Below are 288,358 nucleotides of genomic sequence, written 5' to 3' on the forward strand. Positions count from 1 at the left end.
CAGAAAATGGGGGGAATTCAGAGGATAGCATGGGGGCACCACGTATCTAGAGGAAACATGGGGAAAAACAACAAAAAATCCAGAAGGGAGAGCAAGAGAAGGGAAATGGGAAGCAAACAGCAAATAGAGAGAGTAGTAAATCCCCCTGTGCCTATGTACCCATCGTCAGCTCCAACAGTCATCAGCATCTCACCAATCTTGCTTCAGCTATCTCCCACCCACCCCCATTTTTTTTCATAGAGCGTTTTGAAGCAAATCCTAAAGAGCACATCCTATTATTTTGCCTGTTAGCTACCTAAGGATAAATCTCTAGCAGGTACAGACATTTCTTAAACAACAACAAAAAATACAAGGTTACGTTTTATATCCTGCAAGTGCTCAGAGAATATAATTTAATCTATGTAATTTAAAGATTATTTTATATTATCCAGATGAAAGGGAAGATATATGTACAAAAATGTTCATCATACTTTTACTCGTAGCAGCCCCCAAACTAAAAGGAGCTAAACTAAAACTAAAACAGAGGAATGAGATCATGAATTATGGATCAGACACTTGTTGTAATGTGGTGTACTCATTAAAATTCATAGTTATGAAGACTACAAGGCCACATGGGAGCTGTGCCTGCCCGCCCACACTTACCACCTGTGTGTGTGTAGGGGGGGTGGAAAAAGGTGGAGGAGGGGAGGAAGAGGAGGGGTCCTGCATGTGGCCTTGCTGCCTGCAGAGATAGAGTCTGGAACATGTGCTCTGCTTACCCAGCCACATCCGATAAGACCAAGGTGTGTCCACCAGTGCTAATGACAGCCAATCCACAGGCTGAACAGAAACCTCTGATTTTTGTGGCCTACCTGGATGAAAAAGATAAATTAGGCCAATCTAATCAGAATCTGACTTTAAGAGATCTAGAGAAAGGATAATTGAAAACTCTGTAAGTCATAATCATAAGGTCGTGTAGTTTGGGGTGGCCATTTTTGGTGATGCACAACTGAAGTTATGAGAGTGCAGAAGTGCAAAGATAAGCCCAGACCCCACCCAAGGTCCCACCAGCAGCTTCAGTAGCTGACTGCTGTCTGTGTCCTAGCTCCAGTTCCTGTGGAGCTTAGCTGTCTTAGGTTCCTGAGTTTGGATTTCTTTAAGATTAGGCTCACACACACACAGACACACACACACACACCTTTTTCTTGAGGTAATTTGACTTGCCCGAGTGAATGTTCCTTGCAACCTCAAATAGCCCTAAGACAAAAGTGTTCACTTTTTGAGTGAAAAAAAGAAGGCAGCATTGTACCTAAGTTGTAGTTACATAAAATGATGGCATAAAATCAAGGACTAAAAGTGAACAGAGAAATGAAAGCAATTAATATGTTAGAATGGTGGCATTACTGAATGATTTATTTTCCTTTTTTATTTTTGCTGTTGGTGTTTGTCGTGTAGGCCCTAAAACTTTAGACCCTAAAACTTCCTCCTAGTTCAGCCTGGCCCTCTAGCAAGTCGAGTGTCAAACCCCAAAGAAACAGGCTTCTTCCAATAATTACCTCAGTTATGTGAGTAGTATGTGTTTAATCCCTATGGAAAAATGTATACCTCCAAATAATGTATAGTATGAAAAAAGATACACGTATTGATTAAAAAACAAAGTGTATGTACGTGTGTGTGTGTGTGTGTGTATACATTGATAAGGATTAGGAAACAAAACAATTCAAAGAGTTGCTTATGTCTTTTAAGTTTATGGTTTCTTTTCTCTATAAAGGTACAGGTATCCCTTCCTTTGTAGAAAAAAATTTACTTAATTAATCTTGTACAAAACTATAATGCACAGAACTATAAATGATTGACCTGGAAGAGTCCTTAGAGGCAGTTCTTTTAATGACATCTAGTTCTTTTAATGACATAACGCGCAGGTGAGGAAACAGCCGGGAGGGGAGGGGATGCTGGAGGACGCGGCTAAGTCGACTGAAGCAGGGACTGTCCTTGGATCCCATCCCAGTGTGCTTTCCACCACATCACCTCTCAGCACTCCCAACTAGTTCAGTTCACCTTGCTCTGCTGGAAAACCTTAGATCTGATGAACCTATTTTCATCTCATATTTGATATTTAGTCAAAATATTGATTTTAGCATAAAAGTTGGCCATATTTAACAAATATTCATAATGTTAATAGTTCCTCATAATCATCAAGATGAAAGTGATTGCTCTGGGGGGAAACTTTTAAATAAAAGAACACAACATTTAGACAACTGTGTAAACAAAAACTTTCTAAATTACTTATCTCCCTTCATGCCTCCTAGAAGTGTACAGAGGGCCTTGTTGGTAGTAAATAAAGATTGCTTTAATCACAGGTCCTATATTCACAAATCAAGCCACCATCTCAGGTGTAACGGAAATGCAGTGTAATAAGAGTAGAGTCCAGAAAAGTCTCACACGTTATGTTCTATAAATGCATTGGAAGTATTATATTTAACTTTCCTGAATTTTCCTAGGCTACTAATTATAATTCAAGTATAAGAATGCCAAACTTAAGTCAACTCTTCAGCCTCTTCAGAAACCCAGGGGAGTGATAGCTCATTGAATTATTATTTTTTATCTTTTTTAAAAAATTTATTTATCTTTGGCTGCGTAGGTCTTTGTTGCTGCACGCGGGCTTTCTCTAGTTGCGGCGAGTGGGGACTACTCTTCATTGCGGTGCACGGGCTTCTCACTGCGGTGCCTTCGTCTTGTTGCAGAGCACGGGCTCTAGGTGCGTGGGCTTCAGTAGTTGTGGCGCACAGGCTCAGTAGTTGTGGCACACGGGCTTAGTTGCTTCACGGCATGTAAGATCTTCCCAGACCAGGGATCGAACCCATATCCCCTGCATTGGCAGGCGGATTCTTAACCACTGCGCCACCAGGGAAGTCCTGGTATGACTCTCTATATAAAATGGCATATTATTCCAGGATACATACATATGCAATAAAAGTATAATGAAATTCAGAGAATATTAAACACCAAATTCAAGGTTACCTCCAGAGGGTGGAGAGAGGGGATTGCAATTGGATACAGTAACATAGGTAGCTTCCATTGCATTGGTAATTATATTAGTTTGCTGTAGCTGCTGTAACAAATTACTACAAATTTGTGAGTCTCTTTTAAGATATTAAATTAAAATGTTTAGAGAGTGACCCCTCCCCTCAAAATTTAGCCTTCAGAGACCTGAAGACTAAAAAACAAAAAAACTTTCAAAATCTGAGTGGATTGGATGCTAACTTCTAGCAGTAGAATTTCAGGCATTGAGGTGAGGACAGGTCAGAGGAGAAAAATTCCAGTCATAGTACATAGGCAGTCACCAGCTTCACCTGCTTTTAATCCAAACCTTCTGTCTCCAACCCTTCCCAGGTCAAAAGAGCTACCAGTGATCTGTGAATCTGCTCTGTCCCCAGAAGGTGACAAATGGGCTCAGGAGCTCCCTAGCCAGAATGGGCAGTACTGGAAAAAGCAGGTGCCCATTCCTTCATCAGCACAGTTCAGCTGTGATAAGCACGTGTTCATTCCTTGCCTGCAGCCCGGTCAGAGCAGGACTGGTGAGGTCAGGGCCTGCACACAGAGTCAGAGGACTCCCTCCCCAAATGAGGGAGTGGTTGGTAATGACCAGGACCAGCCCTACTGCTATGGAAATCTACAAAACTGGGACTGACATCTCTGGCATTCTGCCTAAGGGCATTATGTCAACCAAGTGTTCTGTACATGGGGAACAGTCTATATGGGTCATTTTTGTACCTATGAGTTACTGATATGAACAGCCTCTCTACCTTGGCAAGCTTAGAGGCGAAGGTTGTTTGCATGTCATTTGGGATTCATTTCTCAGCTCAGATGGCATCTCTACAGGCATCTACCTAAAAGTGATTGCCCCAATTACCACCTATCCCATACACTTTTAAAATTTTCTTTCTTACCACTTTTCACAATCTGCAATTATTTTGTTTACTTATTTGCTTATGTGTTTATTGTCTATTTGTCCCACTAGAATGTAGGCTTTCTGAAGACAGGAAACTTGTTTTGTTCATTCTTGCGTCCTCAGAGCTTAGGACACTCAACAATTTTTTACTGAATGAATGAATGAATGAATGAACAAATTAATAAACTCCCTAGGGCCCAGAAAGAATCAGTCGTGGAAATGAAAACAAGGCAAATAAATGTAAATATCCTATATTCATGTGCTTCGCGACATATTCAACTAAGATTGTCTCCCAATTTGCTATTTCTGCTACATTCCCACAATTTACCACTGGAATATCATCCCCCTCATATGCATATTCATTCTCCAAATGGAGAAACTGATGCCCAGCAAAGTGAAATGACTTGAACAAAACTATTTGGCTAGTTACAGTGATGACTTGAACTTGGACACTAATTTCTATCAGAGAAGTAATTTACTCATGGGATAATTGGGATTTTTTTCTTCTTCCTGTTCCTTTTTCCCACAAACAACAACAACAAAACACCTCCTATGAGAAAAATGTTCAGTCTCCATGAGACAAAAAACTATGGTACAGAGTCAGTGTTACATTTGGCAAGTCAATAACCTCTACATAGGAGGCTATAGTCAAGGAATAATAACTAAGGAGGTAATTTTGGCTAGGCTTGGTGATACTCTATGTTATGAGAGGTGAGTGAGAGGAGGACATCCTGCTCCCCAGGGCTACCAGACACATGAGATGTCACAAGGAAATCTTGGATTCAGACTCTGGTTATTTTTAGCATTAGGAATATGTTTTCATATGGCTAAGGGGCAACTCTACCAGGAAGCAGGGGACTGACTGACTTTATGAGACCTTCCCAGCATCTAGAGCCATCTGGACAAGGACAGCACAGGAAGCATGAAGAAGAGGAGCTTCAAACGCCCCTCCTCCCATGAGACTCTACTGCCTCCTTCTGATTTGAGGGACAAATGCTGATTGCATGTACTTAACGCGTTAAGCTACTAATTCCTTACTAAGTGTGAATGCTTTCTCTGTGTCCAGTTCTTGTTGTCCCTTTGTGTGTTATAGAAAGTATACCCCAGCTCATTCATTCCTTCCTACTTACTTTTTTCTCTTTGAAAATGTCACCCATTCTGAAACTTGTTTTTAATTTTAATAGAAAAGTATGACTGTCATTGAAAGGAGAATTTTTTTCATGCACACAAATAAAAGCCCTGAGGTACCATATCTTCTTATAAGTAAGTTCACTGCCAACTGACAGCAAAAGAATTATCACAGTAAAGGGAGACTCTATGAAGATGTGTACTTTACCAAAGAATAGCCTAACTTAGAGAATCTTTCTCAGCTCTCAAACAAACCTCACCATTAACTGATATTGTTTATTAATTATGTCTAGTATTTTAACAACCACCTCTGCCACCATCTTAAAGAAAGACATCTCCCTTTAAAGTCACAAAGAACAGCCAATGGGTGGCTTGCTGAGAGACAATTTTCAGTACAGAATGACGGTACCCTAAATGCTAAACACAAACTGAAAAAAAAATCACAAAGCAATTTAAAATGAAGAAAAATTCTTATTTCAGCATAATGTAAGAAAACTAAAAGGAAACTCTTCAGGTAGTAGAGCAACTCTGTGAAAACAGAATCCACAGAACATCCCAGAAAACATTATATTAGGCCACCAAATTCAATACGGTCAAGAAACAATGTGATAGTTTTCTGCCTGAGGGACAAAGACTGGTAACCCACGCAATGTTTTCAGTTCTCTGCTCTGAGGACTGGTTTGACTCATTATTTGAATTATGCCTAAGAATGCCAACAGCGCACATATTCCCTTTGGCAGGAAGGCAGCTCTTCTTTTTCTTGGAATTACTGCCTCCAAAGACAAATGCAATGTGTCAACCCTAAATCATCTACTTCATTCTTAGCTATTGGTTGGCCAGCCTGCCTTTCCCACTAGATGATGAGGGCCTTAGGGCAGGGACGCTGTCATTCATTTTCACTTCCCTCACTTCTAGTACAGAGGAGTGAAGTTAATACATGGGTAGGTGTGGAGCCTGCCTCAAAAATCAAGCCCCTTGAAAGTATTTTTTATAATTTTATCTGTTCTATTCTTTATTCCTATCTTTTTGGCATTTGAAGGACTTTTTAAAGTATTTTGACATACAAAGCACCTCGGACTTTGTATTTCAAATTAGCTTATAATAGATTTGCAACATTTATGAAGGATGGTGTTGTTAGTTCCCCTGTGGCTGTTATTTTTCTTTTATTTACCATGAATCAAGACCTTAAAATCGCTAAATAATATTCCGGATTCTAAAATGCTAGTTATAAATACTATAAATTATAAAAACTAACTTGTACCAGATATTATGGGTGACTGAAAGCAAGTTATTTCAAGAATTTACAGTTGGGATCCACCCATAGACAACAGTTTTCAGTCTCCACATAATCTCCACATCTCATCTGCAGCAATGCTTCCAGTTGCCTGCAAAATGCTCCATCCCCACCTCATTCAGGCTTTGCTACCCAGTCTCCATCATGGGTAGCTGCCAACATTACCTGTTTGAAGGGGGTTGCCTTAGAGTCCACATCTAGTGTCCGTGTAAATCCAGGAATTCCATCAAAAAAAGCAAAACAAAAACGACAAAAAGTAGGCAAAAAAAGCACAAGATACCTCCACAGATGCCAAAAGGGCAGTACTGTGGGTACAGTACACTGCTTTTGGAGAACAGATCTGGAGCCTGCTTGAGTTGCTCACAGTCTAGAGAGAAAGATAAACAAGAAAATCAACCATTGCAATGTAGGATTCAGAGGCCACGAAGGGTTAGGAGCTGGAATCTAGGTTAGAATTGGGCACTAGGGCGGCACCAAGGAGGGGCACCTGACCCTAGTCTGAAGAGTCAGGGAAGGTTTCTCTCAGGAGCAAATCCTGATCTGCCTTTGAAGGAACAAGCTGAAGTTAGCCAGAAATAGAAGGGTGAGGAGGCAGCATCCCAGGCAGAAGAAAGACTGTCACATGAGAGAACTCAAAGAATTCAGTAGCAAGTGGGGTCCAGGGTCTATGGAGGAGCAGTGGAATATGAAGCTAGCTAAGTGGCCAAGGTTAGATTACCCACAGCCTTGTAAACCATGACAAGGAGTTCGGATGTCAATTTGAAGGTGAAGGGGAGTGACTGAGGATTTAAATCTAGGAAGTAATTTAACTTGCAGAGAAAAAAGTCCTTAAAGAGCAGATGGATTCCTCTGGGAGCTAATGCTCTGCCTTCAGTTGGCTGCAGAGGATGCCAGGGTCTGATGAGAAAGGGGTTGGTGAAACTCAGGCAGCAGGCTAAGGCCACGTCATTCATGACACACTGGGCATCCACCTACCACCTATTCAGACACCTTCCTCCTGGGAAGGGCACTGTCCTGAGCTGAGTGATGGCTCTGACAGCAAAGGAAGATAGAGAGGGACAGGTGAGCTTGAAAGTAGGAACATCCATGAGGTGGCTGTTGTACTAATGTGTGTGATGATGAGGGACTGAACTAAGGCAGTGGGGATGAAAAGGACAAGTCAGATTTAGGAGAGTCTTAGGAGGCAGAATCATGTGGACTTAGGGACCAACTGGATGTGGGAAGTGATGGGGAAGGAGGAGTCTAAGATAAGTGGTTACCAGGAGCCAAAGAGAGAGAGTAAAGATGTGAAGGCATGTTTGTGTGGGAAGATAATGAGATTCCTGACCTGCTTCCTGCCACATTTTAGGATTACCTCTTGCCACTACTGAGTATAGATCCTTTACAGCTGCCAGACTTGGTCACTTGCAGTTTCCCAAAGGTGGCATCCTCTCAGACCTCAGTCCCTTTGTACACATTGCTCCAGATGACATGACACAATCTCACTCTCCTGCTCTACCTGGATGACTCCAACTTACCAGCTCACCAGTTCTGTCCAGCCAGTCTTCTCCAGCCCTTCCCTTGCTTTCCTTCCTACTCAGCTGTTATGGGTTGAATTGTGTCCTCCCAAAAGATATGTTGACATCCTAACCATCAGTACCTGTGAATGTGACTTTATTTGAAAATAAGGTCTTTGCATATTTAATCAAATTAAGATGAGGCCATTAGGGTAGACCCTAATCCAATACAACTGCTGGACTTATAAGAAGAAGAAAATGCTCTGTGAAGATAGAAATACACAGGGAGAACACCACGTGACAACAGAGGCGGAGATTAGAATGAGGCAGCGGCCCTTAAGGAAGTCTAAGGGTTGCCGGCCACCACCAGAAGCTAGGAAGAGCTAAGGAAGGATTCCACCCAGAGTCTTAGAGGGAGCATAGCCCTGCTGACACCTTGATTTCAGACTTCTAGCCTCTAGAACTCTGAGAGAATAAATTTCTGCTGTTTTAAGCTGCTTGGTGGTAATTTGTTACAGCAGCTACAGAAAACTAATATACCAACCATTTCCATGTGCCCATGTTTCCATACCTATAAATGCTTTACGACCGCTCAGGCATTTACCAGCTAGTCTGAGTCTTTGTTTTATATTTATTCTTTAAACTATGAGCTTATCTTTAAGGACAAGAAGTCTTACACATCTTACACATCTCTGTACATACTGCACACTGGCACAATGAATGCTTAATAATGATTTTTTTTTTTTTCCGGCCACGCCGTGCAGCCTGCAGGATCCAAGTTCCCCGACCAGTGATTGAACCCAGGCCCCCTGCAGTGAAAGTGCTGAGTCTTAACCACTGGACCTCCAGGGAATTCCCGAATATTTCTTACATGAGAAAAAAATGAGCCAAAGCTCTTGATGAATTGTAGAGATTGGCAGGAGTTTGCGAGATGGCCACAGCTGGAAAGGGCAGACAGGGATACATAGTAGCTGATATGAGCCTCCAGGAGTTTTTATCTTGGGGTGTGGGTCAGGGTAGGGGGAGTGATGATGAAGGAAGCAGCCTTGAGAGTAAAGGAGAAAGGCCCACCACTTCCTACCCCCAGGCTCCATGGCACATGGATGAATTACCAGCCACGATTTGTAAGAGCTGCGTGGGAGAGAAAAGCCAGAATTTTGCTAAGGTGAGGAATGCAGGCAACCTTCTGGGAAGTCATTTGGAGTCTCAGGCTGCTACTCAGTATGTGGGCCATCACAGCAGTCCCACTTGGTAAGCAACCACTCTTCTGAGCCTCTAGAGTGCTCCCCATCACTTGGTCGTCCTTGGGCCCCCCCAGTGAGCCCAGAAACTAAAGGAGGAACACTTGGTACTGCAGAGGCCTCCATGAATTATATGAACCTGCACCCGCATCATGGCTATTTTTCTGACTGTTTGGAGCTAGCCCACACCGTTTTGGTTATCGAATATTCGGGGCTGTTTGTTTGTGAGGAATGGAGGCTGGAGTGCCAGCAGAAAGGGCTGAGGAGGAAAATGAGCACTAAGATGCCTGAAGATGACAGTGGGCAAAGAGGTTACATGTCCAGGGAGGCTGAGGGTGACAGGGTTGGGGGCCTAATGAGCAGAACTGGCCTTGGGTGTGAAACGGCTGGTCCACGGTGCCATTTGAACTCTCTGAAAGCTGCCTGAACTAGGAGAGAAGCATGGCTAGCCTACTTGACTCCTGGAAGCAGCTGTCCCAGAAGAAAAGGCTTGGCCGGGTCCCAGAGCCCGGAAAGATTGAAATGGAGTTTGATGCCTGAGCAGGGGAGGTGGGAGCAAAAGACATTTATGCTGAATTCCACTTAGAGTTATTGACTTAAGTCAATTAGCATTGACAACTTTATTACATTCTTATCCTTCAAGAAGTATAATCTTGTATTTAATAAGTATACTAACGTGATTAAGCAGAAGACTTTACTCCTGCCCACTCTGTATAAATTTTCTTTATTTCTATGTCCCTCTATGGAAGGAGAAGAAACATGAAACAAAAGCAGTTAACGTGTTTATGTGTTCTCTTTGAAAGAGTTGGAGGGAGTTTATCCTGCAGCCTTAATTCATTGTTTCCTATTTAGAGGGATTTAGCAAGATCAAAGTGAGTTTCAGGTATAGTCACCCATAAAGATCCACAATCCTGCACTGCAGCCATTTTAGCACAGAAGCAAATATGCTTCTGGACTCTCCTCTGAGATGTGGCAAATACAATTCATTGCCTTTGACAAGCACAGCTGAGCAGTGTATTTAAGAATGCTGGAGGGGCTTCCCTGGTGGCGCAGTGGTTGGGAGTCCGCCTGCCGATGCAGGGGACACGGGTTCGTGCCCCGGTCCGGGAAGATCCCACATGCCGCGGAGTGGCTGGGCCCATGAGCCATGGCCTCTGAGCCTGCGCGTCCGGAGCCTGTGCTCCGCAACGGGAGAGGCCACAACAGTGAGAGGCCCGCATATCGCAAAATAAATAAATAAATAAATAAGAATGCTGGAGTATTAGGGGTACAGTGGACCTTCATAAAATTAAGATAAAATTGATGTTTACTAAGGGCCTATCTTGGACACAGTTGGGTTTCCAAGTAGGTAAACCATTAATGACAGGCAATTAGAAAGAACATTCTAGTTAGTTACCTACAATACAACAGTATAGGTGCCACAGTTAAAAAAAAATTCTAGTGATGGACTTCCCTGGTGGTCCAGTGGTTAAGACTCCGTGCTCCCAGTGCAGAGGGCCTGGGTTTGATCCCTGGAGGGGGTTAGATCCCACATGCCACGTGGTGCAGCCGAAAAAGAAAAAAACTTCTAGGGACAAAGCTAGTATTCATTTTGGCTTCATTTTTAGTTCAATTCAGTTCAAGATTTTGGCTTCATTTTTAGTTCAATTCAGTTCAAGATGCTGGCTAGAAAATCCCACATATGAGAAAATGGGAGGAGCAAATTCCTTCGTGCCCTAGAATGTTCTTGTAGGAGCTATAAAAAAAGATTGTTGGAAACCTTCAGCATTTCCTGCTTTATGTTTCACAGATGAGAATGTTTGCCCTGAAACCAGCCACCTACGCAGCCATTGGTTTCCCAAGCATGAGCTTTTCTCGCAGTCTCCCCTCCCCTGCTTTCCCCTGACTGCCAGTCCAGGAGGGAGAAAACAGCTAGGTACCAGTTGCTTCTGTGAGAGCTTTGTGGTTCCTAGAGGGGAACCTGCCTTAGCCACAGGAGAACACAGAGGGTCTGGAAGCCCATCTAGAGCACAGGCCCACTTCATAAGAATGCCTGATGATGCAGATAGGAAGACATGCCTTCGTGAAAACAGCAACACTGCTCTCACAGAGCACAGACACAAACGCAGAGAGAACTAATTAAAACTGGATGTGTGTGTGTGTGTGTGTGTGTGTGTGTGTGTGTGTGTGAGAGAGAGAGAGAGAGAGAGAGAGAGAGAGAGAGAACAAAGAATTTTTTTTAGAAAGGGTTCTGAACCTAAAATGTAAAAAGAATAGCTGCTATAGTTCAATTTATGAAACCAAGCAATCGGCGGCACCTAGAAAGGGGCCCAGCACATAACAAGTCCTCGATAAAGATTTTTGACAGACTGTGTTGACAGACAACCACTCCCCCACCTTTAATGCCTTCTCTGCCTTATTCAGCAGGCTTTCTTATCTCTACTATTTCCTTTCCAGCATTATAGCTGCTTAGTAACTCACTCTGCCATGTAGAACAAGATATGTAATCAGATAGTTTTCTAAGAAATTGATGTTGTTAAGGGAACCATTGTTTGATTGGGGAAGAATTTCAGAAGCGTTTATTCATTTATTCACTGATTCGACCAACACTCATCAGGTGCTTCTCATGGACAGACACTGCATTCGTTAAGTTATACTGCTGGGAAGCTGAGAGGAGAAATGCACCTGCTCCCAAAGAGGCCACCGTGGGAGAGACAGACAGACACTTAGAGAATTATGATACCACGATATAGAGGGATGCAAACAGTTCCTCAGGATCCCGACGGAGGCAAAGACTAATTCTGCCTGAGTGGAGTGGGAAGGAGGTGACCTTTGAACTGGGATGATTCCAGAGCAAGAATGGGGGACAGCATTTCACACAAACTAGTAGAGCATGAAAAAGTGAAGGAACATGGGGTGCTCTTGTTACAGAACCACATTTGTTTTGCCTGACGTGCAGCAAGCCCAAACACTGAGATGATGAGGTTCGCAGCACAGAGTTTATTCACAAGGCAGCCAAGAGAGGGGAACAAGTCTCAAATCCACCTACCAAATGCTTGGGGCTCAGGGCATTCATGGCATAAAACAGCAAGGTGTCTTGAGGTGTAAGGGGCGTGGGGGAAGGTGATTGGGAAAAGGCATGGTAACTGTCATTCCGGGCAGGTGTAAATAAGCTATGGGCCTCTGCGCATTCAAAAATGGAGGCACTTAGCATCATTTGAGGGTGGAGTTTTGGGCCCTGTGACGTCAAAAGGTCACCGAGTGGACACTTGCTCATGTCCAGTTGGAGGGTCAGTGGTCCTATCCAGTCTCAACCAGCTCAGCTCCAACTAGACACAGCTGACTCGAAGTTCCTGGAAAACAGCTCTAGCAAACATCTTATCGCTTAGGCTACATGCTGCGTGGAGGACACACCAGTCTTAAAACAACCCTGATTAGTGAAGGCAGGGGAAATGGATTTGACTCATTGCCCACGGTTTCTTTCTGGCACCTTGAGAATGGTAGTAAGATTGGTCTGAAGAGCATGGGGAGAAAGAAAGTGGATGTGAAAAGACAGGGAGCCTAGAAAAACAGACAGGGCCAGATTGTGAAGGCCCAAGGAGTTTGGACTTTATTCTATGCAATAAGCAGTCACTGAAGGCTGAGGTCCTTGAGTAAAAGATGAAAGTGGGGTAAGGGTCTAATCAATTGTTTGCTCCATGCCAAAAGCAGAGTTGATTTTATAAATTACATTTCACTACATAACACAATTTATTTTGTTTAGTATGAGAGCAGTATGAAGATGAATGGTCAATAAGGAAAAATAGAGATTGGTCGCTAGATCAATCTAGAACTGTTACAAGAGTCAAATAAAAATAATAAGGTTACATAGTTGAGAAATATCAAAGTAGAACAAATGCAAGTGAGCATAAATACAGTTTTTAAAATAAGAAGTCTTCCCATTGTAAACAATGATTATAGGCTTCAAAATATATTTAGGGGCTTCCCTGGTGGCGCAGTGGTTGAGAGTCCGCCTGCCAATGCAGGGGACGCGGGTTCGTGCCCCGGTCCGGGAAGATCCCACATGCCGCGGAGCGGCTGCGCCTGTGAGCCATGGCCGCTGAGCCTGCGCGTCCGGAGCCTGTGCTCCGCGACGGGAGAGGCCACAGCGGTGAGAGGCCCGCGTACCGCAAAAAAAAAAAAAAAAAAAAAAAAAAAAATATATATATATATATATATATATATTTAGGATTTTCCATGAGGTATTTATACCAACATCACATGTATTCTGAATCAAAGTCTATACTCCTCATTCCATTATGAGTTCACAGAATAATAAAATGCAATAGAATCTGGCAATATGGACTTCCCTGGTGGCGCAGTGGTTAAGAATCCGCCTGACAATGCAGGGGACAGAGGTTCGAGCCCTGGTCCGGGAGGATCTCACATGCCGTGGAGCAACTAAGCCTGCGAGCCACAACTACTGAGCCCGCATGCCACAGCTACTGAAGCCCGCTCACCTAGGGCCCATGCTCTGCAACAAGAGAAGCCACTGCAATGAGAAGCCCAGGCACCGCAACAAAGAGTAGCCCCTGCTCACCACAACTAAAGAAAGCCTGCGCGCAGCAACGAAGACCCAATGCAGCCAAAAATAAAATTAAAAAGTCATTAAAAAAAAGAATCTGGAAATATTTTCACAATGAAATTAAAATATGTGTCATTGCTTGCTTACTACTTGCAGTAATTTACAGACCAGACTCAATGACACTTACGGAAAATTTACAGTCACAAAAAGTTGAGAGATTTCTGGCAGGCCCAAGATAAATTTGTAGCTTAGCCAAGAAAATAATTCACATTTCCTACTTACCATTCCAAAGCTCTTCACACTTCTTATCCTGCCTTCTTTTTTCTTTCCATTTTTTCGTCTTATAGGTTTTGAAAAAAGTAGGTAATTCTCTAGATTTCCTCAATTTAACTAGTTTTTAATGGGTCAGGAAACATCTAGGAACTAATGAAACCTTTGTATACTTGACAGGTGTACCTATGCTGTGTGGGTCTTCTCAGAAAAGTATTTTGGCAGTATTTGGTGGTGAGGGTAAGGAATTCTTTTGGTAGGTATCTTTGAAGAGAAGAGAAACAGTGGAGAGTTGCAAATCAAAGCCATTTTTTAAGCAAAAAGTGATTAATATTTGTCTTTAGATTTCTCTCCCTCTTTTGAATACTTTTGTATTTTTGTTTAAATAATCTTGCCCCTGCTACCATGAATTTTTCCATGCACTATAAAATCTGTGATTTTTCTTGTCCCATGGAGGGCTTACCTGAAAAGGAAAAGAACAATAGCTATTCTTGACAAGCAAAGAGCTGCTGCTGACTCAGTGGTCATTAAGTCCCAGCCCTTGGGTATTTTTCCAGAGGTTAGGGGTGGGCTCTTTCGCTTCTCTGCTCAGTGAGCCCTGGCTGATGACTTAGACAGGTCAGTCACAGAAGCCATTTCTAGCTTTGGAATTCTGTTTTTGGTGAGAAACCAAGTGGTGTTGGCCTCAGTTGCCTACTCCAATGAGAGCCACCTGGCTCAGCCATGTAAGGAGGTACATTCAACCTGTCTCCTCTCTTCCTCTCCACACATAGCATTGAATCAGGCAACCATGATGACGTCTTCAAAAGGAGAGCAGAAATATTGGTAATTGTCAGATAATTCTTAAACTTGTATATATATATATATTAATTAATTAATTTATTTTTATTTTTGGCTGCATTGGGTCTTCGTTGCTGCACACAGGCATTCTCTAGTTGCGGCGAGCAGGGGCTACTCCTCGTTGCGGTGCACAGGCTTCTCACTGTGGTGGCTTCTCTTCTTGCGGAGCACAGGCAGGCTCTAGGCGTGCGGGCTTCAGTGGTTATGGCACACGGGCTCAGTAGTTGTGGCTCACGGGCTCTAGGGTACAGGCTCAGTAGTTGTGGTGCACGGGCTTAGTTGCTCCACGGCATGTGGAATCTTCCCGGACCAGGGATCAAACCCATGTCCCCTGCATTGGCAGGCAGATTCTTAACCACTGCACCACCAGGGAAGTCCCTAACATGTATATATTTTTAAATACATGATTTGCCTTGATCTCAATAGGTACCTTCAGAAACTGAAACAAGAATGGAAGATTCCATCCACAATCCATCTCTTGGCAGCCAAACCCTCAACACACAGGAAATGTAATGCGAATACAGCCAAATTCAGTGCTTGGGCTGTTTGGTCCAGACGACTTCCCACAAGAGAGTATCTCAGTAAACGCATAGAAGGAGAGCTCTGTTTAGAAGCATTTAGAAATCTTCTTTGGGCCACACTAAGGAGTAAAGTGGTTCAATTATTCTAAAATATAAAGAAAAGCTGTACTGGCACTCATAATCTTGCAGTCAAACTAATGCTTCATTAATATTTTTACACACTAAGAAAGTCCTCTTCATCTACATTCTCTTTTAGTGGTGTTTGGAGTGGAAAAAATAATACAAGAGGCAACAGTTTGACTTTTGATGATGGAAATTTTTTTTCAAGATTCTCCAGAGAACTCTTTACCACTCCCTGTTCCAATGCTTTTTATTTTATTAACCGTAATAAAACACTTTATGTCATACTGTGCTAGCCCTTTTCATTAGTGTCTCAAAGCAAGGCAGTGCTTAATTTAGAGCCCAGTCATGGTTAGGTCCAGGGAGATGACTGCTGGGCCCAAGCAGGAACCAGGCAACTCTGCCCAGTAATTTACATCATGAAGGGTGTATTCCCTTGAGAACAGGATTATCACCGCTGAGTTGGGCTCCTGCTGACAGGGCAGAAGAGGCAGTGCAGGTGTTGGAAACTTGGATGGAAAGAACTCAGGAAGGGAGGTGGCCATCCAGCTTCCTCTCACTGAGAACCCTCTCTCTTCCCCGGGGCTGGTCAGGGCCTTCAGGGTGTGACGTCAGATCCACTGGGCAGTGGAAGACCTGTGGCTAGGAACAGAGGTGGGGCCAGGACAGGGAGGTGCCAAGGGGGGCTGTGGATGCCTCTGCCTGGGGAGATCCCTGGGGAACACATGCAGCTCTGACAAGTTTGTTGCCCTCCTGCCCTTCCTGCTCACTGTCCCCTGCATTGTCTCCATTCAGCAATTATTCCCTTGCTGAGGCCCTGTTCCATGCCAGGAACTCAGCTATAGGCTGGGGGCCAGGCAATAAAAGCAGAATAGTTTCCAGGAACCCTACAGTCGTTCCTGAGGAGCAGAGTTCTAAGGCAATAAACTGTTGCTCTTCAAGGTACAGAGCCTGTATTAAGGGAGATGAGAGGACTTTGCTGGTGGTGCAGTGGTTAAGAATCCGCCTGGGGCCTTCCCTGGTGGCGCAGTGGTTGAGAGTCCGCCTGCCGATGCAGGGGACGCAGGTTCGTGCCCCGGTCCAGGAAGATCCCACATGCCGCGGAGTGGCTGGGCCCGTGAACCACGGCCGCTGGGCCTGCGCGTCCGGAGCCTGTGCTGCGCAACGGAAGAGGCCACAGCAGTGAGAGGCCCGCGTACCGCAAAAAAAAAAAAAAAAAAAAGAATCCGCCTGCTAATGCAGGGGACACAGGTTCAAGCCCTGGTCCGGGAAGATCCCACATGCTGCGGAGCAACTATGCCAGTGCACCACAACTACTGAGTCTGCGCTCTAGAGCCCGCGAGACACAGCTACTGAAGCCCGAGCGCCTAGAGCCCAAGGTCCGCAACAAGAGAAGCCACCGCAATGAGAAGCCTGCGCGTGGCAACGAAGACTAGTCCCCGCTAGCCGCAACTAGAGAAAGCCCGCGCGTAGCAATGAAGACCCAACGCAGTCAAAAATAAATAAATAAATAATTTTAAAAAATTTTTTTAAAGGGAGATGAGATTTGGGGCCCAGGACTAGGAGACTTGAATGAGATCACTGCCATTGAGGTATGATAAAGTACCTCCACCTTCGCTCCTCTCATCCCTTACACCGGTGGCCAGATGTTGCTGGGAACTGGGAGTCAGATCAATTTAAGGAAGAACTTTCTGACTCAGAGCTGTCCAAAGATAAAATGAGTGGTGTTGAGGGGTGGCGAGCGCCCGGCCACTGGGATTGTTGGAGAAGAGGCTGGATAGCTACCTGGTGGGATTAACAAGGTCCCTTCCAGACCTAGTAGTCCATGAATCCACAGGGGTCTGGTCCGCTGGCAGTGGCAATTCAGGATGAACTAGTCTGCTCTGCTCTGACCTGTCATGAAGATAATGAGGAGGCCTGATCAAGGAAAGGGTGATGGGAAAGAGCCTGGTGATGAGGCAGTTGGGGACTAAGGGTAGGAGCGGGAGGGGAGGGGTATATACAGCTGCCATAACAAAGTACCACAAACTGGCTGGTTTTAAACAACAGACATTTAATCTCACAGTCTGGAGACTAAAAGTCCAAAATCAAAATGTCAGCAGGGTTGGTTCCTTCTGAGATGTCGAAAGGAGAGTCTTCTCCATGCTTCTGCCAGCTTTGGGTAGCCCCAGGTGGTCCTTGCCTTGTAGATGCATCACTCCAGTCCCCTGCCTTCACATGGCCTTCTGCTTATAAGGACACCAGTTATGTTGGGTTAGAGGCCTACCCTACTCCAGTACAACCTCATATTAATTTGACAAATTAGATCTGCAATGACTATTTCCAAATAAGTTTACAATCTAAGGTATTGGAAGTTAGGACTTCAATATAACTTAGGGGGACATAATTCAACCCATAACAGGAGGCAACTTGCTTAATTCCTGAGCCCTCCACTTTTCCCACCGGTACAACTCCAGTGGTGGTGCTGCATGGAGAGAGGCTGGGTGGCTGGAGTGGACACCACCCCCTCTGTTGACCTGAGCTTGACTTTAGATACAGCCTAGCCCCCAGAGAGTTCCCAGGACTTCAAACTCCTGCCCTTCCCTAGAACCCACTTCTCCTCACAACAGTCACAGCACCCACCACTGGGAAACACGTGTATCCTGGCACCTTAGAGCCTCAAGGTCTCTTCTCTCTCATCAAGGTTCTCCCGGCTATCTTTCATTCGCACCCAGGCAGAGATAACATGCGGAGAGTGTGTGCTGGAGGGTTTTGTTTTTTTTCTCTTTTGGGACTCATCTTACAAAGACCTAGATAGTCCCCTAGGCTTTTGGCCTGTTTCACCCAGTGTTGGACAGCTGGTTACACTAAGTGTGTCCCCAGGATCTGGGGGGAGAAAGATTATAAACTACAATTCTAGGAACTTCTGCCAGTGATACCTTCCATGAGATTACCAACACAGAGGCAGAATGTGGTAAAATGGGGAAACATCAGACTAGAAGCAGAAGTCTGAACTTCTATGACCACACACTACGGATGGGCCGTGTGACAGTGGTGGTCCCGTCACTTCTCCTCTCCTTCAGCTTTTCCAATGGTAAAAATAAGTTAGACTATTTTAATGCTGATGTTCTATGATTTCATAAAAGTCAGTATTCTATGATCTCACAATAGGTCTCTAAGGACCATTCCAATGCTGATATTTCATGATTTTATAATGGATAGTTAAGCTTTTTATGCTGGTTAAATGGAAGGAAAGAGGAGACATACTTCATTTCTCTGAAAGTCAGTTAATATCTTTGGCGAATGATGTCACCTTTGAGCTTCAATTTTCAGATCTATAAAATACAGAAATAACAATATGAACCTCATGAAATGGTGGGAGCGAGGGTGCTTGGAGAGATGTACAGCTCGGTACAGACTCCAGCCGGAAACCTCTCGGAACGTTTCCTCACCCAGAGCCCCAGCCAAGGCAGGAGAGAGCTCACCGAGAGGGACGGGAAGGGGCTGGGCGAGGAGGTGGACATGGTTCCCGCCCCGCCCCCGCCCCTCCCCAGATATCGCGAGAGGGCGGGCCCGCTTGGGTTAGGCGTCGGCGTCGCTCCGGCGTTAGGCCGGCTTCTTTCCGCGGGCCGCGGATGAAGTGTGGGTAGCCTAGGGTGCTGTAAGGGCCGCCCGGCGCGCTAAGGACCGCTAGCCACGCGGCGTCGGCTGGACGCCAGAGCGTCCGAGTCGTTGTGTCGTGACAACGATTCTGGTGGCTGTCTCCGCGACAGCAGGTGCGGCCGCTTCAGCCCCAGGCGGGCTTGGCGGCTGACTGGCGAGTCTCTGCTCACGCCCAGCCCTTTCCTTCCTGTACCCGGCGCCAAGCAGCGACGCTGAGCCGACCGCCGGAGCGACGGGCAATGGCGGCCTCGACGGCCTCGCACCGGCCCATCAAGGGGATCCTGAAGAACAAGAGCGCTGCGACTTCCTCTGTGGTGGCATCGGCCGAACAGCCCGGCAGGAGTGTCGACGAAGAGCTGAGGTAAGAGCCGCGAGGGACGGCCATCGTCGCCCGGGTCGGCCTGGCCAACCCCTTCTTCCCCGCCTGGGCGGCGTCGCCCTCCCCGCCCCCCGGCACTGTTGCCGACCCCCAGCCCGACCCCGGACACCGAGCGCGGCGGGCGGGCGGGCGGGGCGGCTGCGTAGATACGGCCCTTGTGCCGCTCGGGTCTCCCTCCGCCGGCCAGGCTGAGGGGTGGAGTGATTATAAAGAAGACAGGAGCTATGACGTTTGTTTTGTGGGTTTTAAGTATATACGCATATATAATAATTTGAAAACATACACCATGATCTTTGAGCTTCTGGAAATTGGGAATATTAAAGAATCAAATTGAAATTAAAGCTTCACCTGTTAAGCATTTATTATTTCTTCACTTCGTATCGGAGTGTCTTAAATTCAATGAGTAAAGTGTATTTTCTTGGCTTGGGAGCCCTTTAAGATCTACTCGCAAGCTAATAAGAGACTCCTCCGAAAAAGAGATAATTTCTCCATTTTTCTAATTGCCCTTCTGCCATAGTCGTTCCTTTTTAGGTGAACATTACCACAAGAATCATGCCACATTCACTCTCTTGGATCCTGGTTTGTCATTATCTCTGCATTAAAAGAAACCGAAAATTTCCCAGTCTGATCTATATTTAATGGAAAGCTACTTATTGCTAATTATTTTTGCATCTGCAGCGAGAGTTTGAGCGCTTTCTAGTCTTTGTTCCTCTTGAAAGACATATGTAAGCTCAGAACAGTTCAGAAAGTACCAACTTAAAATGATCCCGTGATAACTTAGTTGCTTTTGCATACTCACAAATACATATGTGAAAAGATGTTGACCCATAGCATTGTGTGTGATAGTAAATAATTGGGAACAACCCAAGGTCCCTTAAGAAGGACTGGTGAAATATTAATTATGGTACATTAGTATAATGGGAAAACAGACCAGCCTTTAAAAAGAATGAAATAGATGTTAATGTGCAGAGAAAGATATCCAAGGTGCAGTCCTCAATGGGGAAAAAAAAAGGTGCAAAACCGTATATATAGTGTAAAATACAACACTGGGTTAGAAATCCTCGGGGGCTTGGGTGTTCTAAGATACTAAACACATAAGGACTCTACATTCTGGAAGTAAGGCCTAAGAAAAGTTGTTGAAATCTGTGAAGTCATAAAGCTAAAATGAGGATGTTCCCGAAAACTTTGAATATTGGAACTAGGGCACACCTGTTCAAAAGGATCATTTTAGGGCTATAAAAGGAACTACAGTTTGGTGATGGTAAATTTATGGGGATTTGTGTTACCTAGAGGAAAACATTAAGTAGGATCACAGCTCAGAATCATGGCCTTTGGGGATTGGAAAGGACCTTAATTTGTCTAGCACCTCTCCTACTCCCACTCTCTTTTGGATGCTTGACTCTCTTACGTTCTCCAACATGCAATTTTCAAACCTCTATTTGGGGTAAGCCGCTTCATATGGGAAGGGGGGGGTGTTGTAATGGGATTAAGAAAATAATCTTACCAGAGCATAGCTATAACAGAAAGACCAAGATAGTCTTAATAACAAAACAAACTATGGAAGGCTTTTATATGATTTCAGGGTGTTCAGCAGCAAGAATGTGGTTCTCACTAGCATTTAAGTTATTTACCTATTCTCCAGTGTGAGCTTCTTTTTGTTTGGCTACCAAGTAGCTTATTACTTTCTTCTGTCTTTTGCTGCTGCTTCTGTTTATTCTCAACTTTGGTCTGCTGTAATTTCTGGTGGCCCCACTCTGTGTGTTGGCCTCTTTATGTAATTGACGGGGGTTTACCTCCAGGTCCTTCTGCCTGGAAAGCCACTATACTAGACTGTCTCACCTACATAGGGCTGCTCCTTCTCTAGGAGCTGCTAACAGGGCAGATTGACTTAAAGGGGGCCTTTTGCAAGGCAGTTGACTTTGACTTATGTAAATTAGGAGGTTATAGTCCTGTCTTCAAAGGCAGTTACCAAGCCCTAATTCATTGAGGTTTATGATGTTTAGCTCTAAGTAGTAAAAGGGGATGGGTTTTTTCATGGTAAGTGTTATTTGACTGGAAGGGAAATAAACTAATTCTATTCGTAATACAGTACACATTATTATTTATGGCACAGCTCATGCAAACAATATTAGTGACTTTATGAGAGCCTCTTTGACCAGAAACAATGAAAGTATAGGTGAACACATTTGAAACAAACTTTTTATAATGTTTAAGTACAACCAGTATTTTCCCTTTCATGTATAAAGGACCGAAATAGCTCTTTCAAGTACAATGCACTTAAAATTCAGAAACTAAAAAGTACGGTGTAATGGTCTAACTTCAAATGTTGGAGCCAGAGTATTAGTAAAATAATCTCATATTAATGTGAAAATGACCGGGGATTTAAGTCAGTTCTCACTGTTCTCAGTAGTGACACTCTATAAAGTCACCACAAACACTGAGTTAGTTAATACTGAACTGTTACTCCTAGGGGGAATACAGACTTAGGTTCCTGTAAGCCTCTGGTCACAACATTTTCATCAACCAATCAGTCCATAACCTATTAAAATTTCTGTTTCTGTTTAAAGACACCTAATTTTATACATATTGTTGATTCATCAACATTGAACACATGGCCAATAGCACTATATATAACTCATGCCTGAATGAAGTTTATCTAACACATACTTTCTCCATAAGACACATAACAATCATCTTGGGCTTAGGAGCACTGGACAGCACTTAAGCACAATCTTTGGGAGCCATTTTGAACGGCTAATTCACCAGAAAAGCAAAAAACATGGTACTAAATAGATAAAAAGGACACATTTACAGTAAGAGAGCTGAAGCAAGGTTTAGTCTCAGCTGGGAACATGTGCATCAGACAACTCAAATTTTTCCCTGCTTTATGCATGTCAGAGAGACAGAAATCTCAGGTATTGATTTTGGAGTTACAGATAAATTTTGGCAAGTAGTCAGATTTGCAAATACAGAATCCACGAATAACTTTCATTGGTGCCATTATCATGTGAAGTACAGTGGTAGTTTCCCTTTTCTGCACAAACCACTCCCTACCCCAACGCCATCAGGTTGTGAGAGGGTATAATTTAACAGAACATTTTATTTAACATAAAGAGATGTTACTAAGGGATTTTTTTTTAAGTCATGAGTTGTGCTATTCCACTGGTCTCTAAACTTTTTGATTGTGCATCATTTTAGTAGGAAAAACTTGAAATACGTTTCAAATATGTTTGTTTATGATTTATATACATATACTACTACCATTAGATAATATCTCAAGATTCAATATATACTTAAAGTGAGGTTTATATACTGCCGTATTTCAAGTAGTCTTTAGGATTTTTTTATATACAGTTCTTGTCCAACCTTTTTGTTTTTTTAATGTCCCAGTGGTGTTATCTTCTTATTCTCTGTACTTTGCATTGGTACTGTTATCTTCAGTGGTTTCTTCAGGTACCATTTGTCAGGTACCACTTTTTGAGGGTTAGTTCAATTAAAACTGGATATAGTCTGTAAATCCACATAATTAGGCATAGATAATGTCAGTATATTGCAGCACCCTGCTCAACTAATTAGAACACCACTGTCATCACTGTGATTGTGGAATTCCCATTCTTTCTGGATGCTTTGAATATAGTGAACAACCTGTGAAGGTCAGACATAACAGATCTAGTGAGTAAGTACGTGTGTTTCATCAAAAACAAGACACCATTGATTCTAAGATGTACCATGATTTTAGGTAGCACCAAGAAAGAAAAAATACTGCCAATTTTAAGATGCCATCCATTTTAAGACATATTCTGTTTTCAGAAATATTGAAGTGAGAAAAATGTTCACTTGGAATTGTTGAAAATATTGTGTTACTAAAGCCTATCTTATTAGAAGTGTTAAAGGTTGGTGATTAATATGGGGCCAGATTGCCTGGGTTCAGATCCTCTTTGCTACTTATTAGCTCTGTGACTTACAGTGCGTTATTCATTATATCCCTGCCTAGTTTAATTATTAAATGAGTTACTAAATGTAAAGTGTTTAACCCCGTACCTCACCCTCAAATGTTGGTCTTATTCTATTAGAAATACAGAAATCTAATTTTCCCCACTTTTGGGGTTGTTGTACACAGTATGCTTTGGATTCACTGTGTTCAATTCAAATTCTGTAGTAGTCTTAGGTAATGTAGGCAAATTCTGCTTGGAAAAATTGTGCTTAAATTAATTTCCTTTAATATAATTTTATATAAGCATGCTTCAGCTTTGTCTTTTTCTGCCTATAAAGGGATATGGAATACGGTCAAAGGCCCACTGAGTAAAGTTTTCCAAAAGTGACCTTTTATTTACTAATTGCTTTTATTTTTAAGTCTTAGTTTAATTGTTCAAGCTTCAAAGGCTTGTACTTTGTCAACCTACAGAAGTTGAATCTTCATTTAAGAAAGAACCATTTCTTGAAATGTGGGGTTAAAGTTTAACACATTGAAGCAAAATCCTGCTTCCCACTCCAAACTCAGCTAAAACTGTAAAAACGAGAAGGTCACAAGCAACAAGAAGTATGAGTAGGTCTTTGAGATGGCATCATATGAGCTATCAAAGTGAAAGTGAGAATTGGTGACTTTTTCTGGTGCAGATTTAGGCTGCCGGAAAACCAATCACCCAAGAGGGAGGAGGGAGCTGAAACTAGCAGGTGCTTTCACCCTCACAGCAGATCTTCAGTGTAAGTGGTACTGTGCCTATTTTTTGTAAGTGGAGATGATGGCCCAAAGAAGGTCACACGAACAGTTTGTGGTAGTATTGGGAATAAACCAAGTTCACTCCTTGGGTTTTGTTACTCAACTGATGTTAATTCTACCAGAATTTAAGAGATGCTAATTTCCATATCCAGTGTCCTCTGCAGACAGTTTCTTCGACTTCATTACTTTCCTCCTAAGAATTTCCAGCATTCTTTGGAGTCTGTTGTTTTATGCCCTTACTGAAAGTTCATGGTTTTGCAAGATAATATCTCCTCTGGATCTTGACAGTTGTAAGGTTCTTTTCCTCTTAGTATTGTGGTGAAGATGTGGAGTGAAGCTTTGGATATATAAAACTTTAATTCTGTTTATAGTAGATAGTAAACTAAATGGCAAGCGAATGGGAAAAATTTAGGTTATATGTAATGTGGTTCTATATAATATAGCTTAAATCTTATATATATCTTGGAGTTATATATAATGTGGTTTAAACCTTCTCATAAATTTGAATGAGTTCTTTACATTTATGTAGATACAAAGAACTCACTCAATGAGAATGTTTCCAGTAAATAGGCAAAGGATGTAAACAATTCACACAAGGAAAGTAAAATAAGCATTTTTTCATATGATTTATTAGGTAATGAGCAGAGAAACATAAAACAGCATTTAAATATCAATTTATACCTCTCAGGTGGCAAAAACACACACAGATACCCAATCCTGGCAAAGTTTTGGCAGTTATTTGGGGACATTACAAATAGTCCTCTTTTAAAAAAAAAAAAGCTATATGGCAACATGGAGTGAACTACAAAGCTCTTGATAAATTTAACCCAGATATGCTTGTCCTAGCAAATTATCCTGAAAAGTCATTGAATACAATATGCACAAATGTTCATTTCTGCTTTACTTTAAGTAGGAAGACACTGGATTCAATCTAAATATCTAATATTAGGTAAATAGTTTGTTATTGAATATTATGCATGTAATATTAAAAAGGTAAAGACTAGAAAATACAAGCAGCTTATGATAAAATACATATACTGATATAGAAGCTATTTTTATATATACTATATGTATACTGTTTTGTCTATTTTTATATATACTAATAGCTTGGGTATTTTTTCGTATATGTTAGAGTGGAAAGAATATACAGAAATCAAAATTGTTAGTGGGTTAAGGTACTAGGATTGTGATTTTTAAATTTTATCCTTAATTTCAAGAAAACATCATTTCTTCTTATATCCTACAATTCAGTTCTTTTTCTTCTATCATTGTCTCACAGAACAGATTTGCAGGGTGTTTGGGGGTACCTCTGTAACTTCAGAGGGCCATCTTCATTCTTCTAATGATGATAAATTGTCATTTTAATTCAATATTGTTAGCATCACTTAGGAAGTAGCTTGTTTTACTTTGAGATTAGGACACACCTAACAAAGTCATTTTGTATGTGTTTATTTTTTAAATATTTTATTGTCATTTAATACACATACAGAAAAGTGTATTAGATGTAATTTTAAAGCTTAAGGAATAATTATAAAGCAAACACCCCTGTCAAGAAGAAGAATGTTTCCATCACCTCAGAAATGTCTCCTGTCTGGGACTTCCCTGGTGGCCCAGTGTGTGGGACTCCCCGCTCCCAATGCAGGGGGCCCGGGTTCGATCCCTGGTTGGGAACTAGATCCCTCATGCATGACGCAACTAAGATCCGGTGCAGCCAAAATAAATAATAAATAAATAAATATTTAAAAAAAAAAACAGAGAAAGAAAAGAAATGTCTCCTGTCCTTTCCAATCACAGTCTCCTCCCCTGTAATATAATCACTATCCTGACTTTTACGGTAATTCCCTAAGTATACATCCCTATACATTTTAGTTTTTGCGTGCTCTTGAACTTTATATAAATAGATATGTGCTAGTTATCTTTTACAATATCTTTAATAGGGAATCTTAATTGGACTGTATTAATACAGGTTTTATGAAACGTTTACCTGTGCTTTTGTGTTTCTGACTCGGACTTAACTCTGGCTTATCATTTCAGAGGCCTTGTCTATCAGGAGGGAACATTGAGTTACCATATAATGGGTCTCCCTTTGTCTATTAATTGAATTGCTTTCTTTACAAAATTAATCTAATTCTCTTAAAATTTGTATATGTCTTTAATTATCCTTCTGATCAGAAGCTTCTTGATCATTTCTGCTGTCTAAAATCTTTAAAGTGTATCTCTCTTCACTGTGAGTTTCCTTATGTAGAATATGACCATGAGAAGACCTAAATCATTTGCCTTCTAAATTTACAGAAATTTGTAGATAATAGAGCTATTTAGCAAAATACAAATCTGAAACTGTAGATTTAGTCAAATAGAAAACTGACTGCTTTTTAGAAAAACTCATTCTGTAGCAGATCATAAATATTTCAAAATCATTTAAATTTTGACTCATGTGGGACAGTGGGAGAAGGCATTCATACATAAGCAATTTAAACATTTTTTCAGAATGCCTTATCGCAAGCCATTCTCACAGTGCTAAGTGAGATATGGTTTCCAGACTTGTAACAAAATTTTAGATTTAAAAATTCCATTTTTTATAATTTCCATGTAGAGTAAATACAGCCCAAGAGAGAATGTTTGTTGGACTTGCCTATAGTAACAGGACTAATGAAGGGTAGGTGGAACTTGAACCTTAAACATCTATCTCACAGTTGTATGTTACTGTTGTTTTTTGCCACAAGACCAACTATTACTCTGATGGTCAGAAACTAGGCATCTAAAGAAATCAATACTATTTTAAAGCAACATCTATATACACAGTCTAGTTCAATCAAGTGTTATATACATACACACACTAGCAACATTTAAGTTTGATTAGTTGAAAATTCAGGTGAGTACCTTGCTGAATGAATAAAAAAGCAGTTTTTTGAAGAAGAAATGTTACTTCTGTGCTTTAAAAATAAATGACCCATTAATTTTTAGCTTCTTATAAACTTAAGATTTTGATTTTTTCATGGTGAAGAAACTTCTGTTTGGTGGGGGGCGGGAATGGGAGTTGTAGTGGCAGTCACCTGTGGAGTATATCTAGGCCAACATTTGCCTCTTGATAAAACTAAGGATAAGTAGGCTTAAAAGGAAGTTGTAGTTAATAGCATTTAGTCTGCAATTGAATATTATTCAGCCTTAAAAAGGAAGAAAATTTTGACACATGCCACAACATGGATGGAACCATACAGACATTAAGTGAGATAAGCCATCCACAAAGGACAAATACAGTATCAGTCCACTTATAAGAGGTACCTCGAGTGGTCTTAGAGACAGAAAATGGAATGGTTGTTGTGGCGGGGGTGAGGGGTAGTGTTCAGTGGGTACAGAGTTTCAGCTGGGGAAGATGAAAAAGTTCTAGAGATGGATGATGGTGATGGTTATACAATAATGTGAATGTACTTAATGTCACAGAACTATTCACTTAAAAATGGTTAAAATGGGGCTTCCCTGGTGGCGCAGTGCTTGAGAGTCCGCCTGCCGATGCAGGGGACACGGGTTCGTGCCCCAGTCCGGGAAGATCCCACATGCCGTGGAGCAGCCGGACCCGTGAGCCATGGCCGCTGAGCCTGCGCGTCCGGAGCCTGTGCTCTGCAACGGGAGAGGCAACAACAGTGAGAGGCCCGCGAATAGCAAAAAAAAAAAAAAAAGGTTAAAATGGTGAATTTTATGTTATGTATATTCTACCACAATAAAAATATGAAGGAAAAAAGTGATTAGCCTTAAATGAGGACACTGTGGGCCCTTTATGGTAGAAGCAGAAGAACATAAAGTCAGGCTCAACTGCCACGAGTGGGCACATGTAATTTTTAAGGTGACTCAGAACATGGAGAAGAGAATATAATATTAAAATTTTAAAACTGTCTTTCTTCAAGAGCAGTTCAAGATCCAGGTATTGGTAGATTTAGGAAAATTGAAAATATCTGCAGTAAAACCTCACCAATGTTGAGCAAACATGGAAAGGATGATTTGAATCTGTGTAAAATCTACATTGATTTTTTTAAGGTAGTTTTATTTTTAAGTATATAACCAAGTCACAAATTGTATATGTAACAGATTGTTGGCTGGCACAGAGGTTGTTGATGTCCTTTTTAATGAGTAGATAAGGATTTGTAATTAAGGCATTTAATTATTGAGCACCTTAGTAGTTGTACAAATATTTTGTTGAATGGACACTAATGGATGTTCATAAAGCATTTACAAAGCATTTCTAGTTTTCTTAAGTAGATTTATTCCAGGTGATCTGAAACCATTTATCAGCAAATCGTTATATTTCTAAATTTTAAAAAAAACAACTGAGGTATAATTTTATGTGCAATCTAAATCTTTATTAATGGTATCTGAACTTAATGAGGTTTTCTCTGTAGTTTTATGTTATGATTATTTTGATTGTTATAGATACTGCTAAAAAAAATTAGGCCAAGGAAAATATTCTTGTTGTGTTTTTTATCAAACTATTAAAAATATATCGTAGATCCAAAATCCTTAACTACTGAGATCAGGCAATGTGTAAATTCCAGCTTTTGCTGTTACTCTATAGGCCAGATGAAGATTAAACATGTCATAATGTAATCGTTTTTTGAATGTCTGGTGAAGAATCTGTTTACCCCTCCATATCCACAGGTTCTGCATCCTCAGATTCAACCAATCATGGATCAAACATATTCTGGAAAAAAAATTTCCAGAAAGTTTCAGAAACCAAACTTGAATTTGCCATGTGCCAGCAACTATTTGCATTGTATTATATTGTATTTACAACTATTTGCATAGCATTTACATTGTATTAGGCATTATAAGTAATCTAGTAATGGTCTAAAGTATACAGGAGGATGTGCAGAGATTATATACAAATATTACGCCATGTTATAGAAGAGATTTGAGCATCCTTGGATTTTGGTATCTGTGTCAGTCCTGGAACCAATCCCCTGAGGATACCGAGGGACAACTGTAATGTGTTTTTAATATGTGGGCGCTAAGTATTCTGTAAAATATTTACTGACACTTTATTGTAGTTACTTATGGCTTTTACCCAAGTCAGTTTCTGTTCCAAGAAAGTAGATGTAAAAATAGAAGTTAGCAGTCAAATAGAAATTGCAATGTGGGATTTGGATGTTCGTGAATTTCAGATGTGTACATTTTGTATCTTTCACTACATTGAGGAAAATTTTTTTTCTTATTATTGTAGTAAAAAGTCCCAGAAGTGGGATGAAATGAACATCCTGGCGACATATCATCCAGCAGACAAAGACTACGGTTTAATGAAAATAGATGAACCTAGCACTCCTTACCATAGGTAATGTTTTGTACACAGCATTCCTTTTTTGACTTGTTTCCATTTTGCATTTGACATGAGCTTCTGGATAACAGATGATTTGAATCTTTGTTTTTTTATATTTGTTACTGGAACACTAATTAATAACTCAACTGCATATTTTTGTGTAATAGTAAAAGTAATATGGAACTTTATGGAATCCATTTTTTACATTATAATTATAGTAGTAAATGTTTATTAATTGCACCTCAGTGGTCCCTAGCTGCTAATGATATATACAAAGTGACTTTTGCCTTCCTTAAAGTCATCTATTTGTAAAGGAAGATGAGAGCTGGGCTTGTTTGCTTCCTAAGTAGGTGTCAGGGGCTTATTCATTCTCTTTGCAGAAAGGGATAACTTCACAGATGGTAACTCTTTTTTAATCCATGCAAAGACAAGTGGACATTACTACTGTTTCATGTCCTTATTTTTGAACTTACATGATATTGTAGTTCATATAATTGCATTGTAATTGTTAGTTTTGAGTCTTCCAGACTCAAATGACTCATTATCATTTTTTTAATGAGTTGTAAAATGATAGTGTGTGGCTGTAGTTAGTATGAAGACAAAAATAAGGCACCAATAAACATAATGAGATTCTAAATAAGTTAGAAATACCTAATTCAGATCATGCCTAGATTGTATTGAAGAAAATAAAGATTTTCAGGACTGAAATATTTTGTATTTGTCACTGAAGTAAAACAATATAAATCCAGAAGTTACTATTAAAATAGAGTTAAATTCTGTTTTAAATCAATGGATGAAACTTTGGAAGATAAGTTGAGATAACTTGATAATAGCAAAAACAGTAAAAACAAGAATTAACATGATTGTGACAAGGGGAGAAAAATAATGAAATAGGAGGTACAGATACTGAAACTCAGTACTAATAAAGCTTGAGGGAAGAAGTAGACATATCATTTATGAAAGTGATCCTTATTTTTCTCCTAATTACAGGTATATACTTTAAAACGTAAACTAAAACTTCTATTGTACCAGAAGCCAAAGTCAATGCTTTCTTCCTTTTCAATAAAGGTAGTAGACATCCCTTATCTGTGTTGGTTGGAGATAACTATCCTAAAAAAATTAAGATCAAACATTCAAAAATAAATAGCTGTAGCCATTATTTTAAAACTGTTTATATTTAAATAATAAAGATAACCATTTTTCGCAATTATGTGGGGAGCAAATATTTCATTAGAGAGTAGATTGCGTAAGCTAAATAGCTTTTAAACTTCCTGAATTAGGTCTTAGGATCTAATTTTGTTATTTTACCTAACCTGTGTTTGCATAGATCATTTGTGTCTTATCTTCAGGTTGATGTACAAATACATATTCTAAAGCTGGATAGGGTTCTTTTGCATTATTTTTTCCCTGCCACTGGATGGACTAACTGAAGTTTTTTTTTTTCCCCCTCCAGATGATTCGCGTTTTCAGTATTTATTTTTATAGTTGCAGTGGGGTTTTTTTTTGCATGTTTTTTCTTTTTTTTAAATTATTTGAAGGCTTTTCTTGATTGGTGCTATACTTTTAAATATTTGCATCAAATAGAAACAGTGTAAAATTAAACTTCAAAGATGACAACAGAGCCATAAATACATTGATACTTTTAGTCAATAGAATTATGTTTCTCTACCTTGTTTTCCTGCTTGAAAAATTATAGTTCAGGTATTAATTTATAATGTGCTTATCATCCTAGTATGGTAGGTGATGATGAAGATGCACTGAGTGATTCAGAAACCACTGAAGCCCTGACCCCAGATATCTTAGCTAGGAAGTAAGTATTGATGACTATAAAGCATTTTTCTCATGCTGTTTTTAATTCTGCAGAGTTAAAGGCATTTTACTTTACTTGTACAAGTGTAAATAAAAAGCATGTGCTAAATAAATAAGTTTATCTGGTTTTTTCATAGCAACTTACATAGTCTTATTTCTAGGTTAAAATCAAGGTATGTAGATTGAGAACCAGAAGCTGGTACACAGATTCCCTGTGTCAGTTCCCTGAATGGAGGTTTTTCTGTTTTTGCTTTTTAATATCCTGTCACCTGGGTTTTAAAGATAGAAGTGAGAAAGGCAAAATAAGTTGAATTCCTGAAAAAAAACTCTATTTGCTGTTCATGGGTTTGTCAACTTCCACTCTTCTTGTTTATTGGTTTCTATATACAGTCCCACTCTCTTGCTTTTTATGTTCCTCATCAGGTTATAGCTAGCATATTAATGATCTTTAGATGTTTTTATGAGACTAAAAAGTAGAGTGAGACACTCAACTAATACAAGACTATCACAGTATTGATTTCTTTTTAAATGATTGTTGTATAGATTAACTGCTGCTGCTGAAAGCTCAGAGCCAAAGTGTCGAGTTCGTGAACAAGAAAGCAGTGAAGATGAGGATAGTGACCTCTCACCTGAAGAACGAGGTAGTTTCTTTCTTTTACTGCTTTTAGCATTGCTAATAATTTTTGCTAAGATAAATACATTATATAGAAGACTGTCAAATGGTTTTCCTTTTTAGGAAGTGGATGGTGGGAGATTAAGGAGCAACATTTTTATAATTCAGATTCTACTTGTGTGGGTTTACTGTATGACAGCTCCACACCCCCCCCATTTCAAGAAAATATTACTGTCTGTAAAGGGATTAACATGTGTTCCTTTCTTTGTACTTTTTGTTCCTTTCTTTGTACCAAGCATCTATACCAGGTAGATGCTCAGTAAATATTTATTAAATTAATACATTTAGGATCATTGAGTGTTTGGATGATCTTAAAGTGGATAGCAGTAAGAGCTAATTTCTCAATTGCTTGTGCTTTTTCTGTATTAAGGCAGTGGTGAAGCTTACCAAATGAATCAAGATGGTCAGACTTGGAATAAAGATTTTTGTTAGGTCCCATTGAACAGAAAGAACAGAAGTGTCACAGGAAAGGAGATAAAGATAGCCCTCTCAACAAGGATGAAAGAGGCTCTTTTAGCCCACACAGTACATACACAGTTAAGGCATTGCTACCTATTCATTGTTTCTGTTTTTACAAGTAATAGTTCTTATCTGTGGAGGTAAGGAAAGATGGAAAATATTTCACTTTGTTGCTTTTTGTAATTTTGAAGGATGTGAATGTATAATCACAGGAACTGAAAATTGCTTATATAGTTTATTTTCAATTATTTTTTAATAATTTATTTTTAATTTAATTTATTTATCTGACTGCGTTGGGTCTTCATTGCTGCACGTGGGCTTTCTCTAGTTGCGGCGAGTGGGGGCTGCTCTTCGTTGCGATGCGTGGGCTTCTCATTGTAGTGGCTTCTCATTGCGGAGCACGGGCTCTAGGCACGCGGGCTTCAGCAGTTGTGGCTCACGGGCTCAGTAGTTGTGGCTCACGGGCTCGAGAGCGCAGGCTCAGTAGTTGTGGTGCACGGGCTTAGTTGCTTCGCGGCATGTGGGATCTTCCCAGACCAGAGATTGAACCCGTGTCCCCTGCATTGGCAGGCGGATTCTTAACCACTGCACTACCAGGGAAGTCCCTTCAATTATTTTTAAAAGGGAAGACCAAGCCTATGTATGTAGGAAAAAAGATGCAAGAAAAACACACACCCTCACAAAAAAGAAAAAAGAAATCGAGTAGTTTGTTTACTTGAAGGCTTGAAATGCAGAAACTACCTGTACTGTAAAGAAGTTTAGAAACTTAAGAACTACGATTCTGAATATTTGCTAGTTAACTGTCAGGATCTTTGTCATGTGTAGCTGTAAAGGTACAATTTGCTATTCCCTCCTATCATCTTTAGAATGTAGTATATTGAACAAAACTATGATAGTTTGAGTACTATACAAGAAAGAAATATAACATATAGCATAATCTCAAATTGTATTATATTATCTATCCTCAGTGACTTCCTGATTTATTTTCCCAAAATATACCCCAAAGGCCTTTGAAACGGTTTCAGATAGAAATTGTTCCTAGAGTTTGTTGATTCCTTATTCTCTGAAAACGTGATCTATTAAGAACAGGGAATTTTTTATTAACCTCTATTGTCAGTTTCATTAAGGGATTTTCCCTCAAATTGTAGTTCCAGGAGTTAGCCAGCAGGGGGAACCATTTCACTAGTTACAGTTTCACAAGTTCAAGTTCCCAGTAGTAAGAATTACTGATACAGGTGTTTATTGCTTTTAAATAAATTACATGTCTGAACATCCTTGTTTATTAAAGAAATTCTTAGAAAATTTTATTTTGGGGACTTCCCTGGTGGCGCAGTGGTTGAGTCCGCCTGCGCGTCCGGAGCCTGTGCTCCGCAACAGGAGAGGCCACAACAGTGAGAGGCCTACGTACCGCAAAAAAAACACACAAAAAAACGAAAAAAAACCACTAACTAATGTTGAGAAAATAATAGAACAGATGCACAAATATGTAAGTTGAACCTTGAACAACATGGATTTGAACTGTGCAGGTCCACTTATACTAAATACCTACTACACTACTACACAGTCTGCGGTTGGTTGAATCCACAGATGCGGAACTGTGAACATGAAGGGCGAACTGTAAAGTTATATGTGGATTTCAACTGTGAGGAGAGTAGGCACTCCTAATCCCCACGTTGTTCAAGGGTCAACTGTATATTACATCATAAAAAACAATGAAAATACAAAGGGGGAAATCAGAAACCTTTGACCAAGTTAGGGGATTAAATTATAACTCACTACTTTATAACCTTTTAAAAATTATGTAGATCTGCTATGTACGTGGCAGAATTTTACTCTATCTTCATATACTTTATTGTCTAAACTCTGGATTATTTTAAGAGTAAAAGGGTCACTAATACAGCTCCATCAGACAATAGGCATAAACTGAGACTTCCTGGGACGTTGTCATTCTAACTATACAGTAAGTGAGAAAACAGCATATACATACAACAAGGTATGATTCATTTTTATAAAAAATACATTTTTAGAAAAAAGTTGAGTCATAAAATATGATAATTTCTGAGTGTGGAGATTGAGTGATTTTTAAGTTTCTAGCTTTTTTTTAAACTTTGTAAGTTCTTTTAAGTTGCATGAAAAAGAACATGTGTTACTTTGTACTGAGAAAAAGTCTTACCTTTTTAGTAAATGTATCTGGTATTGGAGGCAATTAGAATCATTTTTTGTTGTTTTTTAATCTTGGCCTTTACATCATCTGAAACTCATCACTAAAAATTTAGTCATGAGGATTTGGTCTTTTATTGATTTTTTAAAAAATTTTTACTTTCTTCTACAATATGGTACTCAAAGAGTAAAACAAATCACAAAAGTAACTTAGAGAAGGAGAAAGATGGCTGGTAAGATCTTGGTAGTTTGCAACAAATGTTTATGGGATGATGATATGGATGTTGATCTCGGAACTTTCCTTCTCCCAACCCAAATAGAGGCTGAAAAGTGACTGATCAGTAGTGACAACTGTAAATGCCAGTGTTTAGAACATAAATAAGTATAGATAATAAAAACTTAAAGGGAGGGACTTCCCTGGCGGTCCAGTGGTTAAGACTCCGCGCTTCCACTGCAGGGGATGTGGGTTCGATAGAGGGAATTAGGGGACATAGAGAAAGTACTTTGAATAGCCTTATTCTGAGAGATTTCTCTTATGCCTTTTTGGCATTAAAATATTTTTATGAATACCATAATAAACCTATGGTGAATGAGTTTTAATGCACTTGACAAAATAAACAGTTGGCAATTTTATGTCAACTCCTTTTTTGTTTTTCAATTTACTGGTCTAAGAAATTCTAAAATCTTATAATATTTCTTAAAGTTGATCTTTAAAGTGCTATATATTGATAAAATATGGTCAGTTGTGTTGATTTACAGCTATTTTTGTTTCTGTGGTGAAGACTATAAATAAAGAATAGTCTAGAATCACTTTACTGTTCCTAATAACACATTTTTCTTAAAATTACTCTGGGAATGAGGTTATGTTTTTAGGCCAGCAATGTTTGTTTTTTTTTCCTCTCCCCGTCCCTTCTTCCCTCCCTCCCTCCCTCTTTAGAGCCAGCAATGTTTTAAATCATGGCAATTTCTTAATAGATAATAAGAATTTTTTAAAGGAATTTTTTCTGAATTATAAAAATAGAAAACTTGAAAACATTAAAATTACCCCATAGTTCCTTGACCCAGAATTAATGGTTGTTAATTGCCGAGTCTTATTTTGTGTGTGTGTGCACATGTGCATGCACGCAGGCTTTGTACATAGTATGTATATGGTATTATAGTTTTCCTTTTTTCCCATTCATCTCTATCTGGAGAATTTTCCTATATCTTTAAATTTCCTTCACAAATATAACTACTAATGGCTCTTACTCTTAGTCTCCCATTAAGATGTACTTGAAGCATCTAAGGCAAAGGTTGGTAAACTTTTTCTATAAACGGCCAGACAGTAAATATTTTAGGTTTTGAGGGCCATATGGTCTCTATTGCAACTACTCAACTCTGCCATTGAGTACAAAAGCAGTTTTAAGCATTACAAAAGCAAATGAGTGTGACTGTGTTCCATAACACTTTACTTACCAAATAGACACAGGCTGCAGTTTGCCAGTCTTTGAGCTAAAGACGCCTACTTTTTTGTATCTTGTAGAAAAAAAGCGACAGTTTGAAATGAAAAGGAAGCTTCACTACAATGAAGGACTGAATATTAAATTAGCTAGACAATTAATTTCAAAAGACCTACGTGATGAGGAGGAGGATGAAGAAATGTCAGAGACTGCAGCTGGAGAAAGCATGAATACAGAAGAATCAAATCAAGGTTAGGTGTTTTGAAAATATCACTGAGACACTTGTGGTCCTTTGTACCTAAATAATATACTTTATTTTGCTCGCAACTTTGAAGAACCTCAGAAAATTTTTCTAAAATTCACTTTTTATGCCAAAAGTTTAGAAAATTTCAACCCCTGTTGGTCAGTTTCAAAATAATGTTTTTATGCTCAGAGTTGATTTAAGCCCATATGTTATGTTATATGTCTTATGTTGTTTGGTCTACTTGGCTTTAAGCAATGATGTTTGTCTTCATATTAAGCTATACTTTGTTTTTAATGGTTCAGATCATATTTTGTCTGTCGTAACAATGTCAATTAAGGTTTAAACTTTTTAAAGAAACGTGTTTTTAACATGGAAGATTTGTTTTAACATCCCTTCAGGCATAAAGTATGTCATGTCTTTCCAGTGTTGATTCTTTTGACTGTTGGGTCAACAAATTATTTGGCTGATTTTTGTTTGTTTTAAGTCTCAGACAAGCAGCCACTGCAGCCTACCAACTCTCGATCAGTCATAGAAAATTGATTTTATTTATTTATTTTTCATAAACTGTTATTCTGGCATTCAACAAAGGTGAATCTTCTATACCATTAATGCAGATTTTGTGCCCATCTACCTACTCTTTGTGCTGCAAACTGGTGCTTTTGAGTGGAGATGTAACTTACTTTTTTTTTTTTTTAACATCTTTATTGGGGTATAATTGCTTTACAATGGTGTGTTAGTTTCTGCTTTATAACAAAGTGAATCAGTTATACATATACATATGTTCCCATATCTCTTCCCTCTTGCATCTCCCTCCCTCCCACCCTCCCTAGTAACTTACTTTTATATGTTGTGCCTTGGATGATTAAGTCTCAGGAAAGTAAATAATTATTATATTATTGTTTTGGTGAGCACGTATGAAATATAAGTGATTCTATGGTAGAACCTGATGACTGTGCTCATTATAATAGCAGGATGACAATATTTTTTTGTTATTCCATGTTACGCTTTTGCGTTTCAGTTTGTTTCATACAGCATTTTCTTTCCATTTTATTCACCATAGTCTGTTTAACTTGAACAAACTTTATCTTGAGTAATTATTGTTGTATGTCTCTCTCTTCTCTCTCTTTAAATTTATTATCCATTTTTAGGTGACCTATCTCCTAGTTGGTCTTTGTTTCCCTGTTACCTATATCTTGGTGATTTCTTTTTATGTATTCAATGCAGATGTTTCTGGGTTATAACTTTTCATCAGTTTCTTCTCAGACTTTCAGTATCTATTTGTAGCGACTCTAACAAAGCGTTGGGAATACCCTTCATTTGCCAATGGAAATTTGTACCAGCACCACTATGCCAAATATTAAAGGGATTTGTTTTTTAAGCCACAGCTTTTGAAAAATAAATCTGACCTTTTGTCTGTCTCTGCTTCTAAAACATTGGATTTCACAGATTTAACACATAAATACATTTTTTTCATTTAAGTGTAATAGATGATTAAAATTTGTATTAACGCCGATTTTTCTTCAGTGGAGATGAAGTACTCCTTACATAGGAGTATATACTGCTTCGCTTCAATAACGTCCACAAAGATAGAAAAGACTACATAATAAGGCATAGAGAAGAAAGTTCATTATTTATTTTCTGTTCTTGGGCCCTTAAAAAAATTTTACCAGCTTTTAAAATCTCCAAGGATCTATGGCACCCATTACTTTTTTATCATTTTCCTTCTTTTCCCCCTCTTCTACACTCCTGCCCATCCCCAGCTGTTTTATTACTGTTTTTATAAAAAGAAATGTGGCATGTTTAGACTCTCAGGAAATTTTTTTATCATTTTTATATCATAAACACAAATCTTTTATAGTTCTGGATATTTGAGTTGTAATAAACTCTTAGCTATCCACCTGTGATTTAGTCACAAAAGTGTTCAACCTGAAACCTATTTGTCCTGTCATTTAAATAGATACACCTGTTCTGCTCTTTATATTATTTACGGGGTATACAGATTCTTTCATACCATACTGATCAGTCTGCATGAAATATATCTTACTTGTTTTTTAGATCTTTCTATTTGTTTATCATACGTAGCAGTGGAAGGAAACTTTAGCTCAGGTAGTTCCAAGTTTGGCAATACTCAACAAACAAATTACGTTGCTGTTTTTTCTTTTATCATTGCAGGATCTACTACATGTGACCAACTGCAAAACAAATCACAGAGCTCATAGAAGGGATTCGTTCAGCACAGTAATTGTCAGATATAAACCGTTACTATAACATACTGCTTCTTGTTCTCTACAATTCATGACTTAAGTACCAAAATGCGTACCAGTTATTATATATTGCCAAGAATTAAATAACTTTAGAGACTAAATAGACTGAAAATGCCTAATTGATACATATATTCTTGTGCCTAGTACTTCACCACAAATACAGCATAATGTCATCAGTCCAAAACTACATTACTTTTGTAAGAACACTGGTTAATTTGTATAAGATATATAGCTTTTTATGCTTTAGAAGTTAATATCTTTTGGGGAGGGAGAAGGGATCTAATTTATTTTCTTCACTTCTAGATGTGATAGCTCTTATAAAAATTAGGTTTTTTAAAAATCAAAATCCAATTGGAACAACAGATCATACAGGCTGATAAATATTCAGTCTGAAAAGTATTTTAACATGCATCTTCAACTTGTCTGTTTAATTGAAAAGAATTATAAGAGTTACTGTTGCATTTTCTGGTATACTACCTTTAAAATTCCTGTTGAGTTTCTTTTATGTTTACAAGGAAAGGATTAAACTTTTTCTCATCAAAATTAGCTTTTTCCACAAATAAATTATCAGGTTAAACTTGCACTAACGTCTGCTCTGACTTTTTTTTTGTACTCTCGATGGGCAGACTTCAGATCAGTTTTTTAAATAAATATAATTCTAATATAGTCTCAGCATTCCCTTTATCTACTTGTCTTAACTTCCTACCTTTGTTTCTTACTCCTTTCCACGCATATGCACAGAATCCTTTACCTTTATAAAGGATCATAAAGATTGTCGTGACATTAGGAACTTTTCCTTTTCTCACATATTCTGTCATTTGCTGCAACAATGAAAATCTTATTTTGACTATCAATGCCTATTAGTTCTTCTAATACATGGAGAAAATAGATTGAATAGCAGCAGTACTATAGACAGGAAATACAATTCAACTGCAGAATTTCTACACCTCTGTGATTTACAGCTTGCTAATTAAAGTGCTATTATTAGTTTATTGTTTGACTTAATTAGACCTTAGAAAACAACTAACTGAGGCTTTTGGGGGTTTTTTTTGCATGATGAGAGAATTGTGTGTAACCAGTGATATGATGATAGTTCCTGAATGTATAGACAGAAGTAAATCTGAACACTTTTTAAATTTAAAAACCTTAAATAGTTCCTGCTTTAAGGGAATATCATAATGTATACTATGACAAATGTACTTTATTCTTCTAACACAGTAAGATTTGGACTTCTTCCCTGAAATGAAGTGCAGTTCCTGTGTATCTTAGTTTAGTGATGGTTTCATTTCTAGTCAATTATTTGTATCTTAATTTTTTGTTAGTACCAAAGGAATCCATTATATGAACAGACTTTTAAAATAATTTCTGTATACTGTATGTATGTATGAATTGGCTTTTATTGAACAGCTTTTCTTCCACTTGCAAGTTTATAGAAATATCAATATGTCAAAATAAATAAGAAGTGGGAGAATTCTTCGCTGTTAGAAGAATGTTTTTATTAATTTGAATGTCTTTTTTTTTAATGGAATCCAATCAGTACTTTTGAACTGCAGGTATAGTGTTCTAACTAAAACATATTAGCTAGTAATACTACTGATTTATAAACAATGTTTATCTCTACTTTCTGAATTTAGAATGTTGAGGTATTCTTACCTGTTTAAACCTGTTTGGGGGTATTTAAGCTTATACATATGTGTGTACATATGTTCATGCGCACAGACCTCTGTTTTTGGTTTTCTCATTTCGAGTCCTTAGAAAGTATCCACATGCTCTTTATTTGTAGAAATAGCTGCTATACAGTGAAGAAAAGGTAAGACCTTTAACAACTGATCCTTTTGGTGTTTTCTACAAACTATTTCTTGAAACTTAAATCACAGGCAAACTTGCATTTCTGGTTTCAGGAAGTAGATAGTTATGTAAGAGGAATAAGACATGGCAAATAGCATGCCCAGTAGGATTTTAGGTAGTCAAATGTGACTGAGTAAAACTGTTCATCGTCATGAATTCCTAATTGACACAGTATTGAACTATACAAAAAATGGACCTTCATGACTCAAGTTAGATTTTCCTTTGGAGAAAGTTATCTGTCAGTGTTCAGTTCTAGCCAAAGTAGATTTTACTTTCAATTTTTTAATCAATATCTCTTCTCTGCTTAACTCCTCTGATGTCATCTTTTCTGTTTATTTTTCAGTCTGAAATTCAGCAATGATGCTCTTTAAAATCTGAGACATATAATGGTATAAATGGATTGTTAAAAATAACTTTAAATTGAAGATTAAAGCAAAGTGCCATTTTTCCCTAGACTTCCGTTTTGTTTACATTTTTTCCTCTTAAATTAGTACACCGAACATATTGTAATAAAATACAGTATATGACGATTGTGTGTGGTTTTTATTTTCTTGTTGCCCAGCTATCGTGTTCCATTGGCTAAATGTTCTGGATACCAGGAGAGGGTCTTGAACTACACTGTGACAGAGTAGTTTGTTTAGTTGCCCAGCATTGTGCTAGGTGTCCAGTATATAATCCTCAAAACAACCACGCAGAACAGGTATCTTATCAGCACTTTATAAGTGAGGAAAATGCTCTTGGCCAAATTCTTCAGTCTCAATGTCTCATACATGCCAGTTGACAGGATTCAAATCCAGATGTAACTAAATTTCATACTCTTTATCCATGCCATTTTAGATGTAGAAATTCCCTCATTTTTGCAGTTGTACCTTACAAGTAAACTTTATTTGGATTATTGATACACATCGTGTGCTTTAGGAGTAACATTTTTCAGGTGTTTAGTTTGAGTTTTTGTTTTTTACTTTAATTTGAAGAAATTTGGAAATTTTGTTTGAGGTTTATATACCATTGAGGAAAAATCTCAAAAGTACAATTATACAGTGGCTGGAGATGTCTAAATTCATGTGATTTGGTTTGCGTTCCACAAGTTTGTCTCTGAACAGAATGTTTCAAACTCAAAAAATGATTTTTTTTCATAGACTCCGTGTTACAAAGTAAGTACCAAGCTAGCCTGTCAAATTAACATATACCTAAGCCAGCATTTCCCAGTGTGTTTCGTGAAACCCTCAATCCCACATGTTCCATGAAAAGGATTCCATGAGCAAATGTGCTTTGCACATGCTATATGCTTTATTCCCCTATCTCCCAGAGATTTATAATAATGCACATCATCATATTAAAGAGTCTGAGACATCCTACTTAAGTGTTCAAAACTTGGTTTAACCTAGTATTTATCAAACGTTTCACAACCACTCCCAACCCCCTTTTCCCTCAAGTAGAATTCCAAATAGGACTGGGAAATAGTCTGGGATCTCTAATATATGAAAGTTGAACTTCCTCCTAAAAGAAAAGAACAGTTTACCATTGAAAGAGGGAAGACACGGTAGCAATAACTGCACATTGCAGATTGTATATAATTTGCCAGATATAAGAATTTAATTTTTGGTAACTTATGCAAGAAACTGTAAAATACACATCCGGGACAGATGAGGGTGTGGTTGATGTGTTTGGTTATAAGCTGCTGTGGTTTAGTATTGATACAACTATTGCTCAAAGACTTGCTGCTCTAAGCAAATTTCCAAAATGCCTTGTCCTCCCCATCAGCTCACATAACTGGTTGACAAGAGCACATCTGCTACTCATTGGGAAAATAAAAGAGCAGATAGCAAGTGTCTCTGGTCTGTGGCTTACACCCCCAAGCCTTGGTTAGCTGCCCCAGTGTTTGGGGGGGGATGTTGGGGGTGGGGGTTGGCTCCTACACTTTAAATTTGGGGTTGACTCATCTAGTCTTTTATTTGAGGAATTATTGGTGGGAGGTAATGCTGAGAGGAGGTAAGTGAGGGTGGATTTGGCAAGTGTTCAGTCATGATTTTATCTCAACTGCCCGACCTGAAATTTTTTTCGGTAAGTCTGCCAAGTGAGTGTTAAGCATTTCAGTTCTGTTACCAATGGGAATTATTGTAATTGGAAGAAAATACACATTTTTGTTCTCCATTTAATTATTTTGGATTGTTGACTGTGTTGACTAGAAGCAGAAGAGGATTGTGCAGGCTGATCTTTGGCATCTTAATATCATTTGACCTCACTTTTTAGGCAAAGGGATTATAAGCAGCTTTGCAGTGTGCCTTGATCTAATAAATGATACAGCCTGAAAAAGTGTTAACCAGCAATAGACCTAACATGCATAGGAAGAAGAAAGTTTAATTATATTCTTGTTTAGTTATACTCCCTGGTATCTACAGTATCACATAAGCAGTTACTTAAAAGATAATATATATATATTTTCATCTTCATTTGTAAAAGATTCCCATGTGAAAAATAAGCACTTTATTGTAGGGCATCATGCCAAGCTAATTGGGAAATATGGACGTGAGACTCTTGCCCCGCCTTTAAATATTTTAGAAGTTACATGTACATACAGAGCAGAGAGCACACTTTGGGGGGGAACAAGGAAGGAGTAAACTACACACTTACCTTCTCTAGTCATTCTGAGGAGGCCTTTCTGGTAGGGAAACCCGGGCTAATTATTATTAGCAAGACTTTGTTATTTAGCAGATTACTTATGCCGTTTTCCTGAAGGTAAGATTTCTTAGTGATCTAAGACAAAATTGTTACTAAGCAAGCTAGAAAGTTCCCACAGAAATCAAAAATGTTAAATGACCATTTTTTTTAACAAAACAATCTGAAATGTTGGATTTTAAAAGTTAAAGCAAATTTGTGGATTGTTGCCAGTTAACCCTCTGCTGCCATTTTTAGTTATCCCTAAGTCAGGTTATTGGGGGAAAAGGGGTGGGTTGAGAGGGTCTGGGGCAAGACCACAATTATGGGAGTCCCACTGTAGTTTGAAGCTATCAGGAAATGTGCTCTGGTTCAGTGCTAACTTTGAAAAGCGGTCCCCACTTGTCCAAGTAGGAGTATCTTGAGTTTTTTTATGGCAAATGACAAAGTATAGAATTCAATCCAGGAATTTTAAAAACCAGCCCGGGGGTGGGGGAATGGGGCGGGTAGTGGGAAATTGGTCAGACTGCAAAGTGAATTTGACCCAGAATAGTATTCTCTATTCTAAGCTTCAAGCACTGTTCGGAAGACGTGGACTAGAATCATCTGAAATTTTACAGTCTGGATGAAGACACACTGATAAATGTAGAGTTTAGGGGAAAAGATGTTTATTTTTGAGAAGATTATTAAATATGTATTAAGCACCAACTGTGACCCCAGAAATTTGCTGGGTATTGTACATAAAAAGGTAAATAGATGGTTCTTAGAAAAAAGGTATGCAATTACTGTGACCAGAATCAAAAGATATAAGAACAGAGGGTTCAGATATCTATTGCTTACATAAGATGTCTCACATATATCAAACACCACATCTAAAACTGAGCTCTTTATTTTTCCTCTATTTTTTTTTTTTTTTTTTTTTTGCGGTATGCGGGCCTCTCACTGTTGTGGTCTGTCCCGTGTCGGAGCACAGCCTCCGGACGCGCAGGCTCAGCGGCCATGGCTCACAGGACCAGCCGCTCCACGGCATGTGGGATCTTCCCGGACCGGGGCACAAACCCGTGTCCCCTGCATCGGCAGGTGGACTCTCAACCACTGAGCCACCAGGGAAGCCCTCCTCTAATTATTCTTAATTGCTGTATTCCCCACCCAAAACATTCTCCCAAAATCAATAACTTAGCACCATATTATTTCTCAACTTTGATTCCCTTCGTTCTCTCAAATATGTGAAAACAATCCACTAGAAAGCCCTTTTGATTCTACCTCCATGATGTATCTTAAATCTCTCCCCTACTCCAATCCCTACTACAGTATCATAGTCAAACCACCATCATACTTTGCCTATACTCCTACCACAGCCTCCTAAGTACTTGATTTCCCCACTTCCATTCTGTCCCTTTCCAATCCATCTTTTATAACAGCAAGTGTTGCTGCCCTACTTAAAGCCCTTCAGTGATTTCTCTACCATCCTTAAGAATGAGTCCAGATTTCTTAGAATGGCTTAACAAGACTGTGTGTACTGACCCCCAAATACCTCTGCAAATCTTCTCGTGCCACTCTTCTGCATAATTATTATAGTCATACTTTTTTTTTTTCATTTTCTCAAGTTTACTGAGTTTTCCCCCCTTTTTAGGGGCTAGGCATTAAAGGTTACTCTTCCTGAAATGCTCTTCACTAATTCTTCATATGGCTTTTGTTTTCATTATTTAGGTTCAGACATGACCTCTCCAGAGGTGCCATTCCCTGACCGTCTTATCTAAAAAGATGTCTTTCCTATTATTCTCAGACTCTTGTTTTCTTATCTGGTTGGTTTGCTTTGTTTTTGCCTGACTCCCTCTATAAACAGAAAGCTCAAGGCAGAACCTCTTTTACTTACTACAGTATTCTCAGAGCTTGGTATAGGTCATCTCAATAGAAGCCTCAATAAATGTTTATTGAATGAATAAAAGGAAGATAATTGTTTATAATGTGATTTAACTTTTCCTTCCCGTTACTCTTTAGCATCTTCATATACTTAATGCTTGAATATTAGAACTGGAAAGGATTTTTAGAAATCAACTAGTCTAATGTCCTTGTTTTTCAGAGAAGTCAACCAAAGCAAAGAGAAGTCAAGATTACCCAGCTGGTTTTTGGCAGAGAGTCTAGAATCTAGTTTCTCTGACTCTATTTTCACAATAAATCTCTCCTTGGATTGAACAACTGTGGCCCTGTCTAGGCTTGGTGGTTATATTTTTTCATAGTGGAGGGAGTTAAGAATTATTAACTCATTATTCAGGATTATCTGAAAATGAGTTCTTCCCCCCAAGTAAAATTTCTCAAAACTGAGTTACCCAAACTCTGCCTTTTTTGTTGTTATAATGATACACTCAATGATACACATCATATGTGTATAATTAATATACGATATTGTATTAGTTTCAGGTGTGCAGCATAGTGATTCAGTATTTTTATACATTATAAAGTGATCACAGCAGTAAGACCAGTTCCCATACATCACCATACAAAGTTGTTGTAATATTATTGACTCTATTCCCGATATATGCGTTACATCCCTGTGACTTATTTATTTTGTAGCTGGAAGTTTGTACCTGTAAGCATTTTGGAAGTAAATCTTGCTAAAGAATGGTGCATTGTCCAAGGTTCACATACCAAGGATCCCAAACATAATCTTTACTTACTGACTGGTTTGTTTTTATCAACATTGATTATTGTACTGTCTGAAATACAGCCTTGCCCTCAAGAGCACATTGAAGGGATTTTTCCCAAGCCTTAACATGCTGGTCTTTTTTAAAAAGTAAGACATCTGAGGGTAGTTACCAGTTTCTGGATGAGGCCTTTGTGACTGTTTTTCTTGATGCCAAGAGGCTTGTTTCATTTCCAGCTTCCTGTCTTTGTTTCTGGCTGTAATTGCCAAAAAGCTCACACCAGGGTGAATGGGTTGTTACCCTAATGTAATAGTCCTTGAACTTCTCCCAGCCCTACCTATCTTAGGAAGGTCTTTAACACTTTTGAAAAGATATCAGTTGTCGGGTTCTGTGGTCCAGCCAGAACATGAATCAAAAAAGTTACAAATTTTGAGAACCAGACTGAATACTTAGCTTCTCTTCTGCCCAAATTCCAGAAAATTATATTACATGTGTTGATAAGATTTTCCTGAAGAATTAAAATGGAAGGGTATACTTTACCTTATTCTTCTTTTAGCTATTTTTCTTGTTTAGTTATATAAATACAAGTGAGTGAAAATGTGATGACTTTTCAATTATTTTGAATGATGGAAAAATCATTTGCTGGATTTACATATAGTCAGAGGTACCAAGAAAAGACAAGTTTGGAACATATCCTGAATATTTCAGATACTCTACTAAGTATATTAGATAAATTAACTTATTTCTTCATTTGATTTAGGGTCACCTAGATCAGGATGATCTTGGTGAGAATTGACTTCATTGGCCTTGTGAAGGTGGAAGCCACATTGCAGGGGGCTGAGGAATGAGTACAAGGCATGGAAATGGATATTGCATGTGTGGGCAGCTTGTTCAAGAACTTTAGTTGTGAATGCGAATATGGGGATAGAACGATAGGCAAAGTGGAGCAGAGATTTGTATGTTTGTAATTATATTTTAGAAGATCTTTAGACTTAGGAGATAGAGAAGGTTCATCTTTGTATATAGGTTAAAAATGCACATATGACTAGATAAAGTTTAAAAATTAATCATCAGCAGTAACATTTGAAAAGAGACCTATGAACGTACCTAATAAATAACCCTGCCTTACTGTTCTTTGAAGTACCTACCTCCTTATGTGTACAAATTATAACATACACATAATGTTCATTCATCGTGGCATCATCTCAGCCTGTTTGTTTAATGCAATGCCTAAAGCATATCATTGTTTTCTGTGTGTAGGTTTATGATCAATATTAATATATTCCACGATTTTGATGTCATTTGCCTCCAAAAGATCATCTATTTTTAAACCATTAATTAGTCTCTAAACAGGTGGCACAACAACTAAGAAATCTTTTTTAGAGTCAGAGGCTTTGGTATGTATTAAGTTAGAACCCCAGATGTTATGCTTCTTTGTTCACACATTTTATTAACAAAAGTTATTGCATCCAAAATTTAGTTATAATAAAAATTAAAATACCTACTGACAGCAAAAAAAAAAGGCTACTGAGAAAAACATTTAAATTACCATCACCTATCTTTTGTTAAATGAAATTTTGGACAGTAAAAGTGGCAGATCTTAGAGAAAGGGGATATTCCAACGCCCCAAAACAAAACACTTGAGCACAGAGCTAGACAGCTCGGAGCTAATTTTGGAACTCAGAAGTCAAAGCAAAATTTTTCTAAAGGATATCTGAGAAAAAGCAGACTTTACGTTTACATTCTTTTGTTTAAGCTCAATGTGTACAAGACTAAACTCATAAAATTTCCGTACCAAACCATGCCATAATTGTGGAGCAGTGTCTTCCTGTCACCCATGCTATGCAAAACCATCTTTGATGCCCTCCCTGCCCTTACCCTAACATCTTATAAATTACTAAGCTCTGTCAATATTACCTTTAAAATATCTCTTGAATGTGTCCTTTTCTAACTTCTCTGTAACTCTTCTCACTCTGATCCTTTATTATCTACCCTCCAACTAGTCTCATTCCTTCAGTCCTTCCTCTGTCACCCTTGCTAATCTACATCCATCCTATTCCTGGATGTTAATTGTCTTTTAAGACAAACCTAATCATGCATTAAGATATTCCTGGTTTGGAGGGCCCTGGCTCCCTACAGCCTACTGGATAAAATCAAAACTCAGTTCGTCCTTAGGTCCTTTCTTTCTACTCTCTATATATTCCCTTGGTTTGTGTGAAGCTGGGCTGCTCTTTTTTCACTAACATAGCTCGGGCTTTCTCACCTTCTTTTTCTTTTCTCTATCAGCCTCTGTCATTCTGATCTTTCCTGTCTTTTAGGTCAAGATTCACTTCTTTCATTAAGCTTTTTCATATGTGGTGGTTTTTTTCCTTTGAATCCCTGTTACATTACACTTATTTCTCCCTTAGCACATTCTGCTCTGTGTTATAATTACGTACCTGTCTTCTATTCCCTTGGACTAAATACATCTTTCTTGTATTTCTAACACATAGGAAAGTGCATGACAAATGTTTAATTATTCTTGAGTCTTGAGGTATATTGACTAGTGAAACATTAGATTGTGATTCCAATCTGTAATGATGGAGCCCTAGGGTCAATTAAAAGGAGATGTGGGTAGAGGGAACAGAGGAAATTTTGCGTAGATTCCAGTGCCTTGGACCTGTTCCTGTATTGGATGTAAGGAAACATTACAGTTGCACTGCTCTTCCTTCCTCTCTAGATCTGGGCATCAAGCAAACTTGCTGGATTGCCAAGGTATTATCTATATGCAGATCCCAACACATGGGATTTGGGGTACCACAGACACATATATTTGGTTTAGTTTGAGGTGAGTTTATTCACCCTGTGTAAGGCCTTACAATATTCAAAGGAGATATGGATTAGTGATAACAAGGTCCCTCTCTCAGAGGACTGGAGTAGATTTGGCTTGAATAGCTGTCTGCTTCCAAATGCTGGTTAGCAGAAAAGCGCAATGATATTTTATATTTCTCAGGGACACGTGGGTCCATGGAGATAAAAATGTTAATTTCAGCAGATGTGTCAATTTTACTCAGGGAGAAGGTGTCAGAACACTGTACCAGCACCAAAAATAGCTTCTTGAAGGCATTGTGTGCCTGACTTTAGAAAGGTTAAAAATAAAAATACAAAACATTTTTACATACTTTTCAAATGGTGGTAAAATATGTTATGTGTTACACAAGGACTTTTTAGTGTGCTTATTTATTATTAGGGTAGTTTCTTGCATAACCTAAGTGATAAACATGTCTGCCGAGTTTTCATAAATTCCCAGGGATTTTTCATCTGCCTCTTTCCTCTCAAGTTATTTACTAATATGGAAAGGCTTGTTTAAGAGCATTTTGTTATCCACATGCATCTTAATCCAGTTTTGAAGAGAATTTGGTTTTGGCTGCTACTCAATTCCAAGAGAACATATTAAGTAGGGTGGGTGACTGAGTAGCTGGTCGGCAGCTGGGTTTTAGAATAGCTTGGCTCTTAATCTGGTTTGTTTCAATTGCACATTACTCCAATTTCCTTCTTACAAACAAAAACAAGATTTTGCTAAACACTGTGAAAGTAAGGGAAAAGTTACTAAAATATGAAATAGGGTGAATTTGTGGATATGGAATCCCTTTAGACTGTTGAAACAGACGATGCCTTTTTATTATTACACAGAGATGGCAAAAATAGCACCACTGTGATACTACTACGTGTATTAGGTTTTACTGAGACTGAAATCACTTTCCCTGAAAAGTAACAAATACAATGAAAACTTAACATGATATAGTTCATTCCTAAGGTGACTCCAATAACTAGCATGAGGTCCACTGTAGATCTGAAAACGTGGGTTACCAGAAATATTGACGAAGTTTGTGCCTGCCTTGGGTTATCAGCTAACCTGACAACTGATTTCTAACTTTCATCTTTACACATTGTATAACATCCATAATGATTTTTTTTTTTTTTGGTCAGTTTCTTGAAGCATCTTATAAAGAATGTTATATAGATGCCGACTATTACAGATATCTTAGAAAATCAAAGAGCATCTTTCAGAGAAGGTATGTATATCAAGTCTTTTGGTGCAAAGAAACCAAATCCTTAAACAAAATAGGAATTTATGTTTCACATAACTGTAAAGTCCAGAGGTACATAGAGCTGACTTTAGTTGTGGCTGAATTCTCAGCAGGGCTATCTCTATCTTTTGACTCTGTTTCTCTCTGTGATGGCCTCATTCTCTCCACCTGGTGGTAGAGTTGGCTGCTACTTCCTGGTCTATGTCATCCTTAGAGGCTTGAGATGCCAGAAAGAGAGAGCATTCTCTGAAAAACTCCCAAGGAGGACTCCGATTTGGCCCAGTCTGAGTCTTGTGCTGCTCCTTCTTTGAACAATCACTGTGTGTGTACGTTGGAGAAAGGAGGCAGGAATGGAGAAGACAGAGTGTGGATGGAGGACTCCGGGCAAAGCTGGATCTCATCTTCACTCCTCACCAGGACTACACAGACCAAGAAGAATCACTGCGGAAGAGGGAGGGCTGGTCCCCCAAAGGAAGGAACAACAAGCAGATAAAGCCCTTCAGTGTGCTTATTCAAACCTTTTATAAATAAGCACATTCAGAACCTTCAGGGAGGCTAATTTCATTTATTGTCTGAATTCTTTATATAGAAGAAATATGCATTTAGTTTTCCTGTTTAAAAATGTTTTTTCTTTTTCTTTTTTTAAAAATTTATTTATTTTATTTATTTATTTTTGGCTGTGTTGGGTCTCCGTTGCTGTGTTCAGGCCCCCTCTAGCTGTGGCGAGCAGGAGCCACTTCCCTGCTGCAGTGTGCGGGCCTCTCACTGCAGTGGCCTCTCCCGTTGCAGAGTACAGGCTGCAGGCCCACAGGCCTCAGCAGCTGTGGCTCGTGGGCTCCAGAGCGCAGGCTCAGCAGTTGTGGCACAAGGGCCCAGCTGCTCTGCGGCATGCAGGATCCTCCTGGATCAGGGCTCGAACTCACGTCCCCCGCATTGGCAGGCGGACTCCCAACCACTGCGCCACCGGGGAAGCCCTAAAAATGTTTTTTCTTTATATGTAAATTTTCTGTTTAAAAAATAACTTGCAGATTCTGAATTAGTGAAGTCTACCTTAATGAACTCAATTAGTTGTACAACTTGGTAACTAATAGTAATAATGGCTAACATTTATTGAGCACTGAATTCTAGAAAGTATTCTGGGTGTTATATGTGTAATAGCTCATTTAATCTTCAAAACAACCCTAATATGGTAAGTACTATTACTACTGCTATTTTACAAGTGAGGAAATTGAGGCACTAAGAAGTTAAGTATCCTATCCAAGGCCACACACGGTAAGTGGTGCACCCAAGATTCCAAGCAGGCAGCTCTCGAGCCCATGCTCTTCTTAACAGATGTGCCATATTGCTGCCAAAGTCCATGTTACACCTCTGTTGTCTACTATTTGTGTTGCTCTTTGCGTATTTTTGCTTTCATTATCTTCATACCACATGCACAATAAAACCCCAGCTCTCTGCCATGGCCTGCAAAGCTATGCATGACCTGGCCCCTGCCTATCTCTGTAGCATCATCTACCACTATCCCCCCGTGCTCACTCCTGGCTATTCCTCACATGTGAACCCCCAGTTCATTCTGACCTCAGGAACTTAAATTCTGTTTGCCCTGCCTGGACTGCCCTTTCCCCAGATCACTGTCTAGCTTTCTTTCTTTATATTCAAGTCTCTGTCTGATGTTACCTCTTCCCTGATCACTCTATAACCCCTGTCCTCTTTTATTTTTCTTCAGGGTGCATATTACTCTTGAAAATATCTACTTATTTGTTCTTATTTTTGTCAATCCTCCTTTCCACTAGAATGCAAACCCCATGAGGGCAAGGATTTTGTCTGTCTTGTTCATGACATGTTCCTGGTGTCTAGAGCAATGCCAGGCACACGTAGTAGGTGCTCTGTATCTACTGAATGAATAAATTTAGTTTCTCCCAAGAGTCTATGGGGTAGTAAAGCAGAAAATACTATATCGTTTTTATAGTTGAGATGGTCTCAGAAAGATGAAATAAATGCCTTAAGAGTATTGGCTAATAAGTGGATGGGACTAAAGTAAGACTAAAATTCCTCCCTCTTCACTCTCATGTCTGGACGTTTTTTACTGTGCCCCCATGGTCTGCCTGATGTCGTCTGTTTTTCTCTTCTCTGCCTCCGGATTGGTTATAAAACATTTTTGAAGTTACTGTCTGTATAAGTCATCACAGTAACCAAACCACAGCTAAGATGGACTATAGTTTGAGAACCCTTAAGTTAGTGACACTAACATTTGTTATTTTTTGACATGATTTTTCTACGGCTAAAACTTTGAAATATTTGTAAATCTATGTCCTTTTCTCCCTCTCCCATTTCATATGTGGTTAGAATATTTAGCTAAACCCAAATGTTTGCTTATCTTGAAAGAATTATTTTATTTCATTTATTCAATATGGATTTGTTTTATTTATTTTTAAGATTTTTTAATTTTTGGCTGCGTTGGGTCTTCATTGCTGCACATGGGCCTTCTCCAGTTGAGGAGAGCAGGGTCTACTCTTTCGTTGCAGTGCTCAGGCTTCTCATTGCCTCATTGCGGTGGCTTCTCTTACTGCGGAGCACGGGCTCTAGGCGCGAGGGCTTCAGTAGTTGTGGCTTGTGGGCTCTAGAGCACAGGCTCAGTAGTTGTGCACATGGACTTAGTAGCTCCGTGGCATGTGGTAATCTTCCCGGACCAGGGATCGAACCCACGTCTCCTGCATTGGCAGGCAGATTCTTAACCACTGCACCACTAGGGAAGCCTCTCAATATGGATTTGAATTCCACCCTTGTATTCACTGGTGTATGTCATTTCATTTCTCTGGGCCTCAGTTTCCTCACTTAGTAAATGAGGATAATAATAGTACCTACCTCATAAGGCTGTTCTGATGATTAAATGAGATTATGTTAAGTGCCTGGCACGTAGCAACGGCTCAATAAATAGCAGTTACGAGCTGTATCGCTATGTTCTATGCACTCCTTGATGTGAGAATACAACAATGAACAAGGCAGATTTGAGCCCTTCTCCCTTAGAACTTGCAGTCTTACAGGGAAGATAGTTAAACAAATCAACACAACATATGTCAAGTACTCTAAGGGGGTGGGGGGGAGAGTGTCATCCTTGGAGTTATCCTTGACACCCTCCTCTCATACCCCACATCCAATCCATCAGCAAGTCATGTCAGCTCTACCTGCACAAAAAAACCAGAATTAGGCTACATGTCACCACCTCTACTGCTGGCACTCAGGCCTTGATCAGCTCTCACCTGGATTATTCTAATAGCCTCCTACTTGGTCTCCCTGCTTCCACCCTTGTCCCCTACAGAGCACTCAGGGTTATCCTGGTAAAACCTTAAGTCAGATCAAGTCATTTGTTGTAGGCAGAATAATACCCTCCCCAAACATGTCCATTTTCTAATCCCTGGAACCTATGAATATACCACCTCATGTGACCAAGGAACTTTGCAGATGTGATTAAGGACCTTGAGATGCAGAGATTATTCTGGATTATTCAAGTGGTCCCCACCTAATCACATGACTGCTTAAAGGTAGATAACCTTTCTTGACTGTGGTCAGAGGGAAGTATGGACACAGAACTGTACATTACTGGCTTTGAAGACAGAAGAAGAGGGCTGATACAGAGGGATGACTATACTCTTATTTTCAGAAATTTTTACTATGTACCTAGTTTAAAATGAGCCAGATGGTTCAAAATGAAATAGCACAAGGAGTTTTTGCTTATGTGTATGGGCCTCTTCAAACTGCAAGTTGTGACTCATTAGTGGGTCATAGACCGATTTAGTAGGTCAAAAAAACTTTTTAAAAATAATAACAGAGGGAGCTCCCTGATGGTCCAGCAGTTAGGACTCCTCACTCTCACTGCCAAGGGCCCGGATTTAATCCCTGGTTAGGGAACTAAGATCCTGCAAGCTGCACGGTGCGGCCAAAAAATAATGATAATAAAAACAACAGAAAAGAAAACAGAGCATAGCATTTGGAAAGGGTAATACTGTGTCATGCCATGTCTGTTTCAATCACATGTATGTCTACATTTCACTCACTCATTGGTAACGAGGTTAAATGTATTTCTGACCATGGATCCTGGTTTCACAAGTTTGAGAAACAGTGCTTCAGGAGACCTGTTTGAATTCTTGTTCTGCAAGCTGGCTGTGTCACCCTGGGTGAGTCCTTTATAGAATCCTGAAGGTTCTTATGGCTCTGTAAGATCATGACTCCTGATATAGGAGGTCCTCCCTGTTTGGTTGTGTGGCCAAATGTCTTGCTGTGACCTATAGTGAGCTAAAAGGCAAAACCCAACCACTCCTTGAGAGACGGCCCCAAGGAAGCAGTTGGCAAAGCACAATCCAGGGCAGAGCAGCTGCGGGAGGCTGATTTCAGATCCCAAAGTACCTTGTGTTTCCAAGTTAGGGAGTGGGGGGAAGGATGGGGAAGTGTGAACTGCTTATCTCCATAGTGCCACCCACCTCGGCCGCCTTCGAATCATGTCGACAAGCTGCCGACAGCTCTGTGGCAGTGCCCTTGCCCACCCAGGCCCCTTTCAGCGGCCAGTTATGGAATCAGCTGAGGAGAACAGTGAGGGCTGTTATGTCCGTCAGAAGGTTGGTGGTCTCTGCATGCCTGACGGTCGTCTCTGTGGAGCTTCTTTGCCAGAAGTTGCCTGGCAGGTCAGCTGTTCCATGGGTGGAGGGGAGGGTTGACTCTGGCTAGTTATATGTATGTAGCAATGTAACCAATGCCAGCGGTGATACACACCCCTTTTGTCAGTGGCGGCGCACCACTGGCACTAGCCCACCTATTAGTTTTGCTCTAACAGGTGTTCTAATTCTCTGAGAGAGGTAAGAAAGCTGGAGTCAGAACTGCAAGGAACTGGAGTCGTGGTGGCTGGGACGAGAGGAGTTGGACAATTTCTGTTCTTTGAATGTAGCTATGTTGTGACCAGTCATGTTGAAATCACAGTACATTGAACAGCATTACACTTCAGGCACTGAGGCCCCAGGTCGGGGTGGGGCCGTTAACCCCTTGTACTCCTGGACTCTGCCACATCTCTAACAGTTTATGCCTTGTACTTGATATTTTACTAACTTGAAACATCATCCTTCCCCTTGCATTCCCAGAGCACACACATCTGGTGTTTGAATGTGTAGCCTTGGATTTATAGGATTTGGGCGAGCATTTGTGTTGGTGCAAAAGGCTATGAGTAATGTCAACATTACATTTTAAAAAAGAATACTTCCCTCATAATGTAGATCTATACCTTGATATAGCACAGTGTGTTCAAAGGAACTAATAAATAGGTAAAATTCGTCAGCTCCTCCCCCCTCTTTTTCTTTTTTTAAGCAACAACAACAAGCCACCCTGTCATTAGGAGAGATTAAGGAATGAGGTAGGCAGCTTCTTAGCTCTTCTAGTGAGGGACATATTTGGCTCTATTCCTACAGTCGATAAAAATTTTTTTAAAAAGTTTTAAATTTCAGCCATGAAAATCAATAGCTTGGTTTTACCTAACAATACCAACATTAGCACATGAAGGAAGACGAGGAGGAAGAAGACAAATTTATTTCTATTGCCTTCTACTTCCCTAGCACCTCTGCCAAGAGACAGTTAAAGGCAAAAGACAGATATTAGGAAGAAAAGCAGTAAATGTTCTGCTGAAGGTCATGGGTGGCCCTTGGTAGGTAAGGAAGGAAGCAGTGAAGCCTAAGACATGAGTGCTCCTAGCATCAACAGCAGCAGGAAGGAGACCTGCTCTTCAGTGCATACCCCTTTGTACATGTGCAAATGTTCAAAGTATTTAAATCATAAACAACAGCAACAAAACTGAAGTCCCCTAGTAAAGCTTCATTTTCATATTTGGAAATCCCAAACTTTCTTTAAAATAACAAAAGTAAAGAAAACAGGGTATGTGTTTTGAGGCCCACTAAAAGGAAGTACCAAAATGTCCTTGTGATAATACCACATCCTCATGTGTAAGCACTTTCAAAGCCATGAATTCAGCACTAAAGAGAGGGTTCAGTGGAAGTGCACATTAGTTGCCTAACAGGTGATAGGAACAGAAATTAAGCTTGTATAAATTTCTCTTGGAAAATGTTTGTCTTTCCTGTGTTAGTGGTATGAATTCTTTTCTCAGTTAATTGGAACAACATAACAGTGTATTTTATTTTTAACCTTGTCCAAAAAAAAAGAGCCTGGGTTCTTAGCATAACTTTTTATTCTCTTTCCCATAGTTTCCATGTTTTTAGAAAAACTTTCATTTTAACTGCCTTATTATTTAATATTTTCTTAATTTAAGAGACATACAGGATATAAGTGATTAAAATAGAGCAAATAGGTAAAATTTTAAACACTTTAGGGTCTACTTTTCTTGGAATAATAGGTCTGAAGACTTTTTTTCAATTATAAAAGTAATATATATGTTTACAAAGAAAGGAGGTAAACGATAAAGGATTAAACCAAAACTAATAATCATTGCTAATATTGGATTTATTTTCTTCTCATTACATAGTATTCTACTGTATGGATATATTATAGTTTACTTAACCCGTCTATTAGTAAAAATTTAGAATATATCTTTTTTTCTCCAGAAATAACACTGCAGCAAACATGTATATGTACATATCTCCTATCCTTTTCTTAAGATAAATTCAAAGATAAACATATTTAGCACTTTGATACATATTGCCAAACGGTCCTTCAGAAAAGTTCTGTGCTTCTCCAGTGTATGAGAACCTCTATCTACACAGTCTCACCAGTGAGAAAAATTACTTAATTTTTCCTTCTTATACATGTTTCCTGTTTCCTTTTTGAAGGTACTTTATCTTCTCATGTACCAGAGCTTTCAGAACTGTGTGGTACAGCCAGTCATACTTCTTTTTTTTTTTTTTTTTTTGCGGTACGCGGGCCTCTCACTGTTGTGGCCTCTCCCGTTGTGGAGCCAACAGGCTCCGGACACGCAGGCTCAGCGGCCATGGCTCACGGGCACAGCCACTCCGCGGCACGTGGGATCTTCCTGGACCGGGGCACGAACCCGCGTCCCCTGCATCGGCAGGCGGACTCTCAACCACTGCGCCCACCAGGGAAGCCCGCCAGTCATACTTCTTTAAAGAACAGGTATTTTCTTATGTGTTGTGTGTGGCAGAGGGAAGGCTGCAGGGCTTGGATTTGACTGCCTTCCTGTGCAATAAGGAAAGCCGATCTCACACAGGTGTGCTAGTCACTTACTGAATATTAAATATTAAATTGCCCCAACTATCTGCCAGGCTCTGTACCACATGACAGGGATATAGTGGCGAGCAAAACAGAAGTCTCTGCTCTCAGGAGGTTTACACTCTAATGGGTTGTTTTCTAGGGCATTCTCTTCCATCTTTACCATCTGAGAGGGGAGGAAAAGGTATATCTTTCTAATTTGCATGTATTTGATTTCTGAATTTTGTAATTTTTTGTCCATTTGTATTACTTCCATTTTTTAAGATATGAGCATTCTTGTCTTTTCCTTCTTTTTCTTCTTGATTTGTCAGGGTTAGTCACATTGATCCTTTGCCATTGTGGCAGACACCAGTGCCCCTCTGTCCTTGCTGACCAGGCCCTGACTGTGTTCAGGTGCTGGATGACCAGCACCAGTGGAGCTGGCCTTAGTTCCTGGGCTTTTAGGAGAAATAGGAAGCAGTGTGCTGAGCCTGGGCTCCGGCATGGAATCCCCGTGAGGTCTGATAAGTGCACAGATTACTCTTTGCTATGCCTCCATTTCTTCACCTATAAAGTTTACGAGGGACTGGACAAAACAATGTTTTTAGTTTCCTCTTCTGTCTATGACTTGAGACCAAGATTGGGGTGGCTGCTTCTCACTGGCCAAGCCTAGGTCACAATCCCTCCTCCTCTGTGTGAGGAGGGCTGGGAAAGAGAATGACAGCCGTTCCGGCTTTGACGGTGGCAGGCTGACTCTGCTGAGTAAAGTGGAGGATTCCCCGGACACCCAAGACTCTATTAGAGCTAGAGCTGCTATAACAAAATACCACAGGTTGGGTGGCTTAAACCACAGAAATTTATTTTCTCACAGCTCTGGAGGCTGGAAGTCCAAAATCAATGTGTTGGCAGGTATCTCCTGAGGCCTCTCTCCTTGCCTTGCAGGCAGCTGCCTTCTCTCTGTGTCCTCACTTGGCCTTTTCTCAGTATGCCTGCATCCCTAGGATCCCTTCCTCTTCTTATAAGGATATCACTCATACTGTTAAATGAGGGCCCCACCATTATGACCTCACTTAACCTTAATACCTCCATAAAGACCCCATCTCCAAATATAATCGCATTCTGAGGTCCTGGGCACAGGGCTTCAACATATAAATTTGAGGGGAACACAGTTCAGCCTATAACAAGCAAGGAGCCCAGTTAGGATGCTATTTAGAATAATTCTGGCAAGGGATATTGAAGGCCTTGAACCAAGGCAGTGGCAATGAGGATTGGAAGTTGGGCACAAATTCAAGAGCTATTACACAAGAAAAAGTTAACAGGATCTGAGGATCAATTAAATGTGGTGGTTATGAGAGAGGACTTCCAGGAAAGCGCTGAGAGAGAGACCATAGCCAGATCAAGAAGTTACATTCTTGATTCTTAATCTTAGAAACTTTGGTGTTTTGGATCTGTGGGGGTCGTAGTTGGGCAAAGAGTAAGTCTTCTTACTATGTAATAAAGGCAGGAAGGTGGGAAGGGGGCAGAAGGAAGTAAGAAGAGCAGCAGAGGGTACAGACTATACTGAAGTATAGACCCAACAGGACCTTTGCCAGTTACAAAATGAACATTAGGTAGCATGTACTGAGTTTCAATTATGAAGGCTGTGCATCAGAGTCATCTGTGGGACTTATGCCCTGGGCCACCTCTGGAAAATCTGATTTAATAAGTAGGGCCCACAAGTCTACATTAAAACAAACAAACACAGAACAACTCTAAAGGGGATTCTGTTATACAGCCAGGATGAAAAACTCCCAATGAATCAGGCATTGTTAGGCACTTTTATGTATATCTTATTTAGTTCTCACCATCACCCTAACATATAAGTATTGTAATCTGAGCTCATAATCTGGTGGGGAAGTATATACTTACCCATAATCTGGTGGGGAAGTAACCATGGGGATGCGAATAAGAAAAAGATCATCTGGGGAGAGAAATACATCTATTTACTCAACATTTATCAGACACTTAGTAAGTGCCAGGCACTAGGCTAGGTTCCAGAGCTAAAAAGGTGAAAAGAACATAATGTCACCACCCAGCAGCTCCAGGTCTGAAGAGAACATGAGTATAAAAATCTCAAATTATAAAGCTGAACTGAACTCTGTTCTAATGGAGTTATGTGCTGACACAAAGGAGAAGTCACGTCATGTGGGAAGCACCTGAGGAGATTCCATTTAAGCCAACTTACAAATAATGGATTGGAGCTCACCAGGCACACAGAGGAAGGAGGCCCACTCAGGCAGAGGAATCATCAAGTACCACGGTGGGGCTGAGAAAAAAGCACACCAAAGCTACTGAAAGAATCCCTTCGTGGATGGCTGAACCTGTCTGGAGTAGAGAGATTGGCAGCAAAGAAGGTAGGAAAGGTTGGCAGGTTGACGGGGCCTGATTTTTGAAATTAAGGAATTTGGAGTTTATCCTACAGATCTGTGGTTTTCAAATTCTATTCAGTAGAGCTGTGAGGTCTCTTTGGAGTCCACTGGTGGGTCATCTGGGAATGCGGAGTGGGCCCAGGTGGGCAGGGGCCTGGGTCTCCCACCCCTAATTCAACCACACCAACTCTGCTTTTACCCGTTTAATAGTGGGTACTAGTGAAAGACTTTTTCTTTTAAACAAAGGGCCCCATGATTAAGGAAAGCTTAAAAACCATAGCTTTAGGTGATGATAAACTATTGAAGAATTTTAAGCATGAGCGTGCTATGAGTTTCCAAGGTGAAAAGAGTTGCCAAGAGTGTCAAGCGCTGAAGAGATGTTAGGAAAAATAAGTACTGGAAAGTGTCCTTTGGCTTGGCAATCAGAAAGGGACCTTACTGAAAACAGCTGATGGGGGTGGGTAGGGAGTGGAGAACAGAATGCAGTGGATAGTGGAATGAACAGGAGAAGAAAATGTGTTGACCATGCTCTTAAGAATCTTAGGAAGCAATGGAGGGAGATTTGGCAACAGCCAAAGGGGGGGTTTACTCAACTCACCTGTCTGCCTTCTTTGCTAACTGATCCCCTATCCACATGGTCACAGAGGGAGGCTTCTGAAGCTATATTTTTATGTGGCTGTCCCCTTGATGTGGTCAGTTGGCCCTTGATGGGGTACATCATCCAAGCTGGGCTGATACTTCCCCCAAGAAATTTAGAATTTGGGTCAAGAGAGAAAACCCTTTCTTGCCAGTTGGTTGGTTAATCTTGGGAGCTGGGCCCGGACAGTCAGGTGAAATGAGCTTCAGGTGTGCAGAAGAACAAAGCAGATGTTTGGAAAGGACAGAGGGGAGGGAGCATCCAGGCTTTACGGGGCCTGGTTCCAACTACTTCTCAAGGTCCATGGAAAGCCTGTCATCTCCATTCCAGGTGAAATCATCCTATTTTATCATGAACTCTTTATTTTTGCCTTACTCAAATAGTTTCTCTTACAACAAAAATGATCCTTACCGATACAGAGGATATATGCTTCCATTTCTTTCTCTTTTCTTCAAAGAGAAAAGAAAGGTCAGTGGAGAGAAAGGGTAAGGATACCGAGAAAGAACCTTTCCCAGAGGAGAATGGAAGGGGTGAGGTCTGGAGCACAAGGAAAAGATACACTTTCCTCTGAGATAGGTGGGTAAGAAGTAAGGAAGATGGGAATGTAGATGAGTATGTGGGGCAGGGCTGGGAAGAGTATTCGTACCTAATGACTCCTGTCTTCTTTGTGAAGAGGCAAAATTATCTACAGATCATGGAGGTGTGGGCCACAGCTTGGCTGGCAAAGTTTGGGAATAGCCATTGTGTCAGTGCACCAGGGATGTGGCAACATAAATAATACAAAGACAGTTGAAACGCCTAAGTATGTAGTGTCCAAGTCTTGAACTACTGAATGCAGTGATACAGTCTCAGCCGTGAAAGCCTTCAACTCTTGCCTACCCAGCCCCCTTTAACATACAAATTGGATCACATCACACTCCTCTGCTTAAACTCTTCCAATGGCTCCCATTGCTTTAAGATATAAATTGTCTCCAGTATTGCTCAACAACTAGCGGGGGAGGCATCATGAAGGAAATCTTTGGATTGATCCAGTGCTGGGTGTGTGAAATAGCCAGGGAATGACCTAGGGAGAGGTAGGGGGCATGATAAAAAAAAAAAAAAAAAGCTGTTGAAGTAGTGGAGGAAGACCAGACAGGTGGATACCAACAGCCTTAAAGAGAGAGTCCTGGGGTCGGGACTTGGGGTGTGAAGTGAATGTGTGTGAGTGAGACAGCAAGGAACATTGAAGGTTGAGCTTGTGCATGGAATGTTCTGGGTTAGACAAAGTTTAACATGGGAACATGTAAGGACTTTCTGGAGTGACATATTCTGAGCCAAAGAGATAACCTTTCTTCTCTCTGTGTGAATGACACCACCTCCTACCAGTCACCACAACCTGTAACCTGGAGTCATCCTAGGGGTTCAGTCTTCATTGCCTCCCTTACATTCATTTGGCCATCAGAACCTTTTAACTGTATTTCCTAAACATCTTTTTTTTTTTTAAGTATAAATTTATTTATTTATTTATTTTTGGTTGCGTTGGGTCTTTGTTGCTGCGCGCGGGTTTTCTCTAGTTGCGGCGAGCGGGGGCTACTCTTCGTTGCAGTGCGCGGGCTTCTCATTGTGGTGGCTTCTCTTGTTGCAGAGCACGGGCTCTAGGCGCGTGGGCTTCAGTAGTTGTGGCGCGCGGGCTCTAGAGCACAGGCTCAGTAGTTGTAGCACACGGGCTTGGTTGCTCCGGGGCATGTGGGATCTTCCCTGACCAGGGCTCGAACCCGTGTCCCCTGCATTGGCAGGCGGATTCTTAACCACTGCACTACCAGGGAAGCCCCCTAAACATCTCTTGATTGCAGTTGCCTTGATTGAAAACCTCGAAATTGCCCCCACCCCCTTGCCCCACTGTCCTTTAAAATTCAAATCAGATCTCACTCCCAGGCTTAAATTCTCCCAGTGGCTTCCCACTGCTTTAAGATACAAATTCCTTAGTGTGGCAGACAAGGTCCTTGGTATCTGGTCACCGTTTACCTCTGTGCTTTAGTCACATAGTTCTCTGTGATTAAAGGTCCTTGGAAAGACCTTCCACACCTTGTCTTGGATCTTTTTCAAGATCCCTCATATCTGTGGAGGTATGAGAAACCTTATTTCCTTCACTGGGAGAAATGACCATCAGAGTATGAGTAGCCCCCTGTGCATGCCCCTGGCCCAGAACTAATCACATATTTCCCCCTCTGGTCTGATAGCTCTAGACGGGAGACACTGTTTATTTCACCTGTAAACCTCAGAGCCTACCACAGGGTTTGGCCAGAGTACATGCTCAATGGATATTATTGAATGAAGAAGGAATGAGTGAATGTTGAAATCTCCTTAGCTGAGGGTAGGAATTGGGGTTGGAAGACTGAAGGTGAGAGGCCAAAGTCTTGGATGAGAGTTTACTAGCTGTGTTTTATGGGACCTGGCCATCGACACCTTCTTTTAGGGAAATTGCCTTGTCTAGTAGTCAGCTGTCCTGAATCTTGCATCCTGACACCATTCCTGTACAAATGATTAAGTTGAGTGATTCTGCCCTTCTATCTGCTTGCCAGGGACCTGTGTGACCTGTCATGAAAAGATGAGCTGCGTTAATCGGATTTTCTCCTGGGATCTGGGAATTGGAAAACAGGTTAAAATGATAAGCTCTAGGAGCATAGGTTGAAAGGATACATCAAGAATTGTCAAGAAATATTTAGCAGAAGTTGCAGAGTGGCCCGGATACATTTTTATGACCTGTGCGATGTTTTATAATATTTTGAATGGGTTGCCAACGTTTGAGAATTGGAAGGTTTCACATTGAAATCTGGCTATTTGGTTTCTCTTGTAAAATTCAAAAGTCTGATATGGCAAAAAGTGAAGCCAAGTAGAACACAGGGCACCTGCTTTCCCCTTCACCATGGCCTTCCCCATGCCATATACTCACACCTGGCCAGCTTCATTCATTTACTTTATCTGCTTGGCCCCTATAGCCATCTGACAACCAACTTGTTGAAGGAACAAGTTAGCAGTGAGGGCTTATATGCAAGCCAGGTTCACAGGGGAACAGAATCCCTAAGAGAGAAAGGAGGAAACTGGTGGGAGTTGGGGAGTAGGTGAGAAAGAGAGAGGATACAGCTGCTAAGAGAGGGAAACCAGTGCCCAGAGATGCCTGAGTTTCTGGGCTTCTCAGTTCTAGTAACTGCTCATGATTACCTTTATCATAATTCCCTTTTCTTGAGATAATTTGCAATGCAATTAGTCAGGCTAAGGGAGGGGGCTACTAGGAAATTGGTAGATAACAGCAATGAGGCAAGTAAGACAGTGGTTTATTTAGATGATATTAGCCTCAAAGAAGAAATTCTTACATGAAGGTGGAATATAAATTATAAGTTGCTGTCAAGAGTTAGACTCTTGTCGACTATGTATCCTGTTTCAGAAAGATCAGAGAAGGGGCACTGAACAAGCTCTGCTCGAGAGGATGTATAGTCAAAAGTATTCTCAGAGAAAATCAGAAGCATTCTGGGAAGGGCTGTGGGTATGCAGGGTTCCAGAGGGTTTGGAGGAAGGAACTAGGAAGTCTGGGGAGAAGAAATTTGGAAGAGATTTAAGTTTTGATCATTTATATCATCTAAGAGTGTAGACTGGGCCTGGTAACTAACTTTCACTGTGTGTTGAAAAGAGAGGTCTGTATTTCAGCAAACAGAGAAGGCTTCCTGAAAGAGGTGGCATCTGAGCTGCGTTTTTTTTTTTTTTTTTGCGGTACGTGGGCCTCTCACTGTTGTGGCCTCTCCCGTTGCGGAGCACAGGCTCCGGACGCGCAGGCTCAGCGGCCATGGCTCAGGGGCCTAGCCGCTCCAGGCTCAGCGGCCATGGCTCAGGGGCCTAGCCGCTCCACGGCATGTGGGATCCTCCCGGCCCGGGGCACGAACCCGAGTCCCCTGCATCGGCAGGCGGACTCTCAATCACTGCGCCACCAGGGAAGCCCTGAGCTGCGTTTTAAAGAGATGAAAAGGAAATGCTTCACAGGCAGACAGAGCCACAACTGTAAAGGCTGAATTCTAAAGGGAGAGTGGGCAGTTTGCAGTTAGAGTCTGGATCATGGGGCCTGAGTCACCTAGCAAGTTATTTTTGTATCTTGGGGCCTTGGTTTCCATTATTATAAGAATAATGATATTGTAATTCTATTCTAAGACTCAATGTTCCTACCCTATCTCACTTTTAATATTTCTCAATTTAAGACGTATCTTACAATTGACACCCCAAAATGCTTGCTTTATCACAGGGCAAAGAAAAATTGTGACAGCGTTATCACTAACTAGGTATATGTAAATTTAGCCATCCACAGAAAGATGTTCATTTGATAATTAGCTTAGTTATTTGCATTGAGGGTGCCATGCAGTTGAATTTTAATCTGAATCTCAAAGTGTCATGTTAGGTGTCTTCCAAAAGGTTACATTGTGTTGAGTCATTGAAACAATAAGATATCGTATACACAGATTAGTTGTCATGCGTACGGAATACAATTAAATGTAGAAATGGCCAACTCTCTAAATTTGACACAGAAGTTACAAATCTAGAAGAGGTTGTTTTGACTAACTGAAGTGTCTGAGGACACTGAATGTTTAACTGCCAAATAGTTTCTAGTTATTAAGAGAAGCTGTGTAGATTCTAGGGCTATGCAATTCAATTAAAAAAAGAAACCAAGTTTATAAACAAAGAAGAAACATATATAATGCTCGTATATTCTTTGAAATGTCTCAAAAGTATGCTGTTACTTTCTAAAGGTGATGAAGAGATCAAGATATAACCATACGTTATGAAAAACAGCATGCCATCATGCTATACTTAACCAGATGGTCAAAAGGGTTATTATATAAGACTTTAGGCAGTGGAAGTGAGAAGACTTAAACCTAACTTCTGCTTATGGTACTGAAGAAGAAAGCGGTACAATTATGATAATAACCAACATTAACTGAATGATTACTATGTGGCACTGTTGACTTGAGTTCTTATCTGTTCAGCCTCAGGGCACTCTGTCAGATCAGTGGTATTATCTTCATTTTGCAGTGAGAAAGCTAGCAGGCAAATCCAGGAAGTTTACCTCCAGAGCCACTATGCTGTTCTAACCCTCCCTGTGCATTTTTACAGGTATGGTTTTTAGGTTGAGTTTAGAAGTATATACTTAAATACAATGTATCCATGGTACTTTTTACTTACATGCCATGAGTCCGTGGCATCTAAGAATCAGAAGTAGGGGATTGTGGGATTATTGTGGGGATCAGAAGATGAGTATCTTACAGTGGCTCCTAGAAAAATCGTGTATCAGAGGGCAGGTGTTGCAAGTTGAGTAAATGAGCCTGCATTTTCAGAATCCTATCATCTTAGAACTGGCAAAGGCTACTGAGAGAAAGGCGTCAGTAAGGAGGAATGTTTTCTGTGGTTTTGAGAACGGTTCCTCCACACAAAACGCCCTGCCTCCCCCATCTGTCTAAATCCTTCTGATCTTTCCATGCCCACCCCAAATGCCAGCTCCTTCTGAAAGTAGTCTCTGGTTATATGAAAATATATATCAATACATGGGAGATACTTTCAAATTATTACGTGATGAAGCCGGTAAGTGAAAGACGGATTTTATCATTAAAGTTACCCTCGCTCCTCTCCTGGCCTCGGTTTCTCTAAACTGAAAGTAAGTGGTGGCTTAGACCATCTCTTCCTTTTATAATCTCTACTCTTTTACCCTTTTCAGATTTCTGCCAAAGCTGCCTTGAAATGCAACTCTCCTTCCTCAGACCTGCAGGCGGCGGCTCCTCCTTGTTGGCAGCTCAGCAGGGCGGGGCTGGAGAAGCAGGAGAAGAGGCGGGGGCTCCGGGGGAAGCGCGGCGCGCAGCCACGTGACTTCCTTCCCAAGGAGCCTCAGCAGCCGGCCTCCCAGCAACCGGTTCGTCCCGCCTAACGACGCCCGCGCATTCTGGTTGGCCCTCGGGACGTATTTGGCAAGGAGGCTCCCACGGTCGCGCCGCTCATTGGCTCCCGCTACCGTCGCTCAGGCGCGTTGCCCGAGCGCCCGCAGGCGGTGCTACCGGAAGCCCCTCCCATTGGCCGTCGTGTTCGTGGCTGGCTGGCTGGGGCTGTCACTCCGGGTCGTTTCCCTGAGGTCGGTCCTCTGCTGGGGGCGGGAGGAAGAGGGGCAGGACTGGGGCCTGACGAGCCGTCGCTGCCGCCGCTGTCTTCGCGGCTGCTATGACCAGCGGGCGAGGCGCCCTCCGCAGCTCTGCGCAGCGCTAGTCGCGGCCGTGCGCCAGCCGTAGCCGTCTGGGTCCCCAGCGCAGCCGCTCCCGCGGCTCCCTCGGCTCTTCCAGCGCCGCTTGCGAGACGAGGCGGAGGCAGGATGAAGATGACGGTGGATTTCGAAGAGTGTCTGAAGGACTCGCCCCGCTTCAGGTAGCCGACGCGGCCGCCTGGCGCCGGGCCGGCGTCACCCGGAGGTGCCTCCCCCGGCGGTGGGGGCGTGAAAGGCAGACCGCGGAACGCGCGGGAGGCCCCGTAGTCCGCGCCCTCCGACGGGGCAGGCTGCGGATGCCGTCGCTCCCGACCCGGAGAGGGCACGACAGCCCCGACTAGCCCTTCGTGAGGGGCGAGGCTGAGCCAGAGGAGGATGTTGCCTCCTTATCCCCCTTCCTTGCTCTCTGCCCGGGGCGGAGCGCCCGAGAGGCGGGGCGCACCAGCTCCGGGGAACTGGGATGCAGCCGCGTCCCCGAAGACTCGTGCCCTTTGCGGTGCGCGCTCTCGTCCCCTTCCTCTTGCCGCTCGTCCTTTCCCCTTCCTTCCGCTGCTTCTTCGTTTCCACCCCCACCCCAGCCCCTCTTTGAGGGAGCTTGCAGGGCACCCTCCTGCAGTTCACTTAGTTCCTTTTACCCCGAGGGTGAAGGAGTGGGGGGCGAACTGGGATGTTGATTTATGCTGCTGGCGTGTCTCCTGCCTGGGGGGGGGGTCTCCTCGGAAGGCGCTGGCGGTTGATTTTGCACGGGAGTCGGGGATGGGAGTCCTTTGACCAACAGCATTCTGTCCACCTTGGTCCGAGACTATAGGCTTTTCTTTACACCTAAGCTCTTTGGAGGGGCACCGCTGTCGAGAGGTACCGGGCTGAGGGGTGAGGACTAGGAGAAACAGTGCATTTCTGTTTTGAGAACGGAAGTAGGAGGGCCCTGAAGATGGCATTTCTGTTCCTCTTCCAGCAGCGTCGGCCCGGGAGGGCCCCCATCACCGTCGGATGCTCCCAGTGGATCTGTCACATAAACTGACGTGGTGGCGCTCCGATTCACATGGGCTGGCCACCTTGCCTTGAGAGAGGCGGCAGTCCTGAGGGTGTCCAGAGCACAGACTCTTTCGGTTTCGGGCATCGTAGGAAACTCTTGAATTGTTTTGGAGAATGGAGTTTTGCTAGGTTGTGTTTTACAGTGCATTTATAGGGCTGTCCTTAGGCCTTAAAAATAAGGCCTTTAGAACTTCCGTTAGATAGTGACATGTCTTGAAAGCGTCCCCTGAGCATTGATGTGTGTGTGCCGGCTGATCTCTAGGCCAAGCCTGGGTTGTAAATTCTTGCATCCTCTGCCTGGGAGCTAACTGTTCTCATCGTTATCACTGTTAATTTCATTTGCCATTTTCTTTTCAGTGAAAAGCAAAGAAAACTATTGTAAAACTAAGGAACTCCTACTTCTAAGAGAATGTCCTTTGATTTTTTTTTGTTTGTTTTTTGGTGTTAATTTTATTTGGGCTATTGCTTGTAAAAACGTACACCTGATTTGATTGTTGTTGTTGGTATTAGTTTTTAAAACTTACATTGTGCGTGATTTGATGGACTCAGAGGAGATACAAATGGATTGTTTAGGACAGCTTTGCAAGTTAGATTCCAGGACTGTGTGGCAAAGGAAGTAATTTTTAAAGTGTACCTTAAAAAGTTCTACTTTTTTGGTGAAATTGTTGTTAATATTACTGGGTAACGAGGTAATCATGGCACTTTTTACCTAGAGAATGTGGCTTTGTGCTCAGTTTGTTTCACAGTTTAAATTTCATTAAAAAAAAAAAAGTTGAGAGAAGTGATTTGGAAATGCTTCTAATCCCTGGTGTTGGTCACAAACCATGTGCTGTCTTTGTTTTTAAAATAAAAGAATCATTGAATATAAAATAAGAGGAAAAGATACTGATTAAGTCGTATGGAATATTATAGTGAACGTTTGTTAGACTTGAATGTAATTTATATTCTATATTAATTAGGATGTTAGGGATTTTCTAGAGTTGTTTCTGGTATTCCAGTTGCTGTTGGCTGCAAATTGGGAAGACAAACCAAGATTCAGAGAACTCTAATATCTTGTATACATTTGTGAGACTAGATTAAATTTGCAATAGAGGCAAGAATGCCAGGAAATAAAAGTCTCATCATTCACACTTCTAATTTTTACAGTTTTCCTATAATCCCATTACTGTGTAGGTTTCTATAGCATTTGAAAATAATGTTTCAGAAGTCTTTTTATTCACATGCCTTATGTATAAGTGAAACTTTTAAAAGCATTGTGCACTTTATGAGTGATATATTGAAGTGTTTGTATCAAAAGAGAAGATTTGTGGCGGCTGGGCTTGTTTTTTTGAGAGCAAGGCAGCTGTACTATTTATTCCTTGTAGTGTCCTGATCTATTGTGCTGCTTTAAATCTAATTCCTATTTTTATTATCCTTCACAAATGAATCTTGTGGCGTTTAAGTCTGGTATGTGGACATAACTGCCTTGAATGTTGTAGAATCAATGTAAATGGCAGCTCTTGCTGAAGAAAAATTTCATCAGTGTTCAAGCTTCAGACATTAATTTTCCTATTAAATTGGTAAGGAAACAGGAAGACTGGTTGAAATAGGGAGAGAAGGATGTTGCAGTTGCAACATTGTTTTTAGTAATTTGAATAGTCCGTGGTTACTTTTACATTCCTGTGAACATTTTGTTTTGTTTTTAGATTGGAAGGCACATTTCATTGTGTAATTTTGGGTTCCCTTCTTAGTTTTTAAAAAACCAGTCTAAAGGTGAAAATCTTGTTCATTTAAAATCTGCAGGAAGTGAATGCATCTAAGTGTACATTTCTAAAGTGGGAATTATCCATTTTGACCAACATTTGTTGAAGAAGTTTGAACTTGTTTGGGCCCTAAACTGTAAATTTATAAAATTTTAATAAAAATTGTGCTTTTTCCTTTATATAAACATATGGTTCACTCAGGAAGTGAAATTTCGTTTGAAACAAAAAGTTGAATTAGTGTTTTTTTTTTTTTTTTTTTTTTTACAGTCCAGGTCTTATTTTCTTTACACCCATCGTGCCATGAATTCATAGGGAATGGGCTCCAACAGTTCAGGCTTCTTTCCGTTGGTTCTCACGAAGTGTGCTTCTCTGGGTGGAGCTGGCTGGCGCTTCAGTTGAACCCAATTACCTTTCTCTTTGGCTTCCTTCTTTTTCTGATCATTTTCCTTCACCCGTTTCAGGAAGCTATCTCGGCTCTTAGAATGCTTAATATGCTCGATACGCACATTAATTCTCTTGGCGAGAATCTTGCCCTTAACTTGTTTGTTTACAATGATGCCAACAGCATGCTGGGTAACATTGTAGACTCTCCCAGTTTTGCCATGGTAATATTTGTGGGGCATTCCTTTTTGAACAGTGCCCATTCCCTTGATATCTACAATATCACCTTTCTTGTAGATTCGCATGTATGTGGCCAAAGGAACAACTCCATGTTTTCTAAAAGGCCTAGAGAACATGTAGTGGGTGCCCCTCCTCTTTGCCTTTGTGTTGGTCATTTTGGCGAATTACTGGAAGATGGCGGTTCCGCTAGTGCTTTTTTATTTTTATTTTTTTTGCGGTACGCGGGCCTCTCACTGTTGTGGCCTCTCCCGTTGCGGAGCACAGGCTCCGGACGCGCAGGCTCAGTGACCATGGTTCACGGGCCCAGCCGCTCCGCGGCATGTGGGATCTTCCCTGACTGGGACACGAACCCGTGTCCCCTGCATCGGCAGGCTGACTCTCAACCACTGCGCCACCAGGGAAGCCCCTGCTAGTGCTTTCTTTTTTTTTTTTTTTTAATTATTTATATTTTGGCTGCTTTGGGTCTTAGTTGTGGCACGCGAGACCTTTTGTTGTGGCGTGCAGGCTCTTCCTTGCGGTGCACCAACTTCTCTCTAGTTGTGGCGTGCGGGTTTTCTCTCTCTAGCTGTGGCACGTGGGCTCCAGGGCTCGTGTGCTCTGTAGCTGTGGGGCGTGGGTTCCCGAGCGCGTGGGCTCTGTAGTTTGCAGCACGCGGGCTCTCTCGTTGAGGCACGCGAGCTCAGCAGTTGGCGGGCTTAGTTGTCCCGGGGCATGTGGGATGGAACCGGAGTTCCCTGCCTTGGAAGGCAGATTCTGTACCACTGGACCACCAGGGAGGTCCCAAGTGTTTTGACTTGTGGAAGATTTTTGCTCTAATTCATTCCTCAGATATAAAAATATTGAGTCTTTATCTGGTACATTTATTTTTTATCCTTAACAATGTTTATTTTGCACTGATCTGAAGGTTTTTTGTTTGATTCTATTTCAGATATCCTTGTTCAACAACTTAGGCTAAAAATCTTAAAAAGATGTTTTAGGGTGAAAGATTTTAATGGTTGAAAGACATTGGAATAAATAAATAAATGCACACATAGTGTGTGCACGTGCACACACATACATATAATGTTTTGCTCTTAAGCTGGTGCCAATCCTGGCTGGTTTGCCTCTTTACCTTCCATATTTAGAACCGGTATACACTCTTAACAATTGGTACTTTATATACATGGAAATACAGTGGGCAAGAGATGAAGCAAAATGTGTTTTTATTTCAGAAGTGGTAGAATGGCATTATAAAGTATCAATAGTTTTATCATGAACCAAAATACAGGAACCCAGCTACTCCTCATTGCAGCTTCTAATTCCTCATTTAATGTAGTACCAGCATAAGTTGAAATAAGGAAGAACAAGCTTTTATAACATACCAGACCTTATACTAGATGCTTTTATAGCTACCATCTCTTTTAATACTAAAATATATTACGATGTAGGAATTACTATCTTTGTTTTTAAAATGTTTAAAAATTACCAAACTGGATATTTTGAGAAGTTAAACTGACTTTTTTAAAAAAAATTTTATTTTTGGCTGCGTTGGATCTTTGTTGCTGTGTACGGGCTTTCTACGGTTGCGGAGAGCGGGGGCTACTCTTCGTTGCAGTGTGCGGGCTTCTCATTGTGATGGCTTCTCTTGTTGCGGAGCACGGGCTCTAGGCACGCAGGGTCAGTAGTTGTGGCACGTGGGCTTAGTTGCTCTGCGGCATGTGGGATCTTCCCAGACCAGGGCTTGAACCCGTGTCCCCTGCATTGGCAGGCGGATTCTTAACCACTGCGCCACCAGGGAAGCCCAAACTGACTTCTTAATGGTGGACTTTCAAGTGGTGGACTTGGAAGTGAATTCACTCTTTTACTCCATCTCTTGAGCCACAGGCTTTATTGCATTAATTAAATTTGCATTAAGTGTGTGTATGGTATCTTTTATAATACAGAAGTTTAAAAATTGGCATTCGTGTATTCCCTAGAAAAGTGTTCCCATTCCCATTATTATAGGATATTTTCTATTTTTAGCAATTTTTAGTTTCATGTAATGCAGCTGGATTTAGTTTTGAGTGTGGGAGATAATCCTATTTTATTTTCTTCCTAATGGAAGCCCTTGTCCTAATACCTTTTATTGAATAATCCATCCTTTCCCCATTGATTTAAAATTATACACATATGTGCATATACATATATGTATACGAACCTGGGTCTTTTTCTGGATTCTACTCTTTTCTACCAATGTAATTTTTTGTTCTCTTGCAAATATTGTTAATATATTAGTTGTAAAATTTTATAGTATGTTATGATATCCAGTGGGACAAGTTTTCCTTTGTTACTGTTTTTTCCAAAAATTTAATGGCTGTTCTTGAATATTTTGTCTATATAATAGCTTCTTCAGTTCCAGAAGAGGTTATGTCTTTCTATGTATTTTGGCCTTATTTATTTAAAACTTTTTATTATGTAAAATTTCAGTGATGATCCAACTACATGCTGTTTATTAGAGAAATACTTTAGATTCAAAGATACAAATAGATTGAAAGTAAAAGCATAGAAAAAGATAAACAGTGCAAGCAGTACCTAAAAGAGAGCTGGAATGGCTATACTAATATCAGATAAAATAGACTTTATGACAAAAATTACTAAAGATAAAGGATGTTTTTTTAATGATAAAAGAGTCAATCCATCAGGAAGACATATACTTATAAACATATGCACTTAGTATAGCCTCAAAATACATGAGGCAAAAATTGACAGAATTCAAGGGAGAAATAGAAAATCCAACAATAATAGAGACATAAATACTTTCAATAATGGGTAGAACAACTAGCCAGATGGTCAACAAGGAAATAGAAGATGTGAATAACACTATAAACCAAAAAAAGATTTAATAGATATCTATAGAACACTTCATGCAGCAGTAGCAGAATTCATATTTTTCTCCAGTTCACATGAATACATTTTCTAGCACGGACTGTATATTAAGGCATTAAACAAGCTTCAGTAAATTCAGAAGGATTGAAATCATGAAAAATATGTTCTTTGGCCACAATGGAATGAAATTAGAAGTCAGTAACAGAAAGAAATCTGAAAAATTTATAAATACTTGAAAATTAAGCAACACATTCCTAAATAACTAGTGGATCAAAGAGGAAATCACAAGGAAATAAGGAAATACTTTCAGACAAATGGAAACAAAAATACAACATGCTAAACTTATGGAATGCAGCTAAAGCAGTGCTTAGAGTGAAATTTATACCTACAAACACCTATATTAAAAAGAAGAAAGATCTCAAATCAGTGATCTAACCTTCCATCTTAAGAAACTACAAAAAGAATAGCAAACTAATGTCAAAGCAGGGAAAGGGAGGAAATAAAAAAGACTAGAGCAGAAATAAATGAAAATGGAGACGAGTACAACAACTAGAGAAAATCAGTGAAACCAGAAGTTGGTTATTCATAAGGATCAACAAAGCTGACAAGCCTTTAGCTAGACAAAGGAAAAAAAAGGAGAAGACTCAAATTTCTAGATTCAGGACAGAAAGAGGGGACATCATTGCTGTCTTACAAAAATAAGAGGGAGTATGAGAGAATACTATGCAGAATACTCAGACAATAAATTAGTTAAGCTAGATGAAATGGATATATTCCTAGAAAGACACAAACTACTGAAAATGGCTCAAGAAGAAATAGAAAATTTGAATAGACATGAGATTGAATTAGCAATCAAAAACCTTCCTGAAAAGAAAAGCCCAGTGACTTCCCTGGTGGCGGAGTGGTTAAGAATCCGCCTGCCAATGCAGGGGACACGGTTTCGATCCCTAGTCTGGGAAGATCCCACATGCCGTGGAGCAACTAAGCCCATGTGCTACAACTACTGAGCCTGTGTTCTAGAGCGCACGTGCTGCAAATACTGAAGCCTGCATGTCTAGAGCCTGTGCTCCGCAACAAGAGAAGCCACCGCAGTGAGAAGCCCATGCACTGCAACCAGGAGTAGCCCCTGCTTGCCACAACTAGAAAAAGCCCACGTGCAGCAAGAAGACCCAATGCCGCCCAAAAGAAAAAATAAAAGAAAACCCCAGGCCAAAATGGCTTCACTGATGAATTCTATCAAATATTTAAAGATGAATTAACAACAGTCCTTCATAAACTCTTCGAAGAAACAGTAGGAACGAAGTGTCGCTTCCCAACTGATTTATGAGGCCAGCATCACCTTGCTACCAAAGCCAAAGATATCACAAGAAAATTACATACCAATATCTGTTATGAATACAGGTATTAAAATCCTCAACAAAATATTAGCAAACCAAATATAGCAATATATAGAAAGGATGGTACACCATGACCAAGTGGGATTTATCCCAGGAGTACAAAAATCAATCAATGTAGTAAACTGTATTAATAGAACAAATGATGCAAACCACATAACCATCTTGATACAGAGAGAGCATTTGACTAAATCCAGCCCACTTTCATGATGAAAATACTCAGTAGTGATGAACTGGGTGATTGGGATTGACATGTATACACTGATGTGTATAAAATTGATGACTAATAAGAACCTGCTGTATAAAAAAATAAATAAAATTCAAAGATTAGAAAAAAGAAAATACTCAATAAACTAGGAATAGAAAAATTCCTCAACCTGATAAAGGACATGTATAAAACACTCTCAGCTAACATCATACTTAATGGTGAAAGACAAAGTTTTTCTCTAAGATCAAGAGAAAGTCTGTTCTTCCCACTTCTGTTTAGCAGTGTAGTGGAGGTTGTAGCCAGAGCAATTAGGCAAGAAAGAAAAATAAAGGCATACATATAAGAAAAGAAGTAGTAAATCCATCTCTACTTTTAGATTATATACAGTTGTCTCTTGGTATCCATGGGGATTGGTTCCAGGACCCCCGTGGACATCAAAATATGTGAATACTTGGGCTTCCCTGGTGGTGCAGTGGTTGAGAGTCTGCCTGCCGATGCAGGGGACGCGGATTCATGCCCCAGTCTGGGAGGATCCCACATGCCGCGGAGCGGCTGGGCCCGTGAGCCATGGCCGCTGGGCCCGTGCGTCCGGGGCCTGTGCTCTGCAACTGGAGAGGCTACAACAGTGAGAGGCCCGCGTACTGCAAAAAAAAAAAGAAGAAAAAAGTGAATACTCAAGTTCCTTGCATAAAATGGTGTAGTATAGTCAACCCTCTTTATCTGCAGGTTCTGCATCCAAGGATATGGAGGGCTGACTGTATCTAGTACATAGAAAATCTTAAGGAATGCACAAAAGTCAGAACTAATAAGTTCAACAAGGCCGTAGGATACAAGATCATTGTCAGAGTATACCACAGTTTATTTATGCATTCACCTACCAGAGGACATCTTGGTTGCTTCCAGGTTTTGGCAATTATGAATAAAGCTGCTATATACATTTGTATGCAAATTTTTGTGTGGACATAAGTTTTCCACTCATTTGGGTAAGTACCAAGGAGCACAGTTGCTGGGTTGTATGGTAAGTATTGCCAGAGTATATTTAGTTTTATAAGAAACCCCCAAACTGTCTTCCAAAGTGGCTGTGCCAGTTGCATTCTCAAGAGCAATGAATGAGAGTTCCTGTTGCTCCACCTTCTCACCAGCATTTGGTGTTGTCAGTATTCTCGAGTTTAGCCATTCTTGTAGGTGTGTAGTGGTATCTCGTTTTAATTTGCATTTCTCTGATTACGTATGATGTGAGCTTATTTGCCATCATGTGCTTATTTGCCATCTGTATATCTTCTTTGTTAAGGTGTCTTTTAAGGTCTTTGGCCCATTTTTTAATTGGGTTGTTTGCTTTCTTATTGGTTTTTAAGAGTTCTTTGTATATTTTGAAGAACAGTCCTATATTAGATATGTATTTTGGAATTTTTTTTTCCCAGTCTGTGGTTTGTCTTCATTTTCTTGATTCCCTTTATTTTTGATATGGAAATTTCCTCTGTCTTTCATATATTGCGTTTACTGTTCTTGATTTTCATGTTGTTGCTTTTTCTATTTACTTATTTTTGTAGTGCGCAGTTGCCACTACCCTCCCTTGAAAAGGTGCATTTTTTTTTTTTTTTCCTTTTAGACTTTAGCTGTTTGGAAATGTTTGTAGGTTTGTAGATTGAAACGATTTTCTCTCAGAATTTGCAGGCATTGCTCTATTTTCTTCAGGTTTTCAGTGTTGTTGTTGACATGTGATGCTGTTTTTATTTCCTGATTCATTTTTTGTCCCTGAAGTTTTTTTAGATTTTTTCTTTACTACTGGTATTCTGAAATTTCATGATGATGTGCCTTTGGGTGGGTCTTTTTAATTTATTGTCTTGGACATGTACTTTCAATCTGAAAACTCATGTGTTTTAGTTCTGAGGAATCTTCTTATTTCTTTGGTAGTTTCTTTTCCTCTTTTTTAACCTGTTATTTTTATATTCATATTTTGAATGAATCCTCTAATTTTCTTTTTTCTCCCTTTTTCTATTTCTTTGTCTTTTTGTTCTACTTTCTGGATGATCTATCCAAATTATTTACTAATCCTAGTTTTCAAGAATTCTTTCTTACTGTGAATATTCCTTTTTAATGTCAACCCATTCTTCAAGAGCTTTCCTTGTACGTCTGAAGAAATTAGTCATAGTCAACAATTTTTTTTCCTCTCTGAATTACCTTTCCTCTAAGGTTTTTGTTTGTTTGTTGTTTGTTTTGGTCTCCTTTTAGAAGTTTTCCTTAATGTGTTTCTGTTGACCCTTGGCTCTCTGTTTACATCAAAGAATGAGGCACTTAAAAAGTTATTGGAAGTATGGTATATTTTGTTACAGCTTGTTGACTGGTGAGTTTCTCTACAGGGCAGTATTTTCATTGGGACCACTCCCAAATGTCAGTATCTTTAGGTCTTTTCTTATTTATCTGACATGTCCTTAAAGAGCCATCTTCTGCCTGGTAGGTAGAGCATAAGTGCTGAATTTCAGGGAACTGAGCTAGGGAAGGGGTTGCGGAAGGGCTGTGGGGTAGAGACTTCTTACTGGAGTTTCTCTCTCATAGGGAATTTTTAACTGAGTTTTAATCAATACTTTTGATTTAATTATGTAAACCTTTACAGAAAATAAAGCTCCCATCTTTTGTCAGGGTCAGGGAGGGGTAGTCATATCAGGTTGGAGGAGTAGAATGAGGATCTGAAGAGTTTGGTTGCTCCTTATGAGTATAAGATTTCAACTAATCCTGTTTTCACCCTCCCACCTCCTCCCACCTCCATCCCGGTATTTTGAGACATATGACATCTTCATGCCTCTAACCATTAGGGGATTCTGTATTGTGGATCATTCTTGCTTGACATTGGCTTCACAAGTGTACTTTGAAGACTTAGGTTTTGGCATTTTCTGGTCTGAGTTACTGTTGTTTTATTTGCCTTTCAGATTCCAGAATTGTGTGGCTACTGTTATTGCTTCTGTTCTTTGTCCTGTGTATTAACCCACCTTACTTTTCTGTCATTTTAATTGGATTTTTTTTTTTTTTGCGGGCCTCTCATTGTTGTGGCCTCTCCCGTTGTGGAGCGCAGGCTCAGTGGCCATGGCTCATGGGCCCAGCCGCTCCGCGGCATGTGGGATCTTCCCGGACCGGGGCACGAACCTGTGTCCCCTGCATCGGCAGGTGGACTCTCAATCACTGCACCACCAGAGAAGCCCTTAATTGGATTTTTTGAGAAAATGGAGGTAAATGGATGTATTTGATCTGCTGTTGGTATGCAAAGCATAATTTCTACTGGAGAACACTCTTTTAGGGTAGTGAATGTGGACCAAGTATGTGAGCTCTAGAGGTTGATTACCTGTTTGACTGCTTTTTCACTTACTCGTTGTGAGATCTTGGGTAGGTTTCTTACTTTTACCTAGGCTCAGTGAGAACAGTACGGCATTACTGAGAATTCAAAATGCTTTTCACCGAAGTAGGTGGGGAGTACCCACTTAATAATGCTAATTTCCCTTCCTCTTTCTCTTGTATCCTTGAAGAGAAGCTTGGATGATTTAGTTAAGGATGCAGGCATTCCCACGTGGAAATAATAAGCTATCGGTTGGAAGCATCTAGAATGCATGAAGGATTAGGCATGTTACTTGTAAATATGAAAATCATCTGTGTTGTGGATGATGAAACAATAAAAGTAGATGGACAGACTTCACTTTGTAGGAGAGCAGTAAAGGTCTTTAAAAAGGGCCATATGTAGATTTTATGTGTAGAGTATTTAAGAAGGAAGAGTGAGCAAAAGAAGAATAGGAGGACAAAAAACAACTGAGGACACAGTGCCTTAAGGATTTAAATCCTGAATGATGACAGAGCAAAGGATAAGTGAACTGAGAGGTTGTAGAAGAAAACTACTATGAAGAAATGTACGTGTTTACTCGAGAGTACATGAAATCTGTTTCCATTGAATTGTATCTAGGATTTGGAGGTTAGACAGATGAGAAGCAATGCAAGTTAAACCTCTATAAAGATCCGGGTAAATGAGTACATGAAGAAATTCTCATAGAAGGAATTAACTTGATTGTAATCTTGTAGTAATTTGTACCTGAAATACGTCAGGATTCTTTATTGAAATATAATCAGTTTTTCTGTTTAAAGTTTTTATATTTTCTGTGATGCCACAGACATACTCAAATTTAAATATAAATTTTTCACTGCTTAAAAAGTTATAGTTCAGTGCTGAAGTGTAAAAAAAATGGTAAAATAGTTTAACCAAAGGCAGGCAATGGAGAATGGGCATTACTGTTGCAGGAAGGGGGACCCCTTCCAGGGCACGAGAGTGGGCTCTTGTCTAACACTCGGAAATGAATTGTCCGAGGAGACACATATGCTGACATAAAGCAAGAGACTTTATTGGGAAGGGGCATCCGGGTGGAGAGCAGGAGGGTAAGGGAACCCAGGAGGACTGCTCTGCCACGTGGCTTGCAGTCTCTGTTTTTACGGTGATGGGATTAGTTTCTGGGTTGTCTCTGGCCAATCATTCTGACTCAGGGTCCTTCCTGGTGGTGCATGCATCGCTCAGCCAAGATGGATTACAGCGAGGAGGATTCTGGGAGGCTGGCAGGGCATATGGACTGGCATCACCTTTTGACCTTTACTGAATTCTTCTGGTTGGTGGTGGCTTGTTAGTTCCATGTTCCTTACCAGGACCTCCTGTTGCAAGATAACTCATTGGTGCCTGGCCAGGGTGGGCAGTTTTAGTCAGTGGTTCCCCTAACACTAGGACAATTAATATCAAGGATTTAACTTTGTATGTAGTCTAGAGTCACTTTTAGACAAAGATGTGAGCAAGTGTGTATACTTTTAAAGTTGACTCATATAAAATTAAAGTTGATGGGACTAATTTTAGTTTTTTAGTTCTAGCCAGAAGTGTGTGTGTTTTTTTTTTTTTTTGGCTGCACCTTGGGGCTTGTGGGATCTTAGTTCCCTGACCAGGGATTGAACCCAGACCCTTGGCAGTGAAAGAGCGGAGTCCTAACCACGGTACCGCCAGAGAATTCCCCATGTTCATTTTTAAATAAACAAAACTTTTCCTTTTTTAAAAAATAGTTTTTAACTTGGAGATAATGTTTTACTTTGATTTTCAATTTTCTGTTCAAAGGGAGGCTTTATAGTAAGTTAAAAATCCATTTCTATGAATTTTTAAATGAAAGTATTTAAACTAATATAATAATAAAGAGACTAGATTTTATTGGTTATGGTCAGGTAATAGTTTTATATGAATAAAATGAATTAAGATACTTCCTAGCACACTTATCATTTAATTTGAAGACCTCTTTTGGCATTTCTTTCAGGTTTTATGGGCTGGCTAAGAGCCACCTCTGTTTGTCTGAAAAAGCCTTTGTTTTTCTTTGATGTTAGAAGGCTATTTTCCCAAAGCATAGAATAGTAGGTTGGCTTTTTTCTTAAAGCACAATGTCATTTCATTGTCTTTTGTTTATGTTTTTTATGTTTTTATCATTTATGTTACAAGTTTGTCTTATTGTTGCTCTTTGGAGCATAATGTGTCTATTTTCCTCTGGCTGCTTTTAAGATTTTTTTCTTTGACTGGTTTTCAAGCAGTTTTACCATGATGTGTAGGTGTGGTTTCTTTCATATTCATCCTGCTTGGGGCTTGTAGGGTTTCTTCAATACATGGGGTTTGTAGAGAATCTTTCATCCATTTGTAAAATTCCTGGCTATTATCTCTCCAAATGTTGCCTCTGCTTCACTTCTTCTCTTCTTCTGGGACTCAATTCCACATATGTTAGAATTTTTTTGCTGTGTCTTACATGTCTCTTGTTCTTTTTTGAAATATTCTTCATAGAGAAATAGGATATTTTTATTCATCTGTATTCCCTCATCTTCTGCTGTGTATGAACTGCTGTTAAACCTGTCTGTGGAGTTTTCAGTTGTATCTTTTCACTTTTGGAAACTTCATTTGATTTTCTCTTTTATAGATTCTTATTCTTTGGTGAAAATCGCTAACTTTTCATCTGTTTCTTGCAGGTTTTTCTCTAGGTTCATGAATATATTAATTATTGGCACTTTTAAGTCACTAATAAAACCAATATCTAGGTCATCTGTCGGTCTATTTCTATTTGTTTTGTGTTTTCTTTTTGTTGTTATTTAGTTCTTTCTTTTGGTGGGCCCAGTTTTTAACTTCATGCTATACATCGTATTTGAAAAACTGTAGATGCTCTGGATGATATTATCTTCCTCCAGAGAGGGTGAATTCTTTCCTTTGTTAGGTAGACAGTGTGACCGATGATCATCCTAGTCCAGTCACTGAATAAGCTTTGTCAGTTTCCTATTGCTGCTTTAACAAATTATCCCAAATTTAGTGGCTTAAAACAACACAAATGTATTATTTTACAGTTCTGAGGGTCAGAGTTTCGATACAGGTCTCATTTAGCTAAAATCAAGGTGTTGGCAGGACTGCATTTCTTTCTAGAAGGTCTAGGGAATAATCTTTATTTTATTTATTTATTTTTTAAAATTTATTTATTTATTTATTTTTGGCTGTGTTGGGTCTTTGTTGCTGCACACGGGCTTTCTCTAGTTGCAGTGAGCGGGGGCCATTCTTCGTTGCAGTGTGCCGGCTTCTCATTGTGGTGGCTTCTCTTGTTGCGGAGCATGGGGTCTAGGTGCGCGGGCTTCAGTAGTTGTGGCACGTGGGCTCAGTAGTTGTGGCTTGCGGCTCTAGAGCACAGGCTTAGTAGTTGTGGCTTCCGCGCTTAGTTGCTCCACGGCATGTGGGATGTTCCCGGATTAGGGCTTGAACCCGTGTCCCCTGCATTGGCAGGCAGATTCTTAACCACTGTGCCACCAGGGAAGTCCCAGAATCTTTATTTTTTGACTTTTCTAGTTTCAAAGGGCTGCCCATATTTCTTGATTCATGGCCCCCTTCTATCTTCAAAGCCAGTAATGACTGTGACACTCTCTGTCTCCCTCTTTCCCTTATAATGACTCTGTGGTAACATTGGGCTTACCCAGATAATTCCAGGATAATTTCCTCATCTCAAGGTCAGATGATTATCAACCTTAATTCTTTCTGCTGCTTTAATTCACCCAAACAGTGTAACCTAACATCTTCACAGGTTCTGGGGATTAGGATGTTGGCATCATTGGGAGGCCATTATTCTGTCTACCACATTCCACCCTCTGACTCCTAAAGTCTCACCTCTGTCTCACATGCAGAGTTTATTAACCTCATTGCAACTTAAGTCTCATCTCATCTGGGTTGAAATTTTGCCAAAAGTCTCATTTGTGTTTGTTAGTTTACATGTTACCATCTTAAAATCATAGTGCAAAGTTTTGGTAGCTGTGCTATTTTTTTTTTTTTTTTTTTTTGCGGTATGCGGACCTCTCACTGTTGTGGCCTCTCCCGTTGCGGAACCCAGGCTCTGGACGCGCAGGCTCAGTGGCCATGGCTCATGGGCCCAGCCGCTCCGTGGCATGTGGGATCTTCCGAGATCGGGGCATGAACCCACGTCCCCTGCATCAGCAGGCGGACTCTCAACCACTGCGCCACCAGGGAAGCCCCAGCTGTGCTATTTTTTATTTAGTAGTATGTTATAAATTTTCACTGTTGCTAGGAAGGTTTTATGATTTAAAGAAAATGGTTGTATTATATGTTCTATCAAGATGTTATAGCATAACACTTACTGCTTATTCCTGTTTTCAAAGTGATGATTCCCCCACTTTTCTGGATTATAGATAATGTGATAACTAATAATTTCATGTTACTTTTTTGAGGGTAGACAAATTATCTTGTACAATTTCCCACATTCTGAAATTGTCTGGTTGTTCCCTCTGGATAGACTCAGTTTAAACAATTTTGGCAAGAATACTTGTGAGTGGTGATGTTTCATTTCCATCAGGAAGCCCATGATAGTTGGTCATCTTCCGGTTGATCTCTGGTACCATGGATTGGGAACTAGGGGGAAGAGAGGCTTCTGAATCAAAAGCCTTGAAATGGGAAGGAGCATGATCTTCAAGGAACTAAAAGAGACCAGTGTGGGCTGGAGCAAGTGAGCAAGAGGAACAATGGTAGGAGATGAGAGAGAGAAACAGGGATCATATCATGTTAGGCCTTGTAAGTCATCCATTGTAAGAAGTTTGGATTTTATGATTAGTGCAATAGGAAGCCATTAGAAAGCAGTGGTGAGAGATGATAAGGATTATATTTTTAAAATATTTTGAGTACTGTTCGGAAAATGGGTAGTAGAGGGGCAAGGGTGAATGTGGGGAGAACAGTTAACTAGTTTCCTGCAATGGCTTCCTTATCAGGCTAGGCCAGGCAAGAGATGACTCGGGGAGATAGTAGAGATAATTTTTGTGGTAGAATCAAACAGAATTGCTGTTGAATTGCTTTTCAGGAACAAGAATAAAAAATGACATTTTTACTTTTAGCAACTGGGTGGATAGAGGTATTGTTTGCTGCTAAGGGGAAGGCAAGGGAAGAACAGGTTTTGGGTAAAAAATAAAGAGTTCTATTTTTGTACCTGTTAAGTTTGAGATACCTAGTAGACACCCAGGTGGTGCTGTTAAGTAGAATCGGCACAGAAGTGTAGCCTTTTGTAATTTTACTTTACAAACTGATATGATCTCATCTCATACTCCCTTTTAGATTATAAACTCTTTGGTACAGAGACCACCACTGTCTTCATTTCCTTTCACTCTCAGCATAATACTTTGTGCACAAGTTAGGCTACGGACTTTTATTGCCAAAAATTATGTTCATAAGATAGTCATACATTCTCCATTTTCACATAACATACTATTTTTAGTTTAGAAATCTTTCTGTTATTGTACTATTGATGAATTTGAAAAACTATAAGTAATACGTGACAGCTGCTAGGGCTTGTGTAACTTTTCCTTCACTACATAGTAATTAAATCAAACCAAAATCTTTAGATCCTCTTGGGTAGTTGTTATAATTCTAGAGAGCCTAGTCTTTTCTAGGCTACCAGAATATTTATACTTGGGGTTTATAAGGAAATAGTTAATTTCACAAACTGAACTATTCAGAGAATTAATGCTTATTGTAGTTGTATAGAAAAAATTTTACATATCATATTCTTTTTTATTTTTTTCAGTTTTTAAAAAATTTTCCACTTCCACCTTGAGAGACTTTGGGCTCTCGGCAGTGAAAGCATGGAGTCCTAACTACTGGACCACCAGGGAGTTCCCTAAAATAACATTATTTTGTCTCCTTGATAAACTCTTAATTTTTCAGCTGACTATCTAGTTAGAATATCTATAACAGTCTTTTGGAAACTGTTGTTCCTTGACAACCTGATTCAGAATGAGATAAATATTAAGGCTCCTTAAGCAATTATAAAATAGTTGTTCTTAAGGTGCTCTTAGTAATCATGAAATCATTGGAGTAAGTATGTTTCTTTAAGATAACCTTTGAAGTGCATGTTGACTTGGGGATATATGATCTTAAAATTTTTATCAGACAGCAAAGGAAACCATAAACAAGACGAAAAGACAACCCTCATAATGGGAGAAAATATTTGCAAACGAATCAACGGACAAAGGATTAATCTCCAAAATATATAAACAGCTCATGCAGCTCAATATTAAAAAAGCAAACAACCCAGTCCAAAAATGGGCAGAAGACCTAAGTAGACATTTCTCCAAGGAAGACATACAGATGGCCAAGAGGCACATGAAAAGCTGCTCAACATCACTAATTATTAGAGAAATGCAAATCAAAACTACAATGAGGTATCACCTCACACCAGTTAGAATGGGCATCATCAGAAAATCTACAAACAACAAATGCTGGAGAGGGTGTGGAGAAAAGGGAACCCTCTTGCTCTGTTGGTGGGAATGTAAATTGATACAGCCACTATGGAGAACAGTATGGAGGTTCCTTAAAAAACTAAAAATAGAATTACCATATGATCCAGCAATCCCACTACTGGGCATATACCCAGAGAAAACCATAATTCAGAAAGACATGTGCACCCCAGTTTTCATTGCAGCACTATTTACAATAGCCAGGTCATGGAAGCAACCTAAAAGTCCTTTGACAGACGAATGGATAAAGAAGATATCGTACATACATAACAATGGACTATTACTCAGCTGTAAAAAGGAATGAAATTGGATCATTTGTAGAGACGTGGATGGATCTGGAGACTGTCATACAGAGTGAAGTAAGTCAGAAAGAGAAAAACAAATATCGTATATTAACGCATGTATGTGGAACCTAGAAAAATAGATAGTACAGATGAACCAGTTTGCAGGGCAGAAAATGAGACACAGATGTAGAGAACAAACATATGGACAGCAAGTGGGGAAAGCGGTGGGGGGTGGTGGTGGTGGTGTGATGAATTGGGCGATTGGGATTGACATGTATACACTGATGTGTATAAAATTGATGACTAATAAGAACCTGCTGTATAAAAAATAAAATAAAATTCAAAAATTAAAAAATTTTTTTTTATCAGTTTTTACTTTAAATCATGTTCTGGTTATCTACTGCTCTGTAACAAACCAACTTAAAATTTAGTGACTTAAAACAACCATTTTATTTTGCTCATGATTTGTGGGTCAGGAGTTTGAAAAGGTCTTGGCCGGAAGGTTCATCTCTGATCCATGTTATGAAAACTGGGTGGCTGAGGCTGGACCATCCACTTCCAACGTGGCTTCTTTATTCACATGCCTGACGCCCCTGTGCTTCATGGTCCTTCTGCCGTCTCTTCACATGTCATCTCATTCTTGAGGCCATTTAAGCTACCAGGCTGATTAAGGGCTAAGCCTGGAACAGGTTCAGCATCATTTCCACTGTATTCTGTTAGGGCGGTCACAGGAGTCACCCAGATTCAAGGGAGTGGAGAAATAAGACTCTGCATCTTGATGGGGGAATGGCCAGGTCATGTTGCAAATGATCATGTGTGGCCATCTTTGGAAAATATAATCTGCTGCACATTGTATCCAAAAGTGCCCTTGGCAATAATGATGAGGAAAATTATAAAGATGCAATAAGATTGCATATTTAAAGCTAAAATGAGCTATTTTTGTCTGTCAAATTGACAGTTTTAAGAGTTCTCATTGCTAGGAAAGGTATAGGGAAACAGTCCTCATACTGTTGGAAAGCGTGTGGTTTGGTAGAGCTTTTGTGAAGCACAAAGTAGTAAAATATCTCAGAATTTTAAAATGCATATGCTTTGATTTACCATTTTTCCATCTAGGAATTTCTCCTAAGGAATAATAGGAAAAGTGTGCAAAGTTATATGAACAAGGATATTTTTCAGGTAAATTTATCACATTATTTATAAGAAAAATTGTGCAAGTAGAATATTGGTTAAGTAGAATACTGTTTAGCTATTAAAATATAATGATAACTAACACTTAAAAAGTGCTTTATATTTACTAGGACCATTCTATGTGCTTTATATAACTTGTGCAGTCATGTAGGGCCTCACTCTTAGAAGGGCCCTGTGCTTGGTTTAATGCTCTGTCACTATTTTGAAATTTGTAATTGTTAAACCAGAGGCCTCATTTATTTTTTTCCATTGGTCCCTGCAGATTATGTTGTCATTTCTACTTGTGAACTATGTTTTTATATCTTTAAAAGTTGAAGAAAACCTAGAAGATAATTTTATGACACAATGAAAATTATACAAAATTTAAATTTGTGTTCATAAATAAAGTTTTATTGGAACACATCCATGCTTATTTATTTACATATTATCAATGACTTTTTTGCTACAGCAGCAGAATTGAGTAGTTGGAACAGGGACTGTATGGCTCTCAAAGCTTAATATTTACTATCTGGCTCTATATGGAAACTTTGCCAGTGCTTGCTCTATAGATCTAAACCACTGTTCTATTCTGCCTTTCACAAAAGAATGAGAAATAGATCTCAATTTATGGGGATAATGTCCATGATACATTATGTGAAAAGAAAAAGTGGAATATAGAATATAATTTAGAATGTGTAACATGACACTGTGTATGTCAAAAGGGCTATTAAAAAGTCTGGAAAACTACTAAAGTATTTTATCTCTGGGAAATAGGAGTATGCTTTCTGGCCATTATTTTTGAAGTTTTGTTTACAAAAATAAGTGCTATTAGTAAAAAAAAAAAAAAAAAGATACTATGGGGAAAAGAAGGCAGTACATTCTTTCCCTTCCCCCTTTGCCCCCCACAACTTTTTATTTTAAAAATGTTCAAGCTTACTGAAATGTTGAAAGGATGTACAATGAATACCTATCTAACCTTTATCTAGATCCTCTGGTTGTTAATATTTTGGCACATTTGCTCCCTCTGTCTTACACACACACACACTCACACACACACACATACATACAGCATGTACATTTTTATTTATTTATTTTATTCATTTATTTAAAATTTTTTTTTGGCCATGCTGCGCGGCTTGTGGGATCTTAGTTCCCTGACCAGAGATCGAACCCAGGCCCTCGCAGTGAAAGCGCAGAGTCCTAACCACGGGACTGCCAGGGAATTCCCCAGCATGTACATTTTTAAAAAAACCGTTTGAAAGTTCAAAATGCATCTTCTAAAAATAAGGACATTCTCCTTCATAACCACCTTTATAACGCTAACAGTAATTACACGTTCTAATTTTCCCAATTGTGCCAGTAAGGTCTTTTGTAAGTAGTTTTTTTCCTTTGGTTCAGCATTCAATTAAGGTTCCACACCATTGTAAAGCAATTATACTCTAATAAAGATGATTAAAAAAAAAAGGTTCACGCAGTGGATTGCTTTTTCATTACCTTTAGCTGAGTGTACTTTTTTGATTCTTTTAGTCCATTATCTCTCACTGGGGCAACTTACCATTAAGAAAATACTAGATTATTATGGAGCTAGGAGAGGTCTCAGTCATACCTGAGGCCTTGATTTGGGTAAGCGCCAGAACATGCAAGACTTTGTATATCACGTTAAGGATTTTGGTGGATTGCCATAGAAACATAGTGGGAAGCTCTTATAGAGCTATGACATGTTCAGATTTGGATAGTGTATAAAACATTAACTTTTGAGGCAAAATATTTTAGAGTATCACATTTGGTACAAAATGATATAGCCTTGAACAAAACTGTAAAAAATACATTTTTGAGACAATCTGGGAAAGTCAAACATGACATGGTTATTAGATACTATTAAGGAATTACTGTTATTAGGTGTGATAATGATAAAGAGTTTCTATTAAATTCTTATCAATTAAAGTTTAATTAAAGAATATAACAGCTGGTGTTTTCTTTAAAGTACATCAGCAAAAAGTAGGATAGGATTACATGAAACAAGAATGGCAAAGTTTTGATAATTGTTGAAACCAGGTGATGGGTATGTGGGAGTGCATCATATACTTCTGTCTATTTTTATGTGTTTGATTAATTTCATAAGAGGTAAAAAAGACATAACCACTGACACCTCATTTTTGACTTGAAAAACGAATTAGAAAGTAAGTTGTATGTGAAAGTTGACTGGTATCTAAAACTTCTGTTACTTTCCATAGGAGTTCTTTAATAGTATCAAATAAATACACCAAAGAAACATTTTAAAACATTTGATTAGAAAAATAATTCTTAGCAAAAATAATTATGTTTCTGAATCTCTTGAAGAGAATCCAATGTTTGAAGGTATTAAGAAGTAATCCTGCTCTTACAGTATTTATTTAAATGTGATCTTTTAAGTATGGCAGAAAGCTAGCTATGACAATAGAAAAAGTCTGTACAAATTACAAAACTGTTTAATTCAAACCACCACTCACAATTGTAGAACACTATTGTGGAGATTTCTTGCTTATCAATCAGCTATTGTGTAAATTGTGTGTAATCTTTCCTATAATTACAGCACTAATACATTACTAGTGCTGCTTTACTATGATTCCAAGAGATGTAAACAATGGCATCTCTTTTTTTTTTTTTTTTTTTGCGGTACGCGGGCCTCTCACTGTTGTGGCCTCTCCCGTTGAGGAGCACAGGCTCCGGACGCCCAGGCTCAGCGGCCATGGCTCACGGGCCCAGCTGCTCCGCGGCATGTGGGATCCTCCCGGACCAGGGCACGAACCCGTGTCCCCTGCATCGGCAGGCGGACTCTCAACCACTGCACCACCTGGGAAGCCCAATAGCATCTCTTTTTTTTTTTTTTTTTTTTTTTGCGGTACGCGGGCCTCTCACTGTGTGGCCTCTCCCGTTGAGGAGCACAGGCTCCGGACGCGCAGGCTCAGCGGCCATGGCTCATGGGCCCAGCCGCTCCGCGGCATGTGGGATCTTCCCGGACCGGGGCACGAACCCGTGTCCCCTGCATCGGCAGGCGGACTCTCAACCACTGCGCCACCAGGGAAGCCCCCAATAGCATCTCTTGATTTGAATCCAGCCAGCTGTATTCTGACCACAGGTGCTAGTTGCAGTCATTGAAGTAAAGATATGACAGTGTTAGGGAGGGAGAGTTTGATTCTAAGATAGTTAACTGATGACTTAATGTCAAGGCCTTTGCCCTCTATATTAGCAATGTGTTAGTTTTCATTTTATTTTAATGTTTGATTATTTGAGAAACCATCCACGTAGTCAAATAAGCAGTTTTAAACCAGAGGATCAGAGGTGCACATCAAAATCACCTAGGGAGCTTTATCCAAGATACCTTTGTTTGGATTCTGCTCCAAGCCTATTGAATCAGAACTTTGGGGGAGAATAGGACCTAGGCATAGATACTTTGAAAATGTCTTTTAGGTGGTTCTGATATGAACCTATATTCAAGGACTATTCAAGGACTACTGTTCTAAGAGTGTCGGAATTCTTCTTTAATATATGTAAACAGATAATAAAGCACAGTGATTTCAGTCTTCTTGTCTTTTTAACCTAATGGTTCTAGGCAAGGCACAGTTACCCACTGGCTATCTATAACTCCATTCCTTATTCTTGTTTACTTGTTCTCTAGAACAAGTAAAGCATTCAGGATTGCAGTGGATAGCCATTAAAGTGTTTTTTAGCAGGCAAGTGATGTGATAACATTTGTATCCCAATTATTAGTAACAAGTATTTTGTCACACCTCAGACCGACCTCAATAACTCCCCAGTGTAGACAGCCTCATTATAGTTCTTCCCTAGATAACCTGTTCCCTGCCCGACCCAACACTACCTATTATTATTGGGTTGGCCAAAAAGTTCGTTCGGTTTTTCTGCCGCACCTTATGGGAAAACAAAACGAACTTTTTGGCCAACCCAATATTGTATTAAGTCCTCCTGTGATACTAATTTCATCATTTTTACTTTTATACACAAAAATGATCAGTGTCTTTACACTGCCTTTGAGTAAACTTTGCTAAGGCCTTCTAATTTATACCCTCTTGTGTCTTCTAATTTTTTCTTTTGTTGCCACCTAAACATTGCTGTCATGACCACTTCAAACTTTTATATGCAGTGCCCTTTTCTTTATTCTATCTTTAAAAAAATTATGAAGCTTTATTTTGTACAGGTTTTAAAAACAATTTATACAAATTGGAAAAATAATACATTTAAAGTAAATTCTAAGTGCTAACAACTTAGTGTATATGCTTTCAGATGTTTTGCTCTATTTATGCTAACACAGTCATTTTTCTTGTATGAATGAGATCAGATCATCTTCTGTCTGCTTCACTTAGCTTTTTTCACTTAATATAATATTCATATTTCTTTGTCAGTACATAGAGATCTGCCTCTTTAAATGGCTGCATACTTTTTAAGTGGCTGTGTACTAATTAGTGAATGGTAATTTGAATAACCAGTCCCCTGATGGGTTTTTTATTTTTAGTTTATTTATTTTTCCTGTGAGCTTCCTTCTGTACTCTTGGTGTATTTGCCTTATTGTATCTGTAGCATAAATACCTAAAAGGAACATAATAATTTGGGTAAAAGAGGATATAACACTTAAAATTTTAGAAGCTATTGCTAAATTTTGAATGAGGAGGACTAGTCCAAGCAAATGTGCTTTCTTATCTCTCTCTCTCTCTGTGTGGTGTGTGTGCGTATCTTAAAGATGTAACTTCTTTTTTTTTTTTTGGCTGCACTGCGTGGCTTGTGGGATCTTAGTTCCCTGGCCGGGGATTGAACCTGGGGTGCAGAGTCCTAACCACTGGACTGCCAGGGAATTCCCAAGAAGTAACTTTTTGAATAAATAGGGTTATAAATCAGGAATGGGTGTTTAACTTTGTCAGTTGCCTTTTTGTCATCTGAGACTGTTTTAGTCAATTTGGACTGCTGCCATATCAGATTGCCATCGACTGAGTGGCTTAGATACCAAACATTTATTTCTCACAGTTCTGGAAGTTGGAAGTGCAAGATCAGAGTGTTAGCATGGTTGAGTTCTTGATGAGAGCCTTCTTCCTGGTGTATAGAGAGAGTTCGGATCTCTTAAACTCCTTTTAAGGACACTAATCCCATCATCACCTTTGTGAACTAATCTAACCCTCATTACTTCCCAAAGACCCTACCTCAAAATACCAACACATTAGAAATTAAGGTTTCAGCATATCAATTTTGGAGGGATACCAATGTTCAGTCTTTAGAGAGATAACCATGTTGCTTTTCTTCTTTGACCTGTTAACATAGTGAATTAAATTAATGGATTTCCTAATAATATTTAAGTTTTATTACAGTCCTGGAAGCTTCATTTGGTCATAATTTTAAAAAACACAGCTGGATCTTATTAATATTTTATTTATGAATTTTTATTAATATTCAGCAGTTATAATGAGCTGTTGTTCTGTTCTAGGTTTTGGTAATACAGTAGTCTCCCCTAATCAGAAGGAAATACATTCTAAGACCCCCAATGGATGCCTGAAACTGAGGATAGTACTGAATCATATATATACTATTTTTTCCTATTCATACATACCTATGATAAAGTTTGACTTATAAATTAGGCATAGTAAGTGATTAACAATAATTTATAACAATAAAGTATAATAAAAATTATGTGAATGTGGTCTCTCAAAGTATCTTATTGTAATATACTCACCCTCTTGTGATGATGTGAGATGATAAAATGAAGTTGGCATTGTGATGAAGCGTTAGGCTACTGTTTTTTTTGTTTTTTCATTTTTGGCTATGCTGCATGGCTTGTGGGATCTTAGTTCCCTGACCAAGGATTGAACCCAGGCCCCTGGCAGTGAAAGTGCTGAGTCTTAATCACTGGACCACCAGAGAATTCCCAAGGCTACTGTTGATGTTCTGATTATATGTGAGAAAGATGATCATCTACTTCAGGTAATCCTGGATCATCAAGCCAGGATGATGTCAGTGGTGGGCGGGTCGGAGCAAGGTGACACAAGATTTCATTGCACTATTCAGAATGGCATGCAATTTAAAATTTATGGGTTATTTGTGGAACTTTCCATTTAATATCTTCAGACTGTGGCTGACTATGGGTAACTGAAGTGGGGACTACTATAGTGTTACATTGACTTTTTTAAAAAAATTAATTAATTTATTTTTGGCTGCATTGGGTCTTCGTTGCTGTGTGCAGGCTTCTTCTAGTTGCAGTGAGCGGGGGCTGCTCTTCGTTGTGGTGCGCGGGCTTCTCATTGCGGTGGCTTCTCTTGTTGCGGAGCACAGGCTGTAGGCGTGTGGGCTTCAGTAGTTGTGGCACGTGGGCTCAGTAGTTGTGGCTTGCAGGCTCTAGAGCACAGGCTCAGTAGTTGTGGTGCACAGGCTTAGTTGCTCTGCGGCATGTGGGATGTTCCTGGATTAGGGCTCGAACCCGTGCCCCCTGCATTGGCAGGCGGATTCTTAACCACTGCGCCACCAGGGAAGCCTTATATTGACTTTTTTAAGTGGAAAAAAACCCCCAACCCAATAAGTACCCACTTCTACATGCTCTGGTATAATTTGCTCTTCAAATTATTTGTTCTTGAAATTGTTATATAATTCACCTAGATTGGACCTTTCTGTCACTCTTTGGCAATTTGTCTTACCCAGAAGTATCTGTTATGGGTTGAACTGTGTCCCCCAGAAGATGTGTTGTAGTCCTAACTCCAGTATCCCAGAATGTGACTTTATTTAGAAATAGGGTCATAGCAGATGTAATTAAGTTAAGATGAGGTCATACTGAAGTAGGATGGACTCTTAATTCATTGTAACTGATATCCTTATAAGGAGGCAGAAGGCAGTGTGAAGACAGACACACAGGGAGAAGACAACCATGTAATGACAGAGGCAGAGACTGGGGTGATGCTGCTATAAGCCAGGAATCGATGACCAGAATCTAGACAGAGGCAAGGAAGGATCCTGCTGTACAGGTTTCAGAGGCAGCATGGCCCTGCCAGTGCCTTAACTTCAGACTCTAGAGCTGTGGGAGAAGAAATTTATTGTTTTAAGCTACCCAGTTTTTGGTAATTTCTTATGAGAACCCTAGAAAACTAATATAATATGTATTTCACTCAGGCTTCCAAATTTGTACAACATAGGGTCATGTAAAATACTGTAGATTTCTTGTCTTTTTCATTCATAATGTTTTAATTGATGCTTTCTTTTTTTATCCTGTTGATATGGTGTCCCATAATACTTAGTTTTTATCTACCTCCCCATATTAGTTGTTGAGTTTGATCAACTTTCCCTTTTTTTTTTTGGCCGTGCCCCATGGCTTGTGGGATCTTAGTTCCTCAACCAGGCATCGAACCCAGGCCTCGGCAGTGAAAACACTGAGTCCTAACCACTGGACTTCCAGGGAATTCCCAAGTTTGATCAATTCTCTTTTTTATTACTATCGGCCTTAGCCTTCATAATTCTGTTTTCTGCTTTTCTAAGAAAGAATAAAGTAAATCTGACATTTTGAGTTCATTTACATTCTTTTTGTCTAATATTCAGTATGAAGTCTTCAAGAGTATAAGTTTTTCTTTGAGCTTAGCTTTTGCTGGATTTTACCAGTTTTGATGTGAAATGTTTTTATGATTATTTATCATATATTATTACTGTGTAGTTTTGATTTTCTTTTTAACTCAACACTGTTACAGAGAAAAATTTAAAATTCCTAACATTGGGATTTTTTTGTTTGTTTACTTCTGCTATTTCAATTTTCAATACTTAGTGGTTAATGAGTGTGATTAGTTTTATTTCTACTTTATGAAACTTATGAATTTTCTTTGTGGCTTAATTAATCAGTTTCTTAAAGTGGTCCATGAATGTTTAAATAGAAGATGCATACTCTGCAGAGTATAAATCTTTGTTGATAGCTGTATGTCTATTAGATTAATTGTATTAATAATCTTACTTAGTTCCTCTCTATCAGAGATTACAAACTGCCTAACATGGTCTTATTTGGCCCATAGGCATATATTTTTCTTGCCATGCGTTGTGTTGACTTGTATAATGTTAAAAATTAACATTGATTAAAAGTGTGCCAATATTAAAACATTTGGACATTTTCTATACATATGTGGATTTCCAGTTTACTAAGAAGGTCTTATTTCAGCTCCTCAAGCAACTCATACTCTCTCCTGCCTCCTCCAGTCTTTGAACAGGCTGTTTGTTCCCTTTGCCTGGAAGGCTTTCTCCATTCCCTTTTACTAGCTTACTCCTATTCATCCTTTCTGTCTCAGTGTCAACATTACCACCTTCCAGAAGCCTTCTTTCACCTCTCAGGACTAGCTAAAGAAGATGTAGGATAGCAAATAAGCATTTGAAAAGATGCTCAACTTCTTCAGTAATTAGGGTAATGCAAATTATTAATACCCTACTAAGATACCACTACATACCTAGTATAATGGCTAAAATGAAACGGATGGATCATACCGATCATACCAAGTATTTGCAGGTATGTGGAGTAACTAGAATTCTCTTACACGCTAGTAGATATATAAAATGGCAAAACTACTTTGAAAACCAGTATGGCAATTTCTTGAAAACTTAACATACAGTTCTCATACGATGCACACATTCCACTCTTAGGTATTTATCCATGAGAAAAGAAAGCAAATGGCCATAAAAAGACTTGTACCTGAATGTTTATAGCAGCTTTATTTGTAATAGCTGAAAACTGGAAACAACCCAAATGTCCATCAGCAAATGAGTGGATAAATAAACTGGTATATCCTTAAAACAGAATACTACTCAGTAACAAAAAGGAATGAACTGTTGATACAACGTGGATGAACCTCAAAATATGCATGCTGAGTAAAAGAACTCAGATCAAAGAGTTCATAGTATATTAACCCATTTATATAAAATTCTTTTTTTTTAACATCTTTATTGTAGTATAATTGCTTTACAATGGTGTGTTAGTTTCTGCTTTACAACAAAGTGAATCAGTTATACATATACATATGTTCCCATATCTCTTCCCTCTTGTGTCTCCCTCCCACCCTCCCTATCCCACCCCTCTAGGTGGTCACACACCACCTAGCTGATCGCCCTGTGCATGCGGCTGCTTCCCACTAGCTATCCATCGTACGTTTGGTAGTGTATATATGTCCATGCCACTCTCTCACTTTGTCACGGCTTACCCTTCCCCCTCCCCATATCCTCAAGTCCATGCTCTAGTAGGTCTGTGTTTTTATTCTTGTCCAACCCCTAGACTCTTCATGACATTTTTTTTTCTTAGATTCCATATATATGTGCTAGCATACAGTATTTGTTTTTCTCCTTCTGACTGACTTCACTCTGTATGACAGACTCCAGGTCCATCCACCTCACTACAAATAACTCACTTTCGTTTCTTTTTATGGCTGAGTAATATTCCATCATATATATGTGCTACATCTTCTTTGCCCATTCATCTGTTGATGGACACTTAGGTAGCTTCCATGTCCTGGCTATTGTAAATAGAGCTGCAATGAACATTTTGGTACATGACTCTTTTTGAATTATGGTTTTCTCAGGGTATATATATGCCCAGTAGTGGGATTGCTGGGTCATATGGTAGTTCTATTTGTAGTTTTTTAAAGAACCTCCATACTGTTCTCCCTAGTGGCTGTATCAATTTACATTCCCACCAGCAGTGCAAGAGTGTTCCCTTTTCTCCACACCCTCTCCAGCATTTATTGTTTCTAGATTTTTTGATGATGGCCATTCTGACCGATGTGAGATGAGATCTCATTGTAGTTTTGATTTGCATTTCTCTAATGATTAATGACGTTGAGCATTCTTTCATGTGTTTGTTGGCAATCTGTATATCTTCTTTGGAGAAATATCTATTTAGGTCTTCTGCCCATTTTTGGATTGGGTTGTTTTCTTGTTATTGAGCTGCATGAGCTGCTTGTAAGTCTTGGAGATTAATCCTTTGTCAGTTGCTTCATTTGCAAATATTTTCTCCCATTCTGAGGGTTGTCTTTTGGTCTCGTTTATCGTTTCCTTTGCTGTGCAAAAGCTTTGAAGTTTCATTAGGTCCCATTTGTTTATTTTTGTTTTTATTTCCATTTCTCTAGGAGGTGGGTCAAAAAGGATTTTGCTGTGATTTATGTCAAAGAGTGTTCTTCCTATGTTTTCCTGTAAGAGTTTTGATAGTTTCTGGCCTTACATTTAGATCTTTAATCCATTTTGAGCTTATTTTTGTTTATGGTGTTAGGGAGTGATCTAATCTCATACTTTTACATGTACCTGTCCAGTTTTCCCAGCACCACTTATTGAAGAGGCTTTCCTTTCTCCACTGTACATTCATGCCTCCTTTATCAAAGATAAGGTGACCATATGTGTGTGGGTTTATCTCTGGGCTTTCTATCCTGTTCCATTGATCTATCTTTCTGTTTTTGTGCCAGTACCATACTGTCTTGATTACTGTATCTTTGTAGTATAGTCTGAAGTCAGGGAGCCTGATTCCTCCAGCTCCATTTTTCGTTCTCAAGATTGCTTTGGCTGTTCGGGGTCTTTTGTGTTTCCATACAAATTGTGAAATTTTTTGTTCTACTTCTGTGAAAAATGCCAGTGGTAGTTTGATAGGGATTGCATTGAATCTGTAGATTGCTTGGGGTAGTAGCGTCATTTTCACAATGTTGATTCTTCCAATCCAAGAACATGGTATATCTCTCCATCTATTTGTATCATCTTTAATTTCTTTCATCAGTGTCTTATAATTTTCTGCATACAGGTCTTTTGTCTCCTTAGGTTGGTTTATTCCTAGATATTTTATTCTTTTTGTTGCAATGGTAAATGGGAGTGTTTTCTTGATTTCACTTTTAGATTTTTCATCATTAGTGTATAGGAATGCCAGAGATTTCTGTGCATTAATTTTGTATCCTGCTACTTTACCAGATTCATTGATTAGCTCTAGTAGTTTTCTGGTAGCATCTTTAGGATTCTCTATGTATAGTATCATGTCATCTGCAAACAGTGACAGCATTACGTCTTCTTTTCCGATTTGGATTCCTTTTATTTCTTTTGCTTCTCTGATTGCCATGGCTAGAACTTCCAAAACTATGTTGAATAAGAGTGGTGAGAGTGGGCAACCTTGTCTTGTTCCTGATCTTAGTGGAAATGGTTTCAGTTTTTCACCATTGAGGACGATGTTGGCTGTGGGTTTGTCATATATGGCCTTTATTATGTTGAGGAAAGTTCCCTCTATGCCTACTTTTTGCAGGATTTTTATCATAAATGGGTGTTGAATTTTGTTGTAAGCTTTCTCTGCATCTATTGAGATGATCATATGGTTTTTCTCCTTCAATTTGTTAATGTGGTGTATCACGTTGATTGATTTGCGTATATTGAAGAATCCTTGAATTCCTGGAATAAACCCCACTTGATCATGGTGTATGATCCTTTTAATGTGCTGTTGGATTCTGTTTGCTAGTATTTTGTTGAGAATTTTTGCTTCTATGTTCATCAGTGATACTGGCCTGTAGTTTTTTTTCTTTGTGACATCTTTGTCTGGTTTCGGTATCAGGGTGATGGTGGCCTCGTAGAATGAGTTTGGGAGTGTTCCTCCCTCTGCTATATTTTGGAAGAGTTTGCGAAGGATAGATGTTAGCTCTTCTCTGAATGTTTGATAGAATTCACCTGTGAAGCCATGTGGTCCTGGGCTTTTGTTTGTTGGAAGATTTTTTTTTTTGGCGGGGGGGCGTTTACGCGGGCCTCTCACTGTTGTGGCCTCTCCCATTGCGGAGCACAGGCTCCGGACGCGCAGGCTCAGCGGCCATGGTTCACGGGCCCAGCCGTTCCGTGGCATGTGGGATCTTCCCGGACCGGGGCACGAACCGGCCTCCCCTGCATCGGCAGGCGAACTCTCAACCACTGCGCCACCAGGAAGCCCTGTTAGAAGATTTTTAATCACAGTTTCAATTTCAGTGCTTGTGATTGGACTGTTCATATTTTCTATTTCTTCCTGGTTCAGTCTCGGCAGGTTGTGCATTTCTAAGAATTTGTCCATTTCTTCCAGGTTGTCCATTTTATTGGCATAGAGTTGCTTGTAGTAATCTCTCATGATCTTTTGTATTTCTGCAGTGTCAATTGTTACTTCTCCTTTTTCATTTCTAATTCTATTGATTTGAGTCTTCTCCCTTTTTTTCTTGATGAGTCTGGCTAATGGTTTATCCATTTTGTTTATCTTCTCAAAGAACCAGCTTTTAGTTTTATTGATTTTTGCTGTCCTTTCCTTCATTTCTTTTTCATTTATTTCTGATCTGATCCTTATGATTTCTTTCCTTCTGCTAACTTTGGGGTTTTTTTGTTCTTCTTTCTCTAATTGCTTTAGGTGCAAGATTAGGTTGTTTATTTGAAATGTTTCCTGTTTCTTAAGGTAGGATTGTATTGCTATAAACTTCCCTCTTTGAACTGCTTTTTTGCATCCCATAGGTTTTGTTTTGTTTTGTTTTGTTTTGTTTCTTTGTGGTACGTGGGCCTCTCACTGTTGTGGCTTCTCCTGTTGTGGAGCACAGGCTCTGGACGCACAGGCTCAGCGGCCATGGCTCACGGGCCCAGGCGCTCCGCGGCATGTGGGATCTTCCCAGACCGCGGCACGAACCCATGTCCCCTGCATCTACAGGCGGACTCTCAACCACTGTGCCACCAGGGAAGCCCTATCCCATACGTTTTACGTCGTTGTGTCTCCATTGTCATTTGTTTCTAGGTCTTTTTTGATTTCTTCTTTGATTTCTTTGAGTTCCAAAATTTGCATGCTGAGTAAAAGAACCCAGATCAAAGAGTTCATATATTAACCCATTTATATAAAATGCTTAAAAATTTAATCTGTGGCAACACAAAGTACCTGGAGAGGGGAGGGGCAGGAGGCAGAAGTTACAAAGGGGCGTGAGGAAATTTTCAGGGTGATGGATGTGTTTATTATCTTGATTTTGGTGTTGGCTTCGTGTGTGTGTGTGTGTATGTATGTATCAAATTGTACACTTATATATATGCACTGTCAATTGTACCTCAGTAAATCTGTTTAAAAACAAAACCAGCCTAGAGAATGCTATTACTATTACTCCCTAATCCATCAATGTGGATCTCTAACTGCTTTTCTCTTGTCATAGGCCAATGCTTCTTGTTAGGCAGGTTGTTTACAGTATTTCTGTCCATTGGCATCTGGTGGTACAGTTCAGCCTCTGCAGAAGTTTCCTCATTCCAGGATATAAAGTCCAAGACAGCTCTCAAGTGGTTCATATTTTTTTACATGCGAAACACTCCTTGGCCTATTAGCAGTGACAGTGCAGCTACTTTGTAATTCTAGTCTTCTGCTCTGCTGCTGTGGGTCACTCTAATCAACTGCTAGTCTTTAGATTTCTCAGGTAGAAGTCAGATAAAACCAGTCCACAGAGTCCCTAAACTCCAAAAGACAGATACCAAGTTTTCAGAGTGGTATCCTTGAAGCCCTCCTTACTAGGTGAGAGGTGAGGGTAAAACACTAGTCCACTCCCATTCATTTGAGAGTGTTATTGACAACTCACTCTAAAGAAAATCTCTTCTCCCCAGTTTCCATGTTCTCTTTAGATCTCTCCAGATCCTCCCCACCTCCACCCTTTTTAAAAATAGTTGGAGGTGGGTGATTAGCTAAGGTATTATAAAATTGCCCCTTTTTTTTGGCCATTTCTTTCATGGGGTAGCCCTTCATTTTGGATAGTGGAAGTAAGTAGTTGGCAGGTAGTACCTTGGAGGCTCAGCTAAGAACTGACAGGTGTTTATTTGGTATCGTGTTATATGCTGTTAATAGGACGTGTCTGTACTTAGCTTAAGATTAGTGAAATTGTGGGAGCTCCACTTTTCATTTTGTCCTTATTTCATGGTATTGGACCTATATTCTTATCTGTGGTATGGAATTGTAGCCATTCCCTAGTTTCATAGTAGGTGGAGTTTCCTATAATAATAGTTTTCTTTTTATTAATGTTTGTAAACTTTAGGGAAGGAAAGAAACATGCTCTTACTGCTCTCCCAAAACAGTCATCTCATCATTCCCTCACTGACTTCCATCTTTTCTAAATTTCTGTCGAATTTATTCTTTGTAATACTCATTCTCTATATTTATCTAGTGTTTTATTCTTTTGTATTTATTTCCTTTCAAATACTTCAGTGCAGTTGATTTGTTTTCTGTATTTTTGAAATGGAACAATTAAAATGGGTTATCTTTGATAGCCCCTGACTCAGAGATTTTAGGATTCTCAAAGCTCCTTTGGGAAGGTAGGATAAGTGATAATATTTGGAGTTTTATAGGTAACGAATAAGTCAGATTTGAAGTGATTGGCCAGTATAACATAGCAAATTAATGACAGTGAGGATTAGAACACAGTCTGTACCAACTCCATTCTGTTTCCTGGGTACTACAAGTTTGCAGATTTTCTGCTGAGGAATGGGTACCCCCCCACCCCTGCCTCCCGTAATTGGTTTATGTAATGAGCCCAGACCTGACAGATGGAATAACTGCTGCTAGAGTAATAGGTAATGTGGGAATGGGTTACATTTATTAAAAGTCTCATTTATTAGATGTTTTTATTCTCTATGTTATGCAGTGGGGAGTTATCAAAGTAATAGATTGATCAGAAATGACCATAGTACCAATAACTTTACTCAAACCCCAGGCTAATTGCTTAATTTTGTATATGTTTTTCCCTGTTCTTTTTTTGTTTTAACTGTATGGGCTGCAAAGTCTAATTTGAATAATGAAGAAAGGAGTTTTTTGGTAAACTGCCTGTGTTAAGAGGTAATCTGTCCTCATGAAAGTTCCTGTTGACATAGACCTGATTCTGGAAATTAAGTGAAACATTTAAGACATACAAGAATGTTGTCAGAGTAAATAGGAAGAAAAACAATAGGAAGAGATGCTGTCTTTTTGCCCTGCCTGCTTAAGTTAGCCTTTAAGTCTTAATCACAGGGAAACCATTAGTGTAGTAAGGTTTATTGTGATCAACATAATTAAGAGGTCTTTTATTTTGATGCTGAGTCTCTGCAAGAGTAATCAAATGACTGAGAGAGGGAAAAGCAACATAGTTACCCTCTTCATCCCAAATTAAGTCTAACACAAAAATCATTCAAGATGGCTCACCACTAAAAAGATTTTTATCATTTTCTATCATAATTTATTCTAGACTTAGTGAGATTTCTCTTTTTTTAATGAATTTATGTATATTTATTTATTTTTGGCTGCGTTGGGTCTTTGTTGCTGTGCGCGCACTTTCTCTAGTTGCAGCGAGTGGGGGCTACTCTTCATAGCAGTGCGCGGGCTTCTCATTGCGGTGGCTTCTCTTGTTACGGAGCACAGGCTCTGGGCGTGCGAGCTTCAGTAGTTGTGGTACGTGGGCTCAGTAGTTGTGGCTTGCGGGCTCTAGAGTGCAGGCTCAGTAGTTGTGGTGTACGGGCTTAGTTGCTCTGCGGCATGTGGGATCTTCCCGGACCAAGGCTCGAACCTGTGTCCCCTGCATTGGCAGGTGGATTCTTAACCACTGTGCCACCAGGGAAGTCCCAGTGAGATTCCTCTTAAACAAGGATACATTTCTATGGCATGACAGTAAGTTTTTTTCCTCCACCCTGGGAAAACAAACATATGTTAGTTTGTGAGACACATCTAGTATTTCAAAGTTAGGTAGTAAATCACATTTTTAGATTGAAAGCTATGTCAGATGGATTCTGAGTAGAACAGGGTTCTTTTCCTTTTACTTCCATCCATGGTCTCCCAAGTTCATGGCTGTATAATTCTTTCTGCTGTTTATTTGGAAATGTCTCTGGTCTTCCTTGAGAAATTTAGCTTGTTGAATGTAGTCAGAATATCCCCTTGAAAAAAGTAACGTGCAAAACAATGCACACTGCTCTCCTTTAAAGGAATGGATAGGTAATATACTTTATAAAACAGTCTCTGGAGTCATGTGTGAATGTTACTCTGAATCTCATTCGTTTTCTGATCATATTCCCATAGTCCTTTTTCAGCTTATAATGTTTAGGTCTGATTAAGTATAAGGCAGATACAATGAAAATGAATAAAACAATTCAAAAATGATTTTGAACATGTTTATACATAAAAGTTAGTAACTTTCCTGTATACCAAGTAAGCAGATAGAAATAAAGACATGTTCAGGGAAATCTCCTTTAAGTTAGTGAAAAAATACATAAAATGAATAGAAGTGAAGTCAACAAAAATATGTGGGACTTTATAACTATACAACAACTAAAAACTTGATGACAAAAAGGGAAAATATGACTAAGGAATCATGTCTCTTGCTTGAAGACTCAACATTGTAAAGTGTAAATTTTTCCTAAATTAATTTATAAATTTAAATCTCTAAATTTAAATGCAAGAACAAATGTGCGAGACTAGCCAAGACAATGATGTCCCCCATCAGATTTTTTTTTTTTTTTTTTCGGTATGCGGGCCTCTCACTGTTGTGGCCTCTCCCGTTGCAGAGCACAGGCTCCGGGCGCGCGGGCTCAGCGGCCATGGCTCACGGGCCCAGCCGCTCCGCGGCATGTGGGATCTTCCCAGACCGGGGCACGAACCCGTGTCCCCTGCATCGGCAAGCGAACTCTCAACCAGTGTGCCACCAGGGAAGCCCTCCCCGCATCAGATTTTAAAATGTATTATTGGAATACCAAGATTAAAATAGTGTTGTATTGAGCTCAGATCTGACAGATGAAAGGAACAGAATTTTTAAAAGTTCTGAGACAGACTCAAATGTATATGAGTTTAGAGTATGATTAAGGTGATATTTCAAATCAATCGAAAATAGTTACTTGAGAAATAAAGAGGGACTACTGGCTCACTACTTGGCAAAAAACAAGGTAGGATACTTACACTTCTCCACAATAAATTTTAGGTGGAGTAATGATTTGGATGTTAAAATTGAAGCCTTGAATATAGTAATGGATAGTATAGATGAGATTATATATTAACTTGTGATCAGGACAGTCTTTCTAAGCATGACACAAAAGGCAAAAGCCTTAAAATAGATTTGACTATATAAAAATATTAACTTCCCCTCCATAGATGGAAAAATATTTGGAATGTGTGAAAGAAGTGTCAAATCCTATATATTTAGAAAGTTCTTAGAAATGTCTTGCAGGAGCTACTGGGTTGGTGAACATGTGGTGTTTTGGCGGAGAGTGGCACACTCAGCATGGAAGCTCCGTGCCCCTTCCCACATACCTTACCCTATGCATCTCTTCTCTGTGGCTGTTCCTGAGTTGAGTATATTTCTACTGGATCATAGGAATGCCTCTGCTGATCTGTATTCTATTTAGATAAGACTTGATACAAATGAATATCTACATTTAAGAATGTGTTTGGTTGGAAATACAAGAAGTCTCCATCTAAAAGTCAGAAACATAACACCTAGCTTGGATATCTGAAAATGTCTGTATCAACTTATCCATAAACATAGAGTCTAATGTAATAATTCTTCCCTGTCCTCTTATCAAAATCCATTTAAATAAATCCAAAGTATTGTACTGGGAAAAATTTTTTTTGCAGTTCCATTTATATGAAATGTCCAGAATAGGCCAACCTGTGGAGGTAGAAAGTAGATTAGTGGTTGCCTAGGGCTGGGAGCAGGGGAAGTGGGAATGGGAAGTGACTAGCTAATGGGCATTGGATTTCTTTTGGGGGTGATGAAAATGTTCTAAAATTAGTGGTGATGGGTGCACAACTCTGTGAATGTACTAAAAAAGATTGAATTGTATATTTTAAGTGATTATAGTATTTGAATTATATCTCAGTAAAACTGTTTAAATATTTTTTAATTGCAAACCTGACTCAGTAGAAAATAGGCTAATACCTACTCAGCCATAAAAAAAGAATGAAATAATGCGATTTGCAGCAACATGGATGGACCTAAAGATTATCATATTAAGTGAAGTAAGTCAAAGACAAATATCGTATGATACTACTTATATGTGGAATCTAAAAAAAGTGAAACAAATGGACTTACAAAACAGAAATAGGCTCACAGACGTAGAAAACAAACTTATGGTTACCAAAGGGGAAAGGGGGTGGGGGAGATAATTTAGGAATTTGGGATTAACATATATACACTACTATATATAAAATAGATAAACAACAAGGACCTGCTGTATAGCACAGGGAGCTATATTCAATATCTTGTAATAATGGAAAAGAATCTGAAAAGAATACATATATATGTATGTATATATGTATGCATAACTGAATCACTTTGCTGTACACCTGAAACGAATACAACATTGTAAATTAACTGTACTTCAATTAAAAAAATGGTTAAAAAAAGAAAATAGGCTAATATCATAAATAGGCAATTAAAAAATAGAATGCAGATGGCTAGTAAACCTAAAAGTTATTCATTTTTTGCATTAAATAAATGGCAATAAATCCATATTAAGTTGCCATTATTTAAGATATTTCAACTGACAAAGATTTGGGTTTACTCATATATAGTTGGTGGGAGTGTAAATGGTCAACCTTTGTGGGAGGCTGTGTATCACTGTGTAAGAAAAAAAACCTTTAAAATATTCATACTCATAAAACATTTGTTTCTGCAATTCCACTTTAAGCTTTTTTCACTTAATAGTCTTTTCCAAGTATCTCCGTGTTATATAATATCTCAGTATTTTGAATAGCCGTGTGTGTGTTCAGTTATTTATTTATCTGGGAATATTCCCTACAAAACACTTTTATAGAATGAATGTTCTTATCTGAACATCTTATTTATTTCTTTGATTGTTGAGAAATTATTATTTTTAAAATTATTTATTTTTGGCTGCGTTGGGTCTTTGTTGCTGTGCGCAGGCTTTCTCTAGTTGTGGCGAGCAGGGGCTACTCTGTTGCGGTGTGCAGTCTTCTCATCGCGGTGGCTTCTCGTTGCGGAGCACAGGCTCTAGGCACGTGGGCTTCAGTAGTTGTGGCATTCAGACTTAGTTGCTCCACGGCATGTGGGATCTTCCTGGACCGGGGATCGAACCCATGTCCCCTGCGTTGGCAGGCAGATTCTTAACCACTGCACCACCAGGGAAGCCCAGAAATTATTAAAAACAATAATCTTCAGTATGGGTTTCAAGCAGACTGAGCAACCACCCAAGAGCAAGTTAATTGCAAATGGCAAGAAATTGCAGGTTTCTTGCTTTTTAAAGGAAGTTCAACCTGTTAATCCTCTAAACTAGGTTCTGGAGCTTTGGTGAAAAGACTCAGTCTCTGTCTCTGGGAGCAAATGGACACTTAACTTACAGTGTGTTAAGTGATACAATTGAATTAAATCCTGGGGGCAGATAAGAAAGATCTCTGTCTTGCATGGGCAAGTAACGCTTCCTAAAATAGGGAATGTTTAAGCTGACAGATGAAGAACAAATTGGGAATTACTGAGGTGAAGAAGTTTAAGGAGAAGGGCTTCTGGCAGAGAACTGCGTGTGGAATGGCCCGAAAGTAAGTGAGAGTGTACAGTGGTGAGGATGGAGGCATAAATAAGGGCCAGATCATGGGCCTTTTGAGTCCATTAAGGATTTTAACCTGAGGATAGTGGAGAGCCATTGAAAATGTTAAGTAGGAGGTTGATGTATCTTGATCATATTTTTGCTTGTTAAAGAACATTTTGATTGCAGTGTGTTGATATGATTAACTTCACTGGAGCAAGAGAGTCCTTTAGAAGGTGGTTGCTGCAGTTCAGATGAGAGGAAATGATGGTTTGCTCCGGGTAGTTAGTGGGATAGCATCAAAGTATTTAGGAGGTAGAATGATAGGACGTGTTTGCTTGCATATGAGGGATGGGGAGGAAGGAGGCCAGGATGATGGTCCAGAGTTATGTCTTGATCAACTGTGCAAATACTGTTCGTTGCTAATCACTGAGCTAGAGAACAGCAGGTTTGGTGAAGAAGATAATGCCCAGTTTTTTAGTTAGCGTGGCTCATTCAGGCAGAGATGTTCAGTAGGCAGTCTGAAGCTCTGAGAGAGGTAATGGGCTGGATATAAATATTTGAGATCTTGATATTCATTTCCTTGAGGGTAAATTGGGTTTATAAGTTGGGATAATTTCCTTTTGTATTTTATGACAGCCAATGCTTATGCTCAAAGAGTTGCTTGCCAAATAACAGGCTACCTGAAAGTGTTTTGTTGGTCATGTTTTTACTTCCTGTGTTATAATTGGTGAGAGTCAACCTAATTGATTCTTATTCTTTTAGTTTATTTATTTTCACAGTTTTCATGGTATTTTAAAATCCATTGTAAGAAAATACTTCATTGTATTTATCTCTTCTTCTGTGGATGGACATTTGTTTCCTATTTTTCTTAGTGCTACTGTGTTCATAGTTAGTGTTACTATGAAGCTTGTGTGCATGTCTCTGCACATGTGTGAGAGCTAGGGAGTGGAACTGCCAGGTAGAAGGGCATATACATCTTTAATTTTACCAGATGTTGACAGATTGCTTTATGAATAGGTTATATCTGTGTACACTCCCACTAGCTATGTGTGAGACTGTATGTTTCATATCCTCTCCTATGTTAGGTATTGTCAGACTTTAAAGTTTTTGCCAATCTGAGGAGTGTGAAATGGTGTCTTGTGATTTTAAATTTGTTTCTTAATTGCCCATGAAGTTGAGCATCTTTTCATGTTAATTGTCCACTCATGATTTCTCTTCTACAAATTGCCTATTCATATTTTCCCCCTACTTTCTATTGGTGAGTTTGTCCGTTTCTTTCTGATTTGTGGAATGATTGTGGTTTCTCTTCACTTTTTAATGTTGTTTATTTTTTCACCCTAAAACTTCACCTTCTGTGACTTGAGACTTTTAAAATTTACTGCTTCATTTACTGCTTATTTTGAATATATACATATCTTATTTTTTAAAAGAAAGTTATTTTTATCTTTATACATAGAGAATTTATCAAATCAATGGTATCGAATAATTATACATTTGAAAATATTTTACAGTTATAAACTGATGATACAGACATATGCAAATGTATTTTTTAATAGACTTTATTTTTTAGAGCAGTTTTAGGTTCACAGCAAACTTGAGCAGAAGGTAAAGAGAATTCCCATGTCCCTTCGTCCCCACATACTTACAGCCTCCCCCCACTGTCTACATCAGGCACCAGGGTACCTTTGTCACAATCAAGAAACCTACATCGACACATCATTATCACCCAAACCCTGTAGTTTACATTAGGGTTCGCTGGTAGTGTTGTACATCCTGTGGGTTTTGACACGTGAGTAAAGACATTCACTCACCATTGTAGTGACATACAGAATAGTTTTACTGCCCTAAGTATCCTTTGTGCTCTGCTGATTCATCTCTCCATCCCCTTGACCCCTGTCAACCACTGATCTTTTTAATGTCTCCATAGTTTTGCCTTTTCCAGAATATCATATAGTTGAAATCATACCGTATGTAGCCTTTTCACATTGGCTTCTTTTACTTAGTAATATGCATTTAAGTTTCTTCCATGTCTTTTCATGGCTTGATAGCTCATTCCTTTTTTTTTTTAAGCACTGAATAATGTTCCACTATCTGGAGGTACTACAGGTTATTTATCCATTCACCTACTGAAGGACTTCTTGGTTGCTTCCGAGTTTTGGCAATCGTGAATAAAGCTGCTATATAGATGTATGTGCAGGTTTTTGTGTGGGCAAAAGGTTTCCACTCATTTGGGTAAATACCAGGGAGCACAATTGCTGGATTGTATGGTATGTATTATAAGAGTATGTTTAGTTTTATTAGAAACCCTGAAACTGTCTTCCAAAGTGGCTGTGCCATTTGCATTCCCAGGAGCAATGAATGAGAGTTCCTGTTGCTCCACCTTCTCACCAGCATTTGGTGGTGTCAGTATTCTGGAGTTTGGCCATTCTAATAGGTGTGTAGTGGTATCTTGTTGTTTTTTAAAATTAATTAATTGAGGTATAATTGATTTACAACATTATATGTTTCAAGTGTACAGCATAGTGATTCAGGATTTTTAAAGGTTATAGTCTATTTATAGTTATTATAAAATATTAGCTATATTCCCTGTGCTGTACAGTATATCCTTATAGCTTATTTATTTTACACGTAGTAGTTTGTATCTCTTAATCCCCTACCCCCCCATTGTGTTTTTAATTTGTATTTCTCTGATCACTTATGATGTGGTGCATCTTTTCATATGTTTATATGCCACCTGTATATCTTTTTTAGTGAGGTGTCCAGATCTTGGGCCTATTTTTTTAATTGGGTTGTTTGTTTGCTTATTGTTGAGTTTTAAGAGTTCTTTGTATATTTTGAATAGCAGTCTTTTATCAGATATGTATTTTGCAAATATTTTCTCCCAGCCTATGATCTGTCATTTTATTCTCCTAAGCAATATTTACTTTTAAATAAACATCAGGCACTTTTGTTTGTGGACTATAATTTTTTAATTAATTGATTAGTGTCCTAAGATAAGAAATCTTGGTTGTGATGTAACCCACCAAATAAAATAAGGCAGAATCAATAAAATTTTAAATCAATAAATACTTCCAACTAAAACTAGTTACAAAAAGAACAAGGTTGAGTGCTTTAAGGTCTAAATTTATGTAGAACTCCCCTCTATGGAATATAATAAAAATCACATTTATTCAACTATTTTCTTCACTGCTTATATTGTTGAAACAATTTCTTTCCATTCCTTAGTATATTTCAGCCATGAATATTTTTTCTTAAATATTTAAAATTGAATCCCCTTCCATCACTCTGTATCCTCTTATCCCGCCTTTTTAAAAAGTGCTTATACTACCTGATACAATATGTGTACATATTTATTGATAGTCTTAAACCCACTTAGATTTCTTTATTGATTGTCATAACCTGTTCCATGAGAACAGAGATTTATTTTATTTTCTACTGTATTCTAAGTCCCTTGTATAGTGTCTGGCATCCAATAAATACTAAAGAAATATTTGTTGAATGAATGAAAAACTTACTTATATTTTAGTATGCAAAGCTTAAAAAAATTACTGCTTATTTCAGAGGTAGTTGTTATGGCCTTAATTTGTTATTATCCCCAAGATTGATTTTACAAAGACTTCTCACACCTCAAAAGGGCTTAAATCTCTGCTTAGTACTACTACTCAGAATTTCAAATTTCATATTCTGAGCAACAAGTTATGCTACCTTAATCGAGTATGCTAATTCTTATTTTTAAGCCAACTATAGATTTTTGAGTGGTTGGTCAGTGGGTCTGTGTAGTATGTGATGTAATCCTTTACCATCATCAAGACCCAGCTTTAAAACAAATTTTGCCATGCAATATGAGTTTAAATGCAACATAGTTATGTTAATTATCTGTAAATTTCTTGATGGTTTGACCTAGAAATTTGAAATTGGTTAGTACTAGGAATATGCCAGTCACAGGCAAAAGACTACAGGTTAGAGATTATCAAGGAAAGAATTAAGTAAAATGCATATGTCTTTTGATGTGAAGAAATTATTTTATTTTCCAATTTTTTATGGTGGTAAAATACATATAAAATGTACTGTCTTAACCATTTTTAAGTGTACATGTCAGTGGTATGAAGTACATTTATATTATTGTGCGACTATTATCACTGTTCATCTCCAGAACTCTTTTCACCTCCCCAAAATGAGACTCTGTACCCATTATGTAATAACTCCCCATTTCCTCCTACCCTTAGTCCCTGGAAACCACCATTTTACGGTCTGTCTCTATGATTTTGACTAAGAATCTCATATAAGTGGAATCATACAATATTTATCTTTTTGTGACTAGCTTATTTCACTTAGCATAATGTCCCCAAGTTTCATCCATGTTGTAGCATAGGTCAGAATTTCCTTCCTTTTCAAAGCTGGATAATATTCTATTGTATGTACATACCACATTTTGCTTATCCATTCATTTGTTGATGGACACTGCAGTATTTTCTCCTAGTCTTTATCCAGATGATGGATGCTACCTTAACAATTGACATGAAGGGAATGACTTTCTCCTTCAGGGGAGCCCTTGTCCCTTTTAGGAGTGTGGTTCTATTCCTGTAGGTTTAAATAATATATCTTCATCAGAATATAACAAAGCCACATATCCATACAATAAATACAACTTTAGTGTTGTTTCCCTAAGAAACACACTTTGCTTTTCTTCAGCGTTCTTGGAAACACTAATAATAGGTTGTTGCTTTTTTTTTTTTTTTTTTTTTTTGCGGTATGCGGGCCTCTCACTGTTGTGGCCTCTCCCGTTGCGAAACACAGGCCCCGGACGCGCAGGCTCAGTGGCCGTGGCTCACGTGCCCAGCCGCTCCGCGGCACGTGGGATCCTCCCGGACCGGGGCACGAACCCGTGTCCCCTGCATCGGCAGGCGGACTCTCAACCACTGCGCCACCAGGGAAGCCCGGTTGTTCTTTTTTTTTAACATCTTTATTGGAGTATAATTGCTTTACAATGTTGTGTTAGTTTCTGCTGTATAACAAAGTGAATCTCCTATACGTATACATATATCCCCATATCCCCTCCCTCTTGTGTCTCCCTCCCACCCTCCCTATCCCACCCCTCCAGGTGGTCACAAAGCACCAAGCTGATCTACTTGTGCTATGTGGCTGCTTCCCACTAGCTATCTAGTTTATGTTTGGTAGTGTATATATGTCCATGCCACTCCCTCACTTCACCCCAGCTTACCCTATCCCCTCCCCGTGTCCCGAGGTCCATTGTCTACGTCTTTATTCCTGTCCTGCCCCTAGGTTCTTCAGAACCATTTTTTTTTCTTTTAGATTCCATATATATGTGTTAGCATACGATATTTGTTTTTCTGACTTACTTCACTCTGTATGACAGACTCTAGGTCCATCCACCTCACTACAAATAACTCAACTTTGTTTCTTTTTATGGCTGAGTAATATTCCATTGTATATATGTGCCACATCTTCTTTATCCATTCATCTGTCTATGGACACTTAGGTTGCTTCCATGTCCTGGCTATTGTAAATAGTGCCACAGTGAACATTGTGGTACATGACTCTTTTTGAATTATGGTTTTCTCAGGGTATATGCCCAGTAGTGGGATTGCTGGGTCATATGGTAGTTCTAATTTTAGGTTTTTAAGGAACCTCTATACTGTTCTCCATAGTGGCTGTATCAATTTACATTTCTACCAACAGTGCAAGAGGGTTCCCTTTTCTCCACACCCTCTCCAGCATTTATTGTTTGTAGATTTTTTGATGATGGCCATTCTGCCGGTGGGAGGTGATACCTTATTGTGGTTTTGATTTGCATTTCTCTAATGATTAGTGATGTTGAGCATTCTTTCATGTGTTTGTTGGCAATCCTATCTTCTTTGGGGAAACAGTAATAATAGTTTAAGGTAGTCAGTAGAATGTTAAAGCCAAGGGTGATTTCTATTCCCAATGCACTAATGTACCTGTGATTTCTTTTTATTTTAAAATATTATGTGTTTTACAAGAAAAAGTTTATGTGTTACAATATATTTTTATTTTTGCCCTTGAAGGTAGTGACTTCCTGTGACTGACTGCATCAGAGTCACCTGGGAGCTTATTAAAATTACACATACCTCAACTGTGCAGGTTAAGGTTATGTCAGAGTGAGTGGGATAGAGCTCTAGGAGTCTGTATTTTGACATGCTTGTTATTTGGTCAGAGATAAGTGTGCTTCCCATTATTCCAGGAGACTTTCTTAACTGGCATCTTTATATTTCTAGCTTTTAGTGTATGTCATATACACATGTATCCCACTCCTTATGGCATAAATGAAGACAAATTCAAAATAGACTTGTCAGCAGTTATTTTGAGACTCCAGTAGAATTCCTTTACAAGACAAGTTGTTAGACACAGATTTAGATAGGCTACAGGTCATAACCATAGAACAAGTAAGATTTATGTCAAGCCATTAAGTCTGTAAACATTTAAGTAGTTGTATTTCTTTCCGCTTGAATTGTGTTAAACACGAAATGCACTGAACTTCTATGGTGTCTTAGTTTATACTTACTTGGAAGTGTCACATTAGCAGTTTTATGAAAGTATGTACATTTTTAGTTTTCTGAGTTGAGTCATTTGATGTCTTAGAATGACTAGTTTCCTGTTATTTAGTTGGTAATATTAGGTATCACCAGGAATGTGCAACCAAGATGCAATAGATCAACCAAGTGTTTAATAAGCATCCATTGTATCTGTAGCCATTATAAATCAGTGGATTAGGTAGAGCTAGTGGTGAACTACAGAATATGAATAAATGCTCAGCTTAAATACACATATTACCCAAAACTGTACAGTCTCTTACTTAAGTTGCACCATCTCCTTTAGAGTATAGGATTGTTAAACAGGAGGATGAGGACTTGCTGATAGAAGATAAAATCTGAGGTATAAAGATTCCTGGCTCTTCAGCAATATAGTTAATATGATTGCATTTAAGACTGCTGTTGCTAGATTATTTAAACAAAGATAACCTAGACTTCCAGTTTTGTTTACTGCAGGAAGACAAGATTAGCAAGTTTGTGGGACAGATTTATAACCCATCCGTAAGCAGTTAATGAAATTAATTTAAAATTATTGATCTTGTGGGTATGCATAGCTTTTAATTTCGAGAATTTATTAGCAAAGGGTAACAGTATAGCTATACAAAAAGAACTGTAGAATTGGAATGCAAAATATCCCAACTTTATAGAAAGAAAAGAAAGTACAGATCTTGATCCATAATTTGTCTCATGGAGAGTTAGAGCTTGGTTAGCAGTCTTTGTATTTGTAGGAGTTAGATTGTGTTTAATATTATGGATGGCAATAGAACTTTTGCCCTGGACTTCCTGAGAAAGAATAAGAAGGTTTCTTTTTCATATAATTAATTAGCTTTAGCTTCTAGGAAGAGATTGAGGATGGAGAAGAGTAGAGGGGAACCTAGCTACTTGTCTTCCTTGTTTATTGTTAATATGCATTTTCAGAGTTTCTAGTTGGGAATTTTTTTTTTCTTATTTTAGTTTCAGGTGCGTTATATTCCTGGAAAAATTTCCAAACGTCTGTTTTAAGATATTAAAGTAATTCCTTCTGTAGGAGTACACCCTTGGTTCATCAAAATACCAGACTAGAGGTGTTTTTCAGCCATTTTGACTTGTCATAAAATTGGTGTTTATTCTCAGCCCTTATCTTATTTGATCTATTAGTGGCTTTTGACAGAGTTGATCACTCCTTCCTTCTTGATATGCATTTTTCAGTTCCCTTTTACACCACACTCTCTCATTTTTTCCTCTTATCTCATTAGTTGCTTCTTCTCAGTTTCTTTTGCCAGTTCCCCTTGTTTTTCCTGATCTTTGATATCAGAGTGTCCCAGACCTCAGTCCTTAATCCTCTTTTCTGTCTTCACTTTTTTTGATAATGTCCAGTGGCATGGCTGTAAATGCTATCGATATAACCATGATTCCTAAACTTGTACCCCCAGCCCAGACCTCTAAAATCCAGACTCTTATATCCATCCACCTATTTGATGTCACTGCTTATATATCTAATAAATATTTCAAAGTCAAGTCCCAAACTGAACTCCAGATCTTTTCTACCCAAACCAGTTCTGCCCATAGTCTTCTCCATCTCAAGTTGGCTGCAACTCTATCCTTTTGGCTGCTCTAGCCAAAAACTTTTAATCCATCTTTGATTATACATCTATCTGCTCACTGGCATACCTGTGCTTATATATGCTCATACTTCACATCCATTCCATGAGGAAGTCCTCTTTAGTTTAAGCTACTTTCCAAATCCTCTATTACTCTACATTCTAGAGTATTATATTGTGAAAAAAATTCCCATTTCTCTCAACTTTAAAAGAAATTATAGGTATTGTAATGGTTCAATAAAGGTATATAGGCTCCTCCTTTTATGTGGAAAGAACTGTCTTTTTCATTGTTTCATTGTAAATCTGAGTTTGAGGTTTATGGAATTGTTTGTGTTCTTTTTTCTTTCATTTTTTCTAAAGTCTTTTAAAATAACACCTGTATAAGGCTGGAGAGGTTATGGCAGATTGGAATAACTGAAGTCTGGAATTGTAATTGTAATTGGAAAAGGAATTGGAAAGTTACACATAAATACATGTACACTGCAATGCATGTATAACCGTCATAAGTGGCCCTGGGCCCCAGCTTACATAATTGTTTTAAATGCTGCATCTTTCCATCTGTCCAGTAAGCAGGTGTTTTACTTGTTAACTAACTGAACTAGGGATATATAGCTAAAGGAATCATAGTCTTTGCTCAAGGCGTCTCAGTTTGGACATGTAGACCAATAGTTGAATTATTTTGAGTGCCAGGTGCTCTATTCGAAGTGAACATAGGGTGCTTTGTGGAGGAGGTGGTGGTGGTGGTGAGGTGCTCATTCCACTGAGGAGTAGAAGGGGCTTCAGTGTCACAAGTTTACTATCCAAAGATGGTTTATAGTGTGAACATTGTCTTCAAAACCCTGAGCCTACTTATTACGCTCTTAAATTTGTATTCTTCTGCATCCTGTTTACAGATCTTGTAAAATTGCAGCATTTTAATGGAGCTAAAATAGTATGTGAAGTGCTTTTCTAAACACAGCTGCTCTACTTTTTTTAAAAATAAATTTATGGGGGCTTCCCGGGTGGCGCAAGTGGTTGAGGGTCCGCCTGCCGATGCAGGGGACACGGGTTTGTGCCCCGGTCTGGGAAGATCCCACGTGCCGCAGAGTGGCTAGGCCCGTGAGCCATGGCCGCTGAGCCTGCGCGTCCGGAGCCTGTGCTCTGCAACGGGAGAGGCCACAACAGTGAGAGGCCCTCATACCACCAAAAAAAAAAAAAAATTATTTATTTATTTACTTATGGCTGCGTTGGGTCTTCGTCGCTGTGCGCGGGCTTTCATTTTAGTTGCAGAGAGTGGGGGCTACTCTTCGTTGCGGTGCACAGGCCTCTCGTTAAGGTGGCTTCTCTTGTTGCGGAGCACGGGCTCTAGAGCGCAGTCTCAGTAGTTGTAGCATATGGGCTCAGTTGCTCCGTGGCATATGGGATCTTCCCAGACCAGGGCTCAAACCCGTGTCCCCTGCATTGGCAGGCAGATTCTTAACCACTGTGCCACCAGGGAAGCCCCTGCTCTACTTTCATTAAACAGTTCTGACATTCAGCAATTTGCTAAGGTTTCTTCCAATTTGATTCTGTGATTCTGGGGTTGTTGCTCATTTCCTCTTAATATTTTTTCTATTTCTTATTTCATATTACTATTTTATATTCATCTCTGAATACAATACATGCTATACCATGCACAAAGGTGCCATGCAAATTGTAAAACACAGAGAAGAGGTAATGCAAAATTATTTTAATTATGTATTAAAGTGGATTTTTTTTTTTGTTACTGGAGGAGTCTGGGAAAGTTCTAGATGTGATTTGTCTATCAGTCTCTGATATGTTATGGAGAGAACCCGGAAAGGCCCAGTATGTAGTTACCTTACCTACCTGCTCTGATTTGCAGAGGGTAACCTGTGTCTTTAGTACCACTTCTATTTTCTAAAAAGGGTAATGGGGGAACAGCCATGAAAGGGAACATGGCAAGTCTCTGATTATAATTTTTGACAGTGGTATCTGGGCCTGGCCCTAGATGTCCCTACCATCTTGCTTCTTTCTCTCATTGTGAATCTGATGATAGTCCCAACTTATTTGAAAGCCTTGGTCATACTGACAGTAATATCAGTCTCAGTGTCCTTTTCTCATAGAAATCTTCTCTTCCTTTGTTATGAACCATGAAGTTTACAGAGCTTCTTCTCTCTATATCGCCTGTGACACTCCACTAATAGAATAAGCATTGTGGTTTAACTGCTTTGGTTGAACATATGCTCTTAATCCTCTAAACAGTAATGGTAGCTACTTTATTTTCCTGTTATGGCAATGCCTGCTACAGTGATAAGAATTCTTGGGACTGGACTGCCTTTATAGAAAGTCAACTTAAAAATTTTTTTTTTTTTTTTTAAGTAGACCTGCCTGAGTTTGTTGTGATTTCAAGACAGAAATACTTTCTTCTTTAGCTTTTATTTTTCTGGGCCCAGTTGAAGGCAATATTCTATAGTCTGTAAGTCTGTAGTTTTTTTCCCTTAATCCTGTTTTTTTTTTTTTTTCTCATGAAAGTGACCTTACCCTTCTTTAGATGACTAGTGCTTTCATTCTAGTTTTACATCCTGTACTGTGAAAACTGGAAGGGACTGTTAACCAGTCATATGTCACTTATTGATCCCAACATAATAGACGGGGCATCCCTTCTTTCACTACCTTCTTTTATGGCACAGTAGAATGAAGTTAACTCCTACTGCAATTAGGAGTAGCATATGCACCGGCTTGCATATGCTAACTCCCTGGACAAGAAATTTAGCCTGTTAGAGGAGGGTGAAATGGAAATATGGCTTTCTATTGACTTTTTGTGAGAAAAAATATAAAATAATTTCCTATCTGATCAAAATAAAACATTACTAGTATTTCCTTAGACTAGTTTCCTGTAAATAGTGAATATTTGCCACTGCACGTGATAAAAAAAATAACTTTGTGTATAATTCCTATCTGCTATGCAAAGCAAATTCTGGAAGTGACTATTGAAGTTATATCCCTGTTGAGACAGTCTGGAACTCTAGGAACAGAAGATCCTGTACTTCTCCACTTCTCCAACTCGCTATTCTCTATGTAGGATGATCTGGATAATACTTGAAGAGTGTTCCCTTTTTTTAATGATGAGCTTTGACTGATAGGGTTCTTGAAGCCTGAGTAATGACTTGAGAGTGTGGTATTCATTCACTTAGACCTAGTACTTACATCTGGATCTTGGGCTGTGGTTTGGTTGCCTTTTCAATTACGCTCTTCTCTGGCCTCAATGGTTTTACTTTGGATACTGTGTATTGACAAGGGAGAACTTGAGAAGAGAGGAGGTATATGTCCCTTTAACTACCTTTTAAAAAATGTTCTTTTTTCTCTGAGAAATGGCAGAATAATATTACAATCTTTAAAAATGAAATATAATGGAACTCACTCAGAAAAATACATGTGTGAACAGAAGATACATTTTTTCCCCAAACTGTTGAGCTGAACAAAAAACTTAAAAAAAAACCAACCCACTATTTTCATCTTATGTTCATTATCTTTTTCTTTTTTTCTTACATCTTTATTAGAGTATAATTGCTTTACAACGGTGTGTTAGTTTCTGCTTTATAACAGAGTGAATCAGTTATACGTATACATATGTTCCCACATCTCCTCCCTCGTGCGTCTCCCTCCCTCCCACCCTCCCTATCCCACCCCTCTAGGTGGTCACAAAGCACTGAGCTGATCTCCCTGTGCTATGCAGCTGCTTCCCACTAGCTATCTATTTTACGTTTGGTAGTATATATATGTCCATGCCACTCTCTCGCTTTGTCAAAGATTACACTTCCCCCTCCCCACATCCTCAAGTCCATTCTCTAGTAGGTCTGTGTCTTTATTCCTGTTTTACCCCTAGGTTCTTCATGACATATTTTTTTTCTTAAATTCCATATATATGTGTTAGCATATGGGATTTGTCTTTCTCTTTCTGACTTACTTCACTCTGTATGACAGACTCTAAGTCTATCCATCTCATTACAAATAGCTCAATTTTGTTGCTTTTTATGGCTGAGTAATATTCCATTGTATATATGTGCCACATCTTCTTTATCCATTCATCCGATGATGGGCACTTAGGTTGTTTCCATCTCTGGGCTATTGTAAATAGAGCTGCAGTGAACATTTTGGTACATGACTCTTTTTGAATTATGGTTTTCTCAGGATATATGCCCAGTAGTGGGATTGCTGGGTCATATGGTAGTTCTATTTGTAGTTTTTTAAGGAACCTCCATACTGTACTCCATATTGGCTGTACCAATTCACATTCCCACCAGCAGTACAAGAGTGTTCCCTTTTCTCCACACCCTCTCCAGCATTTATTGTTTGTAGATTTTTTGATGATGGCCATTCTGACTGGTGTGAGATGAGATCTCATTGTAGTTTTGATTTGCATTTCTCTAATGATTAATGATGTTGAGCATTCTTTCATGTGTTTGTTGGCAGTCTGTATATCTTCTTTGGAGAAATATCTATTTAGGTCTTCTGCCCATTTTTGGATTGGGTTTTTGTTTTTTTGTTATTGAGCTGCATGAGCTGCTTATAAATTTTGGAGATTAATCCTTTGTCTGTTGCTTCATTTGCAAATATTTTATCCCATTCTGAGGGTTGTCTTTTGGTCTTGTTTATGGTTTCCTTTGCTGTGCAAAAGCTTTTAAGTTTCATTAGGTCCCATTTGTTTATTTTTGTTTTTATTTCCATTTCTCTAGGAGGTGGGTCAAAAAGGATCTTGCTGTGGTTTATGTCACAGAGTGTTCTGCCTATGTTTTCCTGCAAGAGTTTGATAGTTTCTGGCCTTACATTTAGATCTTTAATCCATTTTGAGCTTATTTTTGTGTATGGTGTTAGGGAGTGATCTAATCTCATACTTTTACATGTACCTGTCCAGTTTTCCCAGCACCACTTATTGAAGAGGCTTTCCTTTCTCCACTGTACATTCCTGCCTCCTTTGTCAAAGATAAGGTGACCATATGTGCGTGGGTGTATCTCTGGGCTTTCTATCCTGTTCCATTGATCTATCTTTCTGTTTTTGTGCCAGTACCATACTGTCTTGATTACTGTAGCTTTGTAGTATAGTCTGAAGTCAGGGAGCCTGATTCCTCCAGCTCCATTTTTCGTTCTCAAGATTGCTTTGGCTATTTGGGGTCTTTTGTGTTTCCATACAAATTGTGAAATTTTTTGTTCTAGTTCTGTGAAAAATGCCAGTGGTAGTTTGATAGGGATTGCATTGAATCTGTAGATTGCTTTGGGTAGTAGTCATTTTCACAATGTTGATTCTTCCAACCCAAAACATGAGATATCTCTCGATCTATTTGTATCATCTTTAATTTCTTTCATCAGTGTCTTATAATTTTCTGCATACAGGTCTTTTGTCTCCTTAGGTAAGTTTATTCCTAGATATTTTATTCTCTTTGTTGCAGTGGCAAATGGGAGTGTTTTCTTGATTTCACTTTTAGATTTTTCATCATTAGTGTATAGGAATGCCAGAGATTTCTGTGCATTAATTTTGTATCCTGCTACTTTACCAAATTCATTGATTAGCTCTAGTAGTTTTCTGGTAGCATCTTTAGGATTCTCTATGTATAGTATCATGTCATCTGCAAACAGTGACAGCTTTACTTCTTCTTTTCTGATTTGGATTCCTTTTATTTCTTTTTCTTCTCTGATTGCCGTGGCTAGAACTTCCAAACCTATGTTGAATAAGAGTGGTGAGAGTGGGCAACCTTGTCTTGTTCCTGTTCTTAGTGGAAATGGTTTCAGTTTTTCACCATTGAGGACGATGTTGGCTGTGGGTTTGTCATATATGGCCTTTATTATGTTGAGGAAAGTTCCCTCTATGCCTACTTTTTGCAGGATTTTTATCATAAATGGGTGTTGAATTTTGTTGTAAGCTTTCTCTGCATCTATTGAGATGATCATATGGTTTTTCTCCTTCAATTTGTTAATGTGGTGTATCACGTTGATTGATTTGCGTATATTGAAGAATCCTTGAATTCCTGGAATAAACCCCACTTGATCATGGTGTATGATCCTTTTAATGTGCTGTTGGATTCTGTTTGCCAGTATTTTGTTGAGGATTTTTGCATCTATGTTCATCAGTGATATTGGCCTGTAGTTTTCTTTCTTTGTGACATCCTTGTCTGGTTTTGGTATCAAGGTGATGGTGGCCTCGTAGAATGAGTTTGGGAGTGTTCCTCCCTCTGCTATATTTTGGAAGAGTTTGAGAAAGATAGGTGTTAGCTCTTCCCTAAATGTTTGATAGAATTCGCCTGTGAAGCCATGTGGTCCTGGGCTTTTGTTTGTTGGAAGATTTTTAATCACAGTTTCAATTTCAGTGCTTGTGATTGGTCTGTTCATATTTTCTATTTCTTCCTGATTCAGTCTTGGCTGGTTGTGCATTTCTAAGAATTTGTCCATTTCTTCCAGGTTGTCCATTTTATTGGCATAGAGTTGCTTGTAGTAATCTTTCATGATCTTTTGTATTTCTGCAGTGTCAGTTGTTACTTCTCCTTTTTCATTTCTAATTCTATTGATTTGAGTGTTCTCCTTTTTTTTCTTGATGAGTCTGGCTAATGGTTTATCCATTTTGTTTATCTTCTCAAAGAACCAGCTTTTAGTTTTATTGATCTTTGCTATCGTTTCCTTCATTTCTTTTTCATTTATTTCTGATCTGATTTTTATGATTTCTTTCCTTCTTCTAACTTCGGGTTTTTTTTTGTTCTTCTTTCTCTAATTGCTTTAGGTGCAAGGTTAGGTTGTTTATTTGAAATGTTTCCTGTTTCTTAAGGTAGGATTGTATTGCTATAAACTTCCCTCTTAGAACTGCTTTTTCTGCATCCCATAGGTTTTGGGTCCTTGTGTCTCCACTGTCATTTGTTTTTAGGTATTTTTAAATTTTCTCTTTGATTACTTCAGTGATCACTTCGTTATTAAGTAATGTATTATGTACCCTCCATGTGTTGGTATTTTTCACAGATCTTTTCCTGTAATTGATATCTAGTCTCATAGCGTTGTGGTCGGAAAAGATATTGATACAATTTCAATTTTCTTAAATTTACCAAGGCTTGATTTGTGACCCAAGATATGATCTATCCTGGAGAATGTTCCATGAGCACTTGAGAAAAATGTGTATTCTGTTGTTTTTGGATGGAATGTCCTATAAATATCAATTAAGTCAATCTTGTTTAATGTATCATTTAGAGCTTGTGTTTCCTTATTTATTTTCATTTTGGATGATCTGTCCATTGGTGAAAGCGGGGTGTTAAAGTTCCCTACTATGAACGTGTTACTGTCAATTTCCCCTTTTATGGCTGTTAGTATTTGCCTTATGTATTGAGGTGCTCCTATGTTGGGTGCATATTTACAATTCTTACATCTTCTTCTTGGATCGATCCCTTGATCATTATGTAGTGTCCTTCTTTGTCTCTTCTAATAGTCTTTATTTTAAAGTCTATTTTGTCTGATATGAGAATTGCTACTCCAGCTTTCTTTTGGTTTCCATTTGCATGGAATATCTTTTTCCAATCCCCTTACTTTCAGTCTGTATGTGTCCCTAGGTCTGAAATGGGTCTCTTGTAGACAGCATATATATGGGTCTTGTTTTTGTATCCATTCAGCCAATCTGTGTCTTTTGGTGGGAGCATTTAGTCCATGTACATTTAAGGTAATTATCGATATGTATCTTCCTATTCCCATTTTCTTAAATGTTTTGGGTTTGTTATTGTAGGTCCTTTCCTTGTCTTGTGTTTCTTGCCTAGAGAAGTTCCTTTAGCATTTGTTATAAAGCTGGTTTGGTCGTGCTGAATTCTCTCAGCCTTTGCTTGTCTGTAAAGGTTTTAATTTCTCCATCAAATCTGAATGAGATCCTTGCTGGGTAGAGTAATCTTGGTTGCAGGTTTTTCTCCTTCATCACTTTAAATATGTCCTGCCAGTCCCTTCTGGCTTGCAGAGTTTCTGCTGAAGAATCAGCCGTTAACCTTATGGGGATTCCCTTGTGTGTTATTTGTTGTTTTTCCCTTGCTGCTTTTAATATGTTTTCTTTGTACTTAATTTTTGATAGTTTGATTAATATGTGTCTTGGCGTATTTCTCCTTGGATTTATACTGTATGGGAGTCTCTGTGCTTCCTGGACTTGATTAACTATTTCCTTTCCCATATTAGGGAAGTTTTCAACTATAATCTCTTCAAATATTTTCTCAGTACCTTTCTTTTTATCTTCTTCTTCCGGAACCCCTATAATTTGAATGTTAGTGCGTTTAATGTTGTCCCAGAGGTCTCTGAGACTGTCCTCAGTTCTTTTCATTCTTTTTTCTTTATTCTGCTCTGCAGTAGTTATTTCCACTATTTTATCTTCCAGGTCACTTATTCGTTCTTCTGCCTCAGTTATTCTGCTATTGATCCCATCTAGAGTATTTTTAATTTCATTTATTGTGTTGTTCTTCGTTGTTTGTTTCATCTTTAGTTCTTCTAGGTCTTTGTTAATTGTTTCTTGCATTTTGTCTATTCTATTTCCAAGATTTTGGATCATCTTTACTATCATTATTCTGAATTCTTTTTCAGGTAGACTGCCTATTTCCTCTTCATTTGTTAGGTCTGGTGGCTTTTTATCTTTCTCCTTCATCTGCTGTGTGTTTTTCTGTCTTCTCATTTTGTTTATCTTACTGTGTTTAGGGTCTCCTTTTTGCAGGCTGCAGGTTCGTAGTTCCTGTTGTTTTTGGTGTCTGTCGCCAGTGGCTAAATTTGGTTCAGTGGGTTGTGTAGGCTTCCTGGTGGAGGGGACTAGTGCCTTTGTTCTGGTGGATGAGGCTGGATCTTGTCTTTCTGGTGGGCAGGTACACGTCTGGTGGTTTGTTTTTGGGGTGTCTGTGGACTTACTATGATTTTAGGCAGCCTCTCTGCTAATGGGTGAGGTTGTATTCCTGTCTTGCTAGTTGTTTTACGTAGGGTGTCCAGCACTTTGGCTGCAGCACCAATAGCCTTTCATCCACACGGCTCAGAATAAAAGTGAGAAAAAGTAGAAAGAAAGAAGGAAGGAAAGAAAGAAAGAAAGGGGGAGGGAGGGAGGAAAGGAAGGAAGGAAGGAAGGAAAGAAAAAAGAAAAAGAGAAAGAAAGAAGGAAAGAAAAAGAGAAAGAAAGAAAAAAGAAAAAGAAGGGAAGGAGGGAGGGAGGAAGGAAGGAGGGAAGGAAGGAAAGAAAGAAAGAAGGAAAGAAGGTAAAGTAAAATAAAGTAAGATAATTTAAAATAAAGTTATTAAAATAAGAAATAATTATTAAGAAAAAAAATTTTTTTAAAGAAAAAAAAACGGACGGATAGAACCCAAGGACAAATGGTGAAAGCAAAGCTATACAGACAAAATCTCACACAGAAGCATACACATACACACTCACAAAAAGAGGAAAAGGGGAAAAAATAATAAATCTTGCTCTCAAAGTCCACCTCCTTAATTTGGGATGATTCGTTGTCTATTCCTGTATTCCACAGATGCAGGGTGCATCAGGTTGATTGTGGAGCTTTAATCCGCTGCTTCTGAGGCTGCTGGGAGAGATTTCCCGTTCTCTTCTTTGTTCGCACAGCTCCCGGGGCTCAGCTTTGGATTTGGCCCCGCCTCTGCGTGTAGGTCGCCGGAGGGCGTCTGTTCTTCGCTCAGACAGGACGGGGTTAAAGGAGCCGCTGATTCGGGGGCTCTCGCTCACTCAGGCTGCGGGGAGGGAAGGGTACGGAGTGCGGGGCGAGCCTGCGGCGGCAGAGGCCGACGTGACGTTGCACCAGCCTGAGGTGCGCCGTGCGTTCTTCCGGGAGAGTTGTCCCTGGATCCCAGAACCCTGGCAGTGGTGGGCTGCACAGGCTCCCCGGAAAGGGGGTGTGGATAGTGACCTGTGCTCGCACACAGGCTTCTTGGTGGTGGCAGCAGCTGCCTTAGCGTCTCCTGCCCGTCTCTGGGGTCCGTGCTTTTAGCCGCGGCTCGTGCCTATCTCTGGAGCTCCTTTAAGCAGCGCTCTGAATCCCCTCTCCTCGCGCACCGGGAAACAAAGAGGGAAGAAAAAGTCTCTTGCCTCTTCGGCAGGGGCAGGTCCAGACTTTTCCCCGGGACTCCCTTCCGGCTAGCCATGGTGCGCTAACCCCCTGCAGGCTGTGTTCTCGCCGCCAGCCCCAGTCCTTTCCCTGCGCTCCGACCGAAGCCTGAGCCTCAGCTTCCAGCCCCGCCCGCCCCGGCGGGGGAGCCGACAAGCCTCTCGGGCTGGTGAGTGCTGGTCGGCCCTCTGTGCGGAAATCTCTCCGCTTGGCCTTCCGCACCCTTGTTGCTATGCTCTCCTCCGCGGCTCCGAAGCTTTCCCCCTCCGCCACCCGCAGCCTCCGCCCGCGAAGGGGCTTCCTAGGCTGTGGAAACCTTTCCTCCACAGCGCCCTCTCACTGGTGCAGGTCCCGTCCCTTTCCTTTTGTCTTTGTTTATTCTTTTTTCTTTTGCCCTACCCAGGTACGTGGGCACTTTCTTGCCTTTTGGGAGGTCTGTGGTCTTCTGCCAGCGTTCAGTAGGTGTTCTGTAGGAGTTGTTCTATGTGTAGATGTATTTCTGGTGTATCTGTGGAGAGGAAGGTGATCTCCGTGTCTTACTCTTCCGCCATCTTTCCCTCGTTCTCCATTATCTTTTAAGAAGCATATAGAGGAGGCATTTGAAAGGGATGAGTGAAACAATATAAATTTTGGTGAGGGTTTTCATGGCTTATATGCTTTTTTCTTTTATTCTCTAACTCTGTTGAAAGTGTGAGTGAGGGCCTGGAGGAAACCTTGCTTGGGAGAAGATAATCAAATCCAGGTTCTTGCTTTCCTTTGAATGCTTATTCCAGAGTAATAGAATGTTATTATCTGGAAGTGATATTAAAGATGATTCAGTCCATTCGTCACTTTTTATGGATGAGAGAATTGAGGTCTGGAGAGATTTAGAGGTCTTTCCAGCGACCCATATTAGTTGGTAGAGGGTTAGACTAAAAGTTTGGTTTCCATTTCTAGTCTGTTTTTCCACGATTCTTTTTTCCATTATAGGACTGAATTTCTCATGGATCTTGCCAGTTTTGCTTAGTTGACCAATCTGAGCGAATAGGAGCAGTTAACAACATTTCTAGCATACTATGTTGCATATAAATGTTTCCAGCAACATTTCTAGCATATACTTTTAAAAGGAGAATGTCCTTTTAATTTCACTGAGACTTTCCAGAAATAAAGGCAGAGACTTTTTAAAAAGATGGCTTATTATTATTATGTAATTTTATTGAAGTATAGTTGATTTACAGTGTTGTGTTTAATTTCTGCTGTACAGCAAAGTGACTCAGTAATATGTATTCTTTTTCCTATTCTTTTCCTTTATGGGTTGTCACAGGATATTGAATGTAGTTCCCTGTGCTATACAGGAGGACCTTGTTGTTTATTAAAAGGTGGCTTACTATTATTGTCTAATAAATATATATTCAGGGCCTTAACTCCCCCTGGTACTGATTGCAGTGTTGGTTCTCCTCTGTTTGTAGGCTCTTAGAGGAGTCAGATAGAACCAACCTTGATAACCATAGAAAACCTAGAGGATTTTCAAGTAAATTTTATTATATTCTCCTATGGCTAGATTGAAGTTATGAAGAAGTTAGGAGAAGACTCCAGTGTGTATTTGACATGTAATTTTTGTAAGAGGGCAAAAGTATTGAAGTATTTTAAAGCAGTTTGGACTTGCTGTTTTATCTGCTGATCAAAGGCCTGTTGTAAATTTTTTGTTCCTTTTTAAACCATTTCAAATTCTTGTTGGAAGTATGTGATAACTTAATCTTATCACTGCTTTCTTCCCTTTTGGCCCCATGAAATGAAAATGAAAAGAAATTGCGTATTTTCTTTAACACTATAGATGATTATAGCTAACATTTATTGATTACTTACTGAGTGTCAGGTACTGTGCTAAGGTTTTTATATGTATTTAAAAATTCTCATACATCTCTATGGGACATACAGTTATTATTACCTGTATTTTATAGATGATATTGAAACACAAAGAACTTGTTCAACATTACATAGGTAGTAAGAAGTAAAACATGGATTCATACCTAGACAGTTTTTTTAAAACTCCATTCCATTCCCTCTCAATATTAAAAGGTATTACAGAGACCCAATTATAAAGGGCTCAGAGCTTATTGAACAAAATAAGGGAAGGCCATTCACATTACAAGATGATCTAATGAAGGATTTCTTTTAAAAAGTAAGTTTCCAGGGTGTGTCATGTGTTCTCCGGTCAAAAACCCAGAGACAGCCATCTCATTATATGGGGAGTTTGGTCATCTAGTCTTGCCATCTGTTGAGTTATAGGGCTACCCTTGGATCAGTGGGCTATCCCTGATCCTGCCATTGTCCTATCTTTGCAAAGAATAGCCCAGCATTGCCCACGGTGGATAAAGCTGTTGAGCTGAAAGAGTTGGTTGGGGATGGCAGGTCATGATAGACATATAGGCAACTCCTCTGAGTATCTAAATGGTTATTCAATTTATGTGCAGCCTTTAGGAGTATATCTATTATATAAAACAAGGACCATAGATGTTAGTTTCAAAATCTGTACATGATAGTTTGAGTATTTATTTGATCTCTTTCATAATTCTTTGGGAGGTAGTTATGACAGAGCCTCAAATCCATCTTTAATGCTTTGAGGATATTTATGTGCTCAATAAGTGATCTTGAGTATCCTGTAGTTGTGTTTTAGATTGCATCATCATGTGACCTAGTCTTAGATTATCAATTCCATTTTAAGCATATTGTCAAAGCTGAAGTGGAAACAGTTTTTTTTTTTAAAGGATCTCAAATGGATGGGTAGAATAATTCTTTATCATACCTCCTGTTTCTTTCTAATAATTTTCTTTTATAAAGAAAATGTAATGCTCGCGTTACACATATATTTAGTTATTCTTATAGATAAACTTGTAAAAGCAGTGTTTTAAAAAGTTTATTGTAAATCAACTATACTTCAATAAAAAAATAAAACAAAAAAAGTTTATTTCTACACCAGGGGTGTGCAGTTATCTGGGTGGGGAGAGTTCTATGTTTGTGCTTTTCTTAGAGCTTTATTTAATTCACAGCCCAAAGTGATCACCATGTGATTAGAAATGTCTCAGTGTTAGTACTTGCTGCTAGATTTTTTCCTATTCTAGTTTTATGTTTTTATTTTTAGTTAACTCTTTTGTGAGTTGATCTGTGATGCATGAATAGATAAAAGAATGAAGTTGTTATTATTAAAAATAAAGTGACCCTAACAAAAAGGTCCTACTGTCTAGCACAGGGAACTATATTTAGTATCCTGTGATAAACCATAATGGAAAAGAATAGGAAAAAGAATATATATGTAACTGAATCACTTTGCTGTACAGCAGAAATTAACACAGCATTGTAAGTCAACTATACTTTAATAAAATTTTAAAAAATAAAGTGACTCTTTCCCTGAAGTCTGGGCTTATTCAGTTTCTTAGGGTACAGCCAAGCAGACCTAAGTCCTAAAAATTATTTTCTTGTATGTAGCTCATGTATGAAAACGCATTTTCATCCATGTTCTTGTATTTGATATTCATAGTAAGGAGTCAGTAAACTTTTCCCATAAAGGACCAGATAGTAGTAAATATTTTAAGCTTTGTAGGCCATACAGTCTCTCTTCCAACTACTCAACTCTGCCACTAGGGCGTGCGAGCTGACACAGGCAATGTGTAAATGGATGAGCTTGACCGTGTTTCCATAAAACTTTATTTATGGACACTGGAATTTGAATTTAATATGGTTTTCATGGGTCATTAAATATTATTTTTCTTTTGTTTTTTTTCAGCCATTTAAAAATGCAAGAACCATTTTTAGCTCATGGGCTATGTGAAAGCAGGTTACGGGCCAGATTGCCTGACAGGCTGTCATTTGCTGACCCCTGCTTATAATAATCCTGTGAGACTTAGCTTACTGCTTTCTGGTTTTTTTGCCCTTTATTTTACCATCTTTTAACATTATTTTATATTATTCTTATTTTATTACTTAATCATGTTTTCTTTCATTGTTAATGTGTGTGTAACTTTTAAAATTTAATAATTTTAATTAACATTTTAAGCTATGGAGTGTAGGGTCTATAATATTGTCATCTTTAATGCCTTGCACATTTATAAAAATTATATGCTCAATAAATATATATTTTTTAATAAATATATTTATTTATTTTTGACTGCGTTTGGTTTTTGTTGCCGCGTGTGGTCTTTTCTCTAGTTGTGGTGAGCGAGGGCAACTCTTCGTTGTGGTGCGCAGGCTTCTCACTGGTGGAGCACAGGCTCTAGGCGTGCAGGCCTAGTTGTGGCTCACGGGCTCTAGAGCGCAGGCTCAGTAGTTGTGGCACACGGGCTTAGTTGCTCCGCAGCATGTGGGATCTTCCTGGACCAGGGCTCGAACCTGTGTCCCCTGCATTGGCAGGTGGATTCTTAACCACTGTGCCACCAGGGAAGCCCATATGCTCAATAAATATTTGAGAGAGTTGGAAAGGAATAATATCTGTCTTTCACTATTTGAAGGATTGTTGTGTAGATTGTTTTACTTACTGATTTATGTATTAAAAATGTGTTCCAGAATGGTTGTCTTGCATAATGAGTAGACGCAATAGGGAGGCAAAACTCACCTCAGAATGCAGGGATGAGAAAGGAGAGAAAGAAGCTCCTATTGATTGTGTTCTTTGTGTTGTAGTACATATATACTGTGGTCAGTGACATGTACAGTCCCTCATTTAACCTTTACAACTCTTTTAAATAGGTATTTGTTTACTCAGTTTACAGATGAAGAAACTTAGATAAAATACCTTAGCCTTAGATAAGTGAGTGGTGAGACAGAATTTGAACTGAGACCATGTTCTGTCCATATACTTTTCTTTTTATACCAAGGAATATTCAACAGTTAACCAGGCTGCTTTAAACACTAGCTACTTACTTATTGCTACAAGTTTTCACACACATATTAGATGACCAAGGACAGAGATTTTTTTTAGAGAAGGTGAAATGTTGAATTGAAGAACCTCTGTGATAAACTTTCAGATTCTCAATATGTGATTACAGTGAGCTTTATTTTGAAATGATAGGCAAAACACATTTTACTTGTTAATTTTATACACAAACTCTTACCTCTCTCTTTTTAAGAAATATTTATTTATTTATTTGGCTGCATCAGGTCTTTGTTGCGGTGTGCAGGCAGGCTCTAGAGTGTGCAGGCTCAGTAGTTGAGGCACGTGGGCTCTAGAGTGCATGGGCTTAGGTGCCCCACAAAATGTGGGATCTTAGCTCCTCTACCAGGGATTGAACCTGCGTCCCCTGTATTGGAAGGTGGATTCTTAACCACTAAACCACCAGGGAAGTCCCTCTTACCTCTCTTTAAAGAAAGGTGTTTAAAAGTGTTTCACAAATAAATTCGTAGTATTGCACAGTGAAATAAGATTGAGGAATGTACATGAAGTTTCTATTAAACTATATGTTTAGTAGACACCAATGATTAAATCAGATCTTAAGCTGATCGTTCCAACTCATTTTCTTGAAGTTGAAGATTGAGTCAAGCTAAATTAAATGCAGGTTAAAAGTATAAATGGAGAGGTTTTAAATGGTTATAAATGGAGAGGGAATTCCCTGGTGGTCTGGTGGTTAGGACTCCACGCTTCCACTGCTGGGGGCCTGGGTTTGATCCCTGGTCAGGGAACTAAGATCCCGCAAGACGTGCGGCGCAGCCAACAACAAAAGAAGTATAAATGAAGGAAGTTTCTGAAATAGTGGAGTTTCTTTCTTGACTCGGCAAACATTTTGAGTCTCTGTACTGCTACCAGGAGCTCGTACTAGTGAGAGAAGTGGACAGGGATAGAGCTTCTAAGAGGACCCACTTCCTAGGAAGGTGATGTCTGAACTTATTTCTTTTCCCCTTTATTAGCTTTAAAAATTATTTAAAAACACATAGTCATTGAAAATATTAAAACAATCTAGAAGTATAAATCGTAAGAAGTGTAAATCCTATTTTCACTTTCTGCCCTCTGATCCCCATTCTTCAAAGTTATAGTTAGCAGATTGGTAAATATGCTTCCAGATTTTTTCTTATGCATATACAAATAGGCTCCCCACTCCACCCCCCACAAAAAAAACTGGGCTCACACTATATGTAATTTTGTAACTTGCTTTTCCTCCCTTGTGATGGTCTGTAATGTATATGTTTCCATCTCAGTAGAGACAGATTAATCTCATTTAAAAACCTGCTGCTTCACATAATAGGATGGAGTATCATTTATTTACATTATTTCTCATTGCTGGACATGTAGGTTTTAAACCTATTTACAAAAAATAGATATCCTTGTACTAATATATTTGTTTTCCTCTGTGAATTAAGTTTTAAATGATGAGTAACATAGAGGCAGGTGAAGAGAATGAGGATTAATGTGAAGGGGAAATGTTTTCTAGGCTAAGGGAACAATGTGTACTTTGAAAACACTGCTTAAGAAAATGACAAACTTTTAGTTAGGGGAGAAGCATTTCTCTTTCTATGCTGTGGAAGTATAGCACCTCTTGTTTTCTTAACTGTGCTAGAGTATCTCATTTTATGGAATCGGCATTTCTTTACTGAATAATTTATGGTTACATAATTTTCTCATTTTGGAGATTAAAAATTTTTTTCAGTAACTGTTACCAGGTAGAGAAGTAGAACCACAAGCTGATAAAAATGGTATTCAAGAGGTCACACAGAGGTTATGTGGGTAGTTTTGGGAATAGAGCTTATATCTTGGCTATTTTTCTCTTCTTAACAGTGTCTAATTGAGAATTCTTGCCCAGAGTTCAAAATAGCTTTTTGGGTGGCTAGTCCCCCACTGTTATCCAATTGAAACAAATTTCGGTTGATTCAAAAAACAGGTATTGCAAAGTTGCTAGTTTATCAAGTAGTTATCTTAAAATGGATAGATAGATGGCTTAAAGTAGATGAATAACATTTTTTACTCTTAAGTATAAAATATTGTTATCCTTAAAAAGTTTTAGTTGCTGCTGTTTTGTTCCAAATTTCCAATTTTGGAATGTTGCCCTATAGGGCATATCAAGTACTACTTAGTGTTAGAATTTTATCATTCCCCTGACAAGGAAGAGAATCTGCTGATTTCTTTAAAAATATATAAGAAACAAAACACGGTCTTAAACAAGGGTCATAACATCTTTCTGAACTGTTTCTAAAAGTAAAAGCCTTTATTTTTGGTTGCCAAGGATGCTGTGCTGTTTGGTTACATGTGCTTTGTTGAATAGAAATATAAGTCTTTGTAAGGCTCAACTTTCAAAATCTTACTTGTTTTTAAAAACATATGCTTAATAGTTCTAATTAGTGTTATTAATTTGAATAACATGAATGAGTTGAGTAAATTAGCCTAATGTGTTCTCTCATTACCTTAAACAATAATTGTATTATGTGTTGTAATACATGGTTATGAAGTATTCATACTTTGTTCTAAGGGAGTTATTACTTTATGTGAAGTGTAATTTTTTAGCATTCATATCTGTTTTTTTACTTGGAGTTATTTTTCAAGAGTAAAGTATATGTTTAAACACAAAGTAACTTTATGTCTAATTTTTCTAGGGCTGCTTTGGAAGAAGTAGAAGGAGATGTGGCAGAATTGGAACTGAAACTTGATAAGGTAAATTTTACTTTAACTTTTTAAAACATTAATTCTTGTTTTGCATAATGATTTGTTCCTGTAACACTAGATGGTTCAAGTGACTTCTTTTATCTCCGTGAGGGCAAATGCTAATATTATCCCAATATTATGAAGAAGTTGAGGCTAGAGACATTAAGTAGTTTGTTGAAAATTTAATCTAAGTGCCAGAGCAAGAATCTGAACCATGTCTGACTAGGCATCTTTTATATTGTTGGATGGTTGTTTCCTTCTCCATCAAAAAGATTGCAGTCTTTTTTGATGCTTAATGGATATCATATGTAACCTAACCACTCTTGTTTATACATTTGGGTGAGGCCATGTTCAAATATAAAATTTTAAATACTCCTTCCATTTTTTAAAGCTAATGCCAGAAATGCTGAATATGTATTTAATAATTGATATTAAATGGTCATATTCTATGCAAGGGTAGATGTAGATTGATTCCTATCTTCTGTATTAATTATTGATAATCTTTTTTTTTTTTTTGGCCTCTACCCAAGAAATGTTATCTGCTGTATAACAGTGAAATATGAGAATGAGTAAGACATGGCTTCTGATCTTAAGTAACCGTTGTTCATTGTTAAAATTTTTGGAGATAAATGTGTATATTTGAATACCTTCTCTGAAAATAATTTCCTATTTATGTAATTATTATTATAAATGGAATTATTATGTAAAGCAGTGCTTCTCAAACCTTACTGTGCATAGGAATATGTGGCGTTCTGGTGAAAATATGGATCTAGATTCAGTAAGTCTTGGTATCTGAGAGTCTATGTTTCTAACCAGATTTTAGGTGATACCAATGCTGTTGTTCCATAGACTGCATTTTGAATAACAAGGATATAATATATATTTACTAGACTGATGGTTTTCAAATGTTTTGAAATCATGAAATATATGTATATAATGTAAATAGTATAGAAACTATATAAAGCAGTAGTTATTAGTTATATATGTAAAACAAAATAATTTTAGAAAATGTTTAGTAGTAAGTTATTTTTGTGCAGTACTCTGTAGTTTTCAAAGCACTTTGATATACAGTATGTTTTTGGATTTTTACAATAATCCTGTGAGGTGGGTAGGACAAGTGGATTATTTCCATTTTATAGATGAGGGTCCCACAGCCCAGAAAGTGAAGAGGACTTGCTTCAAATCACAGAGTTAGAAAAGGCAGAACCAGGGTTAGAATCCATCTGTTTTATTCTTAGTTCAGTGCTCTTCTTGTGCACCACTGTACTCCTGGATCCATGTTGAGGGAGCACATGCCACTTGGAAATTTTCTGAGGAACACTAGCAAGCTTCCAGGCAAGTGTTTTTAAAAACTAATGTTAGAATTTTTTGTAAGGATATTATTTTCAAGAACTTTATTTTCTATTTAAAATTATATATATGGGATCGTTGTTGTTATTATTATCCCCTGAGGTATTACATTTATTTTTAAGGACTCTGTGAAACAAAGTTTTTAAACCCTTAAGGTAGGCAGCAGAAGATGTAGTTTTGATTTTCTGGTAGGTTTATAAGAGAGTATATAGAAGGAGAAGGCTTTTCAAAGAATCACAGAGTAGTACAATAAGGATATCTATTCTCTTTGGGCAGAACTGCATCTAAATCAAACAAAACACTTGTGTTGGGGGGACCTCAAAATTTAAAGTACCTAAACAGAATCCTCTTACAGTATTTTTGTTAATGATTTGCTTTTATGAGCAGCTATCTCCCCCCCCCCTTTATATCATTTGGTTGCAGTTGAGAGACTGGTAGAATCTTAAAACCAAAAGATTCAAACCAAAACCAAGTTGTCACAGTATTGGCATTCAGTACTAAGAACCCTAAATCCTTTCTAGAGTCCATATTACCCAAAGGGCTACTCAGGTTATCATGGAAGCTTTGGCATCTTTTAAAATATCATCTTCCACCCAAATAGAATTTCCATAGTTACTTTTATATTTCTCTAGTTTAAGATCTTGATCCCTTATACAATGTCCCTTTCCCAAATTCTTAAGCTATTACTGATCATTTTTACTTTAGAATTATGAGGAGTTACAATTAAAGAAGAGAGCCTGTGAGGAGCAAGAAATGGTTGTTATTGAAGGAGGTGGCATTGAAGGACTTGTGGAGGGGAGGGGTTGCCTAAAACTAGTTTACTGATTTCATAACTTTGTGCAGGACCAGTTGTACCTGTAATATTGCAAATCATGGCAGCAACAGGTTTAACCAGCTTGACGACCTAGCTTATATTTATTTTGCTTATAATGTATGCCACCAGTAGTTATATTCTTTCTGATGAGTAATGCTCCATGAATGGATGGCATTATTCGACTAGGTCCAATTATTTATCCATTCTGCCAGGTATTCTGGCATTGGCAATACACAGAGCATCATAGTGGCCATCTAGATATAATTTCTGTATCTATTGCATCTTCTCACTGGAATGCTTGTTCCTTGTTTGTTAAGCAGATACCCTTTAAATCACAGCTGAGGTACTACCAAACTTAGGTTCTTTTTCAGGTATTGCATTATTTCTTGCATTTTTACATTTTAAAATTGTACTGCCATTTAAATTATTATAATATTATTGTAATTTTTGGTTTGTAGCATAGTCTAGTAATTAAGAGCACAAAGCCTGGAGCAAGGCTTTACCACTTACTAAGCTGTATGGCCTTGGGCAAGTTCCTAAACATTCCTATGTCTCAGTTTCTTCATCTCCAAAATGGGGAAAATAAGAGTATCTATTATAAGGTTATTATGTGAATGAGATGTGTTAATACATGTTAAGTGCTTTGACACATGATAAGTTCTAAATAAATGTTAATGATGGTGGTGTCTTTTCAACAGACTCTTAGATCTCCTTGAAGACAGATTGTCTTTAACAGGGAAAAAGCCCTCATTTTACTCTTAGGTAAAAATCTTCCCTCTTTGTAGGCTTATGTTATTTAGTATAGCTGTCATCACTGTCATCTAATAAGGACTTTGACAGCTGGCAAAGTATCTATCTGTCTATCACCCAGTCAATCCTTCCACCTGAGTAGCTGCAGTGTATATGTGCTTCAGCTATATGACAACTTCATGTTCCCTCCAACGCCTGCGATTGTGACCTTTATTCTAATTCTGATACCTGTTTTCCTGGCCATATGCTGTGCCTTGTTGCTCAGAGTCGTAATCTCTGAAACTCTGGAATGCTCATTGATATCTTACTTTCTGATGTGAGTCTCCAGTCTTTCCAGTTCTCATCTTGGACTCCTCCTCCTTCTGTTTTTCAAGCTTATCTAAATCTCTAGTCTTTCAGTCTATCCGCTTCCAATGTTTCAGATCCCTTTTTTATTCACTATATATCTTTTAAAATAATTTTTTTAATTGAGATAAATTCACCTAACATAAAACCCACCATTTTAAAGTGTACAACTCAGTGGTTTTTAGCATATTCACAATGTGAATATACTACTTAATTCCCTTACCCTGATAAGAAACTCTGTACCTGTTAGTAGTCAATTCCAGTTTCCCTCTCCCTATATCCTCTGGCAACCACTAATTTACTTGCTGTCTCTGTGGATTTGCCTGTTCTGGACATTTCATATAAATGGAATCATACAGTATTTGACCTTTTGTGACTGGCTTCTTTCACTTAGCATAATGTTTTTAAAGTTCATCCGTCTATATTGTAGCATCGCCAGTATTTCCCTTTTTATGGCTGAATAATATGTCATTGTATGGATATACCATATGTTGTTTATCCATTCATCAGTTGATGGACATTTGGGTTGTTTCCACTTTTTGGCTATTATGTATAATACTGCTGTGAACCCTTCCAGTCTACTCTTAACTTATCACATCATTATTTCTCTTATGGAGACCTTCATTTCCTTTCCATAACATCTACTCTGCAGAATTCTGACTATATTTGTCTAACCATCTATATCCTCTGTCCCTTATCTGGGCTATAAAGCCCTACAGGAGAAGTTACACAACTGTTTGGTGAAACTAATTGGTGGAGCTACACATACCTGGGATTCATGATGCAAAGCAATTTTTCTGACACTCAGTCAGGTTATCTTACTATGTTTAGCGTCTCTTATATTTCACTGTTTTCTCAAGATTCACCACCTTGCTCTTCATTCTTAGTAGAGGAACTTGTCTCTTACTTCCTTTTGGTGGGAACACCTTTATTTCTTGCTTTTAATCTAGAAACTTAACAGAATCTGTCCTTATTCCATTTTTTTTTTCCCATTTGAGTGATAAAAATATCCCCTTTCCTATGTAATTCCAGACTCTAACTTCTCAGGACTTTGCTTTAGCCATCTCTCTCCTTTTCCTTCTCTACCACCTCATTATTTTAAGTAAACAAAAACGTTTGTTTCTCTTGAATCAAAACAAAACAAAACAAGAGGAAAATCTCACCTCTGACAAGGAATTGCAAATCTTTATCAAGTAATTACCATGTGCCAGTAACAGTTTGTGCTAAGATCTTTAAGTGCATTATCTTAACTCTTATAGTAACCCTCTATGGTTTGATACCATTGTCATTGTGTCATACAGAAGAACCTGAAGCTTCTTGAGGTTGAGGTCTCTCCGAATCACTTAGAGCATTAAGTTTGGCGGCAGAATTTGAACCTAAGCCAACTGAGCCTATAAACCTGTTTTTAACCATAATGTTCTACTACCAACCTGTCTGTTTCTGTTTTTATGGAAACTTTCAATTTAATCATTTTTGAATTATTTAATTTGTTGAATAAGCAATATCACACATGTGGTACAAAATTCAAAGGTACAAAAGTGTACCTAGTGAAAAATTAGTCATCATCGAATCTGTATCCCAGAGGAGTACACTGACCTAGTTTCTTGTGTGGTCTTCCAGAAATCTCTTAAGCATGTGAAAGATTATATGTATTTGTACTCTTCTCTCCCCACTCCAACAAAGATATTAGCGTTGTTTTAATTTTGCTTTCTTAAAATATATAATTTAGATTTTGTTCCTTATTAATTACAGAGCTGCCCCATTCTTTTTAATGGCTGATTGTGTCTAATTGTGCAAATATATCTGTATGATACATTTCTAAAAGTGAAATTACTACATTAGAGGGCATGTATGTTTAAAATTTTTATAGCTCTTACTTAGTTGCCTTTCATAGAAATTGTACCAGTTTACATTCCCACCAGCAGTGTGCGAGAGTGCCTATTTCCCCATACCTACCTTCTCTAAAACAGCGTGTTATCACATTTTTTGACCTTTGCTCTTCTATAAAAAATAGTAATTTACCTTTCTTTTATTATGAGTGAGGTTGAGTTTCTTTTCATGGACAGGTATATTTGAATTTTCTTTTCTGGGAATTACCTGTACATGTCTGTCAGCCATTGTTTTTGTAGTGGCTGGTTGGATTTTCAAAAATGAGTTGTATACCCTTTCTTGTAGTAGGGAAATTAGTCCCTTGTGATTTGTTGCTAATATTGTTTTCCAATATTGTCATTTGTCTTTTGACTAAGTTTTTTTTTTCCCTTATCTAAATGTTTTATTGTTATGTATTTGAATTGATTAGTTTCTTCTATGGCTTTTGAGTTTTGCATCCTTTTCAGAAAGACTTTTCCTACTTTGAGATTATAAAAAATACCACCTCCTGTTTTCTCTTTGTTTTCTGATTTAATGTTTTATGTTTAAATATTTATTCCATCTAAATTAATTTGGGGGTTTGGAATACAACTTAGTTTCTTTTTTTAGATGGCTTTAGATGGCTGTCCAGTGTCCTTGTGTCATTTATTGGATAATTTTTTACCCCCCTGGCTGGAGTGTGTATCTGCTTCTTCACTCTGTATTCTCTTCCATTAACTAATTTGTCTATTCACATCCATTACCAGACTTTTAATTACTGCACCTGTATATTTTAATATGGGGCTAATGTCCCCACCTCATTACTCTTTTTCAATTTTTTTGATGCTCTTCTTGCATGTTGGTTACTCATATGAATTTTAGAATTAGTTTTTTTTGTTGTTAAGATACGTTTTTTTTTTTTTTTTTTTTTTGAAATAGCAAACTATTTGAAGGACTAGTCTCTGCCAGCATTTCTCATAGTGGGTTTTGTGGAACATTGGTCCTATGAGGATGCTTCCTCTAAAGAGAATTCAATCAATGTCAGATAATTTTGAGAAATGCTACCTATTACATACTTCCTTTCTAGGATTCATAATACACATTAATATATCAAAAGCTCTTACAAATTTAGTAATAAAGAAATCTGTTTAACTTGACAAAATGAGTTTCCCAGACTTACTTGATCACAGAATCCTATTTTGGTATTGAATGTTCCCCTGGGATATTCTATAGAATATATATTGGCGAAGAATTGACCTCTCATTATGTCTTCTTCATCTGCAGTTCATAACTCATTGTAATCTGGCTACAGCCCCCCCAGTTTCTCTTAAAACTATTCTTGCTAGGGATGCTGGTGACTGTCACCAAACTCAACAAACTTTTTTTAAGTGTTTTTAAAACTTGACCTTTATGGATTTTCAACCTATTCATCATCCATCTTTTGATACTTTGTTCTTTCTTGACTTTGATGAAATTAATCTGTTGCTTTTCCTCCTACCTTTCCCTTTTCCTTTTTAGTCTCCTTTGTGGGGTCCTCACTGTACACACTGTGACCCCTGCTTTTTATCTAGACTGTAGCACTGATACTTTATTTGCTGCTGACTCCTGTGTGTGTATCTACAGTACACTTCTCTTTTTTGAGCTTTAAATATCTATTTTCACTTGGGTTTGATAGACTTTCCACTTGACTTATTTCACAGACCCATCTAGCTCAGGCCTACCTCACAGGCCCAATGCTGTTAAAACAAGTCTTGGCTGGACAGTATAGTGTCTTTGTGCAAATTAGCATCTTGTAGCAGATATAGCCCTCAGCAAGCAGAGCTCAGGCTGGATTTCATCCCCTGTTTTTCCCTTTGGTAGGACACTATCTGCATAATTGTACTTCGGTACTCAACTAATTTCTAAATTTGTCTCCTCTCTTCTCTCCCTGCTTACTGCGTTAATTCAGGCTCTCTTAGTTTTTGGTCTAATCTCCTTATCTTTATTCTTTCCACTTCCGTATCTTACTTTTTCTTCTTTTAGGTCATCATTCTAAAATGGAACTCTGGTCAACTCACCCATTCGATGTCTTTATTGTTTTCCATTTCCTTTCGTATAAAATGTGAACACCTTAGCTTTGCACACAAGGCTTTTCCTGATCGGGCCCTTGTATACATTTTCACACTGTGCTAAGCTACTTAGTGCCCCTGGTTTGCCCTGCCGTCTAAGCTTCAGGGCCTTAGAATATGCTTTTCCTAGAGAAGTGTCTTCTTATTACCCTTATCTGATTGGCTAATTCCTGTTGGTGTTCAGGGCTTTTCTCAAGTGTTACCTTTTCCAGGAACCCTTCCTTGATCCCCATAGCCCTCATTCCGCATTCCTCCTTTGTTTCCTCTTGCATGATTTTGATGAGCATAGCAGTTGTACTTGTGCTAAATAGAATTTATCTGCTTTTTGAATGGTTAGAATTAGAACAGAGATTATGTTTTTCACTTCTGTTCCTCTGGGTCCCAGGGTAACAGTTTTAAATTACACTCCTGAGATCCTTGAGCTGTCTTCTAAAGTTTTCCTGAGCTCTTTATCTTCTTCTTGGTGGCCCCTCTTCCCACCCTTTCATTACCCTTCCTTCATCTAGAGCAGCTCCACTTTTATCTTTTTTAATACTAGATTTTCAGCCAAGTTTTTGTTTACTTAAAGAAAATGTTCTGTATCTGAGTGAACTGAAGAAAGAAACAAGGAAGGGATAGAAAAAAAAAGAGAGAGAAAAGGAATGAAAGGGAAAAAGAGAAAGATGAAAAAAAGAAAGAAGAAAGGAGGGGACAGGAGAAGAGAGAGAGAAGCTCTGTTCTAAGATTTAGCACAATGCCTAGATGGTAGGCATTAGAGAAATATGGTTGATTAAGCAATTCTGCTTTGATAGTCTGATATTAAAATGACCAGCATGACTAACCCACCATACCAGTTTACTTCCCTTTCCTCCACCATACCATAGTTGTGTTTTTAAAAAATCTTTTATCATACTGCTTGCTCTGCCTGAAGTTTCCTTTCCTTCCTTCCAAGGGGTGCTTAATACATTTTTATGGGGTTAATTTATGGGATTGAATTTAACTTGATAAAATGATTGGTTGTTGTTGTTATCAGACAGCCTCTGCATCCTGAAAGGTCAACATTTTTTGGTACAGTTCTCTTATGAATTTACTTTTTAAGCCAAAGGAAAAAAAAACAGTTTTCATTTAGTCTATTTTGGGTTTATTGATGAACTATAATTTGTCTTAACTAGGCTAACTCATGTGGTTAATGCTAGCACTTGTTTGATTAAGTAATTTGTAAAATTATTTTCAATGATATGATGTTTTTCTTTTTCAGCTTGTGAAGCTATGTATTGCAATGATTGATACTGGAAAAGCCTTTTGTGTTGCAAATAAACAGTTCATGAATGGGATTCGAGACCTGGCACAGTATTCTAGCAATGATGCTGTAGTTGAGGTTAGTATTATTAAATTTAGTTAAAATGGTAAATGAAACAAGATGTTAAGAGAATTATGCATCCATTTACCTTATTAATAGTAGTAGTGGTCCTTAAAATTAGAAGTGGAAAAGCTATCATCTGTTGGTGCTATCTGATATAATCCTGTTTTCTAGGACAGTTAGAAGGTGATGGTTGATTTGCATTGTGGATATAAGTTTACTATACTTGCTGCTAGGTGAACTGAAGCATCTACAAGGGGACCTGAGCAGTGAGAGTAGGATCATGCTTATTAGTAGCTGTTTATCGGGGCAAGCAGAGAGCATTAACCCAAGATTAGTATCTAACTATACATTTTGGGGGCTGCATAGGAAAGTTCTGGTCAGCTAGCTATGCTGTGTTAGCTTAGACCCCTGGCTATACTATGTGGTATTATGACATTTCTTTTAAGAAGAATAATAACTGGTACAGAAATGGTTGTAATTTGATGATTATGTGATCCATAGATGCCTAAATGGACAGTCTTGATATACTCAATTTTCCTTAGGTTTACATGGGCCATTTCGATTTGCTAGTATAATAGTATTGATAGGGCAGGCTAATTCTTTGACTGTTCTAGGGTTTTATGTTACTACATGTAGACTTGACCTCTCTGCAGAGCATGCCTGAGAGGTAGTGAGATTGTCCTAGTGAGAAATAAATGTTACTGTTTACAGTGTAACTTGATCTTTCTGTCAGAAATGCTGAAGTAACATTTTTGTGGCCTATATTAGTAGCTCTTAAATGACTTGGTTTTCTTTTGATTTCTTTCTCATAGACAAGTTTGACCAAATTTTCTGACAGTCTTCAAGAAATGATAAATTTTCACACAGTAAGTGTTTAGTAAATAGGTGTTATTATGACCATGTTCATGTTTTAGTACTTTTCTTTGGTGGCAGTATTTTATAAAATTACTTAAGTTGGAAAATGAATGACTTTGATTTGTCAACAACTTTTTAGTTGGGTGGATCTAAAATTGTGTGTGTGTGAGGGAGAGACAGAGGGAGAAAGTATAGATGTGTATTATTTCCCATTCTATAATAGTGAACTTTAATTTCAATGAAGTACACACCCATAAAAGTTAATTTTTTTCCTTTAAGTTGTGCCTTTATAAGTTTTTAAGTAATTTCAAGAAGAAAGACGTACAAGTCATCATTCTAAAATTAGCTATTTCTTTTAAGATACAAATATATATATCCCCTTTGAGGACAGATCTTCAAGAATGAGGGATATGTATTACTTTTGGAATGTTGTGAAATTCCTTTATAAGTTTTGTAAACGTTTACTGAAATAATGTGGGATCTTTTAGTTGCGGCGTGTGGGATCTAGTTCCCTGACCAGGGATTGAACCCAGGCCCCCTGCACTGGGAGTGTGGAGTCTTAGCCACTGGACTACCAGGGAAGTCCCTCAGTGTGGTTTTGATTTGCATTTCCCTAATGACCAATCTGGTTGAGCATCTTTTCATCTGCTTATTGGACATTTGTATATTTTCTTCTGCCATTGTTACCATTGTTGTCCACTTAAGTCCTTTGCCCATTTAAAGTTTTTTTTAATTAAATTCTTTATATATTCTGGATATTACATGCTTATCAGATATATGATATATAAATAATTTTTCCCATTCTGTAAGTAGTCTTTTTATTTTCTTGATAATGTCATTTGATGCATAAAAGTTTTAATTTTTTTTTATTGAAGTATAGTTAATTTACAATGTTATGTTTCAAGTATACAGCAAAGTGATTCAGTTATACATATACATATATATTCTTTTTCAGATTCCTTTCCATTATAGGTTATTACAAGATAGTATAGTTTTCTTCACTATACAGTAGGTCCTTATTGTTTACCTATTTTATATATAGTAGAGTGTATTATGTTAATCCCAAACTGCTATCCTCCCTCTCCCCACCCCCATTATCCCCTTTGGTAACCAGAAGTTTGTGTTCTGTGTCTGTGAGTCTATTTCTGTTTTGTTAATAAGTTCATTTGTATCATTTTTTTAGATTCCACATATAAGTGATATCCTATGATATTTGTCTTTCTCTGTTTTACTTCACTTAATAATCTCTAGGTCCATCCATGTTGCTGCAAATGGCATTATTTCATTCTTTTTAGTGGCTGAGTAGTATTCTGTTGTGTGTGTGTGCATATATATATATATACACACACGCACACACACACACACACACACACCCCCCACATCTTCTTTATTCATTTCTCTGTTAATGGATATTTAGGTTGCTTCCATGTCTTGGCTATTGTAAATAGTGCTGATATGAACATTGGGGTGCATATATCTTTTCAAATCAGAGTTTTCTCCAGAAATATGCCCAGAAGGGGGATTTCTGGATCATATGGCAACTCTATTTTTAGTTTTTTAAGGAAACTCCATACTGTTCTCGATAATGACTGCACCAATTTATATTCCCACCAACAGTGTAGGAGGGTTTCTTTTTCTCCACATCCTCTCCAGCATTTATTATTTGTAGACTTTTTGATGGTGCCCATTCTGACCACAGTGAGGTGATACCTCATTTGTAGTTTTGATTTGTATTTCACAGTAATTAGCAGTGTTGAGCATCTTTTCATGTGCCTCTTGACCATCTGTATGTCTTCTTTGGAGAAATGTCTAGGTCTTCTGCCCATTTTTTTTTACTGGGTTGTTTGTTTTTTTTGATATTGAGCTGTTTGTATAGTTTGGAAATTAATCCCTTGTTGGTCACAATATTTGCAAATATTTTCTCCTATTCAGTAGGTTGTCTTTTCATTTTGCCTCCTTGGGTAGGTTTATTCCTAGGTACTTTATTCTTTTTCGATGTGATGGTAAATGGGATTGTTTTCTTAATTTCTCTTTCTGATATTTGGTTGTTAATGTATAGAAATGCAACAGATTTCTGTATGTTAATTTTGTATCCTGCAACTTTACTGAATTCATTGATGAGCTCTATTAGTTTTCTGGTAACATCTTCAGGATTTTCTATATAGAGCATCATGTCATCTGCAAACAGTGACAATTTTACTTCTTCTTTTCCAACTTGGATTCCTTTTATTTCTTTTCCTTCTCTAATTGCTGTGGCTAGGACTTCCAAAATTATGTTGAATAAAAGTGGCGAGAGTGGACATCCTTGTCTTTTTGTGATCTTAGAGGAAATGCTTTCAGCTTTTCATCATTGAGTATGATGTTAGCTGTAGGTTTGTCATATATGACCTTTATTATGTTGAGGTAGGTTCCCTCTATGCCCACTTTCTGAAGAGTTTTTATCATAAATGGATGCTGAATTTTATCAAAAGCTTTTTCTGCATCTATTGAAATGATCATATGGTTTTTATTCCTCAATTTGTTAATGTGGTGTATCACACTGATTGATTTGCAGATATTGAAAAGTCCTTGCATCCCTGGAATAAATCCCACTTGTTCATGGTGTATGATCCTTTTAATGTATTGTTGGATTCAGTTTGCTGGTACTTTGTTGAGGATTTTTACATTGTGTTCATCAGTGATATTGGCCTATACTTTTCTTTTTTGATATCTTTGTCTGATTTTGGTATCAGGGTGACTGTGGCCTCATAGAATGAGTTTGGGAGTGTTCCTTCCTCTGCAGTAGTTTGGAATAGTTTCAGAAGGATAGGTGTTAACTCTTCTTTAAATGTTCGGTAGAATTTACCTGTGAAACCATGTTCTGGACTTTTACTTCTTGGGAATTTTTAAATTACTGATTCAATTTAAGTACTGGTAGTTGGTCTGTTCATATATTCTATTTCCTCCTGGTTCAGTCTTGGGAGAGTGTACCTTTCTAAGAATTTGTCCATTTCTTCTAAGTTGTCCATTTTATTGGTATATAATTGCTCATAGTATTCTCCCTATGATCCTTTGTATTTCTGTGGCGTCGGTTGTAACTTCTCCTTTTTCATTTCTGATTTTATTGATTTGGGCCCTCTCCCTTCTTTTCTTGATGAGTCTGGCTAAAGGTTTATCAGTTTTGTTTATCTTTTCTGAGAACCAGCTTTTAGTTTCACTGATCTTTCTATTGTTTTTTTAGTCTCTATTTCATTTATTTCTGCTGTGATCTTTGTGATTTCTTTTCTTTTACTAAGTTTGGATTTTGTTTGTTCTTTCTCTAGTTGCTTTATACGTAAGATTAGGTTGTTTGTTTGAGATTTTTCTTGTTTCCTGAAGTAGAATTGTATTGCTATAAACTTCCCTCTTAGAACTGCTTTTGCTGCATCCCATAGGTTTTGGATAGTTGGTTCTTTTTTTGCTTTCATTAGTCTCCAGGCGTTTTAAAATTTCCTCTTTGATTCCTTCAGTGATCCATTGGTTGTTTAGTAGCATATTGTTTAGCCTCCGTGTGTGTGTGTTTTTTTGCAGTTTTTCTTCTTGTAGTTGATTTCTAGCCTCACAGCCTTGTGGTCAGAAAAGATATTTGATATGATTTCAATTTTCTTAAATTTACTGAGGCTTGCTACATGGCCCAGCATGTGATCTGTTTTGGAGAATGTTCCATGTGCCCTTGAAAAGAATGTGTTCTGCAGCTTTTGGATGGAATGCTCTATAAATATCAATTAAGTCTGTCTGGTCTATATGTCATTTAAGTCCTGTATTTCTTCATTGATTTTCTGTCTAGATAATCTGTCCATTGATGTAAGTGGGGTGTTAAAGTCCCCCACTATTATTGTGTTAATGTCAGTTTCTCCTTTTGTGTCTGTTAACATTTGCCTTATGTATTGAGGTGCTCCTATGTTGGGTGCATATATATTTACAATTATATCTTCTTCTTGGATTGATCCTTTGATCATTATGTAGTGTCCTTCTCTGTCTCTTGTAACAGTCTTTATTTTAAAGTCTATTTTGTCTGTTATAAGTATTGCTACTCCAGCTTTCTTTTGATTTCCATTTGCGTGGAATACCTTTTTCCATCCCCTTACTTTCAGTCTGTATGTGTCTCCAGATCTGAAGTGAGTCTCTTGTAGGCAGCAAATACACGGGTCTTATTTTTGTATCCATTCAGCTAGTCTCTGTCTTTTGGTAGGAGCATTTAGTCCATTTACATTTAAGGTGATGATGACCAATATATTTGTTTCTATTGCTGTTTTCTTAATTGTTTTGGATTTGTTTTTATAGGTCTTTTTTCTCCTTTCTTCTTTTGTTTTGTCTTATGATTTGATGACTTCTCTTCTAACAACACTGTTAACGTTTGTATTCCTTTTTCTTCTTTGTGTGTATATCTATTATAGATTTTTGTTTTGCAGTTACCATGAGGTTTTTGTATAGGAGTCTATATTTATACATGCTTGTTTTAAGTTGCTGATCTCTTAATTTCAAACACATTTTAAATAACCTGCATTTGTACCCTCCTCCCCTCACGATCACTGTTTTTTTTGTTGTTTTGTTTTTAAAATTTATTTATTTATTTATTCACTTATTTGTTTGTTTGTTTGTTTCTTTCTTTATTGCCATGTTGGGTCTTTGTTTCTGTGCAAGGGCTTTCTCTAGTTGCGGCGAGTGGGCACCACTCTTCATCATGGTGCGCGGGCCTCTCACTGTTGCAGCCTCTTGTTGCAGAGTACAAGCTCCAGATGCGCAGGCTCAGTAGTTGTGGCTCATGGGCCTAGTTGCTCCGCGGCATGTGGGATCTTGTCCCAGACCAGGGCTCGAACCCATGTCCCCTGCATTGGCAGGCAGATTCTCAGCCCCTGCGGCACCAGGGAAGCCCCACTGTTTTTGATATTATATTCTGCATCAAATTGTTTTCTATATCCCTTAACTGCTTATTGTGTATACAAATGATTTTACTACTTTTGTCTTTTAACCTTACTACTAGCTTTGTTTGTGGATGATTTCCTACCTTTATTGTATGTTTGCCTTTACCAGTGAACTTTTCCATTTTGTGATTTTCTTGTTTCTAGTTGTGGCCTTTTCTGCCTAGAGAAGTTCCTTTAGCATTTGTTGTAAAGCTGGTTTGGTGGTGCTGAATTCTTTCAGCTTTTGCTTGTCTGTAAAGCTTTTGACCTCTCCATCAAATCTGAATGAGAGCCTTGCTGGGTAGATTATTCTTGGTTTTTCTCTTTCATCACTTTAAGTGTATCTTGCCACTCCCTTCTGGCCTGTAGAGTTTTGCTGAAAAATTAGCTGATAACTTTATGGGAGTCCCCTTGTATGTTATTTGTTGCTTTTCCCTTGTTGCTTTTAATATTCTCTCTTATCTTTAATTTTTGTCATTTTGATTACAGTGTGTTGTGGTGTATTCCTCTATGGGTTAATTCTGTATGGGACTCTCTGCACTTCCTGGACTTGGATGACTATTTCCATCCCCAGATTAGGGAAGTTTTCAGCTATTGTCTCTTCAAATATGTTTTTAGGCCCTTCCTCTCTTCTCCTTTTGGGACCCCTATCAAGTGAATATTAGCATGCTTGATGTTGTCCCAGAGGTCTGCTAAACTGTCCTTATTTCTTTTCATTCTTTTTTCTTTTTTCTGTTCAGGGACAGTGATTTCCACTATTTTGTCTTCCAGCTCAGTGATCCATCCTTCTGCCTCAGTTAGTCTACTATTCATTCCTTCTAGTGTATTTTTCATTTCAGTTATTGTATTCTTTAATTCTGTTTGGCTGTTCTTTATATATTCTAATTCTTTGTTAAAAACTTCTAATTTCTCACTCTGTGCATCCCTTATCCTAAGTTCTTTGATCATCTTTATGGTTGTTATTCTGAACAAGATCTTTCTTGGTTAGATTGCCTATCTTCCTTCACTTTGTTTTTCTGGAGTTTTATCTTGTTCCTTTGTCTGAAACATATTCCTCTGTCACCTAATTTTTTGTAAATTGCTATTTGTATTTTTATGGATGTGGTAGGTTCGTTAAGTTTCTTGACCTTGGAAAAGTGGCCCTCTGTAGGAGACGTCCTATGTGTCCCAGCAGTGCACTCCCCTCTTGTCACAAGGGCTAGGGGCCAGCTGGTCCAGGGTAGTGTCTGGCCTGTGTTTGTGGACTTGGTCCACATGCTGCTGGACTGTAATTTTCTTGCTTCTGTTGTCTGCCCCCTGGTGGGTGAGACTGGTCTAGAGGCTTCTGCAAGCTTCCTGACAGGAGAGGCCGGTGCCTGCCTCCTGGTGGGTGGGGCTGGGTATTCATCTTCTGGTGGGCAGGGCCATTCTAGGGGTGTGTCTAGAGGCTGCTGTGGGCTCAGGAAGTCTTTAGATAGCCTGTCTGCTGATGAATGGGGCTGTGTCCTTGCTCAGTTTTTTGTTTGGCCAGAGGTGTCCCAGCAACTGGAGCCTACAGGCTTTTAGGTGGGGCCAGGTCTCTGTGCCAAAATGTCAGCCTCCAGGAGAGCTCACGCAGATGAATATTCCCTGATACATCTGCCAGCAGTGTTTGTGTCCCCAGGGTGGGCCACAGTCACCCAGGAGCCTCCCTAGGAGACCCTCCAAGACCAGAATTAGGTCTGGCCCAGGCTCCTATCAAATTACTGCTTTTGCCCTTGGTCCTGGTATACCTGAGATTTTGTGTGTGCTCTTTAAGAGTGAAGTCTCTATTTCCCCCAGTCCTGTGGAGCTTCTGCAGTCAAGCCCCACTGACCTTCAAGGCCAAATGCTCTGGGGGCTCTCCTTCCTGGTGCCAGACCTCTAGGCTGGGGGCCTGATGTGGGGCTCAGCATTCTCACTCTTATGCGAGAACATCTGTAATTTAATTCTCTAGTTTGTGGGTGTCCTACCCGGGGGGTATGGGATTTGATTATATCACAGGTGCACCCCTCCTACCAGTCTTGTTGTGGTTCTGTCTGTATGTCTTTAGTTGTAGAGAATCTTTTCTGGTAGGTTTCAGTCTTTTTCAATGATGGTTGTTCTGCAGATTGTTGTGATTTTGGTGTGTTCGTGAGAGGAGGTGATCTGAGGGTTCTTCTACTCTACCATCTTGGCCACTCTCTAAAAGTTTTAATTTTGGGACTTCCCTGGTGGCACAGTGGTTAAGAATCCACCTGCCAGTGCAGGGGACACAGGTTTGATCCCTGGTCCAGGAAGATCCCACATGCCATGAAGCAACTAAGCCCATGCATCACAACTACTGAGCCTGCGCTCTAGAGCCTGCAAACCACAACTACTGAGCCCATGTGCCACAACTACTGAAGCCTGTGCGCCTAGAGCCCGTGCTCCGCAACAGGAGAAGCCACCGCAATGAGAAGCCCACGCACTGCTATGAAGAGTAGCCCCTGCTCGCCGCAACTAGAGAAAGCCTGCGTGTAGCAACAAAGACCCAACACAGCCAAAAATAAATAAATAAAAATAAATAGAAGTTTTAATTTTGATGAAATCCAATTTATCTTTTTTTTTCTGTTCCTCCTGCTTTTGGGGTCATATCCAAGAATCCACTGCTAAATTCCAGATCATGCAGATTAATCCCTTTGTTTTCTTCTAATATTTTTATGATTTTAGCTCTAATATTTTGCACCAATTTGTTTTTAATGACCTCTTATTAATTTTCTTTTTGCCTTCTATTGAATTTGGATGCTAGTGTAGAGTATATTTGATTTCTTTTTAAATCAGGGACCTTTGGGATTCAAACTTCTTAAAAAGTGTAATATAATGAGAATTAAATTTTTTTAAGTTACTGATTTTAAATTAACATAACAGGTTAAATTTTTTTGTAATATAGTATCCTTTGTAGTAATCCTGTTTCTTATATTTTCTTTAAATCAGTAAGTCTTATATTATTGCTTTATATAAGAATATTTTGCTTTTTGTTATAGTTTTATATGTGAAAAGTTATGAGTAAGATAAACTTCTGGTAAATAAATAGTTTAAATGTATGTTGAAATCTGTCCTGTCAAGAAAACTTAAGTTCAGAGTATTTTATAAATCATTCTCTTAGAGTAAATTGAGTCTTTAAAAATGAGGTTTGTTTGAAGCAAGGTATATAAGTATAGTTTGCTTCAAGAGGATAGCGGTTGGTCTTTTTAGTGCTAGTGCTATTAATGTGCAGCTGGTTTCCTGAACTAATTCCAATAATGTGGTTTTTTTTTTCCTTTTCTAAAATTGAAAGCAATCGATATTTCTTAATTTTAACATTGTAAAAAGAGCATAGAATTTAGGTAGAAACAACTTTGAGTTTAGGCTTCACTGTTATTAGCTGTATAATTTTGGTCAGTTTATTTAATCACTTTCATTTTTCATTTTACTGTTCTATAAAAGGGGAATAGTAGAATTTGCGATACCAACGTGTAAGGGTGTTGTGATGAGGAACAAAATATGTGCAGCTAGATCCTGGGGAGTGATACTTCTTCCTTTACTATATTGGTTGGTATCCGTTCGGGAAAACAGAAACCACATACGGTATTTCTTATAGAAGGGTTTTAATATAGTGAATTGGTTACAAAGTGTTGGAAGGGTTGTAGGAATGCAAAAAGCCACAGTGAAAAAATAAAAAAAGCCTAGAGATTAGTCAAAGTAGGAAGGAGCTACTGTCCTTAGGGGTTGCAGGAGCAAGGGTGGAAGTGGTGGTGCTAGAGCCCCTAAGTACTGCACTCTTGAGAACACTGCCATTGTTGCCGAGCCAGGAAGTCAGGGGTTGCCTGCTTGCTGTGGCTGCAAGAGCCTCGGAGCCTGCAGTCCCATTGACACCCTCAGATTGGTCACTGACGCTGCCGAAATTTGGAGTAGCTCAGTTGCTCACTAATGGCTGTGTCAGAACAGAAGCAGAAAAAGAAAGTGGCTTCTCCTTATCTCCTGCCTCTTAATCTAACATCAGATCCTATTTGCAGAACCTAACCTCTTGGCTTGCAGCGGGGTTGGGAAATGCGCTTTGCAGATTTCTAGCTCCTGGCAACATAGAGGAGGAGATTATGGAAGGGTGATGTAGTGGTGAAAGCCAGTAAACAACTGGCACACCAACCATAAAGGCTATAATTTTGAAAACAGTTTTAGTAAGCAAATTATTGTGCAGTCTTAGCAATTTTCATCCTTGAAACCTCTTTCTGTGACTTTTCTTTTTTCCCCCATACTCCATATCCCACACATTAACAAAATATACCCCAGATCCTATAATAAATAGTTGCTCTGTCACCTCCAAGTCTAAACTACTACCATCTTTTGTTTAGGATTATATAACTTGTATCTCTGCTTCTTTACTTGCCCTTCTAAATATAGTGAGTTATGTATACAGCAGCCAGAATGAACTTTTAAAAATATAAATTAATTCACAGTACTCTCCTGTTCTAGTTCCCTGTTACACTCAGAATAAAATCCTAACCAAGCCCTATATGAAGAGGCTCCTGCTGATAACTTTCTGATCTCATCTCTCTTCTCTGTCCAGTTGTAGCCTCTTGGGCTCTTTGTTCTTCTTTGAACATGCCAAAGTAATTCTCATGTTACAGCCTTTGTACTTGCAGTCTGTTTAGTGTGGCATGTTCCTCCTCCACGTTTATGTGCGACTGTTTCCTTACCATATTGCTTTTCTTTCTATAGGTCTCCCTCACTTTAATAGATCACTGCCTCTACGAGAAGCCTTCCTTGACCACCATATGGTTACTGTCTATCAATTTACCCTGCCTTTTGCGTGCGCACACACATACCATGTATATTCTTAAATATGTGTACTCATTTTATTGTCTGTTCCTCTCTAAGTTTTATGACTGTAGGCACTTTGTTGTATTCATCTCTGCTACTACCACCTAGAAGAGTCCTTGGCAGGAAGGAGTTACTCATGGCAGGATTGAGGACACTGAGATTATGACAACGCTTGTAATGTTTTTTTAGTCATTAAATGAATAAAGATGTGTTAAATCAGTGAAAATTCAGTGAACAAATAGAAGTATTTAATATTCTTTAGAAATGCTTAATATGCTTTAGAAAGATAATTTGCAAACTAAGAGGAGATCACTATTTGTCTGCCTGTCTGCCTAGAGGTCTAAATGCTATAGGTTGGTGATCTTGTGTGTGTTTACATGTATACTTATATATATGTATATAGGAGAGCTCTGATACTACACCCAGATGTCTAGTGCCTTTCTAATTTTATTCCCATATTCCTTTTTACAGCATCTCAGAAATTTTTCTACTAATAACTATAGGTATGAAATTGTGAGACCGTAGTTTACTTTCTTTTAATTTTCTTGCCTTTTATATAGTTGCTATGCTCTGTGCTTTACCTGGCCTTTTTGTTTCTTGTTAACAAATACTTTTCCCTTAGTTTTTTCAGTAGGAGTGACCTCTTTGTACTTGAATCACAATCTTTATTTATTATTATTATTATTATTATTATTTTTTTTTGCTGTACACGGGCCTCTCACTGTTGCGGCCTCTCCCGTTGTGGAGCACAGGCTCCGAACGCGCAGGCTCAGCGGCCGTGGCTCACGGGCCCAGCCGCTCCGCGGCATGTGGGATCTTCCCAGACCGGGGTACGAACCCGTGTCCCCTGCATCGGCAGGCGGACTCTCAACCACTGCGCCACCAGGGAAGGCCGAATCACAATCTTTATATTTGTGGCAAAGGTTCTTCCCGCATCGTAACGCTGTATACTTTAACTAGATTAAAGATAGGGATGACACATATCTTGTTTACTGTTATATCCTTAGTACTTGCATAATTCTTACCTTGGGGAAGTCATTTAATTTTTCTAAGCTTTGCATTCCACCTCTGTAAAATGAAGGAGCTTTTACTAGATGACTTTTAATTATAAAGTATTAATTATTATAAGATTTAAATATGATCTCAGAGTCACTTGTTAAAAATGTGGGAAAGCCTAGTTGTATAAAATGCTTTATTTTAGTAGCATTCTGTTCAGTGAAATTTTAATTACATAGCATTATAGGATAAAGGAGACTTTATAGGATAAGACAAACTGCTTTCTAAAAGGTAATAAACACTGGAATCTGCTTTATATTCTATAGCAAAGCTCATAACACTTAAGTCTTGGTGTATCACTTTGTATCAGGATAAAAGGCTAGGTGTTACAGAGATGATATTTATGAATAACTTTGTGGGCTTAAATAAATGTGTGAAATAATGTAACCATTTGGGTTTTTAGCCAAGTAAGATTAAACATAGATTGGGTTTAGATTATCCAGTCATTTAAAAAATAAATTATTTGGATTCTTTTGTGATTTATTTTCTCTGTAAAAATGGATAGTACTGTTCCTTATTCCTTATAGAATGAGAACTTCCTAGGGTTGCTCTTTAACTCATATGTTTTTTATAAGGTGCCAACTCATAACTTTTCCAGAGCAGGTCATATATGCTACATTCTACTATGTACTACAGTTGATTTGACTACTTTGTTTTCCTGGAACTTAGAGCTCTGTTTCTGTAACGTCGCTGATGACTCTTTTGGATTCTAATTTGCTGTTAGTATGAGGAAATTGGAATATTATTTTGATTATTTGCTGAATGAAGTTTTGAAGTTGAATTGCTGCATAAAATTCTGTGAAAATATATGACCCTTTTTGTTTTGTTTTTTTGTGAGTTTGGTTTTCCATATTACAGCTGTCTACTCATTCGCTCAACAAATGGTTTTAGGTAGTGAGAATATAGTAGTTCAGTGCTTCCCAACGGTTCTCATCTCATGGCACAGGTAGAAACTGATGGTTGTATTTGTATGAGACACTGGAGAAAACTTCTAGGGGACATAAGGTGTCATGTCCTGTCTGGGTGTTGGTGAAAAATGTTTAGATTTCCTTTTTATGGAATTACATTAAATAATTAATAAATATTTAATAAATAATTTATTTTTATAGAATTATGTTAAAATAAAACCTAAAGTGTTAGGAAAGATATTACATATTGAATGTGTATAACACTTCCATATATTTAAAATATATATACATATATATTTTAACATCTTTATTGAAGTATAATTGCTTTACAATGGTGTGTTAGTTTCTGCTTTATAACAAAGTGAATCAGTTATACATATACATATGTTCCCATATCTCTTCCCTCTTGCGTCTCCCTCCCTCCCACCCTCCCTATCCCACTCCTCTAGGTGGTCACAAAGCACCAAGCTGATCTCCCTGTGCTATGCGGCTGCTTCCCCCTAGCTATCTGTTTTACGTTTGGTAGTGTATATATGTCCATGCCACTCTCTCACTTTGTCACAGCTTACGCTTCCCCCTCCCCATATCCTCAAGTCCATTCTCTAGTAGGTCTGTGTCTTTATTCCCGTCTTAACCCTAGGTTTTTCATGACCTTTTTTTTTTTTCTCTTAGATTCCATATATATGTGTTAGCATATGGTATTTGTTTTTCTCTTTCTGACTTACTTCACTCTGTATGACAGACTCTAGGTCCATCCACCTCACTACAAATAACTCAGTTTCGTTTCTTTTTATGGCTGAGTAATATTCCATTGTGTATATGTGCCACATCTTCTTTATCCATTCATCCAATGATGGACACTTAGGTTGCTTCCATCTCCTGGCTGTTGTAAATAGAGCTGCAATGAACATTTTGGTACATGACTCTTTTTGAATTATGGTTTTTCTCAGGGTATATGCCCAGTAGTGGGATTGCTGGGTCGTATGGTAGTTCTATTTGTAGTTTTTTTTAAAGAACCTCCATACTGTTCTCCCTAGTGGCTGTATCAATTTACATTCCCACCAGCAGTGCAAGAGTGTTCCCATTTCTCCACACCCTCTCTAGCATTTATTGTTTCTAGATTTTTTGATGATGGCCATTCTGACCAGTGTGAGATGATACCTCATTGTAGTTTTGATTTGCATTTCTCTAATGATTAATGATGTTGAGCATTCTTTTATGTGTTTGTTGGCAATCTGTATATCTTCTTTGGAGAAATGTCTATTTAGGTCTTCAGCCCATTTTTGGATTGGGTTGCTTGTTTTTTTGTTATTGAGCTGCATGAGCTGCTTGTAAATTTTGGAGATTAATCCTTTGTCTGTTGCTTCATTTGCAAATATTTTATCCCATTCTGAGGGTTGTCTTTTGGTCTTGTTTATGGTTTCCCTTGCTGTGCAAAAGCTTTTAATAAGTTTCATTAGGTCCCATTTGTTTATTTTTGTTTTTATCCCCATTTCTCTAGGAGGTGGGTCAAAAAGGATCTTGCTGTGATTTATGTCACAGAGTGTTCTGCCTATGTTTTTCTCTAAGAGTTTGATAGTTTCTGGCCTTACATTTAGGTCTTTAATCCATTTTGAGCTTATTTTTGTTTATGGTGTTAGGGAGTGTTCTAATCTCATACTTTTACATGTACGTGTCCAGTTTTCCCAGCACCGCTTTTTGAAGAGGCTGTCTTTTCTCCACTGTATATTCTTGCCTCCTTTATCAAAGATAAGGTGACCATATGTGAGCGAGTTTATCTCTGGGCTTTCTCTCCTGTTCCATTGATCTATCTTTCTCTTTTTGTGCCAGTACCATACTGTCTTGATTACTGTAGCTTTGTAGTATAGTCTGAAGTCAGGGAGCCTGATTCCTCCAGCTCCATTTTTTGTTCTCAAGATTGCTTTGGCTATTCGGGGTTTTTTGTGTTTCCATAAAAATTGTGAAATTTTTTGTTCTAGTTCTGTGAAAAATGCCAGTGGTAGTTTGATAGGGATTGCATTGAATCTGTAGATTGCTTTGGGTAGTAGCGTCATTTTCACAATGTTGATTCTTCCAATCGAACAACATGGTATATCTCTCCATCTATTTGTATAATCTTTAATTTCTGTCATCAATGTCTTATAATTTTCTATATACAGGTCTTTTGTCTCCTTAGGTAGGCTTATTCCTAGATATTTTATTCTTTTTGTTGCAGTGGTAAATGGGAGTGTTTTCTTAATTTCACTTTCAGATTTTTCATCATTAGTGTATAGGAATACCAGAGATTTCTGTGCATTAATTTTGTATCCTGCTACTTTACCAAATTCATTGATTAGCTCTAGTAGTTTTCTGGTAGCATCTTTGGGATTCACTGTGTATAGTATCCTGTCATTTGAAAAGTGACACTTTTACTTTTTCTTTTCCAATTTGTATTCCTTCTATTTCTTTTTCTTCTCTCTGTGTGTATAACACTTCCATATATTTAAAAAATATTTTAATGAGAAAGTTGAACTGGCTTCCCTGAACATAACTTAAAAAAAAAACAATCTTATGCATGAAATGATTTCAAGCAATTCCTGATCAAGATTTAAAAATTGATGATCTTTTCAAATTCTTGGCCATTGTCATTGATGAGAACTTTGTCTTCATAGGTAGACATATTAGTGAAAGGCAGATGAGCACTTATTGCCCTTTCCTCCTGATTGACAGGAACTCTTTTATCACTTGTAATTAGAATTTAAATAATTACATATCTTTAAATTATACCTTAAAGGAGCAATCATTCATTAAGTGGGGCTGCTCTTCCTTTTCTTTCATTGACACATGTAATGCTTAAATTTTCTGTGATAAATTGAATGGATTTTGAATAAAATAATGATGAAGCTTTTCTGTAGGTATACGTAGAAGTTGCTCTACTTACTAAACCCCATTTACCCACTTTTTTTTTTTTTTTTTTTTTTTTTGGTACACGGGCCTCTCACTATTGTGGCCTCTCCCGTTGCGGAGCACAGGCTCCGGACGCACAGGCTCAGCGGCCATGGCTCACGAGCCCAGCCGCTCCGCGGCATGTGGGATCCTCCCAGACCGGGGCACGAACCCGCATCCCCTGCATCGGCAGGCGGACTCTCAACCATTGCGCCACCAGGGAAGCCCCCCATTTACTCACTTTTAATAATTCTATTTTTGGATTCAGATTATAGCACTGACTCCCTAGTGACTCATTCTTAGCCTCTTGTTTCCAACACTTTGAATCCATAAAGATTGTTGGTACATGTTAATTGTCAAAAATATCAAGGATTGTTTGAAATAAGATCATCAGATTTAGAACACCAGTTAACTAAGCCACCTTTTAAAGTCAATAACTAGCACTAAACACATCTGCAAGTTGAAAGTTGTTCCTCCTTAAACTTTTTGAATTCTACTTTTAAATCATAAACTTAGGCAAAACTCTTCCTTTGGACAGCTAGTACACTGTTGTATGAAAACAGTAGAAAGTGATATTCCTTGTTTAAAATTTTTTTGGCCACGCTGCACAGCATGCAGGATTTTAGTTCCCCGAACAGGGATAGAACCCGTGCCCCCTGCATTGGAAGCCTGGAGTCTTAACCACTGGACAGCCAGGGAAGTCCCCAGAGCATGATATACTTGTCTCACTTCTATACAAAAAGCTGAAAAAAATTGAAATATTTTGAATATTTGTTTAGATTCATGTATCATTTTCATAAAATTTAATTTGGAATTTATATCTACATGTAACCTTTTACATATAAGAGATCCTTTATGAAATAATGTACTACTAGATCTTCACAGCTTTCTAAATGAATTCTTAACGTAAATTTACGTCTTGCTGTCTTTGTAGCTGTTCTATCAGTATGCAAAGTTACAGTGTTTCCAAATTTATCCTCTTTGTTTGTTTTAAAGTTTTCTTTTGGCATTTGAGTATTTCATCCCTAGGAATTTGTTTTGGTGCTTAGTAAAACAATCAGTGTTCTTCCAAGATAATCTTCTATTCAGAAATTTTAAGTATTGCTGTTAGTTTGAGTACAGTTATTAACATGTAGAATCATTGGGCAGCAATGAAAACTTTTTGATACAGTTGTCTTCTGGGTTAGTAATTATTGCTGTGTTTATTTGGCATGCCATCAAACGCATCTGTTAATTCTGTTATTTGAATGCGGCACATTTTCTATTTCCTTTGCTTCTTTGGAAATTACAAAGTTCTGAAATTTTCCTTGTAGGCTGGTATATTATACAGTTTTGCAATTGTATGAGGCATTCTGGCTCTAGCCGTTAATTGAGTAGTAACCTTTTAAGCAGTTTAGTAATCTGATATAGTTATAACTAATGTGATAAAAGAACTTTGTTTCTTATTTTGTGTTTGTAGAAGTTTAAAGTGCAAATCTTTTTCTGTATTAAATGGATATTTTGTGTTGAAGTCCTGTATGATTTGCTTCTGTAATTGCTTTATTTAATAACTCTTTCATGTAAAAATACATTTTGGTTAAAGAAGAGAATTTTGGAAATGTTGTGTTTGCCTTATGAATGTAATGGCTTTCCAGCACTGTTTGATGAAAAAGTTGTCCATTATGGTGGAAAACGACAACCAGTAAAAAATCAGATCTATTTAAATATGAGATAAAATAGGATATGTTTTAAGGTTCAAAAGTTGATTATGTGTATAATTTTCTGCATTCTTAAAATGTTTTAAAGTAAATTATATTGCAAGATTATAAAATTAGGCATTTAGTAAAGATAGGAAATATTAATTCATTTTAGTTTATTCAACAAATGTTACGCTTATTTATGATCAAAATATCAAAATTTCAAAATGTTTTGAATCTGCAATCCCATTTAAAATGATATAATTATGTGCATTTAATTCCATCTTCAGAAATAAATGTTTTTTAATAATTTAAAATAAAACATAATTAAATTTCATTAAGAGTCAGACTTTGGCTAATTAACATTAAAAGCCAATAATAAATAAATACCAAGAAGTAAGAGCCAAAAAATAACAAAATCAATTGCATTCTAATAGGAATACCTTATAACTAATGATGATGATGCTAAGGAAACAATCATACATACCTTGTTAATAGGAAAAATGTGAAAAATGACAATAGGAGCAAGAATTGTGAAAAATAAGCAAAAGAAAGATGCAATATTTGACAGGGCGTACAAAACAAAGAAGTGATGACAAACAAATTGTGACTAAAATAGCTTTGGATGATTCAAATAGTAATGCCATGTAACTTTTCCCCTGAAATGTCACTATTTTAGTGTGCCATGACCTAAGCATTGAGAACGTTTATAGTAGTAAATTGGTTCCCATTCCCAGAGATTGGATTTATGTCATCTGGAGTGCGGCATTAGAATTTTTAAAATCTCCCCAGGTGATTCTGACATGCAGTAAAATTTGAGGACCATTACTTTCGATCGATGGTTCTCAAATTGTGGTCCTTGGACCAGCAGCATCAGTATCACCTAGGGACTTGTTAGAATAGCAACTTCTTAGAGCCCATCCAGATCTACTAAATCAGAAACTCTGAGGCTGGAAGCCAGCAATATGTGTTTGAACAAGGCTTGCAGGGGATTCTGTTGTATTCTAAAGTTTGTGAACCACTGTTCTAGAGCAGGGGTTGGCAAACTATGGCTTACAGGCCAAATCTAGCCCATCGCCCCCTCCCCTTTTTTTCATATAAATTTTTATTGGAACACAGCTATGCTCATTTGCTTCTGTATTGTCTATGGTTACTTTCGCACGATGGCAGAGATGAGTAGCTGTGGCAGAGACAACATGGCCCACAAGCCTAAAATACCATCTAGCTCTTTACAGAAAAAATGTGCTGACTTCTGCTCTCAAGACTGTTTTTGCCCAATTCCAAGGACTGTATCTGTCATGACATCCACTGAAGGGAGGCCCCTTTTTGCTCTTAGTGAAGGTAATTTAGTGATTTAGATGCCTTGATGAATTCTTCTCAGTGGAGTGCTAGTGGGCTGCAACCCAGACTAGTTAAAATTAGTCTCTGGGAGTAAGAACCAGCAATCAAAGCTCCACAGGTCATCCCATTGTGCAGCCCAGTTTGAGAAACAATGCATTGCTTCTTCCCCCAAACAAGCACTTGGAAATCATGGTAAATGCAGATTTTGATTCTGTAAGTCTGGGGTGGTTCTGGAGATTCTTCATCTCTAACAAGCACGCAAGTGATGTGGATAATGCTGGTTCACATCTGGGGAACCTTAAAAATTCTGATTCCTGATACTTGCCAGTTTTTCTAATTATCTCAGCATCAGGGTATTTAAAAGTTCCCCAGGTTATAATACTGTACAATTGAGAACCCCTGGTCAGAGCGATTTGTCTCAATCTTGGAGTAACAGAATCACCTAGTGAACTTATTAAAAAATACAGAGGGATTCTGTCCTTCAATAAGCTTGGATCTTTGTATTAATATTTTCTGTTAGCTTTGCAGGTGATTTTGATTCACACCCAAGCCCGTGAAGAACCACTGCCTTAGAGAAATGAAGAAAGGGAGAAAGAAGAAGTTAGATAAATGGATAGGTTAGGACAGGCAGGGGATGTAGAAAAACAGGAACACATAATAAATACTCATTTGCATATTGGGACCTGTTTCTGATAAAAGCAAAGAAGAGTCTTCTTGATTATTATAAGCCTGTAATAAACAGGCCTAATGAGATTAACTAAAAGATTCAATGAATCCACAGTGTCAACAGCCATAACCCTGTGCCTATAGATTCTGGAAAGGACAGGAATGATTCTGTCATGCAGAATCGTCAGAAGAGACTGCTATGGTAGCTCAGTAATATTTAAATGGATCACAAAGACTACAAAATTTTTAGTCTCGGCCAATGGGACCTAAATGGCAAGAACTGAGAATAGTTCAATGCTATCTATGGATGTGTAGCCTATTCTTCTACTAAAGTTCCTAGAGTGTCTGCCATCTGTGTAGTGTATCTCAGCTTTCATCTTTTGCTGAACACAGCTAGATAGTGTTGCTTTAACTGGGTGCAGACATGAATGGGGAATAACCTGAGTGTAAGCCATTGGTTTTAAACAGCCATGATATTTATGCACTCTTACCTCTTAAAAGGTAAGATCCTTTTATAAGTAGCAGATAGGTCAAATGACATTGCTGATTATTTGTCATACATATGTTGCTAGGAATAATGCCATTCATTTCCAAAAATGGAACTGAACCTTTGCTTTTGTGTTGGTCCCCCCCGCCACACACCCCACCCAAGGAACCTGTCACTCTGGCTTTATTATACCATCCCAGGTTTTGTGGTACAGACATGGAAGAGAAGACCTGTATGCACTCAATTCTGAGGATGAAACAAATTTTGTTTTTGGTCTAAAGCCCAGATAAAGTTTTTGGGTGGTTGCTGAGCACTTTGGGTAAGATCTTGATCAGAACCCCCAACTAGTCAGGATAGTAGAACTCTACACAAGGAAAATAGGGAAATGAGGTAAAGGGCAAAAATTTAGGGAAGAGTCTTGCAAAATTCCTTCGTCACCGAATTTCCAGAGACATTGACAAGGCAAAGTCTTAAAGCTTAAGAAATGCTGCGAATTCTCTCTTAGTGGGGAATAGATTAGTGCCCTATTGAGGCAGCTCTTTGCAACAGTTCACCAGAGGAAGAGTTAGCTGTTCGGTAGCTGGATGGCTTGAAACTGGCAAGTGGGAGACTCAGTTGCCTTTGCATTACAACATACTTTTCATTCTAATGGAGGTGTTAAAATAGGTAGGCTAGATTATTGACAATTGCTTGAAATATTTCTCATTCTATCCAAATGTATATAAACTTTAGTTAATGCTATATTTTGGAGAACTTTGTAATGTTTTTGTAGTTTTAAAATAACAATAATAGGCAAAAACCATTGTGTTTCTTTCTCTGGAATATATTGATTTTTTTTTTTTACTGGGGAATGATTGACAGAAACTGTATATTAAAGTGTACAATTTGATAAATGTTGACATATGTATACCTCCATAAAACTGTCACCTCAATTAATTTAATGAACATAACAATTATGCCTCAAAATTTTCTTGTGCCACTTTATAATTCCTCCTCTGATTTGCCACCTCCTCATTCCTAGTCAATCACTGATCTGCTGTCTGTCATTACTGATCAGTTTGCATTTTCCAGACCTATATGTAAATGGATTTTTTTTTTTTGGTCTAATTTCTTTCAGTGTAATGATTTTGAGACTCAATCATGGTCTGTGTAGCAATAGTTTATTCCCTTTTTTTCTATTGCTTAATAGTATTGCATTGTGTAGATATATCACAATTTGTTTATCCATTCACCTGTTGATGGATGTGTTAGTTATCTATTGCTGTATAACTGATTACCCCAAAATATAGTGGCTTAAAGCAACAAACATTTATTATCTCAGTTTCTGGGCCTGGAATTTTTAGAGGGACTTAGCTGGGTGGCTTTGGCTCAGAGTCTTTAATGAGAGAGCTGATAAGATGTGGCCAGGGTTACTGTAATTTGAAGGCTTCACTGGGGTTGAAGGATCCAATTCCAAGATAGGGCCGTGCATATGACTGTTGACTGCAGGCCTCAGTTCCTCACCAAGGAGCCTCTTTACAGGGCTGCTTGAGTGGTTTTTACTGCATGGAATCTGGTTACTCCCAAAACAAATGATACAAGAGTAAGGGCAAAGAGAAAGATGCAATACTATCCATGACTTAGTCTCAGAAGTTACTGTTTGTCACTTCCTCCATATTACTATTTGTTAGAAGTAAGTCTCTATGACCAGCCACTCTCAAGGGGAAAAGAATTAGGCTCCACTTTTGAAGGGAAGAATGTCAAACTATTTGTGGACGTATTTTAAAGACAATACAATGAACATTTGAGTTGTTTCCCAGTTTTGGCTATTACAAATAAAGCTGCTAATAAAAAATATGTGTAAAAGTCTGTATAGATGTGTGCTTTTATTTCTTTTGTGTAAATAGCTAGAGGTAGAATGGGTAGTATGTTTAACATTTTACGAAACTACTTATATAGTGAAATCTACAAAAAAATTGCTAAGAAGAATTATGGAAAGAAGAATTTCTTTTATTATTTATTAATGCTTATAATGATGTTAATATTCTTTTATACATTAAATTTCTAAAAGTTTTAAATTTCATTAAAGAAAACCTCCAAAATCTGGAAATTGTTTTCCAAATTTGATTGTATCCTTTTATACAAGCAGTGTATGAGAGTTCTAGTTGTTCCACATGATTGCCAACACTTGGTATGGATACTCTTCTTAATTTTGTTATGGTTTTAATTTGCATTTCCTTAATAACTAATGATCCCAAGAATCTTTTCATGCGTTTATTTGCCACCCTTGTATTTTCCTCAATGAAATGTCAGATCTTTAGCCCATTTTAAAAAGTTGGGCTGTTTATCTTATTATTTAGTTACAAGAGTTCTTTCTATATTCCAGATATGTTGTTTGTCAGATAAGTGTTTTGCAGATATGTATTTTCTCCCAGGCTTTGGCTTATCTTTTTTATTTTTGTAGCAGTATCTTTCGAAGAGCAATAGTTTTTAATTTTGATGAAGTAAATTTATTGATCTTTTTTTCTTTTATAGTTTTCTTTTTGTGTACTATTAAGATATGTTTGCCTAACCCAAGTTCACTGACACTATTCTAGGTTTAGTTTAGATCTGTAGATCCATCCCAAGTTAATTTTCGTTGCATGGTAAGGGTCGAGTTTCATTTTTTGGTCATAAGGATGTCCAGTTGTTTGTTCCAGCATCATTTGCTCAAAAAATTATCTTTTCCCTATTGGCATCTTTTGTTTAAAAAAAAAAAAAAAGTTGACCGTGTGTATTGGTCATTTCTGGACTCTATTCTGTTTTATTGACCTTTTTTGCCTATCTTTAATACTACAAATGCCTTGATTACTGTAGGTTTCATAATAAGTCTTGAAATCAAGTAGGTTAGATATTTCAACTTTCTTCCTTCTTTTCAAAATTGGTTTGGCTACTCTAGGTCCCTCACATTTCCATATATATTTTAGAATCAAGTTTTAAACTTCTACAAAATGCCTTACTGGGATTTGGAGTGGGATTGCATCAAATCTATATAGATCAATTTGGTGAGAATTGACATCTTACTAATATTGAATCTTCTAATCCATGAACACAATATATCTGTATTTATTTAGGTTTTCTTTAATTTCTCTTGGCAGTATTTTGTGATCTTCATCGTACAAGTCTTGCATATCTTTTGTCAAGTTTATCCCTAAGCATTTCCTATTTTTTGGTGCTATTGTAAGTGATATATTTTAAAGTTCAGTTTCTAATTGGTCATTGCTGGTGTATAGAAATACCACTGAATCTTGTATACTGACTTTATTTCTGCAGACTTGCTAAATTCACTTATTAGTTCTAGTAGGCTTTCCTGTAGTTTCTCTTTAGTTATGTTTGTTCATTTGTTTTGTTTTTTAGATTCCATATATAAGTGAAATCATATAATATTTGTCTTTCTTTTTCTGACTGTTTCACATAGCATAACACCCTCTAGGTCCATGCATGTTGTAGCAAATGGCAAATATTAGAAGTCATAGCCACAGCAGTCAGACAAGAAAAATAAAAGGAATGCAGATCGGAAAGGAAGATATAAAACTGTCAATGTTCGCAGATGCCATATGATACTATATATACAAAATCCTAAAGATGCCACCAAAAAACTACTGGCACTTGTCAATGAATTCAGTAAAGTTGCAGGATACATTTTTTTTTTAACATCTTTATTGGAGTATAATTGCTTTACAATGGTGTATTAGTTTCTGCTTTATAACAAAGCGAATCAGTTATACATATACATATGTTCCCATAACTCTTCCCTCTTGCATCTCCCCCCCTCCCCCCCTCCCTATCCCACCCCTCTAGGTGGTCACAAAGCACCAAGCTGATCTCCCTGTGCTATGTGGCTGCTTCCCCCTAGCTATCTGTTTTACGTTTGGTAGTGTATATATGTCCATGCCACTCTCTCACTTTGTCACAGCTTACCCTTCCCCCTCTCCATATCCTCAAGTCCATTCTCTAGTAGGTCTGTGCCTTTATTCCTGTCTTACCTCTAGGTTCTTCATGACCTTTTTTTTTTTTTTTATTTTACTTAGATTCCGTATATATGTGTTAACATACGGTATTTGTTTTTCTCTTTCTGACTGACTTCACTCTGTATGACAGACTCTAGATCCATCCACCTCACTACAAATAGGATACATAATTAATATGCAGAAACCTGTTACATTTCTATACGCTAACAATGAAGTAACAAACAGTCCCATTTACAATCACATCCAAAAGAATAAAATACATGGAAATAAATCTAACTAAGGAAATAAAAGACTTAGAAAACTATATGACACTGATCAAAGAAATTAAAGATGACACAAACAGATGGAAAGGTATACTGTGCTCATGGATTGAAAGGAATAATATTTTTAAAATGACCATACTACCTCAGGCGGTGTGGGGATTCATTTTAATCCTTATCAAAATCCCAATTACATTTTTCACAGAACTGGAAAAAATAATTCTAAAATATGTATGGAAACATGAAAGACCCGAAGTAGCCAAAACAATCTTAAGAGAGAAGAACAAAGCTGGAGGTATCATGCACCCTCATCTCAAACTATACTACAAAGCTGCAGTAATCAAAACAGTGTGGTACTGGCACAAAAACAGACACATAGATCAAGGGAACAGAATAGAGAGCCCAGAAATGAACCCACATTTATATGGGCAATTAATATATGACAAAGGAGGCAAGAGTACACAGTGGGGGAAAGGCAGACTCTTCAATAAATGGTGTTAGGAAAACTGGGCAGCTACATGCAAAAGAATCAGATGACTACATTCTCACACCATATACAAAAATAAACTCAAAATGGATTAAAGACTTAAATGTAAGATCTGAAACCATAAAACTTCTAGAAGGAAACATAAGCAGTATGCTCTTTGACATCTGTCTTAGCAATATTTTTTTGGCTATGTCTCCACAGTCAAGGGAAACAAAAGCAAAGATAAGCAAATGGGACTACATGAAACTAAGAAAGCTTTTATACAGTGAAGGAAGCCATGAACAAAATGAAAAGGCAGCCTACTGAATGGGAGAAGATGTTTGCAAATGTTATATCCAACAAGGGGTCAATATCCCAAATATACAAGGAACTCATACAACTCAGCATCCAAAAAAACCCCAAATACCCCAATTTAAAAAATGGGCAGAGGACCTGAATAGACATTTTTCCAAAGAAGACATACAGATGGTCAACAGGCACATGAAAAAATGCTTTCAAAACCACAATGAGATATAACCTCACATTTGTCAGAATGGCTGTTATCTAAACAAATCAAATGCAAATCAAAACCACAATGAGATATAACCTCACATTTGTCAGAATGGCTGTTACCTAAACGTTAACAAGTAACAAGCATTGGTGAGGATGTGGAGACAGCTAAATCTTTGTGTGCTGTTGATGGGAATATAAATTGGTACAGCCACTATGGAAAACAGTATGGAAATTCCTCAAAAAACTAAAACTACTGTATGGTCCAGCAAGTTCACTCTTGGGTACTTAACCAAAGAAAACAAAAACACTAATTAGAAAAGATACATACACCCCTGTGTTCATTGCAGCATTATTCACAATAGGCAAGATATGGAAGCAATCTAAGTGCCTATCAGTAGGTGAATGGATGAAGAAGGTGTGGTGTATATATTACATGTACAGTATATGTACAATGGAATATTATTCAACCATAAAAAAGAATGAAACCTTGCCATTTGTGACAAATAGGGTGGACCTAGAGGGTATTAAAGTTATTTTCAAATTTAAATTTATTTATTTATTTATTTATAAATAAATTTATTTATTTATTTATTTATTTATTTATTTATTTTGGACTGTGTTGGGTCTTCGTTTCCATGCGAGGGCTTTCTCCAGTTGCGGCGAGCGGGGGCCACTCTTCATTGTGGTGCATGGGCCTCTCACTGTCGCGGCCTCTCCCGTTGTGGAGCACAGGCTCCAGACGCGCAGGCTCAGTAGTTGTGGCTCACGGGCTTAGTTGCTCTGTGGCATGTGGGATCTTCCCAGACCAGGGCACGAACCTGTGTCCCCTGCATTGGCAGGCAGATTCTTAACCACTGCACCACCAGGGAAGCCCCAAATTTAAATGTAACAAAATTGATTCCTTGTGGTGTACAGTTTTATGAGTTTTGACAAATGCATACGGTTGGGTCTCCATACCTCAATCAAGATGCAGTTTTGTTAACTCTCGAAATACTCTTATTAACCCATTGTTAGTCACCCTTTCCTTCTTCCTCCTACCATTGTAAATTGCTGATTTGATATCCATCCTGTAGTTCTGCCTTTTCCTAAATGTCATATAAGTGGACTCATTCAGTTTGTACCCTTTTGAATATGACTTATTTATCAAAATGCATTCAGATTCATCTATGTGGTTGTATGTATTAATAGTTCTTTCTTTTTTATTGCTGAGTGGTATTCCATTGTATAGATATACTATAGTTTGTTTCTCCAAGGACATTTGGGTTGTGTCCAATTTTTGGCAATTAGGAATGAAACTGCTAAAAAACATTTGTATACAGATTTTGTTATGAACCTAAGTTTTCATTTCTCTTGGGCAAATACCTAAGATTGGGGTTGCTAGGTTTTATGTAATGTTACCTTTAACTTTATAGGATAGGAGAGGTTTTTCACTATAGATTCTATTTCTTTAATTCTGTTTAGGTTTCTTTGTTTTTTTTTTTTTTTTTTTTTTTTTTTTGGCCACGACATGTGGCTTCTCAGTTCCCCAACCAGGGGTTGAACCCAGGCCACAGCAGTAAAAGCCCAGAATCCTAACCATTAGGCCACCAGGGAACTCTGTTTAGGTTTCTGATATCTTCTTTTTTTAAAATTTTTTTATTGAAGTATAGTTGATTTACAAAGTTGTATTAGTTTCTGGTATACAGCAAAGTGACTCAGTTATGTGTGTGTGTGTGTATATATATATATATATTCTTTTTCACATTCTTTTCCACTATGGTTTATTACAGAATATTCAATATAGTTCCCTGTGCTATACAGTAGTACCTTGTTGTTATCCATCCTATATGTAATAGTTTGCATCTGCTAATCCTGAACTCTCAATCCTTCCCTCCCTCACCTCCCCTCCTCCTTGGCAACCACAAGTCTATTCTCTATGTCTGTGAGTCTGTTTCTGTTTCGTAGATAAATTCATTTGTGTCATATTTTAGATTCCACATATAAGTGATATCACATAATATTTGTCTTTCTCTGGCTGACTTCACTTAGTATGATAATCTCAAAGTCCACCCATGTTGCTGCAAATGGCATTATTTCATTCCTTCTTATGGCTGAGTAATATTCCATGTATCCATTCATCTGTTGATGGACATTTAGGTTGCTTCCATGTCTTGGCTGTTGTAGATAGAGGTGCTATGAACATTGGGATGCATGTATCTTTTCAAATTAGAGTTTTCTCTGGAAGTATGCCCAGGAGGGGGATTGCTGGATTACATGGCAACTCTATTTTTAGTTTTTTAAGGAACCTCCATACTGTTTGCCCTAGTGGCTGCACCAATTTACGTTCTTACCAACAATGTAGGAGGGTTCCCTTTTCTCTACACCCTCTCCAGCATTTATTATTTGTAGACTTTTTAATGATGGCCATTCTGACTGGTGTGAAGTGAGACCTTATTGTAGTTTTGATTTGCATTTATCTAATAATTAGAGAAGTTGAGCATCTTTTCATGTACCTATTGGCCATCTGTATGTTTTCTTTGGAGAAATGTCTATTTAGGTCTTCTGCCCATTTTTTGATTTGTTTGTGTTTTTGTTATTGAGTTGTATGAGCTCTTTGTATATTTTGGAAATTAAGCCCTCGTCAGTCACAACATTTGCAAATTTTTTCTTCCAGTCTGTAGGTTGTCTTTTCATTTTGTTCATGGTTTCCTTTGCTGTTCAAAAGCTTCTAAGTTTGATTAGATCCCATTTGTTTATTTTTGCTTTTATTTCTGTTGCCTTGGGAAACTGCTGTTAACGTTGCTACAGTTGAGCTTTGTTAGTTTTTGTCCTTCAAAGTATTTCCCCATCTCATCTATTGAATTTATCGGCATAAAATTGTTCCCCTGATTATCCTTTTTTAATATCTGTAGAATCTGTGGTGAAGCCATCTCTCTCCTTTTTATTGTATGAAATTTGTGTCTTCTTTCTTCCTGATCACTTTGGTTGTAGGTTTATCTATTTTAGATCTTCTTAAAGAACTAGCTTTAGGTTTCATTGGGTTTTGGCTATTGATTTTCTGTTTTCTATTTAGTTGCCTTCCAAACTGATCTTCATTATTTCCTTTCTTCTGCTTAATTTGGGTTTAATACTTTGGGATTAACATAATACAAAACTGTTTTTCCTTTGGAAGTGAATTGACAGATTTTGAAACCCTGTACTCAATCCAGGTTTTGTGTGTGTGTGTGGGGGGGGTGTGTGTGTGTGTGTATTTGGCGTTTAGACAAGGACGTAAGACTTTGCTAATAGTAAGATTCCATAGAGACTGAATTTTTTTGGTACTGCTTTTAGTTAGTTGAAGGACATAAGGTTTTCTTTTTGTTTTTAATATATATTTTTCTGCCTCTTCATCTGGCATGTGTTTCAAATTCTGAATGAAGTGTATCTGTAAATTATGAAAGTACTTGGAATTCCCATGCCAAGCCCTGTGAAATTTACCACACATAGTTAAATATGTGGCATCCATTAAGTGGTGTAAAATATTGTCGTGAGAAGTAAAATTTTATTCTCATTTTTAATCTTAGCAATAATTTAACCTGAAGGGCTATATAATATTTACTTGAGTTCTGAATTTAAGACATTTAAATCCACAGGTCTTCCCAAATGAGAAACCTCTAACTAAGGTATAAGGCAGTTCTAGAGTTGTTTTCATTTGTTTTGTTTTAATATATTAGAGTAAGAAATTTCTGTGGTGGATAGAGTAGAATTTGTATTACTCTTTTAGGTTGTCTTCCAAAGCCTGAATTAGAGTCAAGGAAATAAATTGCTCTACTGATTGAACATTGTATTTAAATATTAATGCACATTTCATTCCTCTGTAAATAGAAGTAATTTTATTTTTTAAACAGATGAAATTGGCTTGAAAATCAGTTTGTTTCTTTTTTAAATACTTATGCAATGTTCAGTAAGAAATGTAGGTGTTATTAGAATTGGAATATTGTTGGAAGGATGTAATATTTACGGAACTAAATGAAAATTATTTTCTTTGTTTACTTTTCTAATTGTTTAATGTCCTTCTTTTCTTTTAGATCCTATTTGACCAAACTCAGAGATCGATTAAGGCACAGCTTCAGAACTTTGTCAAAGAGTAAGTCAGTTGCAGTGAAAAGAAAAGAAAAGCAACCAGTTAATGATCACATCTGGGAGTTGGTATCTTTTCAGAGAGCTTAGAAACATGACTTAGTGAAAATATGGGGGTTTTTGTGTGTTTTTTGCTTTGTGAAATTTATATTGCATTTTTTCCTGAATTACTCTGTAAAGGAGTCAGACTTCATGCCTTTCAATGAATCATTTATACTATGAAATTTGTGTTCAGGATACATAGTTCAAATTGTTACAGACTTAAAAAAAAATTTTAATGTAAATAAATAACCTAATGATCTTTAAAAATCAAAGCAGATCCCAAAAGTGGTTGAAATACTGTCAGTTATTCTAGTTGTCTCAATATGGTATTTTCTTTGTAGAGAAGATAATAGAATATACGAGAATGAGTAATGAAGGTGCATAATAAGTAATGAAGCAAACCTTTTGTGTCACATTCATCACATTTTATATGTGAAATAAAATGAAACTAGAAATAAAAAATTTATCTGAACTTCCAGGTAGGAACGTTTTCCTTTTCCACATTAATAATTTCACTTTATGTCTTTTAATTCCTGACTGAGAATATATTAAATTACAGATAAAGTTGATTATGATATAGTATTCAGATGTTAAAAGCTATAAATAGTGGCAGATCTCATGAACATAATGCACTTCTGTTTTAGTAGGTTAGAATTTGTTGTTCTGGAGGTGATGTCTTGCAGATGATTTATAAATCACTTCAAAATAGACTAATATTCAGAATGTCCTTATAGAGTGTATACATGAAAATTTATGGCTTCTTATTAAAGTCTTTGCTAGGTACACGTTATTATTACTGTTATTATTTTAAAGTCATTTGTCTTCAAATTACTTTGCCTAATTCCTTGGTAGAAAAAGTAAAAGGATGTTATATATTTACCTAAGATCATTAATGAATCAAGGTTTCAGATTTTCAGACTACTGAAATGGATACTGTTATTCTCTACTGGTACATAATTCTTTTAGAAAGCATTCTTCTGTGTGTGTGTTTTAAGAATATATTCATGTCCTTTGGACTCCTAATTTTTTTCAACAATAAATGAATGTTGTTTCTTAAAGTGTGGTCTGTAGACCACCATAACAGTGAAATCAAGGGCATGTCTTAAGAAAATCCCTCAGATTTCTAGGGCTTATCCCGAAAACACAAAGAATTGTAATCTCTGGTAGAGGACCCTTGGAACTTGCATTTTTAACAAGTTCCCTATGGTATATACTACTGTTTAAAAATCATTTTGTCTTTTTTTTTTTAATTGGGGTATAGTTGCTTGACAGTGTTGTGTAAGTTTCTGCTGTATAGCGAAGTGAATCAGCTATATGTATACATATATCCTCTCTTTTTTGGATTTCCTTCCCATTTAGGTCACCACAGAGTATTAAGTAGAGTTCCCTGTGCTATACAGCATGTTCTCGTTAGTTACCTATTTTATACATATTACTGTGTATATGTCAATCCCAGTCTTCCAATTCACCCCACACACCCCTGACCCCGCTTGGTGTCCATATGTTTTTTTCTCTACATCTGTGTCTCTATTTCTGCCTTGCAAACAGGTTCATCTGTACCATTTTTCTACATTCCACATATATGTGTTAATACACGATATTTGTTTTTCTCTTTCTGACTTAGTTCACTCTGTATGACAGTCTCTAGGTCCATCCACATTGCTACAAATGACCCAATTTCATTCCTTTTTATGGCTGAGTAATTTTCCATTGTATATATGTACCACATCTTTATCCATTCATCTGTCAGTGGACATTTAGGTTACTTCCATGACCTGGCTATTGTAAATAGTGCTGCAGTGAACACTGGGGTGCATCTGTCTTTTTGAATTATGGTTTTCTCTGGGTATATGCCCAGTAGTGGGATTGCTGGGTCATATGCTAATTCTGTTTTTAGTTTTTAAAGGAACCCTCATACTGTTCTCCATAGTGGGTGTATCAGTTTACATTTCCACCAACAGTTGCAAGATAGTTCCCTTTTCTTCACACCCTCTCCAGCATTTATTGTTTGTAGATTTTTTGATGATGGCCATTCTGACTGGTGTGAAGTGATACCTCATTGTAGTTTTGATTTGCATTTCTCTAATAATTAGTGATATTGAGCATCTTTTCATGTGCCTCTTGGCCATCTTTATGTCTTCTTTGGAGGAATGTCTATTTAGGTCTTCTGCCCATTTTTTGATTGGGTTGTTTGTTTTTTTGATATTGAGATGCATGAGCTATTTGTATTTTTTGGAGATTAATCCCTTGTCTGTTGCTTCGTTTGTAAATATTTTCTCTCATTCTGTGGGTTGTCTTTTCGTCTTGTTTATGGTTTCCTTTGCTGTGCAAAAGCTTTTAAGTTTCATTAGGTCCCATTTATTTGTTTTTATTTTTATTACTGAAGGAGGTGGGTCAAAAAAGGTCTTGCTGTGATTTATGTCAAAAAGTGTTCTTCCTATGTTTTCCTCTAAGAGTTTTATAGTGTCTGGTCTTACATTTAGGTCTCTAATCCATTTTGAGTTTATTTTTGTGTATGGTGTTAGGGAGTGTTCTAATTTCATTGTTTTACATGTAGCTGTCCAGTTTTCCCAGCACCACTTATTGAAGAGGCTGTCTTTTCTCCACTGTATATTTTTGCCTCCTTTGTCATAGATTAGGTAACCATAGGTGCATGGGTTTATCTCTGGGGTTTCTGTCCTGTTACATTGGTCTGTATTTCTGTTTTTGTGCCAGTACCATACTGTCTTGATTACTGTATCTTTGTAGTATAGTCTCAAGTCAGGGAGCCTGATTGCTCCAGCTCCATTTTTCTTTCTCAAGATTGCTTTGGCTATTTGGGGTCTTTTGTGTCTCCATACAAATTGTGCAATTTTTTGTTCTAGTCTGTGAAAAATGCCATCGGTAATTTGATAGGGATTGCATTGAATCTGTAGATGGCTTTGGGTAGTATAGTCATTTTCACAGTATTGATTCTTCCAATCCAAGAACATGGTATATCTCTCCATTTGTTTGTGTCATCTTTGATTTCTTTCATCAGTGTCTTGTAGTTTTCCAAATACAGGTCTTTTACCTCCTTAGGTAGGTTTATTCCTAGGTATTTTATTATTTTTGTTGCATTGGTGAATGGGATTATTTCCTTAATTTCTCTTTCTGATCTTTTGTTGTTAGTGTATAGGAATGCAAGAGATTTCTGTGCATTAATTTTGTATCCTGCAAATTTACCAAATTCATTGATTAGCTCTAGTAGTTTTCTGGTGGCATATTTAGGATCTTCTACATATAGTATCCTGTCATTTGAAAAGTGACAGTTTTTCCAATTTGTATTCCTTTTATTTCTTTTTCTTCTCTGATTGCTGTGGCTAGGACTTCCAAAACTATGTTGAATAATAGTGGTGAGAGTGGACATCCTCATCTTGTTCCTGATCTTAGAAGAAATGCTTTCAGTTTTTCACCATTGAGAATGATGTTTCCTGTGGGTTTGTCAGATATGGCCTTTATTATGTCGAGGTAGGTTCCCTCTATGCCCACTTTCTGGAGAGTTTTTATCATAAATGGGTGTTGAATTTTGTGAAAAGCTTTTTCTGTATCTATTGAGCTGATCATATGGTTTTTATTCTTCAATTTGTTAATATGGTGTATCACATTGATTGGTTTGCGTATATTGAAGAATCCTTGCATCCCTGGGATAAATCGCTCTTGATCATGGTGTATGCTCCTTTTAATGTGTTGTTGGATTCTGTTTGCTAGTATTTTGTTGAGGTTTTTTGCATCTATATTCATCAGTGATATTGGTCTGTAATTCTCTGTTTTTGTGATATCTTTGTCTGGTTTTGGTATCAGGGTGATGGTGGCCTTGTAGAATGAGCTTGGGAGTGTTTCTCTCTCTGCAATTTTTTGGAATAGTTTGAGAAGGATGGGCGTTAGCTGTTCTCTAAATGTTTGATAGAATTCGCCTGTCGAGCCATCTGGTCCTGGACTTTTCGTTTGTTGGAAACTTTTTTTTTTTTTTGCGGTACGCGGGCCTCTCACTGTTGTGGGCTCTCCCGTTGCGGAGCACAGGCTCCGGACGCGCAGGCTCAGCAGCCGTGGCTCATGGGCCTAGCCGCTCTGCGGCATGTAGGATCTTCCCGGACCGGGGCACGAACCCGTGTCCCCTGCATCGGCAGGCGGACTCGCAACCACTGCGCCACCAGGGAAGCCCAGTTTTATTGATCTTTGCTCTTGTTTTCTTTTTTTCTGTTTCATTTATTTCTGCTCTGATATTTGTGATTTCTTTTCGTCTACTAACGTTGGTTTTTATTGTTTTGTTTTGGTTTTTATTTTGTTTTCTTCTTCTTTCTCTAGTCCCTTTAGGTGTAAGGTTAGATTGTTTATTTGAGATTTTTCATGTTTCTTGAGGTAGGATTATATTGCTATAAACTTCCCTCTTAGAATTGCTTTTGCTGCATACCATAGGTTTTGGGTTGTCGTGCTTTTGTTGTCATTTGTCTCTAGGTATTTTTTGATTTCCTCTTTGATTTCTTCAGTGATCTCTTGGTTATGTAGTAGCATATTGTTTAGCCTCCCTGTGTTTGTGTTTTTTTCCTGTAATTGATTTCTAGTCTCATAGCATTGTGGTCAGAAAAGATGCTTGATACGATTTCAATTTTCTTAAATTTACTGAGGCTTGATTTGTGACCCAAGATGTGATGTATAATGTTCCATGTATAATGTATAATGTGTATAATGTATAATGTGATGGATAATGTTCCATGTACACTTGAGAAGAAAGTGTATTCTGCTGCTTTCAGGTGGAATGTCCTATAAATATTAATTAAATCCATCTCATTTAAAGCTTGTGTTTCCATGTTAATTTTCTGTCTGGATAATCTGTCTGTTGGTGTAAATGAAGTGTTAAAGTCCCCCACTATTATTGTGTTACCGTCAGTTTCCTCTTTTATGGCTGTTAACATTTGCCTTATATATTGAGGTGCTCCTATGTTGGGTGCATGTATATTTGTAATTGTTATATCTTCTTCTTGGATTGATCCCTTTATCATTATGTAGTGTTCTTCCTTGTCTCTTGTAACAGTTTATATTTTAAAGTCTACCTTATCTGGTATGAGTAAGTCTATCTCATCTGATATGAGTATTCCATGCACATGGAAATCAAAATCTTTTGATTTCCATGTGCATGGAATACCTTTTTCCATCCCCTCACTTTCAGTCTGTATGTGTCCCTAGGTCTGAAGTGGGTCTCTTGTAGACAGCATATATATGGATCTTGTTTTTGTATCCATTCAGCGAGCTTGTGTCTTTTGGTTGGAGCATTTAATCCATTCACATGTAAGGTAATTATCGATATGTAAGTTCTATTACCTTTTTCTTAATTGTTTTGGGTTGTTTTTCTAGGTCTTTTTCTTGTGTTTCTGGCTTAGAGGAGTTCCTTTAGCATTTGTTGTAGAGTTGGTTTGGTGGTTCTGAAGTCTCTTAGCTTTTGCTTGTCTGTAAAGCTTTTGATTTCTCTGTTGAATGTGAGTGAGATCCTTGCTGGGTAGATTAATCTTGGTTGTAGCTTTTTCCCTTTCACCACTTTAAATATATCCTGCCACTCCAATGTGGCCTCCAGAGTTTCTGTTGAAAAATCATCTCATAACCTTAGGGATTCCCTTGTATGTTATTTTTTGCTTTTTCCTTGCTGCTTAATATTTTTTCTTTGTATTTAATTTTTTTTAATGCGATTAATGTGTCTCGGTGTGTTTTTCCTTGGGTTTATACCGTATGGGACTCTCTGCACTTCCTAGACTTGATTGACTATTTCCTTTCCCATGTTAGGGATGTTTTCAACTATAGTCTCTTCAGATATTTTCTCAGACCCTTTCTCTTTCTCTTCTTCCTCTGGGACCTCTGTAATTTGAATGTAGGTGTGTTTAATGTTGTCCCAGAGGCCTCTGAGACTGTCCTTAATTGTTTTCATTCTTTTTTCTTTATTCTGCTCTGTGGCAGTTATTTCCACCATTCTGTCTTCCAGCTCACTTATCCGTTCTTCTGCCTCAGTTATTCTGCTATTGCTTCCTTCTAGAGTATTTTTAATTTCGGTTATTGTCTTGTTCATCACTGTTCTCTAGTTCTTCTAGGTCCTTGTTAAATGTTTCTTGTATTTTCTCCATTCTATTTCCAATATTTTGGATCATCTTTGCTATCAATACTCTGAATTCTTTTTCAGGTAGATTGCCTATTTCCTCTTCATTTGTTTGGTCTTGTGGGTGTTTACCTTGCTTCTTCATTTGCAACACATTTCTCTGTCTTCTCATTTTGTTTTACTTATTGTGTTTGGGGTCTCCTTTCCACAGGCTGCGAGGCTGTAGTTGCTCTTGCTTCTGGTGTCTGCCCCCAGTGGGTGAGGTTGGTCCAGTGGCCTGTGTAGGCTTCCTGGTGTGGGGGACTGGTGTTTGTGTTCTGGTGGGTGGAGCTGTATTTTGTCCCTCTGGTTGGCAGGGCTGTGTCAGGTGATGTGTTTTGGGTTGTCTGTGAGCTTCCTATGACTTCAGGCAGCCTGTATGCTAATGGGTGGGGTTGTGTTCCTGTCTTGCTAGTTGTTTGGTGTGAGGCGTCCAGCACTGGAGCTTGCTGGCCCTTGGGTGGAGCCGGGTCTTGGTGTTGAGATGGAGACATCTAGGAGAGCTCTCACCTATTAATATTCCCTGGGGCTGGGAGTTGTCTGGCGGTCCAGTGTCCTGGACTTGGCTGTCCCACCTCAGAAGGTCAGGCCCGACCCCTGGCCGGAGAACCAAGACCCTGCAAGCTGTACCATGTGAAAGGAAAAAAAAAAAAAAAAAAAAAGGAAATGAACAAGCAAAACCCCCAAGACAAATGGTAAAAGCAAAAACAAACACACAAAAATACACAAAGAAACACATACACACACACAAAAACAGGGAAAAAAAAGAAAAAAAAAAAAGAAAGGCAAGATGGACTTACCTGGTGGTCCAGTGGGTAAGACTCCATGCTCCCAATGCAGGGCGCCTCGGTTCAGTCCCTGGTTGGGGAACTAAATCCCACATGCATGCCACAACTAAGTTCGCATGCCTCAAGTAAGAGTCTGCAGGCTGCAATGAAGATCCCATGTGCCATAACTAAGACTCGGCGCAGCCAAAATAAATAAATAAATATTAAAAAATAACAACAAGTTTACAGATTCACAGACTCAGAGAACAAATTTATTGTTATCAGTAGGGAAGAGTGGGGGAGGGATAGTTAGGGAGTTTGGGATTGACCAAAAAAAAAAAAATTGTATATAACTATATTATACACCTGTAACTTATATAATATTTTACATCAACCATTCATCAGTTAAAGAAAATAAAAATAAATGTAAAACAAATAAAAATTATTTGGTTAAATATTGGTGCATGTCCCAGAATTTGTCTTTAGAAAAATTAACTTTGCCTTTTATGTTTCTGTATGTTAATTTGATAATTTATTTTCACTTTAAATTGTATAGATTTAAGTAAGGAAATGCTAGCTGACTATATCAGGAATAGTGTGTACTCATAAACTAATATATATGTTAGTTGGAAGAGCTATTGAGTGTCATTTGCAAATAAATAAATAAGTAGAGGAACATAAGAATTAAATTCTAAATGTTATTTTGGTAAAGTTTTTGATCCAGATAGTTTTATGAAAGTTTCACTATTTTAATTTTTTTTAGAGATCTTAGAAAATTCAAAGATGCCAAGAAGCAGTTTGAAAAAGTCAGTGAAGAAAAAGAAAACGCATTAGTAAAAAATGCTCAAGTACAGAGAAACAAACAGCATGAAGTTGAAGAAGCCACAAACATTCTGACAGCAACAAGGAAATGTTTTCGACATATAGCCCTAGATTACGTACTTCAGGTATGTTTATTATATGTTTTCAAAAAATGGCTATTAGGGCTTCCCTGGTGGCGCAGTGGTTGAGAGTCCGCCTGCCGATGCAGGGGACACGGGTTCGTGCCCTGGTCTGGGAAGATCCCACCTGCAGCGGAGTGGCTAGGCCCGTGAGCCATGGCCACTGAGCCTGCCCGTCCGGAGCCTGTGCTCTGCAACAGGTGAGGCCACAACAGTGAGAGGCCCGCGTACCACAAAAAAAAAAAAAAAAACTTAAGTAAACATATTGCTAATTAGTGATTAAAAACTACTCAGGTAACTTTGCGAAAACAGTAGAAAATGACTTTAAGATTTTTTTCTATTAAGTTCCTGTTCAGTAAGTGGGAAGTTAAATTTTAAAAAATGAAGTACACTCCACTTATTAATGAAAGGCTTCTAGCATGGAGTAGTCTGTATTTCCTATCTCGTCTTATCTACCTCACATTTATACCACTTCCTGCAGTAGTATGAGTACTGAGTCTGCCTACCTCATTCTACTGAAATGGCTCATGTTAAGGTCTTATTCATTAGATATATTGTACTTTTTAACCAACTTGACTATTGTGTTTCACTGAAATAGTAGACCACACTCTCTTGAAACATACTTTTGTCTTAATGTATCTTAAACCATTTGCAGGTCATCATCTTAATTTATGTTTCTTTTCAGTTTCCACTTCGGGTTTCTTTCCTTTGTCCACCTTTTCAGTCTCTCTATTAGGGTTCCATCTTTGGTCTTCCTGTTTTCTGACTTTATGATAATCCCTTACAGTTTAATCATGCCCTTTGCTTGAATTATCACCATATATAAGCGACAAAATATATTTTTCTCAGAAGTACCTCATTCCTTTTGTGTCTAAAACTAAAATCTTTCTTCTTCTCAAATGACTTTGTATTGCCGTTACCATACTGAGTAGTATCACCCTCTTAATCATAGAAATCAGAATTGGAGAATCATATCAGATATTCTTCTCATTCTTAGCTACTATATCTAACAGTCAAAATTGCCTTGAAAAGTTCTATGTACCTCGTTCTCACTCTGCTGCAGCCGCAACACTAGTTCTTACTGCTTCTTGTCTCGAGTATTAAGATGTTCTCATAAAAATTGATCTTTCTTGTGTTGCTTTTAACCTGCCCATTAGCAATTCATTCTCTGTTCTGTGGTCACAATTACTCAAGCTTTTCCAGGCAAAATGAATCATTCTTGTCTCTGTTTCCTCTGTGCTGCCATATTATTGTCATACACATTGCTGTTAGAGCACTTATCTCATTTATTGAAATTATTTATTTATATGTCTTTCCTACTCCTAGATTATATCCCTTCCCTCTAGTCCAGTGGTTGGAAAATAGATAGGTAATGTTTTTTGAAAGAGTGAACAGCTTACTTAATTTTAAATTTTATTTGGGAAGGGGGGAAGTTACCTAAAATATTCATTATTTTCAAATTTACACATTATAAACTGTCCGTTTCCTTTGACGTCCATCCACTAGTTTTAAGTTAGGACCTCACCTCTCTTATAACTATTTGTTTGATTTTTCTAATGAGAACTGTTGCGTTATTTTACCATATGGCCAAAGTGTCTGTTTTAGAGAATAGTAAGTAAGAAATATTCAGATTTATAGAGTGTCATGCTTTAGTTTCTCTAAATATTTGAATATACTTTTGTATTTTCAAATGTATGCTGTTTTTCATTGTCAAACAGGCATTTTTAACATTTTTCTAAGCTTTTACTTAGAGCATTTGAAAGTTAATCTTTTAGTTCTCAAAACTGAATAGACCTTGAAACAGACATGCAGAAGAAACTAGTGCTTAGGTAAACAGTTATTAGATTTTTCTTGGTCTGTCTTTACTTATTTATTTGTTTGTTTATTTATTTATTTATTTATTTATTTTTGACTGCATTGGGTCTTCATAGCAGTGCGCCTGCTTTCTCTAGTTGCGTCAAGCGGGGGCTACTATTCATTGTGGTGCACGGGCTTCTCATTGCGGTAGCTTCTCTTGTTGCAGAACACGGGCTCTAGGCACGTGGGCTTCAGTAGTTGCTGCATGCAGGCTCAGTAGTTGTGGCTTATGGACTCTAGAGCACAGGCTCAGTAGTTGTGGCACACGGGCTTAGTTGCTCCACGGCATGTGGGATCTTCCCAGAGCAGGGCTCGAACCCGTGTCCCCTGCATTGGCAGGCGGATTCTTAACGACTGCACCACCAAGAAATTCCCTCTTGGTCTGTTTTTGTTTGTTTGTGTGTTTGTTTGTTTTTTGCGGTACGCGGGCCTCTCACTGTTGTGGCCTCTCCCGTTGCGGAGCATAGGCTCCGGACGCACAGGCTCAGCGGCCATGGCTCACGGGCCTAGCCGCTCCGCGGCATGTGGGATCTTCCTGGATCGGGGCACGAACCCGTGTCCCCTGCATCGGCAGGCGGACTCTCAACCACTGCGCCACCAGGGAAGTCCCCTCTTGGTCTGTTTTTGTTTTCTGATCAGTGCTTTAAAATTACCTTATTAAACAACAGGCGGAACATTCAGTGGGAAGGACATATTAAAAAGATATTCTGTAACCTTTTGGAAATTTTAGCAAAGAGTTCATGATTCTTTTCTTGTGTAAACATTGTATTTCATTAAGCTGATATATAATAAATAACAGACAAAAATAAAATGTTTGTTGTGAATTTCTAGAGTTGGGAGAGATACCACAGAAGGCAACTTTTATAATTACTGATCTTTCAATAGTTTGGTCTAATTAAAATATTTATTTAAGATCCATTAATTTGTTCAATAAATATTTCTGAGTGCCTAATATATACAGCTTGGAGGATACAGCTGGGAATAAAGCACGACCTTGATCTCATGGAGCTTATGTTTTAGCTGGGGAAAATAAATAAGTAAATAAAATATGAGGTAGTTGTGAATACTATAAAGAAAATAAATAGGGTTGGTGTACTAAAGACTGCTTAAAGGCCTACTTTAGACCTTTGTGAGGAGATACTGTTTAAGCTGCGACCTGATGGATAAGAGCCTTGTGCCCATCTGGGAAGAAAATCATGACATGAGGACAGAACAAATAGTACAAAGGCATTGAGGTGGGAGTACTCTTGGGTTGTGGTTGGACCACAGAAAAGGGGAAAGTACTGTAGTATAAAATTAGGTGGGAGAGGTAGCAGGAGCCTCTTCACAAACGGCCTTGTAGGCTACAGTAGGGAGTTGGAAGGTTTTAATACAGACGTACATGATCTTATTTATTGTTTGAAAAGATCACTCTGGTTGCTGTGTGGAGAATGAAGTGTCAAGAGTGGAAACAGAGACTAGTTCATAGACTATTATAGCAGTCAGGAAAAGATATGGTGGTTGGTGGTAGTGGTAAAAGTGATTAGAATTTGTATGAAGGATGTATGTTAAAAGAGCAATTAGATAAGGAGGGTGGAGAGAAGACGGAATTCTAAGAAATTCAAAAGTTTATCAAGGTGATAGTTTTATTAGTACAGTACAATATTATGGTTTGAACATGGCCAGTTTTTCTTTAAGTTGAAAAAATGGATGAGAGTTTCATTGGTATGTTTGTCTTAACTGTTTTTGCAAAAAGCAGGTCAAAAGGTGAAAAACTTGAACTTTGTTTTCATTTACTTTTCTGGAAAAGTATTAGAATAAGCAAATTTTACAATATTGCATTCTGGATTAGTTTTAAAAATAATGCATAGGTGATTAACCAAGTGCATTTTCCCTCAGATTAACGTCCTTCAATCAAAAAGGAGATCAGAAATCCTGAAATCAGTAAGATATTTATTGAAATGATGTTCTAAATATTTTCATATGAAGTTAAATGTCTATATTTAAGTTTTTAAAATAGCACCATATATGTGTGTGTGTATGTATATTTATTTATTGACTTATTTATTTATTCCAGGTTCATAATTAATCTTACTTAATGATATTTTTGTACTTCTATGTCACTTAACCACTTTTTTTGGTCTCCTTTATGTTATAGTTATTTATGTGTGTCTCATCTATAATTACACTGTAATCTGCTTAAAGCAGACACTTAAATAATTTGAGATTGAGGGCATACATAGCGTCATTTTACAGAATTTTTCCCTTAGGGCTGTAGATGGTGTATCAACTTTTTGGAGTGCAGGTAGAAAACAAACGAGATAAAATTTGAAGGATGGCATGGCAACAGTGATTTTTTATTTGCCCATTTTTCGTCTTAAAAGCTAACAAGGAAGTGGGCAGAGGATGATAGTCATATATACATTACACTCTTTTATATTTTGAGAACCTTAGAAATAATTTCTCCTCTCTGATTTTGTTCACTAAAGTTTTTTTATGGTTTTTTTTTTCTTAAAGGATCTACAGAAATTGCTTTTGATCCTTGTCCACACCTAGGTTTTTCCTAAATTCTCTGTTAATATTTATGTTATTTCTTATCAGATGAGAACATTATACTTCCTGTTTACCTCCACCACCTTTTCCAGATTGAGAGTAATGTATGTTAATTGTAGAAAATTGGAAAATAAAATATATGAAGGAAGAATAAAAATACTTATAAATGCTACTACCAAGAGAGAACCACTATTAATATCTTGGTGTAATCTTTGTCTTTTTTCTCTGTTTGTGTGCGTGCGCCTGTGTGTGTGTGTATGTGAAAATGTATATACACCTCTTAAAATTCCATTTAATTTTTAAAAACAAAATAGGAATCATTCCTACATACTGTTCTATAATTTTCTTTTTTCACTAATACACTCCAAAATCATCATGAGTCATTAAATATTTTTTTATTTAACGATGTGACCAGGTAGAATTCTACCATATGAATACAGTAGGGGGTGAGCAAACATTTTTTTTGAAGGGCCAGGTAGTAAATATATTAGGTTTTGGAGGCCGTATTGTCTGTGTTGCAACTACTCAGCTGTGCTATTGTAATAGGAAAACAGTCATAGACAATATGTAAATGAATGGCATGACTGTTCTAATAAAACTTTTTTTATGAACATGGAAATTTGAATTTTATATAATTTTTACGTGTCATGAATTTCATGTCTTCTTTTCATTTTCTTTAACCATTTAAAAATGCAAAAACCGTTGTTAGCCCGTAGGCCATCCAAAAACAGGTGGTAGGGCTGGATATAGTTTGTAGGTCAGTTTGCTGACCTTGAATATACCGTAAATTAACTTTACCTATTAATGGATTTTAAGTAATTTCCCTGTTTTTGACATAAAGTGTAGCATTATAGTGATCATTCTAATGAATAATATTTCCTTCAGATAGATTAAGACGAGATTACTTAGTCAAAGCGTTGAAGCATTTATTGAAACTTTTAAGGAATATTGTCAAATTTTAAGGGTTACACAAAATTTCCACTAATTGTGAGAGTGAACATTTTTCCACATTTTACCAACACTGGGTATTAATTTCCCCCACTCTACCACAATTTGGTAGATTGAAAATGTCATCTCATTGTTTAATTTTGGATTTCTTTGTGGCAAATGAGTATGAATGTCCCCCCCCACACCTTTTTTTTTCTTGGTCACTATGTTTTCTATTTATGTCCTTCCCCTCTTTTTTTGTGGGGGTCTTCATGCTTTTCATATTGATTTGTAACATCTCTTATCTATTAAGACAAGTAACCCTTTGTCAAGTGTTTTTTCCTAGTTTATTATTTATCTTTTAATATGCTTATTCTGTGTTTTGATGTGCAGGCATATTTTACTTTTTATGTACTTGTAACTATTAATCTCTTCCTCTCTTTTTTTAAAATATATTTAGTGTTTTTTAAAATCATATTCACAAAGTTGTACAACCGGTGTTATCTAATTCCAGAATCATCTTTTAGTGAGCTTTGTCCTTTTGTCATTGTGTTTTATTTTATTGGTTTTTCTCTCCCAAAAAAATTCCTTTTGAAGGATTCTTGAGTATTAAGGACCTTTTGACCTATTTTAGATTTTACAGAATTAAACAGATGTCTCTTCTTGCTAAAAATAACAGGGATGTTTGGAGGATTCTTTCAGTATTGTGATTGAATTAATTCCTTCTCATGTAAAAATTTAACTAATGAAAATAAGAGTGTTTTTTCTCTCATGAATAGGTAAAATGTAGGAAAACTTAGAAAAAAATCTTAACGCGTTAATCATTTTTGAATTTTTGGAATGAATATAACAAAATCTCCATATTGGCAAAGTCTGTTGCCTCATTTTATTTTGCTATCTTGAGAAAAAAATGAGCATGCCCCTATTTCATGTTGTGCTTAGTGATCTACGGGTTGTAAAGTATATGTGATTGCTTTGTTTTGAGAGCTTCATATGTCCCCTCCTAATATTTTAATGTTTTATTTGTAATTTGAGGTTTTGCCAGTGAATTTTGTTGAAAGACACATAGATATTTTATAATGTACCTGGAAAGATGGTGAAGCTATTGGAAACTTGATTCTTTGAATTATTGCAATATAAGTTTGAAAATATTTTTGTAATACTCTTTTAAGAAAAATGACTCAGTTTAATTTTAAATAGGTTTGCTATTTTGGGCTCTGGTGGAATAATTTTTAAACAATAGATAGGATCAGAATTTTTTTTTAATTTCAGAATATTTATCTAAGAATTGATTTTAAAATGCTAACCATTTTTTCCTCCTGTTAGATGTTATCCTTTATGTATGCCCATTTGGCCTTCTTTCATCAAGGATATGATCTATTTAGTGAACTTGGGCCCTACATGAAGGATCTTGGTGCACAGGTAATGTACTGTACTTCTTGATTCTGTGTTATATACCAATATCTGTATTTTTTTAAATTGAGATATAATTGACATACGTATAACTGGAAGTTTTGTAGCTTTTGACCCCACTCACCCATTTTCCCACCGCCAACACCCACTTCTAGCAACCTCCAGTCTGTTTTTACTATGAGTTCTGTTTTTTGTTTTTGTTTTTTTTTAATTCCACATATCAGTGAGATCACACAGTAGTTGTCTTTCTGTGTCTGACTTATTTCACTTAGTGTAATGCCCTCAGGATCCATCCATGTTGTTGCAAAAGGCAGGATTTCCTTTTTTATGGCTGAATAATATTCCACTGTATATGTATACCACATTTTAAAATCCATCTATTGACGGACACTTAGTTAGGTTACTTCCATATCTTGGCTAAATAATGCTGCAGTGAATGTGGGGATGCAGATATCTTTTCGAGTTAGTGTCTTCGATTCCTTCAGGTAAATACCCAGAAGTGGAATTGTTGGATCACATAGTAGTTCTATTTTTAATTTTTTGAGGAACCTCCATACTGTTTTTCATAGTGGCTGTGCCAATTTCATTCTCACCAACAGTGCACAAGGGTTCCCTTTTCTCCACATCCTTGACAGTCTTCTCTTATCTTTGATGACAGCCATTCTAACAGGTGTGAGGCAATATCTCCCTGTGGTTTTGATCTGCATGTCTTTCATCGTTAGTGACATTGAGTACCTTTGACCCCTTATTGGCCATCTTATGTCTTCTGTGGGAAAATGTCTGTTCAGATCCTCTGCCCATTTTTTAATTGAATTTTTTTTTTCTGTTAAGTTGTCTGAGTTATTTATATATTTTAGATATTAACCCCTTATCAGATATATGACTTGTAAATATTTTCTGCCATTTGGTAGGTTGCCTTTTCATTTTGCTCATGGTTTCCTTTGCTGTGTAGAAGCTTTTTAGTTTGATGTAGTTTGACTTGTTTATTTTTCCTCTTGTAGTCTTTGTTCTAGTATCTGTATTTTTAAAGAGATTTAGCATATTGGGAAATTTGACAGTTTATTTAATGATGAAGTTTGGTGCTATAGCAGATTTATGTATGGGTTAAATGTGTAACCAAAAATAAGGTTAAAGTTAAAGAAAATGTTGCAGATAGTATATTAGGGTACCAAAAAGAAGAATTTTAAAACAAAGTGTTTGTTTTACAGTATACATAGCTGGATTTATTTTTTTGTTTCTTACATTTGGATTATTGAGTTACTATCCTAATTGGTATTTTATTTGAGTTATAGCTCTTCTTTTATTTTCAGAGAAATTTGCATTTTGCTATTTTGAATAATAAAATTTTAGAATCTTAAGATTATAGAACTCTTGGGAACTTTTTCATTTTATACACATGCACACACACATGCACATGCATGAATTATATATAAGAATATTATGTAGAAATTTTATTACATCCAAATTATTTTTGATATCTAATCAAAACTTTATGTTAGATCTGTTCCCGGACATTCTTTTTTGTTGACTGGTGAGTTTTCTGGATTTCTGTCAATTTTCAGTTGATTTTCTTTCCCAAAATGGTTCAGGTTACTTTCTGAGGAGAGGGATTAAGGATGAAAAATAGAGTTTAGGGAAGTGGGGAAAAGGTAAGAGCAGAATGAGAATTGCATTCATTGACCAAAAATAAATGTGGTGCATGCATGTGTGCATGTGTGTCTGTGTGTGTGTGTTGGGATGGTGTTGGGGAAAGATGGTGTGCAGGGCATATGCTGTGAATTATAGAAATGCTCTTCCGTGCCTCTACAGAACTTAATCTATTGGAAGAAAATAACAAGTCACCACACTATTAATCTCTGTGCTGAGTGCCCTGTCTGGGTATATAAATGGAGATTAGATTTGTTTGCATGTGATAGAAAACCAAAAATAGTAGGAGCTTTAACAAGATAGAATTTTATTTCTTCTATGTAAAACCAAAGGCCTAGTATGGTGGTCACTTAATCTGCAGGGACACAGGCTTATTATATCTTTGGATTCTACCTAATGGTTCAAAGTGGTTTATCAAGCTTTAGCCTTCATATCCAAATGCTAGCCAACAGGAAGGAGGAAAGGGGAAAGAAAGATTCATTCCCTCTCTTTAAGGATATTTCCTAGAAATTGTATATTCCACTTCTGTGTATGACGCAGTGTCACACTAGCTGCAAGGAAAGCTGGGAAATTTAGTCTCAATGCATGTAACCATGTTAACCTACTAGAATTTGGGGATTCTGTTGTTAAGAAAGGAGGAGAGAATGGATGTTGGGAGGCAACCAGCTATCCCTACCACATATTGGAGGATCAAAGTGTTACTGTAACATGTATACAGTACATCCAGCCCAGACTTGGGAAGAAGGCAAGACCTTCCTAGGCCCCAGGCACTCCCCACATCTTAATCAAACATTAGATTGTACCCTCATCTTACATTAAGTATAGTTTATCAAAAAAATGAATTGGTTTGTAGTTGACTAGTTTCAATAATTGTATATTTTGACATTTATTAATTTCAGTTTTTACCCTCCCAGGTCTCAAGTAATTTTGCAGGTCCTTGAAAAGCATCTAAACTCCAGTGCCTGTAGTGCCTGGTGGATAATATGGCCTGGTTGGAGGTGACCAGTTAGGATATTCTTTCAGTAATTCAGTTATGAGATTATGGCATCTGGAACTAGGGTCCTGGCGGTAAGGGTGGAGATAAATAGATAGACTTGAGGAATAGTTAAGATGTAGCCAATTTGAGAGTGGAGTGACATGATGAGTTCAAGTTTAAATGTGTTGATTTTGAGAATAGGACATCTAAGTGGGTATATCTGGAGTTCAAGAGAAAGAAACACTAAAGGGGTCAATAGCATATAATTGCTAATTGCAATCACAAGAGTGTGTGAATTGACCCAAGGAAAGTTAATAGGTATTTCAAAATCATGAACCTATTTTAAAAAAACATAAGTGACCGAACACCATGCCTAATAATTTTGATTTTGTAAGTTAAGGTCAAGGTCCACAAGTATGCAGTAAAAAGAGATTTGGCTTGGGACAGAGCCCTAAGAATGATCTACTTTTAAGAGACGGCTAGGTAAGAGGGGCTCTGTGAGAACACTGATGGGAGAGGAGGTGGAAAACCAGAAAATCATGGTAGCACAGGGCAAGGAAAGAGTGTCTCAGAAAGGTGGGGGTGGTTGTCAGTGCAAATACTGGAAAGAAGGTCGAGTAACCCTAGGACTGAGAACTACCTCTTGGGTTTAGCAGCAAGAAGGTTATGTGTTACTGATGTGAGAGTTGAGGGTCCAAGAGGTGGAAGCTTAATTACAGTGGGTAGATGAATATGAAATGGGCAAGTGGAGAACAGGGAAAAATGTTTTAAGAAGTTGTATTGTGAAGAAAAGAGAGCAGGTAGTAGCTAGAGGGGAGTATGAGTTGTAGGAAGGTTTTATTTAAGGTATTATTTGCACAAATTTAAAAAGAAATGGGAATGGGAGAAGTTGAAAGGCAGAAAGAGAAGTGGTGAAATCTGAGGTGGTAGGAGTGTAGGAGATTCAATACATAGGTAGAGGATTGGGGGCACCTGGTTAGGTATAGGAGCCTATTAACCTCATGATGCCCAACACTAATAGAAACACGGGACACATGCTACTGTGCTCCAAACTCTCTCTTCCTGATACAGTACCCAGCATCTAGGAGACAAGACTGCCAGCCGTCGCACCTCCCCAACTCATACGTCTTCCAGTACTCCACCATGTTGGAAGATATCTTTTTCTTTATACTTCTGCCCCAACAGAGGGAGGGGATTTCCTCCCTTTCTGCTGCAATAGCAGTGGGGTGGGATGCAGCAGAGAAATTTACTACCAAGTTGACAATTTTACTACCATCACTAGCATTGTAGTACTGGTGTGGAAAGTACATGCATGCAAGTTTAGAAATATCAGTTTGAATCTTGGGGGCTGCCTTCTGCTGCACTTCAATCTGAATGTATGAAAAACATTAACATGCCTTTCACTTAAAGGCTATAAAACAAGGATATAATGGTTATTCCACTCATTCAGTATAAGAAACTATTAAGGACAAACATTTTCCTAGCGCAGCATTACCCATTAAATCAATGCAGCATGTCACTAAGGTAAGTATGCATTAGATCTTAAAGTGGAGTGGTATAGTTGCCATCTAAGTAAAATATTTTATAATAGTGATAGCTCTATTTCAGTGTTTTCTTTTGGTTCTTTATTATTATTCAGTGATATTAAGATTCTGTGGTCAGAATTTGTCTCCTGTAGAAAAAAAACAGCATTTGTGATAGTGAATAAAGGATCACACAGTCTTTTAAGAAGGCCTTTTTCAGTTTTGTTTTTAAAGGATATCAATGAGAACATTTTGACATTTAATACTTTGTCTCTGTAGTCTGTTGACATTTACATTTTTATTTATTCATTTATCACACATTAGTCAGTTTGAGGTGATGGGTGTTCAAAGATGAAATGACAGGGCTTCCCTGGTGGCGCAGTGGTTGAGAGTCCGCCTGCCGATACAGGGGACACGGGTTCGTGCCCTGGTCCGGGAAGATCCCACATGCCGTGGAGCGGCTGGGCCCGTGAGCCATGGCCGCTGAGCCTGCGCGTCCGGAGCCTGTGCTCCGCAACGAGAGAGGCCACAGCAGTGAGAGGCCCGCGTACCACACACACAAAAAAAAAGATGAAATGACATGCATCACAGTTTAGAAGAGTAGACCCACATAATGGGGTATTTTATAACCCAATTTTTGTTATTCCAGCAAAGAGGAGTTCAAGAAGCCAGTGCTTTTGTCATAATACTGGAAGCCAGATATTTCTCTTCTGATGGAAAGGATCAAGAAAGAAATGGGATTTTATGATTTCATAAGTTTTTAAATTTTTTTTTAATAAAAGTACTTTAAAAATTGGTGATTTTATACTCTGATCTAATGAATGATTTCTATTCTATTCTATTCTGTTCTATTCTATCCTATTCTGTCCTCTCCTACTCTATTCTATTCCCTCCCTCCCTCCTTTCTTGCTTTCTCTTTTATCTGTTGAATTTTTTTTCTACCTTTTAGATTTTATTGTAATATTAGGAAGCCAACTTGAAAATATCATGCATCTTGAGTGATTGGAAGTGTCTGTTACGTTGAACTTGTGAGGCTGGCATACACTAGCTTAGCTGCTACTTCTTGCTGTTTGGGAAGAAAAATCACCAGTATATCTTCTTTCTGTCTTTGATAGCGACTACCAGAATTGCTGAGTGCATCAGCAGACAACTTAATCTAGAGTCATTCTCCTTAATTCAAGGGGTGAGCATGTTATCACTGTTGTGCCTTAGACAGGGCCACCTGTCACAATTACTTGGAACCATGGTTGCTCTTAGAAATGTTTTCCCTAGAGGAATTAAAGACCTTCTCAAAGAGGATATGATACCAGAAAAAAAAGAACTTCCACTTTAAAGTTGTAGCCAAAATGCCTTTTTAGGTAAACCTCAATTGACTGACTGATTTGGAGTATGAGTTTTGAAAAATAATCATGTCTTTCTTTCTTTAACTTCTAAGTCTCTATCATTTACTCCTTTTATAGTTGGATCGACTGGTTGTGGATGCAGCAAAGGAGAAAAGAGAAATGGAGCAAAAACATTCCACCATTCAACAAAAGGTACTTGAGGGGAGAAGTTAAAGGAGATTAATTCCCATTTTACACAATTTCTTGATTATTGGTTTCAGCAGGATATCATTGTGTTGGAAAGGATCCTTTGAGTTGCTTTAATAATTAAAGATTGTATTGTATAGATAAATTCCTCCGTTTTTTGTAAAAAATAAAATATTTTTCTGATGTTCAGGTTTGTATTTTATTATTATTTTATATCAAAATATTTGAAAGCCATGCTCTTGAACCAGTTTATAAAAACATCAGTCTCTTAGGGCCTTAACTGCTTTAAAAGTGGCCCTTAGGGTTTAAAACACTACTTATAGTTTCAGTTAGGATATCACCAACCACCTGTAAAAATGTGTGTGTGTATGTGGGGGGCGGTGGATGGGGGGGTGCGTGGAGGTGGTCATGGGTTGGAGAACACTGTAGCATCAATGTGTGTGTTTGGTACTAGGAATTTCCAGCTGCAGTCACTCTAAGGCAGCACTTACTCTCTCAAGTGATGCTGAAATTTCACTTGCATTTCTTATTAATTTGCCTAAGTCTAGCTAAACTAATGTTTGAAAAATATATATTTAAAAATGAAGCTTTAAATGTGAAAACAGTTTTTGTTTCTGTGTGCTAAAAGCTTTGAATATGATATACCTGGAACTCAGTCTAATAATATTTTATCTTATATAGTCATTGACATTTTTTTGTGTGTAGTAATCTGAAAATAAAAAGAGACAACTGGAGGTTGAATGTATGTAAAAAGTATGAAAAAAGATGTGTTCTGTACTTACCTGGCAGGAGAGATACCATGATCACAAAGGTGGTTTTCCCAGGGTGAGGCTTATCCATCCCACACCTACAATTTCCCCAAACGTGGGAAACTTGACTGCATAATTTTTGGTAGTGGGGGACTGCTATCACACTTTCCCCTAAAAAGACAAAAAAAAAAAAAAAAAAAAGATACCTTCTAGCATTGCTTTAAGAAATCTATTCTCTTGGTATTGAGCAGTCAAATCAACTTTTGTTATGGTTTATTTAGAATTTAAAATACCAGTAAACTAGATCTGATATAGAAGATGTCAGAGGAAAAAACTGAAAGTGAAATCTGTAATAAAAGTAAGGAAAATTTTATTGGTGATGGGTTGTTAGTACTCAAAGAGAAACGTTATTTAAAAAGTGGAAGATTTTCTACCAGACCATGTTTAATTCATTACTTCTAGTTATATTCAGGTAAGACTACCTCCATGTTTTATTTTGTTTAAAGTTAGAATCACTTTTGGTTGGATAACTTGTTTTAATGACGTTACTGTAGAAAGATTTTTAAGAATTGGGACCAATCATTTTTAATTAAAATGAGAGGTCATGAAATTTAGAAACATGTGACTATTTGTTTAAACTGAATTATTTAATGAATATTATGCATCTTTTTTTTAATAGATCTTTATTGGAGTATAATTGCTTCACAGTACCGTGTTAGTTTCTGTTGCACTATGCATCTTTTAATATCTTTCCCTATTGTATAAACAGCTCAGTGTTGTACCGAATGTCCAAGAGTAGTAGATTATTAAATCTGATAAATTTATTTGATTTTAAATAATTGTCAGTTATTGTTTTCCTTAAAGGGAATAATGCTGTTTTTGTTCATTATGAATACTTACCTTTTTTTTTTTTTGCCCTTAAATGCTGACACAAGGCTGCATTACAGGTAAAAAAAAAAAAAAAAAAAAAAGGAAAAGAACAAGATCCAGTCAAACTAAAAATTAAGGAAAAGTATATCTAATGTAATTGTTTAGATTTTTTCAAGAACTGAAATTGATCAGTTGAAGAAACGATGCTATGCATATTCATGTACATGCCTTTTGGATATATGCACACATTTCTGATGGATTTATACCTAGGAATAAAACTGGGTCAGAGAGTGTGTATATATGTTCAGTGTTGGTAGATAATGCTGAATTATTTTTCAAAATGTTATACCACTCCTGGTAAGCAGCACTGTGTGAGAGTTCCCATTGCTGCTTGCCACCTCGTTGTATTGTGAAAGTTTTAAATTTTTTGCCTATTTTGGTGGTAGGTATTGACATCTTGTGGTTTTAATTTATGCTTTAGTCACTAATGACCTTCTCCCAAGTTTGTTGGTCATTTGGATATCCTCCTTGTTAAATGTCTGTTAGTCTTTCTCCCATTTTTCCATCATGTTGCCTAGCTAACTGTTGATCATATCTTCAAATATTCTGGATATTAGCCCCCCTTTGGGGTATATACGTTTTAAATTTTCACATAGTTTTTAAAATGTCTTTTCTGTGTGGTACTTTTTGTGTCCTTCCCAACCGAGGATCACAGTGGTATATCTCCTAAGGGTTTATAGATTTGCATCATCTTCTAAGTGTTTATAGATTTGCCTTTTATCAATATCTAGATTTTTTAATCAATCTGTAATTGGTTTTTTGTATATAGTATGAGGTAGAGATCCAGTTTCCTTTTATTTTCACATTGGTAGCTAAATGATCTAGATTCAGTTATTAAAAAGTTTGTTTCTCCCTACTACTCAGTGTTGTATACTGTTATACATCACATTTCCATACATGTGAGGTCTGTTTTGGACTCTATTCTGTTTTGTTGGTCTTTTTATCTTAATTATGCCAATACTGTGCTATCTTAATTATTTTAGCTTTATAGCATATCTTGATATCTGACAAAGCGAAGCCTCCTACCTTCTCTTCAAAAGTGAATTGCCAAAGTTCTGCATTTCCATATAAATTTCAGGAGTGGCTTTTTAGGTTACATAAAAATAGCTTTTGGGATTTTGATTGGGATTGCATTGGATCTGTGAATCAATTTGGGGAAAAATTGATATCTTTATTTTAAATGTCTTCTAGTCCATGAGCTTGAAATATTTCTCCATTTATTTAAGTTTTCTTTAATGTCCTTCATAAAGTTTGATAGTTTTCTTGTACATCTTTTGTTACATTGTATTGCAAATGTTATTGTAAATATTATCTTGTAAAAATTTCTTTTCTCACTGTTTACTTTTGTTCTATATTAGAATAAAATTTGATTTTTATGTATTGATTTTGTAACCAGTAGTCTTTTTAAGCTCTCTTTAATACTGACTTATCTCTGGATTCTTTTGGATGTTATGTGTACAAAGTCACATCATCTGCAAATAATTGTTTCCTTTACTTTTTGTTTATCTTGCTGGCTAGGACTTTTAAAATAAGCTTAAATCAAAGAGATAATAGTGGTCCTTCTTGTCCTTCTTGCAATTTCAAAAGAGAAAGCTTCTCTTAGAGTCCCCTCATTGGCCAGCCTTGGCCTTGCCTTCTATTCCTTGGGCCCCACACCAGAGCTTCAAGTTCTCCTGATGAGACAAACGCCCTTAATGGGAGACTTGGCTTCCTTGCTCTGCTTACCCCTGTGGCTTCCAATTTTCACTTATTCTTTTGCCTTTGAGTATTCCTTCCAATTTGTCAGCTCATCAGTGTATTTAAATTCTAATATTATATATTTTATTCAACATTATTGGTTGCTTTCATTATAAAATCATATCTATCACATTTTAAGTACTATAAAATATTAATTGATGTTAATAGGAATTATACTGAAGACTTAATTTATCTCAAGAAAAATAGTTGAAATTAGAAAAAAATACTTATAATGCATTGCAAAGATGCCGATGTTACAAATGAAATTTTTAGAATGTTGCCAAACTCAGTTACATCTGTTGCTGACTTAATTCTGTCTACATAATTAAATAAATTATAGCTTCAAGTAAATTTTAAATGAAGGAATTAAAATTTCCCTGATTTTTTCCCCCAAAGTATTAAAGCAGGAAGAAATGTAGCAATTTATTTACAGGTTATTTCATTTGATTATTTTGGATTATTATGTCTTTATGATTAAATTTTGAGAGATGTCAGCAGTGTTTGTTTTTAATTCTGAAGTTAGTCTGTTTCCTCTTTCCATAGTCTTAGAGTCAGATTTGGAAAGCCCTTAGGTGGTTCTCACTCCGTTTCCCCTCCAGTGCAGGACCCCCGCATCCCAGCATTCTGGCAGGTGGTCATCCAGCCTCTACCAAAATCTTTCTCAAGACAGAAAGTCTACTACTCTCTAATAGGATAGCATTCTAATTTTGATTGTTGGTCCAGAAATAATTTTGAAAGTTTCAAGACTGATCTTTAGAATTTTCAATTTGGGGATCACAGCAGTCTTGCAGTTTTGTTGAAATTACTTTGGAAATTCACCAGGAAATATTTTAAATATGGTAATTCTGATTTCAAAAATTCATGAATCCTTGGAGGAAAATTGAAAGTTTGAATTGCATTCAAGTGAAAACTAGAATGATTAGAATGATAGAAAATGCCTATGAGTGGTTCTATAGTCCTCATAAAAAAGTGAGTTCGGAATGCTTACTTCACACTGTGGTGCTTCTCCTTTGCAAAAATAATTTTATTTTAATCCTTTTTTGAACCCCCAAACAGTGGAGTTATTGTTTCTACCAGATTTTAAAAACTGCCATAATAGTAATATATTTAGAAAATAGTGGTAGATTTAAATAATCCCAATTAAATATACCCATATTCCTTTAAAAAAAATTGTTAGCAGACACATCACCATAAAATATTGGGATTAAATGAAAACATTTTAAACATAACACCTGTAGAATATCGAGTTATTCCCTTTATCTATTTGTATACATATTGTGCTTTTAATCACAGTGTATATACAATTTATTTACCCAAGCTGTATAATTTATAAAATTTATATTGTCTTTTCTCTTTTAATGTATATTCTGTATACTCATCTATGTTATTGCATAATAGTCTACAGGATTGAAATACATCAATATGTTGAAGCATTCTTCTATTTTTGAACATTTAGGTCTCCCCTGCTTTCTTATGAATATTGTTGATATAACTATCTTAATACAAAGCTTTTTACTGTTTGAGCTGTTTCTCTAGGATAGATTTGTTGTCTAGGGAAATCAGTAAAAATCATATGAACTTTTTAATGTGTTATTTTGTCTAGGATTTCTCCAGTGATGATTCTAAGCTAGAATATAATGTAGATGCTGCAAATGGCATTGTTATGGAAGGTTATCTGTTCAAACGAGCCAGCAATGCCTTCAAAACTTGGAACAGGTAATATATTTCAAATCTAGTCTTGCTCTTTCCATATTCTCAGTTTTCTGACTTTCCCTTTGGTTTGGCAACTCTTTCCTTCATAATTCTCTAAATTCACAGTCCCTAGTAACTTTCCTGAACCCAGTCCATTGAAGATAAGATAAGGCCCTTCTAGGAAAGGGGCCTTATGAAGCAAGTCAAAAGTAACAGTAGTAATTCTAAATTTTAAAATTTAAGCAAAGTTTAAACCAGGAAACAAGGAGACTTTTTATACTGCTTGGTCTGTAGTGACTAGATCATTACAATGAATAAATTTTTAAATGTGAGCTTCCTCCCATATTTGTTACCAAATAGATCTGATTGCAAATTATATTTTGAATATAATGGATGAATATGACAAGTGAGCTTTTTTTTTCCCCTTTGGGTTCCTCCCCTATATGCTGTTTATGTACATTTTTACTTAATTTTGGCTTGTGAATCTTTAAGTGAGGTGATTCTGATCTTTGGATCTTTGCAATAACTTTAACCAGGAGTTTTAGGATATGGAATTGTTTTTATGTGTGAAGTGAGTATGGCAGCTGGTGCTCCTTTTTTCTAAACTTGATGCCTACCAAAAACTTAAAATGTTTTTTTCTAAACTGATTTTTATATATATTGATCCAGTAAATGTCTTTTGAATGAATGTGTAAAATATTTTATTTTCTTATGTATTAATAAAGTGGAATAATTTCAAACATTAAAGCAAAAAAAAAAAAGATTGTATTGTCTCAGGATCATTCTTCTGAATAGCAGTGATTAGCCTTTTATTCAAGGATGCCTCCCTTCTTGCAAAAAAAAAAAAAGAATAGTTAGAACAGTTTTGTAATAATTGAAAATAGTATTGGGTTCTGGTTAATTGATACACTATTATATTATTGGTTGAATGTATATTATTTGCTGCTTGAACAGATATGCATTCACTTAATGATAGATTGTTTTCTTTTTGAAAAAAATGGACAGTAGCAAAATAAATAGAATTTTCTTGGTAAGTTTAATTTAGTATACATTTTTGTTAATTTAACTGGAAATGATTATGCTTGGATGTTCAGTACATTGAAATGGATTCCTTGTGCACTAATTTTGAGTCCTTGGTGATGAGGTTATAGAAAAAACATTTATTGATATTTTCAAATGTCAGTGATACATTGAGTATTTCCATAGCATTCGATATTGTCAGATGTTTGAATGGTACATGGTGTGTTGTATTTGAAATAATTTTCCTTTACTTGAGAGTGAATATAAACTGGAAAGAATAATGATTATATTTGATATTAAGTCTCTTTGAGTTATGTAGAACTTTTTTTTTTTTTGGCGGTACGCGGGCCTCTTACTGTTGTGGCCTCTCCCGTTGCGGAGCACAGGTTCCGGACGCGCAGGCTCAGCGGCCATGGCTCACGGGCCTAGCCGCTCCGTGGCATGTGGGATCTTCCTGGACTGGGGCACGAACCCGTGTCCCCTGCATCGGCAGGCGGACTCTCAACCACTGCACCACCAGGGAAGCCCGAGTTATGTAGAACTTTAAAAATAATACATGAATATAGATGGATCAACTAGATGGTCTGGTTAAGAAATAATGTTTTAACTATTATAAAGTAAAAAAGAAAAATTAAAATTCTGTATTAAGCCAATAATCTTTGAAGCGTTTCCTGGCAAATTTGCATAGCCAGAGTAGGAAATTAAAATCGTGTGGTTGTCAAATTTTTATAATAAAGATTTTTCAACTAGTATGGTTTCATGAGGTAATGTTAGAATTGAATTTTAACCTTCAGATTTCAAAACAACCTCCTTAAAGTTTAACACAGTGAAAATACAGTAAATCCATAGAAACTGTACCGTTATGTTAAGAAGAAATGAAATGAACTTCCATGGACTACTCCAATCAGAAATGCTCTCAGACTTCAAAATGAAGCACAGTAAGTGTTAGTGGAAAATCGCATTCCCACTTAGGACAACAGAAGAACATTAATTGACTTAAGCATGGACCTTTTGGTTTTTTATTATATGTTTCATGAATTTTATTAATTGGCATATACATTAAAACATAACTAAAATCAAGTAGGGAATAACTATAAAATTCTCAATTGTAGATATGTTACCTATCATTTGCCAAGTAAGGAAGACAATAACTTTGGAAATGAGGCCACTTTTTAAAGGAGATGCCATTTCTGTGTGATAGGATGACAGTTATTGATTAGAATCATAGATTGTAGTTAACACCCTAATTTTTAGTAAAGAAATGGAAGTGCAGGGAGATGGTTGCTCATTCAGGGTCACACAGCTGGTTTGTGACAAAATTGAGGCTCAAAACCTGGCTCTTTAAAAAACTTGCTATGGCAGATAGTCAAGAGACGACCAAGGTCAGACGACAGTGGATCAACCCAGAATTAAGACTCCGTGCTTCCAGTGCAGGGGCGGGCGGGTTCGATCCGTGGTCGGAGAACTAAGATACCACATTACACGAGGCCAAAAAAAAATAAAATAAAACATAAAGGAAATGTCAAAAAAAGAAAGAAATAAAAAACTTGCTATGGAAATTCCAAACAATCTGAATTTTTTATTTTTTATCTTTTTTTTTTTTTTGCGGTACGTGGGCCTCTCACTGTTGTGGCCTCTCCTGTTGCGGAGCACAGGCTCCCGGCGTGCAGGCTCAGCGGCCATGGCTTACGGGCCCAGCCGCTCCACGGCATGTGGGATCTTCCCAGACCGGGGCACAAACCCGTGTACCCTGCATCAGCAGGCGGACTCTCAACCACTGTGCCACCAGGGAAGCCCACAATCTGTATTTTGATAAGACAAAATACAACTTCAATAACAACAAAAAAATAGCTTAAAAAATATTTTTAAAAACCTTCCTAATCCATTTGCATTATTAGGAATAAATTATGCATAGCAAATTAGTTTCATTTTCATACACCTTTAAAGAATATTTTGATGACAGCAGTAGTTAAAGGCAGAGTTCTAAGGAATATAGCATATAAACTATACAAATCCCTTTTTAAAAACAAAAGTCAAAACCTTGCAACAGAAGTCTTAAGTATTTTCTAGGTTATAGGTCAGTAGCTATAAAAGGGAGAAGAAAGAAAGAGTTATCTATTAAATGTTATTTAGAATTCTCTTCTGCTTTTCAATTTTAAAAATTTGGAATGTATCTAAATTTTTTTATATGAGGTTACCAAAAATCTAATGTTAGGAAGTACGTGCAAATAATTTCCCTTTACCTGTATATGACTTCCAGACTCTGCCCTGCTTCTCTAGTTAGTTCTCTATCTAGCTTGATTTAATATATTCTACGAGCCTCTGAATAAAAGACTGTGTATTTGTGATATTTGTGCCTTAACTTTAAAAATTCAGGAATTCAACTGTTCAAATGTACAGATTTTTTTTCTGCCCACCGTTTACGTTTGTTTTTGTTTTTTTTTAATTGTTTGTGGATTAGTTTTAGGAAACATACTTTCTTGTAGTTACTATAAGGTGCCAATCATATGATGACAAATTTGCCATTGTCTATAGTTTTATGGAGTAGAAGCATACAATATTTTCAAAAGGAACTTTTTAAAAAGATCTTCCTGAGGGAAATGTGAATTTGACTAGGAATTCCCAGGTAGTTTTAAAACCTGACCCTGTGTTTCATAAAATCTAAGTATATCTTGAAAGCATCATTCTATGATCTGAAATTTAACCAAAGAGATGGTATTTTGTGTGATATGATTGAAATAGCGTAAGGAGTGAAACGTTTTATGTCTTATGTGAATTGTTGAGCTTGTTTCTGGTTGGCTTCAGATTTCTGGTGTCTCTTAAGATTTTTATATGTCTATAATATACATTTTTTGATGATGTGATATCTACAAAATAGTCTTTCCATACCAGGCCATCTTCTCAGTGTGTCAGCTTTACTTCAAGCTCAAGTCAGTGCTAGATGGATTACTAATACCTGTATATCTCTTTTGCTTTTAATGATAAATTTAGAAAAGATGAAGGAACAAGGAAAATAATTAAATATTAACATTATTTAGTAGTGAGGTGTTAAAACGAATAAAGAAGTTGAATAATTACATGCTGTGCTCAGTCTTTGTTGAATTAGAAAATATAGCTAAAAGCATAAAATGTATTATATATGGTATCTTAATCTAGTACAGATACAAATAAGAAGTGTATAGATAGATTAAAGATAAACTTTACTTATGTGTGGCCTTAGAGTCTCCACTATCATTTGACAAAAAGAGGGTGAGCAGATGGGAGGAACTTTTCCTTATGGAAAGTTCTCATTTGTTTCAGGTATATATATATATATATATATATATATATATATATATATATATATAACTGTAGTGATTATTTCCTTTAAATTTTTAAGATGAGGAAAGGTACTATTTATATTTTACAGCTGTGACCATAGAGGCAGAAAATAATAGCAGAGTGTGCTAAGTCCTACCAGAACCTTCTATACCATAATGCTTTGAAGAAAATTTTGAATATTTCTGAAATATTAGCATTTCAGATCCCTAAGAATTGGAATTAACTGTATAAATGCATGTATGTATAATATGTGAGCAAAATACAACAGATACTTTTGACTCTTTTGTTAGGTTATGAGCTTAAGCTGGTTCCTTTAATTCTTGCTTTATTTTCATATCATGCTAGTCTTTTGCTTATTTTGCACATTTGCGTTTTCATTCTTTTACCACCTTTCCCTTATGTTTTAATCCTGCCCCATTTTTTCACATGACAGGAAAAAGCCCGATCATATCAGGTACCAAATGGCTTCCTTCCCCTCACCCCTACCTTACTCCAGTTTCCTCTTTGGCACGAGAAAGCTCATAATTAACCTGCATTTCAATTGGATTACTTGCAATGGATATAAAGTCTCATGTTTTAAATTGGGAAGAAAGTGTAATTCTTATTTGAGGAATGGAATTATACCTTTTCATTGCTTATCTCCTCTATTTGTTTTAATCTGGAAAAGAACATTTGATATGTATATAGTTATCCAAAGAAGATATAGATTGAGTAATACGAATACCTTTATATATATGTGTGTGTCTGTATTTTTTAAGGGAAATAAGCTAGTAAATGCTTTTTAAATTTTTTAAACAGTAATTAGGAATTAGCCCCTTTGGTAATCACCTTATTAATTATGTTTAAAGGAAACATTGTCAGTTCCTAGCTTTTGTTTGTTTTACCATTTTGGTCTTTTTCCTTGTGAAAAACTAAATTGAATTTTAGATAAAGGAACATATACATGTTCAGGCTTTTAGTTTTGTTAAATGTTCACCTTTTTGGCACCTCTGTGCCAGATGTGTGCATGAATCCATCGTCTGTATAGTTTTAGTGGTAAAGCTTCTACAGATTTAGAAGTCTGACTTTTACCCATGTTCTTGATTTTGAGTTCCGGGACGAGTGCTCAAAAATTGTAAAAGATACTTGATTTCTTTTTTAATGTATTCCCTCCCCACCAAAATTCTGTCATCCTATGGCTCTCATTGGTATTTAAAAATTAATAATATTTGTTTATGAATGTAATATTTTGGTCTAAAATCTTTATCATGTTATCTCAGTTTGAGATAGATATAAAGTGGTGTCGTAGTTTTCTTAAAACCAAGAAATTTTCCTTTTTAAAAACTTTTATATTTTGGCTTTGTGGTCAGTTTGTGAATCTTGCAGAATATAGTGTAGTTGTCAGCACAATGCTTTCCAACATTTGTCTTTTTTATTATTTAATTACCTTTTAAAGAATCTTCAAATTACAGGTAGCATGAACTTGAAAAATATTAAATATTTTTGCATATCGCATAGACTATGAACTGTCTCATTTTTCCTTTTATTAAAATTGTTAATAATAACTAGGATTATCCTACAGGAGCAATTTAAAATTATATTTTATTTTACTTACCTGATTAAGGTCTTCATCAGTGTAAATGAGTAAAGTTAACTTTTTTCTTTTTTTAATGGCAGAGGAGGGGAGATAGTATCATAACACATACTGATCTTAGTAATTAAAATATTTTTCTACCTAGGATATATTGTGGGGTTGTTTTTCCTTAGGAGATGTCAAATTAAGATGAATTTATAGTGTATACAAAAACTAATGATGTGAGAAAGTTACCCAGAAGCAGATAGATGGTAGGGGAACTGAGTTTCAGAAATACAAATGATCTATAAAGTTAATAATCAGAGGAAATTGTCTCTAACAAAAAAAAAATTAAGTTTTTATCTAGTATTTTGTTATTTATGTTTAGAGGCTATTCTAAGATTCAGCAGGTCAAAAGAAATTTATTTTTTGAAGACCTCAGAAGCATGAAAAGTTTACATGGATGTTTTTCCATTGTGCAATAAAATTCATTGTAGTTTTTCATCAAATTATATAATATGATTACTATATATAAAATATAAGAATTTTTATTAATATGGTTTACGCTACTTCAAATGATTTTTTAAAAAAACACTTTAATCAATATCAGAGATTGTTTCCATTGCATGTCATCCCATGTGGCAGGGCTGCACCATTTTGTTTGTTTGGAGGTATTTCCTTTAACATTTCTAACCAACCATGTGTTCCAAAGCAAAGAGACCCAGAAGTTCTTCCTTTTCTAGCTCACCTCTTGATGATTTGCATTTAGAGGCAACCCACTTGGTTTTATCTAGATGCTTATTTAACAGTCTCTATTTTAATGGTAACGGTGATACCTTTTTAAATAGCAAGAAAACCTAACAATCTGTCTAGCTTAAAAATAGAAAAGCATCTAATCATTTTCTCAGCTTTGGAGAATTAACTTAATTTTTTAAAATAGAAATTCTAAATATGTCTAAATACAATTTTTAGTGCTTTGTATTAGTATCAATGAAAAGGTAGAATCTCTATCTGCTAATAGATTAATAACTAATGTTTATGATAGAAATCATCTCACATGAAACTAATTTTAAAATAATGACTCAAATATTGTTTTACCTTTCATGCTTGATGAGAGTTTTTGCTTCCTTTTATGAATGGCTTTTGGCTGTGATTTTTTTTTTTGTAAGTCTTTAGGTCCTTTTACTGTTTTAATAAATTAGAATTAGTAAATATGCCATACGTAGCTTAGTTTTTTCTTCTAAAGAAGATTGCAAGTATAGTGTTTGCCAATTAATGTATAGTAATGAGCAGAACAATAGTTGGGTGACTCATTTTTAGTCATAACTTTGATTATTCCGCTTAGAAGTATTTTACATGAAAGTAAGCCCAAGTGAATTGGCACCTATCTCCTGTGATGTCAGTTCTAAAAGGATGATACAATTTTCTGTTTTGCTTAACAAATCAAATGCTGAATTAGCTTCAGAAAGGTTGAAAACAAAGCACCATTTATTTCAGTCTTTTATTGTATACAAATGAAGTCTTATTTATAATATAATTTTATTTCTACTTTATAACAAAAGCAAATTATTTTGGGGGAAAGATTTAGTTATTTTTGAGGAAGCTCAAAAAGCTAAATTTTTATTTTAAAACAATTATTATTTGGTAATGACATAAAGGATGACAACTTTCGTTAGGATATAAATTTCTGACATAAAAATGAATCAAAATATAGTAATTTTATTTTCCTAATCTGTGGTTTTAAAATTGCCTGAAATTGTTTTTTTACTTTCAGTAGTTATCTATCTCATTGACATCAGTTTATATAAAGCAAAACAAAACAATGCACTTCTAAAAACATAATTACCATAAACTGATTTTCTAGTGCTTTCCCCAATATTTCTTTTCTAACAACAACTGAAATAAATTATGTTTGTGAAAACGTAATCTATTTTGTATTTATTTAGACGCTGGTTTTCAATACAGAATAATCAGTTGGTTTACCAGAAAAAGTTTAAGGTAGGTGTTTTGTTAATTAGTGAAAACCCATTGAGTCCCCAGTTTAAGTTTTTTTTTTTTTTTTTTCAGGATTTTTTGTTTTATTTCCATTTCCTTTTTAAAATACAGTGCCCTAGTTTTTGTGATTTTCTTATTTTGTTAAAGAAGAAGGGTGAGCTCATTAGAAAGGAAAACTGAAAAGTTTAAGTTTTTTAACTGTTCCTTTTGGTAAAGCATTGAAGTCCATAAATATGCATGTGTGCAAGATTACTGTTTATTAGTTTTATGTTTGTGTATGTATAAGAGGACTCAGAAGTGGAAAGTGTCAACATTGTGTCCTGAATTCTTAGTTCCTAGCTTTGAGATGGATTTTTCTGTGTCCCAGGATTATTACTTTTATTCCTTCACATGTTTCTTTGTCCAGCTGTGAGATAGGAATTCCCTAGTACTGTTTTGATGCTGAAGGAAAGGGTGCCTTTTAAGAAATTTCACCTTAGGGCCAAAAGTGGTAATGGAGAAAGGTTAATAATTACATTAAAGTGTAAGCTTGAATTAATTTAAATAGAAACTTTTAAATTTGTTAACATTGTTTTTACATGTTTTCCTGAACCTGATTTTAAGAGTGAGGTATTTTTATTTAATGGAAAGGCATAATGAGATTATATGTGACTTGAGAATGTTAAAGATAATTAGAGAAGAAGAACTATTAGTTAATTGATGACTTGATTTTTACCTAGTTTTTATGAATGATGTATTCACCTGTAAATTTCAAATATCCACTTTACTCTTGAGATGACACAATGTGAAATTTTACTTGCTATTCTATGGTAGCAGGTTTATTCCATAGAAGTTCTTTATTCTAACTAATGAGTCCATGGTTATTTCTACTCTGATAAGCTTGGTTTTGAGTTTATTTTTTTATTAAGTACTAAAAAATGATTTAAAATTTCTCATTTTCTTAGGTATTTTAAGAAGCACGTATAGGCTTCTTATTTTTCTTTCAGTTATTTAAACTTGACTCATGAAAGCCTTCTTGTTTTGGAGGAAAGTAGCTTTTATTATATGTGAGTAAGGATCAGGAGAGAAATCGATATGAAAGAAAATAGAAGAAAATGAACAGAAAGCTAACATTTATTGAGCACTTGCTAATTAACTACCAAGTGTTGGACTAAGTTTATATAAACTATTTCATTTAATTCTTATACAGCAGTTTTATGAGGCAGATAAAATTATTAACAGGGCAGAATTACCTTTATTAGTTATATCTATGTTGATAACTCCTATTTCTAATCTAAAATAAGATAAAATATAAACCTTTAAAATTAGACCATTTATTCCAAGTACTGTTTTTAAGTATGTTTTTATTGGTAGTTGGTATTTAAAACCTAGGTTGATAAATATAGGGGTTTTGTTTCCTTATTGTAGGATAATCCCACTGTGGTGGTAGAAGATCTAAGGCTCTGTACAGTGAAACATTGTGAGGACATAGAACGACGATTCTGCTTTGAGGTGGTCTCTCCAACAAAGTGAGTGGTTCTAAAGAATTTGAGAGTTGCTTTTATGTTTCCATAGCTTGTCTTAAAGAATTTTCCAGAATACAGAGAGATCTGTGTTGCAGTTGTGATTATATGAGCTAAAGAGGAAAAAAGTGCTCTAAAAGTAAATTTTAATAATTAATGATTACACGTATTAAGTCAGATACTTATGTAACTTCTACCCAGTATCGTATTCTTTAAATTCTATAAAGATTGATGTGGCCATGTGAAAACATATTAACTGTCATGGTAATGAACTGAAGTCATATATCAGATAAATTTCTTTGATAACTATCATTTCATATATCTACCCAATGGAAAAAATTAATGTTATTTTATGTGGCAAATTTAAAGTTGTTTTTTTTTTTAATATACAGGAATGGGTGATTTGTTTTCAGTAGGTAATTTATTTCATTGGTTCCTTGATTTCTTTATGAACATACCCTGTCGTAAAGATAGGTGAAATAAAACCTTTCAACAGAAATTAGTTTTTGTTAGAAAATTATTAAATAACAAAGTGGACAAAAAAGTAAACCTTCTTATTTTTTGGTTTAATTTAGTGTCTGAGAAAACAATGTTATTTCCTTTTAGAAGTTGTATGCTTCAGGCAGATTCTGAAAAGCTGCGCCAGGCATGGATTAAGGCTGTTCAGACCAGTATTGCTACTGCTTATAGAGAGAAGGGTGATGAATCGGAGGTTAGTAAACAATATTGTAATGCCAAGTGATACATTAAAAAGTTTCTAATTTTAGTCGCAACATTGCATGATTATTAAAACTTTCTTTTTTATGGAGGATAATTTTTTTTGTAATTGAAATGGGTTTTATTTTTAAATTGTAGATTCCATTCTCTTGCTTATTTCTCTTTATTTATCATTTTATATATATGTTTAATATATATTTAATATATATATTTATGTTTAATCCATTATTTCAATATGTGTCCCAGGTCTTCTGATGCAAGTATTTTTCCCCAAATATTTTATTATTCTAATAAAACAGTGAATGTGAAAGGTATTTAAAATTAAAACTGGGTGAAAAGCAAAAAAGGAAAGCTCATATTTTAGTGGAAATCTCCCTGGAGAAGATAAACTAAATATAGAGTCTTGGGTTGTAGTCTGGCTTTAGCTACCCAGTGAGTTTACAAACTCCTTTGAGCAAGGCCCTGAGTGAGTCTTAAGAAATGGAACTCACCACTTCCCCCCACTAGCTTCCTGAAAAGGTGACATTTGTGAATCTGTACATGTCTGAAAATGTCTGTATTCTATCCTCACATTTGTTTGATAGTTTGGTTGAGTGTGGAATTTTTAGGTTGGAAATGATTATTCTTAAAAATTTTAATGGCAGTGTTTTTCTTGTTTCCAGAGTTGTTGTTGGAGTCTTTCTTGTTACCAGTCTTTAGTATTCCTCCTCTCCAATTTCTTTGTTTTCTTTTTCTGGAATTTCTGGACTGGTCTTATGATTTTCTTATTTTTTGTTCTGCATTCTGGGAGATTTTATCAGTTAGTCTTCCAAACCTTCTATTGAATGTTTCATTTCTGCTAGCACATATTTAATTTCCAAGAGATCCTTTTTGTTTGCTGAATGTTTGTACATACAAACTTGTTCTTTTCTCATATATGCAGTGTTAGAGTTGTGGTTCTTAATCTTGACTGCACATTAGGATAACACACGAAGCTTTAAAAAATCCCAGTGCTTAGGTCCCACCCCAGAACAATTGAATGGAATTGGGACCCAGGCATCAATATTTTTAAAAGCTTTCTAAATGATTTCTGTGTATAGACAATGTTGAGAACCATTTTATTAGGGGCTTTCCTTGGCTTTCTGGTAATCTGCTCATGGTTGCAAGTTAAGGACTAACCTCTTCGGAAGCTCTGAGAACACAGTTAGGACTTCGCTGACTGTGAGCTTCAGCAAAGTGTGGACCATTTGTTGAGGAACAATCAGAGTTAGGGTCTTTGGAGTCTTTTCAGCTAAGATTCCCCAGAGAAGACTCACCAATCTCCTGCATAGGGATAAGGGCCTGGCTTGGAGCTAATTGCTGACCGCAGCATTCGGTGTGTATACATTAATTTAATCCTCTGCCTTCCACCTTTTAGCTAAACCCCATCCAGTCACTTTCTGTTTTACTTTCCCAGAGAATAAACCTCTAGTCATTTGTGTGTCTTTGTAGAGAGCAGTCCACTAATGGCAGTGTTGGGGAGGGCACCTTCGATCTAACTGCTTCTTAAACAATCAGTCCTCCTACTTTCATCCCCACTTCCAAGATAACTGGTATAAATCCTTGAGTCCTTTGAATATTATGTGATATAAATTGAGGGACTCTTAGATTTTTCTTATTATTTCCTTAGATTTTACCTTGGTCTACTCAGTTACCATTCATCCAGCCACTCTTCAGCTCCCCAAGTTTTGTTGCTCTTATTTTCTTTCTTGTTCTCTCTATTCTTGTGGATAAATGTCTTAATTTTTTTAAATAAAAAAGCTTAAGTTTTTAAAAGTAGATTACAGATATCATGTCATTCCACACTTAATAGTAATTTCTTAATATCGTCTGTAACCCATTCTATATTCATGTGTCTTCAGTTGTCCTAAAAATGTCTTTTACAACCTGTTTTACAAAGTAGGATCTCTTCTATGACTGGGCATTGCATCTGGTCTTACGTTCCTTGTCTTTCCATCTAGAACAGTTCTTTTTTTTTCATAACAATGACGTGCTGAAAAGGTTAGGCTATTTGTTCCTATAGAATTCCTTCTCATAGATTGCAACATAGATAATGTGTATACTTCATGCTGCAACAGGAGACATACAATATTATTATCCAGCCACTGTTAATGCGAAAATGTTCTGTGTGAACATGAAGCAGACACATTGGATTAGGGAGATGACAATATGATCCCTCCATTGTCATGTTACATTTCCTTTTTTGTTCCCAGTCTACTTTGTTATTTTTTGTAACAAAATCTACCTTGTGTTACTTTGACCCTATAAGATCTGTGCTCCATCAACCATTCATCTAATAGTTTTATAACTGAATTTGTAATTTCATTAGGAATTGCAAAATGATGATTTTTCTAATTCTGTCATTCCCGTCTGCATTCCTGTGTGAAATACAGGTTTTCTTCATCAACGGAGCTATTTAGTTAGTTTAATAAAATGCTTGATTTTTTGCTTTTAATTACCACATTTGGTTGATTTATTAGCTACCTTAAGTGGGGACAGATACATGTTTTTTGGGATATCATTATACACTCATGGATTTTTGGTAAATACAGTGGGTCCCAATTAATTGCGGTAATTACTCTTTTTTCATATTCAGATTATCACAACTTTGTCCATTAAGGGCTCTGGGTAATTACCTTTAAAAAAATTCTCTAGTTTGTAGCGGAGTTTTGAGAGGGAACAAATTTAGGTGTGTATCCAGATCATCTTGATGAAGGAGCTAGTGGTGTTGCTGAAATACCTGTTAGCAAAATCATACACCAGAAATAGCAGGGATTACAGGAAAAATAGGGATAGGGCCAACCTAAAAAACCGTGTAAGTTTGTAACTTGAATAATTTTTGGAACTTTAGAATCTCAGTAAAAATATTGGCTTGGCCAAAAAGTTTGTTTGGTTTTAAGTCAAGATAAAAGACACATTTTTCATGAAGAACTTTATGGAACAACTTATTCACTACCAAATGAGCTTTTTGGCCAACCCAATATTAGCCTAGTTAAATTCCTAATAAATGAACACTATAATATAGAATACAGATAGGACTTAACTTTAAAAATTGGTGAGGATAGCTTAAAGGAAGGGTACAGAAGGATTGAGGCTTTGGTGACATATACAAAGTACATAAAGATCAGAGAGAATGGTGCAGTAAACACTTTCAAGTCATAGCACATGGCCAAAATGAGCCAAGAAGAATGGGGAGATGGGTGTCATTTTCAGTCCTGTGTTCCTTGAGGTGGCCAGCCCAAGTTCTGCTGTGTTAGTGTACTTTGCTTTCGGCCAAAAGCATTAGCTAATAAAGAAAAAATTGGGACTGAACCAACATGATTTCTGCATTATATTGACATCCTTTTTCTATATGATAATTGCTTATGAGCTAATTCACATTATCAAACATGTTTTAGTAAAGCAGATTTTATTTCTTTTTTAAAAAAAATTTTAAAGTAATCTCAAATTTATAGAGAAGTTCCAAGTATAATACAAACAATTTTTTCCCCTGAACTGTTTCAGAGTAAGCTGCTAACATATGCCCCATCACCCATTATTAATTTAGTGAGTAATTTCCACAATTAGGACATTTCTCCTGTATAAGCATAGTACAGTCATCAAAATCAAGAAATGAGCATTGATGCATTACTTCCATTTAATTCTCAAATATCATTGTTTTAACAGTTGTCCCAGTAATGTTCTTTACAGCAAAAAGATGCAGTTCAGAAGCACAGGTCTCTTTTAGTTGTCATGACTCTTCAGTTTCCTTCAGTTAGGAATAGTCCCTCAGTCTTACTTTGACCTTGACCTTGGTTGTATTCAAGATTACAGATTTCTGTAGAATGTCCCTCATTGTTGGTTTGTTTACTCACAAGGTTATGCATCTTTTGTAGGAATGTTGTATAAATGATGCTGTGTTCTTCTCACTGCATCCTTTCAGGTGGCACAAGATTTTGATTTGTCCCGTTATTGGTGATGTTAACTTTGATCACTTGAGTAAGGTAGTGTCTGCTAGACTTCTCTACTGTAATGTTATCTTTGTAATAGTATTTTGTGTGTGTGTGGGGGGGGTACTTTGAGACTATGTAGATATTCTGTTCCTCATCAGGCTTTAAATTTTAAAATATAATTATATCAAGATAGGCCTCTATTTTATTCAATGTATTATAATTCATTACTATCATTATTTGTTTTGTTTCTCAAATTGACCCAAGTTTGGCCAATCCAGTGGAGCCCTGGATTCTGTATCCTTTTGACATGTTCCCAACAATCTTTGAGTTGTTCTCTACTTTCTAACATGATGAGATGTTCCGAGTTCATCTTCTTGTAGTTTCTCTGTACTAGCCTTGAAATCAGTAGTTTCTGCAAACTGCCCTAGTTCTTTTTCGTGGAGAATAGTTTGTAGAAACCAAGATAAGGGAATATACATGTATATATACACATTTACATCTGTATAACTTTATGTATCTATTTGTATTGAAACCATTAGGGCACCTGTTGGTATCTCCAGTCCTAATTTAATATACCAGGGTTTGTTCTAACTCTCTCTCTTTTTATATAAATGAGCCCTTTGTCTGCAGTGAGAAATCTGGCTCCCACTTATTTTTAGCAGGTTTAGTTACATAATCAGTTCCCCTGTATGTGACCAATATCCCTTCCCTGCTGCCATTTCCCACCTGCCAGGCTCTAACATCTCTCACTAGGTGGCACTCCCACTTTGTAGTTCCTCTCTATCCTCAGGCTCTCATTTCCTTTGTTGGGCTGTCTCCCTATGCAAATACCCTCCTTCTGCTGCTTGGGAACAGCAACCTGCACAGGGTCACTCTCACTTGAGGGTATGCTCCTCACCCAACTGAGTCCTCTCTGGCATACTGTATCCCCACACTTTCTTTGCTTAGCCCCACCTAACGGCTATTGAATTGAGTTTTCAAGAAGGGCAAGACAAGGGCCAAATTATATTTCTGTTGATTTTATACTAAAATACTGGCTTGTTGAAATGTTTTTAAACCAGAAGACTTTTTAGGTCATATCTTTAATTGCTTAGGATCCCCAAACTACATGTTTGTATTTGGTCGTTATTGGTATAGACTTTGTTGTTCACTTAAAAAATTAGCTTTTTGCTTATCTACCACCTTTGCTTTTCTCCTCGTTTCACCTGAGATTTTAGACATCGTGCATTCTGTTGTTGATTCACTCGTAATTATAATTATGCAAGTGATCTCCTCATTAGTAAAAGGCCATATCATTTTCAGTAATTCACTGCAGTAATTGAAACAACTTGCTTGCAGTTCATTGAATACCTTGGAAAAACTTGGTATAGAATAGTATTTATTTTATTCTTGAGTCTTTATAGTCTCACGTGTACTCTCTCTGTCTCTCATCCTGCGTGTTAATTTACTGTTCCCCTTTCTCTTTGCCATTTTATCTTGTACATACATTCATTGTGTCGGGTTATTTTTCAATATTAATGTGTTTCTCCCCACAAGACTAAAGGCCAATTGATGGAGGAAACTATATCTTTTCATCCTTGAATCCCCGGTGCTTAGAACAGTGCCTGGCTTAGGCCCATAATAGGCCTTCAATTTGTTGATTAGAAGCATTTGTTTGGAGCATGCAGTGTGCAACGTAGTATTACAATCCTTTTTTTTTTTTTTTTTAATAATTCTTAATTCTTTTAGAAGCTGGATAAGAAATCATCTCCATCCACGGGAAGCCTGGATTCTGGAAATGAGTCAAAAGATAAATTATTGAAAGGAGAAAGTGCATTGCAGCGAGTCCAGTGTATTCCTGGCAATGCCAGCTGTTGTGACTGTGGTCTGGCAGACCCACGGTGGGCCAGCATCAACCTGGGCATCACCCTGTGTATCGAGTGTTCTGGGATTCACCGGTGGGTAGGCCTGCCCAGGATGAGAGACTTCTTTCCGTTAAACACACATTGTAAATTACTGTGTCTCATTGGTTAGAGGACCTTTCCCACTTGCCTAGTTTGACTGCCAGTGTGTTTTTGTATCTTTTATGAAGTGGATAAAATTCTGGTTTGTGAAGTACTTTTGAGGACTTTGATTCACCATTCATTATTAACTAGAAGATCTGTCCCTATTTATGTATGTGTTGAGGCCTATATTAGAGACTATGTCACATTAAGAGAGAAAAATAACTTGCATAATGTGCAAATAGAGACTTGAAAATTTTATATATTAATGCAGTCTTTTTTTTTCCCCACTTAGGAGTCTTGGAGTTCACTTTTCAAAAGTACGATCTTTAACTTTAGACACCTGGGAGCCTGAACTTTTAAAGGTAAAATGAATATTTGCTTAAAAATATTTTATGTTTTCACATAAAAGTCAAGATTTTATTTATTTATTTATTTTTTGGCCACATAGCTGTGCAGGATCTTAGTTCCCCTACCAGGGATTGAACCCGTGCCCCCTGCAGTGGAAAGGCAGAGTTCTAACCACTGGACTGCCAGGGAATCCCCCAAAGTCAAGATTTTAGAATCTGGTTTTACAAATGTGTGAGTTTCTCAGTGCTAACAGTGAATTAAATTGTATTGGAACATATCTGATGTTATTTTGGCAAATCTGGTGTTTTGTTAGTGGTTTTTTAAATTTGCTAAGCTTATTATGTAGCACTCTTAACTCCATGTCAGTTCACTTTTTTTTTTTTTTGTGGTACGCGGGCCTTTCACTGTTGTGGGCCTCTCCCATTGCGGAGCACAGGCTCTGGACGCACAGGCTCAGCAGCCATGGCTCACGGGCCCAGCCGCTCCGCGGCATGTGGGATCCTCCCGGACCGGGGCAAGAACCCGTGTCCCCTGCATCGGCAGGCGGACTCTTAACCACTGCGCCACCAGGGAAGCCCTGTCAGTTCACTTTTTAAGGAGACCAGCAACCCTGCATTTTTATGTTTTCTCACAAATTATCTTAGATTCTGTGCCTTAATTTTATATTTTATAATTACATAAATTCTTGTTAAAAATATTAGATATTGCTATAGTGAGCTGCGTGATGGATTGGTATAGCATGTCATTATCATTGCATATTTTAGCATAACACATTTGCAAATTTACATTTTTAAGGGGTAGTACTCATCAGACTAAGACATCCTTTTTCCTGTGTAAGGATTCATATCTATGAAAATGTCATAAATGATTTTATATCACAACTGGGTTTTTAATATTTACAAAATTTATACTGGTTAATAGTATACCCATTTTAATTCCCACCATTTAGTTTACCATACTGTAAAAAATATACGTTTGTGTAAAGGTTGTAGTGTATCCTACATTTATTTCTGTCTGAAAATTGTGTTCTTAATATGCTTGTGTTTTTATTTCAATCCATAAATAAACCAATAATCCTGTCAATTAAGTAAAGTAAAAAGTTTTCTTTGTGGAATCACTGTGGAAACGTCTAAATGAAAGTGATTAAGTTGGCTCCTGTGGTAGAGCCCTATTTCGATAGATTCCATAAATTGTTATGAATTCAAAGGAGAAGAAAGTGGGGGGTGGGGGCTAGCAATCTAATTTCTGCATCAACTTTGCGTGTAGATATGAACTCAGTGGATTCAGTTTAGAAGCTTTGGTTGAAACACAACTGTCTGATACATTTAAAAAATATTTAGAAATACTTATAAATAAAGAGTAAGGAGAAAATAGTTTGCTTCAATTCTGAGTTGTTTAAACCTTACCGTGTCTGGACTTAGGCTTCTTTTTTCAGTAAACTTAGCAGATGTTGTGAATGTGTAGCCTTGTGCTAGCCACAGTAAGGGATAGAAATCTGGTAGAAGATGGGTGAGGAGAAACGCTTTCTTGAGGAGTAGTAATCTTCTAGGGGAGGTATTCTGGTGAAGAATGGCAAAATGGTGATATTGCTCTCAGTCCTTGTCTCCTTTTGTTTTAACTTTAAGCATCTTTGTGAAATGAGCATTTGCAGAACATGCAAAAAGAACTAAGTAGCTCTGTTTGCTTAAGGATTTATACAGTGTTTTTTAGGAAATTATTGCTTATTTTCTGTCTTTCTGCCAAACAGCTTATGTGTGAGTTGGGGAATGATGTTATGAATAGAGTTTATGAAGCTAATGTGGAAAAAATGGGAATAAAGAAACCGCAACCAGGACAAAGGTACTGTTGTGTTAATGTGTTACCTCATTCCCCCCCCCACCACCATCTTCAATATAGCTGTTATTTTATTTCACTTTAATTGATATGTATTATTGAAGCAGACTGTTTAGAAGAGACCATTACTGCTTCTGTTAAAATGTGGCTGTGTCTCTCTTGGGTTTGTTAATTAGATAATTATATTTTACTAGTCAGATAATAAATTATAGTCTCCAGATGAGAGAGAATCTTAAAAATTAAGGCTCCGGGGCTTCCCTGGTGGCGCAGTGGTTAAGAATCCGCTTGCCAATGCAGGGGACACAGGTTCGAGCCCTGGCCCAGGAAGATCCCACATGCCGCGGAGCAACTAAGCCCGTGGGCCACAACTACCGAGCCTGTGCTCTAGAGCCTGTGAGCCACAACTACTGAGCCTGCATGCCACAACTACTGAAGCCTGCATGCCTAGAGCCCGTGCTCCACAAGAGAAGCCACCACAATGAGAAGCCCGCACACTGCATTGAAGAGTAGCCCCCGCTCGCCACAACTAGAGAAAGCCCGCGCACAGCAACAAAGACCCAAAGTAGCCAGAAATAAATAAATTAAAAATAAATTAATTAAAAAAAAAAGGCTCCACATAGGAATATAAAAACTCTTAGCAGTTAAAGGAGACAAAGTTCTGTTAGTGGCAGGCCTTTAAAAAGAGTTAATCTGTTCATTAATGTCTCCAAGGATCAAGTTTCTACTACCTACAATGAATAGTATCACATTGTTTGACTTAGTTCTGCAAATATTTGTTAATTATGTATTTCATACATGGCATTATTATATTGAAGAATTACAGATGAAAAGGGTAGCTTCTGGTAGGGGAGAGTACTTACTTAATTGCTCTGTTTGAAATTTTACTTCCAATTCTATATATGGAGACTCTGAACAAAGTGGCCGCCTTCAAGGTAGATAATTAGTTTTGTTGTTCATGTTATTTTTAGACTTTATGATTCTTTATATTAGGTATTAAAATTTTATTTGCCATAATCCTATGTTTGATTATATTTTTATGATAATTAATACTTTTTAAAAGTTATTGCCCTCTAAACCAATACCACTTAAATCAGATTCTTATTTTTTTGCTAAAGCATGTCTGTTTGAGTTATTTCAGACCTTGAGATATCCTATTTTAGCCAAAGACCTAGGCATTTTAGAAAGATGTAAGTAAGAAAAGGTATAGAACAAACTTGGTGTTTTATAGTTGTATCATAAATCAAAAATTTTTAATGTGATATCTTTTTTGGTCCCCCTTAAGTTAGAAATGCTATGTTGTTTTGAAGTAGTTGTCTTACGAAGAATTATGGTCATGACTAGTGATAGTTCAGTATGTGACATTATTTATCGGAGTAAAAATGAAATTAAAGTTAACTTCTGTAAATTCTAATAGTTTCTTGGTAATGTTTTTCATTCTGTAAAAAGCAAAAGGGAATATGTATGGGAATGAATGAGCATAGAAATTAAGACAATAAGAGAGTGCCATGTTAATACTTGTGATTTTTCATTTTATTGTTTGTTTTTCATTTAAACATGAAATCATAGTTCATTAAATATTGGGAAGGAAAACATGTTGTAGAATGTTGCAAATTCAGTTTTAACTAGTATGACATTTAGTGACTTTCTTTGAAAAATTCAATATGTAATGGCTTCTTTTCAGTATTAGCCATGCTAAGAGATTAAGCAGAACATCATGACATTTTTATGTATACCAACCAGACAGGAGAAAGAGGCGTATATCAGAGCAAAATATGTGGAGAGAAAATTTGTGGATAAATATTCTATATCATCATCACCTCCTGAGCAGGAAAAACAGATTGTCTCCAAAAGTTGTGAAGAAAAGAGGCTGAGCATTTCTAAACTTGGGCCAAGTGAACAAGTTAGAGCATCTCCCCAAAGTTCAGGTATTACGGTTTACTTGTTATCTATATAAATATTTTCTTAAGCTGAAGTCACTTTCTTAATCTCTGAATTAGTAACTGTTGTAGATTTTTTAAATGCTAAAAACTGTTTCCTTCTGTATATCCTACAGAAAAATTGGATTTCTCTGTCTTTAAAACAGTTAAATTTAAGCAGTGTTCTGATAATTCACATTTCTAGGTACACTTGACCCTTGAACAACTCGGGGGTTGGGGCACTGACTCTCCGATCAGTTGAAACTTCTCATATAATTTGTAGTTGGCCCTCCATGTATGCGTTTCCTCCATGTCTGCTCTGCAGTTCCTCTGTATCATTGGTTCTGCATCCGTGGATGCCACCAATCCCAGATCATGTGGTACCGTAGTATTTAGTATTGAAAAAATCTGAGTATAGGTGGACCCACGTAGTTCAAACCTGTGTTGTTCAAGGTTCAACCATAATGTGTATATTCTTAAGGAATAAAACTGCTTAAAATGAAAGGGGAGATGGGAATTGCAAATCTGTCATGCAAAAAGCCCTAAATATCTGATTAACCACCTAATAGCCTTCCTGTTTTTTCCTCCTAAATTTTTCCCAGTAACGTTTTTTCCTGCCCTTTTCCCTTCTTATGGCCTGCTTTGTGCTTTGCTAACTTGCATGTCCCCAGTGATTGCTGTAAATAGCGACGAGGCCAGGAGGGAGTCTCTGTTCTGTCCTGATGAGCTAGATTCACTCTTCTCCTACTTTGATACTTCTTCAAAACTACGTAGTAGTAAGTACTACTCTTGTGGAGCATTCCAAGTCTGTGCCCGTGGTCATTGTGCGGTGTGGCCATTTCTCTAGATGTTACCCATTGTCTCAGAATTACACATTACTTACAGTCATACGATAAATTAACTCTTTACTACCCCTGACACATTACGGGGTAATGAGATATGTTGCGACTCTGAAAATAAGTTTATTGCCAGGCTTCATGACTGATTCATATTTTGATACGTGAAGTGTTCCAAAGGATTAAAATTGTCGTAAATTTATTCTACTGGTGGTGGCTGAGATCACGTTGATGTATCAGAGCTCATTTTAAAACCTCATTGATTGTGGGACTTTTTTTCTTAATGGTGCAAACTTTAATCACTAGCTGGTTTTTCTTTAAAACAGTCAAAAGTAATGACAGTGGAATCCAGCAGAGCTCTGATGATGGAAGAGAATCTTTACCTTCCACAGTGTCAGCCAATAGTTTATATGAGCCGGGTGAGTTTTGGTGAAATTCCATGTTAATTGGTATTGTTTGCTGAAAAATGCATGTGGAAAATGCCAAGTTTGATTAAATAGTTTCTGAAGGAAGTGGTTAGTCTTTTAGAAGGTACTAAGGGGCAGTTAATACTGCTGAATGAGAAAGCAGCTATTTTCATATTTGGAAGTTCTCTCTTAGCTGTACATTTTTCTGAGCCTCAAGATATGTGTCAATAGCTAAGGATAATTTTTAATCTACGTGAACGGTATTTCTTATTACCCGTTATCTTTTTTTGTGGCTGTCTTTTCTTATCAGGAGAAAGAGATCAGCAAATCCCCCACATCCCGCCCCCCAAGTTAGGTTTTTCTTCTGACCTGTGCTTTCCTCCTATATTCTCTCCTTTATGATTTCAGTGGTTATGATCTTGCAGAATACTCAGGATAGTAAGCATTCTTTAAATTATTTGAATTGCTTGTACTGCAAATTGTGATGATGGTATTGGACCATTCTAGGAATAAAGTGAGGTTTGGTCTAGTAGTGAAATCCTTTAGGGGTTCTTACTGCCTCTTCTGAGTCTCTAAGTGCAGGCTTATACTCATATATACCTAATTTTAATCTAATACAGAGTAATTTACCTATCCATTGGATACTGGCAAGACCATAAAGGCCTGGTGTACTAGTCGATGTATTTATAAGAGAAGAAGGTTGTGGAGAGTGATTAGTCTATAGGAAATAAGATTCCTTTGTGAACATCTCCCATTAGCTCATTTTGTTAAACTAGTGGTTTCTTATGTCACAACTTTCATACTGTGATACAGGTAAGAGTTCGCTTTTTTAAAAAGCTGTGGTAAGATACACATAACGTAAAATTTACCATCTTAACAATTTTCAAGTGTACAGTTCAGTGGCATTAAATCTATTCACACTGTTGTGCTGCCATCACCACCATCTATCCACAGAACTCTTTTCATCTTACAGAACTGAAATTCTGTACCTATGAAGCAATGACTCCCCATTCTTTCCCTCCCTCCTTGCCAAGAGCTCATTTTTATTGATGTATTTGTGTTTGCTTTTCAGAGACAGAAAGGCAGGATTCTTCTGTGTTTCTCGACTCTCAACATCTTAATCCAGGACTCCAGCTTTACAGGGCTTCGTATGAAAAAAATCTTCCTAAAATGGCTGAAGCTTTGGCTCATGGCGCAGATGTGAACTGGCCTAATTCTGAGGAAAACAAAGCAACACCACTTATTCAGGCTGTATTAGGGGTATGAATTTGTAAATTCAGGTCTTCAGTGGTAGTAGAGCATTAAAAAAAATCATAATTCATTTTGAGCATAGCTTTAGCATTATTGTTTGCTTTAAGAGATGGGATAGAAAATAGAAGCAGCAGCTAGTAGTGATTTCTGAACATCACTTTGTATAAGCTCAATTTTTTTTCTTAATGAGGGAGTTCTAGTAATGAAAGTAGTGGGTTTTGCTAGATCACAAACTGCAAATTGAATCCCAGTTAGAAGTAGTTCTTGGGAAGAAAATAATATAATTTATCATTTTTCTGCTTTTTGCAGGGGGGTATTTTCTCTTTTGGGGAAAATACAATAGAAAGGCTATTAGAGTAAAGTAAATACTCTGTTAATAGAAATATATTATTGTTTGTTTGCTTTTTCTCCATTGTTATCTTCTTTTTTCCTCTAAGGGCTCTTTGGTGACATGCGAGTTTCTCCTTCAGAATGGTGCTAATGTGAACCAGAGAGATGTGCAAGGGCGGGGACCACTGCACCATGCCACTGTCTTAGGGCACACGGGGTAAACTAGTGCTTATATATTTAAGTAGTTGAAAAAATTATTTTGAAATAATGTTTTGCCCTTTCTCAGGTTAAGATTGTTAGCTAGAGCTTATAAAGTTATACTTTCCTTGACTTACACTCTCATGCTGGCACTTAAAATTTTTAAAAATTTCATTCAGAAAAAAGATATGGTTACTTTTCAGATAAGAAAATTGCCAAGCTTACTTTGAACTTTACTAATTCTTTATATAGATCTGTTTTAGTATTTAAAACTGTGGTGATTTCATCAGGCAACTTAAGTCTGTATTTGTGTATATTTATGCATGTACATACATTATGTAGATAGCACATACATTTTGGGAGAGTTCTGTAACTTGGTAAATTTTAGTTTTCCCACAGGGTAGTTAATTCTTATTTTGTGCTATTGATGTGTGTCTTCTGGAGCAATATTTAGATTCACAGAACAATAAAGCCGTAAAAATGGGCTTTCTACTAGAGGGTACAAATAAAGTCAAAATATTGGCCTTATGTAAAGTTTGTGTCATAGGTCATTGTTTTTCAATAAAACATCTCAGGATCTCCAAGTCTTATTACCTGGACAAAGAAGAAACTGTCCTTTTTTAATGTTTATTTTATAGCATCTTCTATTTTCATCATAGCTTATTTTATTTCCCTCTATTAGCAAGAAGATTCAGTTCAATAACTTTATCATAAAAACTTTTCTCTACTTAAAAATGGTTGTATTTAACTCATCCTTTGTATTTTCTTCATAATCATAATTATTCCCATTTTACTTTATAGACTCCATTTATTCATTTTTTTTCATTTTTTGTCAGTTTCTTCAAGTTATGAATATTTGTGGAATACAGCAGCAAGATTACTTCCCACTCGTTGCTGTTGTATTATCGTTAATGTATTATGATGTTAACATTGCCTTGGCTTTCTTCTTTCCCAGATAATGACCTTGAGTGATTTTTGTTTTATTTACATTTATAGTTATCTGTGTACATCTTTTTATGATATTCTTGGAGGGTAGGGACCATAATTTACACATCTCACTATGCTGTATATTATCAGGTTAAATGTGAAAATTTCATAAGATTTATAAAATGTTGATCATGGTAGATTTTTATTATTAGAGTCAATAGTCAATAAATCTTTGTAGAATGAAATCAAGAATTTCCTAATGAAAATGTTATTTCTTTAAGTAGTGCTTTTTATTTCTTAAGGTGAATACTAATTTTTTTTCTTATCGGCAATATCTCATAAACACTGTTCCCTTAAACAGGCAGGTATGTTTATTCCTAAAACGAGGTGCCAATCAACATGCCACTGATGAAGAAGGGAAGGACCCTTTGAGTATAGCTGTGGAAGCAGCCAACGCTGATATAGTGACCTTGTAAGTGTTTTCTTTTCACTTGATTATTTTCCATACACCGTATTACTTAATACAGTGTTTAAACATAGAGTTTCGTGTGTAGGCATGAAATTTAAACTTGGTTCTTTACTAGAAGCCATTTACTTCTCTAAGCACGTTAAATGTATGAAGCACTTTGCATACATGAACTTACTTGGTTCCCACCTCAACCCTGTGAGGAAGGTTTTATTATTATCAGCCTCATTTTATAAGGAAGCCAAGCCACAAATAATTTGAGAAGCTAGTAAGTGGTAGGGCTGGGATTTGAAACCAAGAATTCTGGCTCTAAAACCCATGTGCTTAGCCACTTCTGTTATACTGCCTGGCCAGTAGGAACAGAAAATCAGTAACTTTTCTGATTCTTTAACTCTCAGTACAGTACTGGAGTGGGAGTTGGATTGGTATAGTAACAGGCAATTTTTCGACTACCTCAGGAATTAGAGGATTATAAGCAGGGAAACCAACTGCATTGATGTTAGTAACTTTTGCAGTTGCATTTCCTTTGGGCAGTGATAATTAGGGGACCTGTTTGTACTTACTTTTTTAAAGAATTATTTGTATGAGTCCTCTATTTTGAGGTAAAAATATTTGTTTTGGAATGTTTGAATACAATTTAACATGACCTACTAAAGAAAGAATCTTGAGGTCTTTATTTGATTTTCATCTTAGATCAGAGTTGTTCATTACACTTGGAATCTAGGAATGTGGTTGTCACCTACACTTTATTGTTGTGTAGGGAGTCTCAAGCATATGTTGTATGAATCGCTTATTCAGTCTATTCTGAATGAAGCCCAGGATTGCTGATTCCCTGTTAAATAAGTAGAGATAGTTCCATCTACACTACTGAATTTCAGTCACTTACAGATAGAAACTCCCTTGACTGTCTTGAACTCCTGAGCTCCCACTGAGAATTCTTGACTTGCCATATATCACCCCTCCCTGACCCCTGCCAGATTAAAACAAAACGAAAAAACAAAAGAGCAAGACATATTTTCTCTGTACTTAGCTTCTTTTCCTCACTGGAGGGGTTATTGTTATTATGGAGTCTATTGTAGGAAAATTTACATCTATTAAATCATTATAGACTTAAAATTGGAGAAAGATAAGTTATTAAAGAAAAGATAGGAGTGATATACAGAGAAATTAACCCTGGCTGCAGCTTCCCAGGCAATTCTTACAGTAATGGGCCTTCTTCCCCCAAAATATGGTCCCAAATTGTCTTAAGTTTTCTCATTTTACTTTGTATGAGGACGTCAGTTTCACTTACAATTTTTTGAAACAGGCATCCTCTGTGCAAAGTCCAAATACCAAAAAGGGAGACTTATCTTGCTATTATTAATTCACACAATGGTTGGAAAGGAAATGGCAGGGAATTGTGGTACTTTGAAGATAAAAAAAGCCCATGTCAGATGCGGCAACTGCCAGAGAGAGCATGCTAGAAGAGGGTGACAGAAGTCTGGGAAGGCGTTGAGGATTTGGCGGCCTGGAGGACAGGCAAGAAGTACAGAGTAGGAGAGGGGCACCACAGGTAACATTTGCCTGTTTCAAAATGTTGCTTAAAGTCAGTAAGAAAATGAGAGGAAATTCTTGTTTCCTTAATCCAGTGCTACAGGTCTTCCTGCTGCCAGGGTAAATAACCCAAAAAAGAATGTATAAGCAATATGGTAACCATGCAAAAATCTTGGTAACCTATGGTCACTTATTATAATGTCTGTAGGTCAGAATATATCCCTAATATTTATAGATAACACGTGCTATTTATACATCTGGAACTACCGTACCTCAGGGTGAACCAGAATGAACTTATGACAGGCTATTGCTTCCATTCTATAGAAGCAATAATTTCAGCAGTTGGCAGTTAAAGTTTGACAGGTTGCTTTAGGAGCCAGGAATTCTCTGTGTCTGGAGGAAGTAAGCTGCTAGAGGTGCTGCCGGGAACCTGCTTAAACAGAAGTGAAATGCCCTTGTTAGAAGTCTTTTATTGTCTTCTCTCATGAGAATTGTATAAGATAAAATACAGTTATTTTTGTATCTCAGATTGCTGGGCCTGATAAACTAAAAGTACTTTTGTTTCAGTGGCAAATACTGGTAAAAGAAAAAATTACATGAATACGTCTTAGCTGCGTATGTAATTCATTAGCTTATGAATATTTATATTGTATAACTTATCTAAAAAATTCTTTTATTTAATTTTAGGTTACGTTTAGCAAGAATGAATGAAGAGATGCGGGAATCAGAAGGACTTTATGGACAGCCAGGTCAATATTCTACTAATAACCATACTGAAATGCAGTATAAGAAATGCATCCAGGAATTTATCAGTTTACAATTGGAAGATTCATAGTTCTTTAGCAAACTAACTTAATGCTACAGAGTTTTTATAAATTACTTGTAAATTGTGAGTTGTTAGGTATATATACTGTACTTACTGAATTCTTGGGAGTGGCTCACTCCCGAGCCTTTAAAAATCCGTAACTATTCCTATTACAGAACACATTTACTTGCTGTATCTAACTCTGGCTGCTGACTTCTTTATCTGCTGTACAGATGTCTTCCATATACATTCCAGAGAGGCGAATGGAATGATAACATATCTTTATACACTTACAGCAGCACAGCAGTCATTTTCTTTTTGGCTGTCAAGTGAATATAACAAAATTGTTTTCTTTTTGTTATTCAGGGAATTTCTATAAATTGTGTTCAGGGAAAAAAACAAATCACTATGTGTTGACATATAAAAGTCAGTATGGAAAATGCCTAGAAGAAGTTTATTAAATTAAGAGTTCCGTATTTGATCTAAAAATGAGTGGAAGGTTTAAGAATAAAATTTACCAGTAGGTTAAGAAGTCCATAATGCAAATGGAGTTAGTTTAAAAGGTATAGGGAAAAGGTCAAATTTTATCTTGTACCTTTGCCCCAAGTAATTGTACAATATCTGTTGGATAAATGGAAGTATTTAGAAGAATATTTCATGAGCTTGATGGATGGCAAAGTAGACGTATTCTTATTAGAGAGAACTCAGGATCAGCTCAATTCTCATTCTGAGTAATTTTTGAGTCGAGATGTCAAGAAAAGCAAGAAATGTTGCTGATCAGATTTCTTTCTTTGATGAACATATCCTGATTAGACATTCTTCACAAAGAAGAGAGTAATAATTAGATCTCCAGTTTCATGAATTTGAGTATATGAATTACTAATTTATCTGTTTTAAATTCATATACATGCTGGTTAAAAATTTTAGGAATTCATGACTAAAATAATTGAGAATGTTCAGTTTTAAGTGAGTATGTTTGATTTTTTTTCAATGACTACTAATATATTATTTTAAAAGTGGCTTGTGATATCATCTATCTTTCCTGTTTAAGTATGTTTTGAAATTTCTGCACTTTATGCTAGCTTCAGCCATTTACTTTTATTTTAGCCAGATTAATATATAACTAAGATAAATATGGGGCCATTCCTTTCTCAGAGGACTGTATTTATGACTTATTTTTGGTCTACTTTAATAGGAACAAATAAGAACTTTGAGAATAGAGGCACTTCAGCTAGATACTTCTAATCTAGGGTGTCCCACTTTAATCCTATGGATCAAACAGTACTACTGACTCATGATGTACCAAGATGTAAGAGTGCTGATTAAGGGTGAAGTCTCAGCGTTAATTCTGAATTTCACCCATTTGTTTTAAACTTGAATGTTAGACTTTAAATACATTATAATTTTGTAACAGATATACACATAAGTGATAGTATTACTAGGCCATTTTTGAGGCCTTTATGTTTAAGCACTTTAAAATGAAAATTATTCAAAGACTATGACCTGATTCGTGAGGTAAGAGTGAACTTCAAGATTTTAAGTTAAACAGTTTTTTTTTTCCTGACATTTTAAGTGTAAATGTTTTCTTAAGGTGTTTGCTGATGAAGCTGCACCCAGCTGATTAGTCAGAAGGTCGGTGGGTGACTTTTCTCTGGAGCTGGGAAGCTTGGAAGGACAGGTCTTCTTATGTTCTTGCAGCTTCTAGTTCCACCTAAACTGCTCGGGCTTCTGCCCCCATCTAGGAGCATTCAAATGTCTCTTTCACTGTCATTTTATGTATACGTTTATGAGTATATACCTTCCGCTCAACAGTAGAAAAACAGATTTTTCCAATTTATTTGAATGAAAATTTGAAGAAAAGGCTTATTTAAAAAAAAAAAAGCTTGGGCTTCCCTGGTGGCGCAGTGGTTGAGAGTCCGTCCGCCTGCCGATGCAGGGGACACAGATTCGTGCCCTGGTCCGGGAAGACCCCACATGCTGCAGAGCGGCTAGGCCCGTGAGTCGTGGCTGCTGAGCCTGCGCGTCCGGAGCCTGTGCTCCGCAGCAGGAGAGGCCACAACAGTGAGAGGCCCGCGTACTGCAAAAAAAAAAATAATAAAAGTAAAAAAACAAGCTTTCCTACCACTCAAATTTTAGCTTAGAAAAGATTAAAAAATAGATCAGAAGTCTGGAAATGGTATATCAGCAGAATAAAATGAGATTCTGATTTGGTAATAATTAGATTTTAAATTCATTTGGGGGTCTCGTAGTTAAAGCAGAACAACTTTATACTTATACAGATGACATGGTAAAATGGCTCAGCAATTGCTCTCTGGCTTCTTTTCCTTTATGAGTCTTGGGAGAGCAGATATTTTTGCTCAGGCAGCAGGTCTTTTTTCTTCTCTGCTTATCGCTGTAAATTTCCCTCATAGATTTTGGTTGGTTGTTTTATCTAGATCCTTTTTTTGTTGCCTAGCAATAGAAGGAAAACTTCAGAATTCTGGGTAGTTTTAAAAGGCGGGTATTTTCAATTTTTTCATTATGAAGAGCCCTACCGTTAAAAGACTCAGATATAATCTTTGGGAATGATGGACCTATGTCTAGGAAACCCCACTTTTGAACTTTCTGTCTACAACTCTATGGACCTGAGACTCCCTGTTTTTTGCAAGGCGACTTAAGAGCACACATTTCCTGAAGGGAAGATGTATCCTTCTTTGTCAGTTCCCACAACTCATAGGACTGGGTGGGTGGGTGCAACATCACGCCGTTCTCTCAATTGTTGGAAACCAGTTTGGTGGTTCCCACAGTCTCTGGCTCTGTGACGACTCTTGATTGTTGGCAGAGTTTCTCAGCCAGTTGAAAATCACTGCTTTAGTGAACCACTACTGGTTACGTGAGTATGTTGCTGATGAAGATTGATCATTGATCTAATCAGTTACAAAAAGGAAGCTGTAATCAGCCCAGAAGGGGCAGGATCATACACTGATCACCTGGGAGTAGGGTCTCACAAGCTGTCATATCTTTGAGGGGAGTACATTTTGAGAGCAAAATTAGCAAAATCTTGGATCATCACTGCTGTTGCAGTGCTTATTCTGAATACCAAAAATCAAGAACTGTTTTAAGCTATCAGTGGAAATATAGCAGTCCACATTTCAAAAAACTCAGAACTGTCCAGGCACATGGAAAAGTTAACTTTCTGAAGAGAAATAAAATGTGATGAAGTAATTTAAAGAATATAACTTAGTATTACAAATATTGGGTGGTTAGTTGTTTACTGTTTATAATAGACTGTTAAATGTACTCATATGAACTTTCCAGGGCAACATATTCTGGGTCATTGTTTATGTATTGTAGTGTAGACAAGTTATATTTGCCGTGGGAAACATTCTAAATGATGAAAATTGTATTTAAAGAATCATATTGAAGTTCAATTTGTGTTAACTATATTAAATATCTTAGTCACTATTGTTATCGTAACGTTTGCTTTTTGACAACACATTTTGAGGCCTAAGAAAGGTATTATATTGATAAGTCCCTTAATTAACATTTGGTTAGAAACTGAATGTTAACAAAAAGTTTTGTGTATGTGTGTGAAGGTGAGACTTCCTTTTGTATTGTATTAACTCTTTTAAAATGTATTCGGTAAGTGAAACCAATGAGTAGTGTAGCACCAACACTTTCCTTCAAGGAAGCATTTAATTCAGTGAATTAAAAAAATCTTATAATTTGTTTTGCATGGTACAATGGTTCTACTAAAATGTACTTGTGTAGTAGATACTTTAAAAACAAAAACTGGGAAACCACAAAAAGGAAAAAAAAAAATCTCACAACCTGTTATACAAAATATGCATTGCTAATAGTAGAAGCCATATATTGCCATTGTACTGTTGTAATACTTAAGATTGCTCACCTGGTGCTATCTGTAAACTATTTGGCATTAGCATCTATTAGATACTTCTTCCTATTTCTTCTTGAATGTATAATGTGTGCCTTTTAAGTTATTTCTGGTGTTGAATGGTAAAATCAGTGTGGTATTTTTGTATTATAATCTGCACTTTACACTTTCTTCGAAAGTAAAACTCCAGACTCTCCAGTTTAAATAGTATTTTTAAAATATTTATAATGTTTACAATAAATATTTTAAATATTTGAATTCAACATCTAAGAATAAGAAAAAAGTTTAAATATTTTATATGGTTTGTTAAGTGATGTTTAATGTTTGTCTCTTCTCAGTTTATTTTATATCTTTTAGAGTGGCTAATAATGGGAATAGATTGTAGTTTGTCTTTTAATGTGGGGTAAACTTTTATGAAATGAAACATGGGTGTAATTGAATTGTCTTACCCATTGTTCCACCATATCAACCTTTATTGTTTTAGTAACAATAATATGAGTTAGATGTTACTCTTAGCCAACCTATTAAGATTCTCTTCTTACCGTATTTTTTCTTTTTAAAGTAGATTGATTGATTCAGGTCATGAGAAAAATTCCAGGGCTAAATGAAAAACTACATAGAGATTTTAATAACTTGCTTTTTACATTGACTAAATATTAAAAGCATTAACTTTTTTTTATTGAAAATCTTGGTTTATGCTATTAGACCTTTTACTAGATCTGTATCCCCCTCCCCCAGATTTTTTCTAATTCTCTGGCTTTTGGTATGACATCTGTTGCCTCAAAAAAATCTCACTTTTTAAAAGCTGACAAAACTTACTGCACTATTAACAACAACTGTAGCAATGAGTGTATAATAAGATGGATGCAAGGTATCTTATGGGGAATAATTATAAAACAATGTTCCAACACTAATCATCTAAAACAGTATTTGACAGTCTAAATTCTGTTTTCTAAATCAGAAAACAGAATTATGCCCAGCTTCTGCATAAAGCTAATATGTTTAACAGGAAGCATTCATGATGAATGATTCATCTTGAAAATAAGATTTCATTTTATACAAATGTTTTGTCTGAGGAGTTAGCCTTTATGTGTGTTATATATTTAGTTTTTCATTGCAAGAAAAATAGTATTCAATCCACTATAATACCAGTATCTACAATCTTCTCTACAAGCATATTTGTACGTATAAACATTTGTATTACTCTAATTTAACAGATGTCTTTGATATTTATTCCCCTTTTGTCATAGCATCCTTGCTCATATGACCTACACTAAATGAAAAACTGACTAAATGTGAAATGATTTTAAAGTCATTTTCTAGGCTTTATTTTATAAGCCTAGTAAAAAGTGGATTAGGTGCATTAGTTTGAGTTAAGAATTAAAGTTTGAGTAAAGACTTACTTTTTCACATGCTATTTAAATTAAAATGCCTTTAATTAAAAGATAATATTAAAATATGAGGCTTTTTTTCCCACATGGTTATTAGTTTTGTCTTGCTAATAACTTGCATCCAACAGAAACATTAGTGTTTGTTTTTGGTCTTTTCTTTTGGCCTTGATCAAGGGAAATATTTATTTAAAGAATGCTTTGTTTATTTAGAATGACGTGATTTACCTCATTTAGAATGACTTTTATTTCTCATGTGTTAATAAATGTATTTCTTTATATTGCTTTAAAACACTTGCATCTTTGCTCTTTTCTAACTCTGAACTTTCCTCTGTGGCTGCATCTGAGGTGCTTTTTTCAGGTATAGTTTTTTTTTTTTTCTTCCACTGTATACTTTTCCAGCACTTATATTTAGTTGGTCTTTTTTCTTCCAAAAATGCTCATCTGAACAAAATTTTAATGTAATGAATTATAAAATAGTTACTAGTTGTAAAAATGAATGTTGTTTATTAATACTTTCAATTGTGTAAATTTTAAAAGTCTCCTCATTTTACTTTCATGCAGGTGATGAAACTTACCAGGATATTTTTCGTGATTTCTCCCAAATGGCATCCAATAATCCAGAGAAACTAAATCGTTTCCAGCAAGATTCACAGAAATTTTGAGTTTTTTTAAGAAGGGGAAAATAGTAAATCTGGTGACTCCCTAAAGTATACATTTGAAAGCTCACAGATTTTTACTTCTTTAATTCTACTTACTTACTTTTAGTAGCTATTGAGTTTTTTGGGAAAAAGGTACCCGTTCATTGATATTTTTATAAATCAAAACATAGATCTCTAGTAGTTGGGAGAGGAACCTACTTTAAGACTTCTTTTATTAAAATTTTTTTTAAAGCCTGTTTAAAGGGCTATTTTTTATAGATTAAAATTTAAATCTAGACTTAGGCCATCTCTAGGTTACAAGATGCTAAGAGTTTAGACAAAATAATCTTTTTTTCCCAGTGGGTGGTAGCATTGAATTTTTTCTTCTGTGCACTGTGCCCAGGATCGTTCAATCAAGCATATCGGCGTCGAGTGGGAGCCTGATGTCCTGCCTGACTTGAGAATATGTCTTTGCTTTAGCTTCCCTGATGTTGGTGATTCCGAAATAGTTTTTTTCTGTTTGTTTGTTTGTTTCTTGGTAGCCTAGCTGTCATATACACAATATGTAATTTAATTATTAGAACTAGAGAATGTATGCCCCCCCATTTGCTCAAAAATGCAGTTATATTCCTCAGTTATTGTCCAGTACTTTAACGTACATACAGTGGCTGTACAGATTGACATAACTCAGTCCTTTAGATTTATTCCATTTTATGAAGGAAAAAAAAAACAACCCTTGACAATAGTTGTTTTTTAATTACCAAAAGAATCTCATAGAAGTTGTAGTTCTTCATTGTTTAGTTGATTTCCTAAAACCTTGACAAATTTATTGATGTAACAAAACTGTGTTTCAAAGGTTACTTGAATGTTGCAAAATTATGCTTTCATCAGTTGTAACTATCAAAGGAAAAGTTGACTTATAAAATAATGTAGAACATTTTTATATTTGAAGTGTGTCCTTTTCCAGATACAATTTTGCTATTGCTCCTAGTGAAAGGAAAAATATCTCTGTAAAAGGAGTAAAAAAGACTCAAGTTTTTTTAGTTTATACTAAAATATACAGCAATAAATTGCTTTTTAATTCTTCTAACATCTCCTGTGTACTTGTTGTACACGGTATACATTCTTTTAAATTATAGCATCTATATAGCTTTAGTATTTGGTTACATGAATCACAGACCCTTGAATTCCAAAATATTATGGGTATACTGATTTTCCAGGTATATGCTACAGATTAGTCTGATTCTATCTTTGATTGACATATCTTGTCAGGAGTATAAAATAAGTAATTTGCCTTATGGTTTCTTTCTGATATTGTCATAATTAAGTTTAACTTTCTTTTTCAAGTTACATGTAAGTAATATTATTGATACTCAGTTTCTAAATGAGAGGTTTTTAAACTTGAGTTGCCAAATGAGTACAGAAATTATATTTCATTGGGTAGATAATAAATTTTCTAACATTTTCCCACCAGTAAGTAGAGTTTTCTAAGTTGACTGAACATCAAATCAGAATCTGTCTAAACAGGAATTATACTGACATAAATTCATATCACAGAAAAGGTTCCATATTTGTTTGGCCAAATTGCATGCATATAATGCTTATTTAGTAATAATTGCTGTGTATTAGATAAGGATACAAATATATTTAGGGATTATTTCTAAGGAAATGCTAACTTCCAAAGCCTTGTATTTTAATTGCAACAATACCAGGAACCTTAAATCTTTCCTGTTTCACCTCAGAGTCACAGGTCACCGGGCTTTGCAAAAGTCTGATTTGTAGCATTTTTGTTAGTGTACTTTGAAATTAATTGTCCGAAAATCTCAAGGAGAAGGAAATATGTTGAGAAAAGAAAGAAACAAAGAAAGGAAGAAAGAAAAAAAGAGAAAAGAGTGCCTCACTTTTCCTTTGTAGTGCCTATTCCTGTTTTGCTTCTAGGAATTCATCTGACCTTTATCTGAGGAAGCCTAGGCAGTTTACCTTTTGGATACAACCTTTGGTCTTCAGATCACTTCTGGGATCTCTGGTTGTAAAAGCAATTCTTGATCATACTCTTAACTCCTGTGGCTTCAGTCATGAGTTGTTAATGTGGCAGTAATTAGTGTCTACTTAAATTTAATTGTTAGAGATGTATTTGAAGTACACTAAAGATCATGGTTCTGAATATCTTCAGAGAAAGTGAAATCTTTAACAGTACAGGGAGCCTGTACGTACAAAAATATACTTCTGTGGCTTGACTTCTTGAATATGCGGAGACCCAATTTGGATTAAATTTGGCAGAAATGATGCAGGAGTAACAGCAAGGTTTTAAAGTAAATTAATGGTTACAAGTAGTTATAGAGTAGGTTGGCTCTTAACCAAGGTGAATTAGCTGTGTCAACTAATAGCCTTTCTGTAGTATGTAACAAATCTTAGTTTCATTATGCTGTGAATTATTCAGTATCATATGATAAATTATAGTTTAAACAACGTTAGTCATACTCTTGGGCTTCAGAAATCAATTTGACTGTCCTTTGTTTTCATTCCCTCACTGATCTGCTGGTATTAGTTTCTGATTCCTTGTCATTATTCCATTAACTCATTAACTTAAAAGTTAGAGTAATCTGAAAATAAGAATAGCAGTACTATGAGGAATTCATAAAATACAGTTTCATGTTAGAACTAGACTAAAGGTAATTGCATAGTTATTTGCAATTTTTTCATTGTAACACTTACATGTTTAAGATTTCTAAGGTTTTAAAAATTACCTTTGGTACAATCCTTAGAAATTCAGAAATTTCCAGGGATTCACTATATTACATTGTTTACCTAATTTATACTGGTCTTTGTAGATTTTAATCAACTTTGGTGTTTACTTTGTAAAACATACAGATTTTATTTGGAATATTACTTTGGTTCTTCATGGGTGCATTTTGAAAAAAACTTATACTTTCACAGTCTGGACAGCTTAAGTTTGTGATGTGTTAAAGCAGTATTTTAAAAATATAATTTTACACATGTGAAGTGGGGTCACGATAAACCAAATTGTATTTAAGATTAAATTTACTATCCATTTTGAATAAGACATTCCCATATCACTCTTACATTGTGGAATTAACTTTTCTGTTTGGTAGCACTTTCGACTATGGACATGAGCTGGAAAAATGCTATATTTTTATAGAATTGTCTGTTCAGAATGACTTCAGACCTGCATGATATAGTGGAAAGAGCACTGACTAGTTACTTACTACTCTTACTGGATTCAGAGCTCCTCACAAATACAATGAGTGGGACGAAACAAGGTGAAACTGTAACAGCATCCCTTGGTGTACTGTTCCGCTGCTCACATCTGCTCACAGTGTGCTTTGCCGTTACTCACAGTAGGACTTCTGAGATCTTAATCTAAGAGCACCGACAGTGTCTCTTCTTTGATCCTGGGCTGCTCCTCTTGTTTGACAGAGCAGGTCACTGGTTTGCTGGTTGGTGGCGTAGCTGACACCAGAACCCCTGTCTGACTAGTAGTCAGAGGCACTTTACTCATATCATGAAATGATTTGAAATCATTGTAAAGCAGCAAAATTGGATAATGACTGCCAGCTTTCCTTGTTCTTTGATAACAAAGACTCCAAGTATTCTGGAGAACCTGGATATAAAGTTACTTTGAAGGACTAGATTAGGGTTTAAATACGTTAAATTGTAGGGAATTGTATATATTTGCAATAACAAACATTGATGAAGGCAAAACGTTGTAAAGGCAATTCTCGTTCACATATGCTTATCAATTTCTTGATGCTTCTAAACGAAGACAACTGAAAGGGGCATGGATTCAGTTTGGCCAAATCCTGACATCTATAAATATGATTTTGGGGGCATCCTTTTCTATTTACATAAATTATCTACTAAAATAAGGTAATGGGGGGAGGGAAGTAAGGTTTGATTAAGTAAACTTTTCTCTACATTGCTCTTTTCACTATCTTATGTACTAGATTTTCTTATTTTTCCTCAACACACCTCCCACCTTTTGGGTGTTCATTTTAAACAGGGAAAGCTCGCTACATTATAAAGAATGTTGGCACCATTTATTTTACACAAAGGCTAAAGGTTAACTTTTGGAAGTGATGAGCTACTTTTCTATATGTGTTTACTCGTGCTTTGTGATATTTCTGGATCATTCCAGTCATAAAGACTTATTACATGTAATATTTCCTGCTACCTGTGAAAAGGTGTATTTTAAAGAATGTATAACCAACAATCCATTTACTTTTTATTAGTATGTAGAGGATTTATTTGTATCTAATTCATGAATGTAGTTTTACTGTAGGATGTCACTGTAAATGGAACAAAGTACATTATCTTTATAGTTATTCTAAAATGTATATTATGTAAGAATTGTAAATATTATACCTGATTAAACTCTTTGTATGCCAAGAAATTATGTCAAGTCAATAAAAATCTCACCTCTGGCATAGTTCTATTATGCTCAGACTTCCACTTTATTGTGAACTACAATTGCAGACATACCTGTTAACAACTGTCATGTTTAAGGTCCTGTATTCCTTTCCAACGCTGTCACACTGGTCCAGATTGATCCTGTTTGCTGATTGCTTCAACCATGAAATCCATTTGGATCTTTTAAATATTTTCTTCTGCCCGATCACAGAGCTGTATGGCTCCCAGTTCATTAGCTAAAAACCACAGAAGGCCTTTTTTGCTGTAGCTCTAATTTTTTTCTATTATGATTGAGATATCTGTTGAAGTTTCTAATCTAGCCAACACATTTACACTCAATCCTTTTAGTAAACAAACAAACAACATGTTTTTGCATGAAATGGGATTGAAGGAATAGAGGCTTGAAGGAACAGACCTGGCAGTGAATTGCCTGCTTTTGCCTTTCCTTTAAAAGTTAGTTGAAAGCAGACACTTAAAACTTTTCTATGTAATTTGCTTTATTCCACTTCATTTCATTTTCATAATAGTTCTTTGACAAAGAGAATCCAAACTGACAGTAAATGTTTTCAATGAAAACAGCCTACTTTTCGTTATTACAAAACAGTGCTTTTTCATCGTAGAAAAATGTTTAAGTAATGATAAGTAAAAAGAATTCCATCCTAATTCCGTCATCTGCCTGTGATGTTCATGTGTGGCTAGTAGATGGTAGCTACTAGCTACATGTGGCTATTGAAATTTAATTAAAAGACAAAATTAAGAGTTCAGTTCATCTGTGGAATTGCCACATTTAAGAGCTGACTAGCCATGTGCCCAGTGACTACTGTTTTGAACAGGGCAGATAATAGAGCATATTCATCCTAGGAAGTTCTATTTGACAGTTACCAAGTACGGGGCAAGCTGTTACTTCTTTGGTATCTACCCTTCTAGACCTTTGGGTGTATGTATTATATTTGTATACAATGGGATCATACTGATTTGCCAACTGCTTCTTTCACTTAATAAATGAGGAACAAGTTTCTAAGTCCTTAAGTAATCTGCATCACTTTGGGAAGGATTTCTTTAAATGTTTTTATTATGAAAACTTTCAAACATATACAAAAGTAGAGACAATAACTTCAGTAGCTGTTAGCTCATGGCTCACATTGTTTTATCTATACTCCCACCCATTTTTCCTCTTCATTTTTTTTAAACCAAATGCCAGACATTTCAACAAATCGTTGAGTGTGTCTCTAAATATCGTATGATAGCGCTTATTATGCAGAATCTTAAAAAAAATGATACAAATGAACTTATTTACAAAACAGAAAACAGAACAAACTTAGGGTTACCAGAGGGGAGGGGTGGTGGGGGGTTGGCGTTAGTTAGGGAGTTTGGGACTGACTTGTACACGCGGCTATATTTAAAACAGATCACCAGCAGGGACCTACTGTGTAACTGCAGGGAACACTGCTCAATATTAGGTAACAACCTAAATGGGAAAAGAATCCAAAAAAGAATAGATACATGTATATGTATAACTGAATCACTTTGCTGTACACCTGAAACTAAGACAACATTTGTTAATCAGCTCTCCTCCAATATAAAATAAAAGGTTAAAAACATAAAGGGGGAAAAAAAGGACTGTTTTAAAAAAATCATATCACCTTCCTTAAAATATGAAACTATATATAGTCAATATTCAAATTTTCCCAATGTCTTAGGTGTGTTCTTTAAAAAAAGATTTTTCAAATCAGAATTCATGTAAGTTCCATTCATTGCAATTGGCTAATATATCTCTTGAGTCTCTATAGGTTCTTCTATTTATTACTTTAAAAAATTTCCCTTATAGTTTGTTGAATACATCACTTAATGACAGCATCTTTATTTTAGTTTCACTTTACTGATGAACATTTGATTTCAATATCTTGTCATCATAAACCTAGTTCTTCATGACCCTTATGGCTAAATATTTGAGTACCTTCTTCCTTATTTCCTTAGGATGAATTCCTAGATGTGAAAATGCTGGTTCACAATGGGTGGGTATATTTTTGAGGCTCATTCAATGAGTCAGGCACTGTGTTAGGTACTGGGGATATTATGGTTAAAAAAAAAAAAAAACACACTACCTGTTCTCTTGAAGTCTTGCCTTCTTGCAGTGGAGAAAGATAGGACTGGGCAGTTCATAGGTGGCCCTCATGGGATCCCTGAGGATGGTGCCTCCTCTGGACACTGGACGCGTTGGTGTTTAGAGACTATTCCTCAAGGCAGTGACATCTAAGCCAAGGTCTGAAGCCAGAGCGGTTGGCTTGGTGAAGAGCTAGGGCAGTACTTTTCAAACTTTGGCTTGTAAAAGAATCACCGTGGAGGCCCAGGCTCATTGAAGATAATAGGGCCTGAGCCATTGTGTTTTTACCAAGCTCCCCATGGTTTCCAATGCCAATCAAAATTTGAGACCCTTGTCTCAGAAAGAAACATTCATCTGGATAGGAGAGAGAACTGAAAGTTCTCTTAGAAAGATTTTAGTATTGCCAGAGTTCCCTCCAGGAAAGTTGTGTCAATATACACACCCCCATCTACTGTAGAGGAATGTCTTTTTCTCTGTATCTTTGACAATATTGGGTAGTGGTCAATAAAGAAAAAAGCCTGCTAAACTATCGGATTTCTACGTTACATTACAGATGTAGAAATCATACAACAGGAAAAACCATCTCCCCTGGCTAGAAGTCAGAGAACTTGACCACAGTTAAAGTTAGAACTGAAGGGTCACTTGCTGACCAAGTTCTTGTCTATTTAGTCATATTGTTATACACCCAGATATATCTATTTTAAGCTGAGAAAATAGCGCATAACATCTGACACACTACATACTTTCTCTTTTTGTTTAAAAAGACTTTATTCATTTTTGATAAGGGAAAGGACAATCTCAATGTCAACTTGTCATCTAATCATAAATTTGAATTTACAGGATTCACTGCCCTAAAGACACTGTATCTACTGACTGACAACATAACTTAAAATGAAAATCTCCTTTCTGTTCCCTAAGGTTGCATGTTGAAAGAATTAAACAGTCCTTTGCAATAGTCAGCATTGGTACTTGGCCTAGGTGTAAGATCAAAGAGCAAAACGGGAGCAAAAGAAGGCCGAAAGCATAACTTGATTGTCCAGCGAGTACAAACATCATTGGAACAAAGAAAGTTGCAGGCACCAGATAAAAAAGGCAGGTTCATTAGCATAAAAAAAATTACACTTGGTTGAAGGTGAGGTCAGCTATTCCACACGTTAACATGTATGCCAATGCTAATGGCTAACATGGAACCACAGAAACAAAAACAGAGACCTTAAATTCAGTAACTACACAATGTAAAATTCAAAACTGGAATTTACCCAGGTCATCCTCCAAAATCTATAGCTAAAACTGTTTTTCTTTTTAATGCACCAGGAAGATCTGTTGTAATGACATGAGTTGGTCACACTTAGATTTGCATTTATATAAGATTTAAGGGATACCTTTCCCCACTATTCCTTATGTCTGAATATGGATATGCATAACTACCCAGCTCATGCACTAACTGCGCTAAAAATGATGAAACTTACTACCATGACTTTTTCTAAGAACTCACACCACATAACAGCTAACACCCAATATAGCTTCCTAAAAATGCCCCAACAGAAAACATTTTGTTCAGTTTGGTGCTTGCTGTGACATAATACCAACAGAATAGTGTACAACTACTTTAGTTACTCAGCTGCTACTTCACATATTTTAATCTAACTTTTGTTCACACTTTAATAACTTCGTACCTATTTGCCAAAACCCTTGTGTTAAATGTAACTACATCTGATATTCTTAAACTGTAGCTCCTGTAACACAGTTCAAGTGTTTTTTCCCCCTGGGTATATCTAGACATTTTAATCAAGAAAACAAAGTTATGCTATTATGATTAGCCAAAGCTCTTTCCAGCAGACCACTGAATACAGCAAGTCATAACAAATGCCTTCCCAGAGACAAGAACAAGGCAAAATATTTTCTATTCATAAAAGGAGCTAACAGCATGCTTTGTGCCATTAAAAAGCTACTTTTCAAAATATAACCAGAAGACTTATGGTCTACTAGAAAGCTTCCACTAATCACACACTATAACTAAGCCACAGAAACTTTCATGACAAAGGCTCCAGATATACAGAGAGAAAACATTACTTAAAGTTACGTGGAAACCTCAGTTAACAGGGAAATGAAGCCTTAGAAGACAGAATACATCTAACAAATACGGGGAACAGAGTAGACACTGTAACTGGCTATTCGTAAAGGACCACAGTTTCTCCCTATGGACCAACACTCCCTACAAAATAAACTGTACCTTAATTATCACTTATTTAAAATTACACTTTTACAGAGCTATTTAGTACCTGACTCAGAAAAACAATCGCATTTATTTGAGGTTTAACATGAAATCATACAAATAAAATTTGTATAAACACAAATCCACATCGAGTCATAACACAGATAGCAAAAGACAAAGTAAAAACAAAACTAATTGGCGGCTACATACAGTTGGACACAGTTGTGTCTTGTACACTAGAAAGTCTTTTACAAAATTATCATCTTAGATCAATAGAAGACCAAACTTCAATGTTGTCCTTGCAAGATGGGCTGCTTTAGCAATCTCTTCCTGTTTTCTCCAACGTCCCTTTTTAATATGGCTGGTAATTATTTTGGTGATTGCCATCCCCTCGAGATGCCTTGCCATAAGTGCTCTGTTGGCCACTGTAGTCTGCATATCCGTGCATATCCATAGTTCCCATAGTTATACCCAGTATAACCATAGCCGCCATAGCCACTATAGTTTTGATCACCACCATAAGCACTATTGTAATTTCCATATCCTTGATCATAATAGTTATTAAATCCTTGGTTCCAGTTTTGGCCCTGACCTTGGCCACGACCCCTAGTACCTCCTCGTCCACCAGCTGCAGCACCTCTTCCTCCTTTTTGTTGTTGCTGTTGCTGCCTATATACCTCTTTGGGTTGTGCAACTTTGATTTCACACTTCCCAGAACCAATTTGATATCTGCTTTCTACCAATTTCTTTACCGGCTCTCCGTCTGTATATGTAATAAAACAAAATCCTCTTCTTTCATTTGTTTTTGTATCCATGGGAAGTTCAATATTTTCAATCTCTCCAAAGGCTCCAAAATATTCTTTAATTTGTTCTTCCAAAGTATCTGGGCTCAATCCACCCACAAAAACCTTTTTGGGGGGTTCCTTCCCCAAGCTTTGGCCCTATTAGGGTCTATCAATTTGCCATCCAGCTTGTGTTCTTTCAGTTTCAAAACCTTATCAACACTAGCAGCATCTTTGAAATGCACAAATCCAAATCCTCTTGATCTTCCAGCAACTGGATCTGTTTTCATTGTGCAGTCTACAACTTCTCCAAATCGAGACAAATATTCAGTCAGATCTTTCTTGCTTGTATCCCAGCTCAAGCCTCCAATAAACATTTTACCGTCATTCCTGCTGATTCACATAACACATTAATTTTTCTTTATGGTCAAAGAATTGAGGATGAAGAAGCTTAGAGAAAAGACCAGTCTCTTGAGTATTTTCCTGTGTCTACTGACTTCCTATGTAAAATTTAAATTATCTTGTTCTTCATTTGTTATCCATAAATTCCAGGAGTAGTGATCTTATAAAGGTCTGAAAAAATATATGTGTTGAATAAATTCCAGAATAAATGGCAGAGGAAAAATCCACCTTATTGATTGTGTAGGTGGGTGGACTAAAAGGTACAATTGCAGCATTATTTCCCCCTTATTAATGAACAATAATTAGAATGTAATAATACAATGGTAGCACACAGTGGTGGAGATTCTGTGGTCATGTAATAAAGTCTTAATGGATATTTGGGGTTTAGAATTTGTAAACACTCTAGAAAAGCTATGGTTGCTAAACTGTATTTTGTACTTGTTGGATATTTAGACTTTGGTGTTTCTAGCATAGTTTATATTTATTGTTTACTAAGTGTCAGACACTATTCTAACTGCTTTTTATCTATTATCTCTCATGACCCTATGAGGCATAAGTACTAATATTAGCCCCATGTTACATAGGGGTATGATTGCAGCTCAGAGAGATTACCTCCCTTGAAGTCTAACAACTCCTAGTTAGCTGTAAATCCAGCTCTCTGGTGCCTGTGGGAGCAGCTGTGCTCAGGGTCTTCCTACTCTGCCATCTTGCTTCCCCCCGCACATGCCCAAACCCAACTCTCTTAACCACAATGTCATCTGCTGAAGCTTGTGGTAAAATACACACAACTCAGAGTCTGAGTTATCACTCTCAGTGCTAATCTTGGCTGGAAGTTTGGGCTTTGGAAGTGGTATGGCTTGAGCGGGGATCCATTATTTACTAGCCAACTAGATTTGGGCAGTTCACTTCTCTAAATCTCAATTTCCTCAATTGTAAAGTGCAAATAAGCAAATAATACCTCTACCTCTTACAGCTGTGTGGATTAAATGAACTAAAGTAATACGTGTTACTAAAGTGAGATAATTCTGCTATTGTTCCCCACCCCCCCAAGGTGAGTAGCATGTATTGAACTTGTTGCTAAGCATTCTTTAGAGGTCCAAGGTTTTTCAGAGAAGTGTTGCTCCAACTGAAAAGAAGAAGAGTTAAAAACGAGATGAATTGTGGTTCTGGGGACCACACTTTGAGAAATAATGGCATGGCACAGTAAACGGGTGAGAGAATTTGTGATTGCATTTGTGCCTGCGTTTTCACCTGCACCTCTTTCAAGCATGCAGACCACTTGTACATGTTTACGTAAACACTGTAGTGTGTCATTGGTCCTCAGAAGACTCAAGTTAATGGGTTTTTATGTAGTTGGCAGTGTCCAGCTATATTGCCAAACCTGCCACTGTGTGACCCGGGGCAAGTGACCTCAGTTATGCTTCAGTTAAGAATTTGCAAAACTACCGGGTACATATTAAGCCTCTTTTAAAGTGTTAAAAAAAAAAAAAAGTATCCTTTAGATTGCCTCTGGTCCGCCTCAGAGGTGCCAAGTGAGGTGAGCAGGCCATTTACACCTCGGGTGTCAATCCTACTTCACCGAGAATAGGGAGGCAGTTGCTACTTTAAATTCTTTAGCCCCAGATAGTCTCCAAGGTGTGAAAGGAGTCGGGGAGAGGACTTAAAGCCTTCAAGAAATTAGGGTGGAAAAGGTATATAGAGAAAATTTTTCTTTGTGAGTCCAGTTTAGTCTTTTTGCTACCGAAGTCTTAGCTTCGGTTTCTAGCGTCTGGGGCTGGGCACTTAAGAGGGCCATTTTTCACGGACGGTACAGCCAGCTGGCTTGTACGCCCGAGTCCTCACCGGCTTCTCTGACCACTCTGGGGCGGCTCCTGCGGACCCGCGGTACATCTCCGATGTAATCCTTCTGAGCCTAGGACCCAGCGGCTGCCGGGCAGCCCTGGCCCCGCCTCTCGGCGCATCAGCGCCCGCGGATTGGCAGCGCGGCTCCGCCTCCGCCATGGCTGCCGCCCGCCGCCGGGGCTACTAAGTAGCTGTAGAGGTACTGTTCTCCGCTGCGGCTCCCCGGCCGCCCTGTCTGCGGGAGGGTGGCGCATGGGTCTCCTCCGAGGCGCGCCCCCATGCGCTCGGGCCATGGCGCGTCTGGGCGTTGTGCGCTCCCACTACTGCGCGTTGCTGCTGGCCGCGGCGCTTGCCGTCTGTGCCTTCTACTACCTCGGCTCCGGCCGGGAGACCTTCTCCAGCGCCACCAAGAGGCTGAAGGAGGCCCGCGCCGGAGCCCCCGCCGCGCCCTCGCCGCTGGTGCCGGAGCTGGCGCAGGGCTCCGTGGCGCCGGCCCCGGGTGCTAAGGCCAAGAGCCTGGAGGGCGGCGGGGCCGGGCCGGTGGACTATCACCTGCTGATGATGTTCACCAAGGCGGAACACAATGCCGCGCTGCAGGCCAAGGCCCGCGTCGCGATCCGCTCCCTGTTGCGCCTCGCTAAGTTCGAGGCGCACGAGGTGCTTAACCTGCACTTCGTGAGCGAGGAGACCAGCCGCGAGGTGGCCAAGGCCCTGCTGCGGGAGCTGCTACCGCCCGCCGCCGGCTTCAAGTGCAAGGTGAGCGGGGCCTCAGCCGGAGGTTCCGGGCGGGTGGCTCGGTCAGCGCGCGCGCCCGGCCAGTCTCCAGGGGTCAGGAGGGAGGTGTCTTCGTTGCGCTGCCCACTGCCAACGCCAGTAGAAGCCTACCCTCTCAACCCGATCCCCCTGGCTGAAGTGTGCATTCACAGCACGCTGGAGGCGTCGTCCGGGGGCGTGTCCGGGAGCCTCGTTGTTAGCCGACTACTCTGACCGCGTCTACCCCTTTAACTGCGGCCTCCTTGAGAATTGGCACTCCCCGTCTTTGCTAGCGTTACAGGATTTAGCAGTCAGTGCCTTCAGAACCTGCCCCTCTTTTTATTCTTCTCAGTCTTTGACTTTTTTTTTTAATAAATTTATTTTGTTTATTTTATTTTTGGCTGCGATGGGTCTTCGTTGCTGCGCGCGGGCTTTTCTCTGGTTGCGGCGAGCGGGGGCTACTCTTCCTTGTGGTGCGCAGGCTTCTCATTGTGGTGGCTTCTCTTGTTGGGAACACGGGCTCCAGGTGCGCGGGCTTCAGTAGTTGTGGCTCACGCGCTTAGTTGCTCCGCGGCATGTGGGATCTTCCCGGACCAGGGCTCGAACCCGTGTCTCCTTCATTGGCAGGCGGCTTCTTAACCACTGTGCCACCAGGGAAGCGCCTCAGTCTTTTACTTTTGAGGATGGAGCAGGTCATTTGAACGTACCAATATGCTTCTGGTGCAGAGTCTGCTGGACAGGGTCTTCGGCCGCTTGAATTGTTCAGGTTACAGTGACATTTCTCATAGCTCATTTCTCTAAGGTATTTCAGTCGGAACTAGTCAAGCCCAAACCCAGCCAGTGTGAACCATCTCATCTCCTCTGTGTGCCCCCTTCTCCCCTACCCTCAAGGGTCCTGAACCCATTTAGAGAAGCACCGGGTTCCTCCCAGGAGGTACAGATAAGATCTGGGGAGAGCAGAGCTAGTCACCTTGTCCCAGGCTGGACCCACCTGCATCCCCATCATCTCGCTTCACCTCCTGGCTCTGCTTGTCAGAGATTGGATTCCTAACTTAGAGTTAATGGTCTTAGTTAAATTGCTTGCCTCGTTTTGACCTAACAGTTGCACAGAGGGGATCCAAGGTCTGATTTTGGGATAGAAATAGTAGGTGATCTTAAAGGATGGAGCCTGATGGTGGGGGGACGGGCGGTGAGGCAAGAGTAGTGTTCCATGTGTTTGTGCCCAATGAGTGACTAAGGGGAGCTGATGCCAGGATCCTGCAGGGTTCAGGGGTCTGTTGTTTGTTGTCTTCAGAATCAAGTTCTAATTTCTTGGTAAGGCCGTCTGTGTTGTGGCCCTGGCTCTCCTCTTCTGCCTACCTTCTTGTCCTCCCCCTCCGTGCACCTTAGATCTTAACTGTACTGAATGTGCCTTTACATAAGCTATACTTTTCACCCAGAATGTCCTTCCTTCCTTCCTGGGCCCTTGGCCACTCTTTACTTAGTTTTCACCTTCCCCCAGGAATGTCCATAGACTTGGGGACAATCTGTGCGCAGCCCTCCACAGCTCTCCTTTCCAGCTTCCCCCCATAGCATCAAAAGTCTGTCCTCTGCCCAGAACAAATGAGCCCATCTGGAACACCCACCATAGTCAGGGAGAGGTACCTGGGCCTGGATTCCATGGTACAGGAGGCCAAGAATCCAGGTCCTGGAGCTTGTGGCTGGCCAGGCCCTTGACACCCACTGTCTGACTTGGGGTTTTTCAGCCTGGGGCCCATCGCATTTGCCCTAATTGCAGTCTCTGGAAGTAGGGCCTGGCGACGTGTTCCAGGTGGTCCTTGGGACTTTAATGTTTGAGAAATTCTGTGCTAGTCCAAGGGAGAAAACCAAGGGCCCTTGATCATAGGGCCAGTCTGGGCAGAGCTGGGATTTGACCGGCTCTCCAGACACCGCCTTGAAGACCGGCACGTCATCTCTTCACTTTCTGAGTCAGAGGTCACAATTCAGGCCTATCTCCTCCATTGCTAGGGCCCTACTGTCCCCTTCTCGAGCTCCAGCCACAGTATCTTGTTGCAAACTCAGTGCTTTCCAGCCTACATGCCTCTGCTTCTTTCATTCCACTGTCAGGATACCCTTTCTGTGTGCGTCGTCGAGTCTTGCCCATCTTTGGATACCATCCCCTCCTTGGAGCCGTCCAAGGAACCCCCATTCAAAAGGCACATCTTCCTCTTCCTCGTGTACCTCCCTGGTGCTGTGGACTCTACGACGTCTTATCTCCCACCCCTATGCCTGGCACATAGTGGCCCCCAGAAATACTTGTCCAGGGCAGGTCCAGTCTCAGGTCCAGCTTCCCTTCTTGGAGTCCGTGTTTCATGCTTTGACTCCTTCCCTCTGCTGGGCCCAGTTCTGACAGCCTTAGCCATCACCCAAGGCCTGAGGCAGCTGCAGATGACCTGAGGGAATTGACACCACCCCTACTGAGGCATGAGGAACGAGGGTCTGGGGGCTTTCAGCCAGATGGCTGTGTTCAGATAAGGGTTTATCAGTTCTAGCTAAAATTGCTCCTGTTCTTTTGAATGATTTTTTGTGAATCTGTTTTCTGTTTGTGACAAAAGGTGCTCTTTTTGTTTTATTTTTTTCTTTAAATATGTAGTCCTAAAAGGTTTGCCTCATTTTAGTTGTCATTTAATTCTTCCTCAGGTTTGGAATGTGTCTTCTGGTACCACTTCACACATGCCTTTCCCTCTACCTGGAGTACCTCCCACCCCACCCCCACTTCCTTAACTGGTACTCTGCTTTCAGGTCTCAGCAAAATGTTATTTTCTTGGTAAACCTTCCGTGAGCCCCCATTGTACATTCTCATCACACCAAGGACTTTTCCTTAGTAACATTTCTCACACTTGTCGTTATGTAATTATTGAATGAGTTATTTGTCTACCTTGCTAGACTGTAAACTCCTTAAGGGCTTGGACCCTGACCTCTCTTAAGTGTATTCTTAGCAGCGAGCATCATGTCTTACATATGGGAGTGCATCTTATATGAGAATTATTTTTTCAGTATTAATTAGGAAGAATGACACTAGAAATTCTCACCCCAGTTGCATCACAGCTGGAAGGGATCTTCAAGAGCATATAGCAACCCAGGTGAGGAAACTTGCCTAAGGCCACTTGGGGAGTTACTGACAAGGCTGGGGGCTAGACTCAAGTCCTAGGCCAATGTTTTTCTCTTTGTACCATGTTCCGCCTTTAAGGAGCACTTCTCTCTTGTAAGACAAGGTAAAAGAACAGTCCACTTCCAGGGAGAGTTGCCCTAAAGTGTGTAAGAACACCTTGGGAAGAGGAAGGCAGCTCCTGGCCCACCCGGCTGTCTGGAGACAGCCTGAAAGCTCTTCCTCCCTCAGGGTGGGATCTGGGACTCCGTCAGGTGTGCGGGATGCAGGGCAGGGCTGCAGTGAGCCGGCCTAGGACTTGTGCTCACACTCAGAGGTCTCTTCTCAGGCCATTTTCAAGTGCCACAGAAATGGTTGAGCCGAAATGGTTGTAGAAATTGATCATAGAATATTACTAGTGACTTTAGATTACATTTTGGTTAATTAAATACTAGCTAAAAAGCTATTCACTTAAACAGAAAAATCTTGTTTCGACTTATTACTGAAAGTCTTTCAAAATCCACTGGTTTGTTATCTCCTAACAGTATGGAAATATATTATTTGTTCACTTATTTAATAAACATCCAAACCTGTTATGTTCGAGGTACCAGGATAGGAGCTGCTTCTAGCTCATTTAATAAGTCTATGGACTAACTGCATCAGAATCTCCTGGGGACAGTTATTCAAAATACAGACTCATGGACCCTGCCCCAGCCTGTGGGTCAGAATCTCCTGACGGGGCCTGGAAATCTGAATTTGTACGAGGCTGTGGCAGCAGGCATGGAAGTCCTTGCTGTAAAAGGGATACAGGAGGGTCTGATGCTTTCCTGCCCACCTTCAGACCCAGCTCAGGCATCCTTGCCCCTGTGCATCCTGCCCTGGGAGCACAATGCCTGACACATAGTAGACCTTCAGGGAGCATTTGCCTTTCATTCAGGCTATCCTGGCTCTGCTGTCATCTTGTTAAAATGGGGCTTTTATCACACCACTCAGAACCCCCTGGCTCCCGGCTCCCTGTCATCCAGGTCATTCCAACATTCTGGCCCCACAGCAGCTGGCTGCAGCTTCCTTGTCCAGCCTTTCCCCACTAAGCTGCAGGAGACGCTGTCCTTTCTCCTGGAGCTTTGCTCGCTTCGCTTCCGAGCCATCTATTGTCTCATTCTGTCTGTCCAGTGGGATCTCACCCTTCTAAAACTTAGGTCCAGACTTGTGTTCCATAAGGCTTCCTTCTGCATTAAGTTTGATAGAATATGCCATGGGAATCCCACATGGTGGTAGCTTAAGCAACGTGGAGCTTTATTTCTCATCTAAATGGAGTCCAGAGTAGGAGGCGTTCCGGGCTGGCCCAGGAGCTTCATGACATCATCAGGGTCCTAGGCCCCTCCAGCTCTGATTTACTATCCCCACAGGGTGGCCCTTGTCCTCATGGGCCAGAATGGCTGCTAGAGCTTTAGTCATCACATCTGTGTTGCAGCCGCAGGATGGAGGAGGAACCAAAGCAGAGTTCCCGTTAAAAATAGTTAATAAGGAGAGGAGGGGAAGCTTTGGGGTAGGCAACCAGTCATCTCCCTCAGGAGGCTACCACGCATGTCGAAGCCCTGTGAATGACTAAGCACCTGTCGTGTGTTGGACCCTGAATGCACAAATGCAGGGGACACAGACGGGGCACAGGCACAGCCCCCTGCCACCCAGGTACCTGTGTCGCTTAGCATCACCCCCACGTACAGCCTGTCCTGTTGCTAAACCTGCTGGGCTGGGCACAACATGGTCCTGAGGGAGGGAGACAGCACTGAGTTTAAACCCCAGTGGCCAGTTACTAGCTGGTGACTGTGGGCAACCCCTCTCGCCTCTCAGGGCCTCCTGGGCCTCCTGTAAAATGAGGATTAAACACCCATCCCCCACGGGGCGGTAAGGATTAAACTCAGCCTTGCTGTTTTGTGCAGGGAGTCCAGTGCTAATGCATCCGTTGTTGTGTGTCCAGCCTCACAACACGGTTCTACTCTGCCGACTTCTGGGGACTCAGCACTGACGGGACCCTGTAGCCATCTCCTCTCTCCTTTTCGGGGTGGCCAGCCCCTTGCAGAGGCCTGGGGGAGCTTACCCAGCACTGTGCGGACACCCTCAGGGGTACAGCAGGATTGCTTCTTGTGCTGCTTCTCTCGTGCCGTCACTGTGTTATCACTCAGATGGTAACAACTCAGAAAGGCCTTCCCCGAACCCCTTTTCTAAAGCCGCAGCCACCCTAGCCCTCGTTATCTTTCCCATCACCTTGTTTGTAGCACGTACTCATGTGCTCATTCATTCAGCAGATGTTCTTGGGTGCTTCCCTGGCACCAGGCCCTGTTTTAGGTGCCTGTGCCAGTAGGAAGAGAGCCAGTCCCTGCCCTCATGGAGCTTCCATTCTGGGGTTCTGGGGGTGTGTGCGAGATCGACTTTAAACAAACAAACCTGTCCATGTAGAGTGAGTCAGATCGTGATCCATTGTATAGACAAAAGTAAAGGTGGATAAGGACACAGGGAGCGTTCCTGTGTTGGGGTGCGGAGTTGTGGGCTGTTTTGTACAGCTGGTCAGGGAAGGCCTCGTGGATTTAGTGACCTCTGAGCAGGGGCTGAAGGAAGTGAGAGGGAGAGCTCTTTGGACATCAGGAAGCAAGTTTGGAAAGTCACTACCCTGTTTCCTAGTTTGCATTCTGCCGCTCCCTACTAGAGTATCATCTCCATGGGGGCAGAGCATTACTTACCTTCTTCATCTGCTGAAGTGGACAGGTACCCCATAAATGTCACGCCTGTTTCTGGCCTGAGTTGGAAGTGGCAGACACAGGGACAGGCGCCTCCCAACCCGGGGTACAGACCAGACAGACTTCTGAAAGGACAGGCAGCTCTGGACGGCCGCTGGCCGCCTTGCAGGGAGGGCAGTCTCTCGGAGGCTAATTCAGAGGAGAGGAGAGGAGGATGGGGCAGCCTGCCTCCCAAACTCGCCCATCGCAGCAGTTTCTCTTCCTTCCCTAAGGGAGGTGGTAGTGTGCACAGGTCGGGGAGGAGGGCTGAGGAGGGGGCGGGAGGCAGGGAGTGCTGGTCAAGTTAGGGGGGTCCTCCATATGGATGGTGCGAAACAATGGAAACAGAGGTGTTCCCTCCTCCTCCATCACCATTATATTTTTAGCACAGTTCCTGGCACTTTCTAGGCTCTCAGTAATATTTTATAGTCGACTGATTGATAGCTATATTAATTCAACCCAAGAAATCATAGAAGAGTCCTCGGGGATCTGCCCCTCATACATGAAATTTCAGCCTCCTCAGAGCACGAGGCTGGGTTGCTTTGTCTCCAGATGACACGTAGGAACAAGAAGGAGGACTTGTGCTTTCCACACTTAAAGGAGACTGTTGGATTTCAGGAGGAGCGTGTGCTGAGGACTGGGCTAACAAGAAAAGTGCTAAAGCTCTTTGCACACCTCTTCTGAATTTGCAGTTTCATTTACTGCAAGAGCAAAACTGTGAGTGGCTTTGAAAAGCCTCAGCTCACAGTCGGGGCTTGAAAGAAGCCTGAGGGTAAAGACCTCCATGCTGGCTGTCTCAATTAAGCTAATGACAAACAGGTGACGTAGCTCTGCAGCTTCTCCAGCATGTCACAGCAGCAGGAACCTTGACCAGAAGGAACCTTTTGACTAAGTTATGACCGTCTGGGAAAGAGGTGATCAAAGAAATGTATCCTGAAGTGAGAGGCTCTTTGAAAAGATTGACTGACATTTTATACTATAGAATTTGGAGAATTTACCAAATGCAATGGAACTCTTTTAAATTATAATATGCTCATAATACAATTGTAGTAGTTTGTGTGCCAGTGCATGTTTCTCATGGGAAGCTTCAGTCATGGATCTGTAGGGAAGACCTTTGTATGGCATTATTGTATCATGTACACTATACTCTGGATGATTTCACAGGTATTTGTTGAAATTATAAGGCAAAGCCCATAACATAAGACCAGCGATCATCATGTAGACGAAATACACTGACACCTGGGTGATTTTGCTGTGGGGCTTCAGTGCATGTATGAAGTGTTCCGGCTTTGGGTAACAGTCATTGTTTATGATTACTTGACTGTTCTCTGTTCCAATAGGTCATTCTTTTGAAAGACAGATGATTACATTTTCTTGCCGTTAAAAAAACCTGAGATGTAATTCACATCCCATGAAATTCACCCTTTTAAAATATACAGTTCGGGGACTTCCCTGGTGGCGTAGTGGTTGAGAGTCCGGCTGCCGATGCAGGGGACACGGGTTCGTGCCCCGTTCCGGGAGGATCCCACATGCCGCGGAGCGGCTGGGCCCCTGAGCCGTGGCCGCTGAGCCTGCGCGTCCGGAGCCTGTGCTCCGCAACGGGAGAGGCCACAGCAGTGAGAAGCCCGCATACTGCAAAAATAATAATAATAATAATAATAATAATAAAATAAAATATACAGTTCAACAAAACTAGAAAAATTTGAGATCTCCCTTACTGTAACATTGTCACAGATCATTGAAATAGAGTTCTTTCATGATGTCATTAGAATCAGAAATATATCTTATTATTGGCTTTGTAGACAGATTGCTTAATATCAAAAATATACAATTCAGTGGTTTTTAATATATTCACAAGGTTGTTCAGTTATTCCAGAACATTTCATCACCCCAAAAAGAAACTCCATACGCATCAGCAGTCATTCCCATTCCCCCTTTTCTCTCAGCCCTGGCAACCACTAACCTGCTTTCTGTAAATTTGCCTATTCTGAACATTTCATATAAACGGGCCTTTTGTGTCTGGCTTCTTTCGCTTAGCGTAATGTTTTTAAGGTTCATGTTGCAGCATGTGTCAGTACTTCATGCCTTTATATGGGTGAATAATATTCCATTGTACGGCTATACCACATTTTGTTCATTCATTCATTTGTTGATGGACATTTGAGTTTCCACTTATTGGCTATTGTGAATAATTTGCTGTGAACATTCATTTACAACTTTTTGTGAGGATATATGTTTTCAGATCTCTTGGGTATATATATACCTGGGCATGGAATAGCTCAGTCATATAGTGAATGTGAGGAACTGCCAGACTTCTCCAGAGTAGCTGTATTATTATTTTACATTCTCATCAGCAATGTGTGAGGGTTCTGATTTCTCCACATCTTTGCCAGCACTTGTTGTCTGTCTTGATTCTAGCCATCCTAGTGGGTGTGAGGTAGCATCTATTGTGTTTTTTTAAATATAAATTTATTTATTTTATTTTTGGCTGGGTAGGATCTTTGTTGCTGCACCTGCACTTTCTCTAGTTGCGGTGTGCGGGCTTCTCATTGCGGTGGCTTCTCTTGTTGTGGAGCACGGGCTCTAGGCACACGAGCTTTAGTAGTTGTGGCATGTGGGCTCAGTAGTTGTGGCACGCGGGCTCTAGAGCGCAGGCTCAGTAGTTGTGGCGCATGTGCTTAGTTGCTCCGTGGCATGTGGGATCTTCCTGGACCAGGGATTGAACCCATGTCCACTGAATTGGCAGGCGGATTCTTAACCACTGCGCCACCAGGGAAGTCCTCGTTGTGGTTTTGATTTGCATTTCCCTAATGACTAAAGGTGAGATGATTAGGTACTGATAAGGACAGCCAACTAAATGTATTTGGTATATTTCTTACATATTTACCAAAATACATTTTACAAGAAAATCCAGGTATCTTGACTCCCCTCCCCATCCTGAAAGATGTTGTAACATCTCTGGAAACACTTGTTTCTGAAGAGCACAGTTTGGAGATTTCTGATGTGTACAGTAATGATATGCCTAAAATCAATGAGGAGGTGTTATTAGTATGAAGACTGGATTAGGAGAATAGTAACAATATTTGTTCAGCACTTAGAGCTTATGAAAGTGCTTGCAGAAATGTCTCACTTGAGCATCACTGCGACCCGTGAAGGAGCCTTCAAGGCTGAGAGATCCGGTGACATACTTGAGCTCCCACACTAAGCCTTGGGGCTGGACTGTATCACATGCTTTGGGGACTAGGAGGGCAGGGACAAGACAGGGAGCCATTGAGGTGTGCAATCTGTATCATCCTCCTGCCCAGATGCCCCCAATAAACATTCACTCTGAATAAAGACTGTGCTTGCTGCCAGAGCCTTGCAGAATCACCAAGCATTGGAGCGGGAAGGAAACTCTGAACCTCTGGGTGCAGCGTCCTCCCGGTGAGCTGATAGATCCTGGGCGGCAAGGCAGTGATTTATGCAGTGCGCACAGCGCTGGGGTTAGACGCAGCCCAAGCCCTTCCCTCTTCTGTTTGTCAGTGTTTTCAGCAGACTCAGGCCCTTTAGGGAGGGTGGGTGAGAGCCAGCTCACCCTAAACCCCACAGCAGAGTGGACAGGATGCAGGGTCGCTTTCACCCATCCCAGCGGAGCCTCTTCCTGTGTCTCCAAGGATCCCTCTGGCTTGGGAAGGGGAGGGGCGACACCGCCCTGATCTCTAGCGGGCCAAACCTCTGCTGTTCCCTGGGGCCAGCTTTCCAGCTGTCCAGTGCCTGAGACGACCGGGGAGTTAGTATTGGGGGAGCTGTATTCCTCCGAGGGAAACCACGTGGTTTGTCCTCTGCTTGGGGCTGAGCGCTGGAGGGAGCTCCAGGGCTAGAATCCGCGCGGTGCTCCCAGGCCGATGGAGGAGGAGCTGCAGGAGTGCAGCCCACACTGGGCCTGCCCTCCTTGGTGGTCACCGCATCCTCGCTGACACCCAGTAGGGGGAGAGCTTGCCCTGCTGCTCCCAGGCGGGGTCACGTCCCCTGCGCATCGAGTCGTGTGCGGCGCTCCGCGCGGCCAGTTGAGGGCGCCGCTGCACCGCGTTTGCTCGGCTGGAGCCCGCTCTGCCTCTCCCTCCACGGAAGCCTGAGGCGCAAGCAGAGCTGTTTTTGTTCATTCTCCGCGAGCGTTCCCCTTTCTCACTGACCACCCCTCCGCCCCGGGTTTTAGAAAGGAAGACTGAAATGAAAGGGAATCTGCCTGGCGATTATGGGCGGTCATTTCCTTCCTGAACGGGGGTGGGGTGGGGGTGGCGGTGGGGGGAGGTGTAAACCTGTTTTGATGAGGCCCTTAGAAAAAGGTGGATGGAAAACAAGCTGGGATGGTTGGATCCTGGATGGAGAAGGCTTCAGTGCTTCTCTGCAGCACAGCCGGAGATAAGAGCGTGGATGGGGTGCGGGGTGGGTCTCTGCGCATCCCGATCCTCCTCGTCCCTCCTTGTTTCCCTGCCCTATGACCCCAGCTGGGCGCTGCCCACGGGCCTCGCAGCTCCCCAGGGCACATCCTTCTCTGTGGGGTCCCCAGCACATCTAGCACAGGCCCTCCGGTAAAGGGAGGCACGCTTCCGCTTAACAAGGGGAACTGTGCCTCCTGGAGCAGCTTGAAGGTGGAGCCCCTCACCTACGGTGAGTTCGCCAGAGTCGCAGGGTTTGCGTTCTGTCAGCGGCCCCGGGTATCCTCGCTCTTGGTGGTGACTTGGGCGAGAGGACAGCATGGTGGGGAGGGTGCTGTGACCTGGGTGCTGGGTCTGGAAGGCCCCTTGTTGCCTAACTGCCTGGAGCCTCCGCGTCCTCAGCAGTCAGAGGGGCTCGGATCCCCACCTCCAGCCATGTCCCCATGGTGAGTGGCAGCTTCCTCAGTCTGTCTCTGGCTGAGTGAGGTCGCCATCGGAGAGGAGGAGCCCAGCTGTGACTGGAGGGGCGGAAGGGAAGCCGCCCATCCCCGCAGCAGCAGGCAGGCTCTCAGGGTACCTGGCAGGGCAGGAGAACTCCCTGCTTCCCCTCCTCACACCCTTCCTGGTCCAGGCCTCTTGCCTTTGGCCTTGGGGCCGCTCACACTGGCCCGTGGGTCGCTCAGGGCAGTCAGGATGGCTGGTCAGGATGGTCAGGCCTGGCCCCAAGAGGCAGCTCTGTGTGCTCCCATTGCCGTTTCAGGTGCCTGTTCTGAGCAGCTGAGCCAGGCCCCGTTGGCTGGCACAAAGCCTGCTGTTAACGTAATGTCTTTTAAATTAAAGCCATTTGCTTTCTTTATTGGGGTAATTACTGTTAAGCAGCCGTGATTAAGTGATCCGCCTGCTGGTGGGACAGTGTGTCCGAGAGGCTGGCCTCTGTTGCCCTGCACTGGTCCCTGGTGGGCGCACACTGTTCTCCCGCGGCCTCCTCTTCTCTCCTCGATGGGGCTCACCACCCTTCCCGCACCAGAGGAGTCTGTCCTGTTCCTGCCACGGAGAGGCCCCAGGGCAGGAGCGTGTGGCTTGGAGCCTGAGACCTGGGCCCAAATGTAGTCTGTGGCATTTGGGAACAGGGGAGCCCTGGATGTAAGCCCTCTGAGCCTCTGACCCTTCACACAGGACCTTCCCAGAGTGTCTGTAAGGCAAAAGTGAGGCGCCACCGGGGACATGGGCTCCGTGAGACCTGCCCAGACGGTCGGGCTCCTTGAGTCCTGGTGACTGTAGGATTCTGGAGGGGCTTCACCAGCTCTGGCAGGTGGACAGGTGGATTAGTTGATATTGTTTGAAAACCCGTACAGGATCAGGTAGAGCGCAAGCTTTGTTCCGGGCGCCCCTGGCCGCCACTGTCTGGGGGGCAGGAAGACACCAGGCGGGGGATTCCAGGTGGACTGGGGCTGGCTTTGTGAGTGTGGAGGAGGGGCTGTAGGAGTCAGGGAGCTTTGGGGATGTGCATCCATTGTAAGTTGGGGTGGGACACTCCCAATCTTGCAGAGGAGGGAATGGAGGCAGCTTGGGCAATAGGCTGGCTTTGTCTCCTGTACCTGGGAGGAGAGCGCGGGACGGAGGGGCCATCTGGCTGGTGGGCCGTCAGGGCTCCAAAACAGGCGGAGGGAGCTGCAGCGCCTGTGAGGCTGGCCATCTCGGGGAGTGGCTGGCTGTCGTGTGTCTCTGCTTACCGAGCTGCCCGTAATTGTGGGAGCCTCTCCATGCCTCTGGGACTTAGCTCAGGTGCTTCCTCTCCTGAACACCCAGCCCACCTTTATCTGGTTAATTCTTTTCGCCCTTCAAGATTAGGCTCCGGTGGGTGCCAACTACGTGAGGAGGCCGTCCTTGACCGCCTCACCCTGCATTAGCCCTTCTCTTCTGAGTCCCGCAGTGCTGAAGTTGGCCCCGGTGCAAGCTCCTGGGGGCAGGGATATGGTGTACTACAGGGCCTGGCGTAGAGTCAGACCCGAGCTGGCGCAGGTGGGCTGCAGAGCATGCGGCTCCATCAGACGTTCTGTGAGTTTGCTCTCACACCTTAGGGTGTGGATGGCAACACTGGGAGTCCTTGCTCTCTAGAGAGGCCTCTTGATTTAAATAAAGTCTTCCTTGCACCTTTTAACGCAGGTCCTCCAGACAGGAAGTTGTCCAGTCTGAAACCAGCTTGGAAGATCCAGGTGTGTGTTTGGAGACTTCTTCCTGGGTTTCAAAAGGATCCCTCCCCCCACCGTGTATTACTATGCAGAGATACTGATGGGCGTCTGGAGGAGGTGGGAGGGGCTTGGCTTTTCTCTCTCACCTTATGCAAATAGGGAGGATGGGGCTGCAATGGCCACTGATCTGCCCAAAGCCCCCGGCTGGTGAGCAGTGCCTGGGGCTGCTTGTCAGCCTCTCCTGGAAGCAGCCCAGCCCCTGCCCATCGGCTCACTCTCAGAGTCCTGCCCAGGTATCGTGATCCTGGGTTCCAGGGCTCTCCCTGACCTCGGCTTCCACTGGCAAGGCTTTCAGTGTCTCTGAACCTCAGTTTCTTATCTGTAAGATGGGCAGGGACATTCTAGCCTGAGTGATATTCCGTAGCTCTCTTACTGGCATGTTGAAACTGGACTTGGCAAGCTGTAAAACACGTGTCCTTTCCAGACTTTTCCTGAGTGGGAGGGTAGGAGACTGGGGGGTCTTGAAGCCATTGTTTATCCCTTTCTGGGATAGCCTCCCAAGTCCTGCTTGCCGACTCTGCTTTGTCCCTCTGGGAGATATTAGTTCATTTCCCGGCCTCTGCCCCGAGCCAGGCTGCACCTCAGGATTAGGGGGCTGGGTGTGGAAGCGCCCGGACTCTCTCAGGGGTCTCGCAGCATCAGTGTTGTTATCGCACAGCTGCCGCCATCTAAGTGGTGGGCCCCCTGCTGGATTCCACCTTCGTTCTCTTATTAACCTTAGAGTGAGCAGTCCTGTGAGGAGGGAGGGATTCTTCCCTAGGAAGAGGTTTCCCAGATGAGGATCCTGAGCGCAAAGCAGGTTCAGAGCTTGGGCTCTGAAGTGGTGGAGCCTGGATGGGAGCCGATCTTTCGGACTCGTAAGCTCTGTGCCGTAATGCCTGTGATGTCTGTTTGTTTTGGTGGTTCGTTCCAGGCCTTCCAAGCAGGGGGTGCTCTGGGAGAGCTGGGGTTCCCCCAGGAGGGCTCCCACAGTTCCCTGGTGCCTGCTGCTCCCTGGTGCCTCACACACGTGTCCTCTTTCCCTGGTCACCGGGTGGTGTGAGAAGAGCAGGGGAACTTCAGCCTGCTCAGAGCGGCTCTCTCATTTCTCCTCCACGTTCTGCCCTGAGAACCAGCTGGGAGCCTCTGTCGAGGATGTGGGATCTTAGAGGACCGTGGTGTTTGGAGCCCCACTTCCCTCACATGGCAGCAGGTACAAGAGGTCGGAGCAGGGGAAACTGGAAAGGCCACGTAATCCTCTCCCCTCATGTTACCCGCGAGGAAACGGGCCCAGAGACGCCAAATGACTTGCTCAAGGCTACACAGCTAGTCCGCGGACAGGGGCCTGGGACCAGGTCTCCTGCCCACACCGCCTCCCTGCCTGCTGTCCGTTTCGTTTGTTCTGAAGCCAGTTCTGGGCTGTGCTGGTCTCTGTGTGCTCGTCTTCTGGTTTTGTCCCCAGCCTGACACATTTTTCAGATCTCACCCCCCTGTGACTGCCCTGCGGTCTCCTGCGTTTTGTGTACATCGAATGGCCTTGCTTGCGTCCTGCCCGCTGAGCAGCTGCTCCAGAATGCAGTTGATTGGGCTCCTCAGGTTCAGGCCCCAGAGCCGTCTGAAAGGCGCAGCGCATGCGGGGCTGGAGGGGGCTGAGCCTGTGTGTGTATGTGTGGGGTGGAGGTATAAGGACCCCGCTGCTGTCTCCTGCCTTGGTCTGCACCCCCATCAAACCCAGTCCTGCTGTATCACAAGGATCTCCGGGTGCCGGGGAGTGGGCTCCCCATTATGTGAGGTGATGCACGTGACGCAGGAGGCTCTCTGGTACCTTTTTCTGATTTACCGTCCCACTCGCCCTACCTGGAGAGTCAACTCTCTCTGGAGACCTGTTGCCTGAGCCTGTCTTCTGATGCCTCTTTTCTCCCCTGTGCTGTCTGCGGTGACGGTGAAGCTGCTAGATGGGAGGCCTTGAGGCCGGGCTCCGTGTTGGCTTTCTGTCCCTCTCGGTGTGGCCTGGCGCAGGGGTGGGCAGGAGCTTCTCGAATGAGCGTGGTGTTGGCTACAGATGGACCTGGGCAGGTTCCAGGCCCACCGCATCCCTCTGGGAGGGATGGGTAGCTGATCTCCTTCCTCATCTGCACGAGGGGCACAATACCATCACCCACCTCAAGATGTTGGCATGGGGATGAAATGCAGTGATGCAATGTGTCTACAGGACCTGTTTGTGCCCAGCACATACGAGGGGTCTGCTGTGGACCTGAGGCACGGTGGCCCCATCCTCAGTGAAGGCCGTCCAGGTGTGCTTTCTGCCTCCCAGGGGCAGTACCCTGTCTGGGTCCACCCTGAGAATACCACCTCGTGGCCCTGCCCTGCTGGTGTGCACCTGCTCATCCTGTGTCCCAGGTCAGATCCTGGTGCAGGTGGCCACCCCCCAGCCTGGGGCTGTGCGAGCCGGCCGCTTGAATGCTCAGGTCTGTCTTATAAAAGAGCAAGTTTGGCACAGAGGCGGCCCGGTCTGCACACTTTATTACAGTTGGCGTATGTGCTGAGTAAGAGTGAGAGGGTGGCTGAGGCCTGGGGTCCGCTGAGCAGCGTTACAGCCTGTGGTCTCCAGCTCTCTCACAGTGGGGAAGGAGCAAGCTTTCTGCTTGGGAGAACGGCTGCTGGGGAGGAGACCTTGATATGGCAGTAACCCTGGAGGGAGATGGACCTGTGCGCCTGCGGTTGGCAGGGCGAGATGCTTGCGATTTCGGCTGCTGTCTGTCTGTTTCAAGGTGATTTTAACCTGTGGTCCGTGTAGGGTGAGACTTCGGTCCTGGGTCCCCGGGGTTGGGCACTGCTGACGCCTGAGTCTTGGCCAAAGTCTCAGATCCCTGATCGCCCGCCCACTCGGGGTCTGGCTGTGCTGTGGCTCACTCAGCCAGGAGCAGGTGATGGACGGGGCATGGGGTGCCCAGCTACATGCTGCCCAGCCTCAGGGGCACCAGTCACCTGCAGTCGCCAGTGGAAGGGGCTCCCTGGTGTGGGCTTGTCTGCGAGCCTCACTTCTTCCACGTGTTCCCGCCTAAGACCCAACCTGGCTAGTGACTTCCTTCAGCTGTGGAGACTGGCCTGTTCAATAGCTCAGAGAGTGTGGAGAGCAGTGTTTGCAGGAGAAGTGGGGCATTAGGGGGTCAGCTGCGGTTCCTCCTCTGTTCTTCTGGCTCCCCGAGCAGCTTTTGCTTTGATCAGAAACATGAGCAACTGAAGTTAGTCACTGGTGTGGCTCTCACAGAGCCGTAACGCTTTGAGGGCAGATGCAGACTGAAAGCATTTCTCTTTACTCAGGGGAAAGCTCTGTCTCAAGCCCCTGGCTCTGGGAGGTGAGGTAGGACCTTGCTGTCTCTGGAGCTGTTGACTTGGAGCCCTGTTCTGTGACGTGCACAGCATCTGGAATGGATTTCTGGAAATCTTTGGGGGATCTTTTAGGGCCTGGAAAAAATGCGAGGGGTTTCTTGCTGCCCCCCACGAGTCTTCAGCTCTGAGAAATCAGAGTCCTGGACCTGGGGAGGGGGGCGAGGAGGAAGGTCTTAGAGAAAGGTGGGCAGGCGGGAGCAGTGACAGCAGCCCCTTTGCGCCCGGCTTCTACCAAGAGTATAAAACTGTAGATCGGATGTACCGTCTTCATTTGTCCAGGTTCCCTTCGAGCCTTGTCCACTGGCCGGGTACCTTTTTTGTAGCCGGAGAAGGGGTTTTCTGCTCATTTCACTTAATACGGGACCCACACGTGGCGGTGCATCTCGTAAACATCTTCCCATTTTCTGTCTCATCTTGCCCTTTTTGTTTGTATGGGTATAGTATAAGTTACTGTCCTATTTCTTTTGTAAGCAGTTCTGTAAGTTCCTGATTTTTCACACCGTAAATAACACCACAGAGAACATCTCTGTATGTGCTTTGTTTGTTTTTGTTTTTTTACTTCTTTTGAATTGTTCCCAGGAACACTTTCTTGACTCCTTACAAGGAACACTTTACAGTCCTAAATGGTCCTGTGTCTACAAATTAATATTAGAAAGTCAGGACCCAGCAGTGGTGCCCCTCAAGCTCACTCTCTTGGCTTTTCTATAATAAAGGGTTTGCCAGCTAATTTACATGGCACAGGCTTGCTTTCTCTCCTCTTATGTGGTATTTTATTAAAAAAATGTTTCTTAAGCAACAAGGATTTACTGTATAACACAGGAAACTATATTCACTATCTTGTAATAACCTACAATGGAAAATAATCTGAAAAAACATATATATAACTAAATCACTTTACTGTCCACCTGAAACTAGCACAATATTGTAAATCAACTATACTTCAATAAAAATTTTTTTTAACATTTTATCCTTATACATTAAATTATGAAGTATCAAAATCTAGAAAAATTGAGAAAAAATGATACCTATTTTCCTACTATATAAGTTAAATAGGGGCTAACAGTTTGCTCTCTTTGCTTAGATCCTTTTTTTAAAGAAATAAGATATTATAGATCTAGCTAAAGCCCACCCCCATTTCTCCCCGCTGCCTCAGCGGTGTTCACTATCACACACAAGGAGGTGGTATGCTTTGTGGAGTTCGTCTTTATACTTTTACCCCATACGCATGTGTTCATGCACACACACATATATACACATATATGTAAAATATATATATTTCTTTGTATATCTTAAACAGTTATATAAATGCTCCCATTCTATATCCTCTTGCTATTTCTTTTTTCACTCGACATTATAGGTTTGAGATGTATTCATGTTGATACAGGCAGGTCTTGCTTGGCCATTTTAACTGCCATATAGGATTTCATTACGGGGAGACATCAGTTTATCCATTTTCCCTCTGGTTACCCCTACTTTTTTGTCTTCACAATCATTGCTGCAGTGAACATCTGGGTGCACATCTGCATACGCGTACGTGCTTGAGTTTCTCCAGACTCCACAGCTGGAAGGGCTTTTCCTGGTCCAGGTGCATCTTTCCCAGATCCTGCCAAGCTCTTCTCCAGGGCAGCGGTCTCCCTGCCCACCCCGAGTTCTGCCGAGCACTTGGCGTAGCCTCCCTTTTCCTGGTGTGAGTCCGGCTGCCTTTGTGACAGGGGGTGGAAGCTTGAGGACAACTTTGGGCATAGGGAAGGAGGGAAGTTTTGAGGGGAGACTCGAGTGTTCCTCAGCGCCACTGCAAGCTCTCTGGCTGTGTGGAGACCTGACCCGGGCTTCCCCGGCGTTTCCCGAATCTCTGTAGAGGAGGGTGCTTCCAGCTGCAGGTGGAGTGCCTTTGTCTGGGAGGCGCAGGGCCTGGCTTTGGGGCTGGCTCTGCCCGTGACTGGCCATGTAACCTGGGGAGAGCCCTGCCTCCCTCAATGGCCCTCACTTTCCCTCTCTGAGACATGAGGGGTCGAGTCAGTGACTTGTACACATGGCCTCTTGGCTCTGCCCGTGTTGCTCACCCACTTTGGCTTTTGCAACCAGCAGAGGGGTCTCCACGATCCTAGCCACAGCTGCTGGGCCTGAGCCGTGGGCAGCTGGCAGGTCGGGGTGGAGGCTGGGTGGCTGCTTTGCAGGGTGGCAGGGGCCTGGCGCTCACCAGTGACCTGGCTGTCCCCTCAGTAGAACGGTCTGTGCTCTCATACAACTTGGGGGAAGGGCCTCAGATCCCAGGGCCGAAGGCCAAAGCAGATTAATGCTGACAGAGGGGACCTGTCAGCAGGTCGGGGACCTCACGGAAGCCAGCGGCAGAGGAGTGCTGCTTTCTTTCCAAGGCCCGTGTGAGCCCCTGCGGCATTGCTGCCGCGTGAAACCTCCATGGAACCAGAATTTACTGTGTGCCTGAGAGGTGGCCACACTGTCCCAGGACACTGATACACACTGGGTGTGTCAGCGAACAGAGGAAGAGTCGAAACCCCTGCCCTTGTGGAGCTTACCTTCTGGCAGGAAGAGGAGTAAATGAGCCAGTAATATCTGTCTGCTTTCCTGCCTGGGACACGGTGTAGTAAGGGCTCACAAAGGGCTGGGGTTCATTTCATCTTTTTGTTGTTCCTTGAGAAGCAGATGAGTAAACTGTACCGTGTCCTCCGAGGTGAGTTAGGATGTTAGCAGGATGAGGGGTGCAGGGCTGTCACGATCTTTAGTTGGACAGGCAGGGGCTCCGTCACTGAGAAGGTGGCGTTGGAGCAGAGGCCTGGAGGAGTGAGGGTGCTGGCCAGGCAGCTACTGAGGAAGAGTGTTCGGGTGGCCGGATGGGTGGCAGGTGCCTGGCATGTTTGAGGAGCAGCAGGGGGGCCGTGGGCTGCAGCCGTGGGAGTCACGGGAGGGCGTGGTAGGACGGCGGCAAGCTTAGCGGGAGGAGGGCAGGTCCAGGCCGGTCCCAGTGAGGGTTCTGGCTTTGTTGGAGTAATGGGAGGGGCCGCTTCTGGGTTTTGAGCAGAGAAGGGTCACCCTGGACAGAATGAAGTGGAGACCGTTAGGAGGCCAGTGTCCTAGCCTAGGGGAGCAGGTGGAAGCTGGGGGTCTGGGGAGAGGTGGGGGGATGCTGGGCCCATCCAGGAGAAGAGTTTATTCGGACATGGGCTTGTGGCCTCGAGAGGGCTGTAAACGACGTGTACCTCTTTGACAGAGCTGGGGTTGTAGTGTGCACACTCAGCGGGGCTCTGCCCCTCGGCGAGGGGATAAAATAAGAAAAGTGGCGTGAGGGCAGCCACGGAGGTTGTTCACATTCTGGAATCAGAAAGGCCTGGCCTCAAATCTGGGCCTCGGCCGTCCACCAGGTCACCTGGGGCGGGTGGCTCCGCCTCTCCGAGGGCCATGGCTACTTTCTTCATGAAGGGCATGGTATTGGTGAGGGTCGGATGGACTCCTGGCTGTCCACATTGCTGCCTGACCCTTGTTTCCTTTTGTTTCTTTGTGGCCCCTCGATGAGCAGGTGCCAGTACCTCGTGTGGCAGGGCTCAGAGCAGTGCTGGGAATGGGATGTGGCCGGGCGAGAGACACTCTCAGCTTGAGGTTAAGGCGGGGACTTAGTGGACAGGCTGCAGACGGGGCGTCAGGAGATCCGGTCCTGACGTCAGCATGTGTGACCTTGGGGAATGCAGGGACTCAGCCTGTGGGCGCCTCCTGGCTGCCCGTGCTGCGCTCAGCATTTTAAACACATCATCTCACCCTCGAAAGGAAGTGATGGACATGAGCAATGTCCCCAGAGTCGGGCCATTGATTGTTTCCTTCGCTGTTTTTGCTAATATCCTAGAACTGCCTGCAGTGTTAGCTGCTTAATATGTATTTTAAACTGACTCACTTTTTTTCTCCTTAGCCTCTCCTTAGGTAATATCTGTGAAATCATAGTTCTAAAGTGTTTTTTAAATTAATTTTTCTAGTGTTTTACATATCAAAATAAGTCTATGAGCGTTAAAGTGGTTGGTCTCTTTGCCTCTTTAGAAGTCCCTTTGTACCCCTCCAGAGGTGTGTACCACGTCTCGGGGGGCATGGGACGAGGGGGTTTCAGGAAACCTAGGAGAGCAGGCAGCCTCAGAAAACGATGGACGCTGTCCTGGCTGGCTAGTCTGAGCTCGGCAGGGTGCTCTGCGGGCCACGGATCCCCTGCTTGGGCGCCCGCTGTGTCCCCACCCCAGAGAGCCAGGAAGGGAGGGGGGTAGTGTGGACTGAGGAGGGGGTGTGGGAGGCCTGGCTGAGGCCACCTTCCCGCCTGCCCAGTGGAAGCAGGAAGCTGGCTAAGCGCATCCTTTTGGATGTCACTTGTGTACAATGGCAGTGTTCCTTGGGAGGTCATAGGTCATGGGAGATGACCACACAAAAAAGGACAAATCAAGGAATCTGGTGAAGAAGACCTGACAGCCCAACTCCTCGGTGGGTGGGCGGGCTGGGACACTTACCCTAAGATTTCACAATAAAGTCCTTTTACTGCAGGGTCACTACTCTCCTTCCATCTCTTCTCCCTTCCCTACTTTCTTGCTCTTTCATACCTTTTCTTTTCTTGTGGGGTGGAAAACATTATTCTGTAGAAAACTGGTTCCAACTGTCAGGAAAATGCAGTATTAAATCTAAACAATCCAAACCTCATAATTTATAAAAGAAGTGAATTAAGGAATGTTTATACCCACTATGTACAGATTATTTGAGATCATGAGTGCTGGAAAAGGTAGGGGGCGACTGGGTGCATTTAAGAATGACTGCTCAGGGCTGAGAGACCGGCCCTGGGAGTGGGAGGCGGGACAGCGGGTGGTGGAGACGGCCGTGGGGCCGTGGGAGTTGGATGGTCTGCGCTGTGGAAATTATAGGTTTATGCTCATGGAACCCCACAGCTGTGTCACGAATCTCAGCAAGGGCTTGTGGCCCGTCCGACGGCACTGTTTGTCAGCTGGTCATGGACACGTGCAGACCCCGGAAAGATAGCACGCACCTTTTCTTTTTTTTTTTTGCCCCCACTTTTCCTTTGGAGTCGCCTTATCGTTCATTTGGAGTTAGCCCTGGAGGGGCGTCTGAGCCCATTCCTCTGTCTCTTCTACTCCTCTCGGCGTGTTTGTGTTTTCTTGGATCCTTGCTCACCCTCCGTCCCAGTGATTTGCTGTAGTTCCTGGTGGTCATCCTGGAAATCCACGGGGAAGGCCCAGGTGTTTCAAGGTCTAAGAGTGGAGCACCTGCGAGACAGACCAACCTTTTTCTTGCTTGTTTTTGTATGTATAACGTTTACACCTTGCTGTGCAAACAAGGTCTTCATCTCTATCTGCTTGCCCAAGACTGTCCCACCACTGGAGGTGAGGTGGACGAGCTCTGGGTAAGGGGGAAGCAAAGTTGGTGTAGCCAACTGGACACACAGAGGGCACCGGGTCCAGTTCCTGAGCCTGGGGCCTCCTCTCCTCCAGATGTGATGGCCTGCTCTTCCTTGATTCCCTGTTAGGGCTCCTGAGTCAACAGACAGTTGAGGTCTCAAAGCGGGATGGCGTTAATCGTTGCCATTTATCCTCCATTACAGGCAAGAAAATGAAACATCGTGGAAACACGAGCGGGGATAGAGGGCAGGGCTGGAGAGAACGACTTGGCACGTGTGTGAGATTATATAAGTCCCCCCCACCCTTGCCGCTAGGCAGACACCCACAGGTCCTTCAGCTGCTCCTCACGCTTTTGCCACCTTGGTCTTCTCCTTTGGACAGACTCTGGAGGTTGCCCAGGGCCATGCTGCACGTGTATCCAGAGCTGAACCCATCCAGTTCCCTGAGGCAGGCCGACTGGCACTGAGTCGAGTGGGGCCCTCTGTCACCCCCCTTCTCAAATCGTCTAGGGGCCACCTACAGTAGAATCACTTGGGGTGGCTTTTAAATAAAGAGTCCTGAGCCTCAATGTCTGGGGTCAGGACCCAGGAGTCTGCCTTTTTACCAGACTCCCCAGGGAGGGCCTGCACGCACTGAAGATGCGGGACCTCGGGTCCAGACCACCCTCCTGGCAGTACGGCTGGAGCTCACAGGCTTGCTGGACACACCCGCCCTGGTGAGGTTGTTCTGCTGTCAGTCACCCACCGTCCAGGGGGCCTTCTCTGCGGGTGCCAGGCCTTCCCGTCTTATGTTCTGCTTCTTCCTCGTCTTATCCTACCTCGGTCATACCGAGGTTTTGGAGAACTGGAACGCGGCCCATCTCTGCTGCAATGTTGGGAATCTTGTAGGGGTCCCAGAACATTAACTGTACACCTGGTTATCCAGACACTGCTGATGGCGCAGTAAGTGTGAGGTGGACGTGGGGGCGGGGAAGGAACTGGACAAGGACGCCCTGTAGTGAGGGTAGCGGGAGGGGCGGTAGCTTTTGCGCTGTTAGTAAACTGGGTCATGAGAATGGTGTTAGAAATTACTTTGGAAATTAGGTGGGCTGGCTTCTTTTTTCCTCTTCAGCTGCTTGCGGTTCTGCCTGACACAATCGAATTATATCTAGGACATCTTGCAGAAGATGAACAACAGGACAGGTGGCATGGAGGGGGGCAACCTGGGGATTTACAGTTTTCTTTTCTCATGAAAACTGCTCATCAATGATAATTTTTGGTTTTTTCGTTTAAAACTAACAGATTTACGGTGTTTTTCACTTATCCTAGGAGATCTTTGTTTTCAAAGGGAGCTAAAGTTATTGGAGGGGGACAACATGCAGCCACTGATAACTGATGGTGTTTTTAGGACTTTGTAGTGATTTGAAAAAAAGAAATCAGTATATCTCTCCGTTGCTCTACCCATCTTTCAGTCATCTCTCTATAGCTCCTTTGTCCAGGACGTTCATTCATTTAAGGAGATACCTTTGATATCATTTCTGACATAAAATTAAAAGCTAGGGCATAGTTATTCTGAAGCAGCTTGCAGGTTGGGTACAAAATGTAATGGGCAACAGCTCTCCTTCTGGCAAAGTGAGATATTGCAGCCCAGGCCTGCCTGACATTCTAACCAGCAGGCTAAAGGTGCAAAGAAGACCCATATTCCTGATGGTTTAGAATAAGTCCCATGGGGAAGAAACTCCTCTCCTTTGGGAGAAGAGCCAGGATGGAAGTGGGGAAGCACGTGACAGGCCCGGGGGAGATCCTGGGGTTAAGAAGGAGCCTCCAAGTTCTCCAGGCCTGCAGGGCCACCGCTTTGCGTCCTGGGGCAGGTTGTCAATGTCACCCCTCCTCTCTGGATGCCTTTATCTCTGCTCATCCATTTGCTCATTCCTTCCTACAACAAGCAGTTGCTCAACTTCTACAGGGCATGAAGCGGTTTGCTAAGAGCTGGGTGCATAGCGATGAGCAGGAAAGACAAGGTCCTTCCTTCATGGTGCCTCATAGGCTGGTTGGGGCCTGGGGAGAGACAGCAAAAAATGACTAAATACTTAAAAATTAACGTGTCAGGTGGTAATACATGCTCTGGAGAAAAGAAATCTGATAATTGAATAGCCAGGACTGGTTGTGTGTTGGGGGGCTGGGGGGCTGGGGAGAGTAGCTCCTTGTTTGATCGGGGAAGCTCTCAGGGGGTGACATTTGAACCAGCACCAGAAGAGCTAGAAGGACCTAGGCATGCGATGATTCTGGGGGAGAGCGTTCTGACAGAGGGAACAGCTGGTGCAAAGCCCTGAGGTGTAATAAATGTCTTTGGCATGTTTGTAGGATGGAAAGACTGCCAGTCTGTTAGCAGGTTTTTCTTTCCATTGTAAAAATATGCCTTCACATTCATAGTGCACATCAATGAGAAAACAAATTTTTTTTCCCAGGAAATCATTTCCCCTCCAACTGTTGTTGAAATTGATTACTCAGATTACACAAACGAGGAATGTGCTTGTGGGAGCTGACCGGCCTGTGGTGGGGTCCACTCGGTAACCCCCCTGACACCCCACGCCGGCCGAGGGCTGCAGAGCCAGGCAGCTCCGATTATTGCCGTATCGTATCTTGGGCTGTTGATTACAGAGTGTATTCTTTTATCAAATCTAGGTATTCTTGCATGGGAAAGGCATTCTAGCTATAGTGGAAGGAAGGGGGTGATAGTGTCAACTCTCCTTTATTGAGCTCCTCCTACATTCCTCACCAAAGCCTGCGAGACCACCGCCATGATTCTCTCCCATTTTGTAGACGAGGTAGTTTCGGTATTTTGACCAGGGTTGCCAGGTGATGAAGTGGTGGAGTTCGCATCTGAACCCAGAACTGCCTGCTCCAGCCCCGACTGGACTGCCCAGCACAGGTGTGATTCCACCCAAAACTGGTGCCCACAGAGCAGGGTGATAGCCCTGTGGGCGGCGACTTTAACAGCCCCCTGGAGGACGTTGCCGTCGGCACTTTCCTGCCGAGTCCAGATGTTGGCACGCAGCCCTCCTGCCGAGTGCCCCGGCAGCCCCTCGGGAGAAGCGGATGCCTATTTGCTGTTCCTGCGGTGCGTGGACCCCGGCGATTTGAACAGGCTTCCCAGAGCGCTGCGCTGGCACTCTGTCCTTCAACAGCTCCTCCAGGGACATCCGAGCACGGGGAGGTGCTGTGGCCGCCCCGTGGCCCTGTGCCTGCCGCTGGAGGAGCTGCTGCTCTTCAGGCAGACCTTGGCGTTTCCTGGAAGCCTGGTGTCTCCCTTTGTGCAGGGCCAGCCCCACTGCCTCCCTCCTTGGCTCCAAGAGCTCAGTGTGTCCTGATTCCCAGTGGGCACACCAAGTGCTACGTGAGTTTTCTCTACCACGTTCAGAGGCGGCTTGGCATGGCTTATGTCCCCAGTGGCTGTGCAGCGGAGCAGTGGTCTGGCTCTTTAGGCCTGTCTGTGCCAACGAGATCAGGGCCTAGACCTCTGCCCCTGCCGGGCACCAGGCTCTGCCGTTCTGGGGGCTCTGGCCTCCCGTGTAGGAAGTGTTGAGAAGGTGCTGTGCGTGGTGGTTGTGAGGCAAGCTTCACCTCTCCGCCCATCCCCAGACTGTCCTTTGCAAGAGAGATGAGTCTTTCCAGTCTCTTATTTTACACGGCACTCTCTGAACTACATGCTTTATTTCGAACAACAGAGTACAGCTTGAGACCACCTTAGCCTGAAGCAGCCTCAGTCATTATTTTTTTTTTCTTTTTTTTTGCGGTACGCGGACCTCTCACTGTTGTGGCCTCTCCCGTTGCGGAGCACAGGCTCCGGACGCGCAGGCTCAGCGGCCATGGCTCACGGACCCAGCCGCTCCGCGGCATGTGGGATCTTGCCAGACCGGGGCACGAACCCATGTCCCCTGCATCGGCAGGCGGACTCTGCACCACTGCGCTACCGGGGAAGCCCCTCAGTCATTATTGAATGGGGGCGCTTCTAGGATGTACTTGACAGCATTCATTAAAGGTAAAATGAGGCAAAGCAACTTCACACAGATTTAGCCACTGCTTCTGGGATTTTGATCTCATAATTATAAATGTGGAATATTGATATGAGCAAGCCTTTTAAAGAGCTCACAAAAACATTTATAGGGGGCTGGATCCAAAACAACTTGAATGGATGCCGAGGATGACGTGTGCTGAAAAACTGCTCTGAATGACTCAGCTTGACTCTGGGATTGACGAAGGCATTCATGTTGAGGAGGCACGTGAAGCGTTTGAAAAAAATCAGTGTGTAAGCAGGGTGGGGGGTGGAAATAATAACGGATAGGATTTTTAATTTAAAATATGTATAAATTTATTAATAAAAGTTACAAGTAATGATTTGGCTTTTAAATCTACATCCCTAAAAAAATATGCTCGGTGTAAACCGTTGTCTTGGTTCTTCTCTTTGGTCAGTTGCCTTCAATATGGGCGTCACCTTGTGGTCCTGGGTTTCTAGGTTATGTGGTACTTCTTCCTGCAGCCTCTGAAGTGAGGGATTTGAAAAGGAGGAGGAGCAGAGGGAGGGGTGCCATGTTCTCTCCCCCCTCCCTCTTTTTTCCCTCTCTTTCCATCACTCTTGCTTCGCTTCCGCCTGCCAGACACCAGCCCCTGGCTGGGCTGGGGGCTTCAGAGAGTGCCAGACTCCATCCCTGCCCTTAGGAGACCACAGTTTGCAAACCTGTTTTAGACACTGGCAGGCCTGGGTGTTTTGATTCACACTTGCAGTGTCTGTGGTTTGCTTCTTGCTGCAGAAAGTATATTCCATGGAACATATTAATTTACCTTTAAGTAGATCTATTTTCTGAAATATTCATTGGAGCGGGCTCTGCCGTACAGTGTTTGGAGCAACATACCTAGTACAGTTTGTCCTCATAAATCTATTAATGCTGATGGGATGTAATTGTCTCCTGTGAAGCTCTGGGGTGAGATGGGGGCCCAGGTAGGGGAGGAAGCTGGCCGCTTCTCTCTCCCTCGTAACTTAGCTGTGGCAGGCCCTGCTCAGTGTGTGTGTGGGTATGTGTATGTGTGTGCGCGCATGTGCGTGCATGTGTGTGTGTGTGTTTGTACATATCCATATGTACATATCTTCCTTTTTAATGAATACAGAGGCTTCCATTTCTGAAGGCCCTCTTGTCAGCTTCCAGCTTCTTGTCAAATTCCAGCTTCTAGCAGTGGTTGGAGGTGTAATGAGGCTCAGAGGGAAAAACTGGCTCATGAGTAAAGACTGATCTGTGAACTGAGGGAATTCAGGGGACCGAGAAGGGGGTGAGGGTGGGCACAGGATGCTAACACTTAGGAATAAGTGCAGCGTGGAAACCCCTGGGCTAGGTTTTTTAAAAAATTTTTTTTTATGGTTATCTCTATTTATTTATCTATCTATCTATCTATCTATTTATTTTTGCGGTACGCAGGCCTCTAACTATTGTGGCCTCTCCCGTTGCGGAGCACAGGCTCCAGACGCGCAGGCTCGGTGGCCATGGCTCCCAGGCCCAGCCGCTCCGCGGCATGTGGGATCCTCCCGGACCGGGGCACAAACCCATGTTCCCTGCATCGGCAGGCAGACTCTCAACCACTGCGCCACCAGGGAAGCCCCTATTTTTTTTTTTTTTAACATCTTTATTGGAGTATAATTTTTCTACAGTGGTGTGTTAGTTTCTGCTTTATAACAAAGTGAATCAACTATACATATACATATACCCTCATATCCCCTCCCTCTTGTGTCTCCCTCCCACCCTCCCTATCCCACTCCTCTAGGTGGTCACAGAGCATGGAGCTGATTTCCCTGTGCTATGCGGCTGCTTCCCACTAGCTATCTGTTTTACATTTGGTAGTGTATATGTCCATGCCACTCTCTCACTTTGTCCCAGCTTACCCTTCCCCCTCCCCATGTCCTCAAGTCCATTCTCTACGTCCGTGTCTTTATTCCTGTCCTGCCCCTAGGTTCTTCAGAAACTTTTTTTTTTTAAATTAGATTCCGTATATATGTGTTAGCATATGGTATTTCTTTTTCTCTTTCTGACTTACTTCACTCTGTATGACAAACTCTAGGTCCATCCACCTCACTACAAATAACTCAAATCCGTTTCCTTTTATGGCTGAGTAATATTCCACTGTATATATGTGCCACATCTTCTTTATCCATTCATCTTTCAATGGACACTTTTAGGTTGCTTCCATGTCCTGGCTATTGTAAATAGAGCTGCAGTGAACATTTTGGTACATGACTCTTTCTGAATTATGGTCTTCTCAGGGTATATGCCCAGTAGTGGCATTGCTGGGTTGTATGGTGGTTCTATTTTTAGTTTTTTAAGGAACCTCCATACTGTTCTCCATAGTGGCTGTATCAATTTACATTCCCACCAACAGTGCAAGAGGGTTCCCTTTTCTCCACACCCTCTCCAGCATTTATTGTTTGTAGAGTTTTTGATGATGGCCATTCTGACTGGTGTGAGGTGATACCTCACTGTAGTTTTGATTTGCATTTCTCTAATGATTAGTGATGTTGAGCATCCTTTCATGTGTTTGTTGGCAGTCTGTATATCTTCTTTGGAGAAATGTCTAGGTCTTCTGCCCATTTTTGGATTGGGTTGTTTGTTTTTTTGATATTGAGCTGCATGAGCTGCTTGTAAATTTTGGAGATTAATCCTCTGTCATTTGCTTCGTTTGCAGATATTTTCTCCCATTCTGAGGGTTGTCTTTTCGTCTTGTTTATGGTTTCCTTTGCTGTGCAAAAACTTTTTAAGTTTCATTAGGTCCCATTTTTTAATTTTTGTTTTTATTTCCATTTCTCTAGGAGGTGGGTCAAAAAGGATCTTGCTATGGTTTATGTCATAGAGTGTTCTGCCTATGTTTTCCTCTAAGAGTTTTATAGTTTGATAGTGTCTGGCCTTACATTTAGGTCTTTAATCCATTTTGAGTTTATTTTTGTGTATGGTGTTAGGGAGTGTTCATTCTTCCTTTTACATGTAGCTGTCCAGTTTTCCCAGCACCACTTATTGAAGAGGCTGTGGGCTAGGTGTTTTATCTGCTTGTCCCAAGTGGTCCTAACAGCCACCTGGGATGGAGGTGTCATCATTACTGTGTTATCCATGAAGAGATTGAGTCTCCGAGAGGTCTAGTAACTTGTGCAAAATGCAGCTCATTTAATTCAGCGAGCCTGTCCTGATGGCTTGGGGTTGGGCCCAGGGCAAAGAGCAGTCATAGCCCCTGGCCTCCAGGAGTGCCCCATCCTACCGATGCAGAAACAGGACCTGCAGAGGAGACGGACAAGGAAATGGCGCCTTCCTCCCTATGACACAGGGCGTGCAGGGCAGCGTGATGAATTGTGGGAGGCCATGGGGAGGCCGGAGTGGGTGCTTACCAAGGCTGGAAGACTGGATGGGAGTTCACCCGGCAGCTGGTGGCTGGGAGAATGAGTTCCAGACAATGCAAAGGGCAGGTGCAACACGTAAGGACAAAGGACACCAAGGTGTGGTGGGCAGGGTAAGGACTGCCTGGTTCAGTTCTGCTCAGTCCCCAGGGGAGGGAGAGTTGAGGGATAGCCAGAGCCACTAGTGCAGGGCCTTGCTGGGGCATTTGGACTGTAACCCAGGGCACTGAGGAGCCATATGAAGTTTTGAAGCCAAGGAGAGAGAGAAATGAATTTGTACGTTTGGAAAATTACTCAAGGGGCACAACAGAGTCTGGCTTGGAGGGGGGCAAGGCAGGAGGTGGGAAAGCTTGTGGGGTTTGTGATTCCCGTGCAGCCAGGATGTCAGGTGTGTGAGGTGTGTGGGGTGTATGAGGCCAAAGCCATAGTTTGGTACCTGTGTTGAGAAACAGCAGAACAGGTCTGGAGTCCCCATCCCAGGCTGAGAGATTACAAAAAAGGAAAAAGTCAAATAGAAGAAAAAAAGCAGTCAGTAAAAGGATAAAGGAAAATAGTGCATTAGAAGGGAAATGTCAAGAAGTTGTAAAAAGACTTTTATGAAGAGATAAAAAATTTAAAGAGTTCCAGCTAGGGAATGATAAGGACTAACAGAATATGAAAGATTTCTTTTTTTTTTTTTTTTTGCTGTACGCGGGCTTCTCACTGTTGTGGCCTCTCCCGTTGCGGAGCACAGGCTCCGGACGCGCAGGCTCAGTGGCCATGGCTCACGGGCCCAGCCGCTCCGCGGCATGTGGGATCTTCCCGGACCGGGGCACGAACCCGTGTCCCCTGCATCAGTAGGCAGACTCTCAACCACTGTGCCACCAGGGAAACCCTAAAATACTTCTTTTTTAAGTTTTTAAAACACTTTTCTAAAACACTTTTCTAAGTGTTTTAGAAATTTAAGTGGATCTGAGGATAAAAAGCAAACACTTAAGTGAGTTAAGACAAAAACAGATTTCTGGCCAAAAGCAGAACCTAAACTAGGAAGAAGCAGACGGGGCAGCTGGCCACTGCAGGGCCTTCAGAGGTGCTTATTCCAACCGTCTGACCACTGACGCCTCTGGGACTGTGGGCTGGGTGGGTGACACCGTGGGCTGGCCCGGGCAGAGTCGAGGGAAAGGGCAGAGGTAAGCGACAAAATGGAGCCTAACTGCTTTGGGGACTTCTCGGGCACCACCCACACCTGTCTTTTCTCCTGCGGGCAGTGCCACTGAGAGTGTAGGCTAGCCAGATGGGGCCTCGCACGGCCCCTCCTTTCACTGTCGGCGCCCTGTTCAGGCAGGTTCTTGGCCCTGGAGTCTGGGTGGTGGCGGCCGAGCAGCTCATGGCCGTTTCGCAGGCTCCTCCTGTCCTGTTAGCCACCAGGGAAGAGGGAGGTGGAAGGTCATCAGCAGATGTCTGTGAGCGTTGAAGACTGGGTGCGTTTATTGAGCGCCTCTCGCGTGCAGTGGAGCGTGCTTTAACCTGGTTTCCAGTCTGGGCACAGAGCTTCCTCCAGGGTGGCCCACTTTGAAGTTCAGAAGCTGCTCCCATTCCCCATTCAGGCTCGCAGTCCTCTTCCACTACACCCCACGTGCCTGCCTGCACACGCTCACACTCGGCATCCCCGTCCCCATAGCCAGCCTCTGCGGACTCCCCACTGCTCCCTGTTTTGTTAGCTCTTAGGGATTCCAAGTCCTATGCTCGTGGGCCCCCTGCTCGTGGGCCCTGGAGAGGTCTGCCCCCTCCTCAGCCGGCGCGCGTGCCGGGTGCCCGGGTAGGGTACTCACTTCCGCCATTTCCCGTGCCCTTCTGCAGGTTGTCTTCCATGACGTCGGTGTGCTGACGGACAGGCTCTTCCCCGTCGTGGAGGCCATGCAGAAGCACTTCAGTGCCGGCTCCGGGACCTACTACAGCGACTCCATCTTCTTCCTTTCAGTGGCCATGCATCAGATCATGCCCAAAGGTAACCTGAGCTGCGGGGCAGTAGCCCCTGGGGTGTGACTTTGCATCTGTTTTCCTGGCCTCAATACTGCTGGTGTCCCATATCAGAGAGAAGAGCTCCACTCCAACACGAGGGAGAGGGCGAGGGGGCCAGCCAAGCCCTCTATGTGCAGAGTTTCCTGCACAGAGACTCTAGGGCAGGGCCCTGGGCTGCACAGCTCCTGGAGTCCATTCACAAGTTCACGGTGTGAGTTGTGCAGTGTGGAGTCCCTGGATCGGGGCATCTGGGCTCCAGCTCGGATTCTGCTCCTTATACGCAGCCCCCTCTGGGACTCAGTTTGCTTATCTGTAAAATGGCAGGTTGGACTAGATAACCCTCCATCCCAGTCTGTTGATCCTGCTTTTTCTGGTTTGAACCTGTACTTATCTGACTTTAAAATATCAAATCTATAGGTGTTAGAGGTGCAGATTATGACTTAGTAATAAGACTTTTTCTGAAACGCTGATGCATGGTTAAAGTATTTTCTGGGCTTTAGTCCCTCCAGGGCAGAAGAGATGTGATTGTCTGATCTGTGGTAGGTTGGCCTTGTGTGGAAGTGCTGGCAGGTTATCCTAGGATTAGAAGACTTGAAGGGGGTGAGGGTCTTATTCATGGGGTGTTCCAGACTTCTGGGTTCATTTCCTCCGAATTGCCTATGATTGATTCTGGAGCGCTGGGTATTGCCCCCAGCCCCCATTTCTGGCTGCAGTGAACCATGAGCTGAGCATTTTAGGGGTGACGAGGGGAGTTCTGGGGTCTGGGGGTAGCAGCTATCCAAACTGTGACTAGTTGAGTTTTCTGCGGTTCCCAGACCAGGCGGGACCCGACAGCTGAGGGGGCAGCCCGGCCGCTTGGTGGAGGCCCGCTGCTCAAGCCCAGCAGCCCAGGGTGGGAGAGGAGTCAGGAGCACCACCATTTGAATTCCTGGTGAAGCAGGAACCCAGGAGTCAGAGGATGAGGCTGGGCTCCTGTTGGCAGGTTGTCAGAGCACAGGAAGATCTAGCCCACCGTTTTGGCTGGGCCTTTGTCTCCGTAGGGCAAGTTCCTGCACCGCAGAGGTCTCTGATTGTTCTCTTAGCTGTAAGGCAAGAGCTCAGGGAGCTTCAGTGAGCTCAGGTCTGAAGGAGATGGGGGACAAACTCACCTAAAGGGCACGGGGAGGAGAGCTGGCATTTGTGATTCTGTGAGGAGACCAGGTGCAGCTCGGTCAGCTCCCCAAGTCTCCCCCCCTCTGCTATAGCCCTGGAGGTTACGCATGAGAGCTGACCGAGGAGTTGAGTGATGAGCAGTTATTTCTCTCCCCTCAGGTGGGCAGGTGTGATCTCTCTGGGCAGGCCCTGTGCAGGTGCCGTGGGCCTCTCAGACTGGAGGAAGGTGTGGCTCCTCCTCTCCTGGATTCCAGGGGAGAAGACAGACGTGGGTGCTGGTCCCAGCTCTCCCTCTAACCCCTGTGTGTCTTTGCTGAGGCCTCAGTTTCCCCACCTAGAAATGAGGAGTCTGAACTAGTGAAGAGTCCAGGGTTACGGGAATCTCCTATGGGATTCTGTAGTTCTGGGGAGAGAAGGAAGAGGGGTCTACCCTTTCCCTGCCTCTCTCTCCCATCCCCACCTCACTCCTAGCAGTCCATCTTGATCGCTCTGTAGATCAGGCTTGGGAGCAGGGTTCTATTTGGGCAAAATGTTTCGTGGTTAAACTTGCACTTTGAAATGCCTTGACTAGATGGGCCTTAGGGGCTGCCCAGTCCTGTTGTCTCGCATGCACAATTGGCCTTGAATGAAGCTCTGTGACAGAAGAACTGGCAAAGGACTGGGAGGTCTGGGAGGAGGCGTGCCTGACCTTCCCTTCCCTCTTTCTCCCTCCTTTCCTCATCAGCTGGTAGGTCTCTGCCCATCATGTGCTAAACTCTAGGCCAGGTTTTGCTTTGGGGCACCCAGAGGGAGAGGGTTGTCAGGACAGAGAAGATACTTCTGCCTCACAGCCCTGGCATGGATCAGGCTGTGAACTGTAAGTGCAGATGACAAGAGTTAGGGACCCAGCTCGCTGCCCCTCTGCCTCGCTCACTCTGCCCTGCCCCAGAGCCTGGCCTTGCCCCTGGGGCCATGTCTGCGGAGAAGAGGCTTTGCCTGGAGCTTTGCTGTCCATGCAGTAGATCAGATCATAGGTGGCCCTCCAGGTGATCTGTGGGCTCTGGGGGCCCGATGTCAGGGGGTGGGGAAGGAGCTGTGTGAGATGTGCCGACCCAAACACGGACTCTTTTCCTGGGGTCTTTAGGCAAATGATTCACTGCCAGAGGTTCATTTTTACATCCACTCAAAGTCCACTTCCTAAGAAGCACGTTATTAGGAGTTAACTAAAGTTTGATAATCATAAAATAAAACGCACAGTCCTGGAGTTCCCCTCGGAGTTTGGGTGTTTCCACCGAGCAGTCTGGCTGCTGCACAACACTTGGCAGTGTTGCAGAGCTCCTACCAGGCAGATCTTTTGGAATTCTTGCAATTTTCGGAAGGATGCTTTGTTTTCCAGCACCATTAGTGCCGTCTTGAGTGTGTCATGGCTCTTTATTGCTGCCTTTTTTGTATTCATTGTTTTCAATCATAGAAATTGCTGTTGTTTTGTGCTTTTTTTTCTAAATTAATTTATTTGTTTTTATTTTTGGCTGTGTTGGGTCTTCGTTGCTGCGTGCAGGCTTTCTCTAGTTGTGGCGAGCAGGGGCTACTCTTTGTTGCGGTGCGTGGGCTTCTCATTGCAGTGGCTGCTCTTGTTGTAGAGCATGGGCTCCAGGCGCACGGGCTTCAGCAGTTGCAGCATGCGGGCTCAGTAGTTGTGGCTCGCGGGCTCTAGAGCACAGGCTCAATAGTTGTGGCTTGTGGGCGCTAGAGCGCAGGCTCAGTAGTTGTGGCACATGGGCTTAATTGCCTCACGGCGTGTGGGATCTTCCCGGATCAGGGCTCAAACCCGTGTCCCCTGAATTGGCAGGCGGATTCTTAACCACTGGGCCACCAGGGGAGCCCCTGTTTTGTGCTTTGTTGATTGTTTTGTTCTTGTGTAATTGCTGCATTCTTGCTATTTTGGTTTATTTTGTTTCTTTTACAGTGTTCTTTTTCCTCTGGGAAAGTGAGAATGGGATGTGGGTGGATCATAAACCCTTGGTCTTGCCCAGGAGAGCTGGGTCAGAAAAGCTTGTGTTCCCCTGAGTCATGTCTCAGGAGGTCCTGTCAGGTGTTTGCCCCCAAACTCCAGGTTGTTTCTTTCTGTGCATTGAAGCCTCTTTTCCCCTCCCCTTTCTGAAGCATAAGTGTTACCCTTCTGTACTCAAACTGCCGTTACAGTACGTTTACTTATTTTTCTATTTTTAAAGTAACAGTCATTCATAAAAAAAAATCTGAAAACTACATTAAAATAGAAAAAAAGTTATCCCTTTATTACTACATAAATATCATTACTGTTAATTCTCTGATTATCTTCTAATATCTTCCCAGCACGTAGCTTTTTGAAAATTTAAGCAAAGTAGGAGTTATACTACATATTTAAAGCATTTTGAGTGAGTCTTTTTTATATATCAGCCTATGAAATCGAACCTTCATTTCAGCTTAAGCTCAAAAATGAAAGAAGTAGTACAAGTAGATCTGTATTATGACTTTTTCAGTTGATGTCACTCATCACCGTTTTCTGTGTAATCACACTGTTTGAAAATTTTTGGACCGATTCCATTGAGTAGATGAACCTTAGTTCATCTTATCATTTCTGTGTTCTCAGCTACCTAGATGCTTTCTGGTTTTTCCTACAATCATCAATTACACTGTGATGAATTCCCTCATGCATAAAGATTCTTTTCTTTACTTAGGGTTATTTCCTTAGGCTAGCTCCCCTCAGGTGGAATTCGTGGGCCAAAGGTGAGCCTTACAGAGCCAGCCTGTGTCAACTGCCCCAGCCCCACTGTCTCAGCCTGCATGTGCCAGGTTCTGTACAGTTTGCTAAGCCCGTAGATGTCTGGCCTCTCAGGGGAACCTGAGGCAGCTGTATTCGAGCTTCAGTTGCTGTCCCCACATGACAGGAGAGGAAGCTAGGAGCTGAGGGCAGTCCACTTCTCCGAGTTCTAGGGTGAGCTGGGCCTCCCCGCAGGTTCCTGAGGCCTTGGCCAACCGCGCTCGTTCTGACGGCAAGACCTGCGTGCCAGCCTCTCATACCCGCGCAGCCCCTTGAGGCTTCCAAAGCGTGGCCTCCTCTCCTCTTCTGGGCCCCTTGCTGCAGCCCTGCGGAGGGGGCCTGGCTGGGCTGGGTGGGCGATGGTTAACCCCTTGTGTTTTGCCCCGACTGTCCCCTTCGGCTCAGACCACATCCTCAGAGACAAATGAAGGGGCCTTGCTGGTGGAACGCACTGGCTCTGATTTTAGTCAGACCTTGGTTTTCCTTCCATTGCTTGTCGGAGGAGCCACGTGTGGCTGGCTGGCCCTGCCGCTCGCACTTGCCTGCCCACGTACCCTACACAGACACGCAGCCTCTCTCTCTCCTCACTCACACCCACAGGGCTTTTATCTCCTGTCAGTGGTGTTGGGTTTGTCACCACTGGAAGCATTACGCAATGGAAAAGAAAATATTTTTTTCCCAACTGGAGCTGGAGGGTGCAAAGAGCAGCTTCCCTCTCCTTGTCACACGGCTCCGAGGAGCTATTGGCCCCGGCTTAGAGACACGGACCGTAAAAACAGCCCTTACCCAGATTGAGACATGATGCCTGGTCCATGGTTGAGGTGGGGATCCCCTGGGCAGGGAAGGCAGGTGCCCAGACAGTCAGCAGTGGGTAGGTTGGCCACAGGCCCCGGGAGACTTTCTTGGAAGGCTCTCCTGTCCTGTGGTCAACCCTTTGCCAATAGACATCCTTTGCCAAGGGTCTGATGTTTGCACGACATGGCGCTAGGCACTCCGGGTGTCCCAGAGATGTTTGCTGGGTTGCCGCTTGGTGGGCTCCTGGTGGTGGGATGGGTGGCATGGTCCAACAACTAGGCAGGACGTCATGAAGACCACCAGGGAGATCCACACCGTGCTGAGCATTCAGGAGAGGATGAGTCCCAGGCATTTGGCAGGAAGTAAGAGGACTTCATAGGGGAGGTGGTACTTGAGGTAGTCTTTGAAGGGTGGGTAAGATGTCATTGTGGAAACAGGTAGTGAGCAGTGCAGGCAGGTGGGAAGCGTGTGGTGAGTGTTTGGGAGACAGCACACCACCTCTTTTGACAAACACATTAGGGCACGTGCTGGGAAGCAGTGATGGAAGAGATGGGCGAAGGGGGTTTGCATGTGTATGGGGGCTTGGATGCCAGACGGGGGGCTTGCTCTGAACACAGGGGACAGAGCCTTTGTGAACATTCCGGCAGGGAGGAACTTGACCAGATCCATGCGTTACGATGGGTCTGAGGCTGGGAGTGGATTACCGGGGGAGCTGTTGGTGTCCAGCTGCATATCTTTTCTGGGTGTCCATTGGCTGGACAGGCTGTGAGAGACCCACAGGTGGACTCCCTGGCCTCAAGCAGCAGCTAATCTGGAGTGTGTGTGTATGTGCATGTGCACGTGTGTACCAAGCATGTCACATCCAGCAGGTGACCTGCAGTGCCGGGTGAGACCTGACAGGCATCCCAGCTTTTGCACTGCCTCCCTCTTTCCATGAGAGGGGCTGCAGATGGTGTTACACTGGCTGCTGTGGGAACACTTACGAACTAACTTCAGCTTTTAGCAACTCTGTGGGTCAGGAACAAAAGGAAGTGCAGAGTTTATGAGAGTAGGCAGAGCAGACAGTCTTCCACTCTGAGCTCATAAACCCCCGTAAAACCAAGGCAGATATTTCTGCCGTGGAACCTCTTGTGCAGTCAGTCCTTTGCAAGTGCTAACTAAACTTGGTGTGAATTAACCTCCAGTCTGATTGCTTTCCTCTGACACTGAATGGAGATAGATGACCCAAGGGAATGGGATGAATATGACAAATGAGGTTGAGGGAAAGGTGGAAGGAAGGAGGAAAAAAGGATTTTGGAGCCTGGTGCTCTCCTGGGGTCTTTTGGAGATAGGCTCAGGCATGTCTTGAGAAACCCCTGAGTCTAGGCAGAAGGAGGTTGGGAGGAAGGAGGCCAACTGCCTGATTAGACCTTGATGAGGTCTCAGTCCTGGAAAGGTCGAGGAGACCCTCCTCTCCTCTTCTAGTACTTTCCTTCCTAGACCCCATGAGTCTGGCTCCTGGGCCCTGGAACCCAGGCCTGGGCCATAGAGCTCGGCTTTAGCTGTGTATCTGCTTGGCTTCTGTAGGCTAGCCTGGGCACCTGACCGTTTTTACCCTGGTGTCTGTTGAGCTAGGGGTATAGAAGCTTCCAAGCGAAAACTTCCGGCTTCTTGATGAGCCTTGGGCAAAACCGGCTCCATGGGAGGTGGGCGTTTATAGACCTTGGGCCCCAGGGGAGCCTGGGCAGCTGCCCGCTCTGGTTTGTGCCCGTTATAGGGTCATGTTTCCAGGCGCCTTGTGTTTCTGTTGGTTTCCCGGCCTGCAGTTGAGGACTGAAGTTCTGTACAATCCTGTGTCTACACAGAGGAGGGGTGGGTTCGAGTGTCGCAGCCTCTCCTGACTTGGCCTGTGGTCAGGGCATTCTGAGAATTAATGAGATGATACCTCCGATAGCCCTCAGTACTGTGCCTGGCACGTGGTGAGTGCCCAGTAATTGTGGCAGTATGAGACGTGCCTCCAGACACAGCACTGAAGGGTGTGGGGCTGGAGTTATTCTCAGACTTAGGCCACCCACTTTTGCCTTTTGGAAAGAACCTCTGATATGGGAGAAGGAGATTTTCTGGATGATCCTGGGCAAGTCATGTGACCTCTTGTCTCCCAGGTGAGGATTGCCATCCCTGACCTGCCTTCCCCTCAGGGTTACTGTGAGCCAGAAATAGAGTAATGCAGCTTAAAATGCTTCTCCCCCCCACCTCCCAAGACCAGCTCCCAGAATCAGAGTACTTGAAATCTGTGCGATCATAGCACATTATTATTACCAACATGGTCAGCCCCATCCTGCTCATGCTTCCTAAGGAGATTTGTGAGTAAAAAGATCAGGCAGGGGCTTCCCTGGTGGCGCAGTGGTTGAGAGTCCGCCTGCTGATGCAGGGGACACGGGTTCGTGCCCCGGTCCCGGAAGATCCCACATGCTGCGGAGCGGCTGGGCCCGTGAGCCATGGCCGCTGAGCCTGCGCGTCCGGAGCCTGTGCTCCGCAACGGGAGAGGCCACAATAGTGAGAGGCCCGTGTACCGCAAAAAAAAAAAAAAAAAAAATCAGGCAAATGCAAAATGTTGTAAACTCCCTGAAAATGTAGGACTTGGGCCCTGAGTGTCCTCTGCCCCAGAGTCACATTCTTGAAGACACGTGTGATGCTTGCTGTTGTAGAACAGAATGAGAAGGCAACTGGTGATGAGTAGAGGGTGGCTCAGTCCTGCTCCCAGCACCCTTTCTCCTGGCATCATGGGTACCATCACCCCTGAGCACCCTTCTTTCAGCGATCTGTCCCTGGGGCCTTGGTGTCCTGAGGCCAGAGGCAGACGATTGGACTCTTGTGAGGACATTCTTGGATCCACTTTGGGTTGGCGGCGCTGGATGGAAAAAGCTGGTGTGAATCTCAGGTAATTCGTGCACGGGTGCATCTCAGCCCAGGTTTACAGGCCCACGTGAGAAAGAATGGAGTCAGGGCTAGGAAGCCTGCAGGCTGGAGATAAAACCAAAATGGGAAAATCCACACGGGCAGCTCTCATTCATTCATTCCTGCTTTGAAACACTGAATCAGTGTGCAGTCTTTTGCAGAAAACCTTTAAAATTCCATCTTCTGTTTTTCTTTTTTCCTTGGGTGAAATTTGACAAATGTAGTAGAAGCTGTATCCAGTAGGGGCTTCTTTGTTCTGTGCTTTTTGTGCTTTTGCTCACTACCGTGGGGGGGTCATTAATATTCTCCACTGTTGTCTCATAGCAGTTTTATAAACAGAGAAGGCTTTTAAGGCTGGGTTTTGGAACTTTATAATTTCGCTCAGTTAGAACCCAAATCAGGAAGCTCGTCTATAACCAATGTTTAATCATCCCTCAGTGAGGCAGACATGTGTCTGGTAGGAGGGGTCCTGCAGCAGGATGTACATACATTCTGGAACCTGGGGTGCAGTGGAGAAGGGGTGGGGATCCTGGGGATGGCCTCTTCTCTGCCCCTACCCCATCAGACTCAGTATTGGAAGAAAGCAGAAGCAAGGGGCCCCCTAAACTCATTGATGCTGTTTTAACTGGTTTGCCAGTTCCTGAAATCCTTAATGGGAAAGGCGGCAGCTGTACCCACAGTTAGTCCCACGGCCTCTGCTTACTCCAGGGATGAAGGGACCTGAGGGCTGGTTTAGTGTGGATGTGGAATTGGCTGTGGTGAGGGGGCCTCTCTCCGTTCCCCGATTCCTCTCCAGGGGACAGTGATGTAGACTGGCTTGAGGACCCTGTTTACTAGTGGGCACGGTCACTGCGTAAGAGGTGTCATGCATGAGTGTGCCTTCCCTTCTCTCTGGAGTTTTCTGCTGACTCCTGAGACAGGAGACGTGGTGGGAACAGGGCTGCCTCAGCAGGGCGGGGTGGGGAGCACCGTTGCCCTCTGTCTCCTGCACCCCTCAGGCTTACCTGTGCGGGAGGAGAGTGAGGTCCTGCTGAGACTTTGGGCCTCAGCCGCGTTCTCCAGCCTGGTTTGCCAGGGAGTCCTGCATCGCAGCCCCGCTGATAACAAGGTGGTACTTGACTTTCCCACCCGCCATGACTGCTGGGGTGCCTAGATGTCTCAGAAGCCTCCTCAGGAGGGCTCACTGGGCTTCTCCGAGTTCTCTGGTCAAGATAACATCTCGGATTGCCTAACCCCCTCCTGACTCCTAACAGAGGCTCTGGGTGAACAGCCTCGCTTCTCCGTACCGCTGACTCTCTGTTTAGAAAATGGGGATAAATGACTGTACAGACGTCATAGGGTTGGACGGGGACTGAGATGGCGTCTGCAGAGTCATAGTCCCTGGGACTAATAACATATGTCACTAGTGCCTCTCCTCTCGGCGGGTCCAGAGCATAGCAGCACATCAAAAGCTCTGGTAAGTGCTGAAGTTGGAAAAAAAAAAAGTTTAACTTAGTTTCACCCAGTATTTCTCAAATGTAACTTATCACAGAACCCCTTTCTGAGGAATCCTTATTCACATGCTGAGGCAGGGCTGTTTCACGGGACTCACTTTAAGAAATGCTGCCCTCGAACTAGAGTAGTAAACACACCACACTGGCGTAGCTCTCTCGGGGGTGTGGGCAAGTGGTGCAGGACGCCTCAGCCCGCAGGGAAAGGCACTCCCTGTCAGACTTTCCTCTTCTCCCTGCAGCGCAGCCCGGGGAGCCTCCGGCTGGGCCTGCTACTTTAATTACTCGCTTCTTTGTTGCTTATACCACAACGACTTCCTGAGCAGGTCTGAAGTAGCTTTGGGGCTGCCCAAAGTCTGCCTCAGACCTAGAAGCGTGAGGAAAACTTTCTCTGGGTCACGAAACGTGGTGGGACCATGGGGAACAGAGTCGTTTAGAAGGAGGGCGATGTAAGTCTGGTGCCCCTCCGCAAGCAGGGCACCCTTTGTGGCAGTGACGAGCTGGTTTCAGAGCAGGGTGACCCAGAGGGCGGCCGTGCCGTCTCGAAACGGACCCTTAAGGGAACCGGACCTGCGCACCGGAGAAGACTTGCTGCCTCCTTTTTCTTTATTGAAGTAGAGTCAATTCACGATGTTGTGTTAGTTTCTGCTGTACAGCAAAGTGATTCACTTATACACATATATACACATTCTTTTTCATATTTTTTTCCATTATGGTTTATCACAGGATATTGAATATAGTTCCCTGCGCTAGACAGTAGGTCCTTGTTTATCCATTCTATATGTAATACTTTGCTTCTGCTGACCGCAAACTCCCCCTCTATCCCTCCCCCTTGGCAACCATAAGTCTGTTCTCTAAGTCTGTGAAGACTCGATGCCTTCTGAAGGGCCGTCCTGGGAAAGAGGAAGCCGGCCCGTTCTGTGAGGCCCTGAAGGCCACCCCAGGTACAGCTGACTGCAGTTTCTAACTCTGTTGCCACCTTTCTGTGAGCCCCGTGGGCAAGGCCTTTCCCTGGCCAGGGTGCAGGTCCTCACCTACAGCCTGAGGGGTTGGATAAGATCCAGAGTGTAGACTGGCCACTTATGGCTATGGACCACAATCTGGCCATTTTAGCATCCTCGCAGGGGCTTTCGGTGGCATCGTAGCTGGAAACCAGCCGTTCTAGCCTCACCGCTCTTGGTTCCCTGTCTTTACGTTGCCTCTGATGCCTGTGGGTTGAAGTCCTGTTTAAGGGTCTGCCGGTCAGCTCCGCTCTGCTCCTCTCCTCCGGAGCTCTGCTTTGTTCATCCTCCTGCAGCCGCACCAGCTTCCCTGCCCCCTCTGCCTGGACCAGCCCCCCCAGGGATCCTCAGGGCTTTGCTCCCTCACCTCCTTCAGATCTTTGTCCAGTTGTTGCCTCCTTGGTGAGGCATCCCTGAGCCATCCTGTGTTAACAGTGTACTCACTCCCTGTGGAGCACCCTGCTGTGACCCCTACATGGCTTTATTTCTCTTCATGCTGTGACCCCTACAGGGCTTTATTTCTCTTCATAGTCCTTATCCCATCTGACAGAGAATGTATTCTACTTTCTTCTTTGATCGTCTGTCTCCCATACCCAAATGTAGGTTCCACGAGGGCAGCGAGTCTTACGTGTTTTGTTCATTGCTCTGCTCCGGGTGCCTAGAATAATACCACGCACATAGTGGGCATTCAGGAAATCTCTGTCAAGTGAATTAAATGAATACGTTTCTGTTAGCCATGTATCTTTTTAAAAAAATTAATTAATTTATTATTTATTTTTGGCTGTGTTGGGTCTTCGTTGCTGTGCGTGGGCTTTCTCTAGTTGTGGCGAGCGAGGGCTGTTCTTCGTTGCGGTGCGCGGGCTTCTTACTGTGGTGGCTTTTCTTGTGGAGCACGGGCTCTAGGTGCGCAGGCTCAGTAGTTGTGGCTCATGGGCTCTAGAGCACAGGCTCAGTAGTTGTGGCGCACGGGCTTAGTTGCTCCGCGGCATGTGGGATCTTCCCGGGCCAGGGCTCGAACCCGTGTCCCCTGCATCGGCAGGTGGATTCTTAACCACTGCGCCACCAGGGAAGCCCCTAAGCGTGTATCTTGAATTAGCCTATTTTGTGGGTCACCTTCGTATGACAGAGCCGACTCACTGCCTCAGCACATTTTCTTAAGCCCATTTGGAACTGCCTGGGGATGAAGTCCAGCAGCTTCTGATAAATTGCAGAGAACCTGGATGTTCTTTGTGAGTTAGTCACAACCACGAGCTTGGGTTTTCTGGACGACCACTTCTTGATGGGTCCCCTCAAGCCTTGAGGAAGCACGGTGGGTCCTGATTGCCTGCTGCAGCCTATGGTGCCCTGACTGCCAGTGTTCAGCGTGGCATGAGGGGCAGGAGTTCTCCTGTGGAAGAAAGCAAAAGGAAAAACAGATACTCAGGAGCTTGCCTGGGTGAAAACATCTGAGTAAATACTGAACAAAGGTTATGAACATGTGTCCAGTGGTTGCAGTGAAAACCGTTTTCTGGCAGCTCCTATGGAACAAATTTGAGGCATTTCAGTCTTCTTATTCTGAAAGGGGACGACTGAGCAGATTTCTCATAAAATGCTAAAAGTAATAAGGTGACACAGACCACTTTCTGTTAACTTAATGCCAGGGGCTCTTTGCAAGCTAATGAAGACAGTTGCCAAATTGAACAGTAGTACCTTCCATTTTGGTCCCCCTATTAGATTCTGCCTTTTGACTTTTCAAGATCCTCTTTTAAATTCTTGGCTACCAGTCAAAGGTATCAGTATTGATGTCAAGAGGTTAAGCAGCGTTTATTCTCGGTAACTTGTCACCTGTGAAGGGGTGGCTATCTCTTGCCATACACTGGGCGCTGAGTGGGTGCAGCTGCCCTGCCCTCCGGGTGCTTGCCTTCTGGTTGGGAGAGAGCCCAAGCGAATGGGTGCTCGCAGAGCCAGAGGTTGGAGGTCAGCAGCCCTGGGGCTGGTCTGGGGAGATGGTGTCAGATTATTTGCATGGAGAATGGACCAGATACCATCAGTTCTGCCAGCGTTCAGAGGGGATACTTGTTGAGGAGGATGAGGTGGGTTTTTGCCAGGCCTTGAAGGCTGCGGGGTTGAGGGTGAGGGAGGAGAAGGGCAGGTATTCTGGGTGAGGGTGGTGCTGGGCAGCCTGCCTCTCAGCCTGGGCGGAGGCCATCGTGCTCTAGGGACGCTGTCTCTTCAGGTGGCAGCAGATCCCAAATCCATCAGTCCAGTGTGTCCAGCAAGCACCTCTGGGGTTGACATTAAGTACATTAACGAGCATCTTCTCCTTGTCCCTGTCTTTGTGCATCGTCCCCTGGCAGGAGAAGACTCTATTTCTCTACGCAAGCCGTGTGTGTAATCGCTGATGACCAGGTCCTCTTGGTTAACCATCTTGGAATGAATCTCAGGCCTGCTCTTCCTTCCTTTTCCCCACCCACTTACTCTGGCTCCAGACGTCCTTTGGAATGTGCCTGGCTGTGCCTGGGCCTCCAGAGAGAGAGAGCGCTGCAGGGATTGAAGCCTCGCTGCCCCTGTTAGCCGCCTTACCCACTCCCTTCAGCAGAGTTTCTGGCTGCTCCCCATAGCCATGCTGTTTTCCAGCCCGAATGGCTGCCTGAAATAGTTTGTGGTCAAACGTGCCCTCGGCTTTCCTACTTCCTGGTCTTGCTCAGCTCTTCCTTTGGCGCGTAATGCCTCCCCACATAACCCCCAGTCACCGCGCTGCCTAGCAGAAGGGCTTCCAGAGGGCAGGCTCTGCAAGCACGCAGGGTGTCCGCAGGGCAGCCTCTGGACCTGGACCTTTGGGGAGTGAAAACCTCTTGAGAGTCCTAAGTCAAGCGGATGGGACATGACGTGAACCTGAACTTCTTTGTAAAACCTGAAAGCCCTTGGTGGATGGGTGGGGATGATTCCCATCACATGTGGATTAGCACTCTTAGCAGGCAAGGGATTCCACTAAGTGAATAGAGTCAGCCACGTGGGTGTGGAGTTCTGGTGATAAGATACTGTTCTAGAGCTGCTTGTCGCTCAGGGAGCTATCTCAGGTCGCTCTAATGGTGGCCTTAAACCTTGGCTTTGTGGCTTCTCTGCCTCACACCAGCTTCTTGCCTTACTTCAGGACTGACTTCTTTTATTTTTTTTTATTATTATTATTTTTTTTTTTGCGGTACGTGGGCCTCTCACTGTTGTGGCCTCTCCCGCTGCGGAGCACAGGCTCCGGACGCGCAGGCTCAGCGGCCATGGCTCACGGGCCCAGCCGCTCCGCGGCATATGGGATCCTCCTGGACCGGAGCATGAACCCGTGTCCCCTGCATCGGCAGGTGGACTCTCAACCACTGCGCCACCAGGGAAGCCCTATACTGCTTTTTTAAAACGTGTTTTTTTCTGTTCCCACAGAACTGAAACTTGCGTGGGGCTTTGGTTTGTTGTAACTTCCCCACAACAGGCATCATCTCTTGGTAGTTTCCATTTCAGAGCCTGAAAGAGAATCTTCTGGCCAGCCTGCAGGCCGTGAATTGTTGACATTTTTTGTCATTGATCCAGTCAGCTGGGACCAGCGCAGGGGGGCCCATGTAGTCCCAAACCCAGCCACCGGTGCCTACCCCTTCAGCAAGAGTGTGAGAGGGGACAGGTGTGTGATTGCTGCTCTCAAGACACAGAGCAGCTGTCTGAGGTGGCCCTGGAGGGGAGGGGAAGGGAAAAGGCGTGCATCAGATGTGGGTCTTGCCCTCATGACTTTTCTAGTGAAGGAATTTAAAATTCCTGTCATAGAGGCATGGACTTTGGGGGGCGTCGTAGGCGGCCTCTAAGCTGCCTCCCACTGATCCCCACCTCCTGGTGTTCATGCCCTTCACTTGAGTGTGAACTGGACTTACTGACTCCTAGTGTGTAGAATATGGCAAAGATTCTGAGGTCATGTTACTACAGACTGTGGCCTCCATCTTAGAGATCTTTTTTCTCTCTGAGCCCTTGCCCTGGAGGAAGCCAGCTGCCATGTTACGAGCTGCCCTGTGGAGTGGCCTGCATGGTCAGGAATTGAGGTCTCTGGCCGGCAGCCCAGAGGACCTGAGGCCCACCAACAGCCACATGAGTGAACGCTGAGACGGTTGCCGCCTGTGCATCTACTAAGCTGTGGCTGAGGTGTCTCAAGAGCTGTGAGATCATAAATGTTTGCCGTTTTCAGCCGCAGAGTTTGGGATCAGCCTGTTACGCGGCAACAGGTAACTGATCAGGGGGTGTAAGCACAGAGCTGTGAGAGGATGAAGGAGGGCGCACCTTTGGCCAAGGAATTTGGGCAAGGCTTTGAGAAGAAGGTGGCATTTGGGCGTGGCCTGCCTTTTCTCCCTGGAGTGGCCTCTTGTACAGGGTGGGCCATCTGTACACACAGAGGGCAGGGAGGGCTGATCTGGCCATTTTCCAAGGTGGATCAGATGAACACATGGTTTTTCTGTTGCGTGGCCTTGAGAACGTCTGTATCTTCTGTTGAAGAAGGGCAGGATAGGCTCGAGCCTCCCGCTCAGCCTGACACGTGGCATCTCTGATGAAGGTTGGGTCTCCTGGGCCCCTGAGGCCTCCATGATTGCGCTGCCGGGCTGCTTAGTGCCCGACCCTGAGTAGAGAGCCACAGCTCTGAGCTCACAGCTTAGCTGGGTGCCTCTGACATCTATTTCTCTTTCTTACTGATGGCGTGGCCTTAGGCAAGGCAGTGAGTGTCCTCTCTGGGACTTTTCCTGCACCTTTTATTATGAAAAATTCAAATATATGCAAAAGTAGAATAACATAATGAACTCTCTCATACCCATCACCCAGCTTCAATAGTTCTCAACTCATGGCCTATCTTATTTCATCTCTACTCCCACCCACTGCCTTCTCCCTCAACCCTGGGTTATTTCAAAGCACACACCAGATATCATATTATTTTATTCTTTGATAAGTATCTCTGACAGATAAGTACCTTTTTTTTAACATAAACACAGTATCTTTATTACATTTAATAAAATGAACAATTCCTTATTACCGTCTAATATCCAAGCAGTGTTCACATTCTTCAGTTGTCTTAGAATTGTGTTTTCATAGGGTTGTTCAAATCGGGATTCAGGCAAGGGCTACATGTCTCTTAAGTCTTCCTCTCTCTCTTTTTGTAAATTAAACTTTTAAATTTGAGATATTTGTAGATGAATATGTAGTTGTAAGAAAGAATATAGAGATCCTTTACCAACTTTCACCCAGTGGTACCATCTTGCAAGACTACAGTACATGACAACTGCGATACTGACATTGATGTAGTCAAGATACAGAGCATTCCGTCATCACGAGGCTCCTCCTTCATGTTGCCCTTTTAGAGCCACATCCACTCCTCACACTCCCCACCCCACCCCTGGCAAGCACTCATCTGTTTTCCATTTTCTATACTTTTGTCATTTCAAGAATGCTATATAAATGGAATCATAAAGTATGTAACCTTTTAAGACTGACTTTTTTTTCACTCAACATAATCCTCTGGAGACTCTTTCAAGTTGTTACGTGTATCAAAATCCATTCCTTTTTATTGCTGAGTAGAATTCAGTAGTATAGATATGCCCCAGTGTGTTTCACCATTCACACATTTAAGGACATCTGGGTTGTTTCCAGTTTGGGGTTATTATGAAAAAAGCTGCTAGGACATTTGCATACAGGTTTTTGTGCGAACATAAATTGTTATTTCTCTGGAATAAATGCCTGAAAGAACAGTAGCTTGGTCTTAGAGTAGTTCCATGCTTAGTTTTATAAGAAATTGCCAGGCTTTCCCAGAGTGGCCGTACCGTTTTACATGCCTACCAGCAATGTGTGAGTGTTGCTTGAGTCTTAGTCTATAGGTCTTCTCTCCTTCTTCCCCTCTTTTCTGCCCTACCAACTTGGCATAGAAACCCATGTCCTATTGTCTTGGATGATTGAGATGATACATGAGAAACTGCTTTATAAACTCTCCCTAACTGAGATTATTGGTGCTTCTCTTTTGTGGGATATCTGAAAATGGCATCACAGCACCTTCGGGAAGTACGGTAGATGCTTCCTGACTCTCCGCGCCTGCGTTTCCCAGCCTGGCTAGATTCTGCAGGGCAGCTGGATCACCAGGGTAGCCGTACATCAAGCATGTTTAGTACAGCTTGGTTTTTAAAGAACATGCCGGGTGGGGTGGGAATGAGATACTCAGGTTGCCTGAGTGACCCATGAGACTGTAGTCCCCGCCCACCACCCTGCCTGTTAGGATGGGTCGTCCAGTCACCTTTCCTCTTTCTTGACCTGGCTGGCAGTTCTGCTGACCGGAAGGTGGAGATGCCAGCGTGTGAGTGTACATGTATGCGCATGCTGCCCTTTTAGCCACAGGTTCGCACCACATTTGCTTAAGATGATGACAGTTTTCTAGAACACTGTGTGCAGCAAATTCCAGGTTCTATTAGAAATTAAAATGTGAGGATTTTCAAAGCACTTTCCTCGTCTCCTCCCTTGTGCTGTGTCTGCCACACATGTAACTTCCTCAGGGTCGTAATCCTCCCCCATCACTTGCTGACCTGTTGACCGATGTCCCTGATGTTAGTGGCAGCTTCTGTTCCAGGGGCTGACCTGACTAAATGTCCCAGGTTCCTGGGTGACTTCAGACAAGAAGCACAGCAGTTACCTGGCCTCCAGCCCCTTCAGCATCAAGAATGACAGTCCCAGCGTTCCGCAGCAGGGAGCTGTGAAGAAGCGGTAATAGATTTACGGAAAAACACTGCAAAGAGGAATTGTGTTGAAGAGACACTAACAGCAGGGAGGATGGTTTTGTCAGGGTGTTTGCACCTTACTTTTTTTTTTTTTTAATAGGGTAACTTTGTGGGTCTCTGTGAGGTTTTTCAAGACAGGGTATTAATTAATTAATTTATTTTTGCTGTGTTTGATCTTCGTTTCTGTGCAAGGGCTTTCTCTAGTTGTGGCAAGCAGGGGACACGCTTCATCGCGGTGCACGGGCCTCTCACTATCGTGGCCTCTCTTGTTGCGGAGCACAGGCTCCAGATGCGCAGGCTCAGTAGTTGTGGCTCACGGGCCCAGTTGCTCCGCGGCATGTGGGATCCTCCCAGACCAGGGCTCGAACCCGTGTGCCCTGCATTAGCAGGCAGATTCTCAACTACTGCGCCACCAGGGAAGCCCCTGTACCTTACTTTAAATGCCAAGGGATTGCCAGATCTCTGTTCCTTGTATTCTAGAAAATGAGATTTCAGTGTTGTTAGACTCGCTTCTTTTGTGGGTTTTCTCTAGTGCCAGCATGCTCCCCTTTTGTATTGCTATCTGTGCCAGGCCTGGGGTTGGAGTTGCGTCTGCTGCTCTCTTGAAGGATATGTGGACTCAAAAGGGTTTTCAGCGAGGTGCAGTGGTGGGTACAAGTCATTGAATTAACAAATAATGGTCATGAAGGTCCGGCAGTGGAGGACACTTGTGTGAACGTTCATATCCAAGCAGCACAGAGGTGTGAGCAGGAATTGCAGCCAGAGGGCAGTTAGAGTTTCTTTGGGGCTGCTCTGCACGCAACCTGCTGTCTGTTCCTGTCTAATTGTCGCTGACACGTCGTCCCTCTTTGGGGGCGGGGGCTCTAGGAGCCAGGGTGTTGCCTTGGTGGCACTCTGCCCCTCTTCTTTGGGCCTCTGTGACTTCCAAGTGGCCTTTCTGTGGGCGATCACTCTCTGGGTAGCAAGCTTGGAGGACCTGAGGGCCCAGGGGGCACACTGTTTATCACACAGTCCCTTTCACACGCGTCTTACTTTCTATAACACTTTTGTTAACACCTGCTGTGGACTAGGTGGCCTGTGAGAAGTGCTGAGATGCAGCCTGCATGGCTCTTGGTCCCGCAAAGCCTACAGGCTCCTTAGGGGGAGACCCCATTCCCAGTTGTTCCCTCCCAGCTGCCCTCCCCTTCTCCATATTCTTGCTGCCATCTCCTTGGGTCAGATCCTTGTTGTACAATGTTACAGTGATGATAGATGCCATGATTTAGAGAAGCCTCACCTTGTGCCAGGCATGTGCTGAGTGCCTTACTACATTGTATTATCTCCCATTAGCTCAGAGGGAGGTACAGTTCCCTACTTTACAGGTGAGAAAACTGGGCCCAGAGGGATCAGGTAAATTGTCCCAAGACACCGCACTGATGGGAGAGCTGGACAGAACATGGACTGCCTGACTCCAGGGCCTGCTTTTTACAACTAAAAGGGGGTCTGGATGATCCATAAACCTGGCAGGACCTTAGTTGAACGTTGCCCTGGCCACCTACTTTCTCACAAATAACTTTCAAGAACGATGAACAGTGCCCAGCTCAAAAGAACCAAACACAAAGAAAATAAGGATGAGTGAGAACCAGCAAAAACAAGAAACAGCAGAAGTAGACCCTTTAAGACTTCAGATGTTGGAATTATCAGATTCGGATCATAAAATATGTATACTAACCGTGTTTAAAGAAACAAAAGACAAGCCTGAGAATACCTGAAGGGAACTTTAAAAAAATGACCTAACATATTTGAAAAACAACCAAATAGA

At 39.9% G+C, this 288,358-nt stretch overlaps 4 protein-coding genes and 3 pseudogenes across 15 annotated transcripts in view; 5 read left to right on the forward strand and 2 right to left on the reverse strand.

Annotated features, from left to right (window-relative positions):
* The first annotated feature begins 18,934 nt into the window (after positions 1 to 18,934).
* Positions 18,935 to 40,856, forward strand: PPP1R2 (protein phosphatase 1 regulatory inhibitor subunit 2). The gene is made up of 6 exons (XM_030860193.2): positions 18,935 to 19,387; positions 29,338 to 29,445; positions 31,163 to 31,240; positions 31,783 to 31,880; positions 36,054 to 36,221; positions 38,387 to 40,856. The coding sequence occupies exons 1-6, from the start codon at positions 19,266 to 19,268 to the stop codon at positions 38,431 to 38,433; spliced, it is 621 nt and encodes a 206-aa protein (XP_030716053.1). The 5' UTR covers positions 18,935 to 19,265; the 3' UTR covers positions 38,434 to 40,856.
* Positions 32,370 to 32,486, forward strand: LOC115857718 (U6atac minor spliceosomal RNA; annotated as a pseudogene).
* A 25,220-nt stretch (positions 40,857 to 66,076) lies between the features above and the next one.
* ACAP2 (ArfGAP with coiled-coil, ankyrin repeat and PH domains 2) lies at positions 66,077 to 230,816 on the forward strand. Of its 11 annotated transcripts, none has more exons than XR_009563728.1 (26): positions 66,077 to 66,367; positions 130,585 to 130,642; positions 139,086 to 139,205; positions 140,003 to 140,056; positions 168,119 to 168,177; positions 175,885 to 176,068; positions 179,798 to 179,842; positions 182,705 to 182,800; positions 188,398 to 188,472; positions 190,151 to 190,162; positions 193,486 to 193,598; positions 198,349 to 198,369; positions 201,414 to 201,465; positions 202,870 to 202,970; positions 203,571 to 203,676; positions 209,360 to 209,568; positions 209,909 to 209,978; positions 211,712 to 211,803; positions 213,538 to 213,722; positions 214,385 to 214,489; positions 214,876 to 214,968; positions 216,029 to 216,216; positions 216,645 to 216,754; positions 218,024 to 218,134; positions 220,349 to 226,089; positions 226,293 to 230,816. XR_009563728.1 is itself a non-coding variant. In XM_060298262.1 (26 exons), exons 1-26 carry the CDS (start codon positions 66,315 to 66,317, stop codon positions 226,391 to 226,393), a joined length of 2,475 nt encoding a protein of 824 aa, XP_060154245.1. In that variant the 5' UTR covers positions 66,077 to 66,314; the 3' UTR covers positions 226,394 to 230,816. The 11 variants fall into 11 exon arrangements, 9 of the variants coding, with proteins under 9 accessions (XP_060154245.1, XP_060154249.1, XP_060154250.1 ...); XM_060298262.1 differs by having other exon boundaries at positions 220,349 to 220,410; XR_009563729.1 differs by lacking the exon at positions 198,349 to 198,369.
* On the reverse strand, positions 69,268 to 69,784 carry LOC115855247 (large ribosomal subunit protein eL21-like). The gene has a single exon (XM_060297581.1). It carries the CDS (start codon positions 69,757 to 69,759, stop codon positions 69,268 to 69,270), a length of 492 nt encoding a protein of 163 aa, XP_060153564.1. The 5' UTR covers positions 69,760 to 69,784.
* LOC115857593 (U1 spliceosomal RNA) lies at positions 189,241 to 189,389 on the forward strand (annotated as a pseudogene).
* Positions 230,817 to 235,422: 4,606 nt separating the features above from the next.
* Positions 235,423 to 236,280, reverse strand: LOC132597195 (heterogeneous nuclear ribonucleoprotein D-like pseudogene; annotated as a pseudogene).
* A 2,020-nt stretch (positions 236,281 to 238,300) lies between these two features.
* The window catches only part of XXYLT1 (xyloside xylosyltransferase 1), a 189,490-nt gene continuing 139,432 nt past the window's right edge, over positions 238,301 to 288,358 (forward strand). The window contains exons 1-2 of one of the 2 annotated variants that reach the window (XM_030860268.2): positions 238,301 to 238,898; positions 269,484 to 269,631. In XM_030860268.2, coding sequence (XP_030716128.1) covers positions 238,395 to 238,898; positions 269,484 to 269,631 — 652 coding nt within the window. In that variant the 5' untranslated portion in view covers positions 238,301 to 238,394. Of the gene's footprint in view, positions 238,899 to 249,113; positions 249,450 to 269,483; positions 269,632 to 288,358 lie in introns of those variants that run through there. The other variant, XM_060297584.1, reaches the window with a different exon arrangement.

This window comes from Globicephala melas, chromosome 4 (genome assembly GCF_963455315.2).
Source record: "Globicephala melas chromosome 4, mGloMel1.2, whole genome shotgun sequence".
Classification (NCBI taxonomy): domain Eukaryota; kingdom Metazoa; phylum Chordata; class Mammalia; order Artiodactyla; family Delphinidae; genus Globicephala; species Globicephala melas.

Bases quoted from the DNA above. Each gene is read 5' to 3' on its own strand.
- LOC115855247 (XM_060297581.1), bottom strand. From the start codon at position 69,759: ATGACCAACACAAAGGCAAAGAGGAGGGGCACCCACTACATGTTCTCT.
- PPP1R2 (XM_030860193.2), top strand. From the start codon at position 19,266: ATGGCGGCCTCGACGGCCTCGCACCGGCCCATCAAGGGGATCCTGAAG. The intron at 31,241-31,782 runs GTAAGTATTGAT...ATTGTTGTATAG, and splicing joins CCAGATATCTTAGCTAGGAA to ATTAACTGCTGCTGCTGAAA. The intron at 36,222-38,386 runs GTTAGGTGTTTT...TTATCATTGCAG, and splicing joins TACAGAAGAATCAAATCAAG to GATCTACTACATGTGACCAA.
- ACAP2 (XM_060298262.1), top strand. From the start codon at position 66,315: ATGAAGATGACGGTGGATTTCGAAGAGTGTCTGAAGGACTCGCCCCGC. The intron at 176,069-179,797 runs GTATGTTTATTA...ATTTTCCCTCAG, and splicing joins CCCTAGATTACGTACTTCAG to ATTAACGTCCTTCAATCAAA. The intron at 201,466-202,869 runs GTAGGTGTTTTG...TCCTTATTGTAG, and splicing joins TTTACCAGAAAAAGTTTAAG to GATAATCCCACTGTGGTGGT.